Here is a 271,340-nt window from a genome sequence, read left to right on the forward strand (position 1 = left end):
CCGCCCTGTAATTGATGGAGCCATTGCTATTTCAAGAAGGGTGACATTTTGTGACTCCTTATGAGCCACAATTCTTGCACTAACGCACATTTGTGTACAAATGATGGGAAGTGTAGGGAAAAGGTGCCTTTGACTTCAGTCCCTTTACCTGCCAGAAACCAGGATTTTTGGGGTAGCGGAGGAAGCAGTTAATATGGAGTGGGGACTTAACCTACCTAACCGCGTTCTAATTAGGGTCCTCTGTAAATATGCAAAGCTGTCATTTTAACTATAGCGGTCAGTCTTTGTCAGATCAAACCTGCTATGGTTAGATAGAAACAAAATGGTTTTTTAGATGGGCCAAGATGTACCGATATCAAACCAGTTTAATACTAATAACCCAAATAAAACCAATAACCTGGTCGTCAAAGTCTGGGGTACTGTGCATTCCAGACGCGGATTTCCAGTTAGTGCACCCCCCGCGCGCACCTTCATTTCTAGATTCCCCCCACCCCACAACCAACCTCACTCCCTTCCCCACCTCCCTCTCACCACAGAACAGAAGCCATAAAAATGCACAAATTGATCATTGCAATTTTATTTTAAAAACACGCCTGTATGAATAATTGCTGAAATCCAAGCTTCCCTCTTGTCAGAATGACGGTAAAGATGGTCAGTATTGTGATGTGAGTTTTCAGGTGAGCAAACCTGGAACTTGCCGATGAGCAACGAGATGGAAAATTCAGCCGATGACATCACTGCAGCACAGACCAGTGCAGGGCAGAATGAGCCAGTCCAGTGCAGAGGAAATACTCCAATCAACAAGATCATATGCTGGCATTCAGTATGTTTCATCAAAGTTCAAAAATAAAAGTTAACTTTCTTCCTCTCTCAATCTTTATTTCCCTAAACTCAGTGTGTGGAGTGCCCAGTGAGTCCAAGTTCATTATCAGTGGCTTTGCCTGGCAGGATTCCATTCTTTGTCCTGGAGACTTTCTGAAGGCCAGTATTGAGAGTGATGATGGTTAGAACTACCAGCATGTGACCAGCTGCAGCCATTATATCAGACCAGCAAGGGCCCGTTTTGAAAAATAGAATTTAAACAAGTGATTAGCACTGCTGCCTCACCGCTCCAGAGACCCGGATTCAATTCCAGCCTTGGGTGACTGTGTGGAGTTTGCATGTTCTCTCTTGTGTTTGCATGGGTTTCCTCTGGTTTCTCCAGTTTCCTCCCACAGTCCAAAGATGTGAAGGTTAGGTGGATTCACCATGATAAAATTGCCTCTTAGTTTGAAGATGTTCAGGTTAGGTGGGATTGTGGGAATAGGGCAGGGAGTGGGCCTAGGTAGGGTTGTTGGGTCGGTGCAGACTCAACAATTGTGTGTGGACTCTATAAAGGTTAATGCAGTCACAAGAACGGACTCTTATCCTATCCCATGGTTAGATGACTGCATTGAGAAGGTGCGACAATCAGCTTTTATCTCCAAACTGGATTTACTTAAAGGTTACTGGTAGGTACCTTAATTCGAAAGGGTGAAGGAGATTTCAGTTTTTGTGATTCCAAATAGTATATACCAATTCAAAGTTGTGCCATTTGGCATGAAAATCGTCCGAGCCACATTTCTACGGTTAGCTAACAAAGTTGTTTCAGGATTACCCAATTGTGCGGTATACATAGACGCTCTGGTGATTTTTAGTCAGACATGGAAAGAAATGGGCAGCACGGTGGTGCAAGTGGTTAGCATGTTTGCCTCATGGCGCCGAGGTCCCAGGTTCGATCCCAGCTCTGGGTCACTGTCCGTGTGGCGTTTGCACATTCTCCCTGTGTTTGCGTGGCAACCCAAAAGATGTGCAGGATAGGTGGATTGGCCATGCTAAATTGCCCCTTAATTTGAAAAAATTAATTGGATACTCAAAATTTATTTAAAAATAAGACCTAGAAAGAACATTTGAAGCATCTGATGGAGTTATTCGATCAGCTTTAAAAGGTGGGTTTGGTGGTAAGCCAAGCCAAAAGTGAATATGGAAAAGGCCAAGTCACATTCCTTGGCCACACAATTGGACATGGCCAAATGGTCCCATGGGATGTGAAAACTAAGCTATTGGGGAGTTTCCAATACCCTCGACACAATCGGAATTAATGAGATTTCTTGGCATGAGTGATCTTTACTGTAAATTTGTGCTGAATTTTAGCAGCGTGGTTGCTCCACTGACGGACTGGCTGAAGAAGCGTAGCAAATTTCAGTGGACGGTGGAGTGTCAATAGGCATTTGACAGCCTGAAGGCTGTGTTAACCACTGCTCCTGTGTTGGCCACCCCATATTATACAAAACCATTCAAGGTGGCTATCGATGCGAGTGAGGTGGGCATAGGTGCTGTGCTCTTGCAAGAAGATGACAAAGGAATAAAGAGGCCTATTGGGTATTTTTCCAAACAATTAAATGATCACCAGAGGTAGTATTCAAAAATTGAAGAGGAGACTTTGAGCTGGGTGCTGGCTTTGCAACATTTTAACATTTCTGTTACCAGCAATTTGCCTGAAAAAAATTATATATACTGATCATAATCCATTGACGTCTTTGGAGAAATTCAAGAATAAAAATGCCAGACTGTTTCGATGGAGTTTATTGTTGCAGCCATTTAATTTAAAACTTACACATGTGGCAGGATGAGACAATTTGATAGCTGATGCTTTGTCATGAATGTGATGAAGAGAAGCAGGTTCGCTAGTGCAAGACAAAGACCTAAAATGGACTATTATTGGAAATGTTTGCCTGTTTTAATGTTTTAAAATGTATGTTTATTGACAAGTGTTAGGATTGGACAGGTGGAAAAGTGAAAAATGAAACCATCTTTCAAGTTGACGGTTTATTTTTTTTCTTAGGGGAGGTGTCATGGGAGTGAACCTTTAAGAAAGATTTTTGTCTTATCACATGGCTTCAGTGATGTCATTGTGTGGTGGAGCTGGGCTGTGGCTGAGAGAGGTTTTTGGTTTTGGTTTCATTTTGACTGCTGTGTACTACAGACTGAGAAAATAAGTGTTTTGGCCTGACTCTATTTTCATTTTAAAGAGTTGTTCCAGAAAAAACCCCATTGATTATAGCCACCTGATTTGGTAACTTAAAAGATATAGTTTGCTTTCCGGAAGGGTTTAAACCTGCTGGTGAGACTGGGGCAGAATATCAGGGAAAGCCAATCTTATTCAAATAAAAATGTAGAGTGCTGGGCCACGCCCTTTGAATAGAGGCTTTTGGTTTATGGGATTTGTTTCTGAATTGGAACAGTTAGGGGGAATTCATTAAGTGTTATACATAGATTACTGTAACTGTGGGTTGTCTTTATATTTGTAATTGTGCTGCATTGTTATTTGTTTTTTGTTCTAATTGATACAAAATGTCAATTATATTTCAAAAATTTACCAGAAACAAAATAAAAATTAGGAACTACAAATTGGATTAAGGGAAAGAGAGAAAAGCGACGCAGAAAAAAAACACTTTTAATTTATTTTTAAATCAACAGCATTGATTATCTGAGGGAGTAAGATTCCACATTGATTATTTTTTAAGGTTTAAAGATATTTTGTTCATGTGGTAATTACCAATTAGCAAATGCGACAAACCCAATTGTCTCAGCTGATTTTAATGTAGAAATGATGGCTAGTAATCCAAATTCACACCATGACGTGATTTCAATGTTGAAATATTGGCAAGGACTGCAAAACTACACCCAGTGTATCTCTGACAGCAACTTCTTTATTTTGACCTGTAATATGCAAGTCTGGAGACATTGCTGTCAGATTTAGTCTGTGATAACAACGAGCGCGTGTAGGCTCACTGTTATTGCTACAGTAAAGTCCACATCAAAAACTTCTAATGTAACAATTTATAAAGATTGTTACTCCATCATTGGCACACAAAAACATGCTTACCATATGTCTCTAAGGCAGACTAACACCAGTCTGGAACAGCAATTCACAGTAAAAGTGGTGTGTTTAATGCTCACTCTGTTTCAATATGCTGCAGCGAGGAAGTTCCAAACAAGAAAGGTGCAAACCTCGGACCATTGAGTGCCATCTTTATTTCAGGAAGTATGACCAGTGTTACGGTACCCGGAACAGATGCCAATTTAAATTAGGAAACCGGACGAGACCCCAACAATTTTTCAATTTGTAAATGTGAGGAAAGGATGCTTCGCTCCAGGAGTGATTCCACTGACGAGTGATTCCACTGTGGAATCTTTTATATTAAAACAAACTTTATTGTGAACACAGGATTAACCCCATTAATGTCCAAGGAAAAAAACAGCTTTACAATTTAATAATTAAACTGTCGTAAAAATAAAAAAGATCTTGGAACTTACTTTCCCATCTACTTTCAATTAAGTAAAATCCACGCACACCGGTCAAATACCACTCATTATACAGTTAACACAACCAGTGGCTTACAGATTTACTCACAAAGTCCTTGGACGAGAAGCTTTCAGAAGTCAGTCTGAGAAACACAACTTTTTTTCTCAGAATCCAGAGCAGAACTCTAAAAATGAAACTAAAAACAATAGGCGCAGGCCAAGGCTGAAGAAACGAAACTAAAAACAGACTTTGACCCTCCCATGAGTGACAGCACAGCCTGCCTAGCTGTTAACCATTTAATCACTGTGGGTGGGACTTAGCGACAAACCCACCGCGTGTTTTTCTGCGGCAGGGGCAGCCTGCCACTGAGATTTTCTGGTCTCCCCATTGTCGACAGGATTTCCTGTTGACTGCACACTGGACTGTGATTGACAGCTTCCACACAGCCTAGCTGTCAGCATTGCTCCATTTAGCCTCCGTGGTGGGGTGTGGTCACCCCAAAACTTCTGTGGGGAAGTCCTCCTTGGCTGTGGAGGGGTAAGAAGGAGTTTACTGATTTCGCTGATCAGAACACACTTTAAAGGTGGCGCCCTGATCTCTGTGGAGCTGGGCATACCAGTTCTGAGGCCCCACCCTACCAGAGTGATGGTGCAAAACTAACCAATCAGTTGTCAAAAGGCCTGGGGCAGAAAACGTGGCTGTGTTTCTGGGGAGAAACATGCCTGTTTTCAGTCAGAATGATGACATTTTGCAATTTTGTTTGGAAAATTCCACCCAATGATTTCCACCCTTATTGATTGTGAACATTATTCTTTACATTGATTAGCTTTCCATTTCTTTTTTAGTATCTTCCCATTATCCCTAAATGAGTTGACTTCCTGTTAATTGTTAGCTTTTGCATCACAGGGAGGTGGTGGTGTCGCGGTATTGTCACTAGAATAGTGATCTAGGGATCCAAGGTAATCCTCTGTTGGGTTCAAATCCCACACGGAGGATGGTGAAATTTGAATTCAATAAAAATCTGGGATTAAAACTCTAATGATGACCATGAAACGCATGTTGATTGTTGTAAAAACCCATCTGTTTCATTACTGTCCTTTAGGGAAGGAAATCTGCTGTCTTTAATTGGTCTGGCCCACATATGGCTCCAGACCCTCAGCAATGTGGTTGACTCTAAAATGCCACTGGGTTCGAGAGCAATTAGAGATAGGCAATAAATGCTGGCCCAGCTTGTGGCGACCATATCCTATGAATGAATAAAAGAACATCATTAAATGTCTGTCTAATCAGTTCAATTGTTTATTCTGGCTTTTAGCCTAAAATATGGTTGAACATAAACTGTATCAACTGCAATGACTGCTGCTTATCTCACTCTAGATCTGGTTTGCCCAAAGATGTTTCCTCCCTTTTCAGCAGATGTACGTGCTCTGCAGCACATTTTAATATATGCAAACTGAACACATTGTCCTTTGTGAGCCACTTAAGTTACCCAAAGATAGAAGCTAGTATAAAAATCCATTTCGCAATATAGTATAAAATACTAGCATGGAAAATATCAAGTATTATTCAATGTGTGTGACAAAAATGTTCAAGAGCTGTTAAATGCTTCGCTTCCTTCCTACAAATAGTTGTTTTCTTTATTCATTCAATGCGGGCTTTGCTGGCTGGCCAGCATTTGGTGCCCATCCCTAATTGTCCTTGAGAAGGTAGTGGTGAGCTGCCTGCTTGAATCACTGCAGTCCATGTGGTGTAGGTATACCCATTGTGCCATGAGGGAGGGAGTCCCAGGATTTTGACACAGGAACAGTGAAGGAACGGCGATTATGTTTCCAAGTCAGGCGGGTGAGTGACTTGGACAGGTACTTCCAGGTGGTGATAGTCCCAGGTATCTGCTGCCCATGTGCTTCTAGATTGTAGCGGTTGTGGGTTTGGAAGGTACTGCCAAATGAACTTTGGTGAGTTCCTGAAGTGCATCAGTCGGGGGTGTCATAATATCCACTCATGTATATAATGAGATGCAGACAGGCAGTGATTGACACACAGGATGACCAGTAAGCACACAACACAGTGCAGCCAATCACCAGACAGGACACTACCACTATAAAGCCAGAGGGCACTAGGTTTCCCGCTCTCTCGGGACCCAGCCACTGAGACAGTCAGAGTACACGAGCTAGCAAGTGCAAACACCATGCGGTAGCTAGTAAGTCTTGTCAGGCTACTACGAGGTCTCCAGTCAGTTCAGTATAGTGTCGACCCACAGCTGAATATGTATATCAGTTCTATCGTTGAATAAAACGGTGTTGGATCTTCTCCAGTGTTAGACGTCTGTTTCTAGCTTCCCTGCATCGAGTGCAGTCCACATCGAACCTACCTGCCTAACACATCAGGGGGTACACACGGCTGCTACTGTTAGTTGGTGGTGGAGGGAGTGAATGGTTGTGGAATGGGTACCAACAAAGTTGTCTTGACTGTTGGAGCTGCACACATCCAGGCAAGTGGTGAGTATTCCTTCACACACCTGACTTGTGCTTTGTGGTGGTGGACAGGCTTTGGAGAGTCAAGTGATGAGTTAATCACCACAGGGCTCCTAGCCTCTGATCCGCTCTTGTAGTTACAGTAGTTATGTAAATAGACCAATTTGGTCCCTGGTCAATGATAACCCCAGGATGTTGATAGTGGGAGATAGTGACCATTGAATGTCAAGGGGCGATGGTTTGATTCTATCTTGTTGGAGATGGTCATTGCCTGGCACTTGTGTGCTGCAAATGTTATTTCCCACTTGTCAGCCCAACCAGGATATTGTCTACGCTACGTCTTGCTGCATTTGGACATGGACTGCTTCAGCATCTGAGGAGTTGCGAATGATGCTGAACATTGTGCAATCATCAGAGAATATCCCCACATCTGACCTTATGATGAAGGGAAGGTTATTGATGAAGCTGCTGAAGATGGTTGGGCCTAGGACACTACCCTGAGGAACTCCTGCTGTGATGTCCTGGAGCTGAGATGATTGACCTCCAACCATTACAGACATCTTCCTTGTGCCAGGTATGCCAACCAGTGGAGAGTTTTCCACTCTTTTATGTCCATGTTTGAACGAAGGCAATTTTGAGGTCAGGAGCTGAGTGATCCTTGCAGAACCCATATTGAGCATCAGTGAGCTGGTTATTGTTAGGCATGTGCTGTTTGATAGCACTCTTAATGACTGCTTCTATCACTTTACCGATGAGAGTAGGCTGATGGGGTGGTAATTGGCTGGGTTGGATTTGTTCTACTTTTGGTGTACAGGATATAACTGGGCAATGTTCCACAGTGCTGGGTAGATATTAATGTTGTAGCTGTACTGGAACATCTTGACGAGGAGCTTGGCATGTTCTGGAGCACAAGTCTAGTACTAGAATATTGTCCGTGCCCAGAGCACTATGCGGTGCTTTGGGTGATTTCTTGATGATATGTGGAATTGAATTGGTTGAGGACTGACATCTGTGACGCTCTGGACCTCCAGAGGAGATCAAGATGGACTATCCACTTGGGCAGCACGGTGGCATAGCGGCTAGCACTGCGGCCTCACGGCGCCATGGTCCCAGGTTCGATTCCAGGCTCTGGGTCACTGTCCGTGTAGAGTTTGCACATTCTCCCTGTGTTTGCGTATGTTTTGCACCACCCCCCCCCCCCGCCCCCCAGCCACAACCCAAAGGTGTGCAGGGTAGGTGGATTGGCCACGCTAAATTGCCCCTGAATTGAAAAAATGAATTGGGCACTCTCAATTTAAAAAAAGAAAGATGGACCATCCACTTGGCACTTCTGGCTAAAGATTGTTACAAATGTTTCATCCTTACCTTTTGCACAAATGTGCTGGGCTTCTCCGTCATTGAGGATGTTGATATTTGTAGTGCGTCCTCCTCCAGTGAGTTGTTTAATTGTCCACCACCATTCTCAGCTAGATGTGGCAGGGCTGCAGAGTTGGATCTGATCTGTTGGTTGTGGGATTGCTCAGCTGCTTATGTTGTTTGGTATGGCATGTAGTCCTGTGTTGTATCTTCATGAGCGGCATGGTGGTACAGTGTTTGGCACTGCAGCCTCACAGCGCCAGGGACCTGGGTTTGATTCCGACCTTGGGTGACTGTGTGGACTTTGAACATTCTTCCCTTGTCTGCTCCGGTTTCCTCCCACAGTCAAAAGATGTGCAGGTTAGATGGACTGGATATGCTAAATTGTCCCTGGGTAGGGTTACAAGGATAGGGTGGGGGATTGGGCCTAGGTTAGGGTGCCCTTTCCGAGGGTCGGTGCAAACTCGATTTGCCAAATGGCCTCCTTCTACACTGTAGGGATTCTGTGATTCACCAGAGTGACACCTCATTTTTCAGTAAGCCTGGTGTTGCTCCTGGCATGTCGTCCTGCGGTCTTCATTGAACCTGAGTTGATCCCCTGGCTTGGTGGTAATGGTAGAGAGTGGGGGATGTGCCGGGCCATGATGTTACAGATTATGGCTGAGTACAATTCTCCTGTTGCTGATGGCCCACAGAAACTCATGGATGCCCAGTCTCAAGATGCTAGATCTGTTCAAAATCTATCCCATTTAGCACGGTCGTAGTGCCACACGGCATGATGGAGGGTATCCTCAATGTGACTTTGTCTCCACAAGGACTGTGCGTTGGCCACTCCTACTGATACTGTCATGGACAGCTGCATCTGCGGCAGGCAGGTTGGTGAGTACGACGTCATGTGTGTCTTTTCCTCTTGTTTGCTGCAGGGATGATCCACACCAGAAACAACCCAAGTATCCATCATCACAAACATCATCAATGCACACTACCCGGGCATCTCCGCAAACAATGCGAGCACTAGAACCAGTACAGTAGTGTCACGGACACTGCCACCTCAACATGAACATTTACCCATTCCAGCAGGTGTACAATACACAAAGCATTCTTGGTGGTCTCAGAATTTAAAAGAGACAGACTGAAAAATAACTGAACATTTCCCTGCCTCCAGAAAAATGATTCAATTTGTCAAAGCAACATGCATGCTGGTGTTACAAAATTACAACCTACAATACAGTAAAGTGTGAAGAAATTGCCCTACATTACACAGTTGCATGGCCAGTGGGATGAGGTGATAAATAAGAGATGTAAAGCTTCATTAATATCTTTTACAATGTAGTGGATTCTTCGCTTTGAGGTATTTGGGTCTAAAGATGTGCAGGATTGGCAATGCTAAATTTCCCCTTCGTGTCAGAAGTTTAGGTGGGGTTACGGGGATATGGGATTGAGATTAGGTAGGGTGCACTTTCGGGCGGTCGGTGCAGACTAGATAGGCCAAATGGCCTCCTGCATTGTAGGGATTCTATGATTCTATTGGATTTAATAAGCAGACAAACATAAACTGGGTAACCATCTGCTCTGCCTCAGCTAGCTGAAGTGTTGGAGTACATTAAGAACATTGTGGTAGTTTTTTTGTCATTCAGTTTGGGATACATTGAGCTCGTAATCTGGAGCATGCCTACAAAAGAGATAGCCAAGAGAGATAAACAAAGCCGGTTTCCGCTAATGCTGGGAGTGGGGCCCAAGTGTGAGTCTCTCGCCTTAACCATGCAAATATATGCATGGTGGAGGGCTCTATCGGAATCCCAGTATCTGGTCACCATTTTGAGTCGGCAACCCAATCCCGAGGGCTGGTGACACAATACTAATCCTGCCCCCCCCCCCCCCCCCCCCCCCCCCAAGGGCAGCACAGTAGCACAGTGGTTAGCATAGTTGCTTCACAGCTCCAGGGTAACAGGTTCGATTGCCGGCTTGGGTCACTGTCTGTGCGGAGTCTGCACGTTCTCCCTGTGTCTGCGTGGGTTTCCTCCGGGTGCTCCGGTTTCCTCCCACAGTCCAAAGATGTGCAGGTTAGGTGGATTGGCCATGCTAAATTGCCCTTAGTGTCCATAAAAGGTTAGGTGGGGTTTCTGGATTACGGGTGTGGCCTTAAGTGGGGTGCTAATTCCAAGGGCCGGTGCAGACTTGATGGTCCGAATGGCCTCCTCCTCCACTGTAAATTCTATGATCCTATGTCCCTTGCTGACAAGGAGAGGCACCCCCCCGCCACAACCACAGGAATAATGGGTCACCCCAGCCTCCCCACAGCCTGCACTCGTGAGGGTGACCCAACCCACTGACCAACCTTCTCCATTGACACCCCCAGAAATCCCATCAGACCCCCCATCATGTTTATAAACACACTTTCTACGATTGGAAACTCCTCATCGCATCAAAAGGAGCTAAATGGGTTCACATTCGCAGCCAAGAGCAGAAGACTAGAAATGCATTCAAGCGTGAAAGGAAAGATCGAAAAGAATCCACCAAGCACCTGTCTCTGGATTAATAAAACTGTCAATCACTGACTAGTGCAAATGTATTGCTGTTTGAAATTGAATGGAATATTTGAATTGCAAAGGCTTTCAGGGGATATGAAGCCCTTTCATATGATGGAAGTCTCTGATGGGGATTACTGAGGGGAGGTCTGATGCGAGGGGCTGTGGTGGTTTGGCAGGGGTTGGGTCACCTTCATGCATGTTTGTTGTGCTGGGGGAAGGGGGGGGAGGATGCCCCTACTGGTCAAGCTTTCATCACAGCAGCTGGTGGGATGCTTGGGGGGGGGGGGGTGGGGGGGGTTGGGGGGTTGTTGGGAGTGCTGGGATATGGGGGATGGGACCCAGGGAGGGGGAGCTGGGGCTGGGGGGCTAGGACGGGATGGTTGTGCTGCCGGTGGCCAGGCCACCTACTCGGCAAACCTAGTCGTGCGGCACCTGTCCAGGCACCGTGTCCTGACCATCCTGGCCCTCCTCTGCATCCTCATGAGGGATGCCGTTCCTCCACCTCCTCCTTCTCCTCCAGCATGTCACCCCTCTGCAGTGCGATGTTCTGGCGGATGCAGCAGGCCACCACGATGCAGGAGACCCAGGGCTGTACTGGAGGGCCCGTCCAGAACGGTCCATGCACCTAAACGGCACCTTCAGCACACTGATACATTGCTTAATCACGCTAATGGTCGCTGCATTGGCATCGTATAGCGGTTCTCCACGGTGGTCTGAGGACTCCGGATAGGCGGCATCAGCCACGCCTGCAGCGGATAACCCCTGTCCCCAGGAGCCAGCCCCTCACCCAGGGGAGCACCTCAAAGGTGTCGGCTACCATTGAATGTGCCAGAATGAAGTTGGTGGTGGCTCCGGATCTGATTAACAAGGTTTTTGAGGAATTTTATGAGAGGTTGTACAGGTCAGAGCCACCTGGGGGAGACCGTGAGATGCAGGAATTTCTAGATGGGTTGGAGTACCCGAGGTTAGGGGAGGGGGACAGGGCTACATTAGAAGGAGCGATAGTGGAGCAGGAGATAAAGGATGCGATTGGGAGGATGCAGTCGGGGAAGGTGGCAGGGCCGGATGGGTTTCCGGTGGAATATTATAAAAAATTCAAGGATAAGCTGGCACCCCTGATGGTGGGGATGTTTGAAGAGGCGAAGGGGAAGGAGGTGTTGCCATAAGCTTTGGCGCAGGCATCGATTTCCCTGTTGCTAAAAAAAGATAAGGATCCGATGGAGTGTGGGTCGTATAGGCCCATATCGCTTCTGAATGTGGACGCAAAAGTATTGGCGAAGGTACTGGCGGGTAGGCTGGAGGAGTAACTCCCGAAGGTGATAAGTGAAGATCAGACAGGGTTCGTGAGAGGGCGGCAGCTCTTTTCAACCATTAGAAGGGTATTGAACGTAGTTATGGCACCGGCAGAGGGGAAGGAAACAAAGGTGGTTGTGGCATTGGATGCTGAGAAGGCGTTCGACCGGGTAGAATGGGGGTATTTGAAAGCAATTCTGGAGCGGTTTGGGATTGGACCAAGATTTGTGAACTGGGTAAAGCTACTATATAAGGAACCGAGGGCGAGTGTCCGCACAAATAACATCAGCTCGAGATACTTTTCTCTCCACCATGGGACTAGGCAGGGATGTCCTATGTCCCCCCTGCTGTTTGCATTCGCGATTGAGCCATTGGCCATCGCATTAAGAAGTTCGGGGGTATGGAAAGGAATAGTGCGGGGGGATAGAGCCCAGGGTGTCCTTGTATGCCGATAATTTGCTGTTTTACGTGTCGGAACCGAGTGTGTCGAAAGGGGGAATATTGGAGCTACTTCGAGTGTTTGGGTCTTTCTCGGGGTACAAGCTAAATCGAGACAAAAGTGAATATTTTGTGGTGTCTCGGCTGGGTGTGGGGGCAGGGGTGGGGGGGGGGGGGCTGCCATTCTGTAGGGCAGGGACTCACTTTAGGTACCTGGGGGTGCAGGTTGCCTGAGAGTGGGGGGGCTCCACAGGTACATTTCTAGTTTGGTAGGGAGAGTGAAAGCTGATCTGGCAAGGCGGGATGGTCTCCCTCTGTCACTGGCGGGTCAGGTACAGGCGGTTAATATTAACGTGTTGCCGCGATTTCTGTTTATTTTTCAATGCCTGCCGATTTTCCTGCCAGAGGCTTTTTTCAGAGAGATTGAGGGAAGGATTACGTCGTTCATATGGGGAGGGAAGGTGGCCAGAGTTAGAAAGGTGCTACTACAGAGAGGAAGGCAGGCAGGGGATTTGGGTCTTCCGGACCTGATGTATTACTACTGGGTGGCAATTGTGGAGAAGGTGCGGAGCTGGGTCAGAGGGGTTGATACCCAGTGGGTCAGAATGGAGGAGAGTTTGTGCAGGGGGTCGGGATTGAAAGCACTAGCAACAGCACCGTTCCTGCTAGCCCCGGGGAAGTACTCCGGGAATGCGTTAATAATAGCTTCATTGAGAATTTGGAGGCAGTTTTGCCAACACTTCGGGTTGGGGGCAGGGTCAAGGGAAATGCCGATTCGGGGGAACCACAGATTTGAGCCAGGGAGGTGGGATGGAAATTTTCGGAAATGGGAGGAGAAGGGGATTAAGACACTGAAAGATTTGTTTCTTAGGGCTCGGTTTGCAGGATTGAAGGAGCTGGAAGTGAAGTATGGGCTGGAGCAGGGGGAAATGTTTAGATACATGCAGGTTCGAGATTTTGCCAGAAAGGAGATACAGAACTTCCTGGAGGAGCCGGCCTCCACATTGCTGGAGGAGGTGCTGGCGGCAGGGGGACTGGAGAAGGGGGTAGTGTCAACGGTTTACGAAGCTATTTTGGCAGAGGAGAAGGCACCACTGGAAGGGATCAAAGCAAAGTGGGAGGAAGAGTTGAGAGAGGGTATGGACGAGGGGTTCTGGTGTGAGGTGCTCCGGAGAGTGAATGCCTCCACCTCGTGCGCGAGGTTGGGGCTGATACAGCTGAAAGTGGTGTACAGAGCACACCTCACGAGGGCGAGGATGAGCCGATTATTTGAAGGAGTACAAGATGTGTGTGAACGTTGTGGGGAGGGGCCCCGCTAATCACGTTCATATGTTTTGGTCCTGTCCAAAGCTAGAGGATACTGGAAGGAGGTGTTTAGGGTAAATTCTAAAGTGGTGCAAGTGAAACTGGACCCGGGCCCTGGGTGGCCATATTCGGGGTGTCGGACGAGCCAGGGTCGGAAACTGGTGCGGAGGCTCGTTGATCGCCCGAAGGCGGATCCTGTTGGGATGGAGAGCAAGCTCTCCACCCTGTGCCATGGCGTGGTGGGGGGACCTGTTGGAATTCTTGACTCTTGAGAAGGTTAAGTTTGAACTGAGGGGAAGGATGGAGGGGTTCTACAATTCATGGGCATTATTCATCATGCACTTTCAAGAACTGGATAACATTGAACATTTGTTGGGGGGGCGGGGGGTGGGAGAGTTGGGGGGAGGGGGGCTGTGTGTGTTGATGGTGACTATGGGTGATTCCTGATTCCTTTTTGCCATTTGTTTAGGTGAACATGCGGGCTAATGTTTGGGGTTTGGTGGGAGGATGGGATTGTTGTTATTGATATGGGGATTGACATATTTCTTACTGATTATTGTTTATTGTTGGTGGGTGTAAATTTGGGAGAAAATGTGAAAAAGGAGAATAAAGAAATATATTTTTTTTAAATGTACCAGACGAAGGCATTGTGCATTCTGCCTGGATAGCAGGCGCTGACCTGCATGATGTGCATCCAGTGGTCACACACCAGCTGTACTTTGAGGGAGTGGAACCCTTTTGGATTGATGAAGGGCACCCCCTCATGCGGCGGTGGTCCTAGGGGGACATGCGTCCTGTCCATCCCACACTGGACCTTGGGCATGCCAACAATGCTGGCGAACTGGGCAACCTGGTGTGCCACCGAGGCAAACAGGGCATCCTTCAGCGCGTGGAATCAACTGTCTGGAAAATCCAAGACAGGTCCTCGCTTCGCGCCTGGAAGGATTCCGTGGCATAGAGATTGAGGGCGACCACCCCTTGATGGCCAATGGGCACAGGCGTCCTCCCCCATACCCACCACGGTTTCAGATGCACCATGATCCAGCACAGATGTCACAAGGTCTCCCTGCTCAGCTGCAGATGGTGGCCTCACGCCCAGTCCGGCAGCTCCTCATACGACAGGCGCTACCAGTATACACGGGGCCTCATACGATGCCTCCTTCCCAGCTCCTCCTTGGACTGTTGGGCGGCCGGCTTTCCATCGTCACCAGCTGGCTCATGCTCCTCTGGGGCAGGCTTCTGTTCTGCAGGGTCCTCATCGGGCAGCTCCTGCTCGTGCAGCCTCAGTAATTGCGCCAGGGCTGCGGCAGTCCGGCAGATGCCAACCACACCCGGCTGTACACTGAAATCTATTTTCTGCGGGGGTAAAGGGCAGACATGTTAGCATGTTGAGTACTCCCATGCCCAACCAGGTCCAATGGGTTACATGGAGCCCTGGCCTGCACTGAAGCCCCTGCATGTCTCCACCCATCCTAACCCCTCCCCCAGCCTTTCCCATCGACACTCTTCCCTCCGCAACCCTCGAGCCTCACCACCCGTACTGCCAGCATTTCGCTTCACTCTGTGGCCCCTGTCCCGCACCCTCCTGTGGGGTCTACCTTGGTGACCACCTTGGGTAGGCCATGTAACACCCCACCAGCAGGGTGCCTCCAGGCTGTGGTGTGGGCACTGCATACCACTGACTTGCACCATACCTGATGGCATCTATGTGGGCAGGGACCACGGACAGGGCTGGACAATGGGGGTGGGCACCCATTGAGACCATAGCAATAGTGTTGTGACTACCTGTATGGGGTCAGAGTGGATGGGAGTGCGTGTGCTTTGGGCAGGCGGAGCTTGGTGCCGGCCGTTGGTCCTGCGGGGTGGGCTGGCTGATGGTCCCGCCGGTGGGCATCCGCCTTGAGGGGGCAATGTGCCGGGGTGGCAAGAGCCACAGTTCATGCGTCCGCTTTTTGGGGTGCGCTCTGCTGCCCCCCACCCCCTGCACTGGGGAGTGCCTCAGATGGGTGCACTGAGAAGTGCCAATACCTGGTGAGCCACTGGCTGTGCTGGGCCACGTCCATCCCATTGATGGGTGGGCTGTGGTCCGGGTGTTCCTGGGGGGAAGGGGAGGGGGGTGGCGGGGGGGGAAGTGGGCACCCATATGGCCGGTTGGGCTCTGCACATATATGGGCCACATTGTGTAGTCAGTGGAGTGTGCTGCCAGAAGGCCACCATACAGGCCGCGGCAATGGCGGACCATGTCCGGACACCCCGATCCTCGGGGGCAGGAAACCAGGCCCATGGCCCATCTCCTGGCCGCCCTCCCACTACTCCCCCCTCGCCCCAGCCCCGGTTTAAGCCCCCCTAACCAGCAGCACGATCGGCAGCCCACAGTTGAGCCTTTCGAAACCTGGCTTACCTCTTCTCAACCCCTCAGCAGGCAGGATTCTGGTGCCCTTTTTTCAACATCATAAATGAACCGCGCTGGTGTCACTTCAACCTGGCAGAGGCGGAGCATCGCGTGTGGCCTGCGACTATTGTATCAGCCCATTAATGATATGCTAAGGGCCGTTACTGTACAAGTTGCATGCCCATGCTGTGCGGGGTGGGGAATGCATTCACGCTGCTTTCAAGAAGACGGAGCATGGTGTCCTGTTGGGTGCCCGACACCGATTTCGGGTTTTGTCTCTTGTGCAATTCTCCACCCAATCGCAATTCGTTGGTCATTAGATGGAGAATCCCGCCACAGTCTTCAAATCAGTGCAGACTTGTCTGAGGACAAGAAGCTGAACCAGGCGAATTGAAACTTCGTGTGAAGAAATACAGCCAGAGTTTCTGCATAGGTCTGACCAGAGTTAGATCTTTTCTATAAAGCAGTGTCAAGAGATCTCCTTGTCCAAGAATAATTCTGTTCCACTGTGCCATTGCTATTTAAGCTGGATTGACCGTGATAAATTGTCCCTTCGTGTCCAAAAGGTTAAGTGGGGTTACTGGGTTACGGGAATAGGGTGGAGGCGTAGTATTAAGTGGGGTGCTCTTTCCAAGGGTCGGTGCAAACTCAATGGGCTGAATGGCCTCCTCCTGCACTGTAAATTCTATGATTGAAAGCAGAGATGGTAGTTTTCCTGTTGTTTAAATGGGAATAAAGATAGCAACTAAGTGTATTGTATTCATTGTATTGAGTTGTATTGTTAAGCGGCAATTGTAAGCTATTTTCTGGTGTGATGTTAAGGATTTTAATACTTTTATACTGTGTTAGTAATAGAATTTGTTTTAATATACCATATCCGTATTTCTTCGTGCAATTACTCCTGGAGCGAGGGATCCTTTCCTCATAGTCCTACAAAATTAAAATGAAATATTGGGGTTTCTGTCCAGTATCCTAGCCATTGTTTTCGGCCTGGTCTGCGATCATAATACACTGAAGCCCCAAGATCACCAAGCCCTCTCCCAATGGTGGAATTAAATTTTGCCCATATTGTGAGAGGTCAAGACTTAAGGGAGAGCCACAAGTGCAAATTCTTCCAGATTTACAAGCACAAAGTGCAATTTTATTTCATAAAAATACATACAGAATACTAAACACATACTCACCAACAGCAGATCACTGCTATTTGAAATCACCATTTCTAGCCATCACCATTACGTTTCGTTTTGAACTGAACTTATCAAATTATGTAAGACACAGGACAATCGTGACTTTGAGCGATAGTGCGAAATGGATGACATTGGATCAGCTGCCCATGATGTTCATTTCTATTGACTTCAGTGTGAACCAATGTCCATTTCACACTGTCCCCTAAGTTAACATTATGCTCACTGATTCATTTCGACCTTGTTTTTTAAAAAAAGGGGTTTGAATAAAAACAGAAATCAAATTGAAAGATTTCTAAAAATATTTTCCAGATTCTCTGGCTCACAATGACATTAAGAATTTTAAAAAAGTTATTTAAAACAAAAGATGAACACTTACAAATATGAAGGGACACTAAAAATTATATTGGGTGTTCAACCTGACACATTACAGTATGAGCGACATCGTAAAGATGCAAGGCTCATTAATGACAGACAATGCACTTCAATATTTTGAGACTTCAACTGGTTCTTAATTATGTCTGGAGTGTAATTCTTGTAAATTGTATCGAGTCATTGATCACCTCTTAACCAATAGGCATGTTTGAAAACTGGTCCAGTGTGAAGCTTCCTCCTAATAGTTTAACAAGAGTTATTTAGGTAACAGTGCAAAGCTTTATATAATCCATGGATAATAGCTACTGGCTCTGGAAACGGATCAATAATTAGAAAGGTTATTAAAACAATTAATACTGCGCATCATACCAAATTTCACAATAAAACAGCAAGATACAGTGAAGTGGTTAATCTTTACCAATACTTTAGTAAAACTATCTTTCATAATCTCAAATGGTTGATTGATATAAAATAAATACAGAAAGTGTATCAAAGGTTTACAAAGCTCCAAAAGTACACATTGTTTACTTAGATAATGGAAACAGTTCATATCAACTAAGCCTGGAAAATGGATGGACTTTTTTTATTGTAAGTTTGCTGGAAGAGCAAAATATTTACTTAACCTTTCCGTGATTACTGATTTAGTGAAAAGCTTATGATTTTGCAGCAAGTTTAGGAATAGAAATAATAAGGAATTTGGTTAAAATGTTCTGTTTAATAGAGTTATTTATTTACTGACTGACAAGATGTAACGAGGATGACAATTTATATTGATTGACCAAAGATGAAAATAGCACAATTCAGATGTAGGATTATATTGTTGGGAGGCACTCCATTAAAATCACATATCGATTTATGTCACTAAAAAGGGTTAACCATGTGAAGTTAAAATAATTGTGAATCCACATGCAAATGCTTCAGATTACAAGTTCATGACAATTTTAATACTTGAATTGTTTGTGACAAAATAAAAGCATGGACAGAGGTCAGTTCTTTCAACACAACTTTCGTCTCTTTCCCAACTTTGGTGCTGATAAAGAATAAATATTTTACTGGTTAATAAACAATTATATTAAATTGAATAAACTGCACTCGGTATCTGTGTCTCTGTGAATGCTGAGTTTGTAACAGAGATAGCTAAACTGAATCAAATTATAAATACTGTAAGCTACAAAGATGTGTAAGTGGCTGACCGCTCATGAAACTTTAAAATGCTTGGTGGATATAATATTTCAGTAATCCAATAACAATTCTTTACAACACAAACTATTATAAAGCAAATCTTTACAAACAACTACTGCAAGCACCAAGCAGGCCAGTTATATTACAACGGTTCTATCCTTTCCACTACATTTGATCAAAGACACTCTCTAGTTGACACATATTCAGGTAAACCACACTGAGTGCAGACAGGCATCAGTAAAGCACTGTTCCAGGTCACTTGCAAAAATCAAATGAAAACTATTTCAGGATTCCTGACTGAAGGCCTTTGGTCAGGGCACCTATAGTCCTCTCTAGATCACTGAATCTTTTTTCGGAAATGCAATAGGATCCTCTGCCATGGATATTGACACATATTGATTGACACACTAAAGTCTGACAATTAGAGCAGATACTTGACCTGTTTCTATCCTCCCTCTAAAGCTAATTGTGGATGTAACTGACCCATAAACCACATTTTCTTTAATAATTCAATTCAGCAACTCTTCAACCATTGAGAAAGAAGAAGGTAAAGTCCATTTCGTATGTTGTGATATATTCAGTCCAAAATATAAAGAGTCCATTTCCTGAGTGCCAGTCTTCCAAGGAACCCATGTTTCAATTTCTTAACTTTCCTCTGTGCACAACCTCTGATGACTTTTGGAAACACAAAAACTGTTGAGCAGTACCAGCAAGTTCAAGAGGTTTCTGACATTAATTTTCTCTCTTTTCTTGTGCCTCTTGAGATCCAGAAGGTTGGCCTGTTGAAGCCTGTGTTTCCTTTTCAGCATCCCCTTCTAAGAAGAACAAAAGACAATTTAGAAAATCTTACAAGTGTTGTTTTAAGGAATGGCATTTGACTAGCTGAAAGCTTCCAACATTTTATATTTATATTTCAGATTTCCAGCTTCCCAGCTTTTGTGCTGTACTTCTACACCTTACTGCATGTTGCAGCCAGTACAGTGAATTAATTATCTAAAATAATATGACAAAGCTCCTCTAATCTTAGGCAACAAATGGTGTATGACAGCAATTAATTAAAAATAAAGAATTGGATATAAAAGTGCACTGTAGGAACAGGGGTACTTCATTCAGGTTCTCGAGCCTGTCTGCCAGGCAATTAGAACAAAGCAAATCTGTATCGTAATGCCATCTATCCATCTTAGGAGCATTGGTGCAGGAGTAGGCTATTTGGCCCTTCAAGCTTGCTACGCCATTCACTAGGGTGATGTCTGACCTGGTTGTGGTGTTAACTCCACCACCTTGGTTCCAGAGGTTCCCTTGCCGAACAAAAACCTATCAATCTCTGTTTTGAAATTTTTAACTGACCTAGCCTCGGCAGCTTTTTGGCGGTTAAGAGTTCCAGATTCTCATAAAACATTGAAGACATACTATTACTGGTTGGTGAATGTGGAGAAGGGGTGGGGCTGAAGTAGGAAGACTGAGGCTTTATGGGTGCAGATGGAGGCCTCTACCGTTCACCCCAGGGAAGTACTCAGGTAATCCTGTGGTTGTAGCCACGCTAAAGATTTGGAGGTAATTTTGACAGCACTGTAAGTTGAGGGCAGGCTCAAGGGTGATGCCGATAAGAGGTAAACATGGGTTTGAGGTTGGATGCGAGGTTCCCGGGATAGAAGGAGAGAGGGGCGAAGGAGATGAAGGATTTGTTTTTGGAGGAGCATTTCGCAAGCTTGGATGAATTGGGGGTGAAGTTTGGGCTTCAGCGTGAGGAGGACTTCAGATATATACAGGTGCGGTACTTCACGAGAAAGATCTTCCCGAATCTTCCAGTGGCACCGTCCTCCTCATTGTTGGACGAGGTGCCGTCGGTGATGGGGCTGGTGGGTGGGGTCGTTTCAGTGATTTACAATAGGATTATGGAGTAGGATAAGATCTCCATGGAAGGGAGTAAGGCCAAGTGGGAGGAGGAGCAGTGGATGGCATTGGAGGAGGAATTATGGTGCGAGGTGCTGCGGAGGGTTAACACCTTGGCCTCGTGCGCAACGCTGGGTTGATTCAATTAAAAGTGGTGCACAGGGCGCACTTAATGAAGACGCGGTTGACCCGATTGTTTGAGGGGGTGGAAGATAATAGTGTGGGAGGGGCCCAACTAATCACATTCACATGGTCTGGACCTGCCTGAAGTTAGAGAAATATTGGGGTCGTTTTTCAGCACCATGTCTGAGCTTCTGCATGTGGATTTGGAGCCGGGTCCCCTGGAGGCCATATTCAGGGTGTCAGGCTGCAGACGGATGTGGGGGTAAATATTTTAGCCTTCGCCTTGTTGACTGCTTGCAGGCGGGTTCTGTTGGGGTGAAGGTCAGCTTCTCCACCCACCCCCCCTCAGTGTGGCTGGGAGAATTAATAGAGTTCCTGTATTTGGAGATGGTGAAATTGGCTCTGAGGCGGGCAGATGAGGGGTCCTACCAGAGATGGGATTTGTTTGTCTTACACTTTGGGGATCAGGTTGCTGTCAAAGGGTGGGGGGTAGTTCATGGGGATGGGGGGGTGGGAGGCGGAGGGTGGTGTTAGGGTTGTGCTTATTTTTTGTAAACATTTTTAAATATTGACAATTTGAATTAAAATATTTTTCAAAAAAAACATAAGCGTTTCATAGAATCTATAGTGCAGAAGGAGGCCATTTGATCCATCGAGTCTGTACTGGCCCTTGGAAAGAGCACCCCACTCAAGCACACACCTCCTCCACCCCATCCCCTTAAAGCAGTAACCCCAATTAACCTTTTTTTTTGGACACTAAGGGCAATTTATCACGGCCAATCCACCTAACCCACACATCTTTGGACTGTGGGAGGAAACCGGAGCACCCGGAGGAAACCCACGCACACACGGGGGAGAACGTGCAGACTCCACACAGACACTGACCTAAGCCGGGAATCGAACCTGGGACTCTGGAGCTGTGAAGCAACTGTACTAACCACTATGCTACTGTGCTGCCCAAACACCACTGCTCTCCTCTTAAGGTTATAACAGAGGAAATAGTTTTTCTACATCTGTCTTATCGAATCTTTTAATTATCTAAACACCTCAATATATCGCCCTTTAATCGTCTACGTTTATGGAAACACAAAGCTAGTTTATGCATCCTGTTCACATAATTTAACCCTTTTAGCCCCGATATAATTCTGGTGAATCTGTACTGCAGCCCTCCAAAGCTCAAATATCCATACTGAGATGCAGTGTCCAGAACTGAATGCTAAATCCTAAATGGGGTCTTATTAGAGCTTTATCTAAATATCACATCACTTCTGTCCCTCATATTTCAGCTCCATTATGATAAAGGCTAGGATTTTGGGTTGAATTTTATGTCCCCAAAAAGACAGGAATGGGAATTGGCAAAACAGGCTGCGTGGAGTTCAGCAGGTTTGGGGGAAGTGTACTGACACGGGAACATTCTGAAAGGTAAGTGTGAAATGTTTTGACAACTTTAAATGCCATTATTAGATGCTGTCTTACAAATTAGATGTGTTTTCACTGCAATGATTGACCATATATTAACCAGGATAGTGTAAGTGTTAAGATGCAATAGAGCTCCTTGGAAAACCTGCTGCTTAAAAAGAGCCATCTGCCCCTGGACAGTTTTGGATGACAGGGCATCCAGTGTAGCTTATATAAAAGCTAGTCATCTGTTCTGTCACTTTCAATAGACTTCATAGTCAGCTGGGCCCATTATGAATACTTGGCCGAGTTTCAAAAGCTGTTGATGGACTTTCTCAGCAGGGATACAGTTTAGTTGACTGTTACAAGAGCTTATTTAAAGGATTATCTGGATTTGATGGGCTTTTGATCAGATGTTTGTTTTTCAACTTAATGGCTTTGAGCAGATTAACTCATTTCCAATGGCTCTGGGGTTTGAGTGGCAGCTGACTTTTATTGTTGAAGTTTTATTCCCTCCCCAATTCCATTTAAAAGACCTCGCATTGCTATTATGTGGTTCCTGAGGTCTATCCCAAAGTGGATATTGGGTGAGTGGCTATTGAGGATAGACATGAGGTACGATGGGCCATGGGGGGGAACTGGGAGTGGGTGGGGGTGCAAGGAGCGAGGATGATGCAGGATTTGAATGATGTGAAGAACTGGGCCAATGCCTCCAGAACCTTGGCGGTCCTTCTAACCAGCATAACGTGGTACCCACGCACCTCTGACACTCCCTAGGGATCTGCCAGACCAAAATCTTGCTCACACACGCTTCTGGGTGATGAAAACATGGCAGGTTATGTGAGGAGTGTGGTGATATGCCTATTGCTATATCATAGATGGATGATGTGTGACCTCCAACCAGCAGGTGGTGGTGCAGACACACCGTGCAGTCGCAAGACCAAGGTCATGTGACCACTGATTCCCATATAAGGGGAGACACATCTGGCCATCTTCAGAGGAAGATTGAGATGGTAATACGACGTACAAGTGAATGGTCAATGCTCGGTGTAGATTCCAGAGTAATAAGCAGACTCCTTGATAACGTGCTCTGCAACAGATTGCTGTCTTACCATACAAGACTCAATAAAGATTCTGGTTTGGACAAGTCTAAGTGTTTGGTGGATTCCTTCGTAAGGTATACAGGACCAAACACATCAAGGGGGTCACAGGTTTGGGTGGCAAAGTCAAGAACTGCCCTGACTTGTGTTTCCTGAACACGAGATGATATCCAAACTTTTGTTAGCATTTATTTATTTTAAAATAAATTTAGAGTACCTAATTATTTTTATTCCAATTAAGAGGCAATTTAACCTGACCAATCCACCTACCCTGAACATCCTTTTGGGTTGTGGGGTGAGGCCCTCGCAGACATGAGGAGAATGTGCAAACCCCGCACGGACAGTGACCCGGGGCCGGGATCGAACCCAGGTGCTCGGCGCCGTGAGGCAGCAGTGTTAACCACTGCACCACCGGGCCACCCTATTGTTAGCATTTTAAATTATATTTTGTAAGGTCCACCAGCTTTTAGTGATTTTTTTTATGCGCTTCAAATATTTATGTTTGCCCACAATTCTTACCTGTTCGCCATTTAGAAAATACTGATTTATCTTTCCAAATTCAAATGTGAATGACCTTATACTTCCCCATAATGAACACCATCTGACAAAGTTTTGTCCACTCAGTTCAATCTATCAACGTCTCTTTGCAACTTTGTGCTTCTATCTGAACTATATTATCAGCACAATATCCTTTCATGCTTGTATTCAAATTCAACCCAATAATGATATGATTGTTCTCTGGGAATAAGATTAAATTAATTTGGGTCGTCTCAAGGCAGCTCCATGAGCACATTTGTTCACATTGCAAAATGGACCTAGATTCCTTCTCTGATAACTGGATTACAAAGTTCACAAGGCCAATATGCGAAGGACATAGCCAATTAAATTAATTCATAATATTGATGATTTTCACCTTTTTTGTCAATGTTCAACTCTGATAACTTATGGCTTAAGTCGCTTGTGTTTACACCTGATGGAGAGCCCAGGATGTCGTGTAGCGCATTTCTCCGGCCTGTTCGTCCTGAAGCAATGAAGTCTGCATACGAGGTTTCAACATCAGTCATTGCTGACAAGTTTCCACATAGCAATATCTGAAAGTCAAGTGCAGTAACAAATAATGTGTTATAGAAAAGAGTTGCATTCAGCTAACAGTCCTGAAATAGAAATCCAAAATGATAAATCACATGTTCATGACAGCCATAATTATAAAGTGTGTGACCCAGAGACTTGTTCCAATGGTATTGGTACATTATTGCAAGGGCCATATTATGATTGTGGATACTCATAGTCCCAATAAATTCAACTTCTTGAAATGATTGAGAGCCTTAACAGATGTATTTAAAGCACTGAACCAGGTCAATATTCTGTTTATTTTGTATGTTTCATTTCAATAAAATGTAATTACAATATTTTAAAAATAGCTGAAAAAATGACAGCATTTAAAAAAATCTTGGAGGTGATTCATTTTTCATTTCATTTTCATTTTGCATCCTCATCCACCTTGAGCACAAACGACGACGAGGGCGCAAAATCTCGCAAGAATTAGAAAACGAGATTCTCACCAGTGAGATCTTGGGTGGGATTCTCCGCTAACCGGCGGGGCGGGCCGTACTGGTGCCGAGGAGTGGCTTGAATCACTCCGGCGTCGGGCCGCCCAGAAGGTGCGGAATCCTCCGTACCTTCAGGGGCTAGGCCGGCGCCGGTGGGGTTGGCGGCGTGCCAGCCGGCACCGAAGGGCTTGTCGCCGCCCCAACCGGCGCCGAAGGGCCTCTGCTGGCCGGCGCGAGTGGACGCATGCGCGGGAGCGCCAGCGTGTGCGCCAGCCGGTGTCGGGTCGGAGTATCCCGCCCCTTGTTTTCCGATTTTTCTCTGCTCCTCGCTAGTGACATATTGAGGTCCCCACCCACAAAGAATTCCCCCCTCGTCAACATGATATCACAGTCGTAAAAAGAGCGAATCATACGTACTGTGCAAAAGTTGGGAATTTGGTGATAATGGGAATTGACGGCTAAGTATTGGTGAGCATATTTGAGATGGAAATTCAGTTTTAACTTTTGAATTTTAATTAGAACTTTAAAAAATGTAAACAAAATTGCAAGCTGGTTAACAGAAACGGTTAGTTGCAGCTAACTATTAATCAACTGCAAATGATTGCCTGAACAGGGATAATTGCTGTGAGCAGGAAGGCTGAGTTTTATCTGCGATTTGGACGTGGTTCAAAAAGGTTTGCAAAAGTAAAATGTGCCAGAGCGCAGAACGGTTGCAAATGGAATTAATCGTAAGTAGAATGCAAAGCATGTGAATTTGGTAAGAATGTGAATTTGGTGAGAGGGGCATGGAGGTGTTCCTTTTTGCCTCCAGTACTTGTTGTGATTCACAGGAGCATGAAGCTATATGCATTTGAACATTTTTGTTCAGTGTTTTTAGTGTTGTGTGCAATTTAGCAAATCAATAAAAGCAATAAGTAAAAACCTTGCTAAAAGTTCCATAAACAGACTATAAGGTCAATGAAGAGATGTTTGAAATTCAGAAAACAAAAAAGAACTCTTAAAAGAGGCACCCCGAAAAAAATGTCAATACTTTGGCCATTGGATCAGACCTGAAAAGCTGCAGAGATTTCTTCTAGAGGGCAAAGTAAAGGGCAAAGGAAGAAGGATCAACCTAGGACATAGTTGGATTATGGATGTCACAGAGGTCGAGGTACAGTAGATGTGTGAGGACGGCACAAGACAGACAAGCGTAACATCCCATGATAGCAAATACCCCGGTAGGAATAGCTAGAAGCCCCAGGAACAAATTAGCATGTAGAAAAAGAAAAAATTGGCAGTAAACGGAAAAATAGATTAAAAAGATAAATAATCTAGACAAAGGTATGGCAGAGCAAGCTGTGTATCTGGTAAAGATGGTCAGAAGGACAGCCAGAATACAGGTTTGGCAACTTGGAGAAGGATGCTATCAAAGGGGGAAGGAGGGGGAGAAGCATAATGTGGTGGTTGTAGGATATTCAATAATAAGGGGGGGGGGTTAGATAGAATCCTTTGTAAGCAGGGTTAAGCGGGCAAGTGAATGGCAGGTGCAGTCTAATTTGGATAAATGCAAGGTTATCCACTTTGTTAGCAAAAGCAGGAAGGCAGACTACTATCTGAATGGCCATAAATTAGGAGAGGGGGATGTGCAATGAGACCTGGGTGTCTGTGATGAACGGTTACTGCCTTATCATCATGTAAGGTGATGTCCCCTTTAAGACCAGGCTTGGAACCCTGGGGACTCCGCCTCTGGCTCCGCCCATCTGGGAGCCATATATAAAGGCCTGCCTCATGGTCTGTATAGCAGTCAGCTCTCGTCCAAATCTGTAGCATAGTTATTAGCCTAATAAAGCCTTCTTTACAGTTTAATCTCTAAGCATCATTATTGAGGGTACCTCAATTTATTAGGCTAAACTAGATTCAGGATGGACGCAGGCCTAAAACCAGAGAAGCTCAATCTGGAAGCACGAACGCCGGAGACAAAGGAAATTTTTAAATACTGGCTGCGGTGCTTCGAGGCCTACCTGGACTCCGCAGAGACTCCCATCCTGGGGCCACGCAAGCTGCGTCTACTCCACGCCCGGGTGAGTCACAGAATCTCCGCCACGCTCGAAAAGGCGACGATTTATGAGGAAGCGATTGAGTTGCTCCGCAAGCGGTTTGTCAAACCCGTCAATGAGGTGCACGCCCGGCATCTGCTCTCTACCTGCCGGCAGCGCTCGGGGGAATCGCTCGACGAGTTTGTTGAGAAACTCACCGCGCTGGCCAGGGACTGTGACCATCAGGATGTGACAGGGGAAGTCCATATGAACCTGCACATCAGAGATTCTTTCGTGTCCGGCATCCGCTCGACCTACATCCAGCAGCGACTGCTCGAAAACGGGGCAAAAGACCTCCAGGAGACGCTAACGCTCGCCTCCTCGCTGGAGGGGGCCTGACGTAACTTGGGTACGTACCCCGCGGACTCTGCCAGCCCCCCCCGGACTTCCTCAGACTCGCCCGTATTACAGGCCTGCGCCACGCGGCGACCCGCTCACCATGGGGGCACACCTTGCTACTTCTGTGGGCAGGGCCAGCACCCACGCCCACGCTGCCCAGCCCGATCCGCGATCTGCAGCGACTGCGGGAAGAAAGGGCACTTTGCGAGGGTCTGCCTGGCCAGACCCAGGGGCCAGAAAAACAAAGAACAGCTTGCCCGAAAATCAGGCTCTCAGGCCCGCAGGCCTTGCAATGCTGCTGCGCACCGACCCGACACGTCCTCTTCTGATGCGTCATCAGCCTCGTGCGAATCATGGGAGCGGCCATCTGGTCGGCGGCCATCTTCTCGACCCGACACGTGCGACCAACGGCAGCGGCCATTTTACGACTCTGACTACCCGCGACTGGGTGCGATCACCCTCGATCAAACTCGGCCAAAACACCTGCAGAACTCCATGATGCAGGTCCAGGTCAACGGGCACGACACTGCATGCCTCTTCGACTCCGGGAGCACGGAGAGCTTTATCCACCCTGAAACGGTAAGGCGCTGCTCCCTACGCACCCATCCCACATCCCAAACCATACCCCTCGCATCTGGGTCCCACTCGGTACAAATCACGGGGTACTGTATTGCGGATCTCTCGATCCAGGGTGCCAAATACACCCGTTTCAAATTTTCTATCCTCCCTCACCTCTGTGCCCCCCTGCTGCTCGGACTGGATTTCCAGTGCAGCCACCGAAGCCTGACACTGAAGTTCGGCGGACCCTTGCCACCCCCTCACGGTGTGCTGCCTTGCGACACTGAAAGTCGCACCCCCCTCGCTATTCGCTAACCTCACTCCCGAGTGTAAGCCCGTCGCCACCAGGAGCCGGCGCTACAGTACCCAAGATATGGCTTTTATCAAGTCAGAGGTCCAGCGTTTACTGGGAGAGGGGGTCATCGAGGCTAGCAACAGCCCTTGGAGAGCACAAGTGGTGGTAGTCCGGTCTGGAGGATAAGAAACGGATGGTCGTGGATTATAGCCAGACCATAAACCGATTCACGCAGCTTGATGCGTACCCCCTTCCTCGCATCGCGGAAATGGTAAATCGGATCGCCCAAGACCGAGTCTTTTCCACGGTCGACCTCAAATCTGCCTACCACCAGCTCCCCATCCGACCAAAAGACCGCCCCTATACTGCCTTCGAAGCAGCCGTCCGGCTCTTCCACTTCCTCAGGGTCCCCTTTGGTGTCACAAATGGGGTCTCCGTCTTTCAAAGGGCGATGGACCAAATGGTGGACCAGTACGGTTTGCGGGCTACATACCCGTACTTGGACAATGTCACCAGCTGCGGCCATGATCAGCAGGACCATGACGCTAACCTCAAAAAGTTCCTCCAGACCGCCCGAGCCCTTAACCTGACCTATAACGAGGGCAAATGCGTTTTCCACACCACCCGGCTGGCCATCCTCGGCTGTGTCGTGGAAGACGGGGTCTTAGGTCCCGACCCCGACCGCATGCGCCCCCTTAAGGAACTCCCTCTCCCCCGCAGCCTCAAGGCCCTCAAACGGTGCTTGGGGCTTTTCTCCTATTACGCCCAGTGGGTCCCCAAGTATGCGGACAAAGCCCGCCCACTCCTAAAGACCACCACTTTTCCCCTCTCGGCTGAGGCTCAATTGGCCTTCAACCGCATCAAGGCCGACATCATCAAGGCCGCCATGCACGCGGTGGACGAAACCATCCCTTTCCAGGTAGAGAGCGATGCATCAGACATCGCCCTGGCTGCTACCCTCAATCAAGGAGGCAGACCAGTAGCGTTCTTCTCCCGAACCCTCACCGCCTCCGAGATTCGACACTCTGCAGTCGAAAAGGAGGCACAAGCTATTGTGGAGGCTGTGTGGCACTGGAGACACTACCTCGCTGGTAGGAGGTTTACCCTCGTCACCGACCAACGGTCGGTCGCCTATATGTTCGATAACACGCAACGGGGCAAAATAAAAAACGATAACATTTTGAGGTGGAGAATCGAACTCTCCACCTACTCGTACGATATCAAGTATCGTCCAGGGGAGCTCAACGAGCCCCCAGATGCCCTGTCCCACGGCACATGCGCCAACGTGCAGGAGGACCGCCTGCAAGCCATCCACAATGACCTGTGCCACCCGGGGGTTACCCGGCTTGTCCATTTCATCAAGTCCCGCAACCTACCTTACTCAACCAAGGAGGTCAAGGCCATGGTCAGGGCCTGCCAGGTCTGTGCGGAGTGCAAACCGCACTTCTTTCGGCCAGACAAGGTTCGGCTCGTGAAGGCCTCGGACCCCTTTGAGCGACTGAGCATGGACTTCAAGGGGCCACTCCCGTCCACCAACCGTTATGCCTATTTCCTCACCGTGATCGATGAGTTCTCCCGTTTCCCATTCGCCATTCCCTGCACCGACATGACCTCAGCCACGGTGATTAAGGCACTGCACAGCATCTTCACCCTGTTCGGTTTCCCTGCTTATATCCACAGCGACCCGGGTACATCGTTCATGAGCGATGAACTGCGTCAGTATCTGCTCAGCAAAGGCATCGCCTCGAGCAGAACGACCAGCTATAACCCACGGGGAAACGGGCAGGTGGAGAGGGAGAACGCGACCGTGTGGAAGGCTGTCCTTCTGGCCCTGCGGTCGAGAAATCTCCCAACCACCCGCTGGCAGGAGGTCCTACCCGATGCCCTACACTCCATTAGGTCACTCCTCTGCACGGCCACAAATGAGACCCCTCATGAGCGATTGTTTCTCTTCCCCAGGAAGTCTACCTCCGGGGTCTCGCTTCCACCTTGGCTGACGGCTCCGGGACCTGTTCTTCTCCGGAGGCACGCGAGGAGCCATAAAACGGACCCCCTAGTTGAAAAGGTCCGACTGCTCCACGCCAACCCCAGTTACGCCTACGTGGAGTACTCCGACGGCAGGCAAGATACGGTTTCCTTCCGGGATCTGGCGCCCGCTGGATCCTCCACCACAGACGCCCCTTCCCGCGCCGCTTCCCTGCAGGACCCGTCGCCCCCTACAACACACCCCTTTCCGGCCCTACCACCCGTTTGTGAGCTCCTACCATGCGCCCCCCTTGCGCCCCCCCTTTACACACCCCGCCGGCGCCGGCTCCGCTACCCCCGGCCCTGCCTAGTTCCTCTGCCCCGACCCGGACCGAAGCTCCGACCGCTGTGCTCCCGGATGTGCCCTCAACCGGGACGTCCGTGCCCGCCGCACCACCGCCCGAACTGAGATCGAGGAGGACGATCCGGCCGCCGAGACGGATGGACCTATGATGGCACTTCACCCCCGCCGGACTCCTTTTTAAACAGGGGGTGAACGTGATGAACGGTTACTGCCTTATCATCATGTAAGGTGATGTCCCCTTTAAGACCAGGCTTGGAACCCTGGGGACTCCGCCTCTGGCTCCGCCCATCTGGGAGCCATACATAAAGGCCTGCCTCATGGTCTGTATAGCAGTCAGCTCTCGTCCAAATCTGTAGCATAGTTATTAGCCTAATAAAGCCTTCTTTACAGTTTAATCTCTAAGCATCATTATTGAGGGTACCTCAGTGTCCTTTTCCACCAGTTGCTGAAGGTAAGTATGCAGGTGCAGCAGGCGATAATGAAGGCAAATGGTATGTTGGCATTCATAGCGAGAGGATTCCAGAACAGGAGCAGGGATGTCATGCTACAATTATACAGGGCCTTGGTGAGGGCACACCTGGAATATTGTGTGCAGTTATGGTCTCCTTTTCTAAAGAAGGATGTTCTTGCTCTAGAGGGAGTGCAGAGAAGGTTTACCAGACTGATTTCTGGGATGTTGGGACTGACGTACAAGGAGAGATTGAATCAGCTAGGATTGTATTCGTTGGCGTTCAGAAGAATGGGGAGGGGTCTCATAGAAACCTATAACATTCTAACAAGACTAGACAGGGTAGGTGCAAGAAGGATGTTTCTGATTTTGAGGGTGTCCAGAACCAGGGGTCACAGTCTGAAGTTACTGGGTACGCCATTTAGGGCAGAGATGAGAAATGTCTTCACCCAGAGCGTGGTCGGCCTGTGGAACTCGTCACCATAGGAGGTAGTTGAGGCAAAAACATTGTGGGCGGGGTTCTCCGTCCCGCTGCACCCGTTTTCCGGTGCATCGCACCCCTGTCGGCATCCCGTAGATGTGACTCAAGGCTGGTAGGCTGCCTCTCTCTGGTGCTAAGGTGAAGGATATCACAGAGCAGCTACAGGACATTCTTAAGCGGGTGGTTGAAAAGCCAGAGGTTCTGGTTCACATTGGTACCTGTGACACAGGTAGAAAGAGGGATGAGGTCCTGGAAGCAGATTTTAGGAGCCAAGTAAAACATTAAAAAGACTTGGAGGTAGTAATCTCCAGATTACTATCACTGTCATGTGCTAGTGAACATAGAAATAAGTAGTTAGAGCTTGTGAATGTATGGCTGGAGAGATGGTGGAGGGGGGAGAGATTCAGATTCCTGGGGCATTGGGACCGGTTTTGGGGGAGGTGGGACCTGTACCAGGTAAACGGTATGCACCTCAATGGGGCTGGGGCGAATATCCTTGCTGGGGGATTTGCTTGTGCTGATGGAGAGGTTTTTAACCCAGTTTAGCAGGCGCGTGGGAACCTGAGGGTAGACACGGATGGAGAAAAATCAGAAATGGTGATGGAAGGGAGAAAATCAATCAATGAATCTGGAAGACAGAGAAAACAAAAGATAGAAAATAAAAAAGATTTTGTTTGAATGCAAGGAGCCAAGGGCACAGATAGAAACATGGCTTAAAGAGGGACAGAAGTAGAAGCTCAACATTCCTGGTTACAGAGTTTTCAGGTGAGATAGAGAGGGGGATATAAAGGAAGGATGGGCTGGCAATTTTGGTTAGAGAAGTATAGTAGCTGCGCGGAGAAAATTATTTGTTAGAAGGATCATCAATCAAGGCCATATGAATTGAATTTCGGAACAAAAAAAGGGGCAGTCACACTACTGGGAGAGTTCTATAGACCCCCAGTCAGAGGGAGAGAGAATAACAAATACATAGGCAAAGCTTTGAAAAGTGCAATGACAATAGGGCAGTAAGAGGAGAGGATTTTAACTACCCCAATAATAACTGGGTAAGTTTTAGTGTGAAATGAATAGAGGGAACAGAATTCTTAAGGTGTATTCGGGAGGTAGGTTTTGGCCAGTGGGTTGCATGTACATCAAAAGAGAAAACATGGTCTGCACATGAAGCTGGTCAGGTGGAAGGAGTGACAGTGGGTGAGAATCTTCATGGTACTGACCACAATTCAGTTAGTTTTAACTTAATTATGGAAAAGGAAAAAGATAAAACGGGAGTTAAAAGTTCGATATCGTGGCAAGGCCAACTTTACTGAGCTGTGGAGTGATTTGGCAAAAGTGGACTGGAAACAGCTACTTGAAGGTAACTCAGAGTCAGAGCAACGGGAGACATTCAAAAGGAAGATTCAAGGGGTTTTAGGTAAACATGCTCCGAAAAAGAAAAAGGGTGGGGAAGCCAAATCAGAGTCCCCTGGATGTCAAGGAGCTCACAGGGTAAGACAAGGTATAAAAGGAAAGCTTATCAGACACCAAGAACTCAACACTACAGAAAGGCAAGAGGAGTATAGAAAGAGGTGGGGTGAAATTAAAAAGTAAATTAAGAAAGCAAAGGGAGAGCATGAAAGAATTTTGGTAAGCAAAATCAAGGAGAAACCAAAGATGTTTGATCAATAAATGACAGTAAGAGGATAACTTCATAAAAGACCAAAAAAAGGGTAACTTATGTGTGGGAGCAGAGGCTGTGGATATTGTTCTTAATGAATTATTTGCATCTGCCTTCACAAAAGAGTGGGACAATGCAGACATTGTAGTTAAGGAGGAGAAATGTGAAGTGTTGGGTGTGATAAACATAAGGAGTGAGGAGGTATTAAGGGGATTTGCAATCTTGAAAGTGGATAAATCACTAGGGCTGAATAAGGTGTACTCCAGGCTGTTAAAAGAAGTCAGGGAAGATTTTCAGAGGATCAGACCATCGATTTCTAATCCTCACTGAATACAGATGCTATGCTGGAGGATTGAAGGTCTGTGATGCTCGATCAATAACTCCAGAAGCGAGATTGGAGACAATTGAAGGATTTATTGTACTAGATGTTTCCCCCAGCAGCGCAGGTACAGAATGCAGCTGCTAGGGAGACACAGACTCTTATACTCCGTCTTACTGGGCGGAACCAGCAGGCAGGCTTCACCAATGAAATAGCAGTCTCAGGTACCTCCCACACCAATGGTCTTACAGCATTATTCAGGGTACCGTAATACCCCTCATACCGACTACCACAGTCTGCTAATGTTGTACCTCTGTGTAAAAAGGGAGCGAAGAATAGACTGAATAATTACAGGCTAGTCAGTCTGGTCTCTGTAGTGGACAAATTATGGGAATCAATACTGTGGAACAGGATAAACTGTCACTGAGAAAGGCACAGATTCATCAAGGACCGTCCGAGCATAGATTTGTTGAGGGAAGATCATATCTGACTAATGTGATTGAATATTTTGAGGACGTAACAAGGAGGATTGATGAGGGTAATGAAGTTGATGTCAATGGACTGATCAGGTGGGCAGAAAAGTGGCAAATGGAGCTCCACCCAGAGAAGTGTGAGGTGATGTATTTAGGGAGGTCAAACAAGGCAAAAGAATATACAATAAATGGGAGGAGACTGAGAGGTGTAGAAGAAATGAGGCACCCTGGCGTGTATGTCCACAGATTTCTGAAGTTAGCAGGACAGGTTGATAAGTGGTTAGAAAGGCATATGGAATACTCTTATTGATTAGCCAAGCCACAGACAAAGGAACAGAGAGATTATGTTGGAACTATAAAAACATTAGGTAGACCATAACTTGAGGATTCTGCGCAGTTCTGGTTACCACATTCCAGAAAGGATGTAGTTGCATTAGAGAGGGGACAGAGGAGATCTGCAAAAATGTTGCCGGGATTGTTCGCTTTGCAACAGAGGAGGCTGAGGAGAGATTTGATTGAGATGTACAATATTGTGAGGGGGGGGGGGGTAGATAGAGTGGGTGGAAAGGGCTTGATTGCTTCAGCAGAGTGGTCAGTAACTAGGGGGAATTTATATAATTATAAGTTATAGTGACTGTAGAAAGATTAGAGGGTTGTGGGGGTCTGGAACTCACTGCCTGAAAGGGTAATAGAGGTAGAAACCTGTCACTTCTTAAAAGGTGTCTGGATATACACCTCAATGCAGTAACCTACAGGAAAGCGGGAAGTGGGATTAGGCTGGTCCCTCGTTTTTTTCCGGCCAGCTCAGCCACGATCGGCCAAGTGGTCTCTTTCTATTCCGTAAAAGTTCTATGACTCTACGATGTGAGTCACATGCATAGTGATAAGCAGATTAGGGAGGTTAACACATGTCTGAAGGAGTGTTGTGCAAGAGAGGGTTCCCATGTCATTAGACTCACCACCCTGACTTGGAAATTCTTTCACTGTTGCTGGGACAAAATCCTGGAACTCCCTAACAGCACAGTGGGTGTACCTACACCTCAGAGACTGCAGCAGTTCAGGAAGGCAACTCACCACCACCTTCTGAAGGACAACTAGGGATGGGCAATAAATGCTGGCCTAACCAGCGACGCCCACATCCCGTAAGTGAATTTAAAAAAAAGACTCCAGCACAAACACTGTGAAAGAACATTGGGTTGGGATCTACCTGAACCATGCTGGGACCAGAGTGCTAGTGGAAAGGGTAAAGAAAGTGACCATGAAGCTCAGATGAATAATTTGAGGAATTAACAAGTACCATGAAGATGATATCAGTGGTATCATTAATGGTCAAAAACACACAAAAGGGATAGGAGGACGACAACACTCAGAAATTGTGCATTAGGGATTACAGGTAAAAGAAAAAAGTAAGATGTAAAGTAATTCTCCCAGGACAGCAAAATAATAAATGCATGAGTTAAAAAGAGGGCAGATGGACATGTTGGTGTGTGTAGCTCAATAAACACTCTTTATGCAATTATATAAGTATAAGGAACAAATTTGTTAAACTGCAGGTGCAAATTCAACTTTGAGGATAATGACATGGTAGCCATTACTGAAATGCGGGGCAGAATCTTGTGCTCTCTCTGATTATGAGATTGGAGGCAGGAAAGCTTGTACTGAGGAGGGATGGTGGCATACCCGAAATCTGCTCTCTTCATGACTCCGCCCAAATTAAGCTCTGGGTGGGAAGCCCATCTCACCCTGCTGTCAATTGAGACAATAAAGTAGCCAATTAATGAGCATTTAAGGGCCTCATTGCACCATTGTTGGGATTAACCCAGCTGCAGGTGGGCCTGTTGCCAAGTAAAATACATGATAGCTGCTACCCTGTGGATAGCTTGTCACCTCAGGGTGCGGGTGGGTCCATCAGTCAAAGGCACCAGGAGCTGAGGAAGGCCCACTGCTGGCCTCGCCACTGCCTGGTTGGCATGTTGTTTGGCTGGCTCTCTAGGAAAGAGGCAGAGCACGTATCTTGTTGTCTCTCCAACAAGCAGGTGAGGATGCTGACGCTTCAACAAGATTCCATCCGTGCGAATGAGACAATTAGGATTGAGAACTAAATAAACCAGGTTATAAGGTGCGCAGAAAAGGTTGGGAAAACGGAAAAAGGAGAGGAATTGGCTTTGTGATTAACAATGAAAACCCTTCACTGATAGGCGAGGATGAGGTAAGCACACAGCAGTTTAGAGGTAGAATTAAAAAGTAGAAAAGTATTTAAGACCGTAATGGAAGTCATGTTTTGCCCCCTGTCAGCAGATGTGAAGTGGCAGATTGTATAAATACAGAAAATAGACAACCATGGGCCAAAGGCAGAGTGGTTATAAAGGGTCACGTCATACTACATTCAATATGAGCCAAATTTAGTTAACAGCCTAATGGAGCATAAACACTTTTCTAACAGTTATCATAGCACAGTAGCACAGTGGTTAGCACAGTTGCTTCACTTCTCCAGGGTCCCAGGTTTGATTCCCGGCTTGGGTCATTGTCTGTGCGGAGTCTGCATGTTCTCCCCGTGTGTGCGTGGGTTTCCTCTGGGTGCTCCTGTTTCCTCCCACAGTCCAAAGATGTGCAGGTTAGGTGGATTGGGGATGCTAAATTGCCCTTAGTGTCCAAAAAAATGGTTAGGTGGGGTTTCTGCATTACGGGGGTAGGGTGAAGGCGTGGACTTAAGTGGGGTGCTCTATCCTAAGGGCCACTGCAGACTCGATGGGCCAAATGGCCTCCTTCTGCACTGTAAATTCTATGATCTATGAATTCAATATAGTGTTTTAAAAGTGCGAAACAACTATTAAGGTTCTAAATTTGGATAAAGTTGACTTCAATGCAATGAGCCAGAACTGTCCACAGTAAACTGGATAAATCTGTTAATCGGTAAAACCGCAGATCAGTGGGTGATGTTCAAAAAATAATTTACCATGATACAGAACCAGTTGATATCCCGAACAGAAAGAGTTCTATTGCCAAAAAACAACCCATGGATAACAAAATGAGTGGCACGGTGACACAGTGGTTACCACTTCTGCATCACACCGCCAGGGACCATAGTTTGATTCTGGCCTTGGGTAACTGTGTAGAGTTTGCACATTCTCCCCGTATCTGCATGGTTTTCCTCTGGGTGCTCCGGTTTCCTCCCACAGTCTACAGATGAGCTGGTTAGGTGGAATGGCCATGCTAAATTTCTGTTTAATATCCAAAGGTTAGGTGGGATTAAAGGGATTGGGCTTAGGTAGGGTGCTCTTTCAGAGGGCCGGTGCAGACTCGATGGGAGAATGGCCTCCTTCTCCACTGTAGGGGTTCTATGAACAGCAAGGGTTACAAAGCAGAGAGTACATTTTTTTTAATAAACACATTTGGGTCAACTCGGTCGGGAGTAATTGGCCCTTTGAAAACTGGTAATAGTGAGATTGTGAATGAAGACAGGAAAAGACGGGGCAGCACGGTAGCATAGTGGTTAGCGCAATTGCTTCACAGCTCCAGGATCCCAGGTTCAATTCCCGGCTGGGTCACTGTCTGTGCGGAGTCTGCACGTTCTCCCCGTGTGTGCGTGGGTTTCCTCCGGGTGCTCCGGTTTCCTCCCACAGTCCAAAGATGTGCAGGTTTGGTGGATTGGCCATGCTAAATTGCCCTTAGTGTCCAAAATTGCCCTTAGTGTTGGTTGAGTGGGGTTACTGGGTTATGGGGATAGGGTGGTGTGGGCTTGGATAGGGTGCTCTTTCCAAGAGCTGGTGCAGACTTGATGGGCCAAATGGCCTCCTTCTGCGCTGTAAATTCTATGAAATGATGGATCTGTTGAATAATTACGTTGTGAGAGTATTTACAGCTGTGGAAAAGGTCAGCATGCCAGACATCCCGAGGAAACTATTATTGAATTAAGGACAGGAACTCACCAATAGTAACGTAAACAGAAAACACAGTAATAAACCAAATAATGGTACAAAGACTGACAAATTAGACAGTTTATCTGTGAGGACTTTGGAAGAAATTGGTGACAACATTGCAGATTTCCTAACTATTCCAAAGTTTTAGTAGTTCCAAAATTGTCCCTTCAGATTAGAAACTGGTGCACGTGCTATTGAGGAAGTCAAAGAAACCAGAAAATTATGAACCAGTTTGTCTAACAACTGTTGTTAAAAATTGATTAAAGTCAATAACTAAGGGTTGGGTGATTGAAAGTTTTATGTTAAAACTTTCAGCTGAGCAGAGAGAGCCAGTATGGATGTGTAAAGAGCAGATCATCACTGACGAATCTGATTAAATGTTTTGAAGAGGTGAATAAAGTAGCGAACAGGGGAATGTTTATGCATGTTAACTTTAAAAAAATAAATTTAAAGTATGAATTCATTTTTTTTCCAATTAAGGGGCAATTTAGCGTGGCCAATCCACCTACCCTGCACATCTTTTGGGTTGTGGGGGTGAGACCCCGCAGACACGGGGAGAATGTGCATACTCCACATGGACAGTGACCCGGGGCCGGGATTGAACCCGGGTCCTCGGCATCGTGAGACATCAGTGCTAACCACTGCGCCACCGTGCTTCCCTTCTATGCATATTAAATTAATGAATTTACAATTTCCGAAGTGATGTGATAAAACCTCCTATAAGAAACCATTAGCTAAAGTTGAAGCTCACGGAATTGTAAGTAAATTATTGACCTGCATAGAACATTTTTTGCAATAAAGATTGAGATCTTGAAAAATACATGTTCAAGTTGTTCCAAATTTGCTGATTACACAAAGAATGAAAGAAAGCATTGTAAAGAGTATAAATGGAAGCATAACATTATAGAGAGAGATTCATAGATTAAGTGAATGGGCAAAATTGTTTCAAATGTATCTTAATGTAGGCAAATGTGAAGTTATCCACTTTGGAAGGAGATAGAAATCTTGTTTCGTCTATACAAAGCCCGAGTTAGACCACACCTGGAGTACTGTGAGCACTTCTGCACAATATATTTTAGAAGGATATCTTCATCTTCAGTGTAAATTGTAGTAATCCTAGATTCTGAGGGTAAAATTATGAGTAGCGAACCCACAAAATAGGGTGGTATTTCCTGAAATTAAGGGGTTGATTGGATCTAAGTTTTCATTATTAGGTGAACAGATAAGGCAGTGCTGATAAACCAATTTTATTTCCTCTAGAATGAGGGAGCATAGTTTAAACATGAGAAAACTAGGCTGACACTAAAGTGTTTTAAAAAAACATGTTATTGGAATGCATTGACTGACAGGTATCTGGTGCAGCTTAGAAAAAGCCATTGTAGTTTCAGCAGAGTTCATTGTTGAAATTCTCCAGGGGCTTTTATTACAGCTGAGACCATTATGAATGCTTTGCCAAGTTTCAAAAGGTCCAAAACACTTATCTCAGCAGGGGAGCTGAGTTCGCATTTTGATTGAATGTTTTAAGATGCTATTAAAAGCTTAGATCACTTTGATGTGGTAACTGAATAGAAGTTTGTATTTCTAACAGATTGATCACTTCAGGGAATTTAAAATCTTTGAATAGGTTTTATGAAGGCAAGCTTCCTTTTTCTGTTTCATGTGTGTATGACTGAAAATTCTTTTACATTGTAAAAAGTTTTTTTTTCATTTCCAACTAGCTCCTAGCTCTTCTCATGGTAGGTACCGAGTGAGTGGCTATGTAGGTGTCATGGGGGAAATGAAATCATTTTGAGATGTCATTGAGGATATGAGGTGGCATGGGAGAGTGGATGAGGATTGAGGGGAAATGAGGGTGAAGGGTAGGGAGCCTAACAGCTTTTCAACCACTCAGACAAAGTCCCAGAGAAATGAGATGGTCTTTTCAAAATGCGTTCCTCGCGACTCACCCAACCCATGCCGTCTATAATGTGTTTCCGGGGTCTAGCATCAATTGTCATTTGTGGAAGAAAGCTTCAAATGGTGTAGAAATGCTACCTAATTTCACTCATGATAGTAAATGGCTCTAGACTATGTTTAAAGGACCGGGCTTTAAATAACGTCAGATCATGACTTCTAAACAAATCTTATCCACTGTTCAAGATTGTTAATGCATCCTTCAGAAATTTGTGGTATCCACTATAATTATCCAGGAGACCCAAGAAAGAAGGTTCACTTAGGTTTATTGTAAACCTAAAAGGTTAAAGTGCTCCCCTGGCATGCAACAAAAGAGTCCCAGTCGAGGAGTAGCAAGTGACCTGGTCCCGGTTTCAGTCAATATTTAAAGGGTTAAGTGATGGGTGAACTTCCGCCCACTAGCAGGGAAACACGTAATCTATGAGCCCCATGGGGAGATCTATCAGTGTATCCCCGTGGGCCCAGTGAGGGTTATCACACCTACCCCGTGGGTTAAGGCCCTGGGAAGAGCAAAGATGGGGTCTGATTAAAGTCAGCACAAATTTTAAATGGCTCTGTGGAGTTTGCGTTTCCCATCTGTGTGATTCAGCTCCTGCTCCTTTCCCCTCCCAATAAAAATGTTATTGGCTGAAAACGAGAGTGGGATTTCCACATCCAGGTTTAGCCTGCCATTTTCAGAGGCCTCTGGAGATGGCCTGACTCCAGGAAAATCCAAACCTGGGTTTTTGACAGGGTGTCTCACCTACCAAGGACACATACAGATATCTGGACACATTCTGAGCAGCGTTTGCTGACCTTTATTTTAAATATTTGCAAAATAATGCAGGTTGTGCACCCTGAAGTATCCTTATGGTAGGTGAGGCTCCCTTAGTGCTGGAATAGGAAGTTTTAGGCACCAAGAACATTGAGGATCCCTCCATATACTTGCACAATCCACCAGCTCCCAATCTGAGAAAACCTATCCTAATGCTGTCTTGCGCTGGGACTTATAGGTGTTGACGGGCGGTTTCTACATAAATAGGTTTGGAAGCAGTTAGGCTAACTGAGCTCCTTGGGTGGCACTGGGAGCTGTCTAATGAACAAGGTTGTTACCCTTGCTGGGGGTCCCATACTGGGCATGGGCTATGTAGGTCTGTGCCCTGATGCAACACTGGCACTCGGCTCGAAGTTCATAATCAGAAAGTTATCGCTTTTCACAGGGCCTATGGACCGATAAAGACAAAAGATTTGCCATTCCCAATCTAAAGAAACTGGACATGATATAGTTTTCTTTTTTAAAAAAAATATTTTATTGAAAAATGTTGGTCAACCATCACAGTACATTGTGTATCCTTTACACTATAATATAACAGTATAAATAACAATGACCTGTTTTATAAACAAAGAATAAATAATATATAACAAAAACTAAAACTAAAACCAAATGGCAACTGCCTTGTCTCAGATAAACACTCTCCAAAAATATGATTTAACAGTCCAATATACAATTATTTATAGCAACGACCTATACATATTATACATATATATTAACAACCCTGAGAGTCCTTCTGGTTCTCCCCCCCCCCCCCCCCCCGGGCTGCTGCTGCTACCTTCTTCTTTTCCATTCCCTCTATCCTTCTGTGAGGTATTCGACGAACGGTTGCCACCGCCTGGTGAACCCTTGAGCCGATCCCCTTAGGACGAACTTAATCCGTTCCAGCTTTATAAACCCTGCCATGTCATTTATCCAGGTCTCCACCCCCGGGGGCTTGGCTTCCTTCCACATCAACAGTATCCTGCGCCGGGCTACTAGGGACGCAAAGGCCAAAACATCGGCCTCTCTCGCCTCCTGTACTCCCGGCTCTTGTGCAACCCCAAATATAGCCAACCCCCAGCTTGGTTCGACCTGGACCCCCACTACTTTCGAAAGCACCTTTGTCACCCCCATCCAGAACCCCTGTAGTGCCGGACATGACCAAAACATGTGGGTGTGATTCGCTGGGCTTCTCGAGCATCTCGCACACCTATCCTCTACCCCCCAAAATTTACTGAGCCGTGCTCCAGTCATATGCGCCCTGTGTAACACCTTAAATTGAATCAGGCTTAGCCTGGCACACGAGGACGATGAGTTTACCCTACTTAGGGCATCCGCCCACAGCCCCTCCTCAATCTCCTCCCCCAGCTCTTCTTCCCATTTCCCTTTCAGCTCATCTACCATAATCTCCCCCTCGTCCCTCATTTCCCTATATCTATCTGACACCTTACCGTCCCCCACCCATGTCTTTGAGATCACTCTGTCCTGCACCTCATGCGTCGGGAGCTGCGGGAATTCCCTCACCTGTTGCATCGCAAAAGCCCTCAGTTGCATATACCGGAATGCATTCCCTTGGGGCAACCCATATTTCTCGGTCAGCGCTCCCAGACTTGCGAACTTCCCATCCACAAACAGATCTTTCAGTTGCGTTACTCCTGCTCTTTGCCATATTCCAAATCCCCCATCCATTCTCCCCGGGGCAAACCTATGGTTATTTCTTATCGGGGACCCCACCAAGGCTCCCGTCTTTCCCCTATGCCGTCTCCACTGTCCCCAAATTTTCAAAGTCGCCACCACCACCGGGCTTGTGGTGTATTTCTTCGGTGAGAACGGCAATGGGGCCGTCACCATAGCTTGTAGGCTAGTCCCCCTACAGGACGCCCTCTCCAATCTCTTCCACGCCGCTCCCTCCTCTTCTCCCATCCACTTACTCACCATTGAGATATTGGCGGCCCAGTAGTACTCACTTAGGCTCGGTAATGCCAGCCCCCCCCTATCCCTACTACGCTGTAAGAATCCCTTCCTCACTCTCGGGGTCTTCCCGGCCCACACAAAACTCATGATACTCTTTTCGATCCTTTTGAAAAAAGCCTTCGTGATCACCACCGGGAGGCACTGAAACACAAAGAGGAATCTCGGGAGGACTACCATTTTAACCGCCTGCACCCTCCCTGCCAGTGACAGGGATACCATGTCCCATCTCTTGAAGTCCTCCTCCATTTGTTCCACCAATCGCGTTAAATTTAACCTATGCAATGTACCCCAATTCTTGGCTATCTGGATCCCCAAGTAACGAAAGTCCCTTGTTACCTTCCTCAGCAGAAAGTCCTCTATTTCTCTGCTCTGCTCCCCTGGATGCACCACAAACAACTCACTTTTTCCCATGTTCAGTTTATATCCTGAGAATTCTCCAAACTCCCGAAGTGTCCGCATTATCTCTGGCATCCCCTCCGCCGGGTCCGCTACATATAGCAACAAATCATCCGCATATAGAGATACCCGGTGTTCTTCTCCTCCTCTAAGTACTCCCCTCCACTTCTTGGAACCCCTCAATGCCAGGGGCTCAATCGCCAGTGCAAACAATAATGGGGACAGAGGGCATCCCTGCCTTGTCCCTCTATGGAGCCGAAAGTATGCAGATCCCCGTCCATTCGTGACCACACTCGCCACTGGGGCCCGAGACAACAGCTGCACCCATCCAACATACTCATATCCAAAACCAAATCTCCTCAGCACCTCCCACAGATAATCCCACTCCACTCTATCAAATGCTTTCTCGGCATCCATCGCCACCACTATCTCCGCTTCCCCCTCTGGTGGGGGCATCATCATTACCCCTAGCAGCCTCCGTATATTCGTATTCAGCTGTCTCCCCTTCACAAACCCAGTTTGGTCCTCATGGACCACCCTCGGGACACAATCCTCTATCCTCATTGCCATTACCTTGGCCAGAATCTTAGCGTCTACATTTAGGAGGGAAATAGGTCTATAGGACACGCATTGCAGCGGGTCCTTTTCCTTCTTTAGGAGAAGCGATATCGTTGCCTCTGACATAGTCGGGGGCAGCTGTCCCCTTTCCTTTGCCTCATTAAAGGTCCTCATCAGTAGCGGGGCGAGCAAGTCCATATATTTCCTGTAAAATCCAACTGGGAATCCATCCGGTCCCGGAGCCTTCCCCGCCTGCATGCTCCTAATTCCTTTCACTACTTCCTCTATTTCAATCTGTGCTCCCAGTCCCACCCTTTCCTGCTCCTCCACCGTGGGAAATTCCAGCCGGTCCAGAAAGCCCATCATTCTCTCCCTCCCATCCGGGGGTTGAGCTTCGTATAATTTTTTATAAAATGCCTTGAACACTCCATTCACTCTCTCCGCTCCCCGCTCCATCTCTCCTTCCTCATCCCTCACTTCCCCTATTTCCCTCGCTGCTCCCCTTTTCCTCAGTTGGTGGGCCAGCAACCTGCTCGCCTTCTCCCCATATTCGTACTGTACACCCTGTGCCTTCCTCCACTGTGCCTCTGCAGTACCCGTTGTCAGCAAGTCAAATTCTACATGTAGCCTTTGCCTTTCCCTGTACAGTCCCTCCTCCGGTGCCTCCGCATATTGCCTGTCCACCCTCAAAGTTCTTGCAGCAACCGCTCCCGTTCCCTACTCTCCTGCTTTCCTTTATGTGCCCTTATTGATATCAGCTCCCCTCTAACCACTGCCTTCAGCGCCTCCCAGACCACTCCCACCTGGACCTCCCCATTATCATTGAGTTCCAAGTACTTTTCAATGCACCCCCTCACCCTTAGACACACCCCCTCATCTGCCATTAGTCCCATGTCCATTCTCCAGGGTGGGCGCCCTTCTGTTTCCTCCCCTATCTCCAAGTCCACCCAATGTGGAGCGTGATCCGAAATGGCTATAGCCGTATACTCCGTTCCCCTCACCTTCGGGATCAACGCCCTTCCCAAAACAAAAAAGTCTATTTGCGAATAGACTTTGTGGACATAGGAGAAAAACGAAAACTCCTTACTCCTAGGTCTGCTCAATCTCCACGGGTCTACTCCTCCCATCTGCTCCATAAAATCTTTAAGCACCTTGGCTGCTGCCGGCCTCCTTCCAGTCCTGGACCTCGACCTGTCCAGCCCTGGTTCCAACACCGTATTGAAATCTCCCCCCATTACCAACTTTCCCACCTCTAGGTCCGGGATGCGTCCTAGCATACGCCTCATAAAATTGGCATCATCCCAGTTCGGGGCATATACGTTTACCAAAACCAACGTCTCCCCCTGTAGTTTGCCACTCACCATCACGTATCTGCCCCCGCTATCCGCCACTATAGTCTTTGCCTCAAACGTTACCCGCTTCCCCACTAATATAGCCACCCCCCTGTTTTTCGCATCTAGCCCCGAATGGAACACCTGCCCCACCCAACCTTTGCGTAGTCTCACCTGGTCTATCAGTTTCAAGTGCGTTTCCTGTAACATAACCACATCTACCTTAAGTTTCTTAAGGTGTGCGAGTACCCGTGCCCTCTTTATCGGCCCGTTCAGCCCTCTCACGTTCCATGTGATCAGCCGGGTTGGGGGGCTTTTTACCCCCCCCCCTTGTCGATTAGCCATCCCCTTTTTCCAGCTCCTCACCCGGTTCCCACGCAGCTGTGTCCCCCCCAGGCGGTGCCCCCCCCGCCCATCCCGCCCCATGCCAGCTCACCCCTCATGATATAGTTTTCTGGCAGCTGGAAAACATACCAAGGCAGGAAATTGTAAGGATTAAGAAGAAGTTTGAGGTTATTAAAATTGTCTGAAAATGATAAACATTCAGGAAGAATAGGCACAGTGGGCCTGTTGTGACAATACATTCTCAAGGCTCCGGCTCACAACAGGGCTATTAAATAGAGCATGTGAGTGGGAAGGAGCCTGATGAATGCATCTTTTAAATGAAGATTGGTATATCCTATCAGCATTATAAGCAGAATGAAATGAAGACAGAAAAGTGAAAACAAACCATGTATCGGAAACTCCTTTTAAAAAAAAAAAAAAATCCAAGCAGCCAGAAGTGACACATTTATCACGTCTTCTGCATATTAAAGAATGACAATTTGATGTTTTTTTGAACGTTTATGCCAATTTACACTCTTGATATTGCGCATTTAGTATCATTCTCCTGATGTTCAGAATGGCAGCTCTCAGAAAGAATCAGGTTGCCTGTGGTATTGTAGTCCTGATTTGCTAGGTATTCAGTATGACCCTGAGGGCATTTTGAGGCCTTTCCCGTTGGCAGGATCTGCTGGTTGACACTCTCATGGGTTCCCTGGTAGTAGGACAGGTGATCCTTGCAAAAGGCTGGCGGAACCAGAATACCCCGCCATTGGCAAGCTGCGTCCATTGCGGGAAACCGCGCTGCGGGGGGGGCTAGAAAATTCCAGCCTTTGTGTCAGGCAGGATGGGGTAATGAGATATTGGAAAACAGGAGAAGCCGGCCCGCCGATCGGGAGGCCCCGATCGCGGGCCAGGCCGCGGTGGAGGCCCCCCACTGGGGTCAGACTCCCCCTCCCCCCCCCCCCCCCCGCACCAGGCCGAGGTCCCCTGGGTAGCACCACATGTGAACGGCGCCGGCAGGACTCGCCATATCTCGGCGACCACTCGGCCCATCCACCGCGGAGAATCGCCGGGGGAGCCACGTAGAGCGTCCCCCGACCAGCGCCGCACCGATCGCGCTGGCGCCAATTCTCCAGTCACCGGAGAATCGGTGGAGCGGCGTCGCGCGAATTGCGCACCCCCCCCACCCGGCGATTCTCCGAATCCCGCACCTTCTCCTTAGTCTTTCCCTTCTTTTTATTCATTCAAGGGATGTGGGCATTGCTGGCTAGGCCAGCATTTATTTCTCACCCCTAATTTCCCTTGGGAAGGTGGTGGTGAGTTGCCTTCTTGAACTGTTACACTATATGTTGTGTCGGTACATCTACAGTGTTTATTGACCCACAAGTTTTTGACCCAACGATAGTGAAGGAACGATGATATATTTCCAAGTCAGGATGGTGTGTGACTTGTAGGGGAACCTCGAGGTGGTGATGTTCCCAGGTATCTGCTGCCCTTATCCTTCTAGATAGTAATGGTTGTTGGTGCTTATCAAAGGAGCCTTGGTGAGTTTCGGTAATGCATCTTGTAGATGGTACATACTGCTTGCTCCTGTGCATCGGTGGAAGAGAGAGTGAATATTTGTGGATGGGGTGCCAATCAAATAGGTTGCTTTGTCCTGAATGGTGTTGAGCTTCTTGAGTATTATTGGAGCTGCACTCATCCAGGCAAGTGGAAAGTTTTCCATCATGCTCCTGACTTGTGCCTTGTAGATGGTGGATGGGCTTTGGGAAGCCAGGAAGTGAATTACTCGCCACAAGATTCTTAGCCTCTGATCTGCTTTCATAGCCACAGTATATGTATGACAAGTCCAGTTGAGTTTCACCCCCAGGAAGTTGGGGGTGATTTTGAGCCCACATTAGCCATCAATGAGAACGGCGGCATAGGCGGAAACACGATTCTCTGCAGCGAGATTGATTTTCCAGGCCCCTCACCGGTGGCATGATTGAGAAATTTGTGGCGAGACTCTCAAGTGTTTCATTCACATTGAGTTGAGAGGGTCAATTGTGTGGAAATGGCTATTGTGTGACGGGGAGTCCAAAGATGTGCAGGTTAGGTGGATTGGCCATGCTAAATTGTCCCTTAGTGTCCAAAAGGTTGGGTTACTAGCTTATAGGGACAGAGTGGAGGAGTGAGCTTAAGTAGGGTGCTCTTTCCAAGAGCTGGTGCAGACTTGATGGGCCGAATGGCCTCGTTCTGCACTGTAAATTCTATGATTCACTCACTGAAGATTTAAAAAATAACAAAGCAAGGAGAATAGTCAAAAAGCACCTCCTCCCGCTCTGCACCAAAATCCCACTCTGTTTCAAATTCCCGATATCCACACTCATTCTGGCTGTATCTCACTCAGAATGTGATCTCCCCCACTGCTTGTGCACATAGCTCACTGTCTAGTGATGCCCCATATGCTGAGAGGGCCGAGGGACAGGGTGCTGTCACTGACAGAAATCCTCCTCGTTCACTATGATAGAGTTTTTGAATCTGGAAATCATGGAGCCAGTTAAGTTGGCAATTCTACTGATTGCGCTTGACCAGCAGTATCAACAATAACGTGCCGCTGCAAGTGGCCAGTAATTGCGCCCTTCAGAGAAGAGAGAGGCTGGACACGTTGCTCTTCTGGGAGCAGGGCCGCAGATAGTGGAGCCTCGGAGTAGACACTACCAACCAAGGGTATTTTGATATCAAACATCCTACCTGCAGGTCTCAGACTCCAGAGCCAGAGAAGACTGTGTCTGTCCCAGGGGATTGGGGACCACCTGTGCCAGCTGATGTAAAGGTTGGCACCATATGGACTTAGAGGTCACTCATTGTCTAAGGCCCTTAAAGGTACTGCCGCTCTGAACCTCTATGCCAGTGGCTTGTTTCAAGGCAGCACGGGTAACTTGTGCGGCATATCCAAGTCAGTCACACAAAAATGCATAAGGGAAGTCTACTCGCGAGGGCTCCCATATGTATAAAGTTGGACCAGGACCTGGTGAGCCAGAACACCAAGGTCATGTGTTTCGCCTGCATAACAGGCATGCCCCAGGTACAGGGTGTCATCGATTGCACCCACATGGTGGCATGGGTGCCATTTATGAACCTCCTGGGAAACCACTCCCTCAAGGTCCAGCTCCTGTATGACCACATGATGTGTATCATGCAGGAGTGCGCCCCTTTCCTGTGGAGCGTCCATGATAGATACATCTTGCATCACTCACAGGTCCCAGCCATCTTCGATGGAGGGCAGTGACTGGAGGGATGGTTCCTTGGGGACAGAGGGTGCCCCCTCAGGAGGTGGCCAATGATAGCAGTATGGAGGCCACAAACACCCACTGAGACTTGCTACAACAAGGCTCATGCGTCAACGTATGTGCTGGTGGAGCAGGTGATTGGACTGTTCAAGATGCGGTTCTGGTGCCTTGACCCGGTTGGGGGAGCCCTCCAATATAGCCCCTGAGGGTGTCCTGCATCATTGTGGTCTGCTGCGCTCTGAACAACCTGGTACTGCAGCAGGAGAGCAGCTGCACTGGGTGGAGTTGGAGGAGCGTCATATCTCAGATGAGGAGGAGGTCAAGGGTCAATGGTTCGATCATGTTGGAGATGGTCATTACCTGGCACTGGTGTGGTGCAAATGTTACTTGCCACTTGTCAATCCAAACCTGGACATTGTCCGGGTCTTACTGCATTTGGGCATGGACTGCTTCAGTATCTGAGTAGTCACGAATGGTGCTGAACATTGTGAAATCATCAGCAAACATCCCCACTTTTGACCTTATGATGAAAGGAAAGTCATTTATGAAGCAGCTGAAGATGCTTTGGCTGTAGAACTACCCCGAGGAACACTGCAGTAATTGTTAAGAGCCATTTCTGTGCCATGCGAAGGATAAAAGCTGAGAGCCATAGAAAAAATTGCATGAAAGTGAAAGCTGATAGCTGATTCAAGAATGTTGAAAAAGAAGATGGGGTGATAATTAGCAACAGACAGCACAATAGGATTGTTGAGGAGGGTGATAATGATGGCAGATTTGAAAAGAGAATACTAGTTTTTTAAAAAATGTTTTTATTCTCCATTTTCACATTTTCCTTTGAAATTTACACCCCACCCACAAACAGTAACAAATACAAAATCAATCCCCTTAACAATACCAACGATCCCATCCTCCCACCACCCCAAACAATGGTCCACCTGTCAATATATGAATCCCATAAAACAAACCCTCCCACGGTGGAAACAAAAATCAAAAGAGAAAAAGAAAAAGGAGTCCGGGACCGCCCATGGTCACCATTGACCTATAGAGTCCACTCCCCCTCCCCCCCCCACACTCAACGCCCTCCAACCTCTGAAAGAGTACAGTACATGATACCCAAGAGTTGTACTGCACCCCGCGCCCCCCCCCCCCCCCACCCCCCGCCCAGTCTCCAACTCCTCCCGCCCACTGCCTCTTGTAAAACTCCTCCCCCCAAACTTGGTTCCTTCCTCCCCAACTTTCCACCCCGGCTAGACCACTCGGACCCTGTTCTGCCAGGCTCCGATGGCCGCAGCCCCTCCCCGCACCTCACTCCTGTTCACTGGCCGGCTTAAACAGGCCAGCGTGGAGGCCCCCGCCCGGGTCCCTTACCCCCTTGCCCGGCCCCAGGAAAGCCCAGAAATCCCTTTTTAGCACACAAACCCCGCATATCCACCTACACCCCAAAGAGCCCTCCTTTTGAGTGAAAGTCCCATCACTTCCCTTGTCCAAATATATACAACATTGGCTCCTTTAGCCCATACACCCGCACGTGAAACAAAAAAAAAGAAGAAAATACAGTCAGTCATGAGGTCACATCGGCACATGGCTATTTCTCAATTTGTCAGTTCTGCCACAGTCCTTCTGCTTTCGCAAACTCCTCCGCTGCTTCCACTGTTCCAAAATAAAAGTCCCTGAGCTTGTAAGTCACCCTCAGCTTCGCTGGATATACAATGCCGCACTGCACCTTGCTAATGTACAGTGCCCTCTTCACCCGGTTGAAGGCAACCCACCTCCTCGCCAGCTCCACCGTAAAGTCCTGGTATATACGTATACCAGCTCCAGCCCACTGCACCACCCGCTTCTGCTTGGCCCAGCTCAGGACCTTCTCCTTCATACTGTACCTACGGAAGCACAGAGTCACTACCCTTGGCGGCTCACTCGCCATTGGTACAGGCCTCCACAACCGATGAGCCCGATCCAGTTCATATCGGGAGGGATCCTCCCCCTCCCCCAATAGTTTCGCCAGCATCGCGGCAAAATACTCAATCGGCCTTGGTCCTTCAACTCCTTCGGGCAGCCCCACAATCCTCAAATTCTGTCACCTGGATCTGTTTTCCAGGTCTTCCATTTTTCCTCGCAGATCCTTGTTAATGTCCATCACCTTCCGCATCTCCTTCCCCATCGAGGCAAGTTGATCGCCGTGCTGCAATAACGTCTCCTCCACTTCCTTCAGCAGCTCCCCTTGCTCTCGCACCTCCGCCACTGCGCTCGCCACCGGCGTCATCACCGGGGAAATCGCCTCCTCCACCAGCGCACTCAAAACCTCTCTCATCTCCTTCCTCATTGTCTCCATGTATCTTTTAAACTGCGTTTCGAATTCCGCAGCCATCACCTTAGTTATTTCTTCAGCCGTAAGCAATGCGGCCTCCCCTGGTGCTCCAGCCTCCATTTTCCTTGGTGACCCCGCGGTGACCGTTCCACTCCCCGACGGACCTTCAGCTGTTTTCTTTACGGACAATTTTTTGCTTACCCTTGACATTTTTCTTCACTGTGCCTTCACTGTTTCTTCCTGCTTTTGCCGCCTCCGTGGACCCTGGGACCGGGCTTAAAGCCCCGAAAATGCCGTTCCCGAATGGGAGCCCTCCATTGTGCGGCCGCCTCCCACCCACCGTCACCGGAAGTCCAAGAGAATACCTGAGAGATAACCACTGGCAATGGGAGATAACCGATGGACAAAGAGGAGAGGTGAGTGAAACAGACTTGAGTGGGAAAGTGGTCAAGGGAGCAGGAGCTAAGCTTCATGGACACATAGATTTTATGGAGACAAGGGGCTAGGTGAAGAGGGAGAACAGAGCGACACAGTCTCCAGGCTAAAATTGACAGAGGATTATACATGAATTAGTTGAGGAGACTAATGAATAGATAAAGAGGCAGTGGAATGAATGGTCTTAAACATAGTGAAATACATGAACTCTTCATTGCATTAGGGGCGAGAGTGAAGAAACCAAGAAAGAAAAGTTTAAGAAGGTAGTCAGTATCTGAAAGATGGTTATCTTTGCATCTTCAGAATGGAGTGGTTAGTTTTAGCAGAAAGGGTGAGGCCTGTTGATATTTGCTGTAGTCAAGGATAGCTGGTGCTGAATGGCTTAGCTCTTTGTACGTAAGGGTTACTCAGTTTCCATTTACATAGTTTCAGGGAGTTGAAATGGAACAATGAAAGGAAGAACAGGAAACGGTTAAGTTTACTTTCAAACTAGAGATGGACAGAGACACCAGGATTAGGAAGTTGGAGGTTAGAAGTGTAGGTAAAAGGAAGTGGAATTATTTTCCCATACACTAATGTTGAAAAAGGATAGAGGGAAGAGAAGAATGAGGCATACAAGGAAATGTTTGGAGATAGTCTTGCTGCTGATTGGCGTGACAGGAATAGAAAAAGTATTGTCGATGGTGCGCTTGAGGAGATGGTTATGAAATTTATGTGTAGGGAATGGTATAGAGAAGACTGGAGGGCAGTGAATTCAAAGACAAGCAGCCAAGGAAAACTATGATAATAATTAAGATCTTGAAAAATACATGTGCAAGTTGTTTCATTTGAAACACTGCACTACATTTATGCACTGAGTAAAGGAACAATCAGTAAAGCATGAGAAACACAGAACCGGAAGATCCCAGATTCAACTCAGCGTCTCAGACAGCATACTCGTGATGCAATTGGCATCAGTAATCTTGGGATGATGGTGGGCTGAAGAAAACATAGATTTTTATATTGCATTTAACATAACAAAATATCCCAAGGCACTTCACAGGTGTATTAGAAAGCAACATTTGGCATTGAGCCACAAAGTGAGATATTAGTGGAGGTGGCTAAAAGCTTATCAAAGACTTAGGTTTTAAGGAGTGCCTTAAAGGAGGAAAGAAAGATAGAGAGGCAACAAGATTTAGAGTGGGAATTCGACAACTTAAGGACTAGGCAGTTGAAGGCAGAGCCACTAATGGTGGAACAATTCAAATCAGAGATGCTCAAAAGACCAGAATCAGATGAGAGCAGATATCTCAGATGGTTGTGGGCTGAGTGGGGAAGTTAATTCATTTGGTTAGATGGCTGGAGTGTGCTGCAGAATGATGCCAATTGTCGGGGTTCAATCTTCATATCAGCTGTGGTTGTTCAAGGAGGCCTGTCTCTTTGCCTTGCCCCATGCTTGATGTGGAGTGAGCCCCTCAAGCTGTACAACCACTTGTCTCTCTTTCATAGATAAAGATTCCCAGTGTCTTGTGTGGACTATGCCAACTTACCTGTGGGGCTAGAGATTAGAGATAGGGAGGTACAAGATCATGGAAGGTTTTGAAAACGAGGTTATGAATTTTAAAATTGAGGCATTGTTTAACCGAAGGCCAACTTAGGTCCACAGTCACAGAGGTGAGAGCAGACAGAGCTTGGTGTAAGTTAAGACACAGACGTCAGAGCTTTGGATATCCTCAAGTTTATGGAGGATGGAATATGACAAGTTGACTAGGAGTATGCTAGAATAGTCGTGTCTCAGGTTAACAAGGGCATGAATGAGGATTTCAGCAGTTGACGTGTTGAGGCAGGGGCAGATATTGCAATGTTTTTGTGAAGGTATGGATGTGTGGTCAGAAGGGTATCTCGGTCAATTATGACACTAAAGTTATGGACAGTATGGCTCAGCTTCAGGCATTTGCAAGGGAGAGTTTGTAGCAGAGGCTGAAGACTTCACTCGTCCCAATATTCAATGAGAGAAAATTTCTGCTCATCCAGTATTGGATGTCAGATAAGCTGTATGATATTTTAGTGACGGGGAGAAGTTGAGAGAGGGGGTGGTGAGGTAGAGCTAGATGTTGTCAACATACATGTGAAAACGTGATGCTGTGAATCAGTCACGGCTTCTGTTGCCATGGGTCACCTTGTAACTCCAATCAAAATTACATGTGAAGAATCGAACTTGGCTACATTTGTGGTACCATAATTATTGAATAGTGTGCTGTCATTCATTGTCAAACCATCTACTTGTGTGCTGTAGGAAAGAGCAGCTGTTACTTGCTATTTCTCTTGATTACAACTTAGTTATATATGCAGAATATATGGAAATAATTGTTTATGCCAACCTCCATTAGGTATATTTCCCTAAATTGATTGCATTCATGAACCTCACAGTAAAGAGCATGACAGTTTTGTAGAAAATATCAGAATGCTGTAGCAGCTTTTTAACCAGCAGAGGGGGATCTTTATTGGTTATTTAGGTGCTCCAGTGCCAAAAAAGAGACAGTGAAACTTAATTTGGCAGAAGCACAGAACAGGACATAGTGAATTGATGGCTCGTTTTTTTGAATGGAGCCTAACATGAGTCAACACTAACCTCACTGACCTTTTGTGCAGGACGCCTCTGACCCCAGCTGACAAAATGAAACATAAAATAGAAGGCAAACTTATGCAACAAAAACCAATGTTGATGAGGCAGATCAAGCTGGAAGAGCTATTAATGAAGGTCTCCCAGCAGAGTATATCGACACGCTGCACCCTATAGCACATCTGAAAACCAATAATACCTAAACGCAATGGGCCCCAAGGGTTTTGGATAGAGGACACTCAACCCTAGAATATTGTGTGCAGTTTTGGTCTCCTTTTCTGAGGAAGGATGTTCTTGCTCTAGAGGGAGTGCAGCGAAGATTTACCAGACTGATTTCAGGGATGGGGGGGGGGGGGGGGGGGGAACTATCATATGAGGAGATATTTACTAGGTTAGGATTGTTCTCGCTGGAGTTCAGAATGAGGGGGGATCTCATAGAGACTTATAAAATTCTAACAGGACTAGGTAGGGTAGATGCAGGGAAGGTGTTTCCAATGGTGGCTGTGTCACAAACCAGGGGTCTGAGGATTCAGTGTAAACCATTTCAGACGGAGATGAGGAAATATTTCTTCACCCAAAGAGTGGTGAGCAAGTGGAATTCATTACCACAGGAAGTAGTTGATGCTGAAATATTAAATATTTTCAAGAGGCGGCTGGATATAGCACTTGGGGCGAATGGGATCAAAGGTTATGGGGAGAAAGCAGGATTAGGCTATTGAGTTGGATGATCAGCCATGATCATGATAAATGGCTGAGCAGGCTCGACGGGCCAAGAGGCCTCCTCCTGCTCCTATCTTGTATGTATCTATGTACCTCATATATCTGACTACTTTAGTTCACTAATGCAACCCAATAATTATTTTCTGAGATACAAATCATAATCTGAAAGGGTTTATCCATTCGATGAAGACAGTGCATGCCCTACAATCCTAGTTCAAGGCACCCGTCCACAGGGGGGGATGGGGAAAAGGTAGAGAGTGGTGTGATGAGGGGAATTATAACATTGCATTTCACACTGGAAACAGGCAGATGAGTGACGTACTTCATGATTTTTCCTTTGGAACCTGACAATGCTATTATAACCTGTTCTTCTGAGCAAAGACACCAAAGGTTGATGCAGTCTTTCTTTAGATAGGCATAATACACTCCAATCCTGTGACCAATTGTGATTTTTTTCTCAGGACTGAGCGGGAAGCTACTGTTATTTGCCTTCTCAGCTGAAGCAAGTCAGAAGAGGATTGGGATGTGAATAAATAAAGTAAGCTTTTTAATTTCCTTTGTTGAGTGGAAAGGAACAGCTCCACCTGCTGGGAAGTGGTGCCAAATGGGTCAGAAAAAAACTAGTTTGTTAAGGACATCCACTGGGAGTTAAGATGACCAACCTAGATCTGCAATCGCTATGGAGGATCCTGGCTCCAAACTCATATCCACTGAACTTCCTTCATGGCCCCACCTATGCTATTAAGTTGTAAGCAGCTGGTGGAATTTGAATTCAGTTAATAAGCCTGAAATATAAAGCTAGTCTCAGTAATGGAGACGATGGGCGAAATTCTCCCCCAACGGCGCGATGTCCGCCGACTGGCGCCAAAAACGGCGCTAATCAGATGGGCATCGCACCGGCCCAAAGGTGCGGAATGCTCCGCATCTTTGGGGGCCGAGTCCCAACATTGAGGGGCTAGGCCGGCGCCGGAGGGATTTCCGCCCCGCCAGCTGGCGGAAATGGCGTTTGTTGCCCCGCCAGCTGGCGGAAATGGCGTTTGTTGCCCCGCCAGCTGGCGCGGAAATGCGGCGCATGCGCAGTGGCGAGAGTCTCTTCCGCCTCCGCCATGGTGGAGGCCGTGGCGGAGGCGGAAGGGAAAGAGTGCCCCCACGGCACAGGCCCGCCCGCGGATCGGTGGGCCCCGATCGCGGGCCAGGCCACCGTGGGGGCACCCCCCGGGGTCAGATCGCCCCGCGCCCCCCCCCCCAGGACCCCGGAGCCCGCCCACGCCGCCTGGTCCCGCCAGTAAATACCAGCTTTGATTTACGCCGGCGGGACAGGCAATTTCTGGGCGGGACTTCGGCCCATCCGGGCCTGAGAATTAAGCGGGGGGTCCCGCCAACCGGCACGGCCCGATTGCCGCCCTCGCCCAATCTCCAGTACCGGAGACTTCGGCGGGGGCAGGATTCACGGCGGCCAACGGCCATTCTCCGACACGGCGGGGGGGGGGTCGGAGAATGACGCCCCATAAAACTTCTATCATCGATTGTGGTAAAAACCCACCTGGTTCACTAATATCCTTTAGGGAAGTCAATTTGCTGCCCTTACCTAGTCTGGCCTGCATGTGACTCCAGACCCACACTGCTCAATTAGATGGTAGGCAGATCATCGTTTTGGATTGATGGTAGCATCCTCTGGGTCGAAAATACCCTTGTGTAGCTACTGCAATGTAGTTGCATGAAATAGCTTGTTGTTCAAATTGTTCTCCTTTCCAGGGTAACTTGAGGTAAACCAGGCATTTCTCAGGTCTGAAAGTGGGGCTTTTGGTCCATTTGCGAGCTTGCGTGATACAATTTGAACAACAGGTTAAACAAGTCACTTCACGCTGCAACTGTGCCATGGCTGTGTGAATGGTATTTTCCATTAACAGCTTGCTGCTGTCGTCTAAAATGAAATTCTGCCCACACACAAACTGAGCAATGTCATGTATGAATTTCGGTGCCAGCGTGATGCCAGGTACATAGGCTGTACATCCGCGCGATTGGTGCAAGGCAAAAGTCTCAGCAATGGTGTTTCCCTTTTCAGCAATATTGAATGTAAATTCTCCAGCTGCAATAATAATAATAATCTTCATTATTGTCTCACAAGTAGGCTTACATTAACACTGCAATGACGTTATTGTGAAAATCCCCCAATCGCCACATTCCGCGGCGCCTGTTCGGGTAAACTGAGGGAGAATTCAGAATGTCCAATTCACCTAACAAGCACGTCTTTCAGGACTTGTGGGAGGAAATGGGAGCACCCGGAGGAAACCCACGCAGACTCAGGGAAACGTGCAGACTCCGCACACACAGTGACCCAAGCCGAGAATCGAACTTGGGACCCTGGCGCTGTGAAGCAACAGTGCTAAGCACTGTGCTACCATGCCGATGGAAGGTCAGAGTTGGAGAGGGGCAGAGAATTAAAATATCAAGTAACTAGATGCTCAAGGTCACATTTGAAAACCACAAAGCAGTCACTCAGTCTGCATTTGGTCACCCAAAATGCAGAGGAAATTGCACTGTCAGCAGCGAATACAGTACACTGTTTGATCTGGAAGGAGGTTTTGGGGCCCTGGACAGTGGGAAGGGAGGAGGAATAAGGGCAGGTGTTACATCTCCTCCACTTGCATGACAAGGTGCCATAGAAAGGGTTGTTGGTGATGGGGTAATGGGGTGCTGTGAGGCGATTTGTTCCTCTTCAATGCTGAGAGTGAAGAGGTGGGGACATATTGAAGTATCGATAAGGAAGGTGGTATTGTCAAAGCAGATCCAATTTGCAGGAAGTGGGATGAGAAGAACTGCAGTAGAAATCACTGAACTTATATAGGATATTGGTCAACAGCCTACCTCTAGAAATAAAAATAGAGAGGTTGAGGCAGCCAACAGTCGGAACTAGACCATGTAAATGCAAGGAAGATGTGGAAATTGTATGCAAAGTTAAATACATTTTCCAGTTCCAAGTGAGAGCAGGAAATTGAACTGCTGCAGGTATCAATATATCAGAAAAAGAGGTGAGGGAGTGGACCTGGGTAGGACAGGAATAAAGCATGCTCCACATATTGCACAAAAAGGCAGGCATAGCAAGGACACATAAGGATTCCCATGGCAACACATTTTATTCGGAGGAAGTTAGTGGAGTCAAAGGAAAAGCTGTTCAATGTGAGGACAAGTTTAGTCAGGCAGAGGGAGGTGGTAGTGGATGAGGTGGCGTTAAGAGTCACACATGAGAGGAGACTGGGCATGTGGAGAAACTGAATCAAAACAGGAAGAAATCACGAAACTGTGGTGAATCTGCATAAAATATGGGTTTGGCCTGAATTGGAGTATTGTGTCCACTTCTGAGCACACACTTTAGGAAGATGTGAAGGCATTATTAGAAAGGGTGCAGAAAACGATTCACGGAAATGACTCCAACGATAAGGGACTAAGTTATGTTGATAACTTGGAGAAACTGGGGCTGTTCTACTTAGAGAAGACTGAGCAAAGATTTGACAAAGGTGTTCAAAACCATGAGGGGTCTAGGGCAAGTAGATAAGGGGAAACTTTCCTTTGGTGGAAGGGTCAGATACTCGAGGATTTAAGGTGGGTGTGAAAAGAACCAACTTGGCTGGAAAAGCTTTTCTTATGCAGCAAGTAGTCAGGGTCTGGATTGCTTTGCTTACAAGTGTGATGGGAGCAGATTAAACTGGGGCTTTCAAAAGGGAATGGAGTAATTATCTGACTAGAAAGAAATATACTTGGGAAAAGGTGGGAGAATTGGATGAGCTGAGTTGCCTCCTTCTATGCTGCAACCATTCTGTGATTCCGTGATGCAAGGCAAATGGAATTGTGACAAAAATGCACAAAAGTTGGAGGAGGAGGAGGTGCAAATGGGAAATGGCAGATTCATCACCAACGAGTTCCAGCTGAGAAATTAGGTCAGTGGTTATGGACTCAAAATAAAGTTCAACAATTTCAGATCATAGTTTCTTTAGTTTCTTTACTTCTCCCATTTCCATTCTCTTTTGCAACGCACATTACCCGTTTAGCCATTTAATCCCACTTATTTTCCACCCTATCGCAGAGCTTCCTTTTCTTTATTTCCCCATTCCCCCCTTTCCCTGCTTCTGTACTTGCTTAAAATCTGTTAGAACTCTTAACGTTTCCATTTCTGATGAACGGTCAGGAAGCTGAACGTTAACAATCCTTCTCCCTCCCATAACTGCTACCTAACCTGCTAAATATTTCCACAATTTTCTGTTTTTATTTCACATTTCCAGCATCTGCAGTATTTGCCTTTGTTTCAGCGTTAAAACTTGATTCTGCCGATATTCTCCTTGGGGTGCTGTACGTCAAGCATTCATAACTGTTGCAGGGATTTATAGTGCACACAATGATTCTTGTCTGGCTAATATAAAGTGCAAGATTTCCAATTCTCAAATGTCTCTCTATCTCCTTGAAATTCAAGCCTGCACTTTATAGAGTCATAGAATAGTACAGTACGGAAGGATGCCAGGTTTCCCATCAAGTTTTTGCCGACGCTTTCTTTTAAAAAAAATTTAGTGTACCCAATTTTTTTTTTCCAATTAAGGGGCAATTTAGCATGGCCAATCCACCTAACCTGCCCATCTTTGGGTTGTGGGGGTGAAACCCACGCAAACATGGGGAGAATGTGCAAACTCCACACGGACAGTGACCCAGGCCGAGATTTGAACCCAGGTCCTCAGCGCCGCAGTCCCAGTGCTAACCATTGTGCCACATGCTGCCCTTTGCTCTTTCAAGGGGCAATCCAGTTAGTCCCACTCTCACATTCATTCCCCATGTCCCTGATTTGTTTCTCCTTCAAATATTTATCCAATTCACTTTTGCAGGCTACGGTTGAATCTGTACCCACTATCCTAGTTAAGTCCGACTCCTAACTGCTGATTCCATAATTCTCCTCATACCGCCTCTGGTTCTTTTGGCAATCACATTAAGTCTGTGCGCTCTGATTATTGATCATAGTCATTGGAAATCATAGTCATTTATTTATCGTATCTGAGGGCACGATTTAATGGAAATGAAACAGAACCCCCGTGCCGGGTGCATTTTGCCGGGTATTTCCCGGCGCTGGCAGCACGGAGGATGCCCACGCTATTAAGCGGGACTTTGCGTCATTTCTAGGCCTCGGTGAAGAATGCCCCGCTGAGGTCACACTTTCCTGCACTAATGAGCTCAGCTCACTGATGCAGGAAGTGTTCGGGGCACCATTTCTAGAGCCCCCCTCCTCACCACAGGCTCTGGACCTCCCCTAACACCCCAACTTACCAATGAGGGGGTCCCTGAGCACCCCCCCCCCCCCCATACACACACACACCTCATAAGGACAAGGAACCCCTGGCCCAATCCCCAGCTCAGGCAAAATGCCACTTGAGCACCTTGGCACTGCCAGCCTGGCACCCTAGCAGTGCCCTGCCTGCCTGGTAGTGCCACCTGGGCACTTGCTAGATATGGTTAGATCCCTCAAGTCTGGCAAATCTCGTGAGAGGCCTCTCGTGAGATTTACTGGTTTTGCTGCGTCCTGAGTCAGGCATGACGAGGCCGATAGATCGCACCCATAATCTTTCATGATTTTAAACAACTGGATCAAATCTCCTCCTAGTCCTCTCGGTTCAAGGGAGAACAACTTCAGCCTCTCCAGTCTATCCACATAAATGTAATTCCTCATCCCTGGAAGACTCCACTAAATCACTCTGTACCCGTTCCAAAGACTTCACATCTTTCCTAAAGTCTAATGCCCATTACTGGAAACAATACTGCAGCTGAACTAGCACATTATATTGGTTTAGCATAACCTCCTGCCATTTGTAGTCTATGTTGAGTTGGCACAGCTGATCCTGTGTTGAATCTCCTCATCAATGTTGGCCTTTTGATAAAGGCAGCTGCCAAACTATGGGAACTGCTCAACATATTCCACAGTCTCCCCTTCAAAATATATGGGAAGTGGAATATTTGGCTGACCAGGTGTGGGCTGATATGAGCTTTGTTTTGGCAACATTCAAGGACAGGTCGAGCCCTTTGTATGCAGTATTGCCAAAAATCATCACATACTCTCCATTTAAGCTGCCTTCCCTTTTTAGCTACGAAAGGCCACTAATTAAGTCAACCTCAATTTTTCACCCCAGAAATTCATGCTATACCTACCTCACACTGTAAGTTGCCACATAGGACTAAGCAGGCAATATGGGCTGTGTTGCAAAGCTGTGTGGGAGTTTAAGACACACCCACACATTGCAGATTTCACATGGAATGGCAAGACACAAACAGAAATAAACCCTCCAGCAAAAAGAATGAAGTGCAAAACTGCTGTCAAGCTAAAAGTCATAATGTTAACTCATCAAATAACTGTTAGAGAATTCAGTGTTCGTGAAAAACTGGTGCTAGAATGAAAGAAGGAATCTTCCCTAAGTAGACTACCAGGGCCAAATGCACCATGAGATTGTCACCCAGTGCCTCTCAATTTAAGTAGGCTGCCAAGGAGCACTACATGAAATTGTCACACTTGACGATTGGATACTTTGGCACAGTACCAGAGGAGATGGGAAGAAAGCAGATAACTGCCCAAAAGAAAGCAGGGACAGAAAAAAAATACGTGATGTACAATGAGGTAATGAAATGGTACCTGAGTCTTCTCAGCCTCAGGATTCAGTGTGCAAGGGGTGTTTTCTGTCATTACTGCAACTCTGAGCTCCTCTATTGCACACTAAGCGATATCAGTGATTGCCAAGTTTGTTATTAGTGCTTTGTTACAGTTGCTAGGGAACACCATAGCAACTTACAGTTACATCTGCATAAGCACAAAGATGGCATGTTCCATTATAAATATTGGCTGGTGTCACAGTTGACGCTATACTGAGATAATGGGGTAGAAATTGGTATGCACTGCAATCAGTTGTTGAGCATAAAGTAGTGAATAGCATACCAATTTAGCAGTGGGGATGGTCTGCATTTGTGTTGGTATAGGTCCTATTGTTAAAGATTAGGAAATTCCATGGGCGCGATTTAACAAAAGAAGTTTAGTTTTGGTTGTGAATAGCGGGGTGTTTCTCGAAGCCCGCCACACCAAGAATGACCCCGCTATCAAACGTGACTTTGATCTTTTTCGGTGGGCCTCTGGGAACACCCCACCGAGGCCGCACTTACTTCATTTTTAAATGCCGCCCAATCTCTTGATCCCCTCAATGCGGGGACCCCCCCCCCATGCCCCAACTTACCGATAAGGGGGTCCTCGAGCCCTCCCTCACCCCACCCCAGAAGGGCAAGGCATCCCTGGGCCAGATCCCCGGCACGCATAGCACTGCCAGCCTCACAATGCCCCTACCAGCTTGGTTGTTCCACCTGGGCACCCTGGCAGTGGTGCCAGGGTGTCACCCTGCCCAGAGCCTGACCACCTGATGCTTCGGATCGCCTGGGAGACCGCCCCCCTCCAAGCGCCATTATGCCTGGTCCAGTGCTAAACGGTGCCAGTGAAGACTCGCAGGTGCAGGCGTTCCATCCTGGGCCTTGACATTTTTAAGTGAACTAACTGTTCACTTAGGTGGATTGGCCATGATAAATTGCCCTTAGTGTCCAAAATTGCCCTTAGTGTTGGGTGGGGTTACTGGGTTATGGGGATAGGGTGGAGGTGTTGACCTTGGGTAGGATGCTCTTTCCAAGAGCCGGTGCAGACTCGATGGGCCGAATAGCCTCCTTCTGCACTGTAAATTCTATGATTAATCTATGATTAAATATACAAATCTGGATCTCGCCCAGTTGAGGGCAAGATCTAGCTTGCAATATCTCGTGAGATCTAGTTAGAACTTGCGAGGTGTTCAGAGCGTGGTAAATCTCATGAATGGCCTTTCACCGAATCGGGTGCAATGAGGGCGTTCCATTGCGCCCCCAGTCTAAAAAGATATTTTTGAAATTTGTTGCGGATAAGTGGAAAGGCTCAGGATTCTCTGAGGCAGGATTGTTTCCCAGATCCAAAGGAGTTGCAATCTCTCTTACTCACCGTAGCCTATTTTAATCCCTCTCTCAGGTCTTGCATGAAAGCTATTGCCAGGGGGGCAGGCAGCTTTGTTCTGATGTCTGCATTGTCCAAACTGCCTGTGGAGTTCCCTGCACTGGTAGCTCATGTTGAGTATGCTGATGAGGCCCAAGGACCAATGTCCATTGATCTTCGTGCCTTTTGGTTCTGACACAGACTGGTCATGCAGTGCCAGGAAAACAGGACCGTTGAAAATCTGTATTAGTTTATTCTGGTAATAGAATCTGAGTCAAATGGAATCTAGACTGAGGAACTGAATTTACAGGGAATACTCCCATCTATCCACTGCAACGTTGGCAGAAGGACCATGGGAATCCTGGGAAAAGGCAGGCAGGTAGGCCCTCAGCTTAATATCCCATGCAAAAGACAGCACCCCTGACGGAACCACCTTTTCCAGAGCTGGTGTGTAAGCGATACCTCCTTAAGGGACAGGATGGTATTACCAAGAAAGGTTTTATCTTTGGCTCATTGGAGGAAAAATGGTTTTGCTGTTTCTTTTTTTTAAATATAGAGTACCCAATTCATTTTCTCCAATTAAGGGGCAATTTAGCATGGCCAATCCACCTACCCTGCACATCTTTGGGTTGTGGGGGCGAACTCCACACGGACAGTGTACCAGAGCTGGGATCGAACCTGGGACCTCAGCGCCGTGAGACAGCAGTGCTGCCCTCTGCTGTTTCTATACTTGTTGTAGAATGACTGCAGAATGATTGCAGTTAGTGAGGTTATGATCTTATGCCAACCCCTCAGCACCTTCTTTGTGAGATGGCTTTTTTGGATGAGCTTCTTAACTGAACACCAGCAGAACAATAAGTAACAACATTGCACAGTAAGAGTGCTGAGAGTGAAAGGTTACATAAACTGTCTCTTGCGCTTTGGTTTCTGTATCTAATTTGCTTCATTGCAGTCACAGCAGTTTCACTTTCAGGTAACCTCGAAATGCAAACCATGTGAAAATCATGAAAAAAAACCAAATCCTGTATATTCATCAGATTCCACAGCGTGAAATAAAGTGCCCCAAACGCAGCCAGGGCCCTACCGTTTACCACACTGCAGCCAATCCTTTTTTTTACAGAATAACTTATTTTTCTCAAATTAAATATTTCTAATCAACTTTCATTCAGAAAGTTTCTCATAACCTGACCATTAAGCTCTTCCTGAAAAACTCAGGTATTTTACCCAAAAGCTACAAAAATGACTTGCGGCTGATTTCAAGCCCGCCTGGAGAGCGAATGGAGAGCCTCTGTTTTAAGCTTGGCACATTTTAACGCCGGTCTAAATTTAAATGGTGCCAATGGACAGAGCTGAAACTTGCTGGTAAAGATTGGGCAACCAACAGGTTGCAGTTAAGTGGCAGAGAGATTGTTTCAGGAGGATCCTGCAGGAGGCATGGGTGGGTGGGCAGTTGAGCAGAGGGGCATGACTTCCCTTGTGGAAGAACACACTTTCTACTTTTGGCTGCACAAGGGGCCACTTGGTCCTTTCGAACAGCTGTTCGACTTGGCAGTGGTGGGTGGGCAGTTGAGCAGAGGGGCATGACTTCCCTTGTGGAAGAACACACTTTCTACTTTTGGCTGCACAAGGGGCCACTTGGTCCTTTCGAACAGCTGTTCGACTTGGCAGAGTAACCACACTGGGTTACCAGCTCAGGGTCACCTTCTCATTGGAGTCCCTAACTCTGTTGAATACCTTCTCATTGTAGCCCCACATTTTTTAGTACAGTAACTCTTTTGCAGAAGACCTGACTCCCCCGTGGAATGTCCTCACTTAGTTCTTCCTTAAGTGCCCTCGTCACCACACAATGCCATCCTCTCAAATAGTGCAGCAGCTGGACATTGAAACCCACATCTCACATGTTCACAATTATGCATTACTGAAATCCTAACAATATCACTGTGAGAGAATGAAAATCATATGATAAAACCACAGGATTGTTGCTATTGAGAAAACAAGGTAAAAAACCACCAGCAATGTTGCAACATGTGCAAAAGAGATAAATTAGAAAGTATTGGTTAGCTGATAACAAGTTGTGTTTTAAAAATCTGACAATTAAAGCAAGATGAAAATGTTGAGGGTACTAAGGAGTCCCATAGTTGTGAGATCCTGGGAGAGCATGTGTCACATATCTTCCACCAGCAGAATTTTCCATTCACCTAAAGTCAATGGACTTTTGAATGGCTCACCATAAAATTCAGTCCAAAGTGTTTGCACTGCGAGGACACACTGCAAAAAAGGAGGAACAGCTTGTCAGCTGGCCCTTACATAGCTTTAAAGGAACAAGAATGGGAAGTTGAAAGGAGCAGTAACACAGCTTTTTTAATATTCATTTGTAGGCCAACATTTAATACTGATCCGTAAATACCCTTGAGAAAGCGATGGCGATACTGAATTGTGTGGTCACAATGGAGTATGGGAGTTAGTGTAGCAAAGATATATAGAACTCCAGGATTTGGACCCAGTGACAATAAAGGAATAGTGATGTTGTTCCAAGACAGGAACCTGTGACTTAGAGGGGAACTTGCAAGCGATGGTGTTCCCATGCACCTGTTGCCCTTGTCTTTCTAGGTGGTAGAGGTTGTGGGTTTGGAAGGTTTTGTCGAAGAAGGCTTGGTGAGTTCCTGCAGTGCATCTTGTGTAGATGGTACACACTGCTGCCACTGTGTCATCAGTGGTGGGAGTGAATGGTTAAGGTGGTGGATGGGGTGCTAACCAAGTGAGCAGCCTTGTCCTGGGAGGTGTTAAGCTTCTTAAATGTTCTTGGAGCTGCACTCATCCAGGCAAGTCGTAAGTATTCCATCACACACCCGACTTACGCCTTGTATATGGTGGACAGGCTTCGGGGAGTCAGAAGGTGAAATACTTGGAACAGAGTGATGTGTTGGATGCTCTGCTACACAGACGAATCAACACGGTTGCGAATGGTACAACTCAATTTTATTACTAACATGTATTTACAGTGGTAAACTGGTTACTGAGGTTCAATCATAACCCTAGAATCTGTGGACGTATTCCTAACACTATCTTGGAGTGGCACTCAGCACATGGTGGATGTCTGAGTGGCTTGCTGTGAGCTCTGTGCCCTTAGCTGTCTCCTGCTGCAATGGGCGGGAAGTGTCGTGGTCCCTGTTTTGTAGTGTGTATGCTCTTGCCTGTGATTGGCTGTGATATTGTGTGTGTGTTGATTGGTCCGTTGATCTGTCCATCAGTATGTATGTCTGTTTGCACCATGATGTTTACCTGAATATCATGACACTGAGTTCCTAGCCTTTGACTTGCTCTTGTAGCCACAGTATTCAGATGGCTGGTGCAGTTCAGTTTATGGTCAATGCTAGACCCCAAGTTGTTGATGGTGAGTGATTCAGTGATGGTAATGCACAAGAATGTCAGGGGAGAGGGTTAGATTCTCTCTTGCTGGGGATGGTGATTGCCTAGCACTAGTTTAACATCTCTTTTTCAAGAAGAGGTACTCATAGAGATCTGCCATCAGTTGCAGGCAGATCTGCTGCCTCAGAGCAGGACAAGGATGTAATTGTCACTGGTTGTAAAGGTGACTTAATTGGCCATGAACCACTTCAGATTGGACTCTTTCCACTCTGGAGTAGATGATATTGCAGCATCTCGCAATTTGCCATGCTACTTTGTATAAGGAAGGTCACTGATGCTCTGTATACCGAGAGAGGGGAATACATTGAATTCTCTCTTTTCAAAGACAGAGTGAGCATGTGACTTTGGCAGGACAGCAGGTTTCCTTGTGCTACATTGGGTATCAGTGACTGCACACATTTTGTTTTGGGGTGCCACATCTGTTGTGTTCTTTGTTTTAGTTCTTTCAGGATGGTGAAGGTTGTAGTGCTAACAAAGAACAGCAAGCTGTGCTTAATAAACAAAGCTAACTTGTTACACTGCGCTGTATTCAAACATATTACTGATGTGCCATCAATGAACACAAAACGAGTAGTGAACGTAACTGAGGCTTTAATAAATGGTGTATGGGCGGGGGTGGTGGTGATGGCCGCCGGTGGGCCTGCGGGTGCCAGTTCTTGAAGTAGCTGGGTAGTGGTGGAGGGGGGGCGGTGTATGGTTGGGGGTGGTGGTGATGATCGCTGGGGAACCTGCAGGTGCCAAATCCCGGAGGGAGACTGTGTCCTGTTGCCCATCATGATGTGCCACGTAGGCATATTGTGGATTGCCATGGAGGAGCGGGACCTTCTCGAAGAGGCGATCTGATTTATGACCCCTCGCATGCTTCCAGAGGAGGACGGGCCCTGGGACTGTCAGCTACGACGGGAGCGAGACCCCGGAGGTGGACTTCCTGGGGAAGGCAAACATACGTTCGTGAGGGATCTCATTGGTGGCAGTGCACAGGAGCGACCGGATAGAATGGAGCGCATCAGGGAGGACCTCCTGCCAGCGGGAGACTGGGAGACTTCTAGACCGTAGGGTCAGGAGGACGGCCTTCCAGACCGTCGCGTTCTCCCTCTCCACCTGTCCGTTGCCCCGGGGTTGTAGCTGGAGGCGATGTCCTTGCTAAGCAGGAATTGACGCAATTCGTCACTCATGAAGGAGGAACCCCGATCGCTATGGATGTAGGTGGGGAACCCAATAAGGTGAAAAGACTGTGCAGGTCCTTGATGACAGTGGCAGAGGTCATGTCAGGGCATGGGATGGCAAAGGGTAATCCTTGAGCATTCGTCAACAATGGTGAGGATGTACACGTTACGGTCAGTGGAGGGGAGGGGCCCTTTGAAGTCGATGCTGAGGTGCTCAAAGGGGTGAGAGGCCTTTACCAGGTGCACCCTGTCTAGCCGATAGAAGTGCGGTCTGCACTCCGCGCAGACCTGGCAGTCCCTGGTCACGGTCCTGACCTCCTCGATGGAGTAAGGCAGGTTGCGAGCCTTGATAAAGTGAAAAAAAAGGGTGACAGAGGTCATTGTGGAGGGCCCGAAGTCGGTCTACTTGTGCGCTGGCACATGTACCGCGGGATAGGGCATCTGGGGGCTCATTGAGCTTCCCGGGTCGATACAAGATGTCGTAGTTGTAGGTGGAGAAGCTCGATACTCCACCTCAGAATCTTGTCGTTCTTGATTTTGCCCCGCTGTGTATTGTTAAACATGACGCAACCGACCATTGGTCAGTGAGGAGAGTGAGGCATTACCTGCCGGCCAGGTAATGCCTCCAATGTCGCACAGCTTCCACAATGGTTTGGACTTCCTTTTCGATGGAGGATTGTCGAATTTCGGAGGCATGGAGGGTACGGGAGAAGAAAGCCACGGGCCTGCCCGCCTGGTTGAGGGTAGCGGCCAGAGCAAAGTCCAACGCATCGCTCTCCATCTGCAACGGAATGGACTCGTCCACAGCGTGCATCGCGGCTTTGGCAATATCCGCCTTGATGCGGTTGAAGGCCAGGCGGGCCTCAGACGTCAGGGGGAAAATGGTGGATTTAATAAGTGGACGGGCCTTGTCCGCATAATTGGGGACCCACTGGGCATAGTAAGAGAAGAACCCCAGGCAACTCTTCAGGGCCTTGGGGCAGAGGGGGAGGGTAGTTCCAGGAAGGGGGCACATGCAGTCGGGGTCGGGTCCTAGGACTCCGTTTTCCACAACGTAGCCAAGGATGGCTAGGCGGGTTGCGCGGAATACGCATTTTTCCTTATTGGAGGTGAGGTTCACGAGTTTAGCGGTGTGGAGGAAGTGCCGGAGATTTTCGTCATGGTCCTGCTTGTCATGGCCACAGATGGTGACATTATCTATCCGGTGCTTCTCCCCAGTCTTGACGACCACCACTTGGGCTCTCCATGGGCTGGTACTAGCTTCAATGATCCCCTCTCGTAGGAGTCGCTGGACCTCCGACCTGATAAAGGCCCAGTCCCTGGCACTGTATCGTCTGCTCCTAGTTGCGACGGGCTTACAGTCCGGGGTGAGGTTAGCGAAGAGCGAGGGTGGGGCGACCTTAAGGGTCGCGAGGCTACAGACGGTGAGGGGGGGCAGGGGTCCACCGAACTTTAAAGTAAGGCTTTGGAGGTGGCACTGGAAGTCGAGCCCCAGTAATAGGGCAGCGCAAAGATGGGGAAGAACGGAGAGCTTAAAGTTAGTGTACTCTACGCCTTGTACGGTAAGGGTCGCGACACAGTACCCCCGGATTGCTACTGAATGTGATCCGGAAGCCAGGGTGATTTTCTGGGTCGCGGGTAAAATTGGGAGGGAGCAGCGCCTTACCGTATCTGGGTGTATGAAGCTGTCTGTGCTCCCGGAGTCGAAGAGGCAAGCTGTCTTGTGCCCGTTGATCCGGACGGTCATCGTAGATTTTGTGAGGTGATGAGGCCGGGATTGGTCGAGCGTGATAGAGGCGAGCTTCGGAAGCTGATGGGTAGGCCGGTCGGAGGTGGCGGCGGCCAGCGTACAACAGGGTGAGCAGGGCTCCTGGGAGGTTGCGGTGAGGTCCCAAGATGGCGGCCCCCATGAGTCACGCGTGGTGGGTGAAATCGAAGATGGCGCCACCCACGGGTCGCACGTGGCGGGTGGTGCGGCAGCTGGGGGCGGCCCCGACTGGCAGCAGGCAGCGCTGTTGGCCCGAGGAGTTTTCGGGAGAGGTCGGGCCTGGCAGGCTTTCGCAAAGTGGCCCTTCCTCCCACACCTGTTGCAAGTCGCGTTCCGTGCAGGGCAGCGCTTTCTGGGATGCTTACCCTGGCCGCAAAAGTAGCACTTCGAGCTTCCAGCGTTGGCGGGCGTCTCACTTGAGTCGGATGATGGCGGCGCCCACGAGGGTGCCACACGGTCGGAGGTGTAGGCCTCCATGTTCTGGAAGGCCACCTCCAGCGAGTTTGAGAGCTGCACTGTCTCTGGGAGGCTGAGTGTACCCCCTTCTAGCAATTGCTGGCGGATGTAGTTTCATTTCATGCCTGCGACATAGGCGTCCCTGATCAACAGCTCTGCGTGTTGGGTAGCCGATACCGCCTGGCAATCACAGCTCCGGCAGAGTACCCGCAAGGTACGCAGGAATTCTGCTAGTGATTTCCCAGGGCGTTGTCGCCTCGTGGCAAGAAGGTGCCTAGCGTACACCTCGTTCACAAACTTTACATATTGTCCCTTCAGCAGCATTATCGCCTCCGTACACGAGGGTGCGTCCCTGATGAGACAGAAAACGAGCGGGCTCCCCCGTGCGTTGAGGATCTGCTACTTTTGGAGGTCGGTGAAGTCTTCGGTGAAGGATCCGAGGTACGCTTCGAAGCAGCTTAGCCAGTGCTCGAATGTTGCAGTGGCCTCGGCTGCCTGTGGGTCCAGCTCCAGGCGATCAGGCTTGAGCGATGAATTCATCTCAGAAGTTTAGTTTATTAAATTGATGTGCCATCAATGAACACAAAACGAGTAGTGAACGTAACTGAGGCTTTAATAAACTAAACAGAAAGCCTCCTGGCCTCTGATCCTGAACTGAGTCAGAAGCGGAGACCAGCCACCTTTATACCGAGCCCGAGGGGAGGCGGAGCCATCGGGCAGTGGTTTACCACATTACATGTAATACAGTAGCCGTTTACCACAATACACACATTATATACTACAGTAGTTTACCACAATTACTAAGGAATTAGTTAAGTAAAGATTACACTACACATCCACACTATTACCTACACTATTAGTTCAACTCCCACACCACCACTCTCTCTTCCACTCTCTCCAGCTATCTCCCAGAAGTCAAGGAGGCATGTGATATTTCTATGGTTGCTCTATAGCACCATCTAGTGACCAGAGTAGTAACATTTCATTCACCCTTTATGTACTTTACAATATCCACATATTGTGACAACATCTAGATTCAAAGATGTGCCAGAATGCAAAGGGCACATCTTGCTCCCAGTCCACCTGGTGTATGCCCTGATATCCCAGCAACAGTCATGGTGCCTTCACCCTGGGGCAGTCCACTGCACCATCTGTATTTGAGCCTCCATAAGAAATCAGAGAATGGCTACTGGGCGATAAGGGTTGTTCACTGACCACAGGGCAGCAACCCACACAAACATATAAATAAGAGCCATGTTGCCACATGGAATGTCGTTGAGAAGACCATTACGGTGCTTAACCAATGCTTCCTCTGGCTAGACCAGTCTGGAGGAGCCCTGTAGTCTGTTACAAAGTGCACAACATGATTCACTCTGCTCTGCAGTATTTTTGCCTTCATGAAGGGCATAGTCCTTGTCATCAGCTATTCAATGAGCTGCCGAGAAGGAGTAAGAGAAGGAAGAGAAGGGAGAAGGAAGAGAAGGAAGAAGAGGAGGAGGAAGAGTAGCAGGAGGCAACCAACATAACCAACATGTAATTGAGTGATGTGGCTGTTATGGTTGAATAGCTAGCAGTGTGCGCAGGCTGCGGGCATGATGCTTGCAGCAGTGCTAAATGTATGAGTGCAAGGTGAGACCATGAATGTAAGTATGAGTGCTGATTGTTAAGTGAGTGATGAGGCATAGTGCAGCAGGCTATTAGGAAGGCTCATGGTATGTTAGCCTTTATCATAAAATGTTTAAGTGCAGGAGTAGTGAGGTATTGCTTCAATTGTAGAAAACATTGGTTATATTGCACCTGGAGCATTGTGTGCCGTTTTGGTCTCCCTACTTTGGGAAGGATATTATTGCCATAGTGGAAGTGCACTGAGTCAACAGACTTGTTCCTGGGATGGCAGGATCTCTATGAAGAGATTGGGCAAACTGGGCCTGCATTCTTTAGAGTTTTGTAAATTGAAAGGTGATCTCATTGAAATCTACAAAATACTTGAAGGGATAGGCAGGGTAGATACAGATACAGGGTGGGATTATCCGTTAGCCGACGCCTAAATCGGGAAATGTGATTGGGTGGAAAATAGCTTCCGACGCCAAAATCGCAGTAGGCGCCAATTTGACGCCAAATCGCGATTTTCCGTCATCTTGAAATCGGCATCAATGCGTTTCACTCCGCACGTACAGTAGACACTATTTGCATATCATCGGCGGGCGTGACCTGGTACTCTCCAGGGCCTCTGCGATTCTCCGCCTCCGATGCAGATTTCCCTATGGCGTGGTTCACTTGTGCTTTTAAAAATCGTGAAACCGGTGTGGTGGCTGCTGAGGGAGAGAGAGGCGGTACGGAAGGTGTCCAACATCGCCATAGTTTGCTGACAGTTGTGCCACTGGCCAGGGGGGCTTCTGCCAGGGCTGGGGGGAGTAGTGGTGGGTGGCCAGGAAGTGGGCCGTGAGGTCAGACTGGACGGGCACGCGCATCATTGCCGCAGCTGGCAAGGCACCCATGCAGCTGCGCACATCGCTAACAGTCCACTTTGAACCTGGTGCCACAGGTCATATAGGTGTCCCTCTAGGGCACTCCCCTGGGTGCCTACTGGCCTCAGACGACTCATCAGCTGTATGGGTGCACTCCAGCATAACCCTCACTTGGGTCGGGGTTGTTATGACCACAGCGTTTCCTGGTTCAAGGGTTTAGCTCCGCCCCCTCATCAGGGAAGATTTTATTCAGGTGAGGCCATGGGGAACCTAATGGTCCAGATGCCGTAACCTCCCCATTCTCCCATTATCTCAGCGAAATGATGAGATTTACGATACATCTCCCATTCCATTATTGTAGCAAAATCTAAACCAACGACACAGGTCTCTGAGTGGCATCGATATTCATATCATATGAAGTTCTGTATGCCACGTCAATGAGAGGTGAAGACCTTGCATTGTTTTCAAAGAAATATTTTTGAACAAAAACTCGGCCAAGTCCAGTGGTATGAAAAGTGAAGTAAGCGAATGATGATGAGTAAAGAAAGTACTCGAGTGCTTGGAGACATTGCCCTTAAAAGAAATGAATTTCCCCAACATCCAGGTGATTTGTGAAAGAGTATGATTGATTGATTGATTTGATTTATTGTTACAGTGAAAAATATTTTTCTGCAGCCAAGGGAACGTACACAGTACGTACGTAGTAGACACAAGAATAATCAACAGAGAACATTGACAGATGGTACATCGACAAACAGTGATTGGTTACAGTGCGGAACAAGGGGCCAAACAAAGCAAATACATGAGCAAGAGCAGCATAGGGCGTAGTGAATAGTGTTCTTACAGGGAATAGATCAGTCCGAGGAAGAGTAGTTGAGGAGTCTTGCAGCTGTGGGGAAGAAGCTGTTCCTATGTCTAGATGTGCAGGTCTTCAGACTTCTGTACCTTCTGACTGATGGAAGGGTCTGGAAGAAGGCAATGCCTGGTTGGGAGGGGTCTCTGATAATGCTGTCTGCCTTCCTGGGGCAGTGGGAGGTGTATACAGAATCAATGTTGGGGTGGCAAGCTTGTGTGATGCGCTGGGCAGAGTTCACCACACTCTGCAGTTTCTTGCGATCTTGGACCGAGCAGTTGCCATACCAGGCTGTGATGCAGCCGGATAGGATGCTCTCTATCACACATCTGTAGAAATTTGCGAGAGTCGATGCAAGAAACTGAAGTTGTATGGGTGATAGAAGATGCGTATAGGCAAGAGAGCTTTCACTTAACTTGCCCATCATGCTGAAATCCTTAAATCTCTTTCTGCAAGGTTTAGCAGTTCTTGGGCTGATGAAGGTTGCACAGACTGCTTCTCTAACCATCCTTCCATCAGCCTGCAGCACTTTCCAATGCACCTCCAATGATGTATTTGAAAATTTGAGTCTATTCTGACTGCTGACACCTCGAGACTGCCGCTTTTAAAGGTCACCCCAGAACTGTATTTCCTCTCCTCCCAATGGCATTAAGCTCATTTCTGATCTGCAAACTACCCTGCCTCTCACGAGGGTTCAGTAAATAACTTACAGAAAATTAGCACTAGTACTAGACCTGCAAAAGAGAGGGAAAACCTCACCATGGGTATTTTCTATGCACCAACATTTAGAAATAATTTTTGAAACTCAATAGAACATAGAACATTACAGCGCAGTACAGGCCCTTCGGCCCTCGATGTTGCGCCGACCTGTGAAACCACTCTAAAGCCCATCTACACTATTCGGCCCACTTCTTGGCCACCCTTATCGTCCATATGTCTATCCAATGACCATTTGAATGCCCTTAGTGTTGGCGAGTCCACTACTGTTGCAGGCAGGGCATTCCACGCCCTTACTACTCTCTGAGTAAAGAACCTACCTCTGACATCTGTCTTATATCTATCTCCCCTCAATTTAAAGCTATGTCCCCTTGTGCTAGACATCACCATCCGAGGAAAAAGGCTCTCACTGTCCACCCTATAGGTTTTCAATTATTTATAAAGTAGGTACCTTAACCATACAGATAATATATATAAAAAAGAATACGCTGCCATTTCAATCAGCTGCTCCATTAATAATCAAGACCAGCAACTTAGAGGATTTCAAACGTGGCTGACTTTCACGACATCTGTTTCAGAAATTCTGCAGGTTGACTTCGGCAATTATAAATATTTTGTATTCAGGCAAGTTGTTCCCAGATTCCTAAGTTCTCATTCTATTTTGGTCAATCAAGATCTCATCACCTACCATCAAATCTGTTGCAGCTGTCCCTGCCGGTTTGCCAGCAGGCATCTAAAATAGCAGCATCACCTCATGGTTCTTTTTATTTCATAAAGCTGCCTTCAATATAGAAAAGCTTTTATTGCAGTTTAACCCGAGAGATAGGTAGCTTCACAGAAATGGTCTTTAAAAGCCCCTGTGCAGCAGCAACATGCAAAAATATTCAGGAATGGTGAAAGGCTTTAAACAATTATGATCACCTGATCTCGGCTTTGCCGTATTGGGCTAAAATTACACCTCTCTGTATTTATTAATTTATTGGGTAAATAAAACCAATTTTTTTCATACATTCCATTTGTGCTTTATACTAGAGCCCAGAGATACAATCTATTGCAGGAAATGTTGCGTAAGTGCCAATTGCTGTTTTAGTTGCTGCTACGAGCCCAGTTGATGTTAATTTAAAAAAAATCTATTAAAGGTTTTCATAAAATATCAATAACAAAATGAGAAAGAAAAAAGAACCCAACAGGGTTAAGTACAAAACACAATCTAAAAAAAGCAACCCCCCCAAACCCCTCCCCCCTGTACATAAATAATAAATTAACATTAACACCCCGACTTAACACAACAGGTGTATACACCCCCTCAGACCCTCTAGTGTAAATAACATAAACAAAAATAAAGTAACCCCCCCCCCCCCCCACTGAGCTGCTGCTGCCATTGACCAATGTCTATCGTTCTGCCAGAAAGTCTAAGAATGGTTGCCACCGCCTAAAGAACCCTTGTACCGACCCTCTCAAGGCGAATTTCACCCTCTCCAATTTAATGAACCCTGCCATATCGCTGATCCAGGATTCCACGCTTGGGGACCTCGCATCTTTCCACTGAAGGAGAATCCTTCGCCGGGCTACCAGGGACGCAAAGGCCAGAATTCCGGCCTCTTTCGCCTCCTGCACCCCCGGCCCATCTGCCACCCCAAATATAGCGAGCCCCCAGCCCGGTCTGACCCGGGATCCTACCACCCTCGACACCGTCCTCGCTACGCCCTTACAAAATTCCTCCAGCGCTGGGCATGCCCAGAACATATGGGTGTGATTTGCTGGGCTCCCTGAGCACCTAACACACCTGTCCTCACCCCCAAAGAACCGGATCATCCTTGTCCCGGTCATGTGTGCCCTATGCAGCACCTTAAACTGTATGAGGCTGAGCCTCGCGTTAAACTGTATGAGGCTGAGCTTCGCGACCCAGCTGATGTTAATAATGGGCAAGTCAGATTCCAGAGGTGAACCTGGCTTAATAGGCCCTTCATTTTTTTAAACCGTGGAGGAAGTTTACTGAACAAATTCAAAGGAGTCTGATGCTGAATTTTTAACACAACAAATAGAACATTTATTAAACATGAAAAATTAAACATATTACATCAGAAAAAAAGGTTGGAAAGATCTCAATACAAACTCAAGTATATCACTCAATTATTCACTAGTCCTTCACCCCGGCTATATCTTTTCAGACATATAAAATAGTAAAGGTAAGACAATTTACCATATCTATCTTATACTCTGATAGTCACGGCAAGTATTTGGTGCATGTAGTTTAACAGACGAACTGTGACAAATGACACTCAAAACTAAATGACATGCGAGAAAAGCCAATTCCATGAATATCTCAACAAGCCTCCCAGATGTTTGTCACATTGTGAACCGACCAGTCTCACTGAAACCTTTCAATCTCCACATGTGAAGAACTCACCTTGGAATTCTCTCCAAGTGTCGCTTCCGCTCGGTTGGCTTCAACAAGGATTCATCTCCTGGGTTTCACTCTCAACTTCTGAGGTTGTTTTCCTCTGAACCCCATGTATATTCAAACTTCAACTTCTGAGCACAATTTCAGGTTCTTGGCCATGCCAAATAGCCTGCAGTAAAGAGTCACCACATTTTGGCTGTCTCCTTGGATCTTCAGAGCTTCTCTCAAGCCCACTTAACTTCATGTCTGCTCCTTGCAGCTCTTTCATTAATCTGGAGCCTTTTTCTCTGCTCCTGCTGTTTGTCTTGACTCAATGGGATCTATCTCTGATTCCTGACTTTGTCCTGCTCTGGCAATTTCTGTTGGGAACATATTCTGTCCCATTCCCTGGTTTGAGACCTTCTCCCCATCCTCTCCCTGTGTCCTGTTCCCGGGAACATCTTTTCTGAAATGGTGCGCCAGTTGGTCACCTGACCTGCAGTTTCATGCCGTGCCACCTTTTCTGATTTTCCTTCTGCGCAGGCACTCGAGGCTGGTTCCCTGCCGAAATAATGTAAAAAAGACGAGCTGTGTACGTGCGGCCCTTTGGCGACTGGCACCTGTGTGAATGGCCCAAACTGCGACTGCCAATTCAAAGCCAAGGTAAGTATCAAATTTTGTTACATTGTGGACTAAATCAATACATCACCGTTATGGAGAATTGGTAAATGTCTTGGACTGATTTTGTCTTTTTCATAAATAAACCTGATAAAGACAGGCTGGTGAAAAGGTGTGTGAAATGTACCATCACAGCATCAGTCCAAGATACATGAGGCAGATTAAATCTAGCAGAGTAGAACTGCTGAACAAAAGAGCAGTAGCACAGCAGATCAGGTACTGCAGTATGCTGTGTTTTAATTACATGGGATATACGACACAGAAACAGACAACATGGTCCAACCAATCAATCCCGGTGTTTCTGCAGTAATATTAAGATATACAATGGGGGTGTCGAAGTATTGCAAGGCTGACCCAGGAGCTCTCTGATTAAGTTTTATTGACATGTGCACATGGAGGGCAAAGCCAGTGGGATGCACTGGTATTGCTCGGAATTATCTTAGGAAGCAGAAACATTTATAGCTTTATTTAACCAATAGAATTAACAGATACATTTTAAGCCTTTTATTGACTGTCGCATACGGCAATAATATCACAGTTAAACTATCATTTTTGACTAATGAACGGACAGTAATTCTTGCCAATAGAAAGTGATAGAAAACAGGGCAGTTGGATCAATAGAAACACAAGCTCCTTCTATCCTTCTTTTGCATACTTATCTCCCTTCCAGACTTGGAGGTTAGGGTAGTTTACAGAAAAGCGCACCCTTGTTACGGCTACTTCCATCATTCTGTCTCCACAGACTTGCGTCATTCACTAAGAACTAGTTTATTATGGATTCCATTCTAACTTATGTCCTTTGTTTCTCTAGGATACATGAATTTCATACTGACTCATGACCCTTGCTCAGAAACAGTATATCATGGATTCCCCAGGGGTATAATACATTTCAGTCCCGGTCATGAGTTGAAATTGGAGATTTGATTAACTAAATTCAAAGTAAGTTGAATTCAAACTCTCAATACAACTGAATGATTTCCATAACCACAGTGATTTGTAAATAATGGAATATTGATATCTCCACCTGCTCCAACTACACTCAAGAAGCTCAACACCATTCAGGACAAAGCAGCCTACTTGATTGGCACCTCATCGACAAACCTTCACTCCCTCCACCACTGATGCACAGTAGCAACAAATTGTATCGTTTATAAGATGCACAGCAGGAACTCACCAAGGGTCTTGAGACAGTTCTTTTCAAATCCACAACCACTACCATTTAGAAAGGCAAGGGCAGCTGATGCATGGAAACACCACCACTTGAAGTTCCCCTCCAGGTCACTCACCATCCTGACTTGGAAATATATCATTGTTCCTTCAGTGCCCCTGGCTCAAAATCCTGGAACACCCTTATTAATAGCGCTGTGGGTAGACTGCAGCAGTTCAAGAAGGCAGCTCACCACCACCTTGTCAAGGGCAATTAGGAATGGGCAATAAATGCTTGCCTAGACAACGAAGCCCATGCCCCATAAATTAATTTTAAAAATTTATCATGTATACTGACTGTTAATTAACCAGCTGCAGATTAATTTAGAACAATTGTATTCTGGACATTAAGTTTCAAGGTAAGCTTGGCTTGAACTCTGTTTTACAAAAGAGCTAAACACATCGTAAGAACATGAGACTGGCTAGCTTAACATCAGTGATAGAAAAGATAATGGAATCTTTGCTCAAAGGTGTAAGAGAAAACCATCAATAAAATCGAACATTTATTAAAGAATGGTGAGTATGGATTTTAAAAGTGAAGGTCATGTTTGATCAAACTTATTGATTTTTTTTGATGAAGCAAGAGAAAGAGTAGAACAGGATAAAGCAGCAGATTTAATATATTTGGATTCTCTGAAGGCTTTTTGATAAAGTATCGCACAATAGATTAATGACTAAGATAAGCACTTGGAATTGGGGGCAATTAGTAGTATGGTTAGCAAGTTAGTTATGAAACATAAAACAGCGAGGCGGGGGGGCAGCAATGTGGCGCAGTGGTTAACACTGTTGTCTTACGGCGCAGAGGTCCCAGGTTCGATCCCGGCTCTGGGTCACTGTTCGTGTGGAGTTTGTGCATTCTCCCCCTATTTGCGTGGGTTTCGCCCCCATACAACCCAATATATGTGCAGGGTAGGTGGATTGGCCACGCTAAATTGCCCCTTAATTGGAAAAAATGAATTGGGTACTCTTAATTTATTTTTTACAAAACCAGAGAAGCGGGGTAACGGGTAGTTATTCAAACTGGCGAAAGGTGGGAAGGTTTTCCACAGAGATTGGTCATGGGACCACTTTTGTTCACAATTTACACTGACGATTTGGGCTGAGGAATCAAAAGTACAGCTTCAAAATTTGCAAAATCACCAAAATGGGAGTTGCAGTTCAGAAGGAAAGATATGTCAAAATACAGGAAGACATTAATAGGTGTGTAGAATTAGAATGTCGACAAATGAATTTAAGTATAGACACATATGAGATGATGAATTTTGGTGAGAAGGAAAAGGTTGTATACTGTTTGGATAATAAAAGACTGAGGAATTCATTCATGTGTGCTCTGCCCAAAGGCAGGTCATTGGCTTATTCTTTGCTGGTGCTTCATCCAAAGGTACTTTTTTGCAACCAAGTGGTTTTTTCATGTTTTTTTGACGTTGCTTTCCACTCCCAGGGATAGGGTGAGGTGGCAGGTCTATTTCAGTCAAGCCTCGTTCAGGTGGAAAAGGAACCAAACCCATGCTCTTGGCATTATTTAGAACCACCCATTAGGCATGTAGCCAACAGAGCTAACTGGTTCCCGATCTCAGAGTATAACGACATAAACCACTAAAAGTAGTGGTACAGGTCAATAAGACCATAAAAATGCAAATAAGCATGAAAATTTATATTGAGAGGGGTAGGAACGAAAAGCCAAGAGGTAACATTAAACTTGTATCAAACTTGGCTCGGCCACATTCGGACTGCTGCAAACAGTCTTGTCTCCATTTTTAAAATGTCTACAGAGGCACTGGTGAAGATTCCCGCTATTAAACGGGACTCTTCTTTTTTCGGGCTTTCGCGAAGAAGGCTCCACCAAGGCCACACTTACCTTCACTTCCTGTGCTGAGGAGCTCTGTTCGCCAGTGCAGGAAGCGATCGAGGCACCATTTAAAAATGGAGCCCCAATCGCTCAACGCCCCCCCAACGCGATCCCCGGCCCCCCCCCCCCCCCCAACTTAACGATTAAGGGGTCCTTGAGCCCCACTCACCCCAGCTCATAAGGGCCCAGGCCCGATCCACAGCATGGGCAAGATACCACCCGGGCAACTTGCCCCTGCATGCACCCCTGCCGGCCTGGCAGTGCCACCTTGTATCCTGATCGCAACATCTTGCGAGACCCCGTTAGATCTCGCAAGGTGTGACAAGCCGGGTAAATCTCGCGAGAGGTCTCTCGCGATATTTACCGGCCGTGCCCCATGTGTCTAGTTGATGGGAAGTCCAGAATTCGAGGTAATTATAAGATAGTCACTGAACATCCAAATAGGGAATCCAGGAGAAAGCTCTATGCCCAAAGAGTGGTTAAAACGTTGAACTCACTACCATTAGGAGAGTCAAACAGATCAGGTGCATTTAGGGGGAGATAGATAAGTAAAAGGGGGAGAAATTAATATAAGTATTTTTGCTGAAATAGATACATGCTGTTGAACCTTTTCATATTGCACTCATCAGGACAAACACAAGCTTGCTAAATTGTAAAGGGAGCAACAATTTATCCTGCATGTGAAAAGGATGCTGATTGGTTAGCATTTTGTCTCTGATTGGCCAAGGCATTGTCATTGAGAATGCACCAGGGAGCTATGCTGTCCCTCTATGATTTTGATTAATTCAAAACAGGTGCAATGCCTGAACATATTCCTTTTGCATGCAGAGCACAAGTCCCCATGTGTGAATACATGTAGCTTGTAGCAAGCATAAATGAACCACATTGCGAACCTGACTGATAATTTTAAATTATTTGTTAATGTAATTCTTGGCATATTCCAGATTGTTCAGCAAGTGTTGTCTAATCATGCAATCATATCTAACATCAGACATTATTTTCTGAGTTTTGGTTGAGTTTGGTCAGTACTCTCTGCCTGATGTAAACAGTCAAAGGCACATGTTGTTCGATTGGATCTGCCAGTCATTAGGAAGTATGGCCTACTTGTCTGGCATTGGGCCAGCACTGAAATTCACATACTACATTACTTGGTATGGGATAGGCAGAATGTCCTTTTGGCTTGTAGGCAGCATCCTGTTAGTGGAAAATACCATTCATATTCCTAATGCATAATGGCAGCGTGAAACTGCTAGTTATACCTGTGATCAAATTATACTAAAAATACGCTAAGAACCAATTTAAAATAATCAGTTGGGTTCACATATGGCTCACCTATGTTTACCAGAACCAAAGATATTCATATGCAGGGACCTGTCCTCTGTAGCAAAAGGAATACTGCACCTTTTTAAAATTCAACAAAAGCATGGGGTAACAATAGTTTCCTGGTACATTGTCCATGGCAATTCCTGACCAGAGTCGACTTACCAGCCAATCAGCATAATTTTCTTGGGCAGTATAAATTGTTGCTCCCTTTGAAATTTATAATACTTGCATCTGTGCTGATGAGTGTAAGATGAAAAGTTTCGACTGCAGGTTTCTTTATTCAGCAATACTCAAGTTCTGACTGTAAGGGGCCTACATTCGTTTTTGTCAATTATTTTCTCTTTATATATCTATAGAAACTTTTACAGTCAGTTTTTATGTTCCCTGCTAGTTTACTTTCATAATTTATTTTCAATTTCCTAATCAATTCCTTGGTCTGCCTTTGCTGAATTTTAAACTGCTCACAATTCTCAAGTTTATTTCTTTTTCTTGCCAATTTGTATGCTTCTTCTTTGAATCTAATACTATCTCTAATGTCCCTTGTAAGCCATGATTTGGCCACAGTTCCCTTCCTACTCTTGCGCCAAAAAGGAATAAACAACTTTTGGAGTTCACCTATCCGTTCCTTGAATGCCTGCCTTTGCCTGTCCACAGTCCTTCCTTGCAATAATGTTTCTTTGTCCATCATAGCCAACTCGTGCCTCATGCCATCATAGTTACCTTTATTGAGAGTCAGGACCCTTGTCTCAGAATCAACTATCTCACTATCCACCATGATAAACAATTCTAACATATTATGGTCACTCATCCCCAAGAATTCTATCACAACTAGATTGTCAACTAACCCTTTCTCATTGCACAACACCCAGTCTAAGGTGGCTTGTTGCCTTGTTGGTTCCTCAATGTATAGTTCCAGAAAACCATCCCATATACAATCCGGAAATTTCTCCTTTATTGTACTGTGACTAATTTAACTCACCCAATCTATATGAAGATTAAAGTCACCCATAATCACAGATGTTGTTTTATCACATGCATCTCTGATTTCCTGTTTAATGCTATTTCTAACATTAAAGTATGGTGGTCTGTTTACCATCCCCACGAATATTTTTTGTCCCTTGGTGTTTCTGAACTCGACCCGTAGAGATTCCACATAATCTATGCTAATATTGTTTCTCAATATTTTCTCAATATCTTCTTTAATCAACAATGCAACTCCACCCACTTTTCCTTTTTGTCTGTCGTTACTAAACACTGAATAGCCCTCAATGTTTAGGTCCCATCCTTGGTCTCCGTAATCCCAACTACATACCTATGTACATCCCATCTGCGCAGCTAATTCATCCATTTTATTTTGTAGGCTCCAAGCATTCAGGTACAAAACCTTAATGTTCCTTGTCTTGTCCCTACTATTTTTTACTGTGTCCTTATCTGATTCTGGATCTTGAATACTCTGCCTATTAGTTTTCTTGTACTCCGTGCTGTCTTTTTTCTCTTGTTCTGGATTTCCCCTGCTGTAAATCCTTACATAGGTTCCCATCTCCCTGCCTTATTAGTTTAACCTCCCCAACCACTCTAGCAAACATAGCCCCCACCCTGCCAGGGACATCAGTCCCGGTCCTGCTCAGGTGTAACCCATCCAATTTGTACAATTCCCGCGTCACCCAATGCCCCAGGAACCTGAAATCCTCCCCTTCACACCATCCCTTCAGCCACGTATTCATCTAATATATCCTGCTATTTCTATTCTGACTAGCACATGGCACTGGTAGTAATCCTGAGATCCTTAAGGTCCTACTCTTCAATTTGCTTCCTATCTCCCTATATTCTGTTTTTAGGAAGCCATCCCTTTTTTGTACCTATGTCGCTTGGACCAAGGTGCACCACGTCAACTGGCTGTTCATGCTCCCATTTCAGAATATCCTGTAACTGCTCTGAGCCATCCTTGACCCTAGCACCAGGGAGGCAACATACCATCTTGGAGTTTCTTTTGCAGCCACAGAAACATCAATCTAGCCCCCTCACAAATGAATCCCCTATTAACTATTGCATTTCTACGCCTTTTGCTCCTCCCCTGTGCAAGAGAGCCAACCGCGGTGCTATGAATTTGGATGCTGCTGTTATCCACTGAGAGGCTATTCCCCTCAACAGTATCCAAAATGGTATGTCAGTTTTGCTGGGGAATAGCTCCAGGAGATTCCTTCACTGCCTGCCTAGTCCTCTTGCTCTGTCTGGTGGTCACACGTTTCCTTCCTGCCTGTAGAGTCTGAGCCCGCAGTGTGACCACCTCTCTATATGTGTTATCCAAGATACCCTCTGCCTCGTGGATGCTCCAGTGTTCTCAGATGGCTCTCCAGCTCCAAAACCCAGGCTTCCTGGAACTGCAGCTGGAGACACTTCCTGCACAAATGCTGGTCCTGGGAACTAGAAATGTTCTTGGTCTCCCACACGGAGCAAGAAGAGCAGACCATGGCTTGGAGCTCTCCTGCCATGTCTTACCCCTTTAAGTTAAATCAATCCTTTGACATCAAATAATATTAACTAGTATTGACAAAATTAACTAGTGCTCTTCGTCTCTGCTCCTTGTTATTATTGAATATATAATAGAATATATATCTATACTCACCTATCAGCTGTTTTGCTTTCATTAGGGGATCTAAACTTGCAGTACGCTGCCTTACAAAGTCTTTTCAGTCACCTGGTTCTGCTCTCAGATTCACTTTTTCTTTACTACTTTATCCTCCCAGCTTTGTACCCTGACTTTTATTTTGTTCCGTTATTTAAGTTTCAGCTATTTAAAGACGGTTCCTAATGTCAGTTGCTCACCAACCAATCATCTTACCGCTCTCCTGTGTTGTCTGTCCTGAATGTTTTTTCAAACTCAGCGATGTGTCTGAACAGCTCCTGAGCCTCGCAAAGTCTGTCCCTCGCAGGTCCGGCTGCTCTCCACTCCCGAAGGTAAGTGAAGGCCCAATGCCTTCTTCCCAAATTTGATCTCTTGCCCCAATATTTGGTTTAAAACCCTCTCTACTTCCCTCATCCCACAACTCACTAGGATACCATCCCCGGCATGATAGACCGTCCTAATAGTACAGATCCCACTTTCTCCAATACTGGTCCCAGTGCCGCATGAACCGGAAACCTCTCTTCCCACACCAGTCTTTGAGGCGTGCGTTAATTTCTCTATTGTTATTTGCCCTATGCTAATATGCAGGTGGCATTGGTAATAACCCAGAGATTATTATCTTTGTGTTTCTGATTCATAATTTGGTGCCCGTTCCTCATACTGGATATGCAGAACTTCCTTCCTTATCCTGCTTATGTTGTTGGTATCTGCATGGACCAGGGAAACTGGATCCTCCCCCTGCCATTGTCAGTTCCTTTTCAGCCTTGAGAAAATGTCCAAACCTTGGCACTGGACAGGTAACACAGCAATCTGGACTAATTCTTCGCTGCAGAGAACAGTGTCAATCCTTTCACTATACTGTCCCCTACCACCATTACATTTCTTTTTAGTCACCGCACTTGAATGGTTTCCTGTACCACAGTACCATGGTCAATCACCTCAGCCACCCTGCAGCCCCCACTCTCATCCAAATAAGCGTTGGATAATACAGGCACTGACATTCCTCCCCCCTGGGTCCTGCTACCTGCCTCAGATGCAGTCACACCCTCCAGTCCCTGGCCACTGACCAAATCATAAGACTCTATCCTAAGCTTTAGGAAAGAGTCATCCAGACTCGCAACGTGAGCTCCCTTCTCCCTCCACAGATGCTGTCAAACCTACTGAGATTGTCCAGTATTTTCTGTTTTTGTTTCATATTCTTGTATCCGCAGTAATTTGCTTTTATCTATCCTGAGGGGTATGACCACCTCCTGGTACAAAGCACCCAGGTTACTTTCCCCCTCCCTTAAGCAGTGTCTGCAGCTCGGCCTTCAGCTCAATGAGTCGAAGCCAAAGCTCCTCAAGCTGCAGCCGCTTACTGAAGACACCTTTCACCTGGACCAAATTGGTATCCAGGAGCTTCCACATTTTGCAGATATAACATACCACCTATCCTGCCATCCTTAATTTGTTTTATTGAACTACTTAATTATTTTATATAATTATTTATTTTCCTGTATGTATTTTTTTTAACAAACATTTTATTAAGGCATTTATGGTTTGAAAACAGCAAAAGATACAAATACAAATGTAAACATAATTCAGTGTATAACACCCCCCGCCATCTCTTCTCACTGTCCCCGCCTAATCTAATCTAAACTAAACTAAACTAACTCCCTCTGCCCCCCTTAATCCCTACTACCCCACCTTATTGAATCTGCTAACAGTTTAGTTTTCCCCGAAGAAGTCGATAAACAGCTGCCACCTCCGAACGAACCCTGACATTGATCTTATTTATCTTATTGTATTGTATTTTATTTATCTTACCAAAAATTCCTGTACTAATTTAAACTTTATGAACAGAACAGACCATAACCACTCCAGCTATTTCCCAGATACTCACCAAATAGCTAGTTTCTTCCCCTGTAGTAAAGTAAGAACAATCCCTACAGGGTGAAAAAGTTAGAAAAATCCAAAAGCACCTCCATCTCCTTCTCACCAAACTCCCTCAACTCACCAAACTCCAACACTCTGATCAAGGTCACACTCCAATGCTAGGTCGCATTGAGATGTCTAAGTTTATAAAAGTAAAAGGACCAGAGAAACCGGTTGATGCACGTTTCCTTAATTAACCATCTGCAGCTACCACCCAGTGGATAGCTTCTATCTCCCTGCTTGCACCTCTGGATGAGATTTAGAATATAAACGGTACTTTCAGTTAAATGTTAAATACAAACAATATTACATTTTAGAAAGAGATTAAAGATTCCATCAACTCACCAAACTCCAGCATTCCTTTCAAGGTTGCACTCCAGTCATGTTACACAACCCAGCATGAATACTCAATCAAATCATACAATATGATTCCAGGTAGGTATATGATTATTATCAAGTTTACAATTCAATACAAGAACACAGACACTATGCTTCACAATTTCAGGTTCCTTTGATCTCTTTCAGTCCTATTGTCACTAAACCATTGTACATTAACAGAAAGACAATGCAGCCTTCAGATAAACTCATGTTCATCTCCAGCTCCCTCAAACATTCTGTTTCCATGGTTATACAGTCCATTTAAGCCCTTCCATTACTTTTTATTATGCTACGATCAAAACAGTATCTCCCAGACCCTCGTGAGCCAATTCCAGAAACAATGAGACACATTGAAATACATGGGTTGTGTGAACTCACATTCCCACACTCTTAAGCTTTTTCTTCCCTGCCCTTTATGGAAGGAGTTACCTGGGTAACATTTCTACTATTGGGTTATTCCACTCAGCAGCAAACACCTGCGTGGACCTGTCAGGCTCAGTAACCTATTTCTTTGCTCTAAATCAACCAGGTTGACATATACGAACACAATAAGTACACTGATTCAATACGGGACACATAATAGTGAAAAGCAAACAGGACCAAAATGGAATATAATTACCCCAATAAAATTCATAGTATTTAGTTGTTTTTAAAAGCTGGCAACAACATGGGAACAATTTTACAGATACAAAGGATGAAATCCCACAAAATACAAAGAAAGGGGAGAACATCAAAGCAACATCAAGAACTGTGACCGTTCCCCATGGAATAATACAATATTCAGGATAGTGACCATGTCTATAATGTTGCAATGGGACTCCTACCCAATTGAGGATGTGGCAGTCTGACTTGGTGCTACCCCTACTGAGGGGGCCTCTGAGGCCCAGTTGGGCCAAAAAGTAAATGGATGAAAATATGTTTTGTATTTCTTTAAGAGACAGAGGGACAACTGTGTCCAGGTACTTTGTCCCTCTGGGATCAAGCACTGTAATTTTCTTCCTTAATGGGGCTGACTTCAGTCCAGCACCTTTGCGACAGCAGGTGCACCTGCTGTGAATAGATTTTGGGGATTCTTTGCTCAACAATATTTGCTGATGGAATACTTTTCAGATGCAGCTGCAGTTGCTGCATGGGTTTCTTCCGGGTGCTCCTGTTTCCTCCAACGGTCTAAAGATGTGCAGGGTAGATGGATTGGTCATGCTAAATTACCCCTTAGTGGTTGGGTGGGGTTACAGATAATAATAATTGATAATCTTTATTATTGTCACAAGTAGGCTTACATTAACACTGCAATGAAGTTACTGTGAAAAGCCTCTAGTTGCCACACTCCAGCGCCTGTTCGGGTACACAGAGGGAGAATTCAAAATGTCCAAATGTCCAATTAACCTAACAAGCACGTCTTTCGGGACATGTGGGAGGAAACCGGAGCACCCGGAAGAAACCCATGCAGACACGGGGTGAACATGCAGGCTCCGCACAGACAGTGACACAAGTGGGAATTGAACTCCGGAGCCTGGTGCTGTGAAGTAACAGTGCTAACCACTGTGCTGCCCCTATGATGATGGGGCAGAGGAGTGGGCCTGGCTCAGGTGCTCCTTCTGAGGGTTGGTGCAGACTCGATGGGCCGAATGGCCTCCTTCTGCACTGCAGGGATTCTATGATTTGTGATTAGCAACATCACTTAAGCATTCAGAAACCCAAAATGATCACAAGAGTTTATTTTCCATATTTCTGAATTTTGATAGCTTCAAACACCATAAAACTAAGCTAACTTGAGAAGTGAGGTATCTGTCTTGATGTGGCACTTTTATGCTTTCCTTTGTAGCCTATAACTCATGCAGCACAACCCTGCCCTCTGCCATGCCCACCCACCTCGTGATCATCCATCCCTCCCCTCCACCCCCGGATTGCACAGTTCTCTCCCATCAACCCACCCCACCCCTTCCAGAGCAATTCTCTCCCTCAAGCAATTTTCTTCCAACTGCCCCTCCCAAAGCCCCTCACCCCAGAGTAATTTTTTTTTGCATCCACCCCCCCCACCCCAAACTTTCAACAGTCACATTTTTCAGGTAGGGTGAGCCAAAATAAGGCTTCATTAGGTAATTTTAACAAAATCTTTGTCAAAGAGGTTAAATGGGTTTTAATTGTCCAGGGAATGTCATGGACCCTCCAGATTGCAGAGGTTCTCTTCTTCCCTTCCCCTCTCCTCCCTTCCACCCACCCTTCTTTATTTCCCTATCCACTTTCCCCCTCTCCCCCATTCCGCTCATGCCTCTCATCCTCCTCTCTTGCTCCCTCGTCTCTCTACCTTCCCCTCCTCCCCACACTACCCTCTTCTCTCCACCCCATCCTTCACAGTCACCCTTCTTCTCCCCTTCTCCCTCGTCCTTCCCTCTCTCCCCATCCCCCATCTTTCCCCCTCCTACTTTCCACACGGTTTTCTCTTTCCCTTCTTTCTCCCCACCTTCCCATACCTCTGTTTCCCACCTTTTCCCCCTTTCTCTTTCTGCTCCCTCCACCAACTCGAGATCTCTGTTTACAGGGCCAGCTGGAAACCAGAAGTGACATTTTCTGGGGGGGCCTTGCGCAGATTTCAATTCGGAGCAGGAGCAGCAAGGACTGTGGCAATGAGGTGAGCATTGGGAAGTTGGAGTGGGGGAGGGCAGGTTTGAGGCAAGTCGTCGGATGGAGGGGTCAAGGATCAGAAGTCAGGGGGAGAGGGTATTGGAGGAAGAGAGATTGAGAGGCCCCAAGGCCTGGAAGGTCGGTGAGGCCCCAAGACCCGGAGACTGGGGGAGGGGGAGTGAGTTTGGAAGTGGGGGGGAAAAGATGTTGAAGTGAGGGGAAAGCAGCTCGAGGGAGGGTGTGCGGTTGAAGGGAGGGGGAGCGGTTGCAGGGAGAGGGTGTGGTTGGAGGGAAGTTTGGAGACTGCAGGCAGGGGGCAGAATTTGGAGAGGGAGTGTGTGGAGGGAGGGGAGAATTGGGGTACAGTTTGGAGACTGGTGGGAGAAATTAGACCCTGAGATTGCAGAAGGGGTAGAATTTGGATCTTGAGACCTGGGGAGTGGGGTTTGGAAATGAACCTGAGACTAAAATGAATGAAGAACTAATGGGGATCAGATTCTGCTTTCCTGTGTGTTTTGTATGGTGCTCTCCTGTGTGCATTATATCATGAACAAGTTTTAAAAAAAAACTAAATGGAAATGATAGTAAGGAAGTTAAATTCCTTGTATTTTTCAATCCAGGTTGCTGAGCATATTGGATAGCTTTGAATGCATTGGATAGCTTTGAGTGTTCTGTGTATACAGGCCTGAGTTCACTGGATAACTTTGAGTGCACAATTAAATTTGATGTCAAATGCCTTCCAAATTAGAACTTTTATGTCGAATTGAAATTGAGAGCATTGAGCACATTTGAAAGCAAAAATGATATTAACATTTTTGGGGAGATGTTATGCTCTAATTTTCAGAAACAAATATATTGCCTACCATGTTGGAAGACATATATTGTTCCATGTATTTCTCTAAAACCACAAATGTAAAAACTGATTCCTGGTCCAATCAACCTTTCATAAAAGTGTGAGGTAATTGGACTTCTTATTTCCCAAGACACAGGACTTGCCACCTGCACGCTGGACCTGAGTAACAGTCTGATATCAAGTCATGAAGATTTTTAAAAATTTTCCCTCAATGAAGGGGCAATTTTAGCATGGCCAATCCACCGCCCTTGCACATCTTTGGGTTGTGGGGCTGAAACCCACGCAGACACGGGAGAATGTGCAAACACCACACGGATAATGAGCCAGGGCCAGGATCAAACCCAGCTCCGAGGCGCTGTGAGGCCGCAGTGCTAACCACTGTGCCACCGTTCCACCCCCTCAAGTCATGAAAAGGAGAAAGTTAGCCCAAATGAATCCCCTACAGACCCACCCAATTCAATTTTTAACAGTGGTGGAAGGTTAATTCTACCCTTTCTGGAAGGTTAATGAGTTGTGTGTCTCAGATTTAATTTCAGGTTTAATTCTGGCTGGCTGGGTTTCCTTGGTCTCAGGAAACCAGAGCAGCTAAAGGGAGGCAAGGGCTACTACATGGAAGAGGTATGTGTCTTTGCAGCACTGCTTGTGGCCATGTAGAGCAGCAATGATTTTCCTAGCCCTCCAAGCTTATCTGTTTCCCTCACGTCCTGAACCAGGATCAGCCACCACCACCCCCACACCCTAACCCCAGAACCCCACCTTCCAGAATTAGAGGGCACTCTCCCCTGCAGCTCCCATCCGGAGGATTAGAACAATTCCCCCCCACCCCAAGATCTGAACATACACACCTCTGCTTCCACCCCCCAGAGTTACAGGGCGCGATTCTCCGCTCCCGCGCCGGTTGGGAGAATCGCCTGGGTCGCCAAATTTTCCCGCGACGCCGGTCCGACGCCCTCCCGTGATTCACCCAAGCGGCATTTGAACGGCCCTGTCGAGTTCTGCGCGGCGCAGGCCGGAGAATTGTCCGAGACATCCAAAGTGGCGATTCTCCGGCACCCCTGCTATTCTCAGGCCTAGATGGGCCGAGCTGCCTGCCCAAAATGGCGAGTTCCCCCCGGCGCCATCCACACCTGGCCGCTGCCGGCGGGAACAGCGCGGGAACGCTGCGGGGGGAGGTGTGTGGCCTGCAGGGGGATCCTGCACCGGGGGGGGGGGCCTCAAATGGGGTCTGGCCCGCGATCGGTGCCCACCGATCGTCGGGCCGTCCTCTCTGAAGGAGGACCTCTTTTCTTCCGCAGCCCCGCAAGATCTGCAGACATCTTCTTGCGGGGCGGACTCGGAGAGGACTCTGACTCGGCGCCGGCCAACCCGCGCATGTGCGGGTGACGCCAGTTATGCGGTGCCGGCCGCGTCATGTATGGTGCCGACAGAACCCAAAATGAACATCAATGAGCAGGTTATTGCTGAGTACGTGACACTTGACAGCACTGATGGGGGAGCGGGGAACTCCTATGTGGTTCTCATTCTTCATTTCCAACTTTGAGAAAGGCAGGCTACCGACCTTGCTGCTGGATGATCTGGGTGGCCATTGTCTGAATGCCTGGGTCCCGGTGGACTCTGGCATGCTGAGGTGCTCCAGCATCATTCTGTTGTCATGGCAACTTTAGGCGCTGGTGTTACTGGCTGAGAGGCTGAGCAGCTGCTGTCCATCTGGAGCATCAACAGAAGTCCCCAGATGCCGAAGACAGTCATTCCTCCCTCACAAAGCAGCTTTTACCTTCCTGTTAACTTGTGTTGGATGGGAAATTGGGGAAACTCCAGGCACCTCATTCCCTTCTCACCTCGCCACTGCTCCCCTTAAATTCATGATCGAAGCAATTTTATGCAGGTCTGCACGCTATTTCAGTATCCACTGACTGGGCTGGAACTGGCTCTACATGAAAGCTGCCAGTCCATGTGCACAGATCGCGGTACTCATGACCTGAATGGACTCATCCATTGTCTGAGGCAGTATGTGCATACCTTCCAGATTCTTCATCAGATCCTCACTCACTTCATGATAAATGTTCAGCATCAGTCATCATACTAATGACCCCATGATGCCCTTGAAATTTTATAAGTTGTACAACTCAAACTTTAATCGTTCCTTTCAGTTATTTTATACTCCACTTAAAATCCATCCTTGGCTCTTCTGTATTTGCAAACCACAGCCCCATCTTCAACCTCTTTTCCTCTCAAATCTGAGACCCTCTTTCCCCTAACTCCACATCTGAAACTTTCCAATCTGATTTCTGTCCCTGCTACAACACTGTACCATCATCCTTACCATCAGCACAAATGATTCTTGATGTGACTGTAATCATGGTAAATTATCCCCCCAATTATCCCCCCTTATCTTTCTTGACCTGGTTGCAGTCTTTACATAGTCCTCCAACATCTCTCTTTTGTGCAACTGGGTGGGACTACCCCCACCTGCTTCCATTCTTATCTATCCAGTCAAGGGGGGCGGCATGCGGCATAGTGGTTAGCATTGGGACTGCGGCGCTGAGGACCCGGGTTTGAATCCCAGCCCTGGGTCACTGTCCGTGTGGAGTTTGCGCATTTTCCCCATGTCTGCGTGGGTTTCACCCCCACAGCCCAAAGACGTGCAGGGTAGGTGGATTGGCCATGCTAAATTGCCCCTTAATTGGAAAAGAAAATAATTGGATACTCTTAATTTGTCAAAATAAATCTATCCAGTCAAGGACAGGCAATCACTTGCAAAGGCCTCCCTTCCAGCTTCCACATTCTTACCTCAGGAGCTCCTAAACGATCTATATTTGGTCCACGTCCATTTCTCATCACATGCTTCCCTCAGTGACACCATCCAAGATTACCGCAGGCTCCACGTGTATGTTTACAACACCCAGCTCTTCCTCACTATTCCCTCTCTTGGCTCCTCACACTATTTGTACAAAATCCAATACTGGATTAGTACAAATCTATTTCAACTAAATACTCCAATAACAAAGCCATTCAGCAGAATTCTCCGTCGGTGGGATCCTCTCGTCCGCCGGCAGCACATCCACGTCCGCGGGTTTCCCATTGGCTGGAAAACGCAGCTGGCAGACCGGAGAATCCCACCCATTAGCTTTGGTCCCTACCGCAAAGTCCATTTCTTAGCCACTCTCTCTTTCTCTCCCTTGTTAGAGTATCTGTGGGTCCTCCAAAATGTTTACTAAGTACTTATGAGGATAAATACTTAAACAGAAAATCCATTTAAATACTGCTACTCTGTAATTCCAGGAATACTTATATAATATATTTTATTTTACCTTTGTACTAGTTGAAGCGATTCATTATGCCTTGCAGGGTGTGGATGACATTGGGGAAGAAGCAGTAGGAAAAGCAGGACAATTAAGAGAGGTAATGGCTAAGATGGCTAATTAAATTAAGAGGACAGGAGAATAAAAGAACAGAACAGCAAGCAGAGGAGAAGCTGTGTTCCCATGGGAATCAAGACTAGGTATCTTGTAAACTATTGCTCAGATACTGTAAAGTAAGTGCATCAAGTCACACTTGTGCTAAATAAAGATCAATCTCTGTCATCAATGTAAGTCAATGTTGAATCATTGGCCATTAAAGTTTATCAAAAAAATAACCTAACAATCTAGCCACTGACGAATTGGACCATTAGCAGCCTTGAAGTCCCTTCTGGCCCAAGGGTGCACTTTGATCCGATGCCCACTCCATGAGTTTGACTGCCTACTCCACCTCTGTAATATCGCTGGCCTTCGCCCTGGCCTTAGCTTATCTGCTGCTGAAACCCCCATCCATGCCTGTTACATCCCGACTTGATTATTCCCATGTTCTCAGAGTTGGCCTCCCATCATCCACTCTCCTTGGAGTTGGACTCATCATAAACCTTGATTACTGTATTCTAACTCACCCGCTTAGCCCTATTAACACATCGCCCCTGCATTTCGGCCTAAACGAGATGTCCTGCATGGCCCCCATCTGCGGCAACCACAAGTTCTCACCGGCCATGCTCAACGGCACCTTTAAAAAGTGGAGACATGATGGGGGGGACGTTAGCAGTTAGGGGACAGACTCGCAACCTCAGACGAATTAACAGAGGACCTGGACTTAACGATGGGACAGGAGCTGAGGCCCCTTCAAATTAAATACTTTCTCCGTAAGGAGATGGCAAGGTAGCCCAGGGCTCCAAGAGACACTCTCCGAGAGGAACTAATCAACACGAAGTAAGGAGGGGGTGGAACTGTGGGAACATATACTGACAGTTACTAGACAGGACAAGACTACCACGGAGAAAAATAGCTGGAAATGGGAGGATGAACTGGGGACAGAAATGGTTTGGGAAATCTGGAGCGAAGCACTGAGTCGGGCCAACTCCACCTCCTCCTGCGCTAGGCTAAGCCTTATGCAGTTTAAAGTGGTGCACAGAGCCCACCTGACTCGAACCCAAATGAGCAGGTTCTATCCAGAGGTGGAGGGAAAATGTAAATCGTGCCAAGGAGGCCCAGCCAACCACACCCACATGCTCTGGGCCTGCTCCAGGCTTGTCGGGTTCTGGATAGCCTTCTTCGAGGCGATGTCCAAGGTTGTTGGAGTGAGGGTGGAGCCGTGCCCGAGAGTGGCAGTCTTCGGGGTATTGGACCAGTCAGTCCTTCATATGGGGAAGAGTGCCGACACCCTAGCTTTTGCATCACTAATCGCGACGCCGGAGAATCCTACTTGGCTGCCGATCGGCAGCACCACCCACGGCTGCAGACTGGCTGGCAGACCTGTTGGAATTCCTCCACCTGGAGAAGATCAAGTACACAATCCGAGGGTCGGACGAGGGCTTCCACAAAGCGTGGGGGCTATTCATCAGCCGTTCCAAGATCTATTTGAGGCAAACAGTGACTAGGAAGAGAGGGGGGGAGGGGGGGGGGGGGAAGAGTGAGAGAAAGACATGGGAGGACATGTATAAGAGACAGGGGTGGGGGGGGGGGGAGGGGGGAGGGGAGAGAAGGTATCCCAAAGAGAGCACAAAACAAAGCACGGAGCGCAAGAGGAGGGGAGGTAGGGGAAGGGCACGCAGGCATCCCACCTCCCAACACCAAACAACAAAAATGAAACAAAAAACAACGGGGGGGGGGGGGGGGGGAAAGGAAAAAAACGGAACATGCCACCAAAAGGGGAAGCGGGGGCGGGGGGGGGGGGGCTTGTAAAAACTGTTGCACATAGGACACCACAAACTGACTTGTAAATATCAGACACACTTGAGCTGCTACTTTGTAAATAGCATATGCTTTACATGTCAAGCAGTTATACGGTTAAAGTTGAAAATACCAATAAAAATATTTATTAAAAATAACATATCGCCCCTGTGTTTACTGGCCTAAATTCGTTCCTGGCCATGCCTTGATTTTAAAACTCTCATCCTTGCTTGCAAATCCTGCCAAAATCTTGTTACCCAAGGTCTCTGTATTCTTTTGCAGCCCTGCAACCTTCCCAGTGCAAGATAGCAAACGTTCAAAGAGTGGTTAATGGAACCCCACTATTTAAAAAGGTATGTAGTGAGAAAACAGGGAATTATTGACCAGTAAGCCTGATGTCAGTAGGGAGGAAAATTCTAGAGTCCATTATAAAAGATTTAATAGCAGAGTACTTGGAAAACAGTGGCAGGATCAGACAGAGTGACTGACAAAAGTGAAATCATGCTTGACAATCTACTGGAATTCTTTGAGGATGTAATTAGGAGATTGAAATGGGGGAGCCAGTGTCTGGTTTATTTGGATTGGATTTTCAGAAGGCTTATGACAAAGTCCCACATGAGACATTAGCACGGAAAATTAAAGTGCATGAGATTAGGGATAGTATATTGAGATGGATAGAAAACTGGTTGGCAGACAGGAAACAAGGGGCTACATTCTCCGACCCCCCACCGGGTCGGAAAATCGCTGGGGGCTGGCGTGAATCCCGGCCCCGCCGGTTGCCAAAGTCTCCGGCACCGGAGATTCGGCGGGGGCGGGAATCGCGCTGCGCCGGTTGGCGGGCCCCCCCCCGCTCGATTCTCCGGCCCGGATGGGCCGAAGTCCCGCCAATAAATTGCCTGTCCCGCCGGCGTAAATTAAATCACCTACCTTACCGGCGGGACAGGGTGGCGTGGGCGGGCTCCGGGGTCCTGGGGGTGGCGTGGGGCGATCTGGCCCCGGGGGGTGCCCCCACGGTGGCTTGGCCCGCGATCGGGGCCCACCGATCCGCGGGCGGGCCTGTGCCGTGGGGGCACTCTTTCCCTTCCGCCTCCGCCACGGTCTCCACCATGGCGGAGCTGGAAGAGACTCCCTCCACTGCACATGCGTGGGAAACTGTCAGCGGCCGCTGATGCTCCCGCACATGCGCCGCCCGGAGATGTCATTTCCGCGCCAGCTGGCGGGGCAACAAAGACCGTTTCCGCCAGCTGGCGGGGCGGAAATTCCTCCGGCGTCGGCCTAGCCCCTCAATGTTGGGGCTCGGCCCCCAAAGATGCGGAGCATTCCGCACCTTTGGGGCGGCGCGATGCCCGTCTGATTGGCGCCGCTTTGGGCGCCAGTTGGCGGACATCGCGCCGTTTCCGGAGAATTCCCCCCAGGAGTACGAATAAACGGGTCTTTTTCTGAATGGCAGACTGTGACTAGTGAGGTACCGCAGAGATCAGTGCTGGGACTGCAGCTATTCACAATATATATTAATGATTTAGATGAAGGTGTGAAATGTAATGGGCGGGAATTTCCAATAATGGGGTTATGTCCCCACGCCCACGAGAAAACTTTTTTTCTAGAAAGCCCGGGGTGATTCTTAGTTTTTCAGGGGCCCAGCAGGGCGCCGGAGTGCTCCACGCAGCTCTGGCTGCCGATACGGGGCCCTGCACGTCCAGCCGCGGGTCCGCGCATGCGTGCGGCAGCCACCTGCAGCGCAGGCCCGTGCAACATGATGGACCCACAATGCGGGCCAGCGGCGAAGAAGGAGGTCCCCCGCCCCCCAGATCACGCCCGCCCGCCGATCGGTGGCCCCTGATCGTGGGCCTGGCCATCGCGGAGGCCCACCCGGTAATGGATTCCCCCCCGAACCCCACCAGGACGGCCACCGCAGCCGCGACTCTGAACCAAACGTGAACCACACAGGCGGGAACTCGGCTGGTCATCCATAGAGAATCTGCACGGGGGCCTCTTTCAACGGCTCCAACTGGCGTCACGTCGACCGCACGCGTGCGACTGATGCCGATTCTCCGGTCGGTGGAGAATCGCAGGAAGGCGTCGCGTGTCCGACGCCCCATTCTCTGCCCCCACGCCGGGCGTGGATGCTCGGAGAATCCCTCCCTATATCTCCGAATTTGCAGAAGACACAAAGCTGAGTGGGAGGGTAAGCTGTGAGTAGGATGCAGAGATGCTTCATTGTGATTTGCACAAGCTGAGTGAGTGGGAGAATGAATGGCAGTTGCAGTATGATGTGGATAAATGTGAGGTTATCCACTTTGGTAGCAAAAACAGGAAGGCAGATTATTATCTAAATGGTTATAAATTGAGAGAGGGGAATGTGCAATGACACCGGCCAAAGGCATGCAGGTGCAGCAGGCGGTAAAGAAGGGAAATGGTATGTTGGCCTTCATAGCTAGAGGATTCGGGTTCAGGAGCAGGGGTGTCTTGCTGCAATTATACAGGGCCTTGGTGAGGCCACACCTAGAATATTCTGTGCAGTTTTGGTCTCTGTTTCTGAGGAAGGGTGTTCTTGCTACAGGAAGAGTGCAGCGAAGATTTTCCAGGCTTATTCCTGGGATAGTGGGACTCACTATGAGGAGAGATTGAGTCAGGGGAATCTCATAGAAATCTATAAAATTCTAACAGGATCACACAGAGTAGATGTAGGAAGGATTTTCCTGATGGTCGGGAGTCCAGAAACGGGATCACTGTCTGAGGAGATAGAGTAGACTGTTTAGGACTGTGATGAGGAGAAATATCTTCACCCAGTTAGTGATGAGCCTGTGAAATTCACTATCATAGGGTGTAGTTGAGGCCAAAACATTGTATATTTTCAAGAAGGAGTTAGATATAGCTCTTGGGGCGGGGGGGGGGGGGGGGGTGGGAGGGATCAAAGGATGTAGGCGGAATGCAGATACAGGCTTTTGAGTTGGATGATGTGCCATAATCATAATGAATGGTGGTATAGGCTCGAAGGGCCAAATGGCCTACTCCTGTTCCTATTCTCTATGTGTCTGTGTGATGCTGAAGGATTGATGATATACGCTGAAGTTAAGATGGTGTGCAACTTGGAGGTGAATGGCAAGAACGGAAACTTAAGTCAGTGTATGGTGCCAATCAAATGGACTATGTTGCCTTAAATGGATTGCTTTGTCCTTGATGCGTTATATTATTTGCACTGTACTGTGTTTACGCCCTATGGTCTTGCCATCAGTAAGAGATTTTCCTTAAGTCTCTGAAGATAGATGCTGAACATTCCTTGGATCATATATTAGGATGTTTCTGTTCATAGGGATGGTAGTTTATCACGTCATACATATAGCAGGAAATAATTATATTTCTTTCTGCTTTTTAAATACTTGTGATTTGTTGATAGTTCACAAAAATTAAAAAATATCTGGAATGTGGTAGCTGGTCTGAAAACCTTGGTATAAATTATATCAATGATGAAATAGTAATTATATCATACATATGATTGCTTTGTAACATAAAATTGAAGGCTTTACAGTTGAATGTAGGACACCATTCAGCCAACATTCTATTTCCTGGAACAGTAAACATTCACAGATAACACAGCTTATTCATTTGAACACTTGGCTGAATGTAAATAGAAATTGCAAATATTTTTCACCCATGAATGGAAACTACTTTTGAAGTCTGCTGCGTATTGTAACCTAGCTCTGGATAAGGTTCACAGAATGACAGCTTGAGGAATCCCAGAATCTCCAATAAAGCATTCCTAATGTCATAAAGACGCACGGTCAGATTTATTAAGCTACAGCCTTGCACTTTGACAATATTTATTCCCAAAACGTCACTGAAAAAAGCAGCTTCCTCCCCCTCTCCTGTCCCAACCATGCTATTCTGGCAGCTGCAGATGATAAAAATTGACAGCGTTGGATAACAAAACGCAAGCTCAGAGATTGTTGTTGCTGTAGATCTATTGACTGCCAATTTTACTACAGACAGGAGGCAAATGTGTCTCAGTCATTAGTTAACATTAACAGCTAATTTAAATCTATACAACTGCATAATCTTTTTAAAACATGAATGGATTTTTTCACTCTTCATTCTTGCAAATCAGTTTTCCAGACGAGGTTTCTTTTATCTCTGGGATTCAGTTCAAAGTTAGTCCAGAGGGACAGATACACCTCAAATTTCCCTGGACAGACTTGAGGGGCTGAATGGCCCTCACTCCTCACCCCTTTTCTAATCCCACCCATCTCCCATGCACCCTGCATTCTCAGTCATCTAGTATGCCCTATGTACAGAACCTATGGGCCACATGAGAACACCTGGAAGTCTTTGAAATGCTTAGGAAATTTTAAAAATGCCATTCATAATTCAGTTGAATACAACTTAGCCTCTTAGAAATTCGTAAAACAGTCAATCACACATATACCCATTGAAACCCGTCCTGAAAAAAGTTTAATCACAAATGTTATTAATCTGTCAAAATAAAGTCATTCAAAAACCTCTTCAGAAGAATATAATCATATTATCTGTTCATTAATCTGCCAATCAAACAAAGCAGAGTCCCTTCCATAGCGGTGTCAACAACACCTCCCGAGCTAAATCCATCATTAGGGTTTAGAACTCAGCTTTATTCACAATGTGATAACAAACTACAGAGCTCAATTCAATATAGTATGTGAAGTTGCCTGACCAGGGGCGGGATTCTCCCCTCCCCGGCGGGGCGGGGGGTCCCGGCGGGATGGAGTGGCATGAACCACTCCGGCGTCGGGCCATCCCAAAGGTGCGGACTTCTCCGCACCTTTAGGGGCCAAGCCCTCACCTTTAGGGGCTAGGCCCGCGCCGGAGTGGTTGCCGTCCCGCCGGCTGGCATGGAAGGCCTTTGGCGCCACGCCAGCTGGGGCCGAAGGGACTCTGCCGGCCGGCGGAAGTCTGCGCATGCGCGGGAGCGTCAGCGGCTGCTGACGTCATCCCCCCGCATGCTCGCGGGGGGTCACCTCCGCGTCGGCCATCGCGGAGACCTACATGGCCGACGCGGAGGGGAAAGAGTGCCTCCACGGCACAGGCCCTCCTGCGGATCGGTGGGCTCCGATCGCGGGCCAGACCATCGTGGGGGCACCCCCCGGGGCCAGATCGCCCCGCGCCCCCCCCTCCCAGGACCCCGGAGCCCACTCGCGCTGCCTGGTCCCGCCGGTAAGGGAGGTGGTTTAATTCACACCGGCGGGACCAGCATTACAGCAGCGGGACTTCGGCCCATCGCGGGCCGGAGAATCGCCGGGGGGTGGCCCGCCGACCAGCGCGGTGATATTCCCGCCCCTGCCGAATCTCCGGTGCTGGAGAATTTGGCGGCTTGTGGGGGCGGGATTCACGCCGCCCCCCGGCAATTCTCCGACCCAGCGGAGGGTCAGAGAATCCCGCCCATATGTGCAAAAATCTCCTCTCTTTTTTCAATGACTCAATGGAGTATTAATCAAAGAAGTCTGGCATCGTTTCAGTTTTCTTTTTGAAGTCTGAAAAGGTGTCTGCACTTTAAATCTCTCGAAAATCCAAACTACGGTGCCAAGGTGACCTATTTAAATCAAACTGTTAAATGCAGAAGAGTACTTTATCCATGCAGCAAACTACTCCAATACATGTGAACGCTTACATAAGGCTGCTCAATTTAAAGATAGTAACCTTTTAAGAACAGCCCAATGATCAACCACTGCAGTGAAAACATATTTAAATGATCATACTACATTGCATTTTGACATTTGAAGATGGCAAGACCTTTTAAACTTTCCTATCAAATAGTTTCTGATTCCACAGCCGGCTTCCCCCAGGTTCACAAACAAACTTACTGGCATCATTTCCACAGCTTCAAAAACTCACTTGACTTGACAAAAGTACCAATGTCAGGGAAAATTGCATCTGCAGCAGGCAGTTAAACAGCAATCTCAGTATGTGAGATCAGGGTCACCCACTATATTTCCCACGGCACTGAGGTAGTGCAGTGCTGCAACGGAGATGTTGGACTAAATACTGCTGGGTTAAATAATTATGGTTCTCATCATTACTCATTTCCAGCAATATGTAAATTGTTGATTGATTAACACAGCTTCACCATTAATTTCAATAGGGAACATCATGGCAAGAGGATAGTTTAAACAGCTTCGGCAAAGTTAGTAATGATGGTTAATGGAAAGTGCTGTTTTTATTGCGTTAAGCTATATTATTCTTGCCATAATTTCTAGGGCTAGTAATTGAGTCACAGAGGATCCATTTTTAAAATTAATTTGTGGGATCTGTGAACCCACAGAAAGTGACGGGCCCCGACGGAGTCCCTGGGTGAGCACTCTGAGCCTGTGCAGACCAGCTGGCGAATGTATTCGAGGCATCTTCAACAACTCACTTCTCCGCTCTGAGGTCCCCACCTCCTTCAAGTAGACCACCATAATACCAGTACCAAAGAAGACCAAGGTAACTTGCCTCAACGACTACAGCGGCCCTGGCGTGTTATCATGAAATGCTTCGAGCCGCTAGTCATGAGATGGATCAATGCCAGGCTCCCAGACGGTCTCGATTCATTGCAGTTCCCCTATCTCCACAACCGATCCACAGCAGATGCTATCTCTCTGGCTCTACAATCAACACTCGAACAGCTTGACAACAAGGACACCTACGTCAGACTGCTGTTCATAGACTACAGCTCCGCCTTCAGCACCATTATCCCGACAAGACTAATAACCAAACTCTGCAATCTTGGACTTGACCCCTCCCTGTGCAGCTGGATCCTGCACTTCCTCACTAACAGACCACAGTCTGTCAGGTTAGATAACTGCACCTCCTCCACTATAGTCCTCAACACTGGGGCCTTGCAAGGATGTGTGCTCAACCTTCTACTGTACTCCCTATACACACACGACTGTGTGGCAAGATTTAACTCCTATTCGATCAATAAATTTGCGGATGATATGACTGTGGTGAGTCGTATGTCAAACAACAACAAATCAGACTACAGAAGGGAGAGAGATCACTTGGTTGTAAGGTGTGCCAAAAACAACCTCTCTCTAACTGTCGGCAAAACCAAGTAACTGAGCATAGACTTCAGGAAGCGTAGCACGAAACACACCCCATCTACATCAATGGCTCTGAAGTGGAGATGGTCAATAGCTTTCAGTTCCTGGGGGGGTCGCCATCACCAACAGTCTTTCCTGGTCCACCCACATTGTGCAACAGTCAAGAAAGCCCAACAACATCTCTACTTCCTACGGAAGCTAAAGAAATTCGGCATGTCAGCATCAAAGCTCACAAACTTCTACAGATGTGCCATAGAGAGCATCCTATCCAGCTGCAGCACAGCTTGGTATGGCAACTGCTCAGCCCAAGATGCAAGAAACTGCAGAGTGTGGTGAACTCAGCCCAACGCACAACACAAGCTTGCCACCCTCCCATTGATTCTGTCTACATCTCCCGCTACTTCAGGAAGGCAGACAGCATTGTCAGAGGCAGCTCACACCCAGGCTTTGCCCCCTTCCAGACCCTTCCTTCAGGCAGAAGGTACAGAAGTCTGAAGACCTGCACATCCAGACATAGGACCAGCTTCTTCCTCACAGCTACTAGACTCCTCAACGACACTCCCTCAGTCTGATCTGTTTCCTGCAAGAGCATTATTCACAATGCCCTATGCTGCTCTTGCTCATGTATTGCTTTGTTCTGCACTGTAACTAATCACTATTTGTTGATGTACCATTTGTCAATGTACTCTGTTGATTATTCTTTTGGCTACTATGTACGTACTGTGTACGTTCCCTTGGCCGCAGAAAAATATTTTTCACTGCACTTCAGTACATGTGACAATAAATATCAATCAATCAATCAATGGGTGCCATCAGCTAGCCTAACATTTATTGCCTATCCCTAATTGTCCTTGAAAAAGTGGTTGGGAGCTGCCTTTTTGAACCATCACAGTCCATGGGGTGTAGGTGCACCTACAGTGCTGTTAGGGAGTTACACAACTTTGACCCAGTGACAATGTAAGTACAGTGATATATTTCCAAGTCAGGATGTTATGTGACTTTGAGGGGAACCTCCAGGTGGTGGGGTTACCATGCATCTGCTGCCCTTATCTTTCTAGATGGTAGCGGTCGTGGGTTTGGAAGATGCTGTGTAAGGCACCTTTGTGAGTTCCTGCAGTGCGTCTTGTAGATGGTGAACACTGCCTCTACAGTGTGTCGGTGATGCAGGGAGTGAATATTTGTGGATGGGGTGCCAATTAAGCTGGCTGCTTTGAGCTGGATGCTATTGAGCTTCTTCAGTGTTGTTGGAGCTGCACTCATATCCAGGTAAGTGAATAGTATACCATCACACTCCTGACCTGTGCCTTGTAGACAATGGACAGGCTTCGGGGAGTCTGGAGGTGAGATACTCACTGCAGGATTCCGAGCATCTGACTTTCTCTTGTAACCACAGAATAGATATTGTTCGACCAGTTCAGTTCCTGCTCAATCGTAATCCGCAGGATATTGTTAGTGGAGGATTCAGCGATGGTAATGCATTGAATGACAAGGGCCGATGGTTTGATCCTCTCTTGTTAGAGATGATCGAGACCTGCCACTTATGTGGGGTGAATGTTATTTTGCACTTGTCAGTCCAAGCCTGGATATTATCCAGGTCTTGTTACATTTGGACATGGAATGCTTCAGTAACTGAGGAGTCACGAATGGTGCTGCATATTGTGCAACCTTTGCGAACATTTCCACTTCTGATCTTATGATGGAAGGAAGGTGGTTGGGACTAGGACACTGAAGAACCTCTGCAGTGATGTCCAGGAACTGAGGTGATTAACCTCCAACAACCACAACCATCTTCCTTTGTGCTAGGTATGACTCTAACCAGCGGGGGCAGAGCTTTCCCTTGATTCTGCCTCTCGACAGCATTGCTGATGGTCCCTTTCCATCACTTTATTGCTGATTGAGAGTACAGTAATGTGGTGGAAATTGGCCAGGTTAGATTTATTCTGCTTTTCATGTACAGGGTATACCTGGACAATTATCCACATTGCCAGGTAGATGCCATTGTTGTAGCTGTAATGGAACAGCTGGGCTGGGGGCACAACAAGTTCTGAAGCACAAGTCTTCAGTAGTATTGCTGGAATATTGTCAAATCTTTGCCTCAGCCATTTCTTGATATTACGTGGAGTGAATCAAATTGGCTGAAGACGGACATCTGTGATGCTGGAGATTTCCGGAAGAGACCAAGTGCCACTCAGTACCTTTGGCTGAAGAGTGTTGCAAATGTTTCAGCCTTATCCTTTGCACAGATGTGCTGGGCTACCCCATTACTGAGGATAGGGCAACATGGTAGCACAGTGGTTAGCACAGTTGCTTCACAACTCCAGGGTCCTAGGTTCGATTCCCAGTTTGGGTCACTGTCTGAGCGGAGTCTGCACAGAGTTTGCATGTTCTCACCGTATCTGCGTGGGTTTCCTCCGGCTGCTCCGGTTTCCTCCCACAGTCCAAGATGTACAGGATAGGTGGTTTGGCCATGATAAATTGCCCCTTGGTGTCCAAAAAGGAAGGTGGGGTTACGGGCATAGGGTGGAGGCGTGGGCTTAAGTACGGTGCTATTTCCAAGAGCCGGTGTAGACTCAATGGGCCGAATGGCCTCCTTCTGCACTGTTGATTCTATAATAGGGATATTTGAGGAGCCTCCTCCTCCAGTGAGTTTTTAAATTGCCACTGCTCATATGTCAGCACAATAAGTTATATTTGCAATAGCAATAGAATGGTGGTGCAGTGGTTCGCACGGTTGCCTCAAACCAACAAGATGTGCAGGGTAGGTGGATTTGCCATGCTAAATTGCCTCTTTATTGGAAAAATTAAAAAATATATTTGCAATAGCAATCACCTTTTTTACTTTGTATGATCAGTGCTTACAAGGAAAAATCAGAAATCTGCCATAAACAAGTGTGAAGCAAATAAGATTTATTTGATTAGAATGTGTTATCATCAACTGCTTACTTTTAAACCATGTTTGATGATTATACAAAGTTAAAAAGGGAATCCATGCTAAATTCTCCACCTTTAATCTACCTGGCATTTCAAGATGTTCTCCCATTCTGCCATCTTAAGATCAGCAAAAATCCAGGCAAAATTATGTCAAGTGCCATTATGGCTGTTTCTCCGTAGTTTCCATCGATATTTTGCCAAAATGATAGTGGGAGTTCGAGAGAAATTTGTAGAAATTCTTCCCATAGTGGTAGGCCAGAAGAATCTGAGGACACATGGGCGAGAGGAGAATGGGATATATTTAAGCACTTCAAGGACGTTTGCATCCTCAGTGCCAGGTACCGCTGTGCCTCCACAGGCAGCCTTCTCCTTCCACAAAGATGAAGGTTAAGCTGCTTGCCTCGTTGGCAGCAGCCCAATGCTAAACACGAGGTGCCTGTGGAGCGGCAAAGGGCGGGATGCTGATCGTAGTTCGATGAGTATTCCTAGTTCTTTTTGTTCCACGGTGGTGACTCATGTTTTTTTTTAATTGCTTGCCTTTTATTGGCAGCCCAACATGCCCAGCCCCAGCTCTGCTGGTCACCAAGCAATTTCAGCCAGAGGATCCAATACAGGCAGTTGATTCTTATGTATTTACCTCTAATGTCCAGTAAACCTGCTATAATATCGTCAGGAGTCCCGTGAAGGTTACACAAACAAAAGGTTATTTGGGAAAACAAATGTAAAGGCCGCAATGCAGCACACAGCATATAAGTCCCAGTCGCGATCATGCCGGTCCCAATCCGGGCCGGCTTTTAAGTACAAGATTCATGAGCCCCAGCTGCTAGGCCTCTGCCCCATTGGCAGGGGAGTACGTATTCCACGAGCCCCAAGGGATGTTCAATTGGGTCACCCCATGGTTCTTCAGGGTTATTACATCCCCCCACCCACCACGGAGTCGGTAGGTCCTGCTGTCATTGGAGGTGAAGGAGGTCTCCTTTCCTGCTTTGCGTGCAGCTGTGTTTCCAGCGGTTGTGAGGTTGGGTTGGGGGGGGTGTAATGTGTCGGGGAGAGTTGCTTCTGCTCCGATCGTCTGGGGGGGGGGGGTTCCTGTCCTTGACCAAACTGTCACCCGAGACTATGGATGATTCTGTCTCCAAATCTGACCCAGAATCCCCCATCTCATGCATATCTATGTTCCAGCCCTTGGGGAGTATTAGCTCATGGATGATGGGCCAGTGGGATAAAACACTGATTCATCTGGTTGGGCTGGCTCTGGTGCGGTTTCCCTGTCTTATAAGACCATAAGACAAAGGAGCAGAATTAGGCCACTCGGCCCATCGAGTTTGCTCCGCTATTCAATCATGACCGATATATTTCTCACCCCCATTATCCTGCCTTCTCCCCATAACCCCTGACCCCCTTATTTCGCAATAACCTATCTATCTCTGTCTTAAAGACAATCAGTGATTTGGCCTCCACCGCCTTCTGCAGCAAAGAGTTCCACAGATTCACCAGCCTCTGGCTGAAGAAATTTTTCCTCATTTCAGTTTTAAAGGATCGTCCCTTCAGCCTGAAGCTGTGGCCTCGGGTTCTAGTTTTTCATACTAGTGGAAACATCCTTTCCATGTTCTCTCTATCCAGGCCTCTCAGTATCCTCTAAGTTTCAATAAGATTCCCCTTCATCCTTCTAAATTCCAACGAATACAGACCCGAATCTTCAACTGTTCCTCATATGACAAGTTCTTCATTCCAGGGATCATTCATGTGAACCTCCTCTGGACCCTTTCCAAGGCCAGCACATCCTTCCTATTATGGGCCAGGGTTAAGAGAACTACAAAGTATATCATGGAGTTCACCTGACCCACAGCTTTTAATAGATTTTGGTTATGGGGAGCACAAGGGCCCAATTTACAGGTGTGATGCAACAGAGATCTAAAGTATTTTTAAACAAAAACAACGTTTATTCTATGATTCCAGTTAACATTTTATAAACACACAGTAAACATCTTATCAACTACCAACACTGATACCCCCCCCCCCCCCAAAGATACAGAATTCTATAGGTAACCCTTAGTAACTTTCCTATCAACATCCATAAGTCAAGGACCCTTTTTAACAAAGACAGTAGGTTTGCATTCCTTACAAAAGTATTACTTTGAAATCATCAAGTGATCTGGAAACATTCTTTTGCATGCAGAGAGGCCAAAATACACCTCCTTGGTTGGGATGCAGCTCTCCAACTGAAAATGAAACTAAAACACAGAGCCAAAAACAGCTTCCAGCTCAAAACGAAAGTAAAAAGCAGAGCAGAGCCCAGCTCCGCCCACACAATGACATCACTACAGCCATTTGATAAAACACACTTTTCTTAAAGTGACATTCCCATGGCACCTTAGATACAGGGCCCAAAACTGCTCACTATACTCCAAATGGGGTCTGACTAAAAATTTATACAGCCTCAGAAGTACATCCATGCTCTTGCATTCTAGCCCTCTCAACGTGAATGCTAACATTGTATTTGCTTTCCTAACTGCCGACTGAACCTGCATGTTAAACTTAAGAGAATCTTGAACGAGGACTCCTAAGTCCCTTTGTGCTTCTGATTTCCTAAGCCTTTTCCCATTTAGAAAATAGCATTTGACTCCATTCTACCCACCAAAATGCATAACCTCACACTTTTCCACATTGTATTCCATCTTCCACTTCTTTGCCCACTCTCTTAGCCTAGCCAAGTCCTTCTGCAGCCCCCTGCTTCCTCCATACTACCTGCACCTCTGCATACTTTTGTATCATCTGCAAACTTAGCAACAAGCCCTCAGTTCCTTCTTCCAGATTGTTAATGTCTTTGAGATGATCCATTGTTTGCGTACCACCCACTTCTTGGTTTTGACCATATAAGAGACTGACCCGGTCTGCTCTACCACGGTCCCTGGTATCCACCGGGTACCGTCCCCAAAATTCCAGATGTACATAGTGTGCCCTGGCGTGAAACCCCTGTCCTGCTTCAGGTAGTATTCTGAACATCTTGTTTCTTCTCCACCTTCTCATCAAGACTGGAAAAGCTTAGACAGGTTTGTAGTCTTCGGCTCATCAGTTATTCTGCTGGTGCTACCCTGCTCATTATGTGTGGCGTGGTCCGATAGTTGAACAGGAAACACACCAATTCTGCCTCAACTGACCCTGTGGCTTGTTTCTTTATGCCCTTCTTAAAAGTCTGTACTGCCCGTTCAGTCAGGTCATTTGAAGAAGGGTGGTATGGGGTGGTTCGAATGTTTCACCCAATTCGCCTGCATGAACTTCGAGAATTCCTCGCTGATGAAAGAGGTGCCATTATCAGTGACGAGCAGCTCTGGGATACCATGGACAGTGAACAACTGGTGTAGCTTCTCTATGGTGGTCCATGAAGTGGTGGATAGCACCTGGTAAACATCCATCCATTTTGAGTGGCCGTCGGTGAGTAGATACATTGAACCTAAGAAAGGCCAGGCGAAGTTGGTGTGTAACCCAACTTGGTCACTCCCAAGGGTGAAATGAGGCTGATGGCGGGAGCTATTAATGCCTTTGGCGTCACCAACCTTTCGATGTCACCATCGAGCCCCGGACACCACATGTAACTCCTGGCAAGCATCTTCATTTTGGACACCCCCAGAATCCCTCAGGTTAACGTCAACAGACAGCGTGAATTAGCAAAGAAAGATAGGGGCAGCATGGTGGTTAGCACTGCTGCCTCACAGCGCCAGGGACCTGGGTTCAATTCTAACCTTGGGTGGCTGTCCATTGTGCAGGCACTGCATCTGGTTTTTCTGCCTTACCTTGGGACCAGTACAACGGCTCCCCCCAGGAGAATGCCATTTTCAACACTAAGCTCCTGTTGCTTGGTTGTGAAAACTCGCAGACCCAGGGCATCCGCATGTGCAATCAATTGGGACACCCTGGGGGTCTCTTGGGGGTTATTACACCGGCTAACCTGTCTTTACCAATATGGCAGCACTCATAATGCAGGCACAGATCAGGTGAGTGGTATGGCATCGTAGGAGTTAAAATATTCTGCATCACAAATTTTGGCTTTTAAGTGCCATTTTGAACTTATTCTGCCTGTTCAAAACCCACTGGAAATCAAAACTGACAGCACCGTTTTATTTTATTTGGGCCAAAGCTATGCATTGGGGTTACTCCAGAGTCTGCCTCAGATTTTCACCATGATGGAACTGAAACAAAAATGGTGGAAGTGGCCGAAAGTTGAAACTCCCATACCCATTTCTGCCAGAGCATCAACAAGGGCAGTTCACGTTTTGCACATGCACAGTTCATAGAGCCAGCTGGCCATTTAGATCATCATCTGCCTTCACTGAAGTGGGATTTTGCGAGGCCAGCAATGTGAAATCTAGAGTGGGCAGATTTCACCTGCGAAGTACAGGTCGAAACTTTGTGGATTCATTTGTATTGCTAGGACACCCCTTTTGAGGGGTAAGATACCTCTTTTTGGATATGTTCCTGAGACACATTTGGGGGAGACATTTGGGAGCGGTCAGGTGCCCTTTCATGGTGGTGAGGTAAGGCAATAATGTGAGTAAAAAGTGCATATGCTCAATAACTGTCAAGCTCATTGGAACTGTCAAAACTGTCCAAAGCGCCTGTTAAAGGCTCTGTAAAAACTGTAAAATCATGGTGCAGTGGTTCGCACTGCTGCCTCATTGTGTTGAAGACCCAGGTTCAATCCCGGCCCTGGGTAACTGTCTGTATGGATTTTGCACATTCTCCCCTTGTCTGCGTGGATCTCACTCCAACAACCCAAAGAAATGCAGTATAGGTGGATTGGCAATGCTAAGTTGCCACTTAATAGAAAAAAAAATAATTGGGTACTTTAAATTTTTTTTAAAACTGTCAAAATCACCGGTCAAAGGGAGCACTCAAGATGTCAAGGTATTTAAAAGTCCTACCTTTTAAATCCATGAAACCATTGTCTGCAGTGTTAAAAACATATAGAACCTTATAATTCCTAAAATGCAGAAGGAGGCCATTCAGCCCATTGAGTCTGTGCTCTCTGAAAGAGCACCCTATCTAGGCCCACTCCCTGCCCTATTCCCATAACATAACCTGTACATCTCTGGAGACTAAGGGACAATTTAGCATGACCAATCCACCAAACCTGCACATCTTTATGATTGTGGGAGGAAACCCACGCTGATATGGGGAGAATATACAAACTCCACAAAGACAGTCACCCAAGGGTGGAATTGAACCCGGGTCCCTGGCGCTGTGAGGCAGTAGTGCTAACCACTGTGCTGCCCCTATCTTTCCTTGCTAATTCACACATATTGACATAAGCCTGTGGGATTCTATTATTGGATTAATGCTACAACACTGAATTCACAACCATCCATGGGGTCACAGTGCCTGCGGCTCCCTGATTGAAAGCTACAAGTGTTTATTGACCCTTTGACGTGAGACTATAAGTTCCAATACTTATTGTAAAGGATTGTGTGCTTCAATGAAATGTTGTTGTTATAAAGTTTTATGTAGTTGAAAGAATGTAAATGTAGCAAATGGATTTTTATGAATGAGTCTTTTTTTTTCCAATTAGTGAAGTCTGCAATAAACACAAAACTTTATTTTATAGAACATAATTTCATCTAATCTCTGAATGGGCCTGAAGGTCTGCCAACTGGGTAAGTTGGCATGGTAGGTGTAAGAGAAAAAGGAGGGGTTGGGTGGAGTCATGGGTAGGCACGAGTTAGCATAGGGGCTATAGGCCATGGTGAGGGGTTAGTACAGGGCATAAGATGGCATAGAGAGCATATAGGCCAATGAGGGTGAGTAGTGGGGCATAAGTTGACATGGAGGCTACGAGGGGTCATGGTGAGTACAGGCGTCATTGCTTGGCAAAGATGGGCCATGGGAATTGGGTGGGGTGAAGGTTGCAGGGGTGTTTTATGTTCTTTCTTTTTCAACATTTTTGGCCTTGTGCCAGAGTGCTTCGGTTGACCTTCCATCCAGCTCGCCTTTTCACCTGGCAGTCTTCCCACTTCTTCCCGGGTTGCATTCTCCAACATCTGTCCTAGCCCACCCCACCAGACTGAAAACCCAATGACTGCACAGGCATTTTAACGGTCGGGTTTGCGGAGCCTAGAATTTTCCTGACTGCGCATCCAACGTGGGAAGTGAAAATCCAGGGGCACCGAAATCGTGTTTGGCACGGGGGCGGAGAATCCACTTTTACACGAGAATCGGGCCCGGCGCTGTTCCCGGGGGCCGAAAATTGCTCGCGCACGATTTATGCAGCGTGGCTGGGGGGCCATTGCCAGAGGCCCTTCCAGCGATGGTCCGGCCCCGACTGGCCGAATTCCCGATGCTGTGATTCTAACCACGCCTGGCCGGTTGGGACTCTCGCACGGCGCCTGCGGACTTAGTCCGCGGCCGCCTTGGTGGGGGGGGCAGGGTTCAAGTACCGGGGGAGGGGCCTTATAGGCGGCCGGGGCAGTGATCGGGCGGGTTAGATGGAGTGGCGTGGGGAGATCATTGGAACCATGGGCGAAATTCTCCCCCAACGGCGCGATGTCCGCCGACTGGCGCCAAAAACGGCGCCAATCAATGTTGGGGCTAAGCCGCGCTGGAGGGATTTCCGCCCCACCAGCTGGCGGAAATGGCGTTTGTTGCCCCGCCAGCTGGCGCGGAAATGCGGCGCATGCGCGGGAGCGTCAGCGGGCGCCGGCAGTTTCCCGCGCATGCGCAGTGGGGAGAGTCTCTTCCGCCTCCGCCATGGTGGAGGCCGTGGCGGAGGCGGAAGGGAAAGAGTGCCCCCATGGCACAGGCCCGCCCGCGGATCGGTGGGCCCCGATCGCGGGCCAGGCCACTGTGGGGGCACCCCCCGGGGTCAACAGCCATTCTCCGACCCGGCGGGGGGTCGGAGAATGACGCCCCTTGTCCGTTGGTCAAGGTCCGCCGGCTGAGTCCGCCATCGCGTTCGGCCCGGCCACTGGAGGCCGCTGCCGTGAGCATGCGCGGACTCGGAACCGGAAGTGCAGGGGCCCGTATCAGCAGCTAAAGCTGCGAGAGCACTCCGGAGCCCTGCCAGCACTCTGCAGGTAGGTGAATAGCTCTTAATTTCTTTAAGGAATGTCTGGCGTGAATCGCCAGCATAAAAGGGACATAGCCCCATTTTTGGAGAATCCAGTCCCAGGTCTCTGTATCATTCCAAAGAATGGGCAGAAGTTACCCCTCCCCACTCAAGTGTTGTGTCCTATTCATAGCACAACCTTTAAAAATTGAGTAAAAGGTTAGAAAAATGTTAAAATAAATAAGGGCAAATGAAATAGTGTCATCAAGATCATTCATGTATAGAATTGAGAAAGAAAATGGGTAATAACTAGTGTAAGAGTCTAGTCATAAATTCTTGCAATGCAAGAAATAAGCCAATGAATGAAGTTGTAATTTTAAAATACTGAGCTAAAGATAATTAGGAATAATTTTGAGGCCTCACGCCAGGATGGAATGGGGTAGTAGTGTCCCAAAAATGATGGTGAATGACATACTACTCAGAATGACCTTCTCCATCTTCCCATGGACTCCTAGTGGATGGCAGAGCATCAACCAAACAATACCCAATTAGGGGCTCCAAAACAAGGCTAGCAGACCGATCAACATTTTAGCACAATAGTTAGTGGAACATGCACTGTGCATGTTTTCCCCAATATTAGTCAGTGAGCCAGGCCAAAGTTTTACTGCTTCTCCAGACTTGACAAACAACTAGAGCAGCTGCTTTTCCAGGCCCTGTCCGAGAATGGTTCCTCCCCCTCACACTATTTCCTCATCCCCCTTCAGGAAGATGGCATTATCACTTGATGCTGCTAATCAAGGCTTTGTAGAATATTGCCAGGGACGATCATGGGCATGGAAGACATTTTTGGCAACCCCGAAGGTGGTGAAGCTATGACTGGACCTTCTCAGACCCATGTTCAACCTTGATGAATGTAATTATTTCTTCTCATGTTCAGTATTTCATTCTTTCAGTCTATCTTTTACCAGCCGCCCTCCCCAAAAATTTAAACTGTTGGTAGGTTACACCAGGAATCAAATCAAGAACCTACCGAAATCCAAAGGGTATCAGGAATTTTGTGCTGAATTAGTGACAATGTCTGATAGTTCAAACTTGATAAAACTCCTCTTTTAATTCCTGCCTCCACCCCCTGCAAATAAATGCAATAAAAGCAAGGAATAAAACTGGAATTCTGTATTTAAAAAAAAATTAATTCAAGGGACATGGGCCTGGTTGGTTAGGATAGGATTTTTATTGCCCATCCTCAGTTGCCCTTGAGAAGGTGGTTGCGAGCTTGCTTCTTGAACTGCTGCAATCCGTATGGTGTAGGTACGCCCACAGAGTTCCACGAATTTAACCCAGCAACACTGAAAATCTCTAAGTGAGGATGGTGAGTAGCTCTGAGGAGTACTTCCAGATGGCGGTGTTCCCATGCACCTGCTGGCCTTGTTCTTCTAGATGCAGAGGTCGCAGGCGTGAAAGGTGCTGCCTAAGGAGGCTCAGTGAGTTCCTGCGGTGCATCTGATGGTACATACGGCTGCTACCATACATCGGTGGTGGAGGTAGTGAATGTTTGTGGATGGGGGTGCCAATCAAATGGGCTGCTTTGTTATGGATGGTGTCAAACCTCTTGAGTGTTGTTGGAGCTGCACTCATCCAGACAATTGGCGAGTATTCCATTGCACTTCTGACTTGTCCCTTATAGGTGGTGTGGGGCTTGAGGAGTCAGGAGCTGGGTTACTCGCCGCAGAATTCCTAGCCTCTATAATATTTTGCCTTTGTTTCAGTGTAAGAATGGGTCCAGCTACCCCCAATAATTGCTCTTAAATTATATTCTGCTACTTGAGACAGGAAGTAAGCTGATGTATCCCTTAGTAAAGTGTTACTTCTTACCTTCTTAATATAATTAAAGAGACAGCAATAAAATATTTTCTTCTGTTCCTTTAAGTTTCTTGACCTTCCTTGGGCCGTCAAGGACATGCATTGACTTGCTGATGATTCACTTGGCATCACGGCAACTCAACAATATTCAATTTCAGTTGCAGTAACCTTTGGCCTGCTTCCCGTATCACTATAAAAAAATACAAGCTGGCACTTCAGAAAAATATTCTGACACCATGTTGTTTCTGACATCCAATTTTAGTTCAGTTTACACTCTATAAGAAATCATTAAGCCACCCAAAGATTTTCAATCAAGAAAAATCCAGTGCAGAGCTACTTCTGCAAGCTGAAATATTCAGAAATCACAAGTATCTGTGCCACCTCTGGATTTGGTCATTAAATCTATGCCACGTTTTTAAAAATCCTTTATTAAAAGCAGGACAGCAACTTATGTCCTCAAATATTGCTTGGCTTTTAGAGTGGAAGTTCAGTTTGCATGCACACTAGCATGTCTGATATAAATGCTTTATAAATTGGCTGTAATGGAAAACGTCTCAAGGCAACATTTTCACACTGAGTGAGAGTTTCTGGCCCCCCTGCAGCGTATTTACCAGCGGGGGAGGCGGCCGCCATTGACTAGCGGCAGGATCTTCTGTTCCCGCTGCTGTCTATGGGGTGTTGCTTGCCCCACACCCTCTGTTGCCGGGGAACACGCTATGGGAGTCGCCATCAGCGAAGATCCCACCAGCAGAAAGGGCTGAAAAATGTCAACATTTCAAAATCCTGCTCTCTCTTATAGAGAGAGAGAGAGGTGGGGATTGCAGGCTGGGTGTTCACAAGGTAGCAATTCAATTAATGTCAACGGAAATCACATATTAGGTAATTTACTGCCAAACCCTTGCATATTGCACTTGTTCAGAGAGTGGTAATTTCCCCACAGGAACATGGGATTAAAGGTTTCGAGCATCATATATTTTGAGACAAAAAATTATGAGCATATTTTTTTAATAAAAATGTTCTGTAAAGTGATTCTGGCTGGACCCCAATTATTGGTATAGATATAGAGTGGAATATTCCTCTCCAGAGGCTGAGTGCAGTGGCAGGTAGGAAATGTGGCATGGTGGGAAATGTGGCGTGCGGGTTGTCACACTAGATTGTCCACCTTTTGACTTGCTATGTATGTGTAATCATGCAGCATGTCGTATCCTGTGGTGGGGCAGGCTGGGATTTGTCCACCCAGTTGTTACCTCATCGGCTCATATTTCTAGGTGTTATATTGAAACGGCACCCATGCACGCATTCACTCTCCGCAACCCAGGACTTGTGATGAGTGATGGCCGCCAGAAGAGACAAGCGCTGTGAACCAAAGTTCAGAGACAAGGCACTGGTGGCTCACCTCCAGGCAATTGAGGACTGACAGAGATTCTTTACCCCTATGATGGGAGCCAGAGGTTCACCAATCTCACCAGCGAGGCTTGGGAGGAGGCCGACAGGGCTGTCAGCACCAATGGTTTCCAGAGGGGGACCACTAGCCAGTGCAGAAAAAGAGTGAATGATCTCATCTGCTCTACCAGGGAAGTTAAACTTCTCCTCAGTCTTCACTTACACTCTTAAATTGCCCTAGACATTTGTAGGGTTATGGGCACAGGGATCTCGCATACTACCGACAAAGGGACATCATCACTGACTCTCTCTCTAACACACCCATTTACATCTTCACCTCTTGTCGCATCCAGCACAAGTCGTGTCTTCAACCCTTACATAGATCCTCTCAGAACACACAGAAGATGAGCAAGCTTATCATCGGTTTTGGCATCTGTCCTGCTCAGTCTGTCCATCTGTCATTATGTGAGGAAAAGACCACCATCAACAACAGGGAGAGATCCTAGACCAGAGGAGGAGGGATGCCAGAGATCAGACCATTCACCCGCTTTGAGGAGCAGGCAGCAGAGCTGGCAGGTGAGGTCTATGCCCAAGCCTGTGACTAAGGTGAGCTCAGCGTTCCCCTGCAGGCCAGCATGGCCTTATCCACTAGTCTTTGCCTACTTGACGTGAGTGCTCTTTAAGCTAAGTTACTATCCAGCCAATCACTCATTTTCTTTTCTCTCGATTACAGGTTCCAGCAAGTAAAGGAGAGACAGTGACAGCCAGCCCATCAGCCCCATCCTCCAGACCATCTCAGATGAGGCTCCTGAGAATCCACAGGACGTAAGGACATCATAGCGTTCACCTATACCTTCCACCAGCGCAGAGACACACAGCTCGGTGGGACCTAGTTTTAGAACAGGCTCGGAGTCATCAACTGGTGAGCACAGCCCAGTTTCTGACCCACATAAAGTGGTGGCAGTAATAGCCAAGATCACCAACACACTTCCGGGTGCGGCGATGACCAGCTGAGTCGCACGTTTCGGCAGCTCCCTGTGAAACGGACTTTTGGGCTCTTGATAGGAGACCCAACGGCAATTTTGACGGCTAAAAACACTGTGCGGTAAACCAGAAGGGAATCCCCCCTGGATACGGATGGAAAAAGGAGGAGAGAGTGGCCAGATTGCAGTGGATCCTTTAGAACAGCGGCAAGGAAGGCAAGCAAAAACCAAGATGGTGTCGGAAGGTGGCAGTTTAACATGGGGCCCTGAACAACAAGAGTTCTTGAAATGCTGTGTGGAAGAGATAAAAAAGGAAATGAAGAAAGAGCTGTTGGCCCCGATACTACAGGCGATCGAAGGGCTAAAGGAGGAACAAAAGACCCAGGAGCGGGAGCTTCGGGTCGTGAAGGCAAAGGCAGCCAAGAATGAGGACGAGAATGAGGGCCTGGTGGTGAAGACGGAGACGCAGGAGGCACATCAGAAACGATGTGTGGAAAGGTTGGAGGCACTGGAAAACAACGCAAGGAGGAACAACCTGAGGATTCTTGGTCTTCCTGAAGATGTGGAGGGAGCGGACGTCGGGGCATATGTGAGCACGATGCTGCACTCGTTAATGGGAGCGGAGGCCCCGGCGGGTCCGTTGGAGGTGGAGGGAGCATACCGAGTGATGGCGCGAGGACCGAGAGCAGGAGAAATTCCCAGAGCCATAGTGGTGAGATTCCTCCGTTTTAAGGATAGAGAAATGGTCCTTAGATGGGCGAAGAAAACTCGGAGCAGTAAATGGGAGAACGCGGTGATCCGCGTTTATCAAGACTGGAGTGCGGAGGTGGCGAGAAGGAGGGCGAACTTCAATCGGGCCAAGGCGGTGCTTCATAAAAAGAAGATAAAATTTGGAATGCTGCAACCGGCAAGACTGTGGGTCACATATCGAGGGAGGCACCACTACTTTGAGACGGCGGATGAAGCGTGGACTTTTATTGTGGAAGAAAAACTGGAATGAGCGGGTTTTTAAAAAGAACGTTCGAACAAAGTGGTGGGGCGAATGTGGGGGGCAAAGAGGGGTTTTATGTACTAATCCTGCGATGTGGTAACTTTTCTCTCTCCCACAGGTGGTGATGGGGGGAGGAGGGGAGGTGGAGGAGATGGGGCGTTGGCCATTGGGGGCGGGGCCAAGGGAGAAGCGCGGGCTTGGTTCCCGCGCTATGATAATCATGGCGGGAATAGAGAAGCAGGAAGGAGGGGGCGTCGCACGGTGCGAGCCGAGGTCACGGGGGAAGCCGAGGTCAGCCAGAGTTTGCTGACTTCTGGGAGCAACATGGGGGGAGTAATTACGCTAGCGGGGGATCTAGCGGGGGGGGGTGGGAGGGGGGAATTACTGGATTGCTGCTGCTGGGGAGAGGGGGGAGCTGGTATGGGAGAGGATGGGCGGGGGGGCACCGCCTGGGGGAGATACAGCTGCGTGGGAACTGGGTGAGGAGCTGGAAAAAGGTGATGGCTAATCGACAAGGGGGGGGGGGGTAGGAAGCCCCCCAACCCGGCTGATCACGTGGAACGTGAGAGGGCTGAACGGGCCGATAAAGAGGGCACGGGTACTCGCACACCTTAAGAAACTTAAGGCAGATGTGGTTATGTTACAGGAAACGCACCTGAAACTGATAGACCAGGTTAGGCTACGCAAAGGATGGGTGGGGCAGGTGTTCCATTCGGGGCTAGATGCGAAAAACAGGGGGGTGGCTATATTAGTGGGGAAGCGGGTAATGTTCGAGGCAAAGACTATAGTGGCGGATAACGGGGGCAGATACGTGATGGTGAGTGGCAAACTACAGGGGGAGACGGTGGTTTTGGTAAATGTATATGCCCCGAACTGGGATGATGCCAATTTTATGAGGCGGATGCTAGGACGCATTCCGGACCTAGAGATGGGAAAGCTGATAATGGGGGGAGATTTTAATACGGTGTTGGAACCAGGGCTGGATAGGTCGAAGTCCAGGACTGGAAGGAGGCCGGCAGCAGCCAAGGTGCTTAAGGATTTTATGGAGCAGATGGGAGGTGTAGACCCGTGGAGGTTTAGCAGACCTAGGAGTAAGGAGTTCTCGTTTTTCTCCTATGTCCATAAAGTCTACTCGCGAATAGACTTTTTTGTGCTGGGTAGGGCATTGATCCCGAAGGTGAGGGGAACGGAGTATACGGCTATAGCCATTTCGGATCACGCTCCACACTGGGTGGACGTGGAGATAGGGGAGGAAACAGGAGGGCGCCCACCCTGGAGAATGGACATGGGACTAATGGCAGATGAGGGGGTGTGTCTAAGGGAGAGGGGGTGCATTGAAAAGTACTTGGAACTCAATGATAATGGGGAGGTCCAGGTGGGAGTGGTCTGGGAGGCGTTGAAGGCGGTGGTTAGAGGGGAGCTGATATCAATAAGGGCACATAAAGGGAAGCAGGAGAGTAAGGAACGGGAGCGGTTGCTGCAAGAACTTTTGAGGGTGGACAGACAATATGCGGAAGCACCGGAGGAGGGACTGTACAGGGAAAGGCAAAGGCTACATGTAGAATTTGACTTGCTGACTACAGGCACTGCAGAGGCACAATGGAGGAAGGCACAGGGTGTACAGTACGAATATGGGGAGAAGGCGAGCAGGTTGCTGGCACACCAATTGAGGAAAAGGGGAGCAGCGAGGGAAATAGGGGGAGTGAGGGATGAGGAAGGAGAGATGGAGCGGGGAGCGGAGAGAGTGAATGGAGTGTTCAAGACATTTTATAAAAAATTATATGAAGCTCAACCCCCGGATGGGAGGGAGAGAATGATGGGCTTCTTGGATCGGCTGGAATTTCCCAAGGTGGAAGAGCAGGAAAGGGAGAACTGGGAGCACAGATCGAGGTAGAAGAAGTGGTGAAAGGAATTAGGAGCATGCGGGCGGGAAAGGCCCCGGGACCGGATGGATTCCCAGTCGAATTCTATAGAAAATATGTGGACTTGCTCGCCCCGGTACTGACGAGGACCTTTAATGAGGCAAAGGAAAGGGGACAACTGCCCCCGACTATGTCTGAAGCAACGATATCGCTTCTCTTAAAGAAGGAAAAGGACCCGCTACAATGCGGGTCCTAGAGACCTATTTCCCTCCTAAATGTAGATGCCAAGGTCCTGGCCAAGGTAATGGCAATGAGAATAGAGGAATGTGTCCCGGGGGTGGTCCACGAGGACCAAACTGGGTTTGTGAAGGGGAGACAGCTGAACACGAATATACGGAGGTTGTTAGGGGTAATGATGATGGCCCCACCAGAGGGAGAAACGGAGATAGTAGTGGCGATGGATGCCGAGAAAGCATTTGATAGAGTGGAGTGGGATTATTTGTGGGAGGTGTTGAGGAGATTTGGTTTTGGAGAGGGGTATGTTAGATGGGTGCAGCTGTTGTATAGGGCCCCAGTGGCGAGCGTGGTCACGAATGGACGGGGATCTGCATATTTTCGGCTCCATAGAGGGACAAGGCAGGGATGCCCTCTGTCCCCATTATTGTTTGCACTGGCGATTGAGCCCCTGGCGATAGCGTTGAGGGGTTCCAAGAAGTGGAGGGGAGTACTTAGGGGAGGAGAAGAGCACCGGGTATCTTTGTATGCGGACGATTTGCTACTATACGTGGCGGACCCGGCGGAGGGGATGCCAGAAATAATGCGGATACTTGGGGAGTTTGGGGATTTTTCAGGGTATAAATTGAACATGGGGAAAAGTGAGTTGTTTGTGGTGCATCCAGGGGAGCAGAGTAGAGAAATAGAGGACCTACCGCTGAGGAAGGTAACAAGGGACTTTCGTTACCTGGGGATCCAGATAGCTAAGAATTGGGGCACATTGCATAGGTTAAATTTAACGCGGTTGGTGGAACAGATGGAGGAGGATTTCAAGAGATGGGATATGGTATCCCTGTCAATGGCAGGGAGGGTGCAGGCGGTTAAGATGGTGGTCCTCCCGAGATCCCTCTTTGTGTTTCAGTGCCTCCCGGTGGTGATCACGAAGGCTTTTTTTAAAAGGATTGAAAAGAGCATCATGGGTTTTGTGTGAGCCGGGAAGACCCCGAGAGTGAGGAAGGGATTCTTACAGCGTAGCAGGGATAGGGGGGGGCTGGCACTACCGAGCCTAAGTGAGTATTATTGGGCCGCTAATATTTCAATGGTGAGTAAGTGGATGGGAGAGGAGGAGGGAGCGGCGTGGAAGAGATTAGAGAGGGCGTCCTGTAGGGGGACTAGCCTACAGGCTATGGTGACAGCCCCATTGCCGTTCTCACCGAGGAACTACACCACAAGCCCGGTGGTGGTGGCTACACTGAAGATTTGGGGACAGTGGAGACGGCATAGGGGAAAGACTGGAGCCTTGGGGGGGTCCCCGATAAGAAACAACCATAGGTTTGCCCCGGGGGGAATGGATGGGGGATATGGAATGTGGCAAAGAGCAGGAATAACGCAACTGAAAGATCTGTTTGTGGATGGGAAGTTCGCGAGTCTGGGAGCGCTGACCGAGAAATATGGGTTGCCCCAAGGGAATGCATTCAGGTATATGCAACTGAGGGCTTTTGCGAGGCAACAGGTGAGGGAATTCCCGCAGCTCCCGACACAAGAGGTGCAGGACAGAGTGATCTCAAAGACATGGGTGGGGGATGGTAGGGTGTCAGATATATATAGGGAAATGAGGGACGAAGGGGAGACTATGGTAGATGAACTAAAAGGGAAATGGGAAGAAGAGCTGGGGGAGGAGATCGAGGAGGGGCTGTGGGCAGATGCCCTAAGCAGGGTAAACTCGTCGTCCTCGTGTGCCAGGCTAAGCCTGATACAGTTTAAGGTATTACACAGGGCACATATGACTGGAGCACGGCTCAGTAAATTTTTTTGGGTGGAGGATAGGTGTGCGAGGTGCTTGAGAAGCCCAGCGAATCATACCCATATGTTTTGGTCATGCCCGGCACTACAGAGGTTTTGGATGGGGGTGACAAAGGTGCTTTCAAAAGTAGTAGGAGTCCGGGTCGAACCAAGCTGGGGGTTGGCTATATTTGGGGTTGCACAAGAGCCGGGAGTGCAGGAGGCGAGAGAGGCCGATGTTTTGGCCTTTGCGTCCCTAGTAGCCCGGCGCAGGATATTGCTAATGTGGAAAGAAGCCAAGCCCCCGGGGGTGGAGACCTGGATAAATGACATGGCGGGGTTTATAAAGCTAGAGCAGATTAAGTTCGTCCTAAGGGGGTTGGCTCAAGGGTTCACCAGGCGGTGGCAACCGTTCGTCGAATACCTCGCAGAAAGATAGACGGAATGGGAAAAAGAAGGCAGCAGCAGCAGCCCAGGATCGGGGGGGGAGGAGGAACCAGAAGGACTCTCAGGGTTGTTAATATATACTGTATAGTATGTATAGGTCGTTGCTACAGATAATTATATATTGGACTGTTAAATTATATTTTTGGAGAGTGTTACTTGTGACAAGGCAGTTGCCAATTAGGGCTAGTTTTCATTTTTGTTATTTATTATTTATTCATTTTTTGTTTATAAAATAGGTCATTGTTATTTGTGTTGTTATAATATTGTGTAAAGGATGCACAATGTACTGTGTTGGTTGACCAAAAATTTTCAATAAAATATTTAATAAAAAAAAAAAAAGATCACCAACACTCAATAGGCCCAGCTCCTGCAGATTCTAAGTCCAACAACGAGCCTGTGGAACTAGCCCTCAGAGCTTCAAAAACAGGGAGCGGCACAGCAGGCAGGATTATTGGAGGCCATCACCAGATTTGAATGAAGGATGGAGGAATTGATCTCCATTCAGTCTGATGTCATTCTGCTAACATGCCAGCACACTGAGGCTACCATTGGGGCCCTCAGGAAATAACCTGGTAGAGGAGTGTCAGCCTCCACTTAGGGACAATCCACCCAGCACTCCTTTGGGCTGTCCAGCTCCTCAGGCCGAAGAGGGTCTACCTGCAGCACAGCAGGAGACCCAATGCAGCCCAGCGTTCTCCAGGTGTTGGCCCTCCAGAGGATGCAAGCCATGGTCATTATAGACAACAGGGAGTAGCAGTCAACAGGCTGCCTCCACCTCTGCTGCAGATATTGTGGATACACCAAGACGTAGCAGCGGGGTAAGAAAAATTTAAGTTTTGCAAGCACAAAGGTGGCGTGGGTGTTCACTATCTGTAGACACTGCATATCTGTAAATATATTGGCTGGATTCTCAAATTCTGGGGCTACGTCCCCATGCCGGCATGGAACGGTGGCGTTTTATGCCCGGAAAATTGAAGCAAAATGGCCACCGATTCCCCATTTTGCTGGGGGCTAGCAGGGAGGCAGCGTAGAGTACTCGGCTATAGCTGCCGATACGCCCCAGAGAATTGCCGGGTCTGTGGCCGCGCATGTGCACGGCGGTGGCTTGCAGCAATCGCGCCGTGCTTCACGGCGGAGGCCGCTCGCGGACCCGACCCGCGAAATAGTACCCCTCTTCGGCTGGCTCGCACGCCTCGGACCGTCCCACCACAGTGCCCCAGGCCCCGAATAGTGTCCCACCCTACCCGCGGATCGGGCCTCCCCTGACTGTGGAGGCACTGGACTGAGTCATTAGCTGCCACGCTGAGTTCCCAACGGATGAGACCACACGTGTCCCACGGTGCGTTGGGAACTCGGCCGGTCGGCGGCAGAGCATCGGGGGCTGCATCGATACGTGCGCGGCGTACCCGAAAAGTACACCGCTTTGGAGGGGGCGGAGCATCGCGAAAGTGGCGCTGCCCCCGATATCGTCGGGAATTTGGATTAAGAACAACTAAGAGAGGACCATGATGCAGACGAATTTGCAGATTTAGAGAAGGCAATGACAGGCGACTCAACGTGCCCTGCTAAGAATGCCAAGAAAGGCACAGCGATGAGCTATGGATTTGAGACAGTGGCAAGAAAACAATAAAGCAAAGAAACAGTGGAGTTTCAGGAGAAATCGTGACATGACTGGGTGATGGGAGGGGGAAGAGGCAGAAGAGAAGGGCCCAAAGGGGGTAAGGATTGTCGGGTTGGGTGTTCTGCTGCACAAATGATCCAACGCGGCTGTAGATGGTACAACTCTCTTTTATTATCTTGACACCAGTTACAACTAACCGCTGGCTTGGGTACGTGCTTCACCAGCTAACCTGTGGACCCAGCCCTATCACTATCTTAGTGAGGCACTCAGCACATGGTCTATGTCTGAGTGGCACACTGTGAGCTCTGTGCTCTGAGCTATCTCCTGGTGGAATGAATGGGAACTATGGTGTTCCCTGTTTTATAGTGCGTGTGCTCTCACTGGTGATTGGCTGCGATGTTATGTGTGTGCTGGTTGGTCCAACTGCCTGTCCATCAGTGTGTGTGTGATTGCACCATGATATGCTGATGTGGATATCATGACAAGGATAAACAAAATGAATGGCAAATTCAGACTGAATATTCAAATTAAATATGTTTTAGTCATACCTTAGGAGAGCACTGTGTCCTTGTGTTCCAACATTACATAGAGATAGAATATAGGTTTGCATTCGCATTTCCCTAGCTGGAGTAGTTCTTAATGTCAGCTGAGTGGCAACATGAGACGCTCCCAGCAGGAAAGAAAAGGGAAAGCTTGATGATGAGTCACAGGCTATTTTCATGGACCAACTCGTTAAAGAGTAGCTTTGCATAAGGTTGCCTTTGCATGAAATAGTCAGAAGAAAACGATTTGAAGAAAAATACATAAATTACCGAGCATTTGCTGTATTGAACTGAACTGTCAATAAACTAAATCTTCTTGGACGTATGTCGCAATTTCCCCAGCTTTGTGGTGTCAGAGAATTGATGGGGGTGGGGGGAACCTTTGCTGCCTCTGGTGAATGTTCCCAGGGTGGCCTGGGAAGCAGATAGTCTTACTCGCTACACAGGGGCATACAGGCCATTCAAAAAGTAAGGCCCCAGTTAAGGGAGAGTGCACTTTTCCCCAACCCCCACTCACAGGGGGGGGGGGGGTCTACCCTCTGACAGTCTGGGGTCCCATTGGAGGGAGAGGCTCCATCCCCCAATGAGCCGCGGGCACGAAAGGAAACTCCCGCTACCCCAGCGACCCAACTGTGAAGGGGTTTCCACTTCACCCGAGAAGCATGCTGCCCTCCCTCCCTGGAATATTTAATTACTTTGCAACTTCGTGCAAGCCTCCATTTTGAGGTGTGCCACCAACCCACCTGCTTCAGCAGCACATACATCTCACGATGTCAGCTGAGACTCCGGATGTGCTGGCCCTGTGATCAACGGACCAGCAGCATTGGAAGCCGAACCGACTGGGAAGGTACTGATCTGGCTCCCAACAAGTGCCTGTTCAGGAGCCACATTCAGTCCGGATCCTAAAGTCCAAGGGGAAAATCCTGTCCAATAAATCACAATATTAACACTGTTTGGCAGCAGAAAAGATAATTTTCACAGGAGTTTATTTTAAATCTCCCCTTGCAAAAGTTCACTAACACACCTCTCCCTCCTGGTAAATGCTCTACTGCCATCTGCTCTGCAACAGTTAATGTTTCTCTATTATCCAGCAGCTGCAGGCCAAATTCCAACAGGACGAGCCAGGTGTATATCTTGCTCTACCCTTCATACAGAAATCAGAAATTGCTCCAGTTGAGAACTGACACTGCTGAGAGAGAGTCGTAAATGGAACTTGAAGTAGTGACTTCCCAGAGTCAAAGGTTAAATGCTGGATTTCTGAGCCAGCCAATAATACAGCACGATAAATCTGGCGTTAATTGAAAATCCATTCCTGCCACAGCCAATTTTAATTTCAGAAAATCAGCATTAATGGGGTATTAAGAGAAAATGGGCTTCACAGTCTTATTGCCTGTTATAAATTTCAGAGAGCTATTGCTGGATGGCTGAATCAGCCTGCCTGAAATAAGCAGTAGACTTCTTTCACATGTAAATCAGGGTCCTAATGATATGGTCAGGTTCCTGATTGTAATTTTAAGGGGCATGGATAAAGATTGCGATTTGGCGGATGATTTGGTGATGTGCCTGGTTGGATTTGGCCTGCTGCAGGGCTAAAGGTGGAGGGGAGCTCGTTTGTGCTGTCATTGAACTGGGTGGTGCTGGGTGTCCAGCTGCCGGTTCTGCAGGAGAGGCTGAGAGGCCTGATTGACTCTGCTCCTGTGTTTGGGACGATGTGCTGCTCCTGCCACGCAGGTTGCTGGTATTTGTCGTTTTTCTTTTGTATTTAACTTTGTTATTTTATACTGTGGAATTGTTAATAAACAAAGGATCTAAAGATTGCGACTGAACATTACCCCCTTGTGTACTGGTGTCTGATCAAGAAACAGACAGGAAGTTATTAAAAATGTGGACGCGATTTAGCGGCCATGTTGCACTTAAGCGTGAGTGTGATGAGGCCATTATATTGCAGAGACTTCCGGTGACAGTGATGTGCTGAGCGAACACACATCAGGCGGTTCTCATCCAGACCAGAACCAAATAGCCAATTTTGCTGGAAAATTCAAAGGCAAATTGACCTCAACGGCAAGAAGAAAGCAACCATACACAAATGCCAGCAAGCGGGAGCTCGATGGGTCGAAGGGATAGCAGAAGTGGCGGAAAGGGCCACAAGCAGCAGACGGACGAGACGGCGGACCCACGAGGCACTCAGGACAGAAGTGTGCTAAACCACTGTTGCACCTATATTAGGTGATGTAAGGTAGGACCTGTACTACAGGTTTGCCGGTAGTCCCTGCTTGCTGGCTCCGCCCAATAGGCGGAGTATAAATATGCATGTCCTCCATTCAGCAGCCATTTCGCCAGCTGCTGTGGGAGGCCACACATCTTAGAGCAATAAAGCCTCAGTTGTATCCAACTCTAGTCTTTGTTCAATTGATCGTGCATCAATTTATTGCTCTAAGAGTTTCTAAAAGATGGACCTCCGTATCAAGCCGGATCATCTGCAGCTGGATCCGCAATCAAGCGACGTCAAAAAGGACTTTAATCACTGGCTAGCTTGCTTCGAGGCGTTTATCAACTCAGCGACCACCCCTGTTCCGGAGGCTCAGAAGATACAGATCCTGTACTCAAGGTTGAGCTCCAACTTGTTTCCGCTGATCCAGGCGTGCCGAACTACGTTGACGCCATGGCGCTTCTCAAAGAAAACTATGCACAGAAGACGAACACGCTCTTCGCCAGGCATGTACCCGCCACTCGCTCTCAACTCCCTGGTGAGTCCATAGAAGAATTCTGGCGGGCCCTAATCCCACTCGTCCGGGACTGTGACTGTCAGGCCGTTACGGCCACTGAACATTGGAACCTCGTTATGCAGGACGTGTTCGTTACGGGAATTGGGTCAGACCTCATACACCAAAGACTGTTAGAAGGGGCCACGCTCAATCTAGCTGACACAAAGAAGCGAGCGCTCCCTATGACGGTCGCCTCAAGCAACAGTCAGGCCTACCCCCCCAGCCGCGCGTCATGGACCCCACAGACGGCCGCCCCAGCGGGGGCGTTACCCAGCCAGTATGACTGCGCCACGCGCCAGCCCGCGCACCCCAGGGGTCCCCGATGTTACTTCCGCGGCCAGCAGAAAAACCCTCGCCAACGCTACCCGGCCCGCGCGGCCCTTTGCAAGGCTTGCGGCAAAAAGGGGCACTTCACCGCGGTGTGCCAGGCCCGCGCAGTAGCCGCTATCGCCCCCACCCCTCTAGTCTACACAAAATGGGCACCGCCATCTTTATCTCCCCGGACCATGCGCGGCCAGTGGGCGCCGCAATCTTCCCCCCTCAGTCCACGTGCGGCCCATGGGCACCGCCATCTTGTCCAACCCCCGCAACGTGCGGCCCATGAGCGCGGCCATTTTGTCTCCCGCAGGATCTTCAGGTGCCGCCATCTTGTCTCCCCCACGGGGCATGGACGCCAACAGCATTCCAGGACCTGAGCATTCCAGGACCTGGGCCCCCCAGGCTCCCTATCATCCGACGGCAGCGACGACCGACCACGACTCGCCTCAGTGACGATCGACCAGTCTCGTCCGCACAACCTGGCCACTGCATCGACCAGCGTGAAAATCAACGGCCACGTGACCTCTTGCCTGCTGGACTCCGGGAGCACCGAAAGCTTCATACACCCGGATACGGTAAGGCGCTGCTCCCTCGCAGTACACCCCGCCAACCAAAGAATCTCCCTGGCCTCCGGATCCCATTCCGTCGCGATCCGGGGGTACTGTACGGTCACACTCACAATCCAGGGAGTAGAATTCAGCGGCTTCCGCTTTTACGTCCTTCCTAACCTCTGCTTTGCTCTACTACTAGGCCTGGACTTCCAGTGCAATCTCCAGAGCCTAACCCTCAAATTCAGCGGGCCACTACCACCCCTCACTGTGTGCGGCTTCTCTCTTCGCAAATCTAACCCCGGATTGCAAACCCATCGCCACCAGGCGCAGACGGTACAGCACCCAGGACAGGACCTTCATCAGGTCCGAGGTCCAGCGGCTGCTTCGGGAAGGCATCATCAAGGCCAGCAACAGCCCCTGGAGAGCCCAAGTGATAGTCATTAAAACTGGGGGGAAACACAGAATGGTTGTGGACTACAGCCAGACCATCAATCGGTACACGCAGCTCGACACATACCCCCTCACACGCATATCTGATATGGTCAATCAGTACCGGGTCACTCAGATTGCACAGTACCGGGTCTTCTCAACGGTAGACCTCAAATCTGCCTACCACCAGCTCCCCATTCGTAAATCGGACCGTCCATACATTGCTTTCGAGGCGGACGGTCGTCTCTATCGCTTCCTCGGGGTGCCCTTCGGCGTCACTTTGGTCTTCGTTTCATTGGCCTCCATTCAGAAGCCATTTCGCCAGCTGCTGTGGGAGACCACACATCTTAGAGCAATAAAGCCTCAGTTGTATCCAACTCTAGTCTTTGTTCAATTGATCTTTCATCAAGAAGGAGACCAACGACCCGAGCATCAGCCACCCCCCCCCCCCCCCCCAACCACCTGGAGATGGATGGAAGAACGTCCGGGATAGGCGGGATAGAGGGGGATGTAAAAGGGGAGGCGGAGTTGCGCTACTGGTTCGGGAGAATATCACAGCTGTACTACGAGAGGACACCTCAGAGGGCAGTGAGGCTATATGGGTAGAGATCAGGAATAAGAAGGGTGCAGTCACAATGTTGGGGGTTTACTACAGGCCTCCCAACAGCCAGCGGGAGATAGAGGAGCAGATAGGTAGACAGATTTTGGAAAAGAGTACAAACAACAGGGTTGTGGTGATGGGAGACTTCAACTTCCCCAATATTGACTGGGACTCACTTAGTGCCAGGGGCTTAGACGGGGCGGAGTTTGTAAGGAGCATCCAGGAGGGCTTCTTAAAACAATATGTAGACAGTCCAACTAGGGAAGGGGCGGTACTGGACCTGGTATTGGGGAATGAGCCCGGCCAGGTGGTAGATGTTTCAGTAGGGGAGCATTTCGGTAACAGTGACCACAATTCAGTAAGTTTTAAAGTACTGGTGGACAAGGATAAGAGTGGTCCTAGGATGAATGTGCTAAATTGGGGGAAGGCTAATTATAACAATATTAGGCGGGAACTGAAGAACATAGATTGGGGGCGGATGTTTGAGGGCAAATCAACATCTGACATGTGGGAGGCTTTCAAGTGGCAGTTGAAAGGAATTCAGGACCGGCATGTTCCTGTGAGGAAGAAGGATAAATACGGCAATTTTCGGGAACCTTGGATGACGAGAGATATTGTAGGCCTCGTCAAAAAGAAAAAGGAGGCATTTATCAGGGCTAAAAGGCTGGGAACAGACGAAGCCTGCGTGGAATATAAGGAAAGTAGGAAGGAACTTAAGCAAGGAGTCAGGAGGGCTAGAAGGGGTCACGAAAAGTCAATAGGGTTAAGGAAAATCCCAAGGCTTTTTACACGTACATAAAAAGCAAAAGGGTAGCCAGGGAAAGGGTTGGCCCACTGAAGGATAGGCAAGGGAATCTATGTGTGGAGCCAGAGGAAATGGGCGAGGTACTAAATGAATACTTTGCATCAGTATTCACCAAAGAGAAGGAATTGGTAGATGTTGAGTCTGGAGAAGGGTGTGTAGATAGACTGGGTCACATTGAGATCCAAAAAGAAGAGGTGTTGGGTGTCTTAAAAAATATTAAGGTAGATAAGTCCCCAGGGCCTGATGGGATCTACCCCAGAATACTGAAGGAGGCTGGAGAGGAAATTGCTGAGGCCTTGACGGAAATCTTTGGATCCTCGCTTCTTCGGGGGATGTCCCGGAGGACTGGAGAATAGCCAATGTTGTTCCTCTGTTTAAGAAGGGTAGCAAGGATAATCCCGGGAACTACAGGCCGGTGAGCCTTACTTCAGTGGTAGGGAAATTACTGGAGAGAATTCTTCGAGACAGGATCTACTCCCATTTGGAAGCAAATGGACGTATTAGTGAGAGGCAGCACGGTTTTGTGAAGGGGAGGTCGTGTCTCACTAACTTGATAGAGTTTTTCGAGGGGGTCACTAAGATGATTGATGCAGGTAGGGCAGTGGATGTTGTCTATATGGACTTCAGTAAGGCCTTTGACAAGGTCCCTCATGGTAGACTAGTACAAAAGGTGAAGTCACACGGGATCAGGGGTGAGCTGGCAAGGTGGATACAGAACTGGCTAGGCCATAGAAGGCAGAGAGTAGCAATGGAAGGATGCTTTACTAATTGGAGGGCTGTGACCAGTGGTGTTCCACAGGGATCAGTGCTGGGGCCTTTGCTCTTTGTAGTATATATAAATGATTTGGAGGAAAATGTAACTGGTCTGATTAGTAAGTTTGCAGACGACACAAAGGTTGGTGGAATTGCGGATAGCGATGAGGACTGTCAGAGGATACAGCAGGATTTAGATTGTTTGGAGACTTGGGCGGAGAGATGGCAGATGGAGTTTAATCCGGACAAATGTGAGGTAATGCATTTTGGAAGGTCTAATGCAGGTAGGGAATATACGGTGAATGGTAGAACCCTCAAGAGTATTGAAAGTCAAAGAGATCTAGGAGTACAGGTCCACAGGTCATTGAAAGGGGCAACACAGGTGGAGAAGGTAGTCAAGAAGGCATACGGCATGCTTGCCTTCATTGGCCGGGGCATTGAGTATAAGAATTGGCAAGTCATGTTGCAGCTGTATAGAACCTTAGTTAGGCCACACTTGGAGTATAGTGTTCAATTCTGGTCGCCACACTACCAGAAGGATGTGGAGGCTTTAGAGAGGGTGCAGAAGAGATTTACCAGAATGTTGCCTGGTATGGAGGGCATTAGCTATGAGGAGCGGTTGAATAAACTCGGTTTGTTCTCACTGGAACGAAGGAGGTTGAGGGGAGACCTGATAGAGGTATACAAAATTATGAGGGGCATAGACAGAGTGGATAGTCAGAGGCTTTTCCCCAGGGTAGAGGGGTCAATTACTAGGGGGCATAGGTTTAAGGTGAGAGGGGCAAGGTTTAGAGTAGATGTACGAGGCAAGTTTTTTACGCAGAGGGTAGTGGGTGCCTGGAACTCGCTACCGGAGGAGGTGGTGGAAGCAGGGACGATAGTGACATTTAAGGGGCATCTTGACAAATACATGAATAGGATGGGAATAGAGGGATACGGACCCAGGAAGTGTAGAAGATTGTAGTTTAGTCGGGCAGCATGGTCGGCACGGGCTTGGAGGGCCGAAGGGCCTGTTCCTGTGCTGTACATTTCTTTGTTCTTTGTTTGTTCTTTGTTCTTTGTCCTCTTGAAGGGGCTGACCACCATGAAGGAGGAAATCAGGATTGAACTCCAGGTGGTGGTCAAGGTGACGGTGGCAGAGGCGATGGCCACCACGCAAAAGACAATCAAACGGCTGGGGAAGAAAGTGGAGGCACAGGAGAGGTCGATCCTCGTCCTGGAGAAGGCCTCGACGGACCAGGGCGACAGGATCGTTGCCCTGGAAGCAGAAGTGGAAAGGTTGGTGGCGGCCCAAGGGAAGATAAAGGGGAAAGTTGAGGACCAAGAAAGCAGGTCCCGACGCCAGAATATTCGGATCGTGGGCGTGCCAGAATGCATTGAGGGCAGAGACCCGATAGGCTATGTCGCCCAAATGCTGGGTAACCTAGTCGGGAGAGACAGCTTCCCCAACCCCCAGAGGAAAATAAATGAGGACACACACAATGGAAAGAAGCAGAGGGGGAAGGAGAGAGGATGGAATCTAGTGGAATCACAGAACGAAACGTGGGGAAAAAAGGGTGGAGGGGAGCGGTCATGTAGCACCCCCCCCCCCACCTCACAAAGACAACAACTAAAAACCGTGACAGAAAGGTATCGGTATTGGGGGGACGGAGGCTGCGAGCAGGGGGCATGGCCTGGGCTGGGCTAGGGGGGCAGGAGGGGGAATGCGTGGCGCAGCACCTGCTGGTCCACCATGCCAACCGCTGGATTGTGTGGTCCTATTCTGGAGGCAACACCAGCCCTTGCCCACCTGCCCCACCGACCATCCAGCACGGTAGCATTGTGGATAGCACAATTGCTTCACAGCTCCAGGGTCCCAGGTTTGATTCCGGATTGGGTCACTGTCTGTGCGGAGTCTGCACATCCTCCCTGTGTGTGCGTGGGTTTCCTCCGGGTGCTCCGGTTTCCTCCCACAGTCCAAAGATGTGCGGGTTAGGTGGATTGGCCATGATAAATTGCCCTTAGTGTCCAAAATTGCCCTTAGTGTTGGGTGGGGTTACTGGGCTATGGGGATAGGGTGGAGGTGTTGACCTTGGGTAGGGTGCTCTTTCTAAGAGCCGGTGCAGACTCGATGGGCCGAATGGCCTCCTTCTGCACTGTAAATTCTATGATATGCATCCAGAACTCCGAATGCCCATGGAGGCCTCTGGCTGTGCAGCTGAAGGCTATTGCAAATTAAAAATTGGCAGTCGTAGTTAAGTGAGCACTTCATACATCCCAAGTGGATCCCCGCGGGTAGGCATGCCATGCCATGTCGCATGTGGGAATTATTGCCCAGCATCCCAATCAGACTGTGATGCCTGGACATCCCAAGAGGCAACACCAGGCCGCAGCGGCCAATATCCGAGCACCAGAGGCTGGCTCCCAGTACTGGGAACATTTCTGCAACAAGAGGGTGGGTGAGTGCACTGGGGAGGGAACCAGCGCCGGGTCCAGGTAACGTTACGTGTGGGTGTATAGGGTACAAGGTGTGGGGGGCGGTGAGCAGGGACCACTACTGTGGCTGGGGGTGCATGGACAGGGCGGACTAAATGAGGGGAGGGGGTGCCAGGGGGGGAGCAATGGGGGGACTGGAGGGTCCCGGGGCAGAAGACACTCCTCGTCTTACAGTCTTACACCCTCTCCCAATTCCTTACAGACATTTCACGGGATGGATGATATCTTGGACCCCACTGAAGCTGTCCGAGTGGTGCTGCTGGCAGGCCACGCGGCCAGATGCTGGAGGAGGTGGGGGCCGCAACATCGACAAATGCTTGAGGCGGCGGTCCAGGATGTCGCTGTTTTGGCCCCGCCCCATACCCTGAGGACCCGCCATCCATCAGTACAAGGAGGGACCCAGAGGGGGAGGCCCGTAAAGGCCCAAGGTGCACAGGCATCACTAGTCTTTTGTGATGTGGAGATGCCGGTGTTGGACTGGGGTGAGCACAGTAAGAAGTCTTACAACACCAGGTTAAAGTCCAATAGGTTTGTTTCAAAGTTAGTGATTTGAAACAAACCTGTTGGACTTTAACCTGGTGTTGTAAGACTTCTTACCAGTCTTTTGAACAGATGACGGACAGCGTGTTCCGCAGGATGGTCCACCTGAACAAGTGGGCGGTGCAGCATCTGTGCCACGTCCGCCATGGGCAGAGGTGTATATCCATTCCCAGTGGCCGTCAAGGTATCACAACCCTGAACTGCTTCGCCTCGGGATCATTCCAAGGCTCGAGCAGGCATCTCACAGACTGCAGGCCACAAGTGCATCTGTGAAGTCACGGATGCCCTGTTTGCCCGGCTTTGACATGTGAAGTCACGGATCCCATGGACCAAGCCCAACAGGATTCCTGGGCAGCTGGTTTCTCTGCCATTGGATCCTCACCTCTGCACGGTACGCCAACCTTTACGTTAGTCACAAATCTGTCCTCGGCCACCCCCGCGATCTCCAGGGCCCGTACCTCGTAGGGGGTGTGGACTCTGATGTCTGGCACCCCGCCGTCCGTCTGCACCCTCCTGCTATAGGTCAACGTTTCCTACGGGGAGACAGAGGGCATCGTTACCGCACATGTCATTCATGGTGGGGGAGGGGGTTGGGGAGACAGCCCGTATGTGGGGAGTATTAGGGGGGGAGGTCGCGATTGTAACCCTGCTGGACGTGGGTGGTCCAGGGCATGGTGCTGGCAGGGGCGGTGCCAGGCGCATACTCATGCGGCGGGGTTGGGGATCGGGGGTGCGGTGCCAACTCATCCATGCGGCCCGGTTGAAGTCGTTGATCTTACATCACTGGGTGCCGGTCCCCCGGTCACACTCCCCGAGCTGACGGCTGCTGCCACTTCCTCCCAGGCGGTACTGGCTGCCCTGTGGCTGACCCTCCAAAACCCTTGAGGGAAGGACATCCCTCTGACCTTGACTCCATAAAGTAATCTGCTTCTGTGAATCATGGAGCTGGTCTTCTCAGCAGCATGGCAGAGAGCTGACTGTGAGGGTTGACTGTGCAGGGTTGGTGTAAGTGCTACTCTCCCTAGTTAGCGGGGGGGGTGGTGCTGGCGAGCACAGTGCCAGCAAATCAGCTGGCAGGAGGATTATTTGCGGCGCGAGGCTCGCGGGGCCTCGTTAAGTGGACCAATGAACATTTTATAGCAGTGGCGGCATCGCCGGGCCGAGTGTTGGGAAGCTCGCGGCAGTTCCCGCTCTCTACCACACTTAGAAACGTTTTGGTTAAATCTCCTCCTGTATTTATTAATTTTTTTGTTTTTTTTAAATAAATTTAGAGCACCCAATTATTCTTTTTCCAATTAAGGGGCAATTTAGCGTGGCCAATCCACCTAACCTGCACATCTTTGTTGTGGGGGTGAAAACCACACAGACACAGGGAGAATGTGTAAGCTCCACACGGACAGTGACCCAGAGCCGGGATTCGAACCCGGGTCCTCAGTGCCGTAGTCAGAGTGCTAACCACTGCGCCAACATGCTTCCCCGCCCTGTATTTATTTTAAGGAGCTAGCAGGAATAGGAATCTTCTGGTTCCACAAAGGCACTGCCTGCTTCTGAAGGCTCAGCCTCACCCTGTTTCGAACTCTGCTGGTACCCAGCTGACCGACTCACCTGAGGCTAAAGAACAGTTAGAACTGTTGTAGTTTATCGTTAAGGGATAGAAGTACAACACTGGGAAAAAGTGTTTGGCAGAGCAAGAGTTAATGTGGGACTGGCGAACAGTCCACCCACAGTGTGATGTAGAGAGTCACATGATAGTAGACTGTAGACAGCTCTGGAAGGAGCTTACACAGAGACAGCATTGGCAGTATCTTGGATATGTACATAGTTATGGATTAACAATAAATGGTTTATGTTTAACCATACAAGCCTCTGAATCTCTCCATGAAACACCAAATATTTATAACAAGAAGCAATAGGACACCTGTACAGAGCCCACACCTCGACTTCCAAATTCAAATGAGGTTGGGGGCTTCAAAAATGCAGCCTTGCGAATTATGTTCCGGCATTCCTGACTTCATCTCTCCTGCCTTCCCATCTAGTTGTTACTGAAATAATCCTCTGTCCTAGCCTCAACCATTTTAACTTGCAAGATGTTCCTGCTGTTTGTCACTCTTATTGATGACACTGTGTGCCCTAAATTTGTCTTTTACAAAATCAAACCTGTGCCCTCTTTTCCTGGCATCAAATATTGTTTGAGATTTATTTAATTGCACTAACCTCCAAAAGATAACCCAGTTGAGATTCCTTTTTGTGAAGATGAAGACACTTCTGCTTGTGTGTCAGTCTGCACTCTGCAGTGGAATGAACGGTGAGGCTGAATGTAAGATAGTTACTGATGTTCATTTCTCATTATCGGAATAGATTCTTGTTATCAGTAGTACCGGAAATTGAGAAGGAAATGCCACTTCAGTATTCCCAGACATCACATTTGTTTTATATTGATTAGACTAACAAATACTGCTCACAGGGATTTACATTAAACAAGGAAATGGCATGTGGTCTGAGTGATGAGTTAAAAGAATCTGGAATGTCAGTATCAATTAGGACCCACCAGTCCCAGTGAGAATTACTTTGCTTCCTTGGACCCATCAGAGTATCTGCAGGCTTCCATTAGAGTATCTGCAGGCTTCCATCAGAGTATCTGCAGGCACCCATCAGAGTAACTGCAGGCACCCATCAGAGTATCTGCAGGCTTCCGTCAGAGTATCTGCAGGCTTCCATTAGAGTATCTGCAGGCTTCCATCAGAATATCCGCAGGCTTCCATCAGAGTACCTGCAGGCACCCGTCAGAGTATCTGCAGGCTTCCGTCAGAGTATCTGCAGGCTTCCGTCAGAGTATCTGCAGGCTTCCGTCAGAGTATCTGCAGGCTTCCGTCAGAGTATCTGCAGGTCTCCGTCAGAGTAACTGCAGGCTTCCGTCAGAGTATCTGCAGGCACCCGTCAGAGTATCTGCAGGCTTCCGTCAGAGTACCTGCAGGCTTCCATTAGAGTATCTGCAGGCACCCATCAGAGTATCCGCAAGCTTCCATCAGAGTTTCTGCAGACTTCCGTCAGAGTATCTTCAGGCACCCATCAGAGTATCTTCAGGCTTCCATCAGAGTATCTGCAGGCTTCCATCAGAGTATCTGCAGGCACCCATCAGAGTATCTGCAGGCTTCCGTCAGAGTATCTGCAGGCACCCGTCAGAGTATCTGCAGGCTTCCGTCAGAGTACCTGCAGGCTTCCATTAGAGTATCTGCAGGCACCCATCAGAGTATCTGCCAGCTTCCATCAGAGTATCTGCAGGCTTCCATCAGACTATCTGCAGGCTTCCATCAGAGTATCTTCAGGCTTCCATCAGAGTATCTGCAGGCTTCCATCAGAGTATCTGCAGGCACCCATCAGAGTATCTGCAGGCACCCATTAGAGTATCTGCCGGCACCCATTAGAGTATCTGAAGGCTTCCATCAGAGTATCTGTAGGCACCCATCAGAGTATCTGCAGGCTTCCATCAGAGTATCTGCAGGCTTCCATCAGACTATCTGCAGGCTTCCATCAGAGTATCTTCAGGCTTCCATCAGAGTATCTGCAGGCTTCCATCAGAGTATCTGCAGGCACCCATCAGAGTATCTGCAGGCACCCATCAGAGTATCTGCAGGCTTCCATCAGAGTATCTGCAGGCTTCCATCAGAATATCTGCAGGCTTCCATCAGAGTATCTGCAAGCTTCCATCAGAGTATCTGCAGGATTCCATCAGAGTATCTGCAAGCTTCCATCAGAGTATCTGCAGGATTCCATCAGAGTATCTGCAGGCACCCATCAGAGTAACTGCAGGCTTCCATCAGAGTATCTGCAGGCTTCCATCAGAGTATCTGCAGGCACCCATCAGAGTATCTGCAGGCACCCATCAGAGTATCTGCCAGCTTCCATCAGAGTATCTGCAGGCTTCCATCAGAGTATCTGCAGGCTTCCATCAGACTATCTGCAGGCTTCCATCAGACTATCTGCAGGCTTCCATCAGACTATCTGCAGGCTTCCATCAGAGTATCTTCAGGCTTCCATCAGAGTATCTGCAGGCTTCCATCAGAGTATCTGCAGGCACCCATCAGAGTATCTGCAGGCACCCATCAGAGTATCTGCAGGCTTCCATCAGAGTATCTGCAGGCTTCCATCAGAATATCTGCAGGCACCCATCAGAGTATCTGCAAGCTTCCATCAGAGTATCTGCAGGATTCCATCAGAGTATCTGCAGGCACCCATCAGAGTAACTGCCGGCTTCCATCAGAGTATCTGCAGGCTTCCATCAGAGTATCTGCAGGCTTCTATCAGAGTATCTGCAGGCTTCCATCAGAGTATCTGCAGGCACCCATCAGAGTATCAGCAGGCACCCATCAGAGTATCTGCAGGCACCCATCAGAGTATCTGCAGGCACCTATCAGAGTATCTGCAGGCACCCATCAGAGTATCTGCAGGCACCCATCAGAGTATCTGCAGGCGCCCATCAGAGTATCTGCAGTCTTCCATCAGAGTATCTGCAGGCTTCCATCAGAGTATCTGCAGGCTTCCATCAGAGTATCTGCAGGCTTCCATCAGAGTATCTGCAGGCACCCATCAGAGTATCAGCAGGCACCCATCAGAGTATCTGCAGGCACCCATCAGAGTATCTGCAGGCACCTATCAGAGTATCTGCAGGCACCCATCAGAGTATCTGCAGGCACCCATCAGAGTATCTGCAGGCGCCCATCAGAGTATCTGCAGTCTTCCATCAGAGTATCTGCAGGCTTCCATCAGAGTATCTGCAGGCTTCCATCAGAGTATCTGCAGGCTTCCATCACAGTGTCACAGCCTGCAGATGGAGTATATTCTGCAGTCTCTCCTTCCTTCCCTATGTCCGGTATGCATTGTTTGTCCAGCATGCAAGAAACAATACTTTTCACTGTATACTAATACATGTGACAATAATAAATCAAATCAAATCACCCATCAGTGTATCTGCAGGCTTCCAGCAGAGTATCTGCAGGCACCCATCACTCACTAACACTTAATTTCTCAAGTCATTGCTTTGCTTCGATGGACGTCTCAACTTTTGAATATCTCTGCAGAAGGTGGAGTGAGCCATCTTTTATAAATGCCATCTCGCTCAATGGCCAGGATTCTACCAGCCCCTAAGCTGGTCCGATCATTGGAGCATTTTACTGACAGCAGGACCAGATGCAGAGGTTGCTCACCCCCAGGAGGTGCAGCCAATTGATATAATTAAAGGCTCAACTAGAAGCCATTTTACATTTCTGTTAGCATTCTGTCGACAACTGCATGTTGAATGGAGGTGACCTCCCTGATGCAATCTTGCCCACTTCATGGGCCAAAGAAAGGGCCCCTGAGTATGGCAGGCAGTACCCGTGGCCCCAAACACCTCTGCAGGGATAACCCCTCCCTGTGAACTTTAAAATGTTTTTAAAAACTTACCTCTTGGAGGCTCCAAGTTTCCAACAGACCTCAGTAGTGACCACATCTCCTAGTGGGGCTGCTGAGGCTTCTGAGCTGCCGACCCTGTGATTGGGCCAACAGTACCTGGAGCCTACCCACCATATTTAATTGAGCAGCAGGCTCACAGGCTGCCAATTAGGAGGCCACTTGTGGTAAACTTGCCAAGTATGTCCTGCCGCCGGCATGTGCAGGCTCAGGGGCTGTTTTTAACCTTGACATCAGGGTCCCAATGCTCCTTGCAAATTTCTGTCCAACGTTTGAGAACTGATTGACCAGATACCTTTTGAGTAGTAGGAAATTAGTCCACGGGTGGTATCTTATGGCATAAGACACCATGAGGCCAAAACCGTTCCCAACTAAGTCCCGCAAGGGAATAGCAAAACCTACTGGAAAACGGCAGAGACCCATAGGGCCGAGTAAGATATGGAAGCATCGCTCATTCCAAACCTCATTAGAGGGGGATGAGTCTATGGCTTAAAGGGTTGAGGTCATGTTGCGTAAACCTGATATATTCCTTTAGGTTTAGAAGGCTGAAGTGTGAAAATTATAGAACACTTCAATAGAGAGAAGCTATTTCCTCTGGTGGGGAAATCCAGAACTATTCTACAATTCGAGCTCGGCCAACAAGAGCAAAATCAGGAAGCACATTTTCTGTAAATGTAGGATTTTCTCCCCCATGGATGCTGGATCGACTGAAACTTTCAGGACCAAGGTCATCAACATCATTGACATCAATGACATTTATTTACATAATGTCGGGCGGCACAGTAGCACAATGGTTAGCACTATTGCTTCACAGCGCCAGGTACCCGGGTTCAATTCCCGGCTTGGGCCACTGTCTGTGTGGAGTCTGCACGTTCTCCCTTAGTCTGTGTGGGTTTTCTCCAGGTGCTCCGGTTTCCTCCCAGTCCAAAGACGTGCGGCTTAGGTGGATTGGTCACGCTAAATTGCCCCGTAGTGTCCAAACGTTAGGTGGCGTTGCTGGGTTGCGGGGATAGGATGGAGTGATGGGCTTAGGTAGGTGCTCTTTCAGGGGCTGGTGTAGACTCGATGGGCCAAATGGCCTCCTTCTGCACTGTAAACTCTATGGTCTTTTATTTTTATTTTATTTTTAAAATTTTCCCAATTAAGGGGCAATTTAGCTTGGCCAATCCACGTACCCTGCACATCTTTGGGTTGTGGGAGTGAGACACATGCATACATGGGGAGAATGTGCAAACTTCACATGGACAGTGAGCTGGGGCAGGGATCGAACCCTGGCCCTCGGCGTCATGAGGCAACAATGTTAATGACTGTGCCACCGTGCTGCCCTACATAGTGTCTTTAACATAATAAAATATTCCAAGGTGTTTCGCAGGTGTGTTATAAAGCAACAATGTGATCCCAAACTACACACAAAGATTGTAGAGCACATGACCAAAAGCATAGTCAAAGAGGTAAGTTTTAAGGAAAGCCTTAAAGGAGGAAAGTGAGGTACAGTGGTGGAGAGGTTTATGGAGGGAATTCCAGAGCTTAGATTCTTGGCAGCGATGAAATCAATGGTGGTGCAATTAAAATCGGGTGGTTCAAGAGGTCACAATGGAGGAGCACAGATATCCCAGAAAGTTGTGTGGCTGGAGGGATTCCAGAACCAGGGACAGGCGAGCCCACAGACAGTGCTGTAAACCAAGACACTTAACTGGGAGTCCATCTAGGTCAGTGAGCAGAGGGCCGATAGGTCAACAGGACTTGATGGGAGGAGTAAGGACACGGGCAGCAGAATTTTGAATGGCCTCAAGTTTATGGACGGTAGAACCTGGGAAGCCAGCCAGCACTGCATTGGGAGAGTCAGATTTAGAAGTAACAAAGGCTTAAATGATGGTTTCAGAAGCAGTTGGAGCTGAGGCAGGGACGAGTCAAGCAATGTTACTGAGGTTGAAATAAGTGGCCTTTGTAATGCCAAGAATATACAGTTGGAAGTTCATCTCAAAGTCAAATATGACACCAAGGTTGCAAACAGTCAAGCTCATCCTCAATAGATTTATATTAAGTAATGTTATCAAGGGATCAAAGGCTGATAAATGTTGAGGTGCAGATCCTGGAGTTCAAGGAGATTACATTTGCTGTCACAGTGATTTCCCCTCACAAAGAGCACGTCACATTCTTGGCAGCTCTGCTGCATCCAATCCCAAACAGGTGAGCCCTCCTGTTCCATTTCTCCATTATGAGGACATGCATGGCTGATCCTGTGGTGAAGTTTGCTGCTCACTCATTGCACAGTTACTAACTTAATTCAATGCTGGTCGGAACATAAATACAGGACTAAGTCATTCAGATCTTGAATCTATTCAATGTTTGATCTGCACCCTGACATTATCCACCCATTTTGATTCCACAATCTTTCTTAAATCATAGCAGCAAAAATGTATCAATCTCAGAGTTAAAATAATTAATTCGGCTTGCACCTACTGTTTCTTCTGGATAAAAATTCCACACTCTTATCACCCTTTTCTTGAAGAAGTGTTTCCTAACAACTCTCCTAAATCTGATTTTATGGTTTTCGTGGCTTTCTCCCTTTGTCCTAGACTCATCCATATTGGAAAAGATCCCCCCCACCCCCCCCCCCCACCCCCCAACTCTATCTTTCAAAATCCCAAAAGGTCTCATATAAATCGCCCTTAACCTCTGAATTCCATGAAATACAAACCTACTTTGTATAACCTTTCCTCATAATCCAACCCTTGGGATGATCCAAAGAGTGCCCAAAATGACAGGGCACTTGACTAAAAGCAAATTATTGCGGATGCTGGAATCTGAAATATAACAGGAAATACTGGACAATCTCAGCAGGTCTGACAGCATCTGTGGAGAGAGAAGGGAGCTCACGCTTTGAGTCTGTATGATCCTTTGTCAAAGCTAGAGAGAACTGGAAATAAGGTCAGATTCATACTGGTGTGGGGAGTGGTGGAGCAGTGGGACTGGATTGAGGGTCAGCGATAGGTGAAGATTGACAAAGATGTCGTGGACAGAAAGATAAAGTGAATGTAAATGGTTGTGATCATGGACAGAAGGGCGTTTACAGTGGCACATTTGGGATCAGAATGTGTTAATGGCATCGCAAAGAACAAAGTGTGTCAAAGGATAGCCTGGAACAGGGTACAAATGGCCAGAGTGGGTGGGAGAACAATGGCGAGGGAAAAATAGATCAATGGAAGAAATTAAAATGAATTGATAGAATCTATGATTCTATGAAATAAAAATGGGATGAAGGTAGAGGAGAGAGTTCACAGTCAGAAGTTGTTGGGCTCAATATTAAGTCTGGAAGGCTGAAACATGCCTAATTGGAAGATGAGGTGCTGTCCTTCCAGTTTTCGCTGAGCTTCACTGGAACGTTGTAGCAGGCCAAGTCAACAGGGCTTTCAACCGTGTCCGACTCATCTCCTGCACCTCTGCTCTCACCCCTTCCCCTCCCTCCCAGAACCAGGATGGAGTCCCCCTTATCCAAACTTTTCACCCCACCAACCTCCGCATTCAAAGAATCATCTGTTCCACCAACTCCAGCATGATGCCACCTCCAAACACTTCTCCCCCTCACTCCCTTGTCAGCATTCCACAGGGACTGATCCCTCTAGGATACCCTGGTCCACTCATCCATCACCTCCAACACCTCACCCTCTTCCCAATGGGAACACATTCCCATGCAATCGCAGAAGGTGTAACACCTGCCCGTTTACACTGCTCACTATCCAAAGACATAAACACTCTTTATAAGTGAGGCAGTGCTTCCCATGCACCTCCTTCAATCTGTCCTATTGCAGTCGCTGTTCCCAACATGGTCTACTCTACACTGGAGTGGTTTAAAGAAGACTGGGTGACCGCTTTGCAGGACACCTTTGGTCCGTCCGCAAGCAGGATCCAGACCTTCCTGTCGCTTGCCATTTCAACTCACCAGCCTGCTCTCAAGTCCATCCTTGACCCCTGTGCCACAGGTAAAGTGCCAGAAGAGGCAGCAAGAAGGTTCTTATTGACCACTAAAGTTGTTCAATTGACCTCCAGGTGGGTCGGCAATCTTCCACCTTTGCCACAATAGTCACAGCAACCTGGCAGCAGGAAGGGATAAGGATGTGACTCAATGCTTTCCATGCCATTTTTCCAGTCTTCATGTTCCTGAGCCCATTTCTTATGGGTCCATAAAATTCCAGCCAATAGTTCAGGTGGATGACCCTGCATCAGAACCAGAATTGTGTTTGACTAACTTGATCGAGATCTTTGATGAAATAATAGAAACAGTTGATATCATACATAAATATCTCTTTGGACTTTCAAAACACATTTGAGTAAGTGCCGCATAATAGGTTTGTTAGCATAATTAGAACCCAGGAGATTCTCTTGACGATGGCAGCATGCATATAAAATTGGCTAAAGGACAGAAAACAGAGAGTAGCTATGAACAGTTGTTTTTCAGACTGGAGAGAAATATACAGGGGTGATCTACATGCTGCCTCGCACTCAAAGAGGAGTGCGGCGCGGCTGGTAGATGCCAGGAGAAGCCTCCTGTGGGCTTCCTGGCAGCCAGTACACCTCTCGAGATCTACCCAGATCTCAAGAAACGTCGAGATCCGGATCCCACACTCAATAGGGATGACCAAGCCGCACTCCCTTAAGTAGGTTTTAAACCTACTATGGCCTATTCACCTGGGACCTTCCACCCTCCCAGCACCTAGCTGCCTCCCCAGAGAGGCCCCAGCCAGGCGTTGTTCAGTACACACAAGCGTGGACCAGGGGGAACGGTACCGGTGGGAAGGTGGTGGGGGAGGGGCCATTGCAGGCCCCTGGGTGGTCAGGGATGGGGCAGGGTGCCCCCCTGCCTCTCCCTGTAATGTGGGCAACTTGGCACTGCCAAGCTGGCACCTTGGCACTGCAACTCTGGCTCTGCAAAGGTGTCTAGGTGGCACTGCCAAGCTGGAAGGAGCACTGCCAGGCTGACATTTCCAAGAGTCAGGGCCTGGGGGGACCATGCTCATGAAAGGAGGGTGGAAGGGGGCATGAAGGGTGAGTGGGAGTGCAGGACAGGTAAGAAGGGGCCTCTGGGAGGTTGGGGGAGTGAAGCGTGGGGGTACTGGCAGGAAGGGTACCTGTCGGGGGGACTGGGGGTAGGGGCAGGTACCCCATAGCAGGGTGGCCTCACTTAGGGGTTGGAAGGGGGGGGGGTAATGCCCATATGTGTGGGATGTGATATTGCCCATGGGTGGGGGTATGAAGACCCTGAAGCTCACTTGAAGATTGGGGCACACTTTCAAATTGGAGGCCTGATCTCTGGCCAGCATGTTCAGCTCCCCTGTGATGAAAATAATTATTTGGTCTAAACCGGTGAGAAGCTCCCCTGGGCCCCAAAAAATGACTAAGTGTGGTTAGATAGAGGTGGGGAAATCACCGTCTCCCAGCAAAACCCGCCACAAATGATACTTAGAAACCTTTCCATTAGATCGCGCTCACAGTGTTGTTCCCAGGACTTGGTATTAGGATTGATGCACTTCCTGATATATATATAGATATTGATAATCTAGTCTATGATAGAGGGAGATAATTTCAAAGTTTGCAGAGGATATAGAGCTTGGAAATGTGATAATCCATGAGGAAGATAGCTACAGACTTCAGGAGTACACAAAACGGGCAGGCGCATAGCAGATTAAATTTAACACAGTGAACTTTAAAGTGATACATTTTGATAAGAAGAAGAATGGGAAGAGGCAGCATGAGATAAATGGTACAATGGTAAGCAGGAACATAGAGACCTATGAGTGTAAGCATACAAATCTTTGAAGGTGCACGGACAAGTTGAGAATACTGTTAAAAAAACATATGGGCTGCTTGGCTAAATTAATAGAGGAACCGAGGAAGGGTGCCAAGGTTTTAGAGAGAGTGTAGAAGAGATGTACTAAACTGATACCAGGGACGATGGACTTCTATTATGTGGAGAGGCTGCAGAAGCTAGGGATATCCTCCTTAGAGCAGAGAGGGTTAAGATGTTAGAAGCATTTAAAATCATGGATGGTTTTGATAGAGTCAATCAGGGGTACCTGTTTTCAATGGCAGAAGGATCAATTACCAGAAGACACATATTTAAGAAGATAGCAAAAGAACCACAGGTGAAATGAGGAAACACTCCTGACAGAGTGGGTTGAGATCTGAAATGCAAGCCTAAAACGATGGTGGACGCAGATTCAATGATAACTTTCATGAAGGAATTGGATAAATACTTGAAGGGCTACGGGGAAAGACAGTGCGATTAATTGATTATTTCAACTAAAGAGTATGATGAGTCTTTGGTTCTGTTTCGTTACATGAGTCCAACCAGGTCAATAATTTGCTTCAAATTCCATTAACTTAATTTGAGCTAACAATTTCTCATATGGAACCTTATTGAATTCCTTCTTGAAGTCCATTTAAAAATCTATAAACATCCCCCTGTCTACTACTTTAGTTACTCCCACGAAAATGTAATTTGGTTTGCTAGAAATGACTTAACTTTTTACAAATCTATGTTGACTCCTTGTTATCAATTCAAATTTCTTTAAGTACTCAGTCGCTCTGTCCTTAATTATATATTCCAATAACTTCACTGGGTAAAACCAACAAGGCCTATAATTTCCTGATTTCTAGACCTTTAAGTAGCCGAGTTCTACTGCAACACCAGTTTCATGTTTCTCCTTGAGGCACTAATCAGAGAGAACGGCAGAAAATCCAGAGAGAAATTGGACATGCAGGAACCTCAATAGACGAACATAAATTGTGATACTATTAACCGGTCACCCCGCCATATGATCCCCCCTCACTAAATAATCATACTTCTCCAATGTTATGTCATGCCAGCGAGGTATACAACAAATTTTTATATATGTGAATCAGTCGAGGGGGTCCGTCCTGGGACGTAAAGGTAAGTTTAGCTCCCGGGGGAAGAGGGACATGCCAGGTTAATGCCTTGGCACTGCTCCCTGTAATAGGTTGGCACTGCCTGGCACTGCCACCCCCACCCACTGCCCCCCTGCGAGCCCCTCCCCCCAATTTACACAGGAGTTGGTTAGAATGTAGAGTTCACTGTCACAGAGAATTGTTGAAATTTGGTTTCTAAAATTTCTAGAGAATTCGATAGTTACTTAAAGAAGACAGTTATTAAAGAGGAGATTGGAAACAGGCTGGATGGCTCAAGTTGAGAAAAACAGTGGACCAAATTGCTTGTTTCTGTGCTGCAATAATGGGAGACAGAAAGATGGGAGGAGGATGAAAACAAAAGATATAGATCAATGCAAATGTACTTCAGTGAGAAAGTAGCTGAGACAAATGGAGCTCAGCATTTGGGTAGCCAATGATGGTGTGGAACATTGCAAACTCGAAAAACAGATAGTTTTCAGTCAGTCAGAAAGTATTTCATTTCTGCACTCAACCTGCGGACTTGCAGTTTTAACATCGAGCTGATGAACAATTAACTCTGGGAGGTGGACCAGTCAGAAAATCTCATGAAGAGGTCGTCTGCCTCAATTTTAACAAGATTTCTATTTTTAATCCCTGATAACTGGCTTTCCCTTGCTTTTGGAAACTCGGCAGTTGCAAGGGCATAAGAAGAGAATGCTGGACCCATCAGGGAAGTGTATTTACAGCACTGATTGTGGGCTAGGAGCAGCAGGAGTGCTTCCTGCTGGCCATCAACCAAACTATTAAGCCCAGCCACCCCACCATGTCTCTGATCTTCCCACACCATATGAACTCTCCTCTCCCCCAGCCAGCCATCACTTTGCTCCCTCTGTCCCCTGCAACCTTTGCCCAACAGGGAGCAGGCTGTTGGGCAGGAAACCTGGAAAAGCAACTGACGACCTACCCTGAAATAAAAACTTTACAGTGTTCAGGGAAATCCATGTTCATAGGTTTCCCAACCATAATTCCTCACCCTCCATGCTCTCAGCACCCACTCCGATAAATGTTGGGGCTACAGTGTCAGGAGAAAAGATGAAAGTAAGTCATTAAACACCATAAGAAATCAGCTAATATATTATGTATTAAATAGTGCAACACTCCATTGCAATATATGGCCAATTTGCTACTACTTACTAAAACTATAAAGAGAATATTTAAGGTGAACAATCATGATAGTGTTTTTTTTTAATACATGTGAAGCTGGCATCTCATCTTATTTCTGATCCCAATGGGACACCAGTGGCTCAGGGGGCTCAGACTCTCCCCATTAGGTGACTATAGACACTTGCAACCATCTAGAAGAATACCTAATTCCAAGTGGCGACTGGCAGGGGCGATCGGATTACCACAACAATTCATTTCTTCACCTCCTGCTCCTTCCAGGGATCTCAAACTATTGCCTTCAGGTTTGCTACTCTGGTTAGATTCCCACAGGTCCAGGGAATCATAGGGTTTAAGCATGTGACAATCAAGGTGCTGATCTCAGGTCACCCAAATGTCTTCATTAACCTAAATGCATTCCATCCCAGGTTTGCAAATGCTAAAAATCAGAATGCATGTCTATTGATGATATCCAGGGAGCTTCCATGATGCTTTCATCCTGCACCAGTTGTTAAATCTCCCAGATACATTTTCATTTCAAAACAGAATCAGAGGATGGTTCCTTAGAGATAAAATGGTAGATTCTATAGGGGGGGAGGGGGGGTGGGGGTTGAGGGGAAAGAGTGGATGCAAGGATGAAGGGTGATTATCTCTCCCCCCACCTCCCCACTTCATCCCAGCCAGTAGGTCTGTGATCAGCTTGCCCACCTGACACCTGGCTGCCCTATAATTTCATACTGGGAACAGCCTGACCTGCAGCAGCATGGGACTTCCGACCCTTTCGAGGACCCCGTCCCACCCAGGAGAACTGTCAGCCAATTGCAAGCAGTCCCTGAAGAAGAAGATTGATGGATGCTGGACTTCAGGTAAATCCAGGATTTTGGCCGAGCTTTCCTTGCAGTCCCCAGCCTGGGAATGGGGCCATATTTAGAGCTGGGGTAAAGCTTAAAGGGGGAGGGGTTGGTATATAATCTTTAGGGTGTGTGTATGAGGGGTCACTCATGAGGTACCCCGAGCGCCCTGCCTTATTTCCACCTTTCCTGCTGCACGTATTATTGTGGCAGAAGCAGAATTAATTGGCCACTTAAAGGCCTCAATAAGCCCAATGGTGGTGGACTGCGGGAAGACTTATCCATCTACTGTCACATGGAACACGGGTTGGTGGTGGCTGGGAAGGCAGAGGGTAGGCCACCCATTTTATTTTATGAGCCCCCTCATTCTTCAAAAACTCCCTGGGGCCATAAAATTCAGCCAAAGTGCTGTTCTCCAAGGACATGGCTGGTGAAACCAATGAGAAGCTTTACCGTTGAAACCCAGCAACGGTACAACAGAAGCCACACTTTAGGTGCCTGAATAGATGTGGGCTTGCCTTTCAATATGCACCAGAAGGTATTTCCCGAATGTTAATCGTCTGCTGAGCTTTACACAATGTTGCACAGCAGTGAGACTGGAGCTCCTGATGGAGGAAGCTGAGCAACCCCCTGCATCTTTAGAGGAGGATGAGTAAGAGGAGGAACAAAAGGAGGAATAAGAGGCTGATGTGGTTGACGCAGCAACACTACTATCTGCCTGGGATTCCCAGGATGTACAAATTCAGGCATGATGCAGTTAAGCATAGTTAGTGTAGCCTCCAACACGTCAAATCTGAATAACAGTGAACCCTCCACCCCAAGCCCCTAACAAAATGCTGTCCTAGAAGCAACAAACCATCCTTTTCACAGGCAACTATTACCCGTCTTTAAAAGTGTCTTCTTCACAAGACAGGCCATTAAAATGGGTTACCTCCGGGTGCTCCGGTTTCCTCCCACAGTCCAAAGATGTGCGGGTTAGGTGGATTGGCCGTGATCAATTGCCCTCAGTGTCCAAAAATAAATGTTAAGTGGGGGTTACTGGGATAAGGTAGATACATGGGCTTCAGTAGGGTACTCTTTATAAGGGCCGGTGCAGACTCTATGGACCGAATGGCCTCCTTCTGCACTGTAAATTCTATGATTCTATGAAAATCATCAAAATAAAGCTTATGGTTGAAAAACATTAAAACAATGTTATACATCACGTCAATACCCAACAACACATCTTTTCTCTTCTTTTTCTAGTATTCCAATCACCATAGAGACCAATATCTTTTAAACAATATTTGAATTCCCAGTGACCGCCTTAAAGGAACTGCATGTTAAGATTTCAAGTTTGAAGACTTTTACTGTATCAAACAAACTAAGCAATATCAACTAAACATTACCTAGTAGGGGGTAACTAATACTATAAACTATAGAAAAGGTAACCTTTATCAATGTTTTACACAACTGATAACAGCATGAATATACCTACACTTTCGAACATTTTCTCCACAGGATTACAGGGCTAGATCTTATGCCTCCCACCCCCATGTGTGTTTTAGACGGAGAGAAAATAATATATGACAGGTGCTTTTCATGAGTTCCCGAATTCACTCTATGATTCATGACTCCTCTGAGGGAACGTGAATCACATGTTCTCGCGAAGCTGGACCAACTCTATGAAAATTGTTGAGGGATATCAGATGCCAAACCCATAATGGCTCCGGCCAGTTTGTGAGGACTGCTAGAGTTGGGAATGGGGGCAGAAATCCTGGAAATGTGTTCAACCGCCATTTTGAAAGGTTTCTGGATTTGGCCCAACACCATAAAAGTCTAGCACGAATGATCTGAATATTTTAACTATTCTCTACAGCAGTCAAACTCAGGGTCGCGACCTGTGGGTGGGTCACGCTGGGTATTGGGAGTGTCACAGAGTGATCGGTCGCAGCGTTCCCAATCGTGGGAAGAAATGCCCAATTGCCACAACTGGCTTTTAAAAATGCTGGCCACAACCGGCTTTCAAGAATGCCAGCCATCCCATGTATGCGTGCCCCCTCAGCTGGGTCTAGCAATGCGCAAGCCAGGAGCCCAGCGCGGCAGACCGCATCTTCCTGATGTCAGCACACTGTGCCAGGACTCAAAAATTGATGGAGTCTTCCCACCAGAAGGGGCGGCAAAGAGCAACTCACGTGCCCCGTGTGGTGATATGCATCACTGTAAATACACAAGGGGTTAATGTAAATACACCATGACTAAGTAAACACTAGAGGGAGCACCAGAGACGTTATGACATGCAGACATACAGCTAATGAACACATAGAATAGGACATGACCAATGGGCAGTCAAGACATCCAGAGGTGACACTACCACAAGGGGGCATTACACAACCCATATAAAAGGACAGGGCACACATGCTCTGTCTCTTTCCACAGGCGACACTTAAAAGAGTAGGACAGGGGCAGATCAAAAGCATCACACCCACCACGTGGCGTAGAGTAGACTGGTTAGTTAGACTGAGTTACTATAGCAAGATTAGCAGGAGAGTCAAACTCATAGAGAACTGTGCTAATGGTTCAATAAATCACATTGAACTTACTTCAAAGTCTGGAGTATCTTTTATTCAAAGTTGCATCGAGTTGCAGCCTGTGTTATCCCAGAGTACATAACACAACACCCCAAACACTGATGTCACGTGTTCCATCGCGGAAGAGAGGGGCATAGACAGAGTGGATAGTCAGAGGCTTTTCCCCAGGGTAGAGGGGTCAATTACTAGGGGGCATAGATTTAAGGTGAGAGGGGCAAGGTTTAGAGTAGATGTACGAGGCAAGTCTTTTACACAGAGGGTAGTGGGTGCCTGGAACTCGCTACCGGAGGAGGTGGTGGAAGCAGGGACGATAGTGACATTTAAGGGGCATCTTGACAAATACATGAATAGGATGGGAATAGAGGGATACGGACCCAGGAAGTGTAGAAGATTGTAGTTTAGTCAGGCAGCATGGTCGGCACTGGCTTGGAGGGCCGAAGGGCCTGTTCCTGTGCTGTACATTTCTTTGTTCTTTGTTGAAATTCCTCCATTTTGTAGCTGCCAGCAACAAGACTGTGTGAAAAACTGAAAATGGATTATTTTGTAATAAAGGAAGAGAGGGCCAGAGATACAAACAGGCCAGATCTCACAATTGAATCTGCAGGAGAGTGCTTCAGAGGGGAGTCCACATTAGGTCAAAGCAGTGCTGGTGTGAAATGTATGTAGAACTCCAGGGCTTCTAGTGAACAAACAATTGTGAACAAACAATTAAGAAGAAACTGCAATCTGGACCAAAGCAGTATAAAGATGATTTCTTGAGGTATGGCATTGTTAATTTTTGCCCATGTAAATCAGGATGCAAAGCCTATGTGTGTTATATGCAGGGAAGTACTGACAAATGAAAGTTCAAAACCTCCAAAACTTCAAAGGAATTTGAAGACTATGAATGGCAAATTCGAGGACAAGTCTCTTGATTTTTTTCAAAGGATGCAGTGAGAACTTAAATTATCAATGAAGTCCTTAGCAGAAATATAACATTGAATGACAAAGCAAGTGAGATCGTGATGACCAAGTTGGCTCAGCTGTCACATTAAAGGTAAGCAACAATGGTGGATTGCGCAGTTCAGGCGGCATGGGTCGCAAAGGTCGGTTGGCATGGGTCGTGAAGATCAGCATGGGTCGCAAAGGTTGGTCGGTTGGTAAAAGTGGGTCCCGGGAAAAAAGTTTGAAAAGCATTGCTCCATTGAGCTCTGGCTTCTTTTTAATGTTTCTCCTATTTACAAAGTTTTACTGCTTCCTTTTGACAACTGAGATAAAGTTTCAAGTGATTAGTTTAAGATTAAATCCTTGCCGAGGGCAACTCGATCAATGAATCACTCGTAATCAAACGTGGAGCTTCCATTACCACTGTGCAAACACATCCGTCCAAATAACTATTCCTGCGAGGTGCTTCATTTCTGAAATCAAGCCCTTTTCACCTATTGTTCTTTGATCACTCTGCAATTTCAAAGAGAATGAAATTCCTTTGTGCATTAGACGTAATGCAGATAGTAAGATTGTACGGTTTCACTCGTGTAGTAATTTTATGCATTAGCAGCAAAACCTTGTTTGCTCATTTTTGCCTCTGTTCTTAATATTTCTCCAGAGAGTAATCCAAGTTAATGCATAGACCCAGTGTTAATGGTATTGGTTAGTTAAATACTAATTAAAAGCAAGTGCAGAAATTTGTTCATGTGAGCTGGAAGGCAAGCATCACATTAATGATGACCTTGAAAAAGGTGTTAAGGCTGTGACAAGTGTTGGCAGAGATGCAACACAGAGCATATTGAGTTACATTAAAAAGAGAAACTCAACTGTTTTAATGCACAGAGCAACACAGATTAATTACCAATAGTGGACATACTGGGGGAGGAAAGCAGTTGCAGAGCAGGAGCGAGAAAGATCCAAAGACATGGAAGGAGAACAAACAGATGTTGTTGCAATATGAATGGGTGCCACAACCTCACTCAGGAGAACTACACAAGAAAGTCACAAATGAAGTGACCCCCTCTTTGTATTCATGGAGGGAGGGGGGTGGTTAGACGGGGAGGTGCGATTGGGGGGGGGGGGGGGGTTGTAAGGGGCCTTTTAGACAAAAAATAAGAAAGCACTGAGAACAGACAGAACAGCTGGTAAATGCCTGATAAATACAGGGTTTAGCCCCAAGGATCTCCAGTGGAATCTCAGGCATGCAAGGTTAGGTTAATGCAGTGGGAGCTCAGATAGATACTGCAATGTCTGTGGGTGCCAGTGTTCAAAAGAGCCTGCAGTGCGACAAACCAGTCTAGCAATCTGACCTCAAGGTTCTGGGGGAAGTGGAAATTGTTCCATGCAGCAGGAAGCTGTTGACCAGAGGATCAGAGGATTACTGCATTGATCCTCCCACCACTCTTGCTCTGTCAGTGCCCTTGCTGTTGCCTGACAACCAACCCACAGCTTGCTGCTGCCCATGCCTAGATGTTGCAGTCTGAAGCCAGGCTTCCTTGTGCCAGAGCTGCGAGAGGGAGTCCTGCAAGTCTGACCTACTGAAAGTCAGCAAGCTTCCGCACATCATTCTGCAACCACTAGGATAGCAGGTTTAGAGGCACTAGGATAGACAAAACCACTAAAGGATCGCACAGGGGTGAATAGTTGTATATTTATATGCAATAGGGCATGATTTAAATTTAAATTTGGGTTGAAATGTGTTTTTAATTTTTTTTCATTGTAGTCAAGAGAACCAAGTGATCAGTGACATAGGAAAGGTCTGTTGGTGAATGGGGAAGTTAGATTGAGGTTACTGATATTGCAGCCAAATTAGTTTTTCATTTCCAGTCTGCAGAAAGGAATTGTTTAAATGGCAGCTGCCCTTTCTCTTGTTCCTTTTCCACTGCCTGCTCTTCCTCTTCCCTCCCTGCCTCGGTGCAGCAGTGCACTCCAAACAGTGAGATGTTGCTTATATCTCCAGCACTAGCCTGGAAAGAGCCAGACACATAAACATTCATCATCATGGTTAACCTTCACCACCATTGCTCCTGCTCTTCAGTTTTGCACCTGACAAAGGATGGAAAATGCTGTGCACTCATCATCGTGAGGTTATGCAACATGCAGCAGACCATGACATGTGTGAAGACCTGTTCAGGTGAGCATTGCAGGATTCCTGCAGGAGGTCCTGGCAGCGGGGTTCCATACACTAACGGTCAGCTCAATTAGATCTCTTGTGGTAGCGTGGTTTTTTGCTGTATGCATGTTGCTGACATAAGCTAGGGTTGTGAACCAAACTCTGGTCTGCAGGTAGCACTTAGTCGGCTAGTGCAACCCATTGGTTTACCACAGTGACTGAAATACACCTGGCACAACAGACTGCTGCAGGTCAAAGGCAACATGACAGCTGCCAATATACCAGACTGCCCTGCATGACTGCACGATGTTCTGCCTTGGTCAACAAGTCACACATTGAGGGGTGGAATTCCTTTCAGTTCTGGGACATAGTAGAGTTGATATGCGGTGCCCGCAAAGCAATGTGTATGCTTCCCATGACATCCTGCACCGTGGAAAAGTTTGCAAATCCTCTTGCTCATTCCACCTCTGGCGAGAGGGAATTAAATTAGTTCTGTTTGAATCAAGAGCCTCAGTGCAGCTGTGCACTGCAAACAGTGATATGTTGCCAACATCTCCAGCACTACCCTGGAAAGAGCCAGATATATAAACATTCATCATCATGGTCGCCCTTCACAACCACTGGCAAAACTTTCTTCATCCTGCTCCGAGGTTGCAGTTGTGGCTGCAACAGTTAGCAAATTTCTGGGATGACCTCCTTGTCGAAGCACAAATATTTGTCATCACTGAGGTTGGAGGTAAGAGAATTACTCCCTAATCATTCTGTGTGGATAAGGTCACCTATCAAAAACCCTTCTCCATTCCTCCTCACACTTTTAACAGACATTCCTGCTTTGTGTGACTTCTTCTCATTCTCCCAAAGTCCAATCAGCCTGCTCTGCATACATCTGGCAGATGTTTAATTTGATTTGATTTGATTTTGAGGGGTTAGTGCACATTAACCTCTTTAACAGCTTGCCCTTTAACAAGGAGAGCCCTCACCAGTATAAAAACCCAAACCTGGGTGCAGTTCAGGGAAGGAAATCCTTAGGCGAGTGGAGACGTGTTGCATTGCTAATAAAACTATGTTCGGTATTTTCTATCTGTCATTTATGCGTGCTACTTTATGTGGATTCTACGAACAGGATGGCGCCCAGTGAGCTTGGTAACAGAAGTAAGCCCATGTGCCGCTGATGCCATTTTAGAACTCTAAGAGCAATTGTAATGCCCAAAACTTCCAAGTCCAATTTTGATCCCCGTGTTGAAACAGCACTGCTGCAGTTTATGTCAAAAATAGCTGACAAAATGGTAATTATATTATCAGCTTTCAGCTGTGTAATCTTGCAAAGAGGCATGTCCCAGTTTGTGAATGTGTAGCAGTGACAAGACATACAAGGAGGGGGTGGAGAAAGAGGAAAAGGAGACAACTAGTTGCTTGTGGAAATGAGGGGCCACTGCAGAAAGCAATAATATATTCAGGTCACAATCATAACTTATTTATATTCAGTTGATTTTGTTTTGTAGGATAAAGTAACTTTAGATATAAAGTTTCTTTACATATCTTTGCAGGAGTTAACTGGCAGTAGCTTATTGACTGCCTGTAGTAAACTCTGCCTAATTGTCCCCTCCATTGCAATGAACAGAAAGGAAAATTGGATCCCAATCTACATCTCCAAAGTTGAACTTTATCTTCATATATCTCTACCATTTAGTTGTCATTAGTTCAGTAATGCATTTCCAACATTGTCTGTACTTCCTATCAGATCATGTTCTTGATAGTTCTGAAATCCATTTACTATAAATTACAAAAATATGTTTTTATCCTAACATCGTGGCGCTCATTAGAACATGCCACTATAAAATTCCCAGTTTTGATTTTAGGGAATTTTGACTCGCTTCCTGTTTTACATTGAATAATGGAACAGGTTGATCTACAAAGCAGGCAATGTTATTGAGGCTCAAAATGTCATTACGATCTTAACTGAAACTAAAATAATCATCTCAACTGAGGTATTTTGCTTTTTCATCTTTCCTTAGATATTTATTGTTAACAATACTATATTGCAATTAATGATGTTCAATGGAGAGAAAGTTTAAGAAAGTATGAAGAAGTTCTGGGAATGTACATTTCAACTTTGTAGCAGGTTGGACAGACATTAGCAGGATGTTTGATGTGCTTGTCCAATAGTATCAGCAGGAGGACGTTCATGGTTGGGTTTCATCTGCACAACTTTGGTGAGGTGCTGACACTCAACAAATGCTGATTGACAGACTTCCGGTGACGGCGGGCGGGAGGCGGCCGCACAATGGAGGGCTCCCGTTCGGGAACGGCATTTTCGGGTCCACGGAGGCGGCAGAAGCAGGGAGAAGGCACGGAGGAGGCACAGTGAAGACACAGGAGGAAAAAAAACCCAAAGAAAAATGTCGACGGTGAGCAAAAAAACGGCCGAAGAAAAAACAGCTGAAGGTCCGTCGGGAAGTGGAAAGGTCACCGCGGGGTCACCAAGGAAAATGGAGGCTGGAGCACCAGGGAAAGGCCGCACTGCTTACGGCTGAAGAAATAACTAAGGTGATGGCTGTGGAATTTGAAAAGCAGTTGGCGCAGATTGCGAAATGCATGGAGACGGTGAGGAAGGAGATGAGGGAGGTTTTGAGTGTGCTGGTGGAGGAGGTGCGAGAGCAAGGGGAGGTGCTGAAGGAAGTGGAGGAGACGTTATTGCAGCACGGTGATCAACTTGCCTCGATGGGGAAAGAGATGCGGAAGGTGATGGACACTAACAAGGATCTGCGAGGAAAAATGGAAGACCTGGAAAACAAATCCAGGCGACAGAATTTGAGGATTGTGGGGCTGCCCGAAGGAGTTGAAGGACCGAAGCCGACTGAGTATTTTGCCGCGATGCTGGCAAAACTATTGGGGGAGGGGGAGGATCCCTCCCGATATGAACTGGATCGGGCTCATCGGTCGTGGAGGCCTGTACCAAAGGCGTGTGAGCCGCCAAGGGCAATGACTCTGTGCTTCCGTAGGTACAGTGTGAAGGAGAAGGTCCTGAGCTGGGCCAAGCAGAAGCGGGTGGTGCAGTGGGCTGGAGCTGGTATACGTGTATACCAGGACTTTACGGTGGAGCTGGCAAGGAGACGGGCTGCCTTCAACCAGGTGAAGAGGGCACTGTACATTAGCAAGGTGCGGTGCGGCATTGTATATCCAGCGAAGCTGAGGGTGACTTACAAGCTCAGGGACTTTTATTTTGGAACGGAGGAAGCAGCGGAGGAGTTTGCGAAAGCAGAAGGACTGTGGCAGAACTGACAAATTGAGGAATGGCCATGTGCCGATGTAACCTCATGACTGCATTTTCTTCTTTTTTGTATCACTGCGCGCGGGTGTAGAGGCTAAAGGAGCCAAGGTGGTATATATTTGGACAAGGGAAGGGACGGGACTTTCACTCGAAATGAGGGTTCTTTGGGGTGCAGGTGGATATGTGGGGTTTGTGTGCTAAAAGGGGATCTTTGGGCTTTCCTAGGGCCGGGCAAGTGGGAAAGGGACCCGGGCGGGGGCCTCCACGCTGGCCGGTTTAAGCCGGCCAGTGAACGGGAGTGAGGTGGGGGGAGGGGCTGTGGCCATCGGAGCCTGGCAGAACAGGGTCCGAGTGGTCTAGCCGGGGTGGAAAGTTGGGGGGGAAGGAACCGAGGTTGTGGGGAGGAGTTTTACAAGAGGCAGTGGACGGGAGGAGCTGGAGACCTGGGGTGGGGGGGGGGGGGAAGAGCTGTGTAAGATTAAGGGTGACTACGGGTAATCCCTGATTCCTTTTTGTAATTTGTTTATGTAAACATGCGGGTTGAGGTTTGGGGGTTGGTGGGTAGATGGGATCGTTGTTATTATGGGGACTGACATATCTTGCTGATTATTGTTTATTGTTGATGGATGTAAATGTGGGAGAAAATGTGAAAAAGGCGGAGAATAAAAAAAAAATTTAAGAAAAAAACCCCAAAAAACCCAAATGCTGATGGACAGTTTGTCGTTCGGGCAAGAACAGAAGTCGGCAGCTCCTGTGCAAAAGCAGGGCCACAAATACACATTTAAAGAAGCTGAGTGAGGAGGCAAAAAAGAGGCACAGAGGACCAGCAGTGAGCCAGTTAAGTTGTGTGCTCCTCTGGATCAAATAAAAACTAGGGGCGCAATTCTCCGGAAAGATTTCTAATTGTGGCAGCAAGTGGGAACTGCTGTGAGTACCCGGGAGCTCGGCCCGGCAAGACCGGCAACGCGATACTACATTAATTGGTCCACTAAATGAGGCCCCGTGGGCTTCGCACCATAAATGAAGGCTCTCCAGCCAATTTACTGGCACTGCGCTCGCCTGCCCGCTGCTAATAAAGTTGAGAGGCACTTAAACAGCTCTTGCACAACCAACCTCACTCAGCTTGCAGCCATGGTGCTGAGCCGACCGGCCCCAAAGATTTGGAGACGTGGATGTGGGGAGGCTCCTAGATGTGGTTGAGGCCAGGAGGGATGTCCTGTTCCCCCGAGGATCCCGGAGGGTGAGCCACAGGACAGCCAGTGCCGCCTGGGATAAAGTGTCAGCGGCTGTCAGCTCGGAAAACGTGACCAGGAGAACTGGCCTCCAGTGCCACAAGAAGGTCAACGAGGGTCTACACCGGGCCGCACGTGTGAGTTGACACCATCCCCCCCCACCCCACCCCCCAGAAACCTTTCCACCCCCACGCGACCAACCCCCCCCCAAACCCTACATTTGTTCTGTGACTCCACAGCAGAATCTCTCCAACAATCATCGGAAGAGGGCCCAGACTGGCAGAGGGGTGCTAGACATAGGAACCCGCACGATCTTCGAGGAACAGGCCCTGGAGTTTACTGGGTGGCCAAGGACAGAGAGGTTACCGTGGGGGAGGTCGACGCAGGCTGCAGAGGTGAGGATTCACTGGGCCCCACCCAGAGGACCTGTCAAACCTGACCCATTCCTCCACTGACCACGTGTTCATTCTCATGGAGGAACTCCAGCCGACGGCACCGGCCCATCCCCCAGACATGGGGCCCATCCCCCAGACATGGGGCCCTGCCCCCCCCTCGCACACCCCCACCTGAAACACCCTGCCCACGCATCCCTGGCTGTGGACATGCACCCAGGATTGCGCCCCCCCTCCCCTCCAAGCACAGGGCAGGAAGCCCAGTGCACCCGGGCTCATTGCCTGTGAGGGAAGGTGGCCATTCGCCTCTTCGGCTCCCCACAGCAACACACCGCCAGGTTTATGTTTTCAACAAGAGTACAAATCGGCGCCAGCGTGGCCACTTGCTTAAAGAGGTGGCTGGATCACGGGAGGCCGTTGGATATGGGGTGGCTCCCATTAATTATATGCAAATAGGGCTTATGTGGTGACTATTGGTTTATTGCTACGCCGAGGCGGGATCCAGATTGCGCCTAGGGCATTGGGACGGTGCATCGCAAATAGTTTGCCGCCCAGTGCTGTTCTAATTTTTGGCCTATACCACTATGCACTGGACTTGTCGGGCTCTCGCTCGAGCAAAACAAGGCCACTGAATCGCACCCTAGGTGTCAAAGGTCTTTAGGAATCTCCTGCCAATGATCCCTTTACAGCACAATTTGCCCATTGTTTCCTGAAAATTGTTCTAAGGTCATAACTGGAACATGCTCCCAATTTAAATAAGATTCCCACTGGTTTTGGATGAATGCCTGGGGCACCCTTTCAAGTCTCGCTCAAAAATTCAAGTTCGCTGAACCTTGGGTGGCTAGCTCACAGTTTGTTTTAAATTCAGCACCTATCATATTCACAGGGGCAGGAATGGGCCTGGGTCAGGATTCACACACGCCCACTGTCCAGTTTTCAGTTCAAATAGAGGAATAGGCAGATAAAAATCTCACTATGACATTATTATGGAAAGTGCAGTGAATACAGACTCATTCCTGGCATGGAGCCCAGTTGCAAAGTCCAAAAATAGGCCCGCTTTTGAGTTCATGTAATCGATGTTCATTAATAGAATTGCTAATATGTGTTTAGATGGACTCTAGTCACAGTTGTACATGGATTCATATTAACATATTTGACTTGATCATCAGAATAAATTTGAAATATATATTAAGATGCATATTGGAAATGTTCAATCTGTAGCTTTCATTTAAGATTCTTTTTAAAATCAGGGCTTTTCTTTTTTGTAATTTCAAGTAAACACTGGCGCAGTGCACCATGGCACACAGGGTGATAATTAAATAGTAATGTCAATCCACAGGCTGAACAATGCTCGAGAGTGGGCAGTCTAGCCGAAGAACATCTGTCGCCTTCAAATAAGAAACACGTATACATGCCTATTAAAAAAAGCACATATCCAGTGTTGGATACCCTCAATTATCTATAAATATCAACATCCATTTGACATTACTATGACATTTGTATCAGAAGCTAAGCCAATAAGCTAACAATTCACAAACTTAAAATTAATTAACAAATAAGCAAAATGCTTTTCTTTCACAACTTAGGCAAACCTAGCAACTATCCAGAGGTTACCTTTCTTTCTGCATTGTGATTATCGAGAGACTTTCTCATCTATAACACAAATCTCATAGATGGAAAGAGTTTTGAAGGTCAGTTCCAGTGATATTATAAAAGGGATGTAGAGAGAAAACATGGAATTGTAGACCATGTGAGGTGGAGTGCGGGGGGTCCCACGACCCCCGAACAGGTGAGTTGTGGCTTTGGGGGTGGGTCCAGGGCTGCGTCGGGGGGGGTGAGGGAGGAAGAGATCGGGTTGCCATTTGAAAATGGCGCACCAATCTCCCCCTGCACTCAGGAGTTCTGGCGAGCAGAGCACCTTAGTGCAGGAAACAAAACTAAGTGGGACCTCGGCGCATTCCCCAGGCATTCCCCGCTGAGGTCCCGGATTGCAGCAAAGTCCCGTTAGATAGCGTGGTCTTTCTCAGCGCTGTGAGCGCCAGGAAACACCCCGCTCGACATGGGACTCTGTTGCTATTCAGTTAGATCGCATCCCTAGAATCCATTATGAAAGATTTTATGGCAAAGCGCTTCGTAAACAGTGGCAGGTAGTATGCCCCCACCTCCCTCATTAAATTCTTCCCGTAGTACCAGTGGAGAGGATAAGATTCAAGATTCATTACAGGAGATGTATACTGTTACAACACAAACATGATCAATGTAGTTTTCAAATATATTCATTCTGAAAAAAATATATAATTTAGGGCACTGTTGCTCCACCTCTAATATCACATACAGTCACAGTTCTCTTTATACTAATGTAGTAAAATGTTTTGAATGATATTTCACTCATGGTGATAAAACCCTTTTGTCCTATTCTTAGCACAGTGATATGCTAGAGTGGATGTAAATTCCTGCTTTCACTGGATAATACTGACATTTCCCAGATGATTTGCAATTTTTTCGCTTTTCCTGTCTATTTAAGCTCAACAGTTAAAGTGTCAGATATTTTTAATCTACGTCTCACCTATGTTTGTCATAAGTGACAATATCCCTACAAAATATAGTTTATCATTTTCTCCCCCTGCTATTTATTTTCTCTTTCCTAAATATAGTTCAGCGGGTGCCAACAACATTGAGTACCTCAGTCAGGTTCCATTCTTTGGGTGCGAGAGCAGACACTGAAGGCGAGGGTTTCCTATAGTTTGCCATACAGGCAGTCTGGCATTGACCAAAGGTGGAAATCAGTCGAATGAAAATTGAGCAGGTTCCATATTGGCAGACTGTTTACTGCCCAGACATTGAAGACAACGGTCTAGATTTTCACTACGATGGACAGCCTCTCTGTCTTGGCGAAAATGGTAGAAGAGCCGTGAATCCGGGAGTTGCGCTCCCGAACACAGCACCTATCATATTCCCGGGGGCAGGAATGGGCCTGGATCAGGATTCACACATGCGCATTTCATGGAGGCAGCTACCCATAGCAATCAGCAACTGCTCCACTCACCTGTAATTTAAATACAAGAGGCGAAATACAAAAGCACAAGGCTGAATTAGACAGATTTTTAATCAGTAAGGGAATCAAGGGTTATGGGGTTAAGGCGGGAAAGTGGAGTTGAGGATTATTATGTCAGATCAGCCATTATCTCATGGAATGGTGGAGCAGACTCAATGGGCCGAATGGCCTACTTCTGCTCCTATGTCTAGTGGTCTTATCCTGACATGTCCAGTTTCGACCTGGTAGGAGCAGGCCTCAACTTTGTGACTGCGTTTAGATAGCTCGGGTCACCCGGCCTGACTCCCAGGGAACCCTGCCACCCCGGAATGAAAATTGCATCAGACATGTTTAGAATTTAGCTTTTCTGACCTGGGAATTCTCCTGAATTTAAGCACCCATGCGAGGAATGAAAATCTTGGCCAGCTAATCTGTTCCAACGTCTTTAGACAGAGAATGATTAGAATGGGGAGTTATTTGCCATAAATCCTTGATGAAGTGGAGTTCATAATTACCATTATCAGAGAAAATCATTGCTTGAAAAACAGGATCATTAAAGGGAGAGGGGCGTGGGGGATGGGTAGGAGAGCAGGGTTACATGAGGCATCCCACCAGTGAAATAGGCTATTATTGTCACATGCTGCAATTCTATAAATCCATTCAAGCTATGACCAAACAACTCATTTGCAGGAAAATGAGGCAAATTACAAGATCATTCTTTGCAACGAAACAAATTATTCACATATGATGGACAAATGTACTGTAACACATTAGTGACTATGGTAAAACTTCCATTATCCATATTCCACCCAATTATCTATCTTTCCAATTATCCACCAAGGTTTTCACTGGATGAAGTCTTGTGGGGGAAATTAAAACAATCGCATCTCTTTTTACTGCTTGTACCTGCTTTGTAAATCATCACAGGTTCTGAATTCAAATTGAACTTGGACACTCTTGATTACCCACCTGTTCTCAATGATCCACCTGGGTCCACTGTAACACATTCAATATTGAATATTTAATATGGTTCTCTAACATTGTATAGGAAATCCCCTGCAAATGCTGACTCACACGCAGCGATTTCAAAAATAATTTTGCATTCAGTCAGTGCCTGCCACAAACTCTGCTCCCCATCCCCCTGCCAGGCAATTGTCTAAGGCGGAACCAGAATGTTCTCAACCATGGAATAATATCTGACCCAAGGTGAATTTTTTGTCACATAATCACATTCAGACCACTTATTTCAATCTCTGTAGTATCAGTCAACTCTGTACCGGAGATCATCGGCTGCTGAAACCCTCCTCCATACTTTCGATATCTCGAGATTTGACGGAATACTCCCCTGGCCAGGCTCCATGTTCCACCCTCCATCAACTTGAGACCTTCCAAAACTGTTGCCTTCACCCTAACCCACACTAAGTCCATTCCCTTGTGCTTGTTGACTCCTAATTAAGAACTGTCTCGATTTTAAGGTTATTTTCAAATCCCATCACGCATTCTCCCCTTCTAATCGCTGTAATCTCCTCCAGCCCCATTACCTTTTGAGGAATCTGGGGTCCTCCAATTTTGACTTCTGCAGCATCCCCAATTTTAATCACTGCATTGTCAGTGGCTGTCCATCCTACTGCCAAGTCCCTTAGCCCTGTAGTTCCCTCCCTAAACATTTTTGCCTCTCTACCTCTTTCCTCCTTTAAGACTGTCCTTCAAAACTACCTCTTTGGCTAACATTTTGATCATCTCACATAATACTACAAGTTGATCATCTTACATAATACTACAATGTATTTGTCCCTTTTTCAGTTGGAATCTTAATACTTAAAAATTGCAGGCAAAATAATGCAGAACCTTTGTGCAGATATATGGGCGGCACAGTGGTTAGCACTGCCGCCTCACAGCACCAGGACCCTGCTTCAATTCCGACCTTCGATAACTGTCTGAATGGAATTTGCGCATTCTTCCAGTGTCTGCGTGGATTTCCTCCTGGTGCTCCGGTTTCCTACCACAGTCCAAAGATGTGCAGATTCGGTGGATTGGCCATAATAAATTGCTCTTTAGATTGGAGTTACAGGCCGGGTGATTGGGCCGAGGTTGAGTGGTCTTTCGAAGTGTCGGTACAGACTCGATGGGTTGGATGGACTCTTCTTGCACTGTGGGGATTCTATGATAACCTCTTTGGCATGGTAGCACAGTGGTTAGCACTATTGCTTCACAGCGCCAGGGACTCTGGTTCAATTCCCGGCTTGAGTCACTGTGCGGAGTCTGCAAATTCTCTTTGTGTCCCGAAAGACATGCTTGTTAGGTGAATTTGACATTGTGCGACATGGGATTTACACAGTAACTAATAATAATCTTTTTATTGTCACAAGTAGGCTCACATTAACAATGCAATGAAGTTACTGTAAAAAGCCCCGAGTCGGCACACTCCGGCGCCTGTTCGGTACACAGAGGGAGAATTCAGAATTTCCAAATTACCTAACAGCACGTCTTTCGGGACTTGTGGGAGGAAACCGGAGCACCCGGAGGAAACCCATGCCGACACAGGGAGAACATGCGGACTCCGCACAAACAGTGGCCCAAGCCGGGAATCGAACCCGAGATCCAGCCGCTGTGAAGCAACAGTGCTAACCACTGTGCTACCGTGCCGCCCAACTTCATTGCAGTGTTAATGTAAGCCTACTTGTGACACTAATAAAGATTATTATTATTACCTTACTTCGTCATATTTTGTTTGATAACTCTCCTGTGAGGGGCCTTGAGACTACATTTTATTGCAATAAAAATGTATATAAAAATGTATTCAGTGACAAATGGTTGTTGTTTGTGAAATACTACACAAAGGTGTTGAGCTAATCAAACAGTGAGATCCCCAGAAATTCCTGTATCAAACTCATAAACTATATGTGTTAAAAGAGCTTTGTACTTGTACTTAATGCTTTTCTGAAACTTTGAATGTAGTATCGATTTATCAATTCAAGAAAATAAATAACATGTTAATACAATATGCTGAACCAACGGATTACATTGTGAAATTTTTGAAGGACAGGAAGCCAATGTCCTTGACTCCTGTAGTGAGTGTTTTCAGCAGGCAACAACAAGCTAAACCCCTGACAGCTTTCACAGGTAGTGCCTGGTGTGACTCAGACAATCATAAACCTCTGTTCCGAATCCCTGCTGGATTTGTCACATTATATTCTGGATTAATAATGTTCAGTAGAATAACTATCATGCATCATTAGATTCACCATAGCGATGGCAAATCGATCCAGGTTTTCTTAATTTTATTTCCTCCAATCCATTTTTTAAATTGTTTTCTTTTATTTTCTTAAGATTACTCCAAAGGCCTGTTTGCAACTCGATGAAACAGAGAAGCAGTTAACTTCTAACATGCATAACTCGGTTTAGATTAAAAGAAAAACGAGCAACTATAGAGCACTTTTCATGTCCACCAGACGTCTCAAAGCATTTTACAGCCAGTGAGGTACTTTTGAAGTGTAGTCACTGTTGTAATGCAGGATGTTCTTTCTTGGAATACAGAAAATGGAAAGGGGATTAAATTGAGCTTTACAAGATCTTGAAATGAATTTAGAGGGGCTACAGAAATGTTTCCCACTGGTGGGGATGTCGAGGACATGGTGATAAAAGTCAGGCTACTCAGGAGAGAAGTAAGAAAACATTTCTGCATGCAGGATGGTGATACTGTGGAACTCTCCGAAAGGAGAAAATGCTAGCTCAATTAGTAATTTTAAATCTGAGATTGATATATTTTTGCTTGCCAAGTGTATTAGATAATATGGACCAAGGTGGGCAATGGAGTTAGAATACCGATTAGCCATAACCTCATTGAATGACTGAACAGGTTTAGGATCTGAATGGCCAACTCTTGTTCACTTGTGCCTACAACAAGGAGAGTGAGAGTCAGACGGAGTAACCAGTCGACCAATGTTGACATTTTTTTCTTATAAAATACCTGACTCTGTTTGAGACTACGGTAGCACAATGGTGTTAGCACTGCTGCCTCACTGTGCCAGGGACCCGGGTTCAATTCTGGCCTTGGGTAACTGTCTGTGTGGAGTTTGCACGCTCTCTCCGTGTCTGCGTGGATTTCCTCCAGGTGCTCAGGTTTCCTCCCACAGTCTAAAGATAGGTAAGGTGGATAGGCCGTGCTAAAATGTCCCCTTACTGTCCAAAGATGTGAAGGTGATGTGGGATTACGGGGGATAGGGTGGGCCTAGGTAAGGTGCTCTTTCTGAGGGTTTGTGCAGATTTGATGGGCCAAATGGTCTTCTTCTCCACTGTAGGAATTCTACGGACTCAAGGTTTTCATTTAAGATCATTTCCATGAGCAGTGTTTGTAGCTGAAAGTGAGTTACCCATCAAATCTTAATTTATTTGGCTTAAAGCAGTATTTCAGACTTGTTTTCTAATATCCTTATTGATTTCACCACTTATAGAGTCTCATGTTTCTTTGTGGCTCCTGAGGCCTAGCAGGAATAAACATGAAAAACATTTATGAAAACATTTATCTTCTAAATTCTGTTCCGGGACTCCTTCCTGGCAAGTACTGAATGCGCAACTGTGTGTTAAAATCTCATCACAATCTAAATATCATCAGAGCCCAACCTTTGTATTGCCCAGGCGGGGCTTGGGCTTCTGATTCTGCTTACAGGGCAACATGGTAGCACAGTGGTTAGCACTGTGGCTTCACAGCGCCAGAGTCCCAGGTTCGATTCCCCGCTGGGTCACTGTCTGTGTGGAGTCTGCACGTTCTCCCCATGTCTGCGTGGGTTTTCTCCGGGTGCTCCGGTTTCCTCCCACAGTCCAAAGATGTGCAGGTTAGGTGGATTGGCCATGCTAAATTGCCCTTAGTGTCCAAAAAGGTTAGGAGGGGTTATTGAGTTATGGGGATGGGTGGAAGTGAGGGCTTAAAGTGGGTCGGTGCCGACTCGATGGGCCGAATGGCCTCCTTCTGCACTGTATGTTCTACGTAAGCTATGTTCTATGTTCAATGTAATACACCTGGTGAAAAAAACAGGGGCCGATTTTAACTCCTCATAGCTATTCTCAAGCGGAATGGAGGGTAAAAGTAGCCCTTCAATAGCAAAACACAAATGAGGAGCAGCAGTAGACTATCCAACCCATCAAGCCAGCTCTGCCATTCAATAAAATCATGGATTAGCATTGTGGTCAGACCACCCCAATGTCATATTAATATGGAATCATAGAATTGCTACAGTGCGGGGACTTTGGGTTGCGACATGTAGGTGGTTCCTGCCAAGGCAGTCGTTTTTAGGCCCTTTTCACCCAGTTTGGGGGAACATTCAATTGTGAGAAGCAGTGGGAAGGTTTCAGGCATTTATAGAATGTCAAAAATCGGAAAGAAGAATCCAGGGAAAAAGAGAGTGAGCAAACGTCCGCCACCGAGTGTGATGAGGGGTGCAGTAGGAGGAATGATGGCGGGAGAGAGACCGATGGGTGGGCTCTCCAATCACGGTGGTGAAGATGGCTGAAGTGATGGCTGTTGAGTTCGAGTGGTTGTTTCCGAAGTATTTTGAAAGGCATGGATGGAGATGATTGCCTTGCTTAAGACATGGGTGCGGGAGACCCTTGCCCCGATGAGAGAGGAGTTGGTGAGAGCTTCGACAGCGGTGCGGGAGCAAGGGGAGAAAATGAAGGGGATGGAGGAGGCATTGCCGCGGCGCACCGACCAGTTCACCGCGATGGGTGAGGATCTGCGGGGGGGTAGCTGAGAGCCATGGTAGAGGACCCGGAGAACAGGCCACAAAGACAAAATCTGAGGATCGTGGGTGTGCCTGAGTTTCTGGAGGGCCAGAGTCCCACAGAGTACATTGCCGAGATGCTGGAGAAGTTGATGGTAGAGGGGAGAGATCCTTCCCAGTACGAATTGCACAGGGCCCACCGGTCGCTCCAGTCGAAATCAAGAACAACACCGAGAGCTGTGATTGTTCCTTTCCACAATTTTCAGATGAAGGAGAAAGTGCTGAGGTGGGTGAAACAGAAGCGGGAGGTGGAGTGGGATGGCAATCGTATACGTATATACCAGGATCTGAAAATGGAGTTGGCTAGGAGGCGCGCGACCTTCGGTCAAGCTTAAGCAGTGTTGTACAAGCACTGCTTGCGGCTTGGTGTGGTCTACCCAGTGAAGCTACGGGTCATGCACAACAGCAGTAACTATTAATTTGAGGTGGAGGCGGTTGTGAAGGCAGAAGGCCTGAGACTGGACTGAATTTGTACTTTGACGGTTTTTGACTGAGTCTTTCCTTGGTTTTTTTTCTCTTGTTCTTTTTTCCTTTTACGGGAGTTATGGTCAACTTGTTTGGTGTACTAGGGTTTTGGGCTGGAGTGGTTTGGGATTTATGGTTGTTGGAGTTTGGAGGGTTTTGTTCGGATGCAGGGTATGGGGAGTTTGGATGGGTGTTGGGGGGGGGGGGGGGCGTTAAGGTTGATGTGTTTTTTTTTTCGATGTGGAGGAGAGTGCTTTGACAGGGGCTGCCGCACTAGCAAACGTATTGTTGGCTGGTGAACGGGAGCGAGGTGGAGGGGAGGGCCACAGTTGTTGGAACTTGTATGGACAGGTTTCGATGGGCCTTTGAGGTGTGAATGGTAAGGGGATCGGGATGATACTGGGTGAGGTGTTTTAAAGAGGAAGTGATAGAGGGGTTGATGGTGACTAGGGCTGTGGTTGCTAGGCAGGGCCTGGGAGAATGGTCATATTGGATAAAAAGGACAGGGGTGTGAGAGACCCCTAGTCAGAGTGGTGACATGTAATGTGCAAGGGTTGGGGGGACCGGTGAAATTAATGCAAATTTTATCGCATTTAAAGGGCCTGAAGCGGACGTGGTGCTGTTACAGGAGACCATCTGAGGGTAAAGGCCCAGATGAGGCTAAACAAGGGCTGGGTGAGCCAGTTTCCACTCGGGCTTCAATGCTATGGTCCAAGGGATGGCGATACTGCTGGGTAAACAGGTGAGTTTCCAGGTGGAGAAGACGGTGGCAGACCAGGGCGGCAGGTATGTGATAGTGACGGGTGCATTGGAAGGGAGGTTAGTGGTGTTGGTTAGCGTATATGCCCCAAACTGGGATGACGCTGGGTTTGTGAGGAAGATGTTAGCGGCCATACTGGATCTGGATATTGGGTTGGGGGGGGGGGGGGGGGGGGGGGGGAGACTGGAATATGGTGTTGGACCCAAAGGTGGACAAGTTCCGGCCGCTCTTGCGGAGGGGAACAAAGGCCTTAGTCGGGTTCATGAAAACAGTGGTAGAATCGGACAGAGTCAGCGTGCATTTATGAAAGGGAAATCATGCTTGACAAATCTACTGGAATTCTTCGAGGATGTAACTAGTAGAGTGGGTGCCAGTGGATGTGGTTTATTTGGACTATCAGAAGGCTTTTGACAAAGTCCCACATAAGAGATTAGCGTGTAAAATTAAAGCACTTGGGATTGGGGCTAGTGTATTGAGATGGATAGAAAACTGGCTGGCAGACAAAAACAAAGAGTAGGAATAAACACAACATTTTCCCAGTGGCAGACAATGACTGGTGGGGTACCACAGTGATCGGTGCTGGGACCAGAGCTATGCACAATACATATTTATGAGTTAAATAAGAGAACTAAATGTAATTTGCAGATGGCACAACACTGGATGGGAGGGTGAGCTGTGAGGAGGATGCAGAGATGCTTCAATGTGATTTGTTCAAGCTGAGTGAGTGGGCAAATGCATGACAGATGCAGTGTAATGTGGATTATATGTGAGGTTATCCATTTTGTTAACAAAAACAGGAAGGCATATTATTATCTGAATGGTTATAAATTGAGAGAGAGGAATGTGAAACAAGATCTGGGTGTCCTCGTACACCAGTCGCTGAAGGTAAGCATGCATTTGCAGCAGGCGGTAAAGAAGGCAAATGGTATATTGGCCTTCATAGTGAGAGGATTCCAGTACAAGAGGAGGGATGTCTTTGCTGCAATTATACAGGGCCTTGGTGAGGCTACACCTGGAATATTGGGTGCAGGGTTTCATCTCCTCATCGGAGAAAGGCTGTTCTTGCTATTGATGGATTGCAACAAAGGTTTAGTAGACTGATTCCTGAGATGACATATGAGGTGAGATTGAGTCTGTTCGGATTATATTTACTGGAGTTCAGAAGAATGTGGTGGGGTGGGGGGGGGGGGGGGGGAATCTCATAGAAGCCTATACATTTCTAACACGACTGGACAGGATAGATGCAGGAAGGATTTTCCTGATGGTGGGAATGTCCAGAACCATAGATTACACTCGAAGGATACGGGGTAAACCTTTTAGAGCTGAGATGAGGAGAAATTTCTTCACCCAGAGAGTGATCAGCCTGTGGAATTCACTACCAATAGGAAGCAGTTGAGGCCAAAACATTGTGGGAGGGATTCTCCAGCCTCGCCCGCCCAACGACCAGAAATTCCCGCCCAATGTCAATGGACATTTACATGTTCCGCGTCCCGCCGGTGGCGATCCTGCAGGCGGGGAAGAAGAATCCAGTCCAGTATATTTTCAAGAATGAGTTAGGTATATCTCTTCAGGCTAAAAGGATCAAAGGATATGGGGGAAAGCGGGAGCCGTATACTGAGTTGAATGATCAGCCATGATCATGTTGAATGGAAGAGCAGGCTTGACGGGCTGAGTGATTTACTGCTGCTCCTATTTTCTATGTTTCTATGTAACTAGCGGAGTGCCACAGGGGTCAGTTCTGTGACCTCAACTATTTATGATCCATGTCACATTCTCGAGTGTCTGTGTGGGACTCACCCCCACAATCCAAAAAGATGTGCAGGGTAGGTAGATTGACCACGCTAAACTGCCCCTTAATTGGGGAAAAAAATATATATTAGTGACTTGGTTAGAGGAACCAACTATATTGTAGCCAAATTTTCTGATGATACAAAGTCACATAGCAAAGCAAGTTGTGAGGAGGATACAAAGGGCGTGATTCTCCAGTCTCGTTGTGCTCTCGCTCAAGCGTAACAAGGCCGGTGAATGGCGGGAGAGGCTAAAAACAAAATCCGTGCCGGTGCTAAACAGTTGGCGATGCAACCGGCCCGTTCCCATAGGTGAAATCGGGATTTTGCTGTAGCGTGGCGAGAAACCAATTATCAGCATCAGGCTGGGACCCAGCTGGAGCCTGGGATCCAGCAGGCCTCCGACTGCTGACTCACCTGGGGGTTCCTGCCTCCACTAGATGTACATCAGCAGCTGTGTAGTGCTCACCAGATTGTGCCCCAGAAGCCTGACCACTAACATTTCCCACTGAGGTGTGTGTATCTGCACTGGTGGGGTGGGGTGACAGCTGTTTCGCGACCACGGTGGCATCCTCGAAGCTATCCTCTGAGGTGTTCTCCTCGGAGGCAGGAGAGGGCGGCCACTTGGATGAGCAGGTGCCGTCGGCTGGAGGACCTACGGAGAATGGACATGTGGCCAGTGGGAGGGATGTATCAGTCAGTAAGGCAATCACTACTAACGTTTGACAGCTCCCCCTGCTGGAGCCCGGTGGTTCCTCACCTCTGCGGCATTCGGTAGCCTCCGCGCGGCTGACCGATCCGTCCTCAGCCACCTCAGTCACCTCCAGGGCCCGCTCCTCGAAGGAGGTGAGGGTTCTTATGTCTGGTACCCCTCTGCCAGTCTGGGCCCCATCCCATGATTGTGGGAGAACATTTCTTGCAGAGACACCGAGGGGGCATCGGTAGGCTCAGGCGTGGTTCACAGTGGTGGGAGAGGGGATGTGCAGGTGGGGTTTGGGAAGGGGGAGGGAGGGCCTGGGGTCGCTTGGAGAGTTGGGGAGTGGATGCTCCCGTGGGGGCAGAAGGATCTCAGCAGGGCATTGGTGGCTCCTCACTCGTGCTTCCTGGTGTAGGCTGTTGATCTTCTTCCTGCACTGCTGGCCAGTCCGCTTAGTGATACTATTCAAACTTACGGCTGCCTCCACCTCATCTCAGGTAGCTCTGGCTGCCTAGTGGTTCACCTTCTGGGACCCTCGCGGGACCAGGACATCCCTCCTGGGCTCCAGTGTGTCCAGGAGCCTCCCAGGTCAGTGTCCTCAAATCTTGGGGCTGATCTGCTTGTCGCCATTTTTGCGAGCTGGCTGGGGTTGGCTGAGCAAGTGCAGTTTAAGTGCTGCACGACCTTGTTAGCGGGGGGCTGGCGAGCGCGGTCCCAGTGAATCAGCAGGCGAGCCATTATCTGCGGCAATAAGCCCGTGAGGCCTGGTTAAGTGGACCAATTAAAGTTAAATTGGATTGGCGGCCTTGCTGGGCCGAGCAGCGAGAAGCTCACGGCAATTCCTGCTCGTTACAACACTTAGAAATGTTTCTGGAGAATCGCGCCCAAAGAGTCTATAAAGGCATATAGATAGATTAAGTAATTGAGCAAAAATTTGGTGGATGGAGCATAATGTGGGAAAATTGTGAGGTTGTCCACTTTGGCAGGAATAAAAGCAGAGTACTATTTAAATGGAGAGAAACTGCAGAAAGCTCCAGTACAGTGGGGTCTGTACATGAATCACAAAAAGTCAGTATGCAGGTACAACAAGTAACTAATGTTGGTAGTTATTGCAAGTGGGGTGAATATAAAAGTAAGGGTATCTTACAAGAACTGTACAGGGCATTTGTGAGACTACACCTAGAGTACTCTGCGCCGTTTGTGTCACCTTACTTAAAGAGGGATATACTTACATCATAGGCAGTTCAGAGAAGATTCACCAAGCTAATTACTGGGGTGAAGGGGCTGTTTTATAAGGAAAGGTTGAACTGGCTGGGCCTATAATCACTGGAGTTTAAAAGAGTGAGAGGTGATATTATTGTAAAATGAAATTGAGGAGACTTGACAAGTTAGATGCCAAGAGCACGTTTCCTCTCATGAGGAATCTAGAAAGGGACATAGTTTCTAAGGGGTCTCCCATTTCGAACAGAGATGATGAGGAACTACTTCTCTCAGATGGTCATTATCGTACTTGGAATTCTTTCCTCCACAAGCTGTGGAGTCTGGGTCATTGAATGTATTCAAGATTGATTTATGAGACAAGGATTGTGGGAGGTAGGCAGGAAAATTGAATTAAGACCATACCAGATCAGCCATGATTTTATTTATTGTCAGAGCTTGTTCAAGGGGCTGAATGGCCTACTCCTAATCCTATTTCTTAGGCTACCTTTAAACGCAGTGGAAAGAAAATAAATCACCAAATCTTGTCAGAATTGAGTGAATATTAAATTTATTTTCTCTTTCAAGTATAAATCTATTGCCATTGTTCATCAAATTTCATATATGTTGCTTTGATCCTGACAATGGATGGCATATTTATTTGAAATCACACGTGTAATACTTTTAAGTCTTTATGACTGCATATTTATAAGCTTTGGTGGTTGCCATAACAACAATATTGGAAGCTCCAATATACCACAGAAACAAAATGTAAATGCAGAGTGAACAGATGATCTACATCAGAATCCACAATTTACAAAATGTTAAATCTGCAGAAACTATTACCAAAAAACACCAAACTGATGGCTTAATTATACATATCGCAGTCACAAATGCTTGACACAATATTTAGGAGCCAACCATGAATTAATTTCTTAATATTCTTGCTTTGAGACTTATGAAATTGTGCCCACCATTAGTCATGTATTTGGACCAGTGCCTGGCATTAATGATCATGCGTTACCTATGTGCTTCATAGAATCATAGAATTTACAGTGCAGAAGGGGGCCATTCGGCCCAACGGGTCTGCACCAGTCCTTGGAAAAAACAACCCACCCAAACCCACACCTCCACTCCATCCCCGTAATCCAGTAACCCCACCGAACCTTTTTTGGACATGAAGGGCAATTTATCATGGCCAATCCACCTAACCTGCACATCTTTGGACTGTGAGAGGAAACCGGAGCAACCAGAGGAAACCCACTGTCATGTGAGAGTACCTTTAAGAAATGGGTGTTTATCAGTGATGTCTGAGTGTGGGTGGAGCTGGGCTTTCTGTCAACTTTTTACTTTCATTTTAGGCTGTTTGCTGCAGGGTATGTTATAGTTTCGTTTTCAGAGCTGGATAGCTGCAGTCACAGCCTGAAGGTGTATTAGTCTCTCTCTCTGTAATCTAAAGACTGTAAATCAATTCTTTGGTGATTTAAAACTAATAACTGCTCTCAGTAGTGACTTTAACCTGATGTGCTTCTGTTAAAAGTTTTTTTTTAAAGTCATATGGATGTTAAAAGGACAGCTTAAGGATTTCTTAGTGTTGTATTCTGTGGGGGTTATATTTGAATTGATGGTTGCTAAGATGTTCACTGCATGATTTAAAAAGGTTAACTTGAGTTCATAGAATAAACATTGTTTTGCTTTAAAAAATACTTTTCCATTTCTGCTGTCCCACACCTGTAGAGTGGGCCGTGTGCTCCCCATACCACAAACTAGTAAAAGTTGTGGGTCAGGAGAACTCCATGATACACTTTGGGGTTCTCTAAACCCTGGTCCATAACACCCACGCAGACACGCGGAGAACGTGCAGACTCTGCACAGGCAGTGACTCAAACCGGAATCGAACCTGGGACCCTGGTGCTATGAAGCAACTGTGCTAACCACTGTGCTACCGTGCAATGGAAAATTGTACTTTTGATTTTGTTTGTCTATCTTGTTTTAAAACTTAGAATCATAGAATCATAGAAGTTTACAGCATGGAAACAGGCCCTTCGGCCCAACCAGTCCATGCCGCCCAGTTTTTACCATTAAGCTAGTCCCAGTTGCCCGCACTTGGCCCATAACCCTCTATACCCATCTTACCCATGTAACTATCTAAATGCTTTTTAAAAGACACAATTGTACCCACCTCTACTACTACCTCTGGCAGCCCATTCCAGACACTCACTATCCTCTGAGTGAAGAAATTGCCCCTCTGGGCCCTTCTGAATCTCTCCCCTCTCACCTTAAACCTATGCCCTCTAGTTTTAGACTCCCCTACCTTTGGGAAAAGATGTTGACTATCTACCTTATCTATGCCCCTCATTATTTTATAGACCTCTATAAGATCACCCCTAAGCCTCCTACGCTCCAGGGAAAAAAGTCCCAGTCTATCCAGCCTCTCCTTATAACCCAAACCATCAAGTCCCGGCAACATCCTAGTAAATCTTTTCTGCACTCTTTCTAGTTTAATAATATCCTTTCTATAATAGGGTGACCAGAACTGCACACAGTATTCCAAGTGTGGCCGTACCAATGTCTTGTACAACTTCAACAAGACGTCCCAACTCCTGTATTCAATGTTCTGACCAATGAAACCAAGCATGCCGAATGCCTTCTTCACCACCCTGTCCACCTGCGACTCCACCTTCAAGGAGCTATGAACCTGTACTCCTAGATCTCTTTGTTCTATAACTCTCCCCAACGCCATACCATTAACTGAGTAGGTCCTGGCCTGATTCGATCTGCCAAAATGCATCACCTCACATTTATCTAAATTAAACTCCATCTGCCATTCGTCGGCCCACTGGCCTAATTGATCAAGATCCCGTTGCAATCCTAGATAACCTTCTTCACTATCCACTGTGCCACCAATCTTGGTGTCATCTGCAAACTTACTAACCATGCCTCCTAAATTCTCATCCAAATCATTAATATAAATCACAAATAACGGTGGATTATAACTTATTGAAGCTTTTGCAATTGTTGAAATTGCGGTGCAGCAGGACTGAGATAAGCTCAAGTGACATGTACATTTAATGACTCATTCATCACACACAGTAGCTGTAGGTGTTTCGTGCCAGGATCTTTCAAAAATACCTCCAGTCAACATGTTTTGCAATTGCATTGAAAACCAGTGACATTACATAAAATAACTAACAATATATGCATCTGCATGTTACATAATTATGTTTGGGTAATCTTTGAAAAGTTATCGCATTCCTTGCCACTATTTCTATTGTACTTAAAAATCACAGGAATTACAGAAGGGCTGGAGCTCATTCAGTTCATCATGTCTGTGCAGGTAAATTGTTCCACTGGAATGATTTCTAACTTTCTATGTTTATACTCGCATACCAATTCCCGGTCTTTTCTTGTAATCTTTCATATCTTTGTTTACAAATACTTAGCTTCTCTTACCAGCTATTCCATATTCTCATTATCCTCTACATGGACAAATTTACTTTCACCTTCCCATGGTAGCACAGTGGTTAGCACTGTTACTTCACAGCACCAGGGTCCTGGGTTCGATTCTAGGCGTGGGTCACTGTCTGTGCGGAATCTGCATGTTCGCCCCGGATTTCCTCCGGGTGCTCCGGTTTCCTCCCACAAGCCCTGAAAGACGGGTTGTTAGATGAATTGGACATTCTGAATTCTCCCTCTGTGTACCCGAACAGGTGCCGGAGTGTGGCGACTAGGGGCTTTTCCCAATAACTTCATTGCATGGCTAATGTAAGTCTACTTGTGACAATAATAAGGATTATTATTTTTCTAGTTTAATTTACTGAAATATAAATAAATCATTTTGATAATGACAGCAAAAACAACTTGATTTATATAGCTCCTTTAACATACTAAAATGTCCCAAAGTGCTTCACTGAAGGACTATAAAGCAAAGTTTGACACCCAGAAACAGTTACTGATAGCTTCATCAAAGAGGTCGGTTACATTGAACATCTGAAAGGAGGAAAACAAGATATAGAGGTGGAGAGTTATGTTCGACCTCAGTGGAATTCCAGTTAGAGATGGAATTCCAGGCCTTGTAGCTGAACACACAGCCCCCAATAAGGGTTCGCTTAAAATTAGGGATGCTCAATAGGTCAGAATAACACAGGTACCTCAGGGGATCTCGTGGTTGGAGGAAATTACAGAGGTCAGGAGGAATGAAGCCAAGAGGGATCTGAAATCAGGGAGGAGAATTTTAGACTTTTGCTGTTGGTTCACCAGGACGTCAGACAGCAGAGGATTGATAGGAGCACTGGACTCGATATGAGGAAAGACACAGGCAGTGGACCTTTGAATGACCTGTGGTTTATAACTCATAGAATATGGGAGGCTGGTGAGAGGTAATATTAAACAGCCAAGTCTAGAGATAGCAAAGGCCTTACAAAAAGGTCAACCTCCTGGGGGTTTCAGCTGCAGATGTGCTGAGGCAGGGCCAGAGAGGTGTAAATAAGCACGATGTTCCCCACGACTAAACTCAAAATTTAACTATCATAAAATACAATGCACCGTGACTCACATGCAGTACACTACCATTTTACTTTCTTTTTTTATTTTAGAAAAGTTGTTTACTGGAATAACCTGAATTAGAATGCAAGATCTAAACTGAAGATTGCAGTCAAAAGTCTTCGTGCCTCCAGAGCTTAATTTTGAATGTCTTGTTTTCCCTTCATCATGATTTGGTTTCATCAATTTAATGAGGCACAACTTCTCACTGAGCATTATGTAAGAGTTCTGGGATAATTTACGTCACATAAATAGAACTAATGCCTTGACATAACAGGAAAAATGGAAACAACCCAAATGAAACAATTTTCACACAGGAGTATTATGTTGACACCAAAATATATATTGATTAGACTCTGGAAGGACCAGTTTAACTAATCAAAAAGGTCTGAACAGAAGTCACAATAACAGAAGCCGAGGCTGGTAAACAAAATTCACTGTGCTACTAAGCTATAATAGATTGGTGATACAATTCCAAGATGTTTTTTCCCCTCTCTTGAAGCCACTGAAGCACAATGAAATATCTTTAGTTACCTGATACCTTCTGGTGCCTTACCCAAGTGGCCATTCATTGTTGAATCTTCGGAATAGGTGTACAGAAAGAGACCATTTGACCTATCATACCAATGTTGATGTTAGCTTTTCCCCTGAAACCCAGTTTTAATTACATTTCTTTCTCCTTTCCCTGTTATATTCTTCCTTTCCAAATAGTTATTTGAATGCGTTTTGAATTACATTCTCTGCTTCTTGATAAAGAATTCCATGTTCCAATAACTATTCCTCCATCTAATGGTGACCCTCGGTCTCTGCCGCTCAATCAAGGACTTATTAACCAGCGAAAAAGTGTTTCATAATTGCCCCTTCAACATCTTTCCTAATTGTGAAAACCTCTTTTAGATGCCCACTTGACCTTTTCTGATCAGGTTCTGAAGCCCTACTTCATAAGAATAACCTTTCATTCATAGTATTGCTCCAATTAATGGGCGAGATACTCCGACCCCCCCGCCGGGTCGGAGAATCGCCGGGGGCTGGCTTGAATCCCGCCCCCGCCGGTTGCCGAAGTCTCCGGCACCCGAGATTCGGCGGGGTGGGAATCGCGCCATGCCAGTTGGCAGCCCCCCCCCCCCGCGATTCTCCGGCCCGGATGGGCCGAAGTCCCGCCGCTAAAATGCCTGTCCCGCCGGCGTAAATTAAACCACCTACCTTACCGGCGGGACAAGGTGAAGCGGATGGGCTCCGGGGCCCCGGGGGGTGGCCCCACCGTAGCCTGGCCCGCGATCGGGGCCCACCGATCCGCGGGCGGGCCTGTGCCGTGGGGGCACTCTAGAAGAGACTCCCTCCACTGCACATGCGTGGGAAGCTGTCAGCGGCCGCTGACGTTCCCGCGCATGCGCCGCCCGGAGATGTCATTTCCGCGCCAGCTGGCGGGGCACCAAAGGCCTTTTCCGCCAGCTGGCGGGGCGGAAATTCGTCTGGCTCCGACCTAGCCCCTCAAGGTTGGGGCTCGGCCCCCAAAGATGCGGAGCATTCCGCACCTTTGGGGCGGCGCGATGCCCGTCTGATTTGCGCCGTTTTGGGCGCCAGTAGGCGGACATCGCGCCGTTTCCGGAGAATTTCGCCCAATATGTCTATACATAAGAACATAAGAACTAGGAACAGGAGTAGGCCATCTGGCCCCTCGAGTCTGCTCCGCCATTTAATGAGATCATGGCTGATCTTTGTGGACTCAGCTCCACTCTCAGGCCCGTACACCATATCCCCAAATCCCTTTATTCTTTAGAAAGGCATCTATCTTTTTCGTAAAAACGTTTAAAGAAGGAGCCTCAACTGCTTCACTGGGCAAGGAATTCCAGAGATTCACAACCCTTTGGGTGAAGAAGTTCCTCCTACACTCCGTCCTAAATCTACCTCCCCTTATTTTGAGGCTATGCCCCCTAGTTCTGCTTTCCCCGACCAGTGGAAACAACCTGCCCGCATCTATCCTATCTATTCCCTTCATAATTTTATATGTCTCAATAAGATGCCCCCGCATCCTTCTAAACTCCAATGAGTACAGTCCCAGTCTACTCAACCTCTCATCATAATCTAATCCCCTCAACTCTGGGATCAACCTAGTGAATCTCCTCTGCACTCCTTCCAGTGCCAATATGTCCTTTCTCAGGTAAGGAGACCAAAACTGAACACAATACTCCAGATGCGGCCTCACCAACACCCTATACAATTGCAGCATAACCTCACTAGTCTTGAACTCCATCCCTCTAGCAATGAAAGACAAAACTCGATTAGCCTTCTTAATCACCTGTTGCACCTGTACACCAACTTTTTGCGACTCGTGCACCAGCACACCCAGGTCCCTCTGCACAGCAGCATGTTTTAACATCTTACCGTTTAAATAATAATCCATTCTGCTGTTATTCCTCCCAAAATGGATAGCCTCACACTTGGCAACATTGAATTCTATCTGCCAGACCCTAGCCCATTCACCTAACCTATCAAAATCCTTCTGCAGCCTTCCGGTATCCTCTGCACATTTTGCTTTACCACTCATCTTAGTGTCGTCTGCAAACTTTGACACATTGCACTTGGTCCCCAACTCCAAATCGTCTATGTAAATTGTGAACAACTGCGGGCCCAACACTGATCCTTGAGGGACCCCACTAGTTACAGGTTGCCAACCAGAGAAACACCCATTTATCCCCACTCTCTGCTTTCTGTTAGTTAACCAATCCTCTACCCATGCTCCCACTTTACCCTCAATGCCATGCATCTTTAGTTTATGCAGCAACCTTTTGTGTGGCACCTTGTCAAAAGCTTTCTGGAAATCCAGATGTACCACATCCATTGGCTCCCCGTTATCTACTGCACTGGTAACGTCCTCAAAAAATTCTACCAAATCTATACACAAATATCCAATGAGGTGGCCAGAACTGCAATGCAAAACCCCATTTGTGATCTAATCCCTGTCTTGGACAAATTCAGTGCCAGGCTCTTACATTGATCTTCAATGTCTTATACATAAAACCAAGATCCTATTTAGCCATGTGGTTAAAAAAAACTTTTCTATCAGGACTCACATCTTTAAAGATTCATAAATCTACACTTCTCAGTATCTGCTCCTCCATTTTGATCAGAATCCTGCCAATTAGGTCATTTTTCATTCAACATTATTTTTGCCACCATATTGCTTTGTATTTCTCTGCTTTAAACTGTGCTGCCAGTTATCTGCCTATAACTTGGTCCTGCTGCAGTGCGCTGTATTTTTACCCATAGTTTCCCATCAGATCCTAATTTGACATCAACAAACGTTGGGCCTGAATTTTGTGCACACATGGTCGGCGGGTGCAGAAATGGCCACGCTTTCCGCTTCCTGCTGTGATCGGAGCCCAAATGCAATTTCACAGTTGCCAACTGGATATTGGCACAGTGCTGTCAGTGGAGGCAAGAGAGTGGCAGGTGCCCGGTCTAATGGGGAGCCAACGGGGGTGGGGGGGGGGGGGGGGGGTTAAATTCAGCAGAGCAGCTCCATGGAGGCTATTAGGAGTTGGTGAGTAGTCTCAGGGTGCTGTCCAGGAGAGATTATAAAAATTGGCATCAGTTACGGCCTCAGCACCTGCTGGACACCTCAGGTGCGAGTTAAAAGCCTGTGGGCACTGTGCCCTCCCACCCGCACTTTTCAGGTGAATGCCTGGGCACTCTAATGGAGGCAGAGTGCCAGCGGGACATTTTCATGCCATAATACCGTGGGATGGCAAGAGGAGACCACCACACTAGTCAAAGAAGACCTGGTCAGAGGTGGCAGCCCAAGTCAACATGGGTGACATTGTGCATTTCACCTGGATCCAGTGCCGCAAAAGGTTTAATGATGTGTGCTTGCAAGAATGAGCACCAAGTTGGCACAGTACTGTGTGAGGATGACTTGAAGGATAGTCATCTTTCATAGCACTCAAGAGTGTAAGAGTTACAAAAGGCACATATACCTGCGCTGGCCAAGGCTGAAAGATGTGGCTGCTAGCCTTGGGAGCATAGAAGGATGAGTTGTGCATATCGGACGGGCACCTCAACCTGGTTTTCTGGGGTGGGGTTGGAGGGGGAGGGGGGGGGAGGAGGGGTTGTGAGGCTGCTATGGTTTTGCAGGCAGAAGGTTGGCCAATTAATGCACTTTTGTCTGTACACGAGAAGCAAAGCCACAATGCTGTGGTGCAAAACCGCATGTGTGGTGGGGTGGCCAGGCAGTTCATACTAAGAAAATTTGACATGGACACCCTCGAGTTAGAGTGCAAGTGAGGAGTAAGGTCCATGAGTCATAGAGAGGCACTGATCTCACAGGAAGGTAACAGTCCAGTGGACAGATGCGAGACTGATGGCGAGTGGAAATAACGTAGGGTCATTTCATCTCAAATCAGAAGTTCTCAGCAAGAGTCATCAATGATCCAGCACAAGATTCCAGCATGATACCATTGTCCACAGTCTCACCAGCCCACATAACATGCACAGTAACTACTGTCTTCCTCCCTCAGATGCACCATCCTCCAGAGGATGCTGAGATGTCAGGTCCCACCCTTGGCACCTAAGGAGGAGCCACAGTCAAATCCAACTGCATCACACGCTCTCTTGCTAACAGGCACCAGCGAAGCCACAAGCACATCATTGGGCATTAATTTGTCAGTTGTGGTGTCTTAAATGGTGTCTCTGCTGGCCCTGCACCCCTTGTGCCAGTGCTTCTCGTCGCATGTGTCTATCCCTGTGTGCTACCGGCGGACATATAGCCCTTCTTCCCCTCTCTTCCTCCTCAGCAGAGGTGCCCCGAGTACACAACCCCCCATTTGCTGAAATGCAAATGACACTGAAGGCTGCAATGGATACAAATGCTGCAATAGTGTTGCCAAAACGTCCTCAGAACAAGGCTAACAAAGCAAATATTTCAGAAGAAAACAGAGGCAAAGGCCTGAAATCTCAAGACTGAAGCAAAATGCGAATTCTTACCTTGGCTACGAACAACTCACACAGCCAATGCTCCAGCCTCCTTTATTCTGTCCTTGGATGAGAAAAGTGAAAATAATGGGCTGGCCAGCTGCTTGTGTTGCCTGTGCGACACCCAATAAAATCACATCGGCAATCTCAAATTCCAGCCAATTGCCCTTTCAATTGCCTTAACTGGTTGATTGTCAGCGAGCGTGCCACTGACTATCGTGTGAGTCCACAATGGCGTCGGGCACACACCAAAGTCTTCTTGTGCAATTTTGGGTCGGACACAGGCTTGCATAAGCAGCGTAAAGTTCTGGCCTATGCACCTGCTCAAATGATTGATATAAATTGAAAACCAAAGGTATATCCGAGGGCACACCATTACCCCACCTGCCAAACAAGACACATTCGTTTACCAGAATCTTCATTTTATTTCCTTTAATGTGTTCTTGGAATGTAGATGACACTGGGGAAGCACTATTTATGACCATCATCGAAGGCATTGAAAGTCAATTACATAACTTATTAATGTCAGAAAAAGGTCTGAGCAGGTAGGGATGGTAGATTTTCTGTCTTGAAAGACATTCGTAAACCAGTTCTTTTAGAAAAAGAATGTTGCAGTTTTCCATATACTTTACCGGTGCTAGCCATCAAGTTATCAGAATTACCATTACACAACTTGTCATGGTTGTATTTCACTGCACCTGCATGCCAATTAAGTGCCACAAGGATTATATTGTACCCATGTATCAATATTCATTTTAACATTATGGGCCCTCTGAACACCTATCTACCAGATACCCTTTATCTAAACATTATCGCAAATCTTCCGATCTCTGGATCATTAGAAGGTTCGCTTTGAGACTCCACTGAAGTTCCAACACAATGACTCCATGGGAATTTGCCAGGGAAGATTGAAATTCTGCTTTGCAATTCCTGTGCTCCTGGGACCCTACGAATATGACTTTGGCCAGTTCTGCCTTACATTACCTGGATAGTTACCCAGGTGATAGATAGAAAAATCCTAATCTAACCCCTGGGTAACTATACAACTGACACCCACATCTTCTCCCTTTGCCACCCCCGCAAACCCCTCCCAGTGACCCCTGACCCAACCTGACTAGCCCAGGCCATCCGACTCCCCTTCGTGCAACTCAAAATGGCCAGCCCCCACCAACCAAACTCCACCTAACCCCCTGAACCTCCAAGTCCCCCCTGACCCGACTCACCTCTAATTTCTGGTACCTCCCCCATATGACCCTCAGGTCCACCCCACCCCCGCAAACCCTTGATTTACCCCCAACATGACTAGTCTTCAAAGCCCAACCTACCTTCCCCCAACCGCCCTCCCCACCCTCTCGAGCCCTAACTGGCCCCTGGCCTGAGAACCCCACCCAAACTGACCGCTATCCCTCCGATCCACCTAATCACTCACCCACCCTACTCAACTCATTCACTCTACCCACCCATCACCTTACCCAACTGCTTTCCTACCCACCTCCCGTGCTACTCAGCTGCCACACTGCCCGGCTTCCACACTACCCACCTGTCACCCCACATACCTATCACCCTACATACCTACCATGCTACCAAATTACCCACCTACTCAGGTACATTCTCCTTATGGTCCAGTTGCTCGGTCCTCTCTTTATTGTAAGCGTTTCACTCCACAGCCCGTATGTATTTCACCTGCACTTTATCCATCCAATATTTGAGCAGAAAATTACAAAGAGATATTAATTGATTAAATGAATGGGCAAAAAAATAGAAAATATATTTCACATGTGAGGCCATCCACTTTGGACCTAAAACAGATAGAACAGTGTACTTTCTAAATGGTCATTTGCACAGAGTTGGGGTTTTAATTGCCTGAAAGACAGGTCAGCCACCCAATTAGTGGCCATGGTGAAGTGGAGGGGAGGGTTGGACATGTGGCGGGAAACCAGGGAAGTGGGTCAGATTCTGGCCTGAATGGCTGTGGCTGCCGTCTGCAGGTGGCATCAATAAATTGATAGGATCTTCATGCTCAGAGTAGCATGTGAAAGCTAGGACCTGGGATAGGATAGGGAAAGATTTGTTACTAAAATGTTCTTAATGCTTGGCACCTTTTTGCCCCAACTTTCACTTTTTATGCATTAAATAAAGCAATTTCAGTGTTGCTGCCCCCATTCCTGTCACCTTTCAGCTGGTAGGCTTCAGAGAATTCCTAACAGCTATCTGCCTGCATAAAAATCTTGAGGGGAACGTCGGTTGCGCGATACAAGGGAAGCGTACTGATGTCATGCCGGGTCTTGTCGGCGTAATTGGGGACCCATTGTGCATAGTAGCTAAAAAAGCCGAGGCAGCGCTTTAGGGCCTTGGGGCAGTGAGGGAGTGGGAATTCCATAAGGGGGCGCATGCGTTCGGGGTCGGGACCTATGACTCCATTTCGCACTACGTAGCCGAGGATGGCTAGACGGTCGGTGCTAAACACGCACTTCTCCTTATTGTAGGTCAGATCCAGGGGGGCGTGGTGCGCGTGGGGGCGTATGCCAGGGCATTTCTGTACGCCACGTCCATAGACCCTGCCAAGGCCCGGGCCTTGGTGAGGCCCAGCGTCTCCATTTCGAGCAGCCTTCGGCGAATATCGGGGGATATCATACCTGCCACGAAGGCGTCTCGAATTAAAAGTTCGGAGTGCTCGTTCGCCGTCACCGCTGGGCAGCCGCAGTTTTGGCCCAGCACAATCAGCGCCCTGTAGAAATCTTCTAGCGTTTCATCTGGGCTCTGCCGTCACATTGCCTGCAGGTGACGGGCGTAGACCTGATTAAGTGGATGAATGTAGTGTCCTTCCAGCAGTTCCATGGCTTTATCGTAGTTCGCCGCCCCTTCGATCAGGGGGTAGATCGCCGGGCCGACCCGCGAGCGTAGGAGGTGCATTTTCTGCCTTTCCGTGGGGGTGTCAGCAGCCGTCTCGAGGTAGCTCTGGAAGCATGCCAGCCAGTGCTTAAAAATCTCAGTGGAGTTTTCTGCGTGCGGGCTGAGCTGAAGACACGCCGGCTTGATGCGGAGATCCATCCTTCAAAAGTACTTATCTGATTAAATTGATGCACAATCAATACACTTGAGTCCACGTGGAGTCATATCGATTCAGCTTTAAGCAGATAGAACTGTACCCAGCAGCGAAGTTACAGAAGTGAAGGCTGCTGGGGATGGCACAGGTTCTTATACCCCGCCTCTCAGGGCAGGGCTATGTACATTGCCCAATGGTAGACCCCGCGGTCTAGCCAATGGTTATTCCTCTCTCTGGTACCGCAATACCTGGTATTACCACACGTACGTGGTGTTTCTCCCATCGATTCTTTTTGCAAGTTCTTTCTTAATCTATATTGTTCTTTGCCGCCGTGGAAATTAATTTAAACACTCAAGGAACAATTTTTTTTAAACATACCACAAAATCAATGCCAGCACCTTTACCAAAATCAAGATGGCCCTTTTGGGCCACAGCGAAAGGATCCGTACACTGGAGTCCAAGTGACTGTAGCGTATAAGAGAGCTTGTCATTATGGGGAAAGGTCTATCCAATATGTGAGCAGAAAATTACAAAGAGATATTAATTGATTCAATGAATGGGCAAAAAATGTACGGATCCTTTCGCTGTGGCCCAAAAGGGCCATCTTGATTTTGGTAAAAGTGCTGGCATGAGAATCGACGGCTAAACAAATGGCCTCAAGGGAGGCTCGAATAGGATCCAGTGATTCTTCCAATGTATTTTTCAGCTCCAGAGCCAAACCCGGTTGGGATTTGGAAAACGGGTAAAGAAAACAAAACCTATGCATTGTTGGGATGCCAGAAGGGACTAAGGCTGAGCCCCAACACAGTTAATGTTGGAATTAGTCATGTGAGTTGAGAAAACAGGACCTAGCAGGGAAGACACTTTTCGATCTTTGACACAGAAGTACTGCATTATTACAACTCTTATGATGGGAAAATGCTCTTAAATATCTGCAAGTATCATCCTCAAATTATTCCCCACTTTTTGGTTATCCATAATTGTATCCTGATGTAGAAACATTCTTTTGTTTTTTTGCATCGACTCTGAGCATCGGCAACATGATCCACTTAATGGTTGTAACTGGATCTTTAATTAATACAACCACCTCTCATTTGTTCTTTCCTTATTTAAGGGCATGAGTTAACAGAAACGTTTCTACGTGTCATTTGTGGCGGGTTTTGTTGGGAGTTTCCCCCCGGCTCTGTCGGCGAGTTTCCCATCACTATCTAAAAACTTAGGACGCAATCAAACTAAATTGGAATAGAGTCCAGCGACGAGCACAGTTAGCCGGGTGTTTCCCAGGAGAAATACCAATGCCTTCTATCGAGACTCTGGTTTAATTTGGTGCCTTAGCGGGGAACCCGCTTAGGCCGCACCTGATCCTGCTTCCTGCACGGCGTAGCCCTGTTTGCCAGATGGCGCTTAGATCACTCAACCGCCCCCCCCCCCCCCCCAACCCACCCCCCCACCCCCGACGCAATCCCCCTAATAACCCCGACTCACCTATAAGGGGTCCTCGAACCTCCACGAACCCCACCTCAAACATGCAGGGCATCCCGAAGCCTGATTCCCACTGCGGGAAAATGCCATTCTGGCAACTTGGCACTTCCAGCCTGGCATCAAACCTGCCAGTTGGCAGTCCCACCTGGGCACCTTGGCAGTGCCAGGTTGGCAGTGCCAAGGTGTCCAAGTGGCACCAGCAGTTCCAGGATGCCAAAAGGGAAAGGACCTGGGTGCCTCGGATCGCTTGGAGGCCCCCCCCCCCCCCCAACAAGTGCCGTTCCATCTGGTCACTGTTTGTGGGGACTAGCACAGAGGTGCGCTTGCCCGTGGTTTCCGAGGGAAAGGGGTTCGATCCCAATGCGTCTGATAGATCAGGAGAGTGGATAGTAGAGTGAGACTAGCTGTCTTGCTCTAATATGCAGATTTGCAAAATAGTGATTCCGTCCACAATGGGCGAATTTCAGATCGCGATGCCTTGGGGGAATCTCCCAGCATCTACCTGCCGTGCCACCTTTTGGGTGCAACGTGGCTGGTATATCATGCCTGTGGTCACCTTTTTGGGCCCTAGGGAGTTTTTCCCCGGTCAAGTCCACACTTAGAATTTCTTTCAGCACTGGGAAGCTCAGGTCGCTGGCCAGACCAGCTCCTCAGCGATCAGGCCACCATTTTGAAAGGGAACCCTGATCTCTAAGTGAGCTTGAGAGTCCCCCACAACCCCGAACTACAGGCAATATCATCCCCACACACATGGGCATCACCCCCCCCCCCTCCCCAACCAAACAAGGACACCCCGTTATGGGGTCGCAGAGAGCCCTCCTTTTGAGGCCTTCCCATGCCCTTTTTCGGGCCCCCCCTTTTCCAGCTACCTCACCCTTCACACCCCCCCCCCACCCCGAACCTTCTGGCAGCCCCTTCATACCGCCCTTCACCCTCACCTTCATACCCTCCCAACTCTCCTTTCATGGGCTAGGTCCTCCTCAGACCCTGAGCCTCGGCAGTGCCACCCTTGCAATACTTCCAGCAGTGCCACTCTGGGTGGCCATGCCTAGATAGCCAGGTGTCAGAGGGAGAGCCAAGGTGCCACCCTGCCGTGATCACCCAGGTACCTCCAATGGCCTGGGAGACCCCCAGGTGTCTTTACCACCTGATCCATATTTGGGTGGACCAGTACAAATCGGCGGCCACGTGACCACTCACTGAGGAGCCAGTTAGATCACAGGAGGCAGTTAGATAGGGGGTCTGTCCCATTAACAATATGGAGATTGCCCTCACTTGATGATTATTGGTTTCTCGCCAAGTCGCAGTGGGATCCAGATCTCATCAACAGGAATGGGCTGGTTAGATCGCAAACCAATCGGCGTCTGACACTGTGCCCGGTTTCAGCCTCTCCCGCGATCTAACTGGCTTGCACGGATTTGCATCCGGTGCGACACGGCCCAGTATCTTGTGAAAATGCTGCAGCAGAAAATACGTAGCTTCCAGTTCTGGCCAGGTTGAAGCCAAGATCCTGAACTTCAATTGCATTAAAACTGGGAACAAAAGTTGCCCCATTCTAATTAGTATTTCTAATTCCCTTAAATTATTTCTAATGTTTTATGCATTTGCATATAAACACTGACCTCATCACGCCTCTCTTCTGTTGTCTTTTCTAATTGTTTTCTCCATTGTATCTCATCTAAAGTGACCTCCTAATACTTTGTCATGCCTCTATCTTTGTACAAACCATTTTAATTTCCCTGCGCTATATTTATTCTTAACACCTGCTCTGGATTAAGCACAAGAAGCCAATCAGTTACGGAAGGTCAGCAGATGCCTTTTGATCTCTTTCCAGGTGCTATTTCAACATTAGGTGAATTAGTGGGGTCAATGTCACTGAAGTGCCATTTCACATTAATTACAGGAACTGTAATTTATCCAGATGTCCATTCCATCCGTGGAGCGTTCTTCTTCCCCAGAACCTATTACAAGGCCTTAAAATATGGAATTCCTTTCTTTCATATTGCACGTTTATAGATATAATCCATTTCTCCTTAACTGGTCTGTCAATACCAATAATAATGGAATTACAATCCTGCTTGTCCTCCCTCTGAATCTAACACAAACCCTTCCAGTTTCTTTTGCAAAACTTTGATCCCTTTACAGATGAGCACGATTGAACAGAATGAAAAACGTTTGGGGGGGGGGGGGGGTGCTGTGCTGAATGGCTTGCACTTGTCCCTATTATCCCATGTTCCTTAACCTGTTGTTTCCAACCAAACCAAACCAAAACTTCATGCAGCTCCTGAATGCATTTCCTGAATCCACCCGAACAGCTCAGTTATTTCCCTTACCCTGACATTCCAGAAGTAAACATTGTTCAGGACTGATAGGGACAGATTTTTTAACATATAGTTAGGATTTTAAAATGGGCAGTGGGATCTGATTCCAGGATTCCTGTCCGCAATCCTGTTGTGTGGGACTTTTAATGGTACCGGATAAAGACGCTCGTAACAAGCTGACATGCACAAACCCTGCCCTTGCCTACTCCATTGCAGGGGTGGGTATCCCCCTGCTATTTCAATGGAGTCTAGTCCGTTTTGGTAGGAGATATGGGGGAAAATTCTCCAAAGACCCTGTTTGATAGCAGACATGGGGGGAGAATTCTATGGCAGACCCAGAAATCTGCTTCATGCCAGCGTGAATTTACAGCAGGATCTTCCGCTGCTGCAGGTAATGCGGGGTCGGAGATTCTGCCTGAGACCAGCATGAACCTCATTTACATCCATTAATAGGATGTAGATGAAGGCCCAACCCACCATGCTAGATTCTTCATAATGCCTGCAGGAAAAGCGCTGGTGTGAAACACATTTGCAACAATGTTGCATGCAAATGTTGGAACTCACCTGAATAATGCCTGGGGCTACATCCATCAGATCAATAATAGAATATGGTGGAGGATTAATACAGCAGCTTGTCTTTTACCTCCAGCAAGTTTATTTTCTGTACAATTTAGCAGAGTTGCAAACTCTTTTTTTTACATTTAGAGTACCCAAATCTTTTTGTTCCCAATTAAGGGGCAATTTAGCATGGCCAATTCACCTACTCTACACATCTTTTGGGTTGTGGGAGTGAGACACAGGGAGAATGTGCAAACTTCACCCGGACAGTGGGCTGGGATTGACCCTAGGTGAGTTGCAAACCCTTTATGGTTTCTCTCCCCTCCCATCCCAAATGTTCCAGCTGTGTCTATTTATACTCTTTTGGAGATTCAGCCAATGATCATAAAATGTCTTTAACAATGCAATTAGCTTAACAATGTAATTACCAAAGGATGAAATCACTGATACCACAGACACCTGGAACACCACAGCAGCAGGTCAGTGGTGCAACTGCAGGTGGACCTTCCAGATTAGGCTTCTTGTGGGGTTCCATCTTCCAGCCTCCGAATGTTCCTGGAGATCCATCTTCATTCTCAGAAGGTCTATCTTCCGGCCTCAGAGTGCTCCTGGAGATCTATTGTTATTTTCAGGAGGTTCCTTCTTTCTTCAATAGTGGGTCAGTGATGTTGGGCACATTTACAATATGCCACCTGGACTACGGCAGACTACACACCATTCAAGCCTGTCCGCCACTGAATATAGCGTAAAATACCCAGGTCAATTAATTAGGTCGGCCCAGAAGATTTCCTGCAGCAGGAAACATTCCACATTCCTGCCCTTGCCACAACACAGTTTCAAAATGGATGGGATAATTCTGCCCATGGTTTATGGTGCCTCCGAGGACTGGGACTCATGGGTGAAGCCTGGTCTGAAGTTAGGAAAGTTTTGACAGGTATGTTCAAAAGGTGCTGACAACTTCACATGTCAAAATGCAATAGCATTTGATAAGTTATCCATGTTTTCAATACAATGGTTAATGATGGAGCTTTGTTTATAAAATATAAGTGACCACTAAATTTACCAGCATTGTGAAAGTGTGCTGATGCATTAGAGTACTTTAGCCAGTGGAAACATGCTCTTCTGCATTCAACAGTATTGAGATTCAGATTTTAACATGTTATTTGGAACCTGTGATTTAGTATTTTCTTTGATTGATAGTCCAGCCATCTGTTGAACGTTTAAAGTAGAGGTACAGGCGGTCATCTGTTAAGGCTACCTCAGAAGGTTTAATGTATTTAGCACTGGAAGTTTTATTGACTGAGCTGTGGAATGGAATCCCTTTATGAATGCTTTGCTGAGCACCAAATCCCACTATTGGTTCAGCTCAACAAGGGTTGCTGATATAGCGGTCAAGTGGACTATGAGCTTTATTAAGATTGACAATTTTATGGGCAGTTAACAGGATTATGTTTTTTTATGATTGTTTGTTTATTTTTCCAGTTTAATGAGCATCTCAAATATTTTCTAATGTTATTATAGCGTTCATGAGTTTTGCCCATTGTGGGTATTAGTGAGTGGGAATGGGTGTATAGAGGGGTAGGATATGAGTGGCATGAATTGAATAGAAGAGGCATGGAGGGGTGGGGGTGGAGGTGAGTGTTAAGGGCTAGAGTGCCTAACACTGCTTAGGCATCCCCCTCTGATCCCATCTTGGCGCTGCTTGTCCATACTTTAGAACAAAACATGTAATTCAAAACAAGTTGCTAATTTGTACAATATATGCATTTTACCATTTATAAATTAATTCAATACTTTCGGAATCATTGGCAAATGTGGAATTACTAGATTTTTAAATTGTGAAATTTGTGCCTTTAATTTTAAGGTACATTAAAAACACCAGCAGTAATTTTGTCAAAATAGGAGATGAAAAGTGACAATTTCTTTCATTTCAAAATGATCTTTTGAAGGGAATGAGATAGCAATTCCAAAGTGACAAGAACAACTTTTCATTTTGTTTTCTTTGAGCCAGATAATAGTTTTTAATTACTATGATAGACAGATTGAGTTTATGAGCTATATTTCAAACGGACCTAGCTATATAATTCAATCTGGAATGCACAGCATTCATGCTATTTCATCAGTATGACAATACACATCCTGAATTTAGTTACGTTTTGCAATTTACATATTTTTATCATGATTTCAAGTGTGACGGGAATGTGATTTGCATTTGTGTAATGTATTAAAATGGCTGCCTATTCTTTGCTAAAGCTGCATATGATAATAATAATATTGGGCACCAATTCAATTAGAAATACCCATCAACTACATAATTGATCTTTATATTTGATGGACATCAATTCAGTCGAGACGCTGAGTAGTAATTGTAAGAATCTTGGGCAACCCCTGGTCCCCTTGAACTGTGAAACCGGACTTTAACCTCAGAAACTGTAAAATGGACACCTTTCTTGGCCAAATTTTTCCCAGCAAGCTTGGCTTGCAGGGCTGTCTGTGAGTGTAAAAGGAATGTTTGCAGCAAACCCCCCCTGGACTTACAACTCATCAGTAGACAGACATCACTAATTGGATCAGCAAAGGACACAATGGAAATACTAATAGCCCTGAAACTCCCCCAGCCAAGAAACAATGTGTTGGTAAGAACTCCTTACATATGATAATGACCTTGTCTCCATCGGAGCTGAAAAACCCATCAGCATAATCAGGTCATAATGGCAGCAATCTCGAGTGAATGGCAGACTCGAAAATCCCATTTTCTTAACAAGGTGTGGAAGACTGCGATCTCCCAGGACAATGGAGCGGGCAGGAAGTAGTTTACCCTGGAGGGAAACTGCCCGGAGACTGGAGCTGGCTACCTGGACCTATCAGGAGAAGGGGCGGGACCTGCGGGAACTTGGAAATGCTAACTGACATGCTCACACAAAAGAAGCTGGACTGGAGTGAAAAAACTTGGATTTTGAACTATAAAAAGGGTGGTCAAACGGCCATTCGATCTCTTAGGATCTTGTGCTCGTGCTGAACTCTCTGCTCCTACAACATCAGCCTTGGATTGGAAGTATCCCGCAGCAGCTTGCGAAGCTCCCGGGACTAGTATAGTGGTTGAGGCTTTGGGGAAAGGGGGTGCATGCTCCTATTTTGTCCTTTTAAAAGATTGATAAAATTGTGTATGTAAGTTTTACGTTGTGCTGCAATAGTATTCCTTCCATAGTAATAGTCATTAAAGTATAAGATAATTGTGTGTTTTCTGTATTTGGCGGTGGTTGATCTTGGCAATTAATAAATATATGTGTTTGGATTTTGGAATTGGAGTCTGTCTCAATTCCTTCAATCCCTCACCAACGAGCTCTAGCCAAGTCACTCTCTTAAAATACTCCTTACCATAAATCCGGTGTCGAGAACTGAGGGAAATCCCTGGGCGATTCGAACCCGCTCACTCAGGAAAGGCTGCCAGGTATAGGTGGGCAGAGGTTTTCCTTTCCTCTCTCTCTTGGGGGCACTGCTCAGGTGAAGCAGGTGCAGGTGGTAGCGAATCCACCGGTGAGAGAGAGGGTCACCCGGGCAGTGGTGGGGCTTGGACGACGGGGTGCCAAGCCTGGTAGAAGCCCACGGGGGTGGAGGTAAAGGGGGATCCCGCTACAGTAATGAACCGATGCTTTAATAGACTAAAAGTGTGCCAACCTGTAGCTCCTCCCACACTGCAAGACTGCCCCAGATCGACGGGCTTTATATCTCCTCAGAGGGGTGGAGCCACAGGCGGAGCCAACAGCAGCACCAATAACAACATTCCAACAGTACAACAGCAACAACCAATAACAGAACAGCAATAACAGTAAGTATATACAACAGTGGAGATAATGATAGTACTAGAACAGTAGAACAATAGTGAACATATATACAACAGCCTTACGTAGCCATACGTGGCTCACCACAATATTGTTATAGCAACTCTGGGTATATTCAAATATCATTGAAAATTCTTTTGTTTTTCAAAGGAATTAGTGAAGATAAAAGTCAGGCCATTTCTATGGTTTCTCAATTTGGTTTGAATTCCTAATGGTTGTTTAATACATTATCTGTGGGATATTGTGAAGTTCTCTTTCTTCCCCAATAAACTAAGCACCCGAGACAACTGGCTCCTTAAAATATTTACAATGTTCACTAAAAATATATTGAGTGTATTTCTTCCAAACTCCCGTCAGCGGGTTCAATGCCAGGCAGGGACAGGGATGAATTCAGCGGGAGGCTCAAAAATCGATTTCATGCCAACGTGAATTTCCGTGGAACCTTCCGCTGATGCCCGCTATGACAGATTGAGAAACTTGCCGGATACGCGCGTGAAACTGATCGGCGATAGAAGCAGATGAAGGCCTGACCACCTACGCCCGATTTTCCATGACACGCTGGTGAGAAACATGTCTGGAAAAATGTAGCACGCAGAAGTCTGGATTCATCTGAACAATGCCTGGGGCTGCCTCTGGAATCCTATTGCCAGCAACCCTGGAATAGGAACACCACAGCAGTGGGTGGGGGAAGCATTTGCAGGTGGATATTCACTGTCCTGGAGTAGCTCCATATTCCAGCCTCAGAATGTTCTGGAGATCCATCTTTTTTCTTGGGAGGTCCGTCTTCTTTCTCCAATAGTGAGTCAGTGATGTTGGGCACCATTTCAATAGAGCGCCTGTATAGGGCAGTAGATTACATGCCATCAGGCTTGCCCCACCATGGAATACGGCACAAAACTCCTGGTTGGATAATTATGGATGTCGAGGCCAGAAGATATGGTGAGTTTCCCCGCCGGCCTCCAGAGTGGGAAACACCACATTCCCACCTCCACCACAGGACTTAGTCCCTGATGGGAGAATTTTGCCCATTGTCCTGCACTTCAGTATTAGATTAATTTATTTGCTTTGGACATTATTGAATTTGCACACAGATTTGAATGTTTGTTTCAGCCTGCATAAATCTGGTTTAGGATGCATAACTTAACATTTGTTAAACTGAAAATGTAGTGGAGATCCTCATAATTTCAATACTTAAATTTATCAGAGCTAATTATTAGATCTGTTTTACGTTATCACTGCAAGGCAGAAAGTGGACGTTGTGGTTTCATGCTGGAAGACACATCGTATGACATACTTATGGAGCACAATTTTAAAATTATTTGAATAAGAAAATAATTCTCTGAAACCCTGGCAGCAAGAAAATATAGGGCTTCCCTCCCTCATTTTACAACCCCTTCCACCTCCTGGCCTGGTACATTTCTGGCCCTATTTTTTTTTCTTTTAAAAAAAATTTAGAGTACCCAATTATTTTTTTCCAATTAAGGGGCAATTTAGCGTGGCCAATCCACCTACCCTGCATATCTTTGGGTTATGGGGGTGAAACCCACGCAGACATGAGGAGAATGTGCAAACTCTATATGGACAGTGACTCAGGGCCAGGATCGAACCCGGGTCTTCAGCGCCATGGGCAGCAGTGATCTGGCCCCAGTTTTATTGTGCAGTCAACATCACTTCATGGAGCTGTAAAATACTTTTCTAGTATCTGCAAATTCAAATCATGAATATGCACGTATTGTATACAACACTTGAAATACAAGTGCAACATTATATTTGTATGCATTACAGCTTTAAATATGATGTTTGTAACCCCATGTCAACTCGGACAAACTGATGTATAAATATTAAATATTGTTACAAAAAGTACGTAGGCAGTACTAATCAGAAATAGCTTTTTATCCACAGGCTATGTATAATTTGCCTTGCCATGAAATGTATTCAACTTGCTCAGCATCCTGAGGGAGGTGGCCAACCTCAGGAAAGTTTAAACTTTTGTAAAAGATTATTTACAGCCTTCAAGAGGTAGTCAAGGAAACTTGTGAGATACGATTCAATTCTTCCTGCCCACGCTACTCAACTCTGGCCAGTTGCATGTAACAGATGACTCATCTGTCATCCTAGCAGCAAAGCAACACTGATGTTTGTGCTGCTTTTGAACATGTCATTCTATTCTGTAATCTTCTGATCCATTCTTAGCTGTTTCATTTTAAAGAACACAATATTTAAGCAAATGATTTATTCTTTTTGTTAATAGTCATGTGTGTTTAGGAGGAATTCCTTCTAACCTCCCGTATCATCTGAGGCTTGTTGACTTTGTACTTAAGTCCTTTTGTGTTCTGTACTATAAGCTAAACACTTTGTATTTAAATTATTCACGTCTACCAATGTAACAAAAACTGGATCATATCTCCTTTCAGTCTTCTCCGCTCATGAAAAATCAAGCTAGAAATGTCACTAATTCAGCATGGGAAATCCTAAATTTGAATGCTATGCAATACAGATGAAAATGAAATGAAAATCGCTTATTGTCACAAGTAGGCTTCAAATGAAGTTACTGTGAAAAGCCCCTAGTCGCCACATTCCGGCACCTGTTCGGGGAGGCTGTTACGGGAATTGAACTGTGCTGCTGGCCTGCCTTGGTCTGCTTTCAAAGCCAGCAATTTAGCCCTGTGCTAAACAGCAAGATAGTTGCCCAAAATTGCACAGATTAATAATTCTAAATATGGCATAGCTAGTGAGATGCATGGGGTCAAAATAACCTTTATGATATTAAAAATTAAATATTATCAAACAATACTTCCATTAGCCCTTGTTGTCAAACACTTCATATTAATTGAATACAGTTGTAAATAATTGAATACAGTTGTAAATAACACAATGGCTGGAATTCTCCTGCCATTGTAATTCTCTATTCCTGCCAGCAACGCACCCTGGCCCATGGATTTCCTGCGGCTTTGAGGGGAAATCCCATTGACAAGCGGCGGGAATAGAGAATCCCGCTGCCAGCGAATGGTGTGCTGCTGAGAAACACGCGGCTGGGGGACCGGAGAATCTCGCCCAACATTTACTTTCTTTTCCAATTTTTGCTAATATGTACTTAGGTGTTATGCATCCTTTTTAAACACAGATTACCTTTAATATATGTATGTTGAAATCTAGTTACTACATTTTAGCATTCCATTTAAACTTTTTGAATCCATTAACCTCTGGCATATTTTAGTCCCATCAAAAAATACATTATACAAGAAATATCTTTCACTTATTTTTTTTTTTTTTTTTTAAATGGACACAAGGCACAAATGGATTTGTAAACACATGTTTCTGCATTTCACTCAAATAGCTGAAGATGCGGAAGGATTCCCTATAGTATGCTACCAGTCACCACCCAAGAAAAGCCTTTTCATTTATCATGGTCACCCATTGCCAAACCAGTTGTCAATTCAAGAATTAATTTACTATTAATTCCTTTAGCCCAAACTTATTTCATCTATCCTTTAGAGGAGACATCAAAGCTATGTTCCAATGGTTCAGGTAAGCATTAAAATCCCTTGCCACTATTCAAAGAGGGATTTTTCATTGTGTCCTGGCCAACATTCCTCCCCCAAATAGTACCAGAAAAACAGATTAACTGATCATATATCAGCCTGTTGAAATTTTGCAGTAGGCATCTGCCTGCACAATGGTTAATGCATGTCAAAACGTAATTAAATGTACCTAAAGCAATTTTTTTCCATTTCACAAATGCAATATATTTTTCTTAACCTTTAAAATATCATCGAACATGCTCTGAAAAATCCTCTAAATTAATTTGCTAGCTATCTGCCAATTTGTTTGCTTCCTCAAAGATTCCAGTAAATTTGTGAGACTTGTCCTTTGGCTTCTGAAACTACATTCTCTATAGCTTCTATGATCTTAGCATAAATATTAATATTATCCAATACAAACGCCAGGCTTTTTTCTCCAGTTAAAGAAAAACACTGGCCATAATGATACAAGTCTTAAAGGGCAAAATTATGAGGACAGATTACGTAAATGTGGCTCGTATGCCCCAGAATGTGGAAGGCTGAACAATAATTTGGGCAAGCTTTTTAAAATGTTAAAAAGTTTTGATGTGGCAGAGAAAACAACCATTCACTTGGAAGGGAAAATATAAAAACAAGATGCAACCTTAAAATGACATCCAGGCCATGTAGAAAGGAACAAAACCAGAAAATGCTGGACAATCTCAGCAGGTCTGACAGTATCTGTGGAGAGAGAATGGAGCCAAAGTTGTGTGTCTGGATGACTCTTTAATTGGGAAGCCTTTTCCCACACATAAGGTAGTGGAAATCTGGAATCTTCTGCCCCAGAAGGCTGAGATTGTTGGGACAACTATAGCTTTTAAGAGTAAGCATGATAGATCTTTATTAGGTTTAAGTATTAATGTTTATTAACCCATGCAGGTACATGGATTTGAGGTACAGATAATCTAATGGAATGACAGAACACACTCAAGGAGCTGAATGGCCTACTTCTGTACCTATGTTCCTATAATTCCCTGATTCACATATCATTCCTATTTGAAATACAAGAGTAGCATTTGATACCTCAAATGTTCACTTAGAACCCCAAAATATATTAACTAAAACAAGTGAAACTCTGTTTCATGCATGATATTACAAATACCCAGCTTTATTCTTTGGAATGATATATAATTAGCATTATGGTTCATGACCCTCATTAGCCTGCCCTGGAGACAACAGTGACTTTACCTGAGTAATTAGCTGAGGAATATTGCTGGGAATAGTGATAACAATTTACATTTAGGAACAGTTGCATACATATGCTTTACCAGAATAAAGATAAAGGAGGACAGTTTGGTATGCAGCAAACTAGCTGCTGGTTCAAACATTTGTAGAAGATATGTGGCATCTATTGGTAGCTTAACTCTGCAACATGATTAACCAAGGATTTTATCACTTACCAATTATGGAAGTCCATTAACTCACAAATTATTCCCAGAACATTCCAACTGAGAGTAACACTGACTGCATTATTGCTATAATAAAAGGCACTCTTTTTATTGACATATACATATTTTAAACTGCCGACTGGAGATCATTCACATACAAAGTATTTTTATTTTTTCATACTGAAAAATTAGAAATACAGTAAACTCCATTGCAACATATGTTAGGCGGAGTACTTGCCACTAATTTGACAATTAACAGTAAGTTGGGAGGGACGTTAGCTCCCTGGTGTTATATCCTTGCTCCAAGCCATAACACACATGGTACAAAGCCCTATAACACATTCTATTATGATTTATGGTAAACCCACTTGGCACAATGTTCTGCTTTGTGTGGCTTGTTTTTTTTGTCGTTGCTCAAGAATGACAAATATGGCAATATCTAATGCATCGCATTCACCATGGTAAGTTTAAACTGGCAGAAAGCTGAAAGGAAATATCCAAGGCACAGACAAAACGCTGTGGTAAGACAGCTTCCCAGCTCCTCACGGTAAAGAACGTATTATCTCCAACCACTTCGACATTCTTTGTGCTCTGAAACCACCAGATGTGCTGCTGCAAAACCACGCCTTATATTTCCCCCCAAATTCCAATGCCATTGTCTTAACGATGTCCATTCTTTCAAAAACAGGAACTAACCTCCCACTGGAAGGCAAGGGCTGCCTTGTCGCAGCCGAACTGCCGTTTCAAGCATTTGGATTCACTTTGCGAAATGAAAACGGAAAACAAATGTTCGTTTGAAAGCAAATACAACCTCACTTACCCCTCTCTGAAAAGGTTAAAAAGGCATATGGATTAAACCATTCCGGATATTTTGTTGACCTGAAAGTCAGCTGCTTGCAATGCTCTGCTATTCCTCTGCAGCTCCCTTTGCTCTGGATGCTAATACAGGGAACCTATGCCTGGCAGCTGCACAACTGGTTTTCTGCATGACATCATGTGGGATTCAACCACTTCTGACAGACAGTGGGGCTCGCTCAGTTTGCACAACAGGATTACATCCTGATCGTTGGCTGTGTGCAAAAGTCACCAGGGGTCAGCGAGAGAAATCTCGCTTCGATTTGCGCAGCCAGTTTCTCAGCTCGGCGGTCACCGATTTTTTTTCCCATCGGTGACACGTTTTTCCCCCCCCCCAACACGTCCAAATATTTTGCTCTCTTTCGCTAATGGCACCGGCCGCGTGAAATCTTTTCCACTTTGTCGGAAGAGATTGGTTTCCAAGGGAATGTGCGAGACAAAATCAACCAAATGCCTCCTCGCCTGTCAATGGTCAGGGAATGTTGCACTTCGTTCGATGCGGCTCAACGAGTTGTCACCTTGTCCCGTCTGCTTGGCCCTTCCTGTGGGAACGCGCAACACTTTCAAAACCAAGCGATCAAGATAAGATGGGCACAGGTTTTCTTTTGAAATATACAATTACGGTTTTACAACGTTGCAGCTCGGTGCCATCACCACGTGAATCCGTTTTTGGCTGACTCGTTTTGGTATCTTAAAAGTAACCATTAAATGCAGTATGAGATCTAGTCTGGTCAGACTGTGGCAATAATTATTTTCTTGTGGGGTTTTGGTTTGGTCAACTGAGTTTCTGTTGCTCCAAAGCCCATCAGCATGTTTACCAATCTCCAAATTTGGCTACCAATAAATATGGGCCATGAAATTTGGCTATGTGGTGTTTGGGTTTTTTTGGCACTGCACATCCAAAATGGTGTCTGCGGTACATGTATACTTGAGTGCCAGCCACCCTGTTTGCCATTTTAGATAAGAATGTTAGTTTGTGTGCAGGGCATGATATGCCAATCAATAATAATCTTTATTGTCACAAGTAGGCGTACACTGCAATGAAGTTACTGTGAAAAGCCCCTAGTCGCCACATTCCGGCACCTGTTCGAGTACACTGAGGGAGAATTCAGAATGTCCAAATGACCTAACAGCACATCTTTCAGGAACATAGAACATACAGTGCAGAAGGAGGCCATTCGGCCCATCGAGTCTGCACCGACCCACTTAAGCCTTCACTTCCACACTATCCCCATAACCCAATAACCCCTCCTAACCTTTCTGGTCACTCAGGGCAATTTATTATGGCCTATCCACCTAGCCTGCGCGCCTTTGGATTGTGGGAGGAAACCGGAGCACCCGGAGAAAACCCACGCACACACGAGGAGAACGTGCAGACTCCGCACAGACAGTGACCCTGCGGGGAATCGAACCTGGGACCCAGGCGCTGTGAAGCCACAGTGCTACCCACTTGTGCTACCGTGCTGCCCACTTGTGGGAGGAAACCGGAGCACCCGAAGGAAACCACAGACACGGGGAGAACATGCACAGACACTGACCCAAGCTGGGAATCAAACCTGGGACCCTGGTGCTGTGAAGCCACAGTGCTAACCACTGTGCTACCGTGCTGTCATAATGCTATCATTTTGGAGGTCAATGTACCAGCTAACAGGTCTGTGAGACACACAGCTGAACATGTGCTCAGCAGCAGAAGGAAGACCTCACCAGTATTTAAAGGGACTATCAACTCCATTCTGGTTAGCTGCCAATTGATTCCAGAAACATTTGTTGGTTTACATAGTTGTTGAAGGATGCAGAAGCCGACAGGAAATGCATGTGCTGAAGGACTTTGTCCTGACTTCAAGGATTCTGCACACCACTTCCTCCCAAACACTGGTGCATGAAATGAAATGAAAATCGCTTATTGTCACGAGTAGGCTTCAATGAAGTTACTGTGAAAAGCCCCTAGTCGCCACATTCCAGCGCCTGTTCGGGGAGGCTGGTACGAGAATTGAACCGTGCTGCTAGCCTGCCTTGGTCTGCTTTAAAAGCCAGCGATTTAGCCCAGTGAGCTAAACATCCACCTAGGCCTGCAGCATGGCAGTAAGAATGAGCAGGGGTGGCACAGAGCAGGACAAGCTGGAGGAAGAGGGAGAAAGAGGAAGCAAAAAGGGCTCTCTGCAGAAGAACATAATCAACCTAGAATGTACAGGGAGCAATTCTCCTCCCTCAACTTCAGCAAGAAATAGTGTAATAGATAACTTTGCTTCACTAAGGGCATACCCATTGCTGCAGCCATAACTAGCCTCAGAGCAGGACAAGGACCTCATTGTCAATTGCTCTGAGCTGACTGTGGCTAAAGTGACATTTGCAATATTTCCCAGATCAACATCCACAGTTGCACTGAGGATCAGTATTCTGAGACAGCTGAATACATTTCGCTCTCTCATGCCAGAGAGAAGCAAGTGGAACAAGCATACGGTCTCAGAAAGATTGCAGGCTTCCCCTCTGCGCAGGGTGTCATGTTGTTTTGCAGGTACCACATGTCAATTCTGAATTGCACCTCAACTAAATGGTCTAGTCGGTGTGTAATCACATGCAGCACATCATGCAGCTCAATATCCAGTATCCTGTGGGCAGCACGGTAGCACAGTGGGTAGCATTGTTGCTTCACAGCTCCAGGGACCCAGGTTTCATTCCCGGCTTGGTTCACTGTCTGTGCGGAGTCTGCACATTCTCCCCGTGTCTGCGTGGATTTCCTCCAGGTGCTCCAGTTTCCTCCCACAAGTCCCGAAAGACATGCTGTTAAGTAATTTGGACATTCTGAATTCTTCCTCTGTGTACCTGAACAGGTGCTGGAATGTCGTGACTAGGGGCTTTTCACAGTAACTTCATTGCAGTGTTAATGTAAGTCTACTTGTGATAATAAAGATTATTATTATCCTGGCAGCAATTAAGATGTCTAATTCTGTGACAGTTTGCAAAGCCATCTGCACCTGAGCCTCCATAACAAAATGGAAGGTGGCTACTATCCTCTGGCCACATGGTATCATTCCGGTGCCCAACGCATTGGTAGCATGCATACAACGAAAGCCATGCTGCCACACGGAATGAGATAGTAAAGATCATTAGCACACTGAAACAATACTTCTGCTACATTGGCCGCTCTGGAGGAGCGCTGCAGTACTCAACAGAATGCATGTCAGCCTTTATCATGGACCTTTAGATGCTGCACATCCATGCTATCATGACGGCGCAGCTCCAGTAATCAGCTATACCATGAGCAGCCGATAAGGGGAACAAGGAGGAGGAACACGAGAGGAAGAGGCAATCAACACAGTCAATTTCCAGCCAGTCTGCTTGTGATTGATTGACTTATCTGATTCCAATAAACACAAGCCCCGGTAACCAATTGTTCAAAGCCCTGCCTTTCCTCTGTTACTGACCACCACAGCATCCTCTAAGGCATTAAAACAAAACACACTAATTTCTCAGATACCATTACAACACAAGCAGAAACCACTGCAAAATAAACATACAATCACATTTTTAAACAGGCTAAGCACCATTGTTCATTTCGCTTGTGTAACAGTAAGGGGGCTGGTAGAATGGCAGTGGCAGGAGAACAAATGCTGTCATCCTGAGAAGACATCACAATGATGTGGGTGCTACTTGCCCGGGATTGCACATTAACCATACATGTTGAGCACCCCTTATTCGAAATTCCGAAATTCAAAAAGCTCAGAAATCTGCTTTTTTTTTTTTCGAACACCAAAATCATGTTTCTAGTAACATAACAAGGTGTTCACCTGACGTCTGCTAGCTATGCAATGTTTCACAACTATACCTCTACAGGTATTCCAAAATTCGGAAAATACTGGAATCCGAGAGACTCTTCGCCCCAAGCCTTTCGGATAAGGGATGCTCAGCCTGTACTAGCAATGTGCTGGAGAACACATAATAATAATATTTATTATTATCACAAGTAGGCTTACATTAACACTGCAATGAAGTTACTGTGAAAATCCTCTAGTCGCCACACTCCGGCACCTGTTTGGGTACACAGAGGGAGAATACAGAATGTCCAATTCACCTAATAAGCACGTCTTTCGGGACTTGTGGGAGGAAACTGGAGCACCCGGAGGAAATCCACGCAGACAGGGGGAGAACGTGCAGACTCCGTGCAGACAGTGACCCAAGCCAGGAATCGAACCTGGGACCCTGGTGCTATGAAGCAACAGTGCTAACCACTGTGCTACTGTGCCGCCAAATTGCTGGACTGCTGTGAAACCCCCAAGTTTCTTTGAATACTGACGTTGGTAGCAGGCAGAGCTTGCATGAGTGTGGTCTGAGCTTAGTGGCAGAAAGCTGAACTTCCACTGCAGCATCCATACATTGGTGGTTTCTGCTTGTGTTGTAATGGTATCTGAGAAATCAGTCACCAGACACTGCATCGTGATGGGTCCAGGAATGTATTACTGGGGTTGGTCATCATATCCATACTGTAAAGGATGGTCTCCAACCCCTGCACAAAACGGTGTGCCATGTTGGTCATGAAACACTCCAAGCTCCTTGACATCGACCTCAGGCTTTCGGGCAAGCTTCCAAATGTATCGAGCATTTCAGTGTGCATACACATCAACTTACAGCCCCATTGAACTCCTCATCTAAGTCCTCTGCAACAAAACTAGTGTGTGACCTTTCTCTCTCTCCAGAAAACCAGTACCCTTGCCCCCTGTCCTGGCTGTAGGGCACTTATGCCTTGTGTCTTTGGTTCTGATCTCTTCCCTAAGCTATCCTCAAAATTACATGTGGTGGGTGTCACTATCTGAGATGGTAGGTGCGAGTGTGAGAGCACGCAACTGTACTTTATCTCCATCTCTCCCTGGCCTTATTACAGTTCTTAGGTAATCTGAAAGGAGAAATGCACAAGGGTAAGATTGCAGTGAGGGGAGGGAGAGAAAGCAAGCTGTGCTTAGACCATCTGCAGCTTGTAAATCTGATACGATTGTGGGAGGATGAGAAGTGAGATGTGACAAGGAGGTTGGGTATACCACTGATGGACAAACTCGGCTAGTGAGTGGGCCGCATGAGGGCCTTCCTTCATCTCAGTGGGCCGCAAGGTTGAAATCCAGCATGTGCACAAACCACGACCCCATGAATAAGATTAAATACATTTAATACACACCGAAAACTTCATAATGATTTACAGAAAATACTAAATGATCCATATATTAATTGAACTGTCATCAATTTCAAATGCGGAAAGAAAATAAATATTTGCACTTACATTATTTGCAGAACAATTTACTCTGTTTATCAAAAGCTAATACCAACTACAAGTAAAAGTTATACATTTCCTGATTGCTCAGTTGCTTTAGATATGTATTTTTTATTTATTTATCTTGATTTATTGAAATTAATCAAATCTACTGCTCCCGATAAGCTTTACTACTGCTGTTATTAAGACTCTATCATGAAGAAAGCCTTGCTGTTACCAATACATAGTTAAAGTTTGAAGATAAACAAGGAAAACCAACCAATTGCTCCGCTCAGTCTCGCTTTTTCTCACATTTATGTCCCAGCTCCTCTCTCACTCTCGCAAACTCTACTCTCACTTTCTCAATAAAATGTCTCACGGGACACAGTCAGAACTGTTGCTCGTTTTAGCCTTAGTTTATTTGCTCTAATTCTGTCACCTTTGCTCTTGAGTCGCCAGGTATCTTTCTGATACCGCCACGTGGTTCAAGTCCGAGTAATGATTAATAATCCAACACACCGTTAAATCAACGCACATTTATTATATACAGCATTTATTATATACAGCAATTAATACTTATACAATAATTCTACTTCTAAACTACTACCTACCACTAACAGGCCAATATTTAACTTTGGAAATGGCCCACCAGGTCAGGGAAACGAATGGCCTTTCGAATGGGTTCTGAGCCTGCGGGATTCTAAAGCTGGTACAGGTCGATAGTCAGGAGTGTCTATCTGGTAGCGATCGTTGGAGTAAAACTTATGGTTTCTTTCAGCAAGGGTCTCGAAGGGTGCAGAGCGGAGAAGGGTCGAGTTGAACTTGGCCCCTATTCTTATAGTCCCCAGGGGCTTCCCGCCTCTCGGGGCGGACCTTGTACCTGGTTCCAAGTGATTGGACTTGGTCCCAATCACTTGGTTTGATATTCTCCAATACTGGAGCGATTCCTTGATCGAGGGGTGGTCGTTTACCTTTCTTTGTGTCAACTTCTGCTGGCGCCGAAAGGTCTGGGTCCGCTTTGTGTTGCTAATTTGTAGCAATTGTTCCCGGGGATGGCTGCTTAGTATGCAGATTGCAGGAGTGTTGTGATGTTGATGGCTGCAGGTATCGATTCGGTCTGGCTTCCCCAGAGGCGAATACACAGTTTTACCTGCAGCTGTCTGTTTGAGTCCTGTTGGCTGATTTTCCCATCAGCCTCATTCGTTTGCCATTTTAAATTGGGGTTTGGCCATTCTAATCGGGAGTCAGCCATTTTACATGGCGACAGAACCCTGATAGGCTGGCGTATACTGTTATTTGAAATCATGTCAACCTCATTGCTGGCCAATGCTTCAAGTAATGGCTGCTTCAACCAAGGCAAGCACCATCTCCTCTATATGGTGAGTTTTTTTTTCTTTAGAAATATTTTTATTCAAATTTTTACATATTTTCAACAAACGCTGGCGGCAGCAGTGCTGTCACCAGCGCTGCCAGACTCGTGCCCACACAGGACGCCATCTCCAGCCCCTTACAGAAAAAAGAAAAACAGAGAACACACAAATAAACATCTTACAACTACATCACAAATTCCCCCAATATACAAACCCCCCATTAAGCAATAATAAACACAGTAGAAAACACAAAGTACACCCCCCCCCCCCTCCTCCCCTCCCCACCCCGCCCTCTGGGTTGCTGCTGCTGCTGACCACCTCCTAATGCTCCGCTAGCAAGTCTGGGAATTGTTGCCATTGCCTGAAGAACCCTTGCACAGACCCTCTCAAGGATATTTGTACCCTCTCCAATTTAATGAACCCTGCCATGACACTGATCCAGGCTTCCATGCTTGGGGGCCTCGCATCTTTCCACTGTAGCAGAATCCTCCGCCGGGCTACCAGGGACACAAAGGCCAGAATACCAGTCTCTTTCGCCTCCTGCACTCCCGGCTCGTCTGATACCCCAAATAGTGCTAACCCCCAGCTCGGCTTAACCCGGGTGTTCACTGTGGTGTGGGGGGCTCTGAGGTACAGATGAACCAACACGGTTGCGATTGGTACAAAGCAGTTTTATTCCAACTTGTTATTTACAGATCTGTCTTGGTACTCAGCACGTGGTGACACTGAGTGTCTTGTTAATCAGGTCCTGTCCTTGTCCTTGTTTCCAGATGGACTGTCCACCAGGTGTCGTGTTTCTTGTCTTATACTGTCCCTGCTCTTGTCTGTGATTGGCTGTCGTGTTGTGTGTGCTAATTGGTCTGTTGGTCTGTCTATCATGATGTGTGTGTTTGAATATCATGACATTCACCACCTTAGACACCGTCCTCGCAATACCCCTCCAGAACCCATCCAGCGCCGGGCACGTTGCTGGGCTCCCCAAGCACCTCCCACACCTGTCATTCACCCCAAAGAACCTGCTCAGCCTCGCCCCTGTCATATGCCCTCTGTGAAGAACCTTAAATTGTATCAGGCTAAGCCTGGCGCAAGAGGAGGAAGAATTATCCCTACCCAGGGCATCCGCCCACGCACCCTCGTCTATCTCCTCTCCAAGCTTCTCCTCACATTTACCCTTTAGCTCCTCCACCGAGGTCTCTTCCCCCTCCTGCATCTCCTGGTAGATAGCCGAGACCCTGCCCTCTCCAACCCACACCCCCCGAGAGCACCCTATTCTGGATCCTGAGTGCTGAAAGCAGCGGGAACTCCCTCACCTGCCGCCTTACAAACGCCCTTACCTGCATGTACCTGAAGGCATTTCCGGGGGGAAGCCCAAATTTTTCCTCCAGCGCCCCAAGGCTCGCAAACGTCCCATCTAAAAACAGGTCCCCCATCCTTCTAATTCCTGCCCTGTGCCAGCTCATGAACCCTCCATCCATTCTCCCCGGGACGAATCGATGGTTCTCCCGGATCGGGGACTAAACTGAAGCCTCTATCTCACCCCTGTAGCGTTTCCACTGCCCCCAAATTTTCAAAGTCGCCGCCACCACCGGACTCGTCGTGTACCTAGTCGGCGGGAGCGGCAGCGGTGCTGTCACAAGCGCTGCCAGACTTGTGCCCACACAGGACGCCATCTCCAGCCTCTTGCACGCCGCCCCCTCCATTACCCACTTGCATATCATCGCCACATTGGCAGCCCAGCAATACCCACACAGGTTAGGTAACGCTAACCCTCCTCTGTCCCTACTCCACTCCAGAAACACCCTTCTCACCCTCGGGGTCTTTTTCGCCCACACGAATCCCATGATGCTCCTACTGACCCGCTTAAAAAAGGCCTTGGGGATCAGGATGGGGATGCACTGGAATATAAAAAGGAACCTCGGGAGCACTGTCCAGACCAAGGCAGGCCAGCAGCATGGTTCAATTCCCGTACCAGCCCCCCTGAACAGGCGCTGGAATGTGGCGACTATGGGCTTTTCACAGTAACTTCATTTGAAGCCTACTTGTGACAATAAACGATTTTCATTTCATCTTCACCGACTGTACCCTACCCGCCAGGGAGAGTGGCAGCATATCCCACCTTTTAAACTCCTCCTCCATCTGCTCCACCAGCCTCGTCAAGTTGAGCTTGTGAAGGACCCCCCAGCTCCTGGCCACCTGGATCCCTAGGTACCCTCTTCAGTGGAAGCTCGTCTATCCCCCTTCCCTGGTCCCCTGGGTGTACCCCGAAGAGCTCATTCTTCCCCACGTTGAGCTTAAACCCGGAAAAGTCCCCAAACTCCCTGAGGATCCGCATCACCTCCGGCATCCACCCCACTGGGTCCGCCACATACAGTAACAGGTTATCGGCATACAACGATACCCGGTGTTCCTCACCCCACCCCCGGACCAGCCCCCTCCAGTTCCTGGACACCCTTAGAGCCATAGCCAAAGGCTCACTTGCCAATGCAAATAGCAAGGGGGATATGGGGCACCCCTGCCTCGTCCCCCTGTACAGCCGAAAGTATTCCAACCTCCTCCGATTCGTGGCCACACTCGCCACCGGGGCTTCGTAAAGTAGCCTAACCCAACTAATGAATCCCTCCCCGAACCCAAACCTCCTCAACACTTCCCAAAGGTACCCCCACTCCACCCTATCGAAGGCCTTCTCCGTGTCTATCGCCGCCACTATCTCCGCTTCCCCCTCCACTGCAGGCATCATGATTACGATAAGGAGCCTCCGCAGATTGGTATTCAGCTGCCTTCCCTTAACAAAACCCGTTTAGTCCTCGTGGATCACCCCCGGGACACAGTCCTCAATTCTGGTAGCCAACACCTTCGCTAACAGCTTCGCGTCCACGTTGAGGAGAGAGATTGGCCTATGCGACCCAGACTGTAATGGGTCCTTGTCCCGCATCAAGATCAGCGAGATCAGCGCCCTGGACATAGTCGGGGGTAGGGCGCCCTGGACATCGTCGGGGGTAGGCCCCCCCCTCCCCATGCCTCGCCTCATTGCAAGTCCTCACTAATAGAGGGCCCAGCAGGTCCATGTACTTCCGGTAAAATTCCACCAGGAACCCATCTGGCCCGGTGCCATTCCCACCTGCATACTCCCCAGCCACTTAGTCAGCTCCTCCAGCCCTACCGGTGCCCCAAGCCCAGCCATCTGCTCCTCCTCCACCCTCGGGAACCTCAGCCGATCCAAAGATCAACACATCCCCCCTCCTCCTTCGGGGGCTCAGACCTGTACAGCCCCTCATAAAAGTCTCTCAATACCCCATTTATGCCCACTGCACTCCGCACCGTGTTCCCCCCTTTATCCCTAACTCCCCCAGTCTCCCTCGCTGCCTCCCGCTTCCGAAGCTGGTGTTCCAAAATCCGGCTAGCCTTCTCCCCGTACTCATACACCGCCCCTTGCGCTTTCCTCCACTGCACCTCTGCCTTCTTGGTGGTGAACAGGTCGAACTCGGCCTGGAGGCTTTGTCGCTCCTTGAGTAGTCCCTCCTCTGGGACCTCTGCATACCTCCTATCCTCCCTCAAAATCTCCCCCACCAACCTCTCCCTCTCTCTCCTCTCCTTCCCCTCCTTGTGGGCCCTAGTGGAGGTTAGCTCTCCCCTAATCACCGCCTTCAGCGCCTCCCAGACCACCCCCACCTGCACCTCCCCATTATCGTTAGCCTCTAGATAGCTTTCAATGCACCCCCGGATCCGCCCGATCACCTCCTCATCCGCCAGCAAGCCCATATCCAGGCACCACAGCGGGCGCTGGACCCTCTCCTCCCCTAGCTCCAGCTCCACCCAATGCGGGGCATGGTCTGAGATGGCTATGGCCGAATACTCCGTGTCCTCCACCCTCGGGATTAGTGCTCTGCTCATAACGAAGAAGTCTTTATGGACGTGGGAAAAAAAAGAAAATTCCCTGGCTCCCGGACTGACAAACCTCCATGGGTCCACTCCTCCCATCTGGTCCATAAACCCCCTCAACCTTGGCCGCCGCCAGCTTCTTACCTGTCCTGGACCTGGAGCGCTCCAATGCTGGATCCAGTACCGTGTTGAAGTCCCCCCCATTATCAAGCTCCCTGCCTCCAGGTCCGGAATCCCAACATGCGCTGCATAAATCCGGCATTGTCCCAATTCGGGGCATATACATTCACTAATACCACCCGCACCCCTCTGCAGCTTACCACTCACCATCACATACCTACCTCCATTGTCTGCCATGATGTTCAGCGCCTCAAACGACACCCGCTTCCCCACCAAAATCGCCACCCCTCAATTCTTTGCATCCAACCCCAAGTGGAAAACCTGCCCTATCCACCCCTTTCTCAGCCTAACCTGATCTGCCACCCTCAAATGCGTCTCCTGGAGCATAACCACATCTGCCTTCAGTCCCTTCAGGTGCGCGAACACACGGGTCCTCTTGACCGCCATTTCAGGCCTCTCACATTCCAAGTTATCAGCCGGATCAGGGGGGCTTCCCCCCCCCCCCCCCCCCCAGCCAATTAGCCATCCCCTTTTCTAGGCCAGCCACGTGCCCGCGCCTCCGTTACTCTCCATTCCCCCCAGCGGCACCCCCCCGCTCCGACTCTCTCTCCGAGCTCCAGCTCCCCTTTGGCCAATGCAGCAGCAACCCAGTTCCCCCCTCCCCTATGGCTTCACAGCACCAGGGTCCCAGGTTCGATTCCCCGCTGGGTCACTGTCTGTGCGGAGTCTGCACATTCTCCCCGTGTCTGCGTGGGTTTCCTCTGGGTGCTCCGGTTTCCTCCCACAGTCCAAAGACGTGCAGGTTAGGTGGATTGGCCATGATAAATTGCCCTTAGTGTCCAAAAAAGGTTTGGGGGATTATTGGGTTACGGGGATAGGGTGGAAGTGAGGGCTTAAGTGGGTCAGTGCAGACTCGATGGGCTGAATGGCCTCCTTCTGCACTGTATGTTCTATGTTCACAGGGACCTCTTCTCTGCTAACAAAAGGAATATGTAAAGCCTTGAACCTCTTTATAATTAACCAGGAGTGTGGTAAGCATATAGTACTCTGTTGCTTTCTCCTGGCAATGATTTGGCCACTCAGACTCAACTTGCCAACCATTCAGCACCCTTTATTCCTATTGTGATTGGTTAGAATTGGCATTCTTGTGTTTGTTCTGATGAGTGCAAGGCAAAATGTTTCCATCTTTCAGCATCATTTTTGGTTCCTTTTATATTAAATGCTTTTCTATTCTTATATTCTCTCCTTGCATATCTTATTTTCCTCTTCATTTCCCCTCTTATGTTATTGTATTTGGTCTGTTTCTTGCTTGAAGAATTCACTTAACATGCATCATGCACCGTCTCTTGTTACATCATGTTCTCTATCTCCCTCTGCATTTTAGGAACCCTGGTCTTGGCAAAAGAGGCAAGTAGTCTCAAGCAAGTTCAGAGGCTTCAGGGTAATGGTAGCTTGATGAAGGAGGGAAGTAGCCTTTGGCAAATTCAGAGGCTGCAGAGCGAGGGCTGGCTTGACAAAAGGAGGGAATGGTAGGGTCTCTGAGGCTGGGTGGTTGGTCGGGGTGGTGGGGGGGTGGGGGGGTGGGGGGGGGGGTGAAGTCCAGATTTGACAGTGTAAAAAAACAGGGCAAATGGACTTCCGGTGGCGGCCATAAACTGAGCGATCAGACAAAAGGTGGCTCTCTCCTGGGAAGTTCGCATTAGACCTTTCTAAGCCATCAAATGGGTCCCCAACCGAACGCCCACTTAATACGCAACTGCTCGAGATGCTGACGAACCAGCAGTCAGGAGAGGAAAACTCCAATCCCAGAACAGGGGACCTGCATGGTGAACAAGATCTGAACATGACCATCTTTTTTAAAAAATATGTTTATTCAGAATTTTTCAACAAAACGTTTCAACCATTCAGATAGGTCTGTGACCTTATGTAACCATTTGTGCGTGGATGCCTGTGAAATTCTGCATAGCTCCCCTGTCGTGCTCTGGAAGGAGTCAGTGGCATAGAAGTTGAATGTGGTTGTTACTTTCACAGCCACTGGCAAAGAAGACCCTCCAATTCCATGTGATGCTAAATCATGCAGATTGTGGCATGTGTGAGTTACCAGATCCCTGGATATGCAGAGGCATTAGCGACAGATCTGGCGGAGCACTCCAGTATATTCCCCGAAGCCTGTCAGAGATCATTGCGGCTTGCTGCGTGCTACATAACCTGTCACTACAAAGCAGGGATGATGTGGCTGCTGACAAGATGGAGGAGCTGCATGTCTCTTCTGACAAGGAGGACCTAGAGGGATGAAGGAAGCGTAAACTGGAGGGCCTTGTACCACAAGATTCCAGGAGTAAGATAACAAAATGGAGTGAGCACCCTGGTGGAAAACCTACCTTCATGAGGATCCAACATCAATTGAAACATTGCAATTCTTGTTGTTTTAACTCTGCACTTCGTTACGAGAGTGTGTAGTTCCACATCAGGCTCCTCATGGCATTATCCACTGAACGTTGATGAAGCCCTTGGAGCTAATTCATCATTGAGATGAGGTGCTGTCTGGAGGTGGGTGTGTTGCCAGCAAACGCCCAAAGATGCTGATTCGTCACACATCTCTGAAGCATTCCATTCGTAAAAGAGAGGTGTTCCCAGCGGGGCAAGGGGTGCGCGACCATTTAACGTATGGAGGTGCCAGCGTTGAACTGGGGTGGGCACAGTAAGATGTCTTACAATACCAGGTTAAAGTCCAACATTTTTATTTGGAATCACTAGCGTTCATTAGTGCAGACTCGCCTGATGAAGGAGCTACCATTTAAAGTGGCAAGGGGGCGGTTTATGCATCTGGGGATCCAGCTAACGCATGAGTGGGCCACAATGCATAGGTGGAATTTGATGAGGGGGACTTTAAAAGGTGGGATATAAGTTGCATTTGTTGTTGGCAGGGAGGGTGCAGGTGGTAAAGATGAATGTGCTGTCAAGGTTCCTGTTTGTCTTTCAGTCCCCCCGATTTTCCTTCCGAAGGCCTTTTTCCAGATGGTGGAGGCACTGACCTTGGCTGTTTTGTGGGCAGGGAAGGTGCCGATGGTGAGGAGGGCTCTGCTATAAAGGCAGAGGCAAGGAGGGGGGGTTGACGCTCCCGAACCTGATGCACTACTGTTGGGCTGCGAATGTGGAGAAGCTGAGGCGTTGGTGGATGAGGGGAGGGGGCAGCGTGGATCAAGTTGGAGGAGTCCTGTAGGAGCTTGAGTGCTCTGGTGATGGCCCAGTTGCCGCTGGCTCTGAGGAAGTATACAGAGAGTCCAGTGGTTGAGTCGACTATTGAGGTTTGGAATCAGTTGAGGAGGCACTTTAAGCTGGGTTACATGTCGGTGCAGACATCACTGCATGGGAACCACAAGGTTAAGCGGGAGGAGGTGGATGGGATGTACAGGCAGTGGAAGGAGGAGGGGTTGAAGCGGGTCAGGAATATGTTCTCGCAAGGGAAATTTACTGGGTTGGATGAGCTGTGGGAGAGGTTTGAGTTAACGAGGGGGAGTGAGTTTAGGTACTGGCAGGTGCGAAACTTTGCGTGTAAGGAGCTACCGATGTTCCCCCAATTACCAGAGTACACGCTGCTGGAGAGGTTACTGCTTCCAGATGAGGTGGGGAAGGCAGGATTGGGAACATATATGGTGGTTGGGAGAGCAGGGTAAGGCACTGGTGGAAAGGGTTAAGCAGAAGAGGGAGGGGAGTTGGGGAGGGAGATACGATGGGGTCTTTGGTGTGAGGTGACGCGGCAAGTGAACTCAACTTCCTCCTGTGCTAGTATGAGCTTGATTCAATTTAAGGTGGTGCACAGGATACACATGACTCGGGCTTGGATGAGGGGGTTCTTCCCGGGGATAACAGATGGATGTGTGAAGTGTGGGTGGGAGCTGGCAAATCATGTTCACATGTTCTGGGGCTGCGAGAAGTTGGAAAGCTTCTGGGAGGCAGTGTTCGGGACTTTATCGATGAAGATGGATAATTTTGTTATAAGGAAGAGAGGGCCAGAAACACAAACAGGACAGGATCTCACAACTGAATCTGCTGGAGAGAGCTGCACAGGAGAGTCCATGGTAGGTCAAAGCAGTGCTGGTGTTAGCTCTGTACAGAGCTCCCGGGCCTCTAATAAACAGCCAACGAAGAAAAAACTGAAATCGGGAATAAAGCAGTGTAAAGATAATTTCTTGAGGTATGGCTTTGTTATTTATTTCAATTTGTTAATCTTTTCAATTCTAAATAAACTGAACCTCAAAATTCAAGGGAAGGATGACAATTCCTTTGACACTGTGAAGAAATAGATATTTTCCAAACGTTATTGGAAATTTGGCAAGTGCAAGTACAAAGCCAAAACTACTACATGTTCCCCACAGTCTACGACACATCTAAGAAAGCAGTGTTAGTAAGGGAGCGTTCAATAGACTGGCAAGCCTTATTCAGTCGTATCTGACTGTGCTGATCAACTGTTTTTGTCGCTAATTTCCAGAGGAGAAATTTCAGATTTTGAAAGAGAAGAGATAGGTGAAAAATCCTTTGAGTTTGAGACCCCAGAGTCAATTATTAACTTATTGCTGTTTCCAAATGAAGAGACTGAACTTCTGCACCTCGCCTGTGACAGCACATTAAAAACATGCCACAAGTCCATGAGGCGGTCAGCATTCTGGAGTAGCATCTCCCAGGAGTCTCCAGTGCTGAGTAAAACAAGCATTTTTTTTGCCCTTCACAACGACCGACATGTGCGAGGTTGGATTTTCCATCCTCAGAAAGATGAAGCCAGCACAAAGGAACCGACTGAACTCTGCATCTGATATAACTCTGCATTGCCCTCTCCTGCTGTGAACCTGATTGGAGTGAGATTGTGAAGATCAAGCAGGCTCACCTGTAACATTAAAGGTAAGCGAAAATGGTGTGTCATGAAGGTTGGCGGCATGGGTCCCAAAGGTCAGCTGGCACAGGTCCCGAAGGTCAGACAGCATGGGTCCTGAAGATCGGCCGTTTGGTAAAAATGGGTCCTGGGAAAAAAAGTTTGAAAATCAATAGATTAGGCTGTGGTTTAAGGAGAGAAGGTATTCAAAAGCGATTGTTAACCAAAAGCAACCTGATCTCAAAGAATGCTTTGGAAGTTGCTGTATCCATGGAATTTGCAGGCAAAGACGTTCAACAGTTGAGTTCAAGCACAAGAATTGACAAAATGTCAGCCAACACTTGAATACAGACACGGACTCGCACTTGCCATTGGTGTGCAAAAAAATGGACACGCAACAGATTGTTGGTACAAAGGCATAATTTGAAGTAAATGTGGCAGAAAGGGCCACACTGAACATGCTTGTTGGGAAAAGAAACAAGTTTCAGTCAAAAGTTGCAAAAAGCGTGATTGCGGAGAAGGTGCGGGACTGGAATAGAGAGGTGGAGGCTTTGTGGGTTTGGATGGAGGTGGGTTCTTATAAAGGGTCGGATTTGCTACTGGTTGCCCTAGGGTTGAACGTGGGCAGTCCTGTAGTGGTAGCCATGCTGAAGATTTGGAGGTAATTCCGACAGCACTTCAAGTTGAGGGTGATGCTGAAAAAAGGGAATCATGGGTTTGAACCAGGGAGGATGGATGCAGGTTCCAGGGATGGGAGGAGGAATGGATGAAAGAGAAGTAGGATTGGCTTTTGGAGGGACGTTTTGCAAACTTGGAAAAGTTGGGGGTGAAGTACGGGCTCCAGCGTGAGAAGGGCTTCAGGTATATGCAGGTGTGGAAATTTGCAAGAAAGGTCTTCCCGAACTTTCCAGTGGCACTGTCCTCCTCACTGTTGGAGGAGGTGCTGCCAGCGGGGGGCTGGAGATTAGGGTAATTTTGGCGATCCACGGTAGGATCATGGAGAAGGACAAGGAGTTTATGGAAGGGATTAAGGCTAAATGGGAGGAAGAGTTGGTGTTGGTGTTGGAGGAAGGATTAAGTTGTGAGGTGAAGCGAAGGGTCAATGCCTCGGCCTCGTGTGCGAGGCTGGGTTCATTCAATTAAAAGTGGTGCACAGAGTGCACTTAACGAAAGCGAGGATGAGCTGGCTGTTTGAGGAGGTGGAGGATAGTTGTGAGTGGTGTGGGAGGGGCCCAGCCAATCATGTCGAAATGTAATGAAATTTTGGGGGACGATTTTCAGCACTATGTCTGAGGTTCTACATGTGGATTTGGAGACGGGTCCCCTGGAGGCCATATTCGGGGTGTCAGACCTGCTGGAGTTGCAGGTGGGCGGGGGCAGATGCTTTAGCCTTCGCCTTGTTGACAGCTTGCAAGTCGGTTTTGTTGGGGTGGAGGTCAGCTTCTCCCCACTATGCCTCGGCATGGCTGGGGGATCTAATGGAGTTCCTGTATTTGGAGAAGGTGAAATTTGCTCTGAAAGGGGCAGATGAGAGGTTCCACAAGAAATGGGGTTTGTTTATCTCACACATTGGGGATCTGGTTGCCCTCAAGGGGTGGGGACAAGCTGTTCACGAGGGGGAGGGGGAAGGTGGTATTGGGGTTGGATTTATTTGTTGTAAAAATGTAAAATCTTTGAAAATTTGAATGAAAATATTTTTCAACGTAAAAAAAGTTGCAAAAAGCAAGAGCTGAATAAATCAAATGGGAATCTGAATAAAGGAAAAAGCATCCACCTGGTACAAAAACGACATGAGAAGAAAGTCCAGCAGGTTTGTTTCAAATCACTAGCTTTTGGAGCATTGCTCCTTCCTCAGGTGAATGAAGAGGTAGGTTCCAGAAACATATATATAGACAAAGTCAAAGGTGCAAGACGATACTTTGAATGCGAGCATTTGCAGGTAATTAAGTCTTTACAGATCCAGAGATTGGGGTAACCCCAGGTTAAAGAGATGTGAATTGTCTCAAGCCAGGACAGTTGGTAGGATTTCGCAAGCCCAGGCCAGATTGTGGAGGGTGAATGTAATGCGACATGAATCCAAGGTCCCGGTTGAGGCCGTACTCATGTGTGCTGAACTTGGCTATAAGTTTCTGCTCGGCGATTCTGCGTTGTTGCGCATCCTGAATGCAGAAAGCAGAAAATAATCTATGGAAACCAGTTGCATATGCATCTCGTGCTATGACTTCGATGGAGCAAAGATATGCACAGATAGATAAAGAATGTGCAGGTCTGTTAACGGGCATAAGCAAGTTCCATTACTATGTGTATGGCCTACTATTGTGAAAACAGATCGTCGTCCTCGGGTCAACATAATAAAGAAAGATCTCCATGACATGTCGCCGAGACTTCAGCGTATGATGATGAAACTACGTAGATACGACTTTACAATAGCCTATACCCCGGGCAAAGAACTAGTTGTGCAGATGCATTGCCAAGAGCTACGAGTTACAATCATGAGAAAGCATCGGACGTAGCAGTCAATGTGGAAACACATGCCACATTTATTGCAGACATGTTACCTGTGTCTGATGCAAAACTAAGTTTAATATGGGATGAAACTGAACAAGACACAATACTTCAACGGGTGATCAAAAACCTAACAGAAGGATGGCCTAATGGCAGTTGCAACAGTTTTAAAAGTATCAAGGATGACCTGACTGTTGTAAATGGACTCCTGTTGAAAGGAGACTGCATTGCAATACAGTCCTGCCTATAAAGAAGTATTCTGGAAAAGATACATGAAGGGCATCAAGGGATAGAGAAGTGTCGAAGACATGCCAGGCAGTCAGTATATTGGCCAGGCATCAATAGAGATGTTGTCAACTATGTGCAAAAGTGTCAAACACATCAACCATCCCAATGTAAATAAACCTTTGTAGCAAGTGAGATAGTCACAAACCCATGGTCAAAGGTTGGGATGGACCTGTTTTATTTCCGAGGGAATGAATATTTAATAATCATTGATTATTATTCCAAATATCCTGAAGTCATAATGTTGTCAGATTCGACTGCTTACTCAGTAATAAGAGCAGCGAAGTCTGTGTTTCCTCGATCCAGCATTCCATTAAAAGCCATGACGGATAATGGACCGTGTTTCAGTAGGTGGGAATGGTTGTCATTTGCAGAAGGAAACAACTTCCAATACATTATATCCAGTCCGTTATATCCCCAATCCAATGGAAAGGCCGAGAAAGGAGTCGGACTAGTAAAACAACTGTTCAAAAAGGCATTTGATGATAAAAAGGATTTTTCACTAGCGCTGTTAAGCTACAGAGCTACTCCTTTGGCGTCAGGGTTGTCACCTGCCTAGATGCTTATGGGGAGGAAGATTCATACGACATTGCCTGCCATAACAATTCCAAACATGGATGAGCAGTTAATACATGAAAAAATAAAGCAACAGCAATGCAAGCAAAAAGCATACTGCGACAGGCATGAAAAAACAATTAATGCCACTGAAAGGAGATGTCGTTAGGATACTAAATCCAGATGGTGGTTGGTCAGACATTGTAAAGCTGTTAAATGAGGTTGCACCACGATTGTATGTGGTACAAACTACGGCTGGGCTGATGGTTCATAGAAATCGACAAGCATTGTTAAAAGTAAAGAAATCGCTGCAGTTTCCAGAGCCAACTGTAACAAACTCAGACACCATGTTTTTGTAACATTGACTTACCAACAGCGTTGTTATCAAATAGACATAAGGAACAGACAAGAGACAATTCCAATGACAACGCAGGTGCATTGAGAAGGTCAAAAAGGACAATAAAACCACCTAATTGATTAAACTTGTAAAACACTGAGGACCGCAACTCTGTAATTACACTTATGATATGTAATATAACATGACACATGAACTGTATGAACGGATTCTCGACAATGTATGTAAAAAATTGTTAGAAAGAATTTCAAACATTTTTCTCAAAGAAAGGGGGATGTGACATAATGTGAAATGTTCAGAATACAAAGGGTTAATTTCATTTCATAATTATCCACTAGATGGATCTGGATGCAGAATTTCTGGGAGAAGGTTGGAGAGAGCTGGGAGCCGGCTGGAGAGGAGCAGTGAGAAAATGTAGAGTACAGTTATGGATAGAGTGTAGAGACTAGTGTTAGTAGAGTGTAGATTGTAGATTACTAGATTATTGTTGACTATAAGAGTAAGTGGTCGAGCTTTAATAAGTTAGCTTCGTTGATGAACTTAGCTTCTGTGGTCTTTGTGAACACGGCGACATCTATCCTGATAACAGATTCACAAAGAACACCACAGCAGACTGTCACCCAAGGCCAGAAGTGAACCTGTGCTAACCACTGTGCCGCCCAAACGCTATTAGTTTGAATTAATGCCTCTAGACTGAGCCTCGTAGACCACTTCTTGTTTTTATCTAAATACTAGAATAGCACCTCTTCCGCAGTTTGTACTTTTTGTAGAAGCAATACTCTGTAGAACTGAACCCCTGATAGCAAGGCTGATGGTTCTTTGAATAGGATATGTCCTTATCACTTGTACCCCTTTGTTGACCACAAGCAACTGCATCTTTGTCTAACTTTCAACCAGTACAGTGGAGCCTTTCACGTAAGATTGCCCAAGACTCTCATTGCAATTCTAACTCTTTCTGCAAGGCCTCCTTCTCAACAAGAACCCAATCCAGAAGCTAATGAAGAATTCACCTTGGAGGCTGCCAACCCTGCTGCAGAAGCTTTATAATGTGTTCCATCCTTCCAAAGACCAGCACAGGGATTGTTACTCCATGTGGATTAGCTAGTGAGTTACAGGGGCTCACACCTACTGAGGCACATACCACAAATGAACAGGTAGCAGGCACATACCACAAAATCAGGTAGCAAGGACAGCCAGAGACAAATAATTGGCAAATGAAACTTGCACTGATATGTGTGAAGCATTACATTTTGTTAGGAAGAATGGGGAGTCCATTTATTACTTGGGAGATGCAAGTCTAGGTGGAGTAAGGAACAAAGAGATCTTATTATGGAGAGGCTCGTGATAATTTCTCCCTTTTCCCAACCTCTTGACTGCAGCCAGGTGTATTTTAAAGGAGTGTGTTAGCCCCTTCAATGCTGTGACTTTAAAGAGCAGACATAATACAGGCATTTTTGTAAGTTTTAAATCAAATGAATGGATAAATGTTTATCTGCACAACACCTGAAGGTGAATGCAACAAGCAACCAGTCCTCATGCGCACACAAGAAAATATTATTTCAAAACATGTCGTATGCACATAAATTGCTTAAAGGTCCAAGTGTCAACATTACATTCTTTCTCCAAGAAGGTCATCAGAAATGTTGCAGGGTGAGAAATTCTGTTACAGTTCCCTGAAGGAAAAATGAAGGTTGCAGGTTTCCGGTGAGGAACTCACAATGATACACAAAGCAAAAGCAAGCTTCTCTTTTTTTCAGTCAGAAGCTGTAGTTGAGCTTCTGTCAGAATTACAATCCGCAGGTACAAGAAAGACTCCACGTTTTTGCCTAAGATTACTTTTTCTAGGCAGGCTCTTTTCATTTTAGGGTGAGGTCTCTTCCCTCTGACATCCTTGTCCCAGACTGATTGCCCTGGACTGTTCTCAGAATAATAAGATATTTTCTATCTCCTGCTAGTTCCTGTCGTATGGTCTCAGTCTCAATTTTTCCATTGTCCACAAAATGGGTTGATGGCTAAGCAATCTCACACAACATAGAGGATGTCTGATATAATTCACACCCGTGATAAAGTGGTTCCTTCGCAAGCCTCTTTGTTAGATTTCAAGTGTGAAGACAACATGTCTGGTTGATCATTGTATTTGAATTCCTGTAAGTATTAACACACCGCTAACTGTAATTTCCTCAAATGATCTTGTATCCTGATTCTCTTCAATGGAAGATCCTTCACAAGGACATTTACATTTAAATCACTTCCCAGAGATATGTTCAGACCTGAACCATATAGAAACCACAAAATAAGTCACTTAATTCTCTGGACCCCATTTGTTAAGGTCAATTTTCCATTCCTAATAAATGTCGTGGGCATATGACACGACCGGAACAATCTCACATTAAAAATATATCAACAACTAAAGTTTGTGCCATAATTTAGGAAGGCCATAAAAATAGAAAGCCAAATACTAGACTTTATTTCTGAAGAGACAAAATCGTAAAGTAGGACAGCTAATGCTAAACTTGTATCAGACTTTGAAATCTGCATTTCTGCTTGCCAAATTATGAAGATTTTGAGGCACTGGAGAGCCAGCAGAGAAGATTTACAAGATCACTAATGTGTGGATATACGTATCAGGAAAGATATACGTATCAGGAAAAGGTTTGTTTAAATTTAAAAATTTTTAAAAAAATATATATTTATTCAAAGTTTTTCCAACAAAAATTTTCAACCATTTAAACCCCCCCCCGTAACAGAAAAGAGAAAGAGAAAATAACAGAATAACCCTCCCATACGCTTTTTTACAAGTACCCCTAGGGAAAACCCTCTCCCCCGCCCACCCAAATACCACCCCCCCCGAAAGAGACACCCCCCTCCCCTCCCTCCCTGGTTTGCTGCTGCTGACCGACCTCACTCTAACGCTCTGCGAGATAGTCTAGGAACGGTTGCCACCGCCCGAAGAGCCCCTGCGCAGACCCTCTCAAGGCAAACTTTATCCTCTCCAGCTTAATAAACCCTGCCATGTCATTTATCCAGGCTTCCACACTGGGGGGCTTCACGTCCTTCCACATGAGCAAAATCCTCCGCCGCGCTATCAGGGACGCAAAGGCCAGAATACCGGCCTCTTTCACCTCCTGCACTCCCGGCTCGTCTGACACCACAAATAATGCCAGCCCCCAACTTGGCTTCACCTGGACTTTCACCACCTTGGACATAGTCTTCGCGAAACCCCTCCAGAACCTAGCCCACATACCCTCTTCAATCTCCTTCCCCAACTCCTCCTCCCACTTGCCTTTCAGCTCCTCTACCGAAGCCTCCCCCTCTTCTTTCATCTCCTGATATATCGCCGAAACCTTGCCTTCTCCGACCCATACACCCAAAATCACCCTGTCCTGAATTCCCTGTGCCAGGAGCAACGGGAATCCCCTCACCTGCCACCTCACAAATGCCCTCAATTGCATATACCTGAACGCATTTCCCGGGGGTAACCCAAACTTCTCCTCCAGCGCCCTAGGCTCGCAAACGTCCCATCTATAAACAGGTTGCCCATCCTTCTGATCCCCGCCTGATGCCAGCTCCGAAACCCCCCGTCCATCCTTTCTGGGACGAACCGATGGTTCTCCCGGATCGGGGACCACACCGAGGCTGCCATCTCACCCCTATGTCGTCTCCACTGCCCCCAGATCTTTAATGTTGCCGCCACCACCGGACTCGTGGTGTACCTCGTCTGCGAGAGCGGCAGCGGTGCCGTCTCCAGCGCCCTCAGGCTCGTTTTTTTGCAGGACGCCATCTCCAACCTCTTCCACGCCACCCCCTCTATTACCCACTTACGGATCATCGCCACGTTGGCTGCCCAATAATAGTCACCCAGATTCGGCAACGCCAGCCCTCCCTGACCCTACTACGCTCCAGAAACCCCCTCCTTACCCTCGGGGTCTTGTTTGCCCACACAAAACCCATGATGCTCCTACCTACCGCTTAAAAAAGGCCTTGGTAATCATAATAGGAAGGCACTGGAACACAAAAAGAAACCTCGGGAGGACCATCATTTTAATCGACTGTACCCTGCCCGCTAGCGAGAGTGGCAACACATCCCATCTTTTGAAGTCCTCCTCCATCTGCTCCACCAGCCGCATCAAATTAAGTTTGTGCAGGGCCCCCCCAGCTCCTAGCTACCTGGATCCCCAAGTACCGAAAGCTCCTTTCCGCCCTCCTCAACGGTAGGTTGTCTATCCCTCTTCCCTGGTCCCCTGGATGCACCACGAAGAGCTCACTTTTCCCTACATTGAGCTTATAGCCCGAGAAGTCCCCAAACTCCCTTAGGATCTGCATGACCTCCACCATCCCCTCCACTGGATCCGCCACATACAGCAACAGGTCGCCTGCATACAGCGACACTCGATGCTCCTCTCCCCCTCGGACCACCCCCCTCCATTTCCTGGACTCCCTTAATGCCATGGCCAAAGGTTCAATTGCTAATGCAAACAACAGGGGGGACAGGGGGCACCCCTGCCTCGTCCCTCGATACAGCCGAAAATACTCTGACCTCCGCCGATTCGTAACCACACTCGCCACCGGGGCTCTGTATAGGAGCTTAACCCAACTGATAAACCCCTCCCCAAACCCAAACCTCCGCAACACTTCCCAGAGATACTCCCACTCTACTCGGTCAAAGGCCTTCTCCGCGTCGATAGCTGCCACTCTCTCCGCCTCTCCCTCCACTGATGGCATCATTATCACGTTTAGGAGCCTCCGCACATTGGTGTTTATCTGCCTGCCCTTTACAAATCCCATCTGGTCCTCGTGAATCACCCCCGGGACACAGTCCTCGATCCTCGTAGCCAGCACTTTTGCCAGAAACTTAGCATCCACGTTAAGGAGCGGAATCGGCCTTTACGACCCACATTGCAGTGGGTCCTTATCCCGCTTCAGGATCAAAGAGATCATCGCCTCACACATTGTCGGGGGCAGGGTTCCCCCCCCCCCTCCCTGGCCTCATTGAAAGTCCTCACCAGCAACGGGGCTAACAGGTCTACGTACTTCCTGTAGAACTCAACCGGGAACCCATCTGGCCCCGGGGCCTTCCCCGCCTGCATGCTCCCCAGTCCTTTAACCAGCTCCTCCAACCCAATTGGCGCCCCCAAACCAGCCACCTCCTGCTCCTCCACCCTCGGGAACCTCAGTTGATCTAGAAATCGTCGCATCCCCTCTTCCCCCGCTGGGGGCTGAGATCTGTACAGCTCCTCATAAAAGTCCTTAAATGCCTCATTTACTTTCACCGCACTCCGCACCGTAGTTCCCCTGCTATCCTTAACTCCACCTATCTCCCTCGCTGCCATCCTCTTACGGAGCTGATGAGCCAGCATCCGGCTTGCCTTCTCCCCATACTCGTACTTCGCCCCCTGTGCTTTCCTCCACTGTGCCTCTGCCTTCCCTGTGGTCAACAGGTCAAATTCCTTCTGGAGACTTCGCCGCTCCCTAAGTAGTCCATCCTCGGGGGCCTCTGCATATCTCCTATCCACCCTTAGGGAGAAGAGAGGGGGCAGGGAAAGGGAGAGGTTAGTGGGGGAGATCCTATGAGCCCTGATGGAGATTAACTCACCCCTGACCACCGCTTTCAGCAGCCTCCCATACTACCCCCACTTGCACCTCCCCATTGTCGTTGGCCTCCAAATACCTTTCAATGCACCCCTGCACCCTCCCGCACACCTCCTCATCTGCCAGTAATCCCACATCCAGACGCCACAACGGGCGTTGGTCCCTCTCCTCTCCTAACACCAGCTCCACCCCGTGCGGAGCATGGTCTGAGATAGCTATGGCCGAGTACTCCGTTCCCTCCACTTTCGGGATCAGCGCCCTACTCAAAACAAAAAAAATCTATCCGGGAGTAGGCTCTGTGTACGTGAGAGAAAAAAGAAAATTCCCTGGCCAGGGGCCTAGCAAATCTCCACGGATCTACTCCCCCCATCTGGTCCATAAACCCCCTAAGCACCTTGCCCGTAGCCGGCCTCTTCCCCATCCTAGATCTGGAGCAATCTAATGCTGGGTCCAACACCGTGTTGAAATCCCCCCCAATTATCAAACTTCCTGCCTCCAGATCCGGAATCCGCCCCAACATGAGCTTCATAAATCCAGCATCATCCCAGTTCGGGGCATATACGTTTACCAGTACCACCCACGCCCCCTGCAACCTACCGCTCACCATCACGTATCGACCTCCATTGTCCACTACAATATTCTTGGCCTCAAACGACACCCGCTTCCCCACCAGTATTGCCACCCCTCTATTCTTCGCATCCAGCCCCGAATGGAATACCTGTCCTACCCATCCCTTTCTTAACCTGACCTGGCTGCCACCTTCAACCACGTCTGCCTTCAGTCCCTTCAAGTGCGCGAGCACGCGGGCCCTCTTAACTTGGAATGTGAGGGGCCTGAATGGGCCGGTTATCAGCCAGATTGGGGGGCTTCCCACCCCCACCCACACCCCCTGCCGACTAGCCATCTCCTTTTCTAGGCCAGTCCCGTGCCCGCGCCTCCCGCACTCTCCAGTCCCCACGCCCCGACCACCTCTTTTGTTTCCAGTTCCCCATCGGCCAATGCAACAGCAACCCTATTTCCCCCCCTCCCCCGCCCCCCCCCACCAGATCTGTATCTAGCTCTTTTGCTCCCCCCATAACACTCCCGTAAGTCTGCTGACCCCGGCCTCCCCCGCCGTCCCATTGACCCCCCCAGTGGGAATCCCCCCTCCCCAGCAATCAGTGTGCGCTCCTCCACCCACCCCCCACCCCCTCCTTCCTTCCCTAGCGCGGGAAAAAGCCTGCACTCTCCTGAGCCGGCCCTGCCCCCTCTGGCGCAGCTCCTGTTGCGGCCTTATCCCAATTCCTCCATCCCCGGGCCTCCCCTCCCTCCAGCACCTGCGCCCACACTCTCTCACAGTCTCCCCATCAGATCGCTTCCCCCATCCCCATCCATCACCCAACCCGTGGAACATTCCCTACGCATAGTTAAAACCCTGTATACAACCGACATCTCCCCCCCCACCCCCACACAACCACCACAACCACCAACCCTCAGTTTGAGTCCAACTTTTCAGTTTGTATGACGGTCCAAGCCCCCTCAGGCGTTTCAAAGTCGTGGTGTCGATCCTGAAATGTGACCCACAATCGCGCTGGCTGCAGCGTTCCGAACCTCACCCCCTTCCGATGGAGCACCGCCTTGGCCCGATTAAAACCAGCTCTCTTCTTTGCCACCTCTGCACTCCAGTCCTGATAGATTCGGACCTCCGTATTCTCCCACCTGCTGCTCCGCTCTTTCTTGACCCATCTCAAGACACACTCTCTATCCACGAAACGGTGAAACCTTACCACTACCGCCCTTGGCGGCTCGTTGGCCTTGGGTCTCCTCGCCAGGACCCAATGAGCCCCTTCTAGCTCCAGGGGACTCGGAAAGGCCCCCGCACCCATCAGTGAGTTGAGCATCGTGCTCACATATGCCCCGGCATCGGCCCCCTCCACTCCTTCAGGGAGACCCAGAATCCAAAGATTCTTCCTCCTCGACCTGTTCTCCAGGTCCTCTAATCTTTCCGCCCACCTCTTGTGCAGCGTCTCGTGTGCCTCCATCTTCACCGCCTGGCCCAAGATCTCATCCTCGTTCTCCGTGGCTTTTTCCCGCACCTCCCGGATCGCCGTCCCTTGGGCCTTCTGGGTCTCCACTAACCCCTCGATCGCCGTCAGCATTGGCGCCAGCACCTCTTTCTTCAGCTCCTCACAGCAGCGCCTGAGAAACTCCTGCTGCTCCTGCACCCATGCCGCTTGATCTCCGCCCGCCGCCATCTTGTTTTTTCTCCCTCGCACTTTTCTCTGCTCCAAAAACGCTTTATTGACCGCTCCACACCTGGTCCAATCCATATACTATGGGGGGTTGACCTTGCTATCACCTTCCCACACTAGAGGTCATTGCAAAATTGCCGTTGGGGCTCCTCTGGAGAGCCCAAAAGTCAGTTTTAGCGGGAGCCGCCGAATGTGCGGCTTAGCTCCGCATAGCCGCAACCGGAAGTCCCCGTATCAGGAAAAGGTTGACAGTCTGGTTCTCTTTTCTCTTGAAGAACGAAGACTGAGGGGAGACCCAAGAGAGGTCTTTAAAATTATGACTGTTTAGAAAGAGTGGATAAATGGAAAATGTTTCCTCTTGTGGGAAAGAGCATGTGGTGAATGTATTCATCATAGGTCACAGGTTATGGTATCATGCATGCACTATGACCTGGAAGTGGTGATATGAACTGCTTCCAGGTACTGTACTGTAACCCCGGTATGGCTCAACCTTTGGCTCCGCCCACACCGGGGCATAATTACGCCGGCCTCTCGTGGGCGGCATTCATCTGTACTACTGACTCTGGCTAGGCAAGTTCATGACTAATAAAGCCTTATATTCACTCGCTCTCGCTGCTCTCTGTGGATTGAAGGTACATCAATTTATTAGTCATAGACAGCACCATGGAAGCCGCTCTAAAGCCAGATAGGCTCAAACTCGACGCCCGTGCGTCCGAAGCCAAGGAAATATTTGAACATTGGCTTCGATGCTTCGAGGCCTACATCGACTCCTCAGCAACGGCTCCCTCAGAGATCCTCAAACTGTGACTCCTCCATGTTCGGGTGAGCCATCGAATCTCAGTAATGATTGAGAAGGCGGCCATGTACGAGGAAGCTGTCGCAACCCTCAAGGCGCACTTCATGAAGCCCGTGAGCAAGGTGTTCGCTAGGCACCTCCTTACTACTCGCCGCCAACGCGCCGGTGACTCATTAGACGAGTATCTGGAAACCCTGACCCTACTCGCAAGAAACTGCAGCTACCGAGATGTGACGGCGGAGGAGCATATGAACTCACAGATCCAGGACACCTACGTGGCGAGGGTCCGCTCGAACTATATCAGTCAGCGCCTGCTGGAAAACGGGACCTCCAACCTGCGGGACACGGTAAAGATAGCGACCTCGCTCGAGGTGGCCTACCAGAACCTCAGCACGTTCCCCGCAGGCCCGGGCTCGGTGACACCCTCCTGGACACGATCGTCATGGCCCACGTCGGACCCGCCTACGCTGCAGGCCTGCGCCACGCATCTGCCAGCCCAGCCCGGAGACCCGCAATGCTACTTCTGTGGCCAGGGTTAACACCCCCGGCAGCGCTGCCCAGACCGCACAGCGACGTGCAGCGACTGCGGGAGAAAGGGGCACTACGTGAGTCTGTCTGGGCCGATCTAAGGCCCAGAAATCGAAAACGCACCAGGCCCGACTCATGGGCTCACTGCCCCACAGACCCCACAATGTGGCTGCGTGCCTGCCCAGAATGCCCTCCCCTGACGCGTCATCGGCATCGTGTGAATTGTGGGGGCCGCCATCTTGGCCGCCGGCCCCAACACCGACCGACACGTGCGACTCATGGGGGCCGCCATCTTGGCTGCCGGCCCCAGCACCGACAAACACGTGCGACCGATAGGGGCGGCCATCTTCGACCCCGTCCAACACGTGCGACACATGGGGGTCGCCATCTTGCAACTCCACCGACCATGCAGGCTACGCACAGCTGGGTGCGGTGACCCTCGACCAGTCGCAGCCGAAACCACTGAGGAACTCCATGATGGTCGTCCGGGTCAACGGGTACGAGACCCCCTGCCTCTTCGACTCTGGGAGCACGGAGAGCTTTGTCCACCCCGACACGGTAAAGCGCTGCTCCCTCCACACCTACCCCGCCTCACAAACAATCTCCCTTGCCTCCGGGTCTCATTCGGTACAGATCCGGGGGTACTGTATCGTCAACCTCGCGATGCAGGGCGCAGAGTATACCTGTTTCAAGCTCTACGTCCTCCCCCACCTCTGCGCCCCCCTTCTGCTCGGATTGGATTTTCAGTGTAATCACCGAAGCATGACCTTGCAGTTCGGCGGACCCTTGCCCCCCCCCTCACAGTATGCAGCCTTGCGACCCTCAAGGTCTCTCCCCCCCCTTCACTCTTTGCGAACCTCACTCCGGACTGTAAGCCCATTGCCACCAGGAACAGGCGGTCCAGCTCGCTAGACATGGTATTTGTCAAGTCAGAGGTCCAGCGATTGTTGAGTGAGGGGATCATAGAGGCCAGAAACAGTCCCTGGAGAGCGCAAGTGGTCGTCGTCCGGACCGGGGAAAAGAACCGGATGGTTGTGGACTACAGCCAGACAATTAACCGGTTCACGCAACTGGATGCGTACCCTCTCCCCCGCATAGTGGAGATGGTCAACCAGATCGCGCAATACCGTGTGTTTTCCATGGTCGATCTGAAGGCGGCCTACCACCAGCTCCCAATCCGCCCAGAAGAGTGCCACTACACTGCCTTTGAAGCAGCCGGCTGACTCTTCCACTTCCTCCGAGTCCCCTTCGGTGCCACTATGGGTTCTCAGTCTTTCAGAGAACAATGGACCGAATGGTGGACCAGTACGGTTTGCGGACGCGATACCCGTACCTGGACAACGTGACCATCTGTGGCCATCACCAGCAGGACCATGACGCCAGCCTTCAGAGGTTCCTCCAAGCCGTCCAATCCCTCCACCTTACATACGACAAAGAAAAGTGTGTCTTCCGTGCTACCCAACTGGCCATCCTCAGCTATGTCGTGGAGAACGGAGTCCTCGGGCCTGACCTCGACTGCATGCACCCCCTCACAGAACTCCCCCCTCCCCACAGCCTCAAGGCCCAAAAACGATGCCTGGGGCTGTTCTCATACTACGCCCAGTGGGTCCCCAACTACGCGGACAAAGCCCGCCCACTTATTCAAATCACCAGTTTTTCCATGACGGATGAGGCCCGCTCGGCCTTCAGGCGCATCAAGGCCGACATCACCAAGGCCGCAATGCACGCGGTGGACGAGTCCATCCCCTTTCAGGTAGAGAGCGACGCGTCAGACGTCGCACTGGCCACCACACTCAACCAGGCAGGCAGGCCAGTAGCATTTTTCTCTAGGACCCTCCACGCTTCAGAAATCCGACACCCCTCGGTCGAGAAGGAAGCACAAGCCATAGTGGAAGCCATGCAGCACTGGAGGCACTACCTAGCCGGTAGGAGGTTCACCCTCGTCACCGACCAACGATCGGTAGCCTTCATGTTTGGCAACGCACAACGGGGCAAAATAAAAAATGATAAAATCTTGAGGTGGAGGATCGAACTCTCCACCTACAACTACGATATCAAGTATCATCCTGGGAAGCTCAACGAGCCCCCAGATGCCCTGTCCAGCGGCACATGCGCCAGCGCGCAAGATGACCGACTTTGGGCTATCCACAATGACCTCTGCCACCCGGGGGTCACCCGGCTTACCCACTTCATTAAGGCCCGCAATCTGCCCTTATCCACCGAGGAAGTCAAGACCATGACCAGGGATTGCCAAGTCTGCACGGAGTGCAAACCGCACTTTTACCGGCCAGACAAGGCCCACCTGGTAAAGGCCTCCTGGCCCTTTGAGTGCCTGAGCATCGACTTCAAAGGGCCCCTCCCCTCCACCAACCGGAATATATACTTTCTCACCGTCATCGATGAGTACTCCCGCTTCCCCTTCGCCATCCCCTGCCCCGACATGACCTCAGCCACTGTGATAAAGGCACTGCACAGCATCTTCACGCTGTTCGGTTTCCCTGCCTATGTCCACAGTGACCGGGGCACATCGTTCATGAGCGATGAGCTGCATCAGTACCTGCTTAACAAAGGCATCGCCTCGAGCAGGACTACGAGCTATAACCCGCAGGGAAACAGGCAGGTGGAGAGGGAGAACGCGACGGTATGGAAGGCCGTTCTTCTGGCCCTTAGGTCTAGAAGTCTCCCAATCCCCCGCTGGTAGGAGGTCCTCCCTGACACCCTCCACACGGCCACGAACGACACCCCTCACGATCGTTTGTTTATCTTCCCCAGGAAGTCCATCTCTGGGCTCTTGCTTCCATCTTGGCTGAAAACTCCGGGACCAGTCCTTCTCCGGAGGCACATGAGGAGCCATAAGACCGATCCCCTGGTCGAGAGGGTCCAGCTGCTTCACGCTAACCCCCAGTACGCTTACATCGCGCACCCGGACTGACGGCAAGATAATGTCTCTCTACGGGGCCTGGCAGCTGGTTCCCCCACCAACGTGACCCCCCCCCCCCCCGCTGCCCGCCGCCACTCACAGCGCCCCATACACCCGCCTGGGTCTTCTGTATTGTCCTGCACCGCCACTGCCGCCACCCATCACCCCCCACCCTACCCCCGCACCCCAACCATCTCCGACACCCCGGACTGAGGCTCAAGCTCCAGACACAACGCCCCTGGAGTCACCACCTGCGACAACTGTGCCCACCGCACCGCCAGAGCTGAGGAGGTTGAAGAGAACTATCCGGCCTCCAGGTAGACTGAATATGTAATGACCCCACGTCAACCCCGCTGGACTTGATTTTTTCAACAGGGGGTGAATGTATTCACCATATTGCATGCATGATACCATAACCTGTGACCTATGACCTGGAAGTGATGATATGAACTGCTTCCAGGTGCAGTACTGTAACCCCGGTATGGCTCCACCTCTGGCTCCGCCCACACCGGGGCATATATAGGTCGGCCTCTTGTGGGCAGCATTCATCTGTACTACTGACTCTGGCTAGGCAAGTTCATGACTAATAAATCCTTATGTTCACTCGCTCTCGCTGCCTCTTTGTGGATTGAAGGTACATCAGAGCATAATTAGGAGCCATCAATATATGATAGACAAGAAGAAATCCAATAGGGAATTTAGGAATTTAGAAGAAACTTCTCGTCTCAAAGAGTATGAGAAAGTGGAAATCGCTACAATAGGAATTTGCTGAAGTGAATGGTACAGATGTCAATTGTTTTAACAAGAAGCATTTTTATTCCAATTTTCAACATTTTACATTTTACAAAAAAAACCACACCCAACATATAAAACCCCCTACCCAATAAGATCCCCCTCCCACCTCGTTAACAGTCGATGGTAACCAACTCTCCAAAATGCAGAATGAACAAAACCCAATTTCTGTGGAACCCATCACGCGCCCCCTTAGGAAAAATGTCACCTTTTCCAGGGCTAAGAACTCCAATCGGTCAGCCCGCCACGCCGAGGGACAGGGTGGAGAAGCTGATCTCTACCCCAACAAGGCCCGCCTGCGAGCAATCAGTGAGGCGAAGGCTAAAACATCTGCCCCCGCACCCAGCTTCAATTCCGGCCGGTCCGATACCCCAAATATGGCCTCAAGGGGACCGGGCTCCACATCCACGTACAAAACCGCCGAGATGGTGCTGAAAACTGCCCACCAGAACCTTTCCAACTGTGGGCAGGACATGAACATATGCACATGATTAGCAGGGCCTTCCCACATCACTCACAGATATATTCCATCCCTTCAAACAGCCGACTCATCCTTGACTATGTCAGGTGCGCCCTGTGGCTGCATCAGCCGAAGCTACGCACATGAGAACCAGGCAATTACCCTCCGCAGCACCTCGCACCACAATCCCCCCTCCAACGCCGCTCCCAACTTCTCTTTCCACTTAGCCTTAATCACCTCCAAACTCCTCCCATAAATCGCCAAGGCGGCCCCCCTCCCCAACTGCTGACAGCTCCTCCTCCAATAAGGGAGAGTCAGACGCTGTTGGGAAAATCTTCCTTGCAAAGTCCCATACCTGCAAGTACCAGAAACTCTCTACCCGAGCCAGCCCAAATTTCTCATTCAACTCCTCCAAGATCGCAAACCGCCCTCCCAGAAACAGATCCTTCACCTCTGATCCCCCTCTCTTCCCATTCCCGGAACCTCGCATCGATCCTCCCCAACTCAAATCTGTGATTCCCCCGGATCGGCATCACCCTCGACCCCGATCCGAACCTAAAGTGCTGCCGATACTGTCTCCAAATCTTCAGCATGACCACCCTACCGGACTTCCCGAATACTTCCCTGGACTCAATGTGAGCGCCGCCATTGCCAGCACCGCAACCCCGACCGCAACATGAACCTGCCTACATCCTTACCCACAAAACCTCTGCCTCCGTATTCCAACCTCGTACCTTCTCTGCATAAGCCAGCCAGTAATAATACATCAGATTCGGGAGGCTTAACCCCCACCCCGACTGCCCCCCCTCTGCAATACCACCTTCCTTATCCTGGCCATCTGTCCCGCTCAGACGAAGAAATCAGCCTGTCCACCCCCTTGAAAAACGCCTGAGGCAAAACGACCGACAGGCACTGAAATAAAAACAGAAACCACGGTAAACTGTTCATCTTCACTGCCTGCACCCGGCCCGCCAACGACAGAGACGATTATCCACCTCAACAAATCTGCCTTCACCCTCCCCACCAGACCCGAGAATTTCAACTTCCGCAGACATGCCCATCCTGAGCCACCTGCACCCCCAGATACCTAAAATGAGACGTTGCCACACTGAATTTCAACCCCCCCCCCCCCCCCCCCGACCTCCGACTCTGCAGCGAAAACCACAAAATACTCACTTTTCCACAAGTTCAGCTTGTACCCCAAAAACATGCAAAACCTTTGAAGCAAACCCATTATGTCGTCCACCGAGGGGCTGGGCTCTGAAATGTATGACAACAAATCCGCGAAAAGGGACACCCTGGGCAGGATTCTCTGACCCTGTGCGCCGAAATTGCACTCGGCGCAGGGGGCAGAGAACTACCCAAAATAGGCTCCCACGCCGGCATGAGATTCTCCAGCGACCGGAAAATAGCCGCCAGTCGCACGCGCGTGATCAATGCGGGGCCGTTGAAAGCGGCCGCCGTGGCGATTCTCCGCGCTCAACGGGCCGACATGTGGTCCCACCTGGCGGGACCTTGATGTTCTGGCTGCGGGGGCCGTCCTGGTGGGGGGGGGGTATCCGCCTCTGGGGGGGCCTCCACGGTGGTCAGGCCCGCAAGCGGTGGCTACTGATCAGTGGGCGCGCTAATTCCGGTGGGGGGGGGGGGGGCTCTTATGTTCCTCCCCTGTAGGGCTCCGCCATGTTGCGCGGGTGGCCGGCGCAAAGACGTTCTGGAGTTGCGGGACGCACGCCGGGGCCCCTCTAGCTCCCTTGAAGATGGAGAATCACCCCGGACTTTCTCAGAAAAAGTCCGAAATGATTCCATACGTTTTCCGGTGGGCGTGGGGACTTAGTCCCCAGAAGGGAGACTACCACCCCCTATGTTCCACCTCCCCCTCACTACCCCTTCCACAACTCCGAGCTCCCCAGCGAAATGACCAAGGGCTCTATCGCCAATGCAAACAGAAGGGGGGACATGGGCACCCATGCCTCGTTCCCCAGTTCAACGGAAAATTCTCCATTTCACCCAACCTCAGGCACTCTAACCCCCCAAAAAATGCCCTCATCTCCCGCTCATCCTCTGGTGGTTCCGACTTATACAGATCCCTATAAAACTCCTCAAACACCTTATTACACTGCCCCGGGGCCACCACCAGATTGCCAGCCCTATCCTGAACCTGAACAATCTTCCTTGCCGCAGCGTGTCTGTGGAGCTGATCTGCCAACATACAACTCGCCTTCTCCCCATCCTCATAGACAGCCCCCTTCGCTCTTCTCAGCTGACACACCGCTTTCCCCATGGACAACAGATCAAACCTCACCTGCAGCTCCTTCCTCTTCACCAGGAGTCGTGGATCCAGGTCCCCCGCTTACCCCCATCCACTGCCAAGATCTCTCCTATCAATCGTTGGTGATCCTCCCTCGCCTCCCTATCCACCTTAAACTTAAACAAAATCACCTCCACCCTCACCACTGCCTTCAGAGCTCCCCAAACTACTGATGCGAGACCTCCCCAGTACAGTTAAATGCCACATACTCCTCAATCACCTTCCCCATCCTATCACAGAAACTCTGATCCACTGACAACTCCACATCCAGATTCCACCCCGGCTTCTGAGCCAACCCCTTCTCCAGGACCACTGCCATCCAATGTGGAGCATGGTCCAAAATAACAATTGCCGAATACTCTGCTTTCTAAACTCCAGCTGACAGCGCCTTCCCCACCAAAAAAGAATCCATCCTCGAAAACACCTTGTGCACCGGGGGAAAAAATGAATACACCCAATCGTTTGGGTGTAATAACCTCCACGGGTCAACCTCTCCCATCTCCCTCATAAGCCCAGTCAATCCCCCCCCCCCCCAAACAGGTTCACTGACACGGCTGGAACCTGTCTGCCCTTGGTTAAAGCACTGTGTTGCAATTTCCCCCTGTAATAATCCACAGGAGGCAGGGGTTCCATCACCATCTGGTATCTGGACCCGTTGTGGAAGTTCCTCTCATAGGTATCTGCCTCCATTGGCGTGCCCTGTAGTTCCTGCGCCCCACTTGCTGCCTTTTCTAGGGACAGTGCGAGTTGTAATGCCTGCCTGTAGTCTAGCTGCGTTTCCGCCAACATGCACATCTGTATTGTGAGGTTGTTTATGCCACACACTAACCGGTCCCGAAGCATTTCATTTAGCATCGGGCCAAACTCACATTTTTCCGCCACCCTTCTCAGGCGGGTCAAGAAATTAGTGACTGACTCTCTGTCTTCCCGCTTCATTGTGTAGAATCTGCACCTACGCAAAATGAGGGGTGGTTTTGGGTCATAGTGCTCTTCCACCAATTTTGTTAATTCTTGGAAAGGTATCGTGTCCGGCGTATCGGGATAAGTTAGACTAGGTATAATGGCGAAGGCTGAGGGTCCACACGGCGACAGCAGGATAACCCGTTTCCTTTCGTCCTTCATTATCTCATTGGCCTGGAAGAAGTAACACATTCTCTCCACATACTGGGACCAGTGCTCAATAGTCGGGTCGAATGCATCTAACCTCCCAAAAAACAGCATTTTTGAACGAGCAAGGCTTACCCTCCGAGTGCGGCAGCTGGTCTCCGCAATGTTCTTTATTTACCTCATTACCACTGTAATAATCCACAGGAGGCAGGGGTTCCGTCACCACACCAGTATTTATTTGCAATAACTAGATACAAAAGCCGCTCCAAACAGTGCTGCTAGCATTCCAGTCAATTTAAGACTGCCTCACAAAGCCTACACAGGTGCTTATATGGGCCCCCTCAATGAGCTATCATTGAGGGAGCTCATACTCCAATTGGCCAACCAATAATGCCAATTGGAGGTCATTACACCCCCCAAATCAACTCATGGGTATCCAGATTTGGAATGGCAGCCAGCGTTTTCTTCATAAATCCCACGTCATCTCAATTTCACACATATATGCTAACCAACGCCACCAATCTCCCCTCCAGTGCACCCGTTAAGATAACGTACCTACCCCCCTGATCCGCCACCACCTTCTCCATCTGAAGCCTCACCCGCTTGCCCACCAAATCAGCCGCTGCCCCGGGCCCTACTATCGAACAACTGGCTCACCGAACCCTTCCTAAGCCTCATCTGGTCCTTCACCCTCAGGTGGGTGCCTTACAACATTACCACATCAGCTTTCAAACTCTTCAAGTGCAAGAAAACTCTCAACCCTCTTCACCAGCCCCCCGCCCCCCCCCCCCCAACCCTCTCATGTTCCATGTCACCATTCTGACCAGGGGCCTCCCACCCCCACTTCCCTTCTACCTCCATCACCACTACCCCAGGCCCCGCACATCCGGTCTGACCCGCCCCATCCTTTAGTCACTGTCAGCCCCACCCCGCTTCCCAGAAACCCCCCACCACTTCCTCTTGAAAACACCTCACCTAGTATCGATCCCCTCCGCCCACCATTCACACCTCCCAGATCCATCAAAACCTGCCCAACCAGGCTCCAACAACCGGAACCCCACCCCCCAACCACACCCCGTTCACTAGCCAACCTTCATTTGCTACCGCGTTGACCCCTGCCAGAGCCCCCTCCTCCTCCCAAACACACCTTCAGAAACCATGCCCAGGATGCTCCAACCCCCCCCCCCCCCACCTCACACTCCCACCAAAAGTAAACTTGAACCCCTCACCCATACAGTCAGAGTGGGCAGAATATATTCACAGAACAAAAGAAAACACACCAAAAAAAGAAAAAGACACATTAAAAACCCCAGTGGAAAAAATCAAAGAAGAAGGTTGCCAGTCCACATCGTCCAAGTCCAAATCCCAAAACTCATCTCAGTCCCAGTCGAACGCCTCCACCCCCTCCGCCATCTCAAAGTAGAAGTCCTTTGAATTGTGAGTGACTCAGCTTTGCCGGGTGCACCACTCCAAACCTCACACCGCTGCTGTACAAAGCTGCCTTCACCCGGCCAAAGGCTGCCCGCCTTCTCACCAACTCTGCCATAAGGACTTGGTATATATGTCTGGCTTCTCCTTCTCCTTCACTTGGTAGCTGTGGAGGAGACTATGAACGCCCTTGGCGGCTCATTCATTTTAGGCGTTGGCCAGAGTGACCGATGAGACCTGTCCAACTCATAGAGGGAGGACTCTCCCCCCTCCCCCATCAACTTGGCGAACATGTCTACAAAGTACTCAGTCGGCCTCCAGCCCTCCACCCCTCGGGCAAGCCCATGATTCTCAAATTCTGTCTCCTCGACCTGTCTCTCCAGATACTCCACTTTGACTCTTTGTCCTTTATTGACCTCAGCCACCCTCCGCAACTCCTCAGCCATCGAGGTGTGCTGTGACAATGCCTCCTCCAACCCCTTCACCTTCTCTCCTTGCTCCTGCACCTCCGTTGATGTTTTCATCAGCACAGGCTTTATGGGGGGAAGCGTCTCTCCACCCACTCTTTGAGCGAGGTGATCACCTCCCTCTGATGCACCTCTACATTTTTGGCGAACAACCTTTCAAACTCTCCCAATACCACCTCAGTCACAGTTTCAACCGTAATGGAAGCGGCCCCACCCAACAAATCAGCAGCCGCCATCTTCCGTCCTGTTGGACTCACAACAGCACTCGCTGGGGGAACCTTCGCCCGCACCCTTCCTTCCCTCACCTTTGTTCTGGAACTTTGACATTCTACCGTTTCCTTAGAACGTCCCACACCAGCTCATCCAAAAGGTACCCCTGAGACCGGGCATAAAGATCCGAAAAACGAAGACTCTAGCTGGAGTCACCCAATGTGTGACCTCCACCTACATGGTGCCACAGGAAGTCTCACAGGTGTCATTTAAGTGAATGCTGGACAAGCATTTGAGGGAGGAGCGAGTGTGGTTACAATTATAGATTTAGATGAGAAAAGATAGGAGGAGATTCGAGTGGAGCATAAATAATGGCATAATCTGGTTGGGCTGAATGACTAGTTTCTGTGCTGTACATCTGATGTAAGTAATCCTGTGCAATGTTCTCCCCTGGCTTCACTGAGAGGATCAGAGCACCAGGCATCAGGGGCTGGGCATGAAAAGAAAAATGCCTGAGGCAAATCGTACTGTCTGGAACACTGTCATATTGCATTCCATTTTAGGTGGACGAGGCTAATGATGACAAGGCCCATTTAATAATAATAATCTTTATTGTCACAGGTAGGCTTACATTAACATTGCAATGAAGCTACTGCGAAAAGTTCCTAGTTGCCACACTCCGGCGCCTGTTCGGGTACACAGAGGGAGAATACAGAATGTCTAATTCACCTAACAGCACGTCTTTCGGTGCTTGTGGAAGGAAACCGGAGGAAACCCACGCAGTCACGGGGAGAATGTGCAGACCCCGCACAGACAGTGACCCAAGCCGGGTATCGAACCTGGGACCCTGGCGCTGTGAAGCAACAGTGCTAACCACTGTGCTACCATGCCCTTTTAGAAGTGCAACTGCAGTTCCTCCTGCATATTGTGGCCTCTGTTCTTCTGCTGTTGCTGCTATTTTTCTTCCTCCTCCTGCTCTATTTCTTCCTCCTCCTACTCTTTAGCAAGTGCAAGTATAGCAAGAGCACTACCCCCCACAGAAAATGGATTTTGGAGTTCAGCCAGGTGTTGGCATCTGCCTAGCTATGGTGGCCTTTGCAGATGCACTGAGGCTGCATGAACAGGAGCTGCTCAGGGAGAACCCTGCAGAACAGGAGCCAGCCCCAGAGAAGCAGGGATCAGTTCACGAGGCTAGGAAGTCGGCCGTCCAACAGGCCGAGGAGGAGGTGGGAAGGGATGCTGCATCAGGCCTCGTGTATATCGCCTGTCATTCAAGGAACTGCCGGACTGAACGTGTTACCGACAGCCACGGCTGCACAGGGAGACTGTGCAACATCTCTGCTGGATTTTGGCGCACCTGGAACGGCGGGGTATGGGATGTCCGTCATGGTGATGGTCACCTTTACCCTCTCAGCCAAGGGGTCCTTCCAGGCTCTGAGTGGGAACCTGTCTGGGATATCACAGATGTCCTATATGTCTGGGCAGCGCACTATATACACTTCAATGTGCACCAAGCCCACTAGGTTGCCGGACAGCGGGGTTCGCCGCCAGTGCAGGCATGCCCCAGATCTAAGGAGTGATCGATGGGACACATGCCCCCCACGAGTACCGCCGCATGAGGGGGTGCCCTTCATAAACCGGAAGGGCTTCCATTCCATGAACTTGCTTGATATCCAGGCAGCGGCTTGATGCCTTCAGCCTGGCGCACTCAACGGTGCCTGACAGTTTTGAGGTGCCGCCTCAGGTGAGAGTTTGGCTCTTGGGCGACAGGGGTTATCCTTTGCGGTTGTGGCTGATGGCTCTTTTCTGGAGGCCCCAGACCAATGTGGAAAATTGTTACATTGAAGCCCATGTAGCAACCAGGAACATTGTTGAGTGGTGTATCGGTGTCCTGAAGATGCGATCCAGTTGTGGATCCAGTTGTCTGGACCACTCTGGTGGGGCCCTCCAATATAATCCGAGGAGGTTCTCCCATATCATGCTGGCCTGCTGCGTCCTCCACAACATCGTGCATCAGAGGGACAATATGCTGGAGGAGGAAGAGGATGAAAGCCAAATCTTTTCCGATGAGGAGGATGCAGAGGAGGGTCAGGATGGGCAGGGCATGGGGCCCGGGTAGACACAGGAGGCCACACGATGTGTGTGCCAGGTTTGCCGCGCACGGGTCAACCTATTTGCCGCCAGGTTCGCCGATTAGATGGCCTGGCCACCAGTAGCCAACTGTCCTGTCCCATCTCCACATACACCCACCCCCACAATGGCCACCCATCCCCTCCCCTGTCCTCTTTTCTGCACAATATCCCCTCACCCCAGCACCTGCACCACCCTCTGGTCTTCCCACCAGCAACCTGGTCCTAGGTTGGCGGTATCAGTGGGTCTGGTCCATGGGATGGAGGATGATGATGGCCCGCAGTGAGATGAGCTCTGATGCTTTGTATCGTTTGACAGAGTCTGACTCCTGCCCCTGTGTCACATTCCAATATCCGCCTGGGTACTCCCTGCATGCGTGTTGGCCATTCCATCACACGGGCCCACAGACCTTCAGGGGGTGGGGATGAGATCCGGGGTGTGGGTGGGGCGGTGGTTATGGAGGTGGTGAGCAGTGATGTGTATCTCACTGGGACATCCGACCACATGGCGACCCCACATCTCTGGCCCAGTCCCCTGCCGCCTCAGAAGGTGAGCCCGGGGGAACGTCAGATTGTCCTAGGTTCTGCCCCGTGTCTTCCTCCAGCACCCACACCACCGGCCTCCACACGACCCCCCACACCACTCCCAGCAAACCCTCTGCATCCAGCCCAGCCCATCCCTCACATCCTTCAGATAGAAGGCTGAGGAAGTTTTGAACGTTGATGAACGGATGTTTATTGGTTTCAGTGCTCTGGAAAATAACTGTGCCCTAGCCCCGAACACTAACCTCTGTGCTTCACCTGTGCCAACTTAACTGGTGTCTACCTTTCTCATTTTACGTGTCCTATTGCGTCGTCTAGTTGGGTCGCCAGGCAGTACATCGGATGAGGAGGCATCCTGCTGCGTATCCTGTCCTGCCCTGGTTCCTCTTTGGCGGCCATTCTCTGGAGCGACCAAGCCTGGAATTCTCCTTGCAATGTATCCCGAGATTGCATTGAATTTCGGGAGGCGTTGCGAGCCGTGCAGCGCCAGGGTCCCAGGTTCGATTCCTGGCTTGGGTCACTGTCTGTGCAGAGTCTGCACGTTCTCCCTGTGTCTGCGTGGGTTTCCCCCAAGTGCTCCGGTTTCTTCCCACAAGTCCCTAAAGACGTGCTTGCTAGGTGAATTGGACATTCTGAATTCTCCCTCAGTGTACCTGAACAGGCGCCGTAATGTGGTGACTAGGGGATTTTAATAGTAACTCCATTGCAGTGTTAATGGTAGCCTACTTGTGACAATAATAAAGATTATTATTATGTAGATCCTGGGAGCAGGGTCTGCTGGGTTTTGCAGGTCACGCTGCGTCACAGCGAGATGCTTTTCCGGCACAGCGTGGCCGGAAGATCACGCCCCAAGTGTAGGCGTGGTGTGGGGTGAGGGGTGACTACGTGCCATAGGGACATCGCAATTCATTGGGGGCTCACTTTGTTATCCCATGCCGACCTCCGCCTTGGCGACTGCCCGCTCTCCCATCCATCTCCCTCTGCTCCACGGCGGTGAGGACGAGGACCCTCAGGTCCGGCGGGCCCCTGCTGGTCTTCTCCCGCTCCCGGCTATTGTGGCCCGCCTTCTCCTGGGGGGACAAAAAGGACCGCGGGATGAAGATGGGGAGGCACTGGAAAACAAAAAGGAATCTCGGGAGGACCGTCATTTTTACCGACTGCACCCTACCCGCCAGAGACAACGGGTGCGCATCCCATCTCCGGAAATCCTCCTTCATCTGGTCCACCAACCGGGCCAAGTTCAATTTATGTAGCCGGTCCCAATCCCTCACCACATGAATCCCCAAGTACCTAAAACTGTCCCCTACCAGTCTAAACGGCAGTTCCCCCAGTCGCCTCTCCTGACCTCTCGCCTGAACCACAAACAACTCGCTCTTCCCCATATTAAGTTTATACCCCGAAAACGGGCCGAATTCCCCTAAGATTCCCATAGTTTCCCCCATCCCCTCCATTGGGTTTGAGACATACAACAGTAAGTCATCCACATACAGCGAGACTCTGTGCTCCACCCCCCCCTCCCCCCACCCCCCCGGACCTACCCCTTCCAGCCCCTTGAGGCCCTCAGAGCAATTGCCAGCGGCTCTATCACCAGCGCAAACAGCAGTGGGGAGAGGGGACCATCCCTGTCTCGTCCCCCAGTGAAGCCTGAAATATTCCGAAGTCGTCCTGTTTGTCCGTACACGAGCTACCGGAGCCCGGTACAGCAACCTAACCCAATCAACAAAGCCCCTTCCAAACCCGAACCGCTCCAGCACCTCCCATAAGTAATCCCACTCAAGCCGGTCGAAGGCTTTTTCTGCATCCATCGCGACCACCACTTCAACTTCCCTACCTTCCGGGGGCATCATGCTCACGTTTAGCAACCTTCTCACATTGGCAACCAGCTGCCTGCCCTTAACGAACCCTATCTGGTCCTCCCCTATAACGTCCGGTACACAGTCCTCAATCCTAGAGGCCAGAATTTTGGCCAGGAGTTTGGCATCCACGTTCAGCAAGGATATCGGCCTATAAGAACCACACAGCTCCAGGTCCTTGTCCTTTTTCAGAATGAGCGAGATCATGGCCTGTGACATCATCTGGGGTAAAACCCCTCTTTCCTTGGCCTCGTTAAAGACCTTCAACAGTACCGGGGCAATATTCCGGAGAACTTTTTATAGAACTCGACTGGGTACCCGTCCGGTACTGGAGCCATACCAGACTGCATGGCCATCAAACCCTCCACTATCTCCTCCAGCCCGATCAGGGCCCCCAGCCCTTCTACCAGCTCCCCATCCACCTTCGGGAAAGTCAACCCATCCAAAAAGTGCCTCATCCCCTCCGGCCCCGCAGGGGGTTCCGACCTGTACAACCTACTATAAAAGTCCCGAAAGGTCTTGCTCACCCCCGCCGAGTCCCCAACTAAGTTCCCATCCCCGTCAACAACTTTCCCTATTTCCCTAGCTGCCTCCCTCTTTCTGAGCTGCTGTGCAAGCAACCTACTGGCCTTCTCCCCGTTCTTGTAGATCGCCCTCTTTACCTTTCTGAGCTGTTCCACTGCCCTCCTGGTGGGTTACTAAACCAAATTCCACCTGCAGCCTCCGGCGTTCCCTTAACAGCCCTGCCTCTGGAGCCTCCGCATTCCTCCTATCCACTCGTAGAATCTCTTTTACCAGTCGGTCCGTTTCTGCCCCATCCGTCCTGTTTCTGTGAGCCCAGATCGAGATCAGCTCTCCTCTCAACACTGCCTTCAGTGCTTCCCAGACCACTGCTGCTGAGACCTCCCCCGTGTCGTTTACCTGCAGTTAATTCAGCATGCACTTCTTCAACCTCTCGCACACTGCTTCGTCCGTCAACAGCCCTACATCCAACCTCCGTGGCGGGCGCTGCTTGCTATCCATACTGACCTGCAGGTGCACCCAGTGCGGAGCATGGTCCGAGATCGTAATCGCCGAACAACCCGTGTCTACCACCCCGCCAACAGGGCCCTGCCAACAAAGAAATCTATCCGGGAGTGCACCTTGTGTACGTGGGAGAAAAAAGAAAATTCCTTGGCCCTCGGCTGCCTAAATCTCCATGGATCCACCCCCCCCATCTGTTCCATGAACCCTTTCAGCTCCTTTGGCATTTCTGGCACCTTGCCCGTTCTCGAGCATGACCGGTCCAGGCCTGGATCAATAACCGTGTTGAAATCCTCCCCCCCAGAATCAGCCTGTGCGAATCCAGGTCCAAAATCTTCCCCAGCACCCTCTTTATAAAATCCCCATCGTCCCAATTTGGCACGTTGACCAGCACTACCTTCATACCCTGCAGCTTGCCACTAACCATGATATATCGATCTCCCACATCCGAGACTATCCTCCCCACCTCAAATGCCACCCGCTTGTTAATTAGAATCGCAGCCCCTCGTCTTTGAATCCAGCCCCGAATGGAAAACCTGACTAACCCAACCTTTCCTCAACCTGACCTGATCCACTATAAGATATATCTCCTGCAGCATCACCACGTCCGCCTTCAGTCTCCTCAGGTGCGAAAACACACGTGCCCTCTTTACCGGCCCATTTAGCCCCCGGGCATTCCAGGTGACCAGCCTAGTTGGGGGGCAAAGTGCCCCCCTCCACCGGTCAGCCATCCCCTTTCTTGGGCCCGCCTCATACGCCGCACCTCCTCCGGCCTGCCCCGGGGTGGCCCCCACCCCCGACCCCCTCAGTGACCTTCAATCGAAGTCCCTCCCACGTCAGCAGACACCCCCCCCCGCCCCCACACTCCCCAGCAACACTACTCTAAATGCATGAAACAATTGTTGATTGTCATAAAGCCCGTCTGGTTCACTAATGTCCTTTAGGAAAGGGAAATCCGCCCTGTTTACCTGGTCTGGCCTACATGTGGCTTCAGATCCACAGTTGTGTGGTTGGCTCTTGCCCGAGCAAGCCACTCAGTTCAAGGGCCGTTAGGGATGGACAATAAATGCTGGCCCAGCCAGTGGTGGCAACGTCCCCTGAATGGATAAAAAATAAATTCTACTTTGTGAAGGTGAATAGTTTCTACTTGCTTTCATTGTAAATTTTATAGCAACTGCATTTTATTTTTACTTTTGCGTAATTCTGAATTCAATTATAATGAATTTTGATAAAGTTGTTTGTAAAACTTTAGTTTCACTTTTAACTGTTAACATAATATGAATTCACACTAATGCCATCTTGTGGCTCATCTGGCAACATCCTAAAATGGCCTCAATTGATGCAAGGTGAATATTTGAGATATTTGTCTGTCTAATTTCCATCCAATATTGCAGTGCATCATTGCTTCAATATTCATCTGATCAGCCACTGAGGACTTTCAGTACTCTGGTGACAGTGTGCATACATATTATAGATATATTTAATAATGTTGGATAATTAACATTTTGCATAGATCCACAATTCCCTACTGTTGTTACACTGATAGCAGCTATTTCACACATACTTGAATACACTGGCATCCATCCTTACAGGAGTTTTCCCTCTCCCACATTTATTCTAATCTTCAAAAAAAATATTGATGACTTTGTACACTAACATCCAAATATTGGCATGTTATTTTAGTAAACACTTTGATGGTGGAATTAACATTAAGAACAACAAGCTATTTTAAAGAGAAGATATGTGCCATCTTGTGCTCACTTGATGCTAACTCCATCACCCTCCTCTTCCACATCTCAGGCCGAACATTTGTGCTTTGTTTGATCCTAAGTAAAGTTGGAACCTCACATCATATCCGTTATTTGAATACATTCTCCTCCAGAAAACTGTCCGCCTTTACCCCTACCTTAGTTATGGAAACCCTTTTACACCCTTTAGTTGCAGCCAAACACAATTATTCCAAGGCTTTGATTTTATGCCTGCTATTCCCCACTTTCTGTAAACTCCAACTTGTCCAAAGTCTGCCACACATATCCCCTCCTGCATTAAGTCCTATTTACCCACCATCTCTGAGCTATATTGTTTACCTGTCTCCCATTGTTTAACATTTAATCTCATCATCTCCATCTTTACATGTCGCAATGACTTTTGCTCCCCTATCTCTGCAATTTCTCTGCCCATCTGACATTTCCCCTGAACACTCTGCTCTTCTGATTCCAGCCTTCTTTTCACGCACTCTCCTTTTACTCTACCATTGAAGGCAGAAACTTCAGTTGTACTCAAATCGAAGATTTTACAATGGTGGTATAATCAGGTGGTAACATTAAAAATAGTAGTATTATGCCAATTACATTATTTATTTCAATGAGAGAATGTATTTCAGTCAGAATATTTTCCTGAATCAAAACATCTCCTCAATCCACACAGTTGCTGTGTCTTAAGGTAAAACTTACACATAACCTCAGGGCACACAGTGAAACAGATGGTGAAACAGGCAGCTGGAACCATTTCCACAATCTCATGAGAGAATATAGATTTATTAGAAGGGAGGTTGAAAAAAGTCACAGGTGTTCAAAAGCTACATAATCCTCTGGCAGCTTTTGTGACTTTTTCCTTATTTTGCCTTATGATATCCATACATATTTATTGTGCATAAGCACATTATACTACATGTGGTGACAATATAATGCTTAAATGGTTAAACATGCTTATGTGTTCAGAATGCACCATCTGCTGTCTTCACAGAACAAGAGCCGATGTTAAAAGCACATGAAAAGCACCATACATCTGTGCACTAAACATTTCCAGTCGCAGGGCATGTTGTCTCACTGCCCACAATAGCCACACTTGGAAAGTTCAGAAGACCCATGGGAATGTCTTACGCAGTGAAGGATACTGTACTCTTAAAACTCATATTTCAGAATAATTCATCAAGTTCCCGACCTGACCTATCTGGGGCAAAATTCTCCCGAAACGGCGCGATGTCCGCCGACTGGCGCCAATCAGACGGGCATCGTGCCGCCCCAAAGGTGCGCAATGCTCCGCATCTTTGGGGGCCGAGCCCCAACATTGAGGGGCTAGGCCGACACCGGAGGAATTTCTGCCCCGCCAGCTGGCGGAAATGGCCTTTGTTGCCCCGCCAGCTGGCGCGGTAATGACATGTCGTGGGCGCATGCGTGGGAGCGTCAGCGGCCGCTGAAAGTTTCCCACGCATGCGCAGTTGAGGGAGTCTCTTCCGCCTCCGCCATGGTAGAGACCGTGGCGGAGGCGGAAGGGAAAGAGTGCCCCCACGGCACAGGCCCGCCCGCGGATCGGTGGGCCCCGATCGCGGGCCAGGCCACCGTGGGGGCACCCCCTGGGGCCAGATCGCCCCGCGCCCCCCCCAGGACCCCGGAGCCCGCCCACGCCGCGGTAAATAGGTGCTTTAATTTACGCCGGCGGGACAGTCAATTTATCGGCGGGACTTCGGCCCATACGGGCCGGAGAATCGAGCGGGGCGGGGCCCGCCAACCGGCGCGGCGCGATTCCCGCCCCCGCCGAATCTCCGGTGCCGGAGACTTCGGCAACCGGTGGGGGCGGGATTCACGGCAGCCCCCGGCGATTCTCCGACCCGGCTGGGGGTCGGAGAATGACGCCCCTTGTTTTGAACAGATATTGGGAGGTCCTTTTGTCTCTGTGGGGGTAGAAATATCTGAGAATTGAAAATTCTGGGGCGGTATTCTCCATTTCTGAGACGAAGTGTTGACGCCAACGCAGAATTTTGTGGACTTTCACGACAGCAAGACTGGCACCACACCTGGATCGATTCCATTACTGTTAATATGTGCTGTTAGGTGAATTGGATATTCATCCCTCCGTGTACCCAAACAGGTGCCGGGATGTGGCGACTAGGGGCTTATGGGTAGGGTTCTTTCATTGTAGTGTTAATGTAAGCTGACTTGTGACAATAAAGATTATTAAATTTAATTTAATTAATTAAATTAAGGGGCTAGCACCAGCACCATGTGGAACACAATTAATTCCAATGAGCAATGGTGTTGGATTTGCCGGTTTCGCGATTGACACTCAGGAGGCTGACAAGCTGCAGCCACAGATACACACTTCACTCCCCACACACACCATCCCAGCCAACAAGATGGCAGCGAGGAGAGCAGCCTCAAAGTTTGTGGACGCAGAGCTCGAGACCCTCTTGGACACTGTGGAGGAGAGGAGGATGACCCCGTACCCCAGCCCGGGAAGGAGGCAGCCAGCCGCCGCCGTTAGCCATGCCTGGGTGCAGGTGGCAGAGGGTGTGAGCACTGTGGGCAATGTCGTCCGGAACTGCCAGCAGTGCCGAAAAAAACTGCCCAATCTCCTTAGGGCGGACAGGGTGAGTAGGCAGCACTGTGCCCTTGGCACTACCTCCCGTCTCACACACCCGTAACCCGATCCGTCTCCCACTATCTGGGGGGCGGGCGAATCTGCGCTACAAGTCGGTAGTCATACCGGCCGCCACAGCCATAGACAACCAGCTACCCACCGCTGGACTGTCGAACACTGTCAGTCCCCCCCCCTCCACTGAAGAGAAGGCCGCGCACAACCGCTGGGAGCTGGAGAAGGCAGGAGGGGGACCGCCGGACTGTGTGGCCCCTTACTGTGGCTGAGCAGAGGGCCCTGGATGTGGTCGGCGGTCCAGAGAAAAGGGAGGTCACTGAGGTGACGTTCAGCCACTGGTGAGGAAGTCAGACACTGTTGCATTGCGGTTCCCCATGACACGTGTGTAAACCCGCAGCAACACTACCCCCGCACACCCTCATCCCCACAGCATCCTCACAACCCCCCTCCCCCACCCACACGCCCACCCCTACCACCTCCCGGCCCATGGTCTAATCATGCGTCTTGTCTCGTGTATTGCAGGACCTACTGGTGATGGAGCGGGTCCATCTAGTGCCCCTGCCCCCAGCCACTGCCACAGCCGGAGCCTCCCCGTGAGCCGAGCACCAGCCTTCCGGCCAAGACTCAGGAGAGCCTGGAGCTCGAGTCCGGGGATGACACGGATTTCCCATCACAGCCGTCTCCAACACCCTCCACCATCCCAGAGACACTCACTGTGGTTGGGCACTTTGTTGACGAGGCTCCTGGGACACTCTCTGGTGCGCACTCCACAGCTGATCCAGTTCAGCAGGTGGATGTAGGAACACCCAAGAGGGCGGGCGGACAGTCGGAGGGCAGGCCGACCCCAGGAACCAGCTGCCGTCCAGACAGTCCCATCATTCGTGGAGATGTAGTCGCTGGACCAGGATGCTCCGGTTTCCCCCCACACGTCCCGAAAGACGTGTTGTTAGGTGAATTGGACATTCTGAATTCTCCCTCTGTGTATCCGAACAGGGGCCGGAATGTGGCGACTAGGGGCTTTTCACAGTAACTTCATTGCAGAGTTAATGCAAGCCTACTTGTGACAACAATAAAGATAATATAATAATACATGAAGAGTTGTCAGTGAGCATCCAGCACCTGCAGATGCAGTTAGAGAAGTCCAAACGCATGCATGAGCAGGTGGTGATGCTGACCATGCGTGCCACCCAGGCTAACACCTCACGGTTGGTGTCTGTGGTGGAGGCATTGGGGGGCAACTGTTTTGGCTATGGATCAGCATGTCCAAGGCCTGGCCACTCTGTACGGGCGCTCGCCGGGGCCCAATATAGGGTTGCTATCTCACAGGCAACCGTGTGCCAGTGCCGCCTGGACATTTTAGCAGTGCTCCTGAATGCGGCCAGTCACAGCAGGCCTTAGTTGGGAACATAGCCCGTATTACCAGGCGCAGGCGGACGTGGTGCAGGCAGACGGAGGTGGCCAAGACCCAGAGGGAGATGGTGCAGTCACTGACTGATATGACACAACCCCAGAAGGTGGTAGCATAGTCAATGGCTGATGTGGTGCAGTCCCAGACGACGATGGTCCCCTCCCTGTGCTCCATGGCCGTGAGCGTGTGGACCCTGGTTGAAACCAGAGCGGGCCTCCAAGACTTGCAGAGCCAGGTGGCGGGGAAGCCTCAAGGGATAACTCCGCTCGCACCCCCGCCCCATGGAGTGGCCCGGGGCCATCGGGCACCCCGAGGGAGGAGGAAATGATGGGGCTTGTGCCAGTGACTCCCACAGGGGACGTGTCGGAACATCACAGCACCTCGGACTACTGCTGTACCATCTGGGGATCCACCTAGAAACAGCGTTAGAGTCCATAATGTTAGACACAAGTTAAGTTGGCACAGGTGCAGGTCACTGTTTGGTTATAGGGCTAGGGCACAACCTTGTAAACATTTGTTCACATTAAACATCTGTTACCACCAATCTGTCTCTGTGCTCTGTCAGAAGGGTGTGGGGGTGGGACTAGCCAGAGAGGGAAGAGGAGAATGTGCAGACATTGTGGGTAGCCCCCCACCATCGCCCCAGGGATCCGATGGGACAGTGAGATGGAATGGCCAGCTCGCATGCAGGGATCACCCAGGTGGAAGGTGGAAAGTGCTACCGTGGGCAGGAGTCAGATATTGTCATAAGATGGGGAGCACCAGAGCTCATCGCACAGCAGGTTATCATCATTCTCCATCTGATGGACCTCACCCCACCCCCAAGGCCATGATCTCATTGGTTCCTTTAAAGCCATCTGCTCAATGGAACCAGACCGTAAAACTTTGTATTCTTTTTCATTTGAACTTTGAACCCCTCATCCTATTCATCACCAAGACGATCTACTTCCAACTGTGTAGCATTGTCTGCCTCCAATCCTACTTCAGCCTGCTTTATCCATGCTGTTGTCATTCTATACACAATTATTCCAATAGTTTCTATCCTCCTCCCTCCAATGTGCCAGCTTGTCCTGGCCCATAGTTAAGACCCACTGACCAATCACTCCCATCCTCAATGATTAATATTGGCTCCCTCTCCCCTTATTTAAATTCAACCACTATCTTCAACCCCCGACTATTAACCCTAAACCTAACTCTCCTGACGTGACCCGACCCCACCAAGCTACCCCCTTATCCATTTACCTTACCCGCTTTACCCCCTCACCCACTTAACTAACCTCCCTATTCCCATACCCACCCTACCCACTCACTAATGTACCTTATCCACCCTAGCCCCTTACCAACCCAATCCCCTCATCAACTTAACTTACCCAGCCTTCCTGCTTATCTACTCTTCTCACTTACCTTACCTACTCTGCACCCTTTCCCGTCTCACCCACTTATCTTACCCTTACCAATTTGCCATATCCACCCATACTCTTATCCACTTACCTGACTCACCCTCCCCATTTACCTAATTACCTTCTCTCTCTAGCTTTTCAAAGAAGTGTTGGGACATTTAAACTCTTTACTTATCAACATACAGCAGCTGGTACTGTAAAAGAATTGTCAGGAATGGCTAGAAGCAGGAAGAGGCCATTTTGCCCTTCGATCCTGCTCTGCTATTCATTATGATCATGGCTGATCATCAAGTTCAATATCCGGATCTTGCCTCCCCCCCCCACTCTTCCCCCCCCCCCCCCCCCCCCCCCGCATATCCCTTGATCCCTTGAGCCCCCAAGAGCTATATCTAATTCCGTCTTCAAATTACACAAAGTTTTGGCCGAACCACTTTCTGTTGTAGCGAATTCCACAGATTCACCACTCTCTGGGTTAAGAAATTTCTTCTCACCTCAGCAGCTTCTGCTGCTCCCTCCAAGGTTTCCTGTGCTGAATGAGTTCTGCAGGATCCTCCATCGGAATATTGCCATGGAAAATCAGAGAAAGATAAGCCTGTTTTTTTGTCTGTTCAGGGTCAGGAATAGGGGTGCGGACCAATATAAATGACTAGACTGTTTCCACTTTCACTTGGTCTGTCCCCATCTCTTGACACTCTTTCAGAAGTTAATATATAATTTAAGGGCAGTGTGATAGTCGGTATTAGGGGTATTACGGTACCCTGAATAATGCTGTAAGACCATTGGTGTGGGAGGTACCTGAAATTGCTATTTCATTGGTGAAGCCTGCCTGCTGGTTCCGCCCAGTAAGGCGGAGTAGAAGAGCCTGTGTCACCCCAGCAGCTGCATTCTGTACCTGCGCTGCTGGGGGAAACATCGAGTGCAATAAAGCCTTCAATTGTCTCCAATCTCGTCTCAGGGGTTATTGATCGAGCATCAATTTATTGCACTAAATTTTAAAGAATGGAGCTCCGAATCAAGCCGGAATGTCTGCAACTCAGCCCCCACGCGGCAAACTCAGCGACAACCTTCGAACACTGGCTGGCGTGCTTCAAAGGGTACCTCAGGACGGCCACGACTGAACCTACGGAGGACCAGAAACTGCAAGTCCTCCACTCGAGGGTGAGCCCAGACATCTACACCCTCATCGAGGATGCAGACTATTTCGAAAGGACACTATATTCGCCCTGTAAACCAGATCTACGCCCAACATCTGCTAGCAACGAGGCGACAAATCCCAGGGGAATCGCTGGAGGAATTCTACCGTGCGCTCCTGGTGTTAGGGAGGAACTGTGACTGCCCGCAAGTTTCGGCCAGCGACCACACAGAACATTTGATCTGGGACGCTTTTGTTGCAGCAATGCTGTCCTCCCAAATTCGTCAACGATTGCTGGAGAAAGAGACACAAGGCCTCAAGGAGGCACGGGCCCTTGCTAGCTCCCTGGATGTGGCCTCCCGAAACGCCCGCGCTGACCTCCCTGACCGCGCGGCAGCCCCTTGGGCAGCGTGGAATACCCCCCGCGGCCGACACCGATGCATCCTCCATCCCCCCACAAGCTTGTGCTGCGAGACTGCCAGGCAACCCCAGGGGGCCCCATTGCTATTTTTGCGGGCAAGCCAAGCACCCCCGGCAGCGCTGCCCGGCCAGCTCATCCATCTGCAAAGGGTGCGGCAAAAAGGGCCATTTCATGGCAGTATACCAGGTCCGGGCGATCGCCGCGGTCTCCGGGGGGAACCAGGACCGCCACCACAACCCTCTCCACGAGCCACGTGCGGCCAGCGGGCGCCGCCATCTTCCTTCTCCAGGGCCATGTGCGGCCTCCGGGCGCCGCCATCTTGTCCCCTGGGGACCACATGCGGCGGCTGGGCGCCATCTTGTACACCTCCAGCCATGTGCGACCAGTGGGCGCCGCCATCTTGGCTGGACTCTCAGGACCCGGACTCAGATGACCAAACACCGCCCGAGGAAAACATCCAAATCTTTCCACGACTTGCCTCGATGACCCTGGACCAGTCTCGGCCCCGAACACTCTTGACTGTGACGACGACCGTGCTCATCAACGGGCATAAAACATCCTGCCTGATCGACTCCGGGAGCACAGAGAGCTTCATATACCCCAACACAGTAAGGCGCTGTTGTCTTCCTATCCACCCAGTCAACCAAAACATTTCCCTGGCCTCCGGGTCTCGCTCGGTAGCGATCAAAGGGTTCTGCATAGCGAACCTCACGGTCCAGGGAAGGGAGTTTAAAAATTACCGGCTCTATGTCCTCCCTCACCTCTGCGCTGCCACGCTCCTAGGGTTAGACTTCCAATGTAACCTCCAGAGCTTAACATTAAAATTCGGCGGCCCAATACCCCCCCTCACTGTCTGCAGCCTCGCGACCTTCAAAGTCGATCCGCCTGCCCTGTTTGCGAACCTCACCCCGGATTGCAAACCCATCGCCACCAGGAGCAGACGGTACAGTGCCCAGGACCGGACCTTCATTAGGTTGGAAGTCCAGCGGTTACTGAAGGGAAGTATTATTGAGGCTAGCAACAGACCCAGGAGAGCTCAAGTAGTGGTTGTAAAGACCGGGGAGAAGCATAGGATGGTCATCGATTATAGTCAGACCATCAACAGGTATACGCAGCTCGATGCGTATCCTCTCCCCCGCATATCTGATTTGGTCAATCAGATTGCACAATACAAGGTCTTTTCCACGGTGGATCTAAAATCCGCCTACCACCAGCTCACCATTCGCCCAGACGACCACAAGTACACTGCATTCAATGCAGATGGGCGGCTCTACCACTTCCTAAGGGTTCCCTTCGGTGACACAAATGGAGTCTCGGTCTTCCAACGGGAGATGGACCGAATGGTTGACGGGTACGGTTTGGGGGCCACGTTTCCGTACCTCGATAACGTCACCATCTGCAGCCACGACAGGCAGGACCACAACACCAACCTCCGAAAATTCCCCCATACTGCAAAAACCCTTCATCTAAAATATAACAAGGACAAATGCGTGTTCAGCACCGACCATCTAGCCATCCTCGGCTACGTAGTGCATGATGGAGTTATAGGCCCAGATCCCGAACGCATGCGCCCCCTCATGGAGTTCCCCCTCCCCCACCCCTCCAAGGCCCTGAAACGCTGCCTGGAATTTTTTTCGTATTATGCCTAGTGGGTCCCCAACTATGTGGACAAGGCCTGCCCACAAATTCAATCCTGTTTTCCCTCTGTCGGCAGAGGCCCGCCAGACCTTCAGCCGCATCAAAGCCGTCATCGCAAAGGCCACGATGCATGCAATTGATGAATCCATTCCCTTCCAAGTCGAGAGCGACGCGTCCGACGTAGCACTGGCTGACACCCTCAACCAAGCGGGAAGACCCGTGGCCTTCTTCTCACGCACCCTCCGTGCTTCAGAAATCCACCATTCCTCAGTTGAAAAGGAGGCCCAGGCCATAGTAGAAGCTGTGCGACAATGGAGGCATTACCTGGTAGGCAGGAGATTCACTCTCCTCACTGACCAACGGTCGGTTGCTTTCATCTTCGATAATGCACAGCAGGGCAAGATAAAGAACGATAAGATCTTACGGTGGAGGATTGAGCTCTCCACCTACAACTATGAGATCTTGTATCATCCCGGGAAGCTAAACGAGCCTTCTGATGCCCTATCCCGCGGCACATGTGCCAACGCACAAGTGGACCACCTCCGGGCCCTCCACGAGGACTTCTGCCACCCGGGGGTCACTCGATTCTTCCATTTCATTAAGGCCCGAAACCTGCCCTACTCCATTGAGGAGGTCAGGACCGCCACCAGGAATTGCCAAATCTGCGCGGAGTGCAAGCCGCACTTCTACAGGCCAGAGAAAGCGCACCTGATAAAGGCTTCCCGTCCCTTTGAACGTCTCAGTATGGACTTTAAAGGGCCCCCTCCCCTCCACCGACCGCAACACGTACTTCCTGAACGTGATTGATGAGTACTCCCGGTTCCCATTCGCCATCCCCTGCCCCGACATGACCGCAGCTACCGTCATAAAGCCCTCCACAGTATCTTCATGCTGTTTGGTTTCCCCGCCTACATACACAGCGATAGGGGGTCCTCCTTCATGAGTGACGAACTGCGTCAATTCCTGCTGTGCAAGGGCATTGCCTTGAGCAGGACGACCAGTTACAACCTCTGGGGAAACGGGCAGGTGGAGAGGGAGAACGGAACGGTCTGGAAGACCGTCCTACTGGCCCTACGGTCCAGTAATCTCCCAGTCCCCCGCTGGCAGGAGGTCCTCCCGGATGCTCTCCACTTCATCCGATCACTACTGTGTAGCACTACCAACCAAGCCCCTCACGAACGTCTCCTTGTCTTCCCTAGGAAGTCCTCCTCCGGGACCTCGCTCCCAACCTGGCTGGCAGCTCCTGGACCCATCCTGCTCCGCAAACACGTGAGGGCGCACAAGTCGGACACATTGGTCAAGAGGGTCCACCTCAATAAGACCTCAATGAGGGTCCACTGCACGCTAACCCTCAATACGCCTACGTGGCATACCCGACAGCCGACAGGATACTGTCTCCCTACGGGACCTGGCGCCCGCTGGATCCCCACCCACACCTCCACTACCAACCCCATCCTCCCTCCCACCGGCGCACCCCACAGCCGCCCCCTTCCCAGGTGGATCGGTCCTTCCACTGGTCCCATCTAGGGGTGATGAAGCTGCTGAAGAAGCCGAAGCCACGCTCCCGGAGCCACGGACGCCCGAGCCGGCGCCTGTATCACCGCCGAAGCTACACGATCGCAGAGGATGACCAGGGCCCCCGATCGACTAATTGCTTCACTCTGACTGTAAATAATTACTGTAAATAATTGCGACATGTAACAAAGTAAAACACTGTGCTAATGTATACCGGGTACCACCATAACCTCAACCTCTACCAAGGTATAACGCGAGACCACCACCCCCGCCGGACTCTTTTTTTAACAGGGGGTGAATGTAGGGGTTATATAATGAATAATGCTGTAAGACCATTGGTGTGGAGGTACCTGAGACTGCTATTTTCATTGGTGAAGCCTGCCTGCTTGTTCCGCCCAGTAAGGCGGAGTATAAGAGCCTGTGTCTCCCCAGCAGCTGCATTCTGTACCTGCGCTACTGGGGGAAACATCTAGGCAATAAAGTCTTAAATTGTCTCCTATCTCGTCTCAGGAGTTATTGATCGAGCATCAGGCGGCATGTGGTGCAGTGTTTAGCACTGGGACTACGGCGCTGAGGACCCAGGTTCGAATGCTGATCCTGGGTCACTGTCCGTTTGGAGTTTGCACATTCTCCCTGTGTCTACGTGGGTTTCACCCCCACAACCCAAAGATGTGCTGGTTAGGTGGATTAGCCATGCTAAATTGCCCCTTAATTGGAAAAAAAAAAATTGGGTACTTTAAATTTATATTAAAAAAAAGATTTTTTAAAAATATATAATTTCTTCAACAGTTTACTTAAAAGCAAACATAAATTAAATAACTGGCTTGTGTAAAAACAAACTGAAATACTGTTGTGCACAGAGATGAAACTTTGCTTCTCATTGAGAAAAATAAATTGTTTGGAATTTTAACATGAACAAAAACAGCTCCAAGTTTATAGACAGTATTGTCTGTCAGAGTTGAAGTAGGTGACTGTTGGTGGTTTCTATCTTTGACCAAATGGGGATATTTTCTTGATTTTGCTCCTGTTCAAACAGCAGAACAATTAGTGGGTCGGGAAACCATTTTGTTAATTAGCAGGTGTGGTGATATTCCTGGGCACAGTAATGTATATAGTTGTCCATTAATGTGTATAGTTATCGATATGACCTCCAATCAGCAGGTGGCGATAAAGATCTATCATGTGACTCGAGGTATCCGGCAGTCAAACTCGAGGATAGACGTAGCTCCAGGAGAATTCACTGAATTCATTTATTCGTTACCGGTTTTATCATAGTTTGTTAGTTACCCTTCCACGTGTTGATTGTTAATAAAGTATTTACTTGTCAAAAAACTAGATGTTGTGTTCATCTGTACTATGGCCACAACACAAAACATAACAGCAAGCATTGTTGAGGCTCTTTAACTTGCATTATAATGGGGCCCAGAGCCTGGATCAAGTGTAACAAAAGGTTTAATGACTTCAGTCTGTCCAACAAGGCGAGTGTCCTACAACTCTAAGCTGGCAGGCATCAATCTATTACCTCCCCAACAGTCACTTGCACAGCACTCTTCTGACCAACACCTTGCTACCACACACATTCTTTTCTCTGAAGCCTCCTCTTTAAATCCCCATATCACCACATAGTGCTCGCACTCCCTATTATCCTCTTGCTCTCATTCATCACAGTCACTTTATGAAATGTTCTTCGTCCATCCTCAGCACCCATTTCACTTCTCACACTCACAAGTCACTGCCTTTTCTAAATGCAGAATCGAGGTGTAGCCCTGTGTTCAACCCCTCTGTGGAGCTGCCTGCAGCTATGAAGAAGGCAGCGGTTGTTGTGGTTACTGCAGCCGCTGGTCTGGATCAAGCTGTTGTTCCTCCTCAGAGCTCTAATGTATTGCAGCAAAAGTCCCATGCTGCAATGAAGTCTCACAGAAGTGAAGGTGAGATTCAGCTCGGTAAACTCTCAGGCACTTGAAAGTTAGTACACAAAGTTGAAATTCCCTGAGAAAGTATTGAATTGAGGTTGAAACAACCCCTCCTGTCAATGTTAGCCTTTCACTGTGGCTGACCACACGTTTGTTGATTTCAAGCTTCATCCTGTTGCTGGCAGGTTAATTTAATTGAACAACGACATCCCACTGTGTACTCGCCCTCTCCAAGCTGGTGAAATGTAGAGATATCACGGTTCCAATGCACTGGATGTCAAATCAGAATGTAGGGTTAAAGAATGACTCAATTGCCTAAAATAAAGAACCAGAAATTTTGGAAATATTCAGCAGGTCTGACAGCATCTGTGGAGAGCCTGGATTTTCAGAGAGTCATGGAGATTCCAGGAGCTTCCAAAATGATGCGCAGGCCACAGGTCTGGAGGGACTGTCCTTATTTCTGATTTGCTGGAGGCAGGGGAGATAATGGCGTGACTCGCACATGTGGGAAACTGGAACTCAGCAGGGCCATTTCAACTGGACCCCAAGTTCAAACAGTCTCATTTTCGCTGCAGCAAGGTCCTTATTTCGTGTGGGAGTTACAATTTTTTAGAGAAGTCGTAAATGTTCTGGAAGTGCGTATAAGGTCTGTAGAAAAGTTAGTTCAATCGTCAGCCTTTTTAAAATTAAAAAAACGAACTGCCTCTATCTGTGAGAGTTGGAACAAAACTCAACCAATCAAATTATTTAAATAGCCGAACCCTTAAAAACGGAAAAGAAAACGGTCTATCTGTGTCTTTGAAAATTGAAAAAAACTCACTTAAATGGGCAGCCCTTTAAAGGTTTTTAAAAATCTGTCTGCCTGTGTCAGTGAGAGTTGAAAAAAACTGTTCTGGTTGTTTCAATTGCTGGCTGTTAATATAACCCCAAATTCTCACATTTAAAAAATTTATTTGTAACTGGGACATGGGCATCGCAGGCTGTGCCAGCATTTAGTGCCCATCCCTAATGGCCTTTGAGGGGCAGTCAAGAGTTAACCACATTGCTGTGAGTCTGGAGTCACATGTCAGCCAGACTGAGTAAAAACGGCAGATTTCCTTCCCTAAAGGACATTAATGAATCAGTTGAGTTTTTAACACAATCTACAATGGTTTCATGGTCATCATTAGACCTTTTTTCATTCCAGATTTTTATTGAATTCAAATTTCACCATCTGCAGTGGTGGGATTTGAATCTGGGTTCACAGAGCATTACTCTGGATCTCTGGATTACTGGGTCCAATGACAATAACATTTAAATTCTGACAGGTTTGTTTGGAATCACTAGCTTTCGGAGCCCATCAGGTGAGGGCAGAGGTGGGTTCCACAAACACATATATATATACAAAGTCAATGATGCAAGACGATACTTTGAATGCGAGTCTTTGCAGGTAATTAAGTCTTTACAGGTCCAGACGGTGCGACTGGAGAGAGGGATAATCACAGTTTAAAGAGGTGTGAATTGTCACACAACGTTTGTTCAATCACCAGGCAGGAATGTTCCTTTCCAGTCGGGGAACACCTCAGCAGTCAAGGGCATCCAGCCTCTGATCTTTGCGTAAGCGTTCTCCAAGGCGGCCTTCAGGGCACACGACAACGCAGAATCGCTGAGCAGAAACTGATAGCCAGGTTTCCACGCATGTGTACAGCTCCGAAAGCTAGTGATTCCAAACAAACCTGTTGGACTTTAACCTGGTGTTGTAAGACTTCTTACTGTGCCCGCACCAGTCCATTTCCACATCATATAAATTATTGACAGCTTTCCAGAACCTACCATTCACCTAACCTACCTCCTAATATTTGAAAATAGCTGCCTTCCTTTCACAAACCCCATCTGGTCCTCCCCTATCAGTTTCGGGAGGCACCCCTCCAACCTAGCCGCCAGTACCTTCGCCAGTATCTTGGCTTCAACATTCACTAGTGATATAGGCCTGTATGACCCACACTCAGTCGGGTCCTTATCTTTATTTAACAGCAGGGATATTGAGGCCTGTTCCAACGGGTTTGGTCGCACCCCCTTCCCAATTGCCTCCTTCAACATCTCCCCCATCAGCTGTGCCAGTTTGTCTTTAAATTCCTTGTAATACTCCACTGGGAGCCCATCTGGCCCTGCCATCTTCCCCTCCTGTGCGGCCCTCCAGTGTGGTCCTGTCTTCCTCCTCCAGCCTCAGATACTACAATCCGCCCAGGTACTCCGCATTCCCTGACCCTCTCCCCGTGTCTCCGACCTATACAAATTTTCATAGAAAATTCTCTCGCCGCCGCCTCCCTCCGAAGTTGGAGTGCCTTCTCCCCATATTCATAAATCGCTCCCGTCGCCTGCCTCATTTGGTGTACCACCTTCCCCGTGGACAACCGATCAAAGCTAGCCTAACACTCCCTCCTTCTGCCCAAAAGGGCCGGATCTGCGTTTCCTGCACACCTACTGTCCACCTCCAACATCTCCTCTATTAGCCTTTGATGCCCGACCGTCTTTTGTTGTCATCAAACTCCTCCCGCCTCTCAGAAACCCCCCATCCACTTCCTCTTGTAAACACCTCACCCAGTATCAGGCCCCTCCCCCCACTTTTCACACCTCCTAGGCCCATCAAAACCTGTTCGACCAGGCTCCAATGAACACAACCCCCACCCCCGCACACTCCCATTCATTAGCTAGCTTGAGCTTGTTAGTGTGGAGGCCCCTGCCCAGGATCCACTCCCCTTTGATCCCCTCCCCCCTTCCCAGTTCCAGGAAAACAAAGAAATCCCCTTCAAACAAACAAACAAACTCAGTGCAAACACACAAACCCCAGAAAACCGTTATTGCAAAAATTCCCAATACCTACCTTACCTAAATAGGCTATTTCACCCCATTTAACACATATAACATGAAATAAAAAATAGAATTATATACAATCTTCCATCCCCCCTACTTTCAGTCTAAGACCAATCCTCAGTACCATTTCTCACTTCTGCCTTCACAAACACCTCCGCCGCTTCCACCGTCTTGAAGTAAAAGTCTTTGGAATTGTAGATCACCCTCAACTTAGCTGGGTACACTACGCCGAACCGCATACTGCTATGATACAGTGCCATCTTCACTCAGCCAAAGGCTACTTGCCTTCTCGCCAACTCCAGGGTTAAGTCCTGGTATATGTGTACACCAGCTCCAGCCCACTGCACCTCCCATTTCTACTTCCCCCAACTCAGGATCTTCTCCTTCACGTGGTACTTATGGAAAAAATAATCACCCCTCTTGGCGGCTTATTCACCTTTGGTTTAGGCCTCAATGGCCGATGAACCCGATCCAGTTTGTACCAGGAGGGATCTTTCCCTCCCCTAACAGCTCCGCCAACAACTTGGCAAAGTACTCAGTCAGCCTCGGGCCCTCCACCCCTGAAGGCAGGCCCATGATCCTCAGATTTTACCGCCTTGCCTCTTTTTCAGCTCCTCCACTTTCGCCCGCAGTCCTTTGTTGTCCTCCACCACCCTCTGCAGCTCCTTACCCCTTGAGGTGAACCGATCGCTGCATTGCGACAAGGCCTTCTCCACCCCTTTCAGTTTTGCATCCTGCTCCCGCACGTCGGTCGATTTCTTCGACACCCCTGCTTCAGTGAGGCCTCCTCCACCAGCACCTTCATTGTTACCATCATCTCATTCCTCATCACCTCCATGTGCTTTCAAAACTGCTTTTCAAATTCTACAACCTCACTTCGGTCATCTTTTCTGCGGTGAACAGTGCGGCCCCACCCAGTGACTCAGCCTCCGCCAACTTTCCAATTGCTGAACTGAGTCTTACCCTCGACAGCGAACCTTCACTTGCCTCTTTCTTCACAACGGCTTTCCTTTGTTTTGGACATCTCCCTCCTTATGTCTTCAGACACTTATTTGTTGAAAAATTGCCCCTGGGACCTGTGACATTATGATAAATGTACAGAACTGTAAGGGTTAATGTTATGTCCAAATCGACCACTAGAGGCAGCTAGATGCAGAACTATATAAGACATCAATGCCTTCTGGGAGAGAGGTTGAGGAGAAGGCTAGAAGACAGACTATAGGAAAGATAATGTGAGTGAGAGCAGATCATAGTTATTGTATCAGTGCAGAGATTAGTAGTAGATGAGTGTAGATTGTATGCTTATTATCAACTGTTTATTATATAGGAGTAAGTGTCGAATCCAAATAAGTAGTGTAAATAAATCTTCAGCTTTGTTCAATATAAAAGCTAGTTGTGGTCTTTGTGAACACTGCGCCAACCATCCTCGGATTAGACTTCCGGTTGCGGTGAGGATGAGCTAGCCGCACGTTTCGGTGGCTCCAGCTCCGACGGACCTTCGGGCTCTTTTAAGAGACCCAACGGGGATTTTTTCGGCCGAGTAACCCGGTGTGGGGTGTCTGGGAAGGGAGTCCCCCCCCCGAACGACGGAAGAAAAAACCGGCGGCGGCGGCTGCAGCCTGAAGAATCTTCGACTATAAGGTCAGAGGGAGAGGAAAACAAAATGGCGGCGGAGAAATCGCAGGCGACATGGGGGCCTGAGCAGGACGAGGTCGTGAGACGGTGCGTGGACCTGCTGAAGAAGGAGGTACTGACCCCGATGCTACAGGCAATTGAGGGGCTTAAGGAGACTTTAAAGACCCAGGAGACTGAGCTCCGCGTGGTGGAGCAGAAGGTGTCAGGTATTGAGGACGAGGTCCTGGGCCTGGCGGTTCAGACTCAGACGCACGAGGCCCTTCATAAAAAGTGTGCTGAAAGGATCGAGGCCCTTGAAAACGGAGCGCGAAGGAAGAACCTTAGGATACTAGGTCTCCCTGAGGGTGTGGAAGGAGTGGACTGTGGAGCGTACGCAAGTAAGATGCTGAGCTCACTGATGGGTGCTGAGGCCCCTGCGGGCCCCATGGAGGTGGAGTGGGCAGGTCGGATCCCGGCGAGAAGACCAAAAGCGGGAGAACCACCGAGGGCGATAATCGTGCGATTCTACCGCCTTAAGGACAGAGAAGAGGTCCTGAGATGGGCTAAAAAGGTGCGGAGTAGCAGATGGGAGAATGCGGTGGTGACGAATGTGATATAAAATAGTTACTTTAGAGATATTAGTTAATGTAATGTAGAAATAAGCCACTTTGACTCTGGTTAGTTCAGAGACAAAGGATGTTAGACCACATGGGGAAAGCAGGAAGAGGTGTGTCTACGAGAGTGATGCTGCATTGATAGGGGCCAGAGAAAGGGATTGGAAGTGAGCCAATCAGAATAGATCAAACAGGTCAGGAGGGATATAGGCTGACCTATGGGCGTCGAGTATATGAAACTTGATACCATTTGAATTGATTTGCAGAGATCCCTTTGTCTCTTTGTTCATTCGCTTTCTGGGATGTAGGAGACTGGATGTCTCTTATGTTTCTGTGAAATGAATCAAGCTTGCAAGCTGAATAAAATAACTTCTTTTTACGTGCAAATCCATCTCGACTTTTATTGAGGCCAGACTGACAGAGAAAGAAATTTGGGATTCAACATTTGGTGCCGAAACCCGGGATTTCTCAGGGCGATCCTGATCCAACTGCGAAATCAGAATTAGACTGATTATGAACAGGAGGATGGGGAACAAAGGGCCCTCAATGTAGAACTGGAAAACGACCGCGCATTGATTGTTCCCCTCTTCTTATCGTCTGATTAGTCTGGTCACTCGCGGTTGGCACAGAAAGACCGCCTCGACGAAATCACAGGTCAGTCTGGGGATTAGCATTTTAATTGATGGGATTTCATAGAGTTAATTCGGCTGGGGTAGGCTGTATTGTTGATGGGACATTTAAAATATAAATGGTTCAACTTTATTTGTGAGTTAATTCGGTTGGGTTACGTTATGAGAGGTCGATGTAACATTTGAAATTGAAAATGGTTCACCTCTATATGTGTGTGTGTTAAAAATATATAGTTGATTAAGCTAAAATTTTCTCTTTGGACTGTAGTGGCGAAAAAACGCAGTTCCGAGGACTAGTTGAGATTATGGGAAATTCCTTGAATAGCACAAATGATCCAGGCATGCCACTGCAAATATTATGTGATAAGTATCCGGACAAAGCGAAGGATTTTAGAAAATTGTCAGCACAGTTAAGAACTAAAATGGGAGATGAATGGCCACTAGGGGGAACCAAAGACCTAGAAATGGTTAAGAAAATCCAGGGACAAATTTGGAGAAAAAAATCAAGGTATGAAAGCTAAAGAATTAATTGGATTATGGAGGCAATATTGTTAAGAGGAAAAAGATAAGATTATGTTGTCCAGCTGGCAGGAAAATGCCCTTAAAATGGGGATTCCAATTAGTGAACAGGGTAACCTAAAAACATTACAGATCTTGAAAAAGGAATGTGCATTTAAAAAAAGAGCAAATAGAGACAGGAAGGACCCGGGTCACACAAGAGACGAACTACGTAGTTCAATGGCTGGCCTTGAATTGACAGAAGAAGAAAAATTCATTAATTTGGAAAAGTCAGTAAAAGTTCCGTCTGCACCCATAGCATGGTCTGCGCTCATTCCAGAACCACCAGAGTACAATAATATATACCCAGTCATTGCGCACCAGATTTCAAATATGCCAGAAACTCAAGCCCTTTTGGGTGATAGTGTGGGTCCTGATTTACCAACTTCACAACCGGAAGAGCAAAAGGAACTCTGTCCCACAAGCCCAGTTAGCTCGAGGACAAGATCTCGGACAGCGAGAGAGGGGCTTGACGCTCACCAGAAACAATTAAGCATATCACCTAAGTCTCCCCAAACTAAGGAGAAACCACGAGATTCGGGAACAAAGGAAGCTGAAACAAGTTCTTTTGAAGAGAAAGAACTCCCCCTAGTGACAGGGAGAGACGTTGAAGTCTTGGAACAACCAGGGGAAATAGCTAGAGTGCCCCCTGGTGACATTCGGAGACAGTTACCGATTAGGAAGATGCAAAACCCCGACCCAGTGACTGCGGGAGCGAACCCCACAATAGACGTTTACTTTCCATGGACACCCAGTGAGATGATGGCCATTATGGCTACAATCCCAGATAGAAAAAAATCTCCTGCTGCCTTCGTGGATTCCTTGAGAACTACCATCTCAATTTATCAAGCTGATTCAAGGGACCTCTGGGCCCTAGTCCAGCAGATTTTAACCCCAGCAGAGTACCGCAATTATCTTAACCACCTGAATTATGCTAGTCATGCCGCACTCCAGCAGGCCTATGCGTTAGACGACGATAGAAGGACACAGATCTTGAATGCGTTGAATAGCACATTTCAAAGGCCCATAAATCTTTCTGTTATCTTAGACCTAAAACCTAAGAAGACTGAAGAGCCAGAGAAATTTCTGGAGCGTTTTAATGAAATCTACCGGGGGCAGTCAGGCGATTTGCTGTATCAAAATGGTCAGAATTCCCCTCAATACTGTGCTATGTTAATGCATTGCCTACCACCTTCTGTGGTTACTGCTGTGAAATGTAATAACATGAATTGGACAGAGAACGACCCTTCCCAGATGGCAAGGGCAGTCAGATTTTACTGGAAGGAGGGGGTAGGCCAAGAAGGAGACTCAGTTACAAAGGTTAAGACTGAGTATGTAATGAAAAAGGATGATCTGCGACCCCAACAAGCGGTAGAAATGGTAGTTTACCAGCAGGAGCCCCAATATAGTGACTTTGGGTGGGTGGATCAGCGAAGAGGAGGATACCAAACCCACCCAAAGGGACCCTCACCCCATTTTTATGGCCCACCGAACGAATCAACAGCTCTACAACCGCAGCCCACTCTGAGGGGCCATTGGTCTACTGGAAGAAGAGGACGGGGCAGAAATAGAGGGAGCAATGCATGTTTTAATTGCGGCCGTGTAGATCACTGGCAACAGGAATGCCCCTTTAAAAGACAGGCAGCAGAAGGAGATTATCCGACCCAAAGGAGAGGGTACCCACCAAGGGGAGGACAGATGAGATACACTGACTTCTCCCAGGAAAACCCTTTCCCAACACAGGATTGACTAGCTAATTTAGCCATAAGGACTCTCCAATCGGACAGGGAACCTATTATCTCTCTGCAGATAGGAGATCAACATCACTCATTTGTAATCGACACCGGGGCAGCTATGTCTTCTGTGCAATCAGCACTTAAATTACCAATATCTGACCACACGCAGCAATTGTCAGGGTTCTAAGGACAGGTGTGTGAGCATCCTATTTCTGAACCTGTGACAGTCACTTACGAGAATAAGTCTGCAGAGCATCAGTTTGTAGTGAGTACTGGATTGGACTGTAACTTGGCCCGAGATTTACTGTGTATCTTCCAGCTACAGCTAGAATGCGGAGATGAGGGGGTAACGGTTACATCATGGAGGATGAGACAACAGTGCTATATTTCTATCACCCCCCCAGTGGTGGATGTTAGACGTTGAACAATCACTGCATCACGTTACCCTGGCCTATGACAGAACTGGACGAAACAGGGAGTTGGAGGACAAATACCGGCCATTACTTGAGACCGAATGGCCAGTCAAGGTTACAGCCACAGTCACGGGAAAAGAAGGTACAGCCGATTTTGTTACAATATCACCACAATTATGGCCACAGTCAGCTTCGGTAAGCCCTCATATTACACGTCAGGTCCATGACCAGTACCATGCCAGGGATATGGGGCGAATGGTCAGGAGGGCAGTGGATCATTCAGATCCAACAGACTACGCACTTCAAGTCATGCCGGACGGCACTACCATAAAATATTTTGAGGTCCCTGAAACGATTAACACTCGACTGCAGCATCACAGGGGACATGATGTGTTGGAATATGTCAATCCACAGGTCTGGGCGGAATACCCATCACAAGTGGGAAAGACAAATGTTACACCTATCAAGGTGATGATTAAGGATCATGTAAAGCTACCTTCCATTCGGCAATACCCCCTGAAATCTCAAGCTGCTCCATCAATAGATAAATTAATTCAAGAACTGTTGAAACAGGGTATTTTGGTCCCTTGCCAATCAGAATGTAACACCCCCATACTTGCTGTGCCTAAACCAGCCAAACCAGACCAGTACCGATTAGTACAGGATTTACGTTCAATTAATGCCATCGCACAGCCGTTACATGCTCTCGTCCCTAACCCTGCCCACATACTGGCTCAAATTCCAGCTCAAGCCCGGGTCTTCGCCGTAATTGACCTTCAGCACGCCTTCTTTGCCCTCCCACTTGCGACTGAAAGTCAATATTTGTTTGCCTTCACTTACAATGGACAGCAGTATACCTGGACCCGACTGCCACAGGGGTTCGTCAATTCACCTACACTCTTCTCCAGATGTCTGCAGACCCAACTCCAGGCCTTGACATTAGAGCATGGTTCCACTCTGGTGCAGTATGTAGATGACATATTGGTGGCAAGTCCTGACGAGCCCAGTAATAGGGCTGATGTGATCCAATTATTGAACCACCTATCCTCGTTGGGTTATGTTGTTTCACAAGCAAAGGTCTTGGTGGCTCAGAGAAAAGTTAAGTTCTTAGGAGTTTTACTTACAGCCACAGAAAGAAGTCTCGAACCCAGTAGGATTGAACCAATATGCCAATTCCCCGCCCCTACAATAGCAAAGGAGGTTCGTCATTGGCTGGGTATGGTGAATTATTGTCGGCAGTGGATACCAAACATCGCTGTCTATACAAAGCTGCTGACGCCTTACACGAGTAAAGAGGGAAACTTTATTCTCACCACCGAGGCACTCGAGGACTTCCGTTGCCTGAAGCAGGCCTTGCTACAAGCACCGGCCCTCGGTAGGCCCCTATACGACCGACCATTCCAGATATATTGTACTGTTCTGGAAGGATGTTCAACAGCGGTACTCACCCAGCAACATGGGGACAAGCACCGGCCCGTAGCATATTACTCTTCCAAACTCGACCCAGTGGCGTTGGGCCTCCTTGTTTGCACCGAGATCTTGGCAGCGATATACAATAGTTTGCAGGCTGTTGCTAACATCACTCTCCAACAGGATATTACGGTGTATAGCTCCCACTCGGTAATCGCACTATTGGGGCAACTGCAGACTCAGCATCCTACCGCAGCTCGTCAGAATAGGTATGAGATATACCTTTTGAAAAATCCACGTCTGACATTTAAATACTGTACCACTATCAATCCAGCCTGTTTTCTTAGCGGTCCCCCTGTCCATGAGGACGCGCCTGGTCACGACTGTTTAGCCTTGATCCAGGAAACTACAACAATAAGGGACGATCTGAGTGATATTCCGTTAGAACAACCTGACATGATTATGTATGTTGATGGCAGTGCATTAGTAAGCCCCACTGGCCGGAGTCTGTCCGGTTATGCAATCATAGATCAGGATGGTCTGATTCTAGAAGCGGCAGCTTTCCAGACCCCTTACTCAGCACAACAAGCCAAACTTTTTGCCCTCACCCGTGCATGTATACTTGGGGGAGATCGCCGGGTAAATATCTACACTGACTCCCGATATGCTTTCGGGGTAGTTCATGACTTCGGACAACTCTGGAAGAATAGGGGATTCCTTACCACGGCAGGCACAGAAATATCCAACCGGGGTTTAGTTAATGTAGGCCCTCCTTATGCCAGCGCAGATTTCCGTTATTAAATGCGCTGCCCACACGAATGGTACAACCCCAGTTGACGTTGGTAATGAACGAGCAGATCGTGCAGCGCGAACAGCCGCGCAAATTCAGCAAGTGATGGTGCCTAAGATGTTAAGTCAGACTAAACGATCTACTATAAATATGTCTGCTTCTGACAAGTCAATGCCAACCATCCAAGACGTCATAAGGTTACAGGAGGACGCTCCTGAGAGTGATAAACAAATGTGGAAACGGTTAGGTTGTACATATGATTCTGTTTCCTCTTTATGGACCACGCCTGCACATCAGACTTGTATGTCTGATGTGCTCGCTTTATGGGTCATTGAATGTGTACACTTTGCAACTCATTGTGGGGCTCGAGGGACTAGTGATTTGTTGCTGGACACTTGGTGGCACCCTAAAATGCAGGGGTTGGCCCAAAGTATCAGTAATCGGTGTTTGATTTGTCAGCAATATAACACCGGAAAAGGTATCCCTTGTGGGAAGGGGCAAACCCCGTTGCCCAGTGGTCCCTTTGAGTCGCTCCAAATGGATTACATTGAGTTGGAAAGGTGTCAATGTTACAAATATGTTTTGGTCATTGTGGATGTGTTCAGCAGATGGGTCGAGGCGTATCCGACTATCGATAATAAAGCTGCGACTGTGGTTAAAGTCTTGATGAGGGAAATCATTCCCCGGTACGGTATACCAGCTCAGTTAAGTTCTGATAATGGGCCTCATTTTATTGGACAAATTAACAAGGAGTTTTGCTCCCAGTTGGGCATACGCCAGCAGTTACACTGTGCTTACAGACCGCAGGCGGCCGGGTTGGTTGAGAGACACAATCAGACCCTCAAAACTAAATTGGCTAAATTAAGAGCACACACGGGACTGACATGGCTTAAGTTGCTCCCCGTTGCCCTCTTCCAGCTGCGGGTTACACCTGCGGGACCGGCCCGGCTCTCTCCCGCCGAGATTCTTTATGGCAGGCCTCTTAGAACTCCCTGGAGCCTGCAGGTTCCCAGACTGGTTCAGTTTCATCAGATGACTGAAGAAATGACCACCTATGTTCTAGCCCTCACGCAAGTGCTCAAGGAACTCCATGGCCAGGTCCGCGCGGCTCACCAGCCATTGCCCCAGTACCTAGCTCACTTTCAGTCCAGCCCGGTAGTTATGTCATGGTCAAAAATTGGACTAGGAAGGGGTCGGAGCCGCGATGGGACGGGCCCTTCCAAGTTCTCCTTACCACCCCCACAGCAGTTAAAGTGGAGGGGCGAAGTGCTTGGGTCCACCTACATCACTGTAAATTGAGTCCATCTCCACTACTGTAAAAGGTGGATACTAACCTGCCTCCCTTCTCCAGTGCTATTTTACAGGTGTGGAGCATGATGGAGTGGCTACGCATCGTCTGTCTGATATTTGGCCTCACTTCGCTTGGCGTGTTATTGGCAATGGACATGGAAAAGGGGAATATTATGTATCTGTGTAGCCCCAACCAATCTACAAGGATACATCACCTATGCAAAGGTGATGTTCTTCGCTGCCCCCATATACGAGGACATGGTATCGACTCATGGAAGGTCATCAAAGTTAAGGAGAATGCAGGAGTCATGAAGCAGTTGCACCGGTCCCGGCGATGGGAAGGGAACATTATATGGACATTGCCTTGTTTTTGGAATACATGTAAATTTGATTTTGGATGTGTTAAGAGTGGTACAATAAAGGTAAAATCAGGCTGTCAGAAGAGTGTAGGAAGAGGCTATGAGAAAGAGAAAGGGACTAGAGAGAGGATGGGACGTATGAGAAGGGAAGTACAGCTAGAACGTAGGTTACCGGGAGATACACTTAAGTTAGTTAAAGGCCAAACTGAGGAAAACCCGGGTAGTAAACTTTGGGAGCCCTCGGGGCAATAACCAAGGAGTTGTCTCAGCTACGGTTGTTTGCAATGCAGAACCGGTATGCTCTTGACTATCTTCTGGCCCGTGAGGGTGGGGTATGCGCCATAGTACAGGGCAAGTGTATCATGGGAGTTCAGGACTTGACCGCTAACATCACTAAATTTATGGATCACATACGGGATCAATTGGACGGGATGCAGGATCCTGGCTCTTGGGGTAACTGGGGATTTGGAGGATGGAAGGACTGGTTGATAAGTATGGCCATGTATCTAGTGGTAGCTATCGGCTGCATCTTTGTGGGCCTGGCCATCCTTAAATGTGTGATGGGTAGAATGCGGGGTGCACTGGATCAGATCAACGCCCCTAAAAACTTAACTGTTAAAATCCATGAGGGTGAGGCAGATGAAGGGGGGCTAAGACAGGAATTGGAAATGCAGCGACGGATCTTTTTAGATGGGGGACCGTAGCTATGGATTGGATAGTCCGGTTATCATGGAATGATAAAAGGAGGGAATGACGAATGTGATATAAAATAGTTACTTTAGAGATATTAGTTAATGTAATGTAGAAATAAGCCACTTTGACTCTGGTTAGTTCAGAGACAAAGGATGTTAGACCGCATGGGGAAAGCAGGAAGAGGTGTGTCTACGAGAGTGATGCTGCATTGATAGGGGCCAGAGAAAGGGATTGGAAGTGAGCCAATCAGAATAGATCAAACAGGTCAGGAGGGATATAGGCTGACCTATGGGCGTCGAGTATGTGAAACTTGATACCATTTGAATTGATTTGCAGAGATCCCTTTGTCTCTTTGTTCATTCGCTTTCTGGGATGTAGGAGACTGGATGTCTCTTATGTTTCTGTGAAATGAATCAAGCTTGCAAGCTGAATAAAATAACTTCTTTTTACGTGCAAATCCATCTCGACTTTTATTGAGGCCAGACTGACAGAGAAAGAAATTTGGGATTCAACAGTGGTACGGATATACCAGAATTGGAGTGCGGAGGTGGCGAGAAGGAGGGCGAGCTTCAACCGAGCCAAAGAGGTTTTGCACAAAAAGGTGAAGTTTGGGATGCTGCAGCCGGCAAGACTATGGGTCACGTATCAGGAGAGACACTATTACTTCGAGACGGCGGAGGAAGCATGGACCTTTATTAAAGAAGAGAAACTGGACCGGAACTGAGGGACTGATGCTGCAGGGAATTGTTATTGTTATTGTTTTTGTTAATGTTATGGTGAAAGTTAATCGAGAAGTAAACAGGGAAGGGGGGAGACACAGGGGAAATGTGGGCGCTGGTGAGGGGGGAAAGACGGGACATAGTCGGAGAATGGGGAAGGGGAGGGGGCGGGGAAAGGGAGCTGCGCCATAAGAGGCGGATCAGGTAAAGGGATGTTCCCGCGCCAGAAAGAATAAGGCGGGAAAACAGGCGCAAGGCGGATGGGAGTTCCCTCACACCGGGGGGGTCGAAGAGTGAGCAGGAGTAGCCGGGGTCAGTTGAAGTCAGCTGACTTACGGAAGTGATATGGGGGGGAGCAATCAAGCTAGATAGGGATCTAGCGGGTGGGGGTGGGGGAGGGGGGGGGGAGGGGACAACTGGGTTGCTGCTGCGGAAATCCAAAAGGGAATGGCTAAAGAGTGGGTGGTCGGGGACGGTGTGCGACGCTGGGGGAGCGAGCGGGAGCACGTAGGCGGGATATGGGACTGGCCTAGAGAAGGTAATGGCTAGTCGACATGGGAGGGGGGCAGGTAGCCCCCTAGTGAGGCTGATCACGTGGAACGTGAGAGGCCTGAATGGACCGCTAAAAAGGGCCCGAGCGCTCGCGCATTTGAAAGGACTAAGGGCAGACGTGGCTATGCTCCAAGAGACACACCTAAAGGTGGCAGACCAAGTTAGGCTAAGGAAAGGGTGGGTGGGACAGGTGTTCCACTCAGGACTGGACGCAAAGAACAGAGGGGTGGCCATTTTGGTGGGGAAATGGGTAGCATTTGAAGCAAAGAACATCGTAGCAGATAGCGGAGGTAGATATGTAATGGTGAGTGGTAGGCTGGAGGGAATGGAGGTCGTGTTGGTTAATGTGTATGCCCCAAATTGGGACGATGCGGGATTCATGAGACGGATGCTGGGGCGTATACCGGACCTGGAGGCAGGAAATTTGATTTTAGGAGGGGACTTCAATACAGTGCTGGACCCGGGGCTAGATAGATCCAGCTCAAGGACCGGAAGAAGGCCGGCAGCGGCCAAGGTACTTAAGGGGTTTATGGACCAAATGGGGGGAGTGGATCCATGGCGATTTCTTAGACCTAGGGCTAGGGAGTATTCCTTCTTCTCCCATGTCCATAAAGTGTATTCCCGGATAGATTTTTTTGTTTTAGGAAGGTCGTTGATCTCTAGGGTGGAAGAAGCTGAATACTCAGCCATAGCGGTTTCGGATCATGCACCACATTGGGTGGACCTGGAAGTAGGCGAGGACAGGGAGCAGAGAACACTCTGGTGATTAGATGTGGGACTGATGGCGGATGAGGGAGTGTGTGCAAGAGTGAGGGGGTGTATTGAGAGATACCTGGAGGTCAATGACGACGGCGAGGTCCCTGTGGGAGTGGTATGGGAAGCACTAAAAGCGGTGGTCAGAGGAGAGCTGATCTCTATTGGGGCCCACAAAAGGAAAACAGAGGCCAAGGAAAGGGATAGACTACTGGGGGAAATTTTAAGGGTGGACAGGGAATTTGCAGAAACCCCGGAGGAGGAGCTGTACAGGGAGAGGAGATGACTCCAGACCGAGTTTGACCTTCTGACCACCAGAAAGGCGGAGGTACTGTGGAGGAAGGCACAGGAGAGGAGGTATGAATATGGGGAAAAGGCTAGTCGCCTGTTGGCGCACCAATTGCGAAAGAGGGCAGCAGCGAGGGAGATAGGAGGAATTAGGGATGAAAGGGGAGACACTGTGCGAAGGCCAGGAAAGATAAATGAGGTGTTTAAGACCTTTTATGAGGAACTGTATAGGTCTCAACCCCCAGAGGGCGAGGAGGGGATGCGGCAGTTCCTGGACCAATTGAGGTTCCCGAAAGTGGAGGAGCAGGAGGTGGCAGGCCTGGGGACGCCGATTGAGGTGGACGAGGTTATTAAGGGACTGGGAAGCATGCAAGCAGGGAAGGCTCCGGGGCCGGACGGGTTCCCTGTGGAATACTACAGAAAATATGTGGACTTGTTGGCCCCGTTGATGGCGAGGACGTTCAATGAGGCCAGGGAAGGGGGGACTCTACCCCCGACGATGTCGGAGGCGACGATATCGCTAATTTTGAAGAGAGACAAAGATCCTTTGCAGTGCGGTTCCTATAGACCTATTTCACTATTGAACGTTGACGCCAAGTTGCTGGCAAAGGTACTGGCATCGAGGATAGAGGACTGTGTCCCGGGGGTGGTGCATGAAGACCAGACAGGGTTCGTAAAAGGGAGACAACTGAATGTTAACGTGCGACGACTATTAGGGGTGATAATGATGCCCCCAGTGGAGGGGGAGGCAGAGATAGTGGCGGCAATGGACGCAGAGAAGGCATTTGATAGGGTGGAGTGGGAGTATTTATGGGAAGTGTTAAGGAGGTTTGGGTTTGGGAACGGGTTTATTCGCTGGGTTAGACCTCTTTATGGGGCACCAACGGCAAGCGTAGTTACAGGTCGACATAGATCAGAGTATTTCCGATTATATAGGGGAACAAGACAGGGATGCCCGCTGTCTCCATTGTTGTTTGCGTTGGCAATTGAACCTCTGGCCATGGCGTTGAGAGACTCCAGGAAATGGAGAGGGGTGATTAGAGGGGGAGAAGAACATCGAGTCTCGTTATATGCGGATGACCTATTGTTATACGTGTCGGACCCAGCGGGGGGGATGATAGAGGTTATGCGAATTTTGAGGAGGTTCGGGGAATTCTTGGGGTATAGGCTAAACATG

At 48.0% G+C, this 271,340-nt stretch overlaps 1 protein-coding gene across 1 annotated transcript; it reads right to left on the minus strand.

Annotated features, from left to right (window-relative positions):
• Positions 1-17,225: 17,225 nt before the first annotated feature.
• On the minus strand, positions 17,226-197,878 carry pkia (cAMP-dependent protein kinase inhibitor alpha). Its single transcript, XM_072467507.1, has 4 exons — positions 197,495-197,878; positions 113,286-113,463; positions 24,285-24,462; positions 17,226-19,672 (listed from the first exon to the last, which is right to left on the minus strand). The coding sequence occupies exons 2-4, from the start codon at positions 113,400-113,402 to the stop codon at positions 19,590-19,592; spliced, it is 378 nt and encodes a 125-aa protein (XP_072323608.1). The 5' UTR covers positions 113,403-113,463; positions 197,495-197,878; the 3' UTR covers positions 17,226-19,589.
• Positions 197,879-271,340: the final 73,462 nt, after the last annotated feature.

This window comes from Scyliorhinus torazame, chromosome 11, assembly GCF_047496885.1.
Source record: "Scyliorhinus torazame isolate Kashiwa2021f chromosome 11, sScyTor2.1, whole genome shotgun sequence".
NCBI classification, from domain to species: Eukaryota; Metazoa; Chordata; class Chondrichthyes; order Carcharhiniformes; family Scyliorhinidae; genus Scyliorhinus; species Scyliorhinus torazame.

Coding starts and splice junctions, on each gene's coding strand:
- pkia (XM_072467507.1), bottom strand. CDS start 113,402: ATGCCAAGTGAATCATCAGCAAGTCAATGCATGTCCTTGACGGCCCAA. Junction 24,463..113,285: donor TCTTTAATTATATTAAGAAG/GTAAGAAGTAAC, acceptor CTTGACTTTCAG/ATATTGCTATGTGGAAACTT. Junction 19,673..24,284: donor GTTGAACATTGACAAAAAAG/GTGAAAATCATC, acceptor TGTTCTTCTTAG/AAGGGGATGCTGAAAAGGAA.